At 39.9% G+C, this 251169-nt stretch overlaps 2 protein-coding genes and 2 long non-coding RNA genes across 6 annotated transcripts; 2 read left to right on the forward strand and 2 right to left on the reverse strand.

Annotated features, from left to right (window-relative positions):
* The first annotated feature begins 2759 nt into the window (after nt 1–2759).
* On the forward strand, nt 2760–24519 carry LOC103278161 (uncharacterized). Its single transcript, XR_505834.3, has 3 exons — nt 2760–3870; nt 17276–17352; nt 17510–24519. It is a non-coding gene; the product is annotated as an uncharacterized LOC103278161 (long non-coding RNA).
* Nucleotides 24520–24637: 118 nt separating this feature from the next.
* Nucleotides 24638–177132, reverse strand: pld1 (phospholipase D1). Of its 2 annotated transcripts, none has more exons than XM_008106028.3 (26): nt 177033–177132; nt 97680–97862; nt 94327–94454; nt 93222–93367; nt 91304–91412; nt 89843–89908; nt 83810–83868; nt 81809–81901; nt 74650–74802; nt 72908–73057; nt 71656–71739; nt 70601–70682; nt 64222–64332; nt 63373–63579; nt 62856–63072; nt 61521–61649; nt 61206–61324; nt 60181–60294; nt 52813–52923; nt 50546–50634; nt 40473–40586; nt 38336–38385; nt 37137–37271; nt 33666–33819; nt 30201–30315; nt 24638–29412 (listed from the first exon to the last, which is right to left on the reverse strand). In XM_008106028.3, exons 2-26 carry the CDS (start codon nt 97831–97833, stop codon nt 29188–29190), a joined length of 3114 nt encoding a protein of 1037 aa, XP_008104235.1. In that variant the 5' UTR covers nt 97834–97862; nt 177033–177132; the 3' UTR covers nt 24638–29187. The 2 variants fall into 2 exon arrangements, with proteins under 2 accessions (XP_008104235.1, XP_008104234.1); XM_008106027.3 differs by lacking the exon at nt 177033–177132 and adding an exon at nt 146596–146803.
* On the reverse strand, nt 47494–50539 carry LOC134297895 (uncharacterized). Its single transcript, XR_010004844.1, has 2 exons — nt 48290–50539; nt 47494–48185 (listed from the first exon to the last, which is right to left on the reverse strand). It is a non-coding gene; the product is annotated as an uncharacterized LOC134297895 (long non-coding RNA).
* A 12691-nt stretch (nt 177133–189823) lies between the features above and the next one.
* Nucleotides 189824–220666, forward strand: tmem212 (transmembrane protein 212). 2 transcript variants are annotated; one of them, XM_003218150.4, is made up of 4 exons: nt 189824–190398; nt 201015–201074; nt 203494–203817; nt 219772–220666. In XM_003218150.4, the coding sequence occupies exons 1-4, from the start codon at nt 190228–190230 to the stop codon at nt 219790–219792; spliced, it is 576 nt and encodes a 191-aa protein (XP_003218198.3). In that variant the 5' UTR covers nt 189824–190227; the 3' UTR covers nt 219793–220666. The 2 variants fall into 2 exon arrangements, with proteins under 2 accessions (XP_003218198.3, XP_016847493.2); XM_016992004.2 differs by lacking the exon at nt 219772–220666 and having other exon boundaries at nt 203494–204019.
* The last annotated feature ends 30503 nt before the right edge of the window (nt 220667–251169 follow it).

Below are 251169 nucleotides of genomic sequence, written 5' to 3' on the forward strand. Positions count from 1 at the left end.
ATCTCAAGAGATCTTCTTTGTGTGGCTATGGCAGGAATAGTCTGTGAGAATATTTTAAAATAAAGCTGGTATCACAATATTATCAGCCCTAGAAAAGGTGGTGGTGGGGAATTACCTATTCAGTGACTCATAATAGGAGAGTGAATCCAGTCTTCTGGGAAGAACATTAAAAGGCTGCATTCAAGAATGTTACATGATGCATTTCATCATACATAATGAATCTTCCCTGTACAGTATAAGGAAGTGTAACAAAAAAAATAGTATTGCAACAGCTTGTTCATTCCTTATGTTCCTGAACGACATCATTGCAACTATCTTCAGAAATAATAATGACTTCCCAGCAATATCCCCAGGTTAAATACAGATCTCTGTAGCATCTGTGTCTTCCGATAAAAGAAAATATCCAGCTCTAAATGTGTTTTATGTGGTTGTAAACTGATGTTTCCTCCTAAGTAGGAATGTATGTTCAAAATGCAAATATGCTGCCTTTTAATTCTGGATCCTGCTCAAAGGAATTAGAGAAGGAGTGAGCAGCATGGGAAAAAATGGAGTTGCTTCAATGGCTAAGATCCCATTCAATCATGGAAGCGTCTTGGGCTGTGTCCACACTGCAGAAATATAGCTCTTTGATACTGTCACGATTCAAAGCTATGGAATTCAGAGATTTGCAGTTCTGTAAGATATTTACACTTCTCCGTCAGACAGATTTGGTGTCACCACAAGCTTTAAATCCTCAAATTCCATAGGATGGAGCTACTGTAGTTAAAATAGCGTCAAACCACAATAATTCTGCAGTGTGGATGGGAAGCCAGACTCCATCGCCATACATAGGATGAAAGCCCAGAAAATAACATCTCTTCTTCCTTCCTCAATTGAGCAACAGCAGTCAGATGGCATGGGGAAACCCCGCATGAGTCTAGTCTGTGGCCTGAAGCAGAAGTATTTCATAATGTAATTTGGCTACTACTGTTACGCTGCTAAAAAATAAGGGTTAGCCTTCATCTTCCAGATCAAATGAGCAGGGTGGATATTGCTGGTGTGCAAGACTTAATTGTACAGCAGTTTAATATGAGGAGCATTCAAACGGTGTGCATCCTTCTGCCTGTATTATCTATGGATGAACATTTCCACATCTCTTTAGGATTGTATGCTCTTTTTCCGTGTGTGTGGACACAGCATGCATACAATAGATCCTTTAAAAGTATGTTCGGAACTTGAATGTAGTGAGAGTAGTTCACATAGTTCTGGATTGCAGGCATTTTTTGCATTTTCAGAAATTGGGATTGGCAATTTTGTGTCCCTCTATGCGCCCTAAAGGCATCAGCCTTGGTTACTACTTGGATGGGAGACTGTGGAGGAATAACAGGATCTGTAGGCTATATTTCATAGGAAAGAAATGGCAAAACCACTTCAACAAATTATTTGCCTAAGAAAACCCTTTGCAGGTAATGGGTTCTCCAGAAGTAAAGATCATTTTGGTTGCTGCCTCATAAGTTGTCATATTCTTTTTCCAACCATTTTTGGTGGCAACCATCTCCAAGAACTGAAAATGTGAGGCATTCTGAGAAAAAATAATAATTATCATCATCATCATCATCATCATCATCATCATCATCAGTAGTATTTTTCTTACCCACCTGCCCCTATGAATTGAGGAGTGGAAGAATAACATAATACAATACAGCATATATCATTCACAAATAACACATAAAAGGGGGTGTGGTGGCACAGCAGATTAAGCTGCAGAACTTGCTGGCCAGAAGGTTGGCAGTTTAAATCTACAGGACAAGGTGAGCTCCCGCTGTTAGCTCCAGCTTCTGCCAACCTAGCAGTTCGAAAACATGCGAACGTGATTAGATCAATAAGTACCACTTTGGCAGGAAGGGAATGGTGCTCCATGCAGTCATGCTTGCCACATGACCTACCCTGTTTCCCCGAAAATAAGACAGGGTCTTATATTAATTTTTGCTCCCAAAGATGCACTAGGTCTTATTTTCAGGGGATGTCTTATTTTTCCATGAAGAAGAGCTCACATTTATTGTTGAACAACAAAATGAACATTTATTATATACTGTAAAGTAGTTGTCATCACAAACCAGCATAACCAGACAAACTATGAATCCTATCAAGAATTTCTTGTTACTACCATTATTTACATGTACAACAATCTATGGTACCTCTTGCAATTTAGGTTTCACAAGGTTTCCACGCTGATTTCTCTCTATTCTAGTTTCAATGTAGTCATGAATGATGAATAATATAATATACTATAATAATAATATGATAATATAATAATAATAAAATGATATACAATATATTAATGAGATAATATAATATAGGATATAATAATAACAGAATATGATAATAATATGGTATTAATAGGATAATATAATAATGGGATATAATAACAGAATAGCATAATAATATAATAATAATAGGATAATATAATAGAATAATAGAATGGAATAGAATGATATAAAATATATTAATAGGATAATATAAAATGGAATATAATAATAATAACAGAATATGCTAATAATAATAAAATAATAATATGAAAATAGAATAGAATAATAGTATAGAATATAATGATATAAAATATATTAATAGGGTAATATAAAATGGAATTTAATAATAACAGAATAATAATATAATAATATGAAAATATAATAGAATAATAATAGAATAATAATATAATGATATAATAATAATAATAGAAAAATATAATATAATGATATAAAATATATTAATAAGATAATATAATAATGGGATATAATAATAGTAACAGAATATGATGATAATAATATGGCAATAGAATAATAGTATAAAATAATCAGTTTCATGGCATAGGATAGGAAGATGAGAGGAGAATCCCAATGCGTCCTGTACCTTTAAGGAGCGAAAGCAGCAGGACGAAAGCCCTCTTCCTTCCCTCCCTCCCACCCTCCCTTGCCCTGGCTCCAGGAGCCAATCAGAAGCCTCTGGGAAGCAAGGCAGCATGGCCAGGAGGGAGACGGAAGGAAGGAAGAAACGGCAGCAGCCACGGAAGGTTTTTCAAGCCTCGGCTGGGGGACAGGCAAGGCAAGGCAGGCAGGGAGGGAGGCACAGAAAGCAAGCACTTTCCCTCCCTCCCTCTGGTGTGTGTATGAGTGCTGCTTTAGCCCTGCAGCCATGCTTCCCAATGGAACTCTGCTGCAGCCTCAGTTGCTAGGTCTTACTTTCAGGGGAGGCCTTATATTTGGCAATCCCCCCAAACCCCTGCTAGGTCTTATTCTTTGGGGAGGTCTTATTTTCGGGGAAACACGGTAGGAGATGTCTACGGAGAATGCTGGCTCTTTGGCTTAGCAATGGAGATGAGCACCCACAGAGTCGGGCACGACTAGACTTAATGTCGAGAGGAAACCTTTACCTTTACCTTAATAACACACAAACCAGTTAAAGCATCAGTTTAAAGGAAAATACATGGTCAGTGCATATTAAAACAACCAGCACCTAATTTAAAATTCCTGTTTTAAGATTCATAATTTAATGAATGGCAGCCACTAGGATAAAACTGACTAAATGGATTGCCCTTGCCTCCAGGAAAGGTTACGTCTCCCACCTCTGAATGAAATGACAAAGTGGAACAGAGTAACAAATGTAATGCATTCATTCCTATTTGTTTAGCCAGGCTTTCATTTTATAATGAATCAAAAGTGAACTAAGTAAGTCCCATTTTAATCCATTTTTTTAAAAAAAAATCATTTCAAATTGTATAATTCTGTATGTTCCAAAGAACTTGCTGTTCCATTTCCCTCAGTGACTGAAAACTCTGGTCTGGTCCTTTTTTTGGAGGAAAATTAGGGTGAAGTGAAGAATCAAGGAAAGCAGGTGAGCTGTTGCTTAGCAACAATTCAATTCTCCCTTTTATTCCTGGGAGAAATGCGTTCCCAAGTCTCTCCATCTCTCTTTCTCTCTTCCTCTTTCTCTTTTCTACTCTCTCTCTCTCTCTCTCTCTCTCTCTCTCTCTCTCTCTCTCTCTCTCTCTCCTCTCTTTTTCTCTCACACAGAGTGACTGAGTCTAAGCATTCCCTCATTTGAAACACTGTTAATCCTGGTGCTTTGTGTGCATGTGATAAGTTTATTGAGCTATGGTTTCTATGAACAGGAGTAGCAACAATTTTTTGCAGTTTGGGATGTTCAATGCTTAGGCAGCCAGCAATGCCTTCTTTCAGGATGCTATGTGACAACATGATTCCAGGCTGCATCAGTAGGAGTCTAGTGTTGAGATCAAGGGACATCATAGTCCCACTCTATTCTGCTTTGGTCAGACCTCACCTGGAATAGAACTGTGTCCAGTTCTGGGCACCACAATTCAAGAACAATATCAACAAGCTGGAACGTGTCCAGAGAAGGGTGACTAAAATGATCAAACGTTTGGAACCAAAGTTCCATGAGGAGTGGCTTAGGGAGCTGTGTATGCTTAGCTTGGAGAAAAGAAGGATGAGAAGGGACATGATAGCCATATTTAAATATTTTGAAAGGATGTCACATTGAGGAGAGGGCAAGCTTGTTTTCTTCTGCTTTGGAGACTAGGGGCCTCATCATAAAGAAGTTTTCTTGTGTTCCTACCTGTTTCTATGCCCTTCAAAGACGAACTCCCATGGAGCCCTTCAAATGACGCAGACTGCTTCCAGTGGTTGCTTATGGGACTCCTCAGCAGGTAGAAATGAGAGGATTTCAAAGACATGCAGGAATTGGGGGCCGGGCTGTGGCGCAGTCTGGTAAACAGCTGCTGCAATAAATCACTCTGACCATGAGGTCATGAGTTTGAGGCCAGCCCGTGGTGGGGTGAGCACCCGTCAATTAAAAATAAAAAATAGGCCCTGCTCGTTGCTGACCTAGCAACCCGAAAAATAGTTGCATCTATCAAGTAGGAAATAAGGTACCACTTATTAAAAAGTGGGGAGGCAAGTTTAACTAATTTACAACATTGGAATGAGGAAGTGAGGAAGTGCCATCAGAGTGGATGATGAAGCAGCTGCTCCCCCCTGTGGCCAGAATTGAATATCCCCTCAGGAGAAGGTTAAATTGCCTCTACGTCTGTCTGTCTGTTGTCTCTGTTTCGATGTGTTTTTGGGCATTGAATGTTTGCCCTATATGTACATAATGTGATCCGCCCTGAGTCCCCTTCGGGGTGAGAAGGGCGGAATAGAAATACTGTAAATAAAATAAATAAAATAAATAAAATAAATAATTAGCTCCACTTAAACACTTAAAAACAAGTATTTTTCCTTGGGATGGGAAGTGGTGGATTTGTCTGATTGCTTTGTGATGTTTCAATGTATGAATTCATATGGACAGTCTGCTAATGCTCCTTCTGTTTCCACTAATGGTTTAAAGACAGTGTGGGTCCAATAAAATAAACATTTCCAAAAGGATGCCTGTCTCTTTTAGTGTAGAGTTTTAAGGGAACAATCCTATGAAAAGTTGTGTTTCCAAAAGGATGTTTATCTCCCTTATAGTAGGGGTATAGTAAGAACAATCCCATGGAAACAGTGTTTCCAAAAAGATGCCTGTTTTAAAAAGTGTGTTGGTATCCTTGAAATGATTGAGCTAGAAAAGGAAGGATCCTGTGTGACGTGGGTGAGTAAATTCTTTGTCTTTAAAGACGGAACGCCATGAAATGCCATGCCAAGAAGACAATTCCACCTGCTCCCCCCCCCCCCCCCCCAGCCTTGTGAGATGAAATCCTAGGACATGGAACAATTGATTCAAACTGCAGGAATAGAGACTTAACCTAAACATTAGGAAAAACTTCCTGATGTTTTGAACTGTTCAGCAGTGGAATATGCTACCTGGGAGTCTGGTGGAGTTTCCTTCTCAGGAGGCTTTTAAGCAGAGATTGTATGGCCATCTGCAGGAGTGTTTGGATTGTGTGTTCCTGCATGACAGGGGTTGGACTAGATGAACCTTAGAGTCTTTTTTGATTCTGTGATTCTAAGTTTCATCATGCCCACCAGTTTTCCATTGCCCACATCTAGCTCTGTCCTTGTTGTGCTATTTTGATAGTATTCAAGTTTTTCAGATGTGCAGTAGGCTCTTCATATCCACAGATTCAATCATCCAAGACTTGAAAATAAAGGTTTATGAAAACTTTTCTTTTGTCATTTTATACATAATTTGAGCATCAGTGAAGTTTTGGAATTCATGGTGGTCCAGGAACCAAACCCCAGCAGATAACAAGTGCTCACTTGATATGTTTTGTACTTTTGTGAACCTTGAAGTCACTCAAATCCTGACAATATCTCTCTGATATGACTAGATTTCACTGTTTTGGTTCTACACAGGGAGAATGAGTTGTGCATTAGAATAAGAAATACAACAACAGCAGTACTATTTTCCTATTCAGCATCTCAATCAACCCATTATGCCCTCCTCCTCCATTTTACTCCATCCCATTTAAAAATAACCCCCTTATTCAGTATTTCATTTTGTTTTGTTTCAGCGTACATTCAGCATCCTATGGCCACTGAGCCTGATCAGTCTTTATGGAGTTTTTTTGGGAGGGACAAGTAATTTTCCTAAAGATTTAACACCTCTGCAAACATCAGACTTCTCCACAGCATATTGAGACTTGGCCTCATAACGGTTAGCACTCAAAGTTTACTATCTGTCTGTCTATCCTTCTTGCATTGTAATGTGCCAGAAGATATTTCGACTTCTCAACCAAATAAAGTCCAGCTTCACCAAATTACAAGGTTCAGAATTGCATAGGATCCACCCAGAGCCGGTCCAACAATGAGGCGAATTAAGCGGTCGCTTGGGGCGCAAAACATATGGGGGCGCAGTCGAGACTGCTTTTTCTGTTGATTTGTTGTAAAACATGATGTTTTGGTGCTTAATTTGTAAAATCTTAATGTAATTTGATGTTTAATAGGCTTTTCCTTAATCCCTCATTATCCAACATTTTCACTTATCCAATGCTTTTATTTTTCAGTGATTGATTTGGGGGGGGGGCACCAAAATTCTATTCGCCTACACTTGAAAAATACCTAGGGCCGGCTCTGGTCCACCCACAAGAACTAATGAGAAATTATGTGCTATCACTGCAAAGGATGAAACGGCCCTAGTATAAAGCCACTGAAATCATTGTTGAATGGTGAGTCAACATATTGGCAAATCCCATGGATTAAATGGATCAACTCTAGGTGAGATTAGTAAAAGGTTCCGGCTGATATGTGCTTTAACAAGAAGCCTGGGCAAAATGAAATGATAATGGAGATGATATAAGGCAAAAGTTGCAGTGTTGCAAAGATGGATAACTGTTTTCATGTCGCATTTAGTTCTCTTACATTTTTTTTAGTAGAAGATAGATCATTCCCTGGCAATCTTTTGTTTCTTTACAGTAAATGAACTAGATGTGGACTCCATACAGACACAATGCACGTATTTGTACTTGGAGATTCTTTTTATTAAAAGGAACATATTTTTATACAATGAAGTGAAATATCTTTGCAGTAACTTCATCATGTTTTGTTTGTAGCTGCCATCTAGAGGCCACAGAGATGATCATGCCTGCTTACTGAGTTATTTATAATCCATTTCATAGCAGTTGGAAACATGATGCTCAAAATACTATGGTAATAGTACTGAAGAGGAGGAGGAAGTGGCAGACATGGCAACAGTGGAAGAGAACCTACAATTTTGCAAAGCATACATGCAAATCTAGGAAAAGAAATAAACTGTGCAATTCCCAGTGCAAAATTGAATATAAGTCACAATTATATATTGTGTAACTTAACATATACCTAGATAGCTATGTATCAGAGGTGCTATGGAATCTCCCACTAAATTGCAAAGAGATTGTCCAGGAAGAGCTTTGGCATTTTCTCGACAGTATTTCAATGTGTATGCCCCCTAGAGGTGTTTGAGAGATGATGATGATGATGATGATCATCATCATCATTTCCCAGATACCTCTGGAGGGCTACATGAGATAATGATGATGATCATCATCATTATCCCATGTGACCCTCCAAATTTTTCTAGGAGGCTAATATGGTTCCCCAGTTGCCCAGCCCTGCTGAATATGGGCATTGTAAAACTGCTCAATTTTCCTTGCTGTAGACACAAACCCACCTACGTAGACATAAGTTCCCACATTAAATTTTAGCCCCTGTTATTAAATGTATATGGGGAAAACACTGATGCAGTAGTCCTAGAATCCATTTTTGGATTACCAGATGAGAGGGATTCATGTAACAATTGATTCAAAAGATCTTGGATTGTTGCTGCCTGTAGAAGTAAACAATACAAGGCCACGTGAACAAATGACAAACTCAGATGGATGCTGGATGTGTCCACAAAATATTAAGTAGCAGGAAGTATGGTATAAAAAGTATATATTGGCTCGGGCTGTGGTGCAGGCTGGAGAGCAGCTGCAATGAATTACTGCAATGAATCACTCTGACCAGGAGGTCATGAGTTCGAGGCCCGCTCGGAGCCTATGTTTGTTTGTCTTTGTTCTATGTTAAAAAAGGCATTGAATGTTTGCCTATATGTGTAATGTGATCCGCCCTGAGTCCCCTTCGGGGTGAGAAGGGCGGAATATAAATGCTGTAAATAAATAAATAAATAAATAAATAAATAAATATTGTATTTTTTAAAAAGGATGTCACACATATACAAGCACAGGGCAGACAGTATTGTATGCTGTATAGTACAGTAGGAGAAATTTTAAACAATAAATGGCCAAAATATGTACTATGCATAATCAAAATACAATTAAAGCATTTTCTTTTGGCCCCAAAACTCCTAATCTCCAAAGATCTTCATATCCTTTTTTAAATAGAAAAAAGCATGAACATCAGCCAAAACAAAACTAGGAACACTATTGCTCATTTCCCATTTCCATTTCAGCAAAAATGGCTTAATTATTTGGTTTTTTCAAGGTATGGGAGTTCTTGAAAAATCGGTAGACAAATCCTCTGTGTTTTTGTAGTAGTTTTGTGCTATTTGGGAGGTGAAAGTTACCCCAAAAATGTTTTTGATCAATTATATGGAAAAACACACATTATCCTGAACGTTATGCTAATGTATAACCCCAATACAGTCCTGTGGCCATATGGAGGTTCCCAGCCCAAAGTTATAAACCCTGTTGAGGAGTTACAGATGTATATCTCGTTATGCATTTCTAACTCTCCAAAAGGATTCCTGTCATTGTTTATAGTTAGGCTGGCATTATGCCCAGAACTAATCAATGCCTATACTCTCAGTGACATACATATATATTCCACAATACACATAGATTTACGTTTTATAGATACATTGTTTGCATTTCTCATGTCTTAAATTTCAAAAACAATAACTCAAATCAGCACTTAGTCTGTATCACTGGAAGTGATATTTGTGTTTACTGCCCAAATTAACTAGTTCTGGAATAACACAAACAGAGGTATAGAACCCGAGGGAGGCATGTTTCACTCTGAAAAATGCTGGATTAATGCTGAGAAGTAGGAATGAAAAGTCCCTGGCAATATTACAATTTACCAAAAAATATTTCAGGAAAAAGATAACATAATTTAGAGCTTCAAAATAAAATCTGTTTCCCAGAAATAAAACCTAAGACTTTCAGAAGTTTTTTTCTGATCTGGAAGGCCTCATTACCAATGAGATAGCCAATTGTTTCTGTGTTTCTTTGAGTCATTTCCAATTTATGTTAACTTTATGATGAATCTTGTTTTAGTGCTTTTGGGAAAGTTTGTTCAACAGTGGGTTGGCATTGCCTATCTCTGAGGCTCACAGGGTATTGTTTGTGCATAGTCACCCAGTAGGCTTCCAGAACTGATTAAGGACTCAGACCTTGGTCTCCTAGGACGCTTCCAGTCTGCCCTCAAATCTGCAGCAAAGCAGGCTTTGGTAAAGTGAGTGAGCCTGGAGTAGTGGTTTGAGCATTGGATTATGACTCTTAAAGTCCAAGGTTCAAGCTCATTGGACAAGTCACGCTTTTTTCAAACTCAAAGGAAAACCCAAATTCCAAGAAAGCTTCGTGATAGGGTCATCATAGTGGTTGCCATAAGTCAGAAATGACTTGAAGTCAGAAATGACTTGAACACAACAAGTTATGATGGTAGTACAAAATTTGTCAAATGGTACTTCTTCATCATCTATATGCTTGAATGCAGGTTGAGGACAAGGAGCATGACACAATATGTATGTCAAGAGTGGAAGACAAAATAATGCCATATTTTTTTATTTGATGGAATAGTAATATATTCATATACAGTATTTTTTAAAATGTGTTAAAGAAAGCATGCCAAGGGAGGCAATACACAAGATTATTAAAAAGCAAACCACTCCATTGTGAAATTGTATACTCAGCCCATCTGGACAAATATGGCAAATAAATAGTCCCAATTCAGTCTCTTATTGTTTCTGTGATGTATCAAAGGTCATTTTTTGTCTAGAGAAGAAAGTAATTTCAGTGCGTGGGAAGAGGCAAAAATGCTTACTTGACACAATAGTCTGATTGATATACTGAAAATAAATAAGTAATTTACAGTGGATGAAGAAATAGAGGGAAAGGGATGTCCCTGTTTTTCTCCCTCATTTAGAAAGGAGGAATGAGATTTTAAAGGCACAAGGAGAACAAACATGATATAAACACAGCTTAGTTGCATAGTTGGTTTTTCATCATTTTCAATGCCCGCAAACATATTCTCATCAAAATATATGCATTATACTGGAGATAAATTGAACTGGGAAAAAGATTTTCAAATAAAAATACTTGAAAATCAATGTAAGATTGTGCTACAAGAACAAAAATATTCATAAGAACAAGAATAAGCAATAGTTTTCAAAGAAATAGCCATGTTATTATCTTGCCACATAAAAATAAGGCAGGAAGAGGGAGAAAATGTGGCAAGTTCTTTAAGACTAGCTGGGTTTTATTTTTACATACATTTCGTGCATATAAACCTACTTATTTGGATGTAATACCAATGACATTAGGCTTCAGGCATAAAGCATATTTTTGTGTACAGTATTTGGTTGTGGGAGTGTGATAGAGTGTAATAAGATTCAAAAAGACGTCAGTCATGACTCTTGCTCTAAATTATCTTGTTAACCTGGATCAGTCCCGTTTAGTTCAGTGCAGATGAGTCCTAAGTGTTGAGGAAGGAATAAGAGGAATTATATAAATTACTGTACCAATGGTAGCTGGATACCTCATTCATATGCTGATGTTGATTGAGTTCATAGTTGCTGTGACCAAATGCATTTACTAGTTAAGTCCAGTTCTTTTATGGCAGAACTAGCACCTAATCAGAAGCCACTTGGGAGAACTTTCCAGAGATTTTGCATTTTATGAAAGAGACACTGGATCTCAGGATGAATTTTTAAAGCCTTTTAATTTCACAAATTAATTCACCATGTTTCAACAAATGAACATTTTCATGGTCTTCTTCAAGTGCTGTTAAAGAGGGAAAGGGGGAACAATATATATGAATTAAATTCAAATATATATGAATTCATATACAGTAGAATCTCACTTATCCAACATAAACGGGCCAGCAGAATGTTGGATAAGCGAATATGTTGGATAATAAGGAGAGATTAAGAAAAAGCCTATTAAACATCAAAATAGGTTATGATTTTACAAATTAAGCACCAAAACATCATGTTACACAAGAAATTTGACATATAAAGTAGTTCATTACGCATTAATGCTATGTAGTAATTACTGTATTTACGAATTTAGCACCAAAATATCATGATATATTGAAAACATTGACTACAAAAATGCGTTGGATAATCCAGAACGTTGGATAAGTGAGTGTTGGATAAGTGAGACTCTACTGTATATATGAATTTATATCTATGTCCTGTATAATTCATAATATATATGAATTATACAAGACATAGACTGAAGTGGTACAAAATGTATACCTCCTATTAACATGCATATAAACTGCAATAATTAAGAAATTTTATAGTTTATTTAAAATTCCATATACCTACAAATATGAAACATATGTTCACATGTAAGCTGGAATTCTGTTGCTGTCATACACAAGTGCAAAGAAGTTTACAATGTACACATTCAGTTCAAGTTACATGAGTAGTGTTCTACAATTTGACCTTTTCACATGGACCTAAATAGTATTGCTACTATTGATTAGAACAGAGCCATCTAATCAGTTGGATTTACCTTGATGTTGACTCACCAGCCAACAAATGATTGAATGGTTCTATTTTAGTTTGGAGTAATTGACAGGATTTCAGCTACATATTTGCAGATTCTTGGATGGCGCACAACATTTTTTCAACGCTTTCAATGTACCACTTTATTCAATGGTACATTTATTCATTGGAATGATAGAAGTGGCCAATGCATTGTAGAATTGGGATTGAAGAAAGAGCAGATATACAGATAGTTGCACAATATCACTATTCAGCAGAACATTGGTGTAATACAAACACTGTAGGATGCTGGCCAATATATTTGTACACCTGTAGTAGTCTATGTTTTGCTTATAATTTTAATACATTTATATGGTTCTTTTTATCTTGATATCTCCTGTAGAACAGCACAAATGTTTCTTAGCTGGAACACATACTAATTTGAGAACTAAAAGCTGGCTGACATCCTACACCAGAGTCTGTAATGTGTAACTTTGTGATGGAGTGATGTCATTGACATTTTTGTACAAATATTTTAAGCCATATTTTTATATTTTATTTGCAAACTTACACGGGGCCAAGCCCAGGTAGTTACAGACAATGTAAAAGACACAACACAACAAGTAAAAACAAATCTATAAAGCATATTAAAATCACATTTACCATAAAACATAGTAAGATTAAAAACCTGAATAGGCCCATAAAAATGAATTGGGCCAAATAAAGAGCATGTGGTGATAAATGTAAACTGGAGAAGGTGTAAATAACCAGGAACTATTACCATGATAAGGGCTTGGGATGGGGTAAACATAAGAACTATTTCCAACAGAAGGAATGGAATAAGGTGCAGCAGAGATACTGTTAATCAAACAGGAGAAACCCTAAACATAAGAGCGAAGATCAGTCACCAAAGGCCTGTTGGAAGAGCCAGGTTTTCAGGCTCTTTTGAAAAGTTAGAAGGGTAGGGGCTTGCCTAATCTCCCTGCACAAAATGTATAATGTATAATTGTATAATGAAGTCACCCATTGCAGAGCAGAACGTATTGTGCATTTGGACACATTGCACATGAGGACAATTTCAAAATGGGACATTTTGTGCATCAGAATATGTACATCAAAAACACTGTGTGTCAGATTTGTCAATATATGTTGTGCGTTGGAGCACATTATGTATCAGGACACATTGTTCATTAGCATAATTCCCTTTCTTAGAATACAAGCATTATGTAATGGCACAGTTTGACTTAGACTTTACGTGGTCATAACTGGTTTACAACCATGCAACTTCCCAACAAGATACCAGCCCACTTTTTAAAAATACAATCTGAATTCATCTCTTTTGTACAAGGTTTATGGAATGTGTTCAGTTCCTTTTGCTGAAGCAGAATTTTTTTGAGACCAAGTGTAATCTCACCTTACAGTGAATGTTGCAGGGCTGGACTTGTTCCAGGGTGTGGAATATATGTAGTATTCTGTACTGAAACAAATTAGAGATATAAGGCAAAAGTGCAATTTATAAAGCCATAACATAGGGAAGAAGATATTGAAAATTACAAGCAATATAAGAACCAGGATGTTTGATTGCATCACAAACTGTTCTTTACAAACTACAGGAATAGAAGCTACTTGGAAATGTACTAACTGCTGCTAAATGATTATTGCAAGGAAGTTGAAAAGCTATAAAAAGCCAGGATATTAAGGAACAACTTTAACAAAGTTGGCTGTTGGACTGATTAAGAAAATAGCATCTTCTTTGTATATAAGAGAGAGATAAACAAAAGCCATAGACCCATTTAAAGAAATCTGGGGATCATTTACAGTTTTAATAGAAAAACAATAACTATGTAGCAGATGCTAAGTTAGATTTTCTTCCAAGTAATAGCTGGAAGTCATGATCAGTTATGGATTTTCAGCCTAAAGGTACTGATCCTTAACTGATCCATATTCTATGCATTCACAATCATGACAGTATTCCACCGACAATTATAAGGCTAGCATTTGATTTCTTAACAAAATACATAAGTGAAAAAGGTACAATCAAATTTATTGTGAAATAAATATATACTTTTTAGTAATTACAGTGAACATATAACTGGAAGTATACAGTTGATACTAAATGTTAATACAATAATGTTTACGGGGCCCAATTGCCATTGGGCAAGCCGCTACCTTGGCCAGTCTATCACTGATACCCCCCCCCCCCAAATCTTAATTTATGGGGCAGCAGCGGCAGTGGGTTCTCCTATTGACCAAGGCACATCAGACTGACATTTCTATCCTTCTCCAGCCAGGAATCCCTGGCATGAGGAAGAATTACAACAATGATCCTGCTTCTAATTGTTGCACCAGAGATTGCTGGAGGGAAAGGGTGGAAACATTAGTATGTTGCACCCTGATTGACAGGAAAACAGACTACTGTTACTCACATTGGCTGCTGCCTGGTAAAGCAAGATGGAATGACCAAGGCCCATGAGGGTCTTCCTCCAGGGGCAAACCAAAAATGGGCAACTTGGAAGTCCCTAAACAGACTGAGAAGCGGAGTGGGCAGATCAAAGACAACCTGGCAAGATGGCACTACCTGGAGGAATCCTCCACCTTGTGTGACTGTGGAGCAGAACAAACAACTCTGCATATGTATGCTTGCCCACAATGCCCTGCCTCATGTACGGAGGAGAAGTTGTTTAAAGCTACTGACAATGCGGTTGCTGTTGCCCGCTTTTGGTCCAAAACTATTTAGTTGCTTGTGTTTTCCTTCCCCCCCCCCCCCCAATCATTTTGAAATGTATTTGTCGTACAATGCTTTTGACACGAAATAAATAATTACTGAATCCCTTCGGGGAGATAGGGCAAAATATAAGTAAAGTCGCCACTACCTATATCTCAGGCCCGCCTTGTGGGAACAAGGGAGAGGGCCTTTTCTGCTGTGGCCCCCCGCTTGTGGAACTCACTGCCCATTGAAATCAGGCAAGCCCCCACCCTTTTAGCCTTCAGGAAAGATTTAAAAACATGGCTCTTCCGGTGTGCTTTCGGAGAGTAAATGTTCTTTGCTACTCCCCCCAACATTTATCCTCTAGACTGGTTCACTATCTGACATCCCTGTCCCTTGAGGTTTTTATTCTGATCCCTTTCTCACCCAGAATTTTTAATTTAGTTTTTTAATTTAGTGTTCATGCGGCCCACCCTTGTTATACTGCTGTTTTGATCTTATGTTGTACTGTTTATTTTTATGTATTGTATTATTTAATTGTATTATGATATGGTTATATTGTATTGTCCTGGGCATGGCCCCATGTAAGCTGCCCCGAGTCCCCGTTGGGGAGATGGTGGCGGGGTATAAATAAAGTTTTATTATTATTATTATTATTATTATTATTATTATTATTATTATTTTATTATTTTATTATTATTATTAATTAAGAATACTTAACTCAGGGTGAAACTACACTGTAAAATTAATGTAGTCCCCCCCTTTAACTGTCATGGTTTGATTCAACTCCCAGGATTATTCCATAGCATTGAATCATAGCAGTTGTTGTTATTGTTGTTGTTCTGTTTATTTATACACTACTTTTTCTCTCCACAAGGAGATTCAAAGCAACTCTATAATCTCAGCTGATCTATGATCTCAGCTATAATTTCCAAAAAGAAATAACTGAAAGCTGTACATTAATTTACATGGTTCAGTTTATGTCTGGAACCGTGCTTTGTTGTTGTTTGCCTTTAAGTAATTTCTAACTTATAATGACCCTAACATCTATCATGAGGTTTGCCTTTACTTTTCTCTAAAGCTGAAAAAACCAATTGAGTGGGTTTCCACATTTGATGGGGATGAGAACCCTGGTCTCCAGAGTTATAGTCCAATGCAAAGCATTATACCACTCGGGCTCTCCTAGAGTTATGTATATGTTCTCAATATTTGTTAACATTTCTCATTTGGTTTATTAGGTTCTATAACAAAGTGCAACAAAATATCAATAGTAAACAAGCAACAAGTATAAATTTGACTATACAATTTGGGGATTTGAGCCTGGGTTTCTTGGCAAAATGAAGGGTGATCAAAGAGCTGTAATCATCAGTGACTCTGTTTCAAATTGGAAGGAGGTCCCAGGTGGTATGTGGCAGGATTTTTTCTTGGGCTCAACACTCATCAATGTTTTAACAATGATTTAGATGATGGGGTCGAGGAAATCTTTATCAAATCTGCAGATTTTACACAGCTGTGAGGGAAAATAGAGACAGAATTCTAAACTCGATATTGGCCTGAAATTAAAATGAAATTCAATAAAGATGAATGAAAAATTCTACATTTATGTTAAAAAATGCAAGTATAGATTGGGTGACACTTGTTTCAGCAGCACTATTTATTATGAAAAGGATTATTGTTGGTCGTAACTTGAATGATCAAGTAGTGGGATGCTGCAGCAAAGAAGAAAAAGGGCAGCTTAGCCTGTAGTAGTAGAAGCATAGTTTCCAGGTCAGAGGAAGCCATAATCAGCATTCAGCATTGATCAGGCCTCATCTGGAATAATAATAATAATAATAATAATAATAATAATAATAATAATAATTATTATTATTATTTTATTTTTATACCCTGCCCCATCTCCCCGAAGGGACTCGGGGCGTCTTGCATGGGGCCAGGGCCAGGCGAAACAAACAATATAAAACTCAACAGTATAAAAACAAATCAATAAAACAAACAGGTCACATATAGAAAAAGCACACAGTGTTCCCTCACTGATTGCAGGGGTTAGGTTCCAGGACCATAAGTGAAAATCCGCGAAGTAGGGATGCTATATTTAGGGGTTGTTGTATGTCTTTCGGACTATGTGGCCATGTTCCAGAAGTATTTTCTCCTGACGTTTCGCCCACATCTATGGCAGGCATCCTCAGAGGTTGTGAGGTATGGATCCCGGCCATGAAAGCCTTCGACAACACATGCTATATTTATTTTAATATTTATACACTATTTTAAGTCTTTATCGTATGTTGATAAATTGCCTCCTTCTCCTCCCATTGCCGATTGGGCTCCTTTTCTCTCCCTTCAACTTCTCCTTCCTCCCTTCCTTAGGCTGTAAATTGTAATTTTTTATTATTTATAATATTCTTTTAGAGTTTATTGAAAAACCGCAAAACAGCGAATCCGCAAAAAGCAAACCGAGAAGTAGAACAAGAAGGATAAAGACAAGGGTGAGTTCTCCATATTGTTCTATATTTTGCAGAATACTATAGAAAATAAATAGAGCCTATGATCTTGCAAGGATAGCCAGTGTACAGTTCTGCCAGGTAGAATTGTACTATCTCCTCTCCTTGGAAACCCAACTTTGTCATGCTCTCTCTCCCCCAGGGCAAATTGTCTACGTAGTGGAGAATGGAGAGTGTGAAGCAGATGAAAAGTATCTGGCTATGTGATTATAGTCAGATGAACAATTACAATATCATCCGAGAAGACCTTCTGAGGACCATTGGAAGCTGCTGGGGGATTTCTTCTTCATTCTGCATCTGGCTGCAGTTACATAGACTTGACTTTACCCATTTCTGACTCTCCACTGACTGCTATATAGCCACATTGAGTGGGGGACACAGCACAAAAGGTGGTTTTTCAGGGTGGCAATGAACACTATGTATCTTGATTTAGATGGGTAGATGAAACAATTGCCTCTCTGTTTCAAAAGGTCTTGGGCTGGCCCTGCCGTTCTGGTTTAGGTCAGACCTGCTTAAGCTGGCAAAAGCAGGCCTTTTTTACTCATTAGATTTCCACCTGAGCACATCTGATTTCTGCACAAACTCTTCCTTCCTACTGGAAACCTCTCCAAGCAGCTAATCCTGTTGCTAAGCCTTTTTATATACACATCTGGATGAGAATTTCTTCTCCTAGTTTAGATATTTCCAGCCTTGGAAGGCAATTGCTATCCACCTATCACCAAGCATTTCCTAAGGTTGATTAAACGCACAAAGCTTCAACCAAAGCAAGATTTCCCAGCAGGGCCAGACAATATGAAAAGGCCATTAGCTCTGCCATTGAACAGCATGCTAACTACTCTTGCATTTCCTCTTGGGGCCGACTAGTCTCTAGATAACACAAATCTGCAGAAGTGTGATAACGGTATCGTTCTGCAATTTGAGTTTTCTTTTACTACAAATGGCATTTTCCCTTATTATTCAAACCAATTAATGAAAGAAGAAACTCCTCTTTGCATTTTGCTATAAGCCATCATCCACTGGAGAACATTGCTTGATCATATTGGTAGGTTTGTCTGTCTTCTATCTATCTATCTATCTATCTATCTATCTATCTATCTATCTATCTATCTATCTACCAATCTATATGTTACTATTGACCTATTATAAATGGATAGGTGCTTGCACAAATGTTTGTGTATGTATACATAAGACTATATACATATATACATGCTGAAATACACACAGACAGTTACACACACACTTCCCCCTTTCCTTTTTTCCCATTTGTTTTAAGGGATTTTATAAAATCCCTTGAATTAATTTTCATCACAGCAATGGCTTTAATGAGAACTCTTGACTGTAATCATTCCCAGCTAAATATTCCCCGTGATCAATCAAAACGGTAGAACCAATTTTCTCCCCGTCACTTTTGATTTTTCCAATAAAAATGAGTATTCTACTGCCTCTCCTTTGGGATTTGTCCTCACAGAAACTGTCACTTGGCTTGCGTTGGTGCCTTTTGAGGAATGGTACACAAACTGTGACAAGCTGACATACAAGCTGTGTGGAAATGAATACCAATTGATTGTGTAGATGGGTGTTTGTGTGAGTGAGCAAGACAGAGAGAAGCAAGGCCTAACAAAACCTGTTACCACTCCAAAAAACAATGAGGAAGACAGACTATGGCCAGGATCCCATTGTGTTCTTACAACTTTGTAAATGGATTTTGCAACTGCAGGAGTTAGAACTGGGCAGTTTGGTGACATACATATTCAGTAGAGGACTCACGTTACACTACTGTGTAGCAGAGCTGGCAAAATTACCAATGCAAAATGATGCAGAATGATAAGGCATTGCATCAGTCATGATGCACATTGCATCAATCTTGTGTATATCAGGCATTCTAGGCTGTGTCCTCTTATACGCAATTCAGTAAAGGGATTTTGTAAGTGCCTCTGCTAATAGTAGGTATATGTAAAGTTATGTAACATAACCGGTCATATAGGATTCTGGTGTTATGTCTGTCCATCATGAAGATATGCAAAGATAAATGGATAACAAGAGAAAATGACTTGAACTTTCCTGGTTGACCTTTCAAGACTTGACAGGAAATAGCTTTTTCCCTAGTGCTCACTGAGAGAAATATCAAAAGAGAATTCTTGATAATAGGCTGAAGTAACGGGGATTTTTGCCACTGAATATGGTGTTGGGTATCGGGTGAATAAGTAAGATGAGCTTCTCGCAAAACGCCGACTGTAGTTCTAGGAATCAGCACAGCTTTGCAAAGATGACTGATTCCTTCAAAATATGGTAGGATGCAAGACTCAGCATCCCAAATCTTTGTATGTATTGTTCAATCTGAATCAAACAATCCAAGTAAATAAAGCGGCCTGCCCAAACAATCTATTTTTCTGAATAGCAACTAGTAGACATATTGTGAGCTTTTGATATATTAAAAAAATTACTGGCAGTTCCCATAAAAACTGCACACGAGTCAACTGACATCTAAAGATTTACAAAATCTCCACCATCTCACCACACTTCCTCCCTCTGCCATTTGGTATTTGGTCTATCAAGTCTACAAATTTCATTATAGTTTGATTATTGGGGTGGGCAAGAGAATTATAACTATTTGTAGATTTCCAATGACAATCAAGGAGTGTCACAAAAATTTAGCGTTTACATTTTGTTGGCCATTGTGGAACTAGTGTGCTGGACCTTTTTGTCTATAGTGGCATCATACTTCTTATATTCTTACTGCCAAGTGTGAATGATCTGTTTCTATATCACATTTCTTCCTTGCTTGTATAAGAATATTATTTATGACAAAATGCATCATCTAGCTTGATTCCTTGAGGTTGGGATATGATGGATGTAGGGAAGATGATGCCTGAAAAAGTGATTGTGGTCTATAACACTGATGTATTCCCAAGTGTGCTTGGCAGAAACCTCTTGGCATCACAAAGAGACTGTGACATGTTAAGAATAATACAGTCCTAGAACAAGATATGAGTCTGCTGATCTTTGCATGATAGTTTACAACCAAATCATCATGTGGTTATAGGAGGAAACAGCTGTGGAAACAATGTGGTATTGACTGAGCAAATGTTGACTTCTTTATGGCATGCAAATTGTCGGCATACTAGCAGGAGGCCTGCTTCCAGCTTGGTATCTGTAATGGACCCTGACAGGAACCAACTGTGCTCTAGTTATCTTGGTGGCCATAATAAAGTAAATCTGCGCGAAGCAAGTCTACCGTTAATTGGGAGGCCAAAGTTACAGCAGTCAAAGATAAGGCATCAGAAAACACTTCCTCCCCTTTCTTGATCTGCTTCCCTTTCCTCTTCTTTAAGTTCAGTTGTGGAAAAACTAGTCATTAGTACAAATTGAGACTCATAAAGTATGGGTTGGGCAGGAGCTAGAGAAGGGGAATGAACCTTGTGATTTTGCACAGCAAGTTGGAAAATGTTATAACAGCTTTGAAGGTTAGTGATGAATTGTGTCTTTCTCAGATTTGCCTTCATTCTTTTATTAAAAAGGAAGAGCACAGAATCAATTCCAATCTCAGTTGAGCCCCCTTCTGGAGTTTTCTTCATAAACTGAACTGCAGCAATAATAAATTGTGTTGCTTTAACTCATTTGAAGGCACTGGGCACAATTTTCAGATGAGTTGTTTGCTGAGGCCTTCTCACATTCAGTTTTCTCATGCGTGGACAAATCAGGTGCTAGCTACACATCAAAACTATGAATGTGAGGTCTGTTGACTTATAACATTTTTAAAGCAAGGAATACTCAGAGTCAGTTTTGCCAACTCATTTCTTTTAAATATAGCATACATCACCAGGTATTTGTTGGCATTTCACTATCCAACTAGTAACCGGGGATAACCCTGCTTAGCTTCCAAAATCAAACAAGATCTGGTCCCTTTGGGGGTATTTAGGCAGACAAATATAAACTGCACATTAAAACTGAGCTCCTCATACCTTTTTATTGGATTCTACCTTAACTATTTGGAAGGTGAACTGGCTGCGCAGGGAACAGAATGGGGACTATATAGTTGAATCAAACAAAAATTATTTAACTGACAAGAATTTTAAACTTATCTCTTCCTGGGTCTCATTTCCAAGTCTTTGTGAGGAGAGGTAAAGTCTTTGAGAGATAGACACAATTCTGGCTGAACTGAGGCTCTTGAATCTGTTTCTTCTTATTGTCTCTTTCTTGTATAGTGTTCAGCTGTCTCTAAGATGGTCTCAATATTTAACTCTGACTGAACTTGAATAAAAACCACACGCCACCAAATGAATAGGTGACTATTGTTCTAATAATGTTTGATAAGGATTCCTGTTATTCTGTAATGGAGATGATTTGATGCATGTTATTTTGATACCAGTGTGGTATATTATATACCAGAATGGTGTGATTGTTTGAGCACTGAACTATGATTCTGGAGACCAGGGTTCAGCCATCTACCAGGACCTTGAGCAATTCACACACACACACACACACCAGCCTCAGCCCTGTGATAGGTTCACCTTAGGGTCACCACAAGTCGGAAAGAACTTGAAGGCACACCACAACAATGTTGTTTTGGAATTAAAAGCTTATGAGTTTTGGAGAAGCTGTAGCAGCAACAAGCTGTTTCTGAGATTGGAGAACTTGTCAGTTCCAACCTATGCTGAGAAAGAGTAAGAGTTTTAGTTGTCCCTCTCTTTTGATTTGCCAAACTTGTTATTGAGATACAGTAGAGCACTATTCAGCTCATGTTCTGCTGGCAGGCTTTCTCTGGGCAACTAATTGGCTGCTATGTGAACAGAATGTTAGCCCAGATGGGTCTTTGGTCTGAGCTCTTCTGACTGTTTTTTATTACCTTGTTGATTAAAGACCGTGTTCTTCTGTCCAGACCAATAATGGCAATCCAAACCCAGATGCAGGTTTCTGTTGATAGATCTTCTTGCTGACAAGCAGGCTCCTCATGAAGGACAGGCGTTCAGAGGCCAGTTTCAAGGTAGCCATCTCTGCAGTGTATGAATAACATCATGTATCCAACACCTGTCTTTCCATATTTGACTTGCACAGATATAACCATCTTGGGTTATACAGCAAAACAACTGTGCTCAGCTCCTTTTGGAGAGAGTAATGATGCAAATCCCCATCTATTCCCCATCTATTTTGTATTTATATACAAATTACTAGGACATGATATGCTAGGATGAGTTACCATCCAACTGTCCCGATTTGGCAAGAAAAGTCCCCATTATATAGTTATATGTTGAAATTTATGTTTCATAATAAAAAAAATTGTAATTGCCTTGGTATCCTTACAGAGCCTGTTCACTGAATGTTCACCAACCAAATTTAAATGCTTCCTTTCCTCACCTAGGATATTATCTCTTGCTGCCCCCACCACAATTTCTAGACACTTTGAAAACAGAGAGATAACAATGTATGACGGATCCCTTCCCACAACGCAGGAGACTTCCTGTCTGCATCATAAAGAAAATGTTAAGAAAATGTCTCAGGAAAGTGTCTGAGAACGGGGATGATAAAACACAATATTTGATTGTCTTCTCTCCTGCCCCCTGATCATCATCTCTCCTTGGGCCAGGAGAGAAAATGATCAGCTATTGTCTTCTGAATTCAGGAATCAGTATATAGCTGGAGAAATAGCAAAAAAAAATGTGGGATGAGAGCTGTCAAATTTGCCCGTGATTAACCGCTTCAACAACATGGAGTAATGGGCATTCCTGTGGGTGGTTCCTTACCATGCATTGACATTTCTTTCCCAAAGTTCTGCTTCAAGAACCTGGCATGGTAATTTTTAAATTAAATCATTCAAAATACTATAATTTCAAAATATCTTTGTTTTCCCTGTCTGTATTGCTAGCTTTTTAAGTTTTGGACTTCTTCAATGAAGAGTACTGAGATTGGGAGAGAAGCTCAGTATCCCCAGAGTGGTGTCTCCTTAAGATCAGAAACTCCAGGTGGTTCAAAATATGGCAGCCTAGTTAGTTACGGGAATATCCAAGAGTGACCATATCACACTTATCCTAAAGTCACTCTACTGACTGCCAATTATTTCTGGGCAAAGTACAAGGTGTTGGGTTTGACTTTTAAAGCCCTAGATGGTTTGGACCAGGTTACCTACATGATCGCTTTCTCCCATACAATCTGCCCTGAACACTTCAATCCTCTGGGGTACTCCAACCAGCTAGAACTTGAATGGCAACCACCACCCAGAAGACCTTGACATCAGCTGTCTCAAGGCTATGGAATAACCTTCTGGAAGAGCTCCAACAGCTAAACGAACTGTTAGAATTTAAAACCCATCTAAAGACCTATCTTTTCCAGTAGGCCTACCCAGCCAGTTTTAAGCATAAATTTTAAAATCTGTGTCATGTGTTTTAATCTCTGTACTGTGTATTTAACATGTATTTTATAGAAATACATTTTAATATGTATATTTTATAAAACATTTTAATATGTTTTATAACATTTATAGAATGTTTGCTATGTTTGTGTATTTTGACTGTGCTGTGATCAGCCTCGAGCCATGAGGAGATGTGGGAAAGAAATACAATTATTATTATTATTATTATTATTATTATTATTTGAAACACAACAAGATGAGTCCACAGCAGACACTCTGCTGGCTGTTGTATTGGATCACACGCCGGACTAGGACTGTGTGATGTATCGGCGAATAATGTGTGCAGATCCCAGTAAGGTGGCCTTCTGCAGCTGGCAGGTGGTAATTTTGTCAGCGTTGATTGTGTTTAGTGCAGGCCAAGGTCTTTAGGCACTGCACCCAGTGTGCCGAATAATTACCACTGGGACCACCTTGACTGGCTTGTGCCAGAGTCTTTGTAATTTGATCTTTAAATCCTCATATCGTGTCAGCTTTTCCAGTTCTTTCTCCTCAATCCTGCTGTCACCAGGGATTGCTACATCGACAATCCATACTTTGTTTTTTAACACAATCATGAGGTCCAGAATATTATGCTCCAAACCTGTCTGTCTGATTTCAGAAGTCCCAGAGTAGCTTGACATGTTCTTTCTTTGTAACTTTTTCCGGCTTGTGATCCCACCAGTCCTTTGTTATTATCCCAAGTCCAGTCTCTGCAGGCACTCGATTTACTGCTAAGCCTACACTGAAATAAAATGATTTTAACTCTGCCTTTTGCATGTGAGAAAGGTTCATATAGTGCTTGATCCAACATGAAAGGAGATTAAGATTTTTAGCTTTCTAAGACTCTCATAAACAAGACCCATTAATGCAAACTTTTCAGATATGTTACATTTTAGTTATATATTTCAGCTGATGAACATGTTAAATATTCCCAATTACAGAGGCAGGAAAAATCATGACAAAAGCAGTCATTAGCAAGATTGACAGTATAAAACAAAACAAATGGCATTGCTGCAGCCTTCACAGAAGGCATATTCACAGTGTTAATGTACTTTCACAGATACATAACATTGTTCCAATCTCTCTAAAGATTTTTTTTAAAAAGGCTTATCTTGCCACCTAGTTAATCCAGTGAGCACTCCATTAATGCAAAAAGAACTTCACCAGCCAATTACAAAGCTTACTTTGTTTTTCTTCCATTATCTCTGTGTCAAGGATGGAGACAAATAAATTATACTTATTCTCAGTGTCCACATCTATTTTAGGGGGGAAAGCAATGTGAGAAAACAAAGGAGCTTGTGATGACTGCAAGAAAACAAAAAGAACACTTCTTTCCTTCTTAAAAGGTCAGAAGGAAAGTGTCTCTGAATTCCATTAGTTGCTGCCTTTCATTTTGATTCTATAAGGGCTGCAGGATTTTTTCAATCAATACTGCCTTTTGTCCTTCAATCTCATGGATTCCTGATTCAGCAGGCTTTAAACTGTTATCAATTACAGCAGCAATGGGAGATCACGTTTTCATGAAGGTCCCCAAAAGTCGTGATTCGGAGAAGTGCATAGGGTGCCTTCCTGTCTGTATAAGCAGAGCCCTTTTTCTATTAATAAAGCTGTTTGTAATTTGCCTTTGCTTCTACACGTAGACCCCAATGGAATATACAGTCAGCAGTAAACAGAGCAATAATAAAATAACAATCACATTGATGTAAAACAACAGACACAACAGCATAACAATAGGAAACCTATTGCATTAAAAAAGGAAGGAAGCAAAACCTTCAAGTTGCTTTTTATGCTAAGCCACACTGAACAATCACAGCTGGTGTGCCATAACTTGAGAAGGCCCTAACATGCATATCAAACAGCTACATCTCAAATGACAATGAACATGTCAAGGACATCTCCACATGTCATTCAAAACACCCCAGCCTTGAGAATAGGTGGTCAGCAGAACATCTGAGATCTAATGGTAGATACCTGGGCAATTTGAAGTAGATTGGAAAATGTATGATCCAATTTGTTTAAACTCTGGAATCATTTTTATTAAAAAGTGGGTCCTTTAAGTATATCAATCCCTGATGAAAATAGTATGAACATATGAAGCTACCTTGTTTTATTGGTGTATCTAGTCCAGCCTTGTTGACTCTCTCACCATGACAATAGGCCCATTTTTTCCGTGTTCTTGGAGGTGCCAAGAGTTGAACTTAAGGCCCGCAGATAGCATGTATCCTACTACAGCTATGGCTTCTCCCCAAATTATATGATGTACACTTGCTGATTCTTCAGCAGCTGGCAAAATCCAGGAGTTTTCATGGGATAAATCTTGACCAATATCTCTACTTTCAGATTTTAATTCCTGACATGGTATGCAACTTGAAGGCTAGAAAAATAGGGAGGAGTCAAGGTCAGCAGAACACTTAAAATATTAACCCACATAGACCAATCAAGGTAATTGTGATTCACCAAGAGGCCAGACATATCACAGGGTCAGTGAAAAAGTATGATTGATATCCAGGTTATCTTCTCATTCTTGTCTGGCTTATTTCTTCTCTGGGTAACAAAACTGAACAGATCAATAGTCCAAAAGTGCTATGAGATGGCTTAATTTTTTTTCAGTTTAACTCAACAGAATGCGTCCCTATCCAAGAAATTGCAATTTTTTTTAAAGAAAACATGCACAACAATTCTGCCAGATAAACTTTTGCAGCTGTAAACAGGCAGCTGGGCTCTTGCCTAGTTTGCCATTTAACCATGCACTTTTCCTCTGGGGCAGCAGTTTGCTGTTCCTATAAAGACATCTAACACATAAACACATTCACCGTTGGTCTATCAATGTTGATGTCTCCAGTAGTTAAGCTCTCTGTGATAGTTATATGACAATGAGTATATTTCTTATTTATCTCTGCAAAACTGCACTACCTCTTTACTTCAGCACCAGTGGAGCATAAAATTCTAGTACTATATTTACATGGAAATCTCCAGCAGTGACAGCTACAGCCAGGTGACAATGTAATGGGCATTTTTTACTAATCAGTGGTCGTTTAGACTGGGAGCACAGCTACAATAGCAGTTGTGCAGCTGAGCCAAAATCGCTGTGTAAGGAAGAAATTGGATACCTCTTTATGCCATTTCTGAACAAGCATGGACCTCATTTATGCAAGAATAAGTCACCAAAAAGGTTCTTCCCTGAATTCATTCATTCTCCCATCCCTGCTCCTTCTGGGATTTCTGGCGTTAGTGAGTCAGGCTTATTCAAAATAATGCAATGTGAACCGAATGACAAAGTGGTCTATTCTTAATCCTACAGCCCTATGCATCAACCAGATTTGCCAAAAATTGGATTGTCCTCAAAGTTCATGACAAGCAACAGTAAAAGGTTTTTTTTTTAAAAAAAAAAACACACATCCTGAGAAAGCACAAAAGCAATCAACACAATAGTGGAAACACATATTAGATTCTTCCCTGTAAGGCTGCTGTGCATGAATTATTGAAAGATCAAAATGTGCCACCAAATCACTGACTTTGAAGAATGTGTATGGTTTCTGACTATGCCACTAATGAGCAGAATGGAAAATCTCTTTCTGTAGTCACTTGCAGTCAAGTTGGGCACTGGGTCTGCCCTTGAGGAAGGTCAGTGGTTCTTATCAGCTGAAATTACACAGTATTCTATATCTAATTAATGCAGGTGACATAGGTGCTTAAGATGGAAATGGAAATGCTAATTACATTTTATACTATAAAAAACACACTGCCATTTTTTAAAGTTAAACCTATGCTCAGTAAAACGTCATGTATTCTCTTGGTGGGGTAACTGCAAGTCTTGTATGAGTTTCTTGTGCTTCTTTGTAATAAACAGCGATAGTAATAAAGCAGCAATGTCACCATTTTTGGTGGATACCCATGAAGAGAGATCAGAATTTGATAGGCCTGAAAAAGCAAATTACTGACCAGGTAGCTCATTCACTCCTGGAAAACAAAAGTGGCTTTTATGGGTGCAAACACTGCTCCCTTTAAGTCTACTCTGTTATTGGCCTCTTGAGTAATCTCTGCATTCCACATTGGCTGCATCATAGACAAGTTTGCATGTAAATTACTGAACTATAGTCCTTTCCACTTTATTCTATTTTAGTACATTGTTCATGCTGCATGATATACTCCTTTGCTCAATGATAATGTACAGTTCAGTGGCAGCAGGGGATCAAAAGTGATTGTTTTATTGTTGTTACGAGTCTTCGGTTCAACTCTGACTTAACAACTCTGTCAGTTTTCTTGGCAGTTTTCAGAGGAGATTTGTCACTGTTTAGGCTTAGAGAGTATGACTTCCCCAATGGCAAGCAGTTGGGTTTTAGTGGCCAAGCAGGGAATCTTAATCCAGCACTTAGACACTTCACCATGTCAACACAAAATATTTTAAAACATCTTATATCCTGTTTGATCGCAGACATTACAGACTTGACCAAACAAATTTTTGTCACGTTTTGCAGTCAGCAGTAAAACGTTAATTGGTCCCTTTTGGGAAACTATGGACTTTGGCAATCCATTGTCCAAAAAGACTTTTATGCAAGCTTGTGCACAAAACAGGATGGACTAACTAGTATCAAGTTCTTCCAGCACTCTCTCAGAAAGTGTAAAGTACTTATTGTTCTAATGTGACACATGTGAGCATGCCAAGTATTTCTTGTTCTAAATACAGCACTGAAAAGCTGAGAAGCTTTGTGCAAAATTTTACGACCTACTTAATAAACAGTGATCACAGTCATGCCGAACACAGTATTGTGGCATCGCGCAGTGTTCTCAGCAGTTGTTACACAATTTAGAGAATACCATAACAAGGAGTTAAAAAAGAAACTCTAGTTAGACCATCTAGAATTCAAGATTTAAGCAACATAAATTGCTTACCTACCACAATGGTTGCATAATCACAATTACAGCACATGCATTTCCACAGCACACAGCTAAGTTTTCAGTGCATTGCTCTGAAATTGGACACATGAAATTCACATTTCCTGATACAAGAGATAATTCCATAAGCAGTGGCTTTATATTACAGTGTAAAAATTGATCCCTGGATATTGACCGGTTGAACCAATGAATATTATCAGTGGATGTCATATCCCAGTTGTTTAGATTCTGTTCCAAAGAACCAGACATGGAAACTAAGCATGCATGGAACAAATGTCTTGTAGTATGATTTATGGGCTCTTGGTTTGCATTCCCTTCATTCTCAGGTTGTTTATATGTAGCATAACTTATTAGTAGGTAGAACTTGTCAGTTATCCATTGTTCTTCCCTGATATATCAGATTTTTCCCCCATCAAAGGCACTTCTGGATCAGTGCAAACTTCTTTTCCAAGGGCAAAAAGGTCCCAGGCAACCATAATTCATCCAGGAGGTTTCCACAGGACCCTGCTTTAAAAAAATCCTATTTAGGCTAAATCTTCTTAAGTCCAAGTTTCCATGGGCACCATGGATTCTTTTGTTCCAACAGAAGGAAGTAAATTTTCTTCATCTAGAAAACGAAAAGGGAACTGGACTAGAAATCCTCGGATCTTCTTGAGTTCTTCTGCTGCTTTAGCAGGATTCTCACAAGCAAGTTTTGGTATGGTGATGAATTCCCGTAACTGGGCTAAGTTGGTTACCTGATCACTGGGAAGGCATCGGAAAACCTAATCCAAGAAATGATGGATGAGAAAAAGGATAGAAGTCATTAGAAGAGCATAACAATACTAAAGCTCTAGAATAGTACCATTTATATTCCTGTACAAGTCAACCTCATGTATAAGTTGAGGGCAGGTTACATATCTATGAATGTAAATATGACCTGTAGATAAGTAACAGGTCATTATATGGAGAGGGGAAAGTCCAGCATCAGCTTTCCTGCCCAGACAATTCAAATAGGCCAAAAAGTGGTGCCATGTGTGTGGGGAGTGGGTGGGAGTAGGAGTGGGGGAGGTTCAGGGCTTCTTTTAGGTTCTCCCAGGATGACCTAAACTCTACTTTTTAGTACACTGTTCAGAAAAGAGGACAAATCTTTTTTCATATAAAAATAACATTAACCCATGGATAAATCAATCCCAGTTTTTGACTATTTTTTAACTAAAATTTCTACACACACACACACACGCATCTACATACACATATACAGTAAATTAACCCCAATCTCAAAATTACCAGGATTATTTTAAGACAGTCATGCTACCTGCATTTAACTGACAATATCAGCTAAGTCTCTTTATCTCTCAGGCTTTCTATTTTGTGGAGGAAAAACTGAAATATGTTGTTGAATCTTTTCAGGTAAAACTAGCAAACAACTAAACTCTATAAAATCTAACCAACATTCTTTGACTCCCTATATGCCAAGATTTGCCATTTAACGTACAAAACCAGGCCATCTGTACTTCCCTTTACATCTTTCAACACCAAAAAGTACAACAGCGGCAAGTAAGTATTTTACCTTATCAAAAATGGTGGCATTGCGCGCAGCTGTCGCAACCCACACTTCCTTGAAGAATTTGTCACTAACAGGATCTTGGAGATCATTTGCATCAACTGAACTGCCAAAGACAACTCTGAAGATGGGAGAAAATAAAGAACACATGGAAATTTAACAGTATTGTAACTTTGGGATAATTGTTCTTGGAATCAAAAATACACAGTAAAAAAGTGTGTTAGGGAAACAATTGGAAGCTTCTTGAGCTGAAGACAACCAAAGTTTGAGAGTGATTATGAAGTTCCTGATTGCTCTGTCTCATATTGTTCAGGTGGATTGTTCAGGAGGTGTGGATTTCAGAGGCAGATATGTGTCAGAGAAAGCCCTGGTTAATTTACTCTGTGGCAGCTCCCCTGCCATTCATCTGGTCGGTTTGATAGCAGTTGCAATTCAAGAAACCCTGCTAATTGTATTTCACACTCTGGCAGTGGCAGCATTCATTTTGGAGAGGCCTTTCAAATAAAGATGCCTTTAGATGAGAAGACAGTACATTAAAGAACATGAAATTAAAAAAAAAAAAATGAGGGGGAAGGGTAATGTGTCCATGTGGCTTGACTTAGTGTAAATTGGATGCAAGCTTTCAAACTGAAAATGACAAGAGGTTAAATCATAAATCAAAATGATGGCATCATAGGAAACTTTGTCATGCTGAGAGAAGATGCACAGTGCAAAATTACAGCACCTTGATACCATTTAATTTGCCAAGGTTTTATCCCACAGAACCTGAAATTTGTAATTTGTTGAGATACTTCAAATCCTCTGCTAGAGACCTCTAATCCACCCACTGCCAAATACAGCACTAGAGGCCTTTAACAGAGAATCTAAAATACCAAATTACACCAAACTACAAATCCCGGAATTCCATAAATTGGAGTGAGGGAAGTTACGATGATATCAGAGTACTATGAGCATGTGTGGACACATGCCAGGCCAGCTATTTGCCCATCAAGCCCATATAGTTTACTTCGACAGGCATCAAGTCTCAGGCTAGGAACAGCCTTCCTGTAAGTGGTACTTTTAACTCCTGATGCTGGGACTTTCTGTATGTAGAAAATATATTCTACCATTTAGCAATGATGCATTCTCAGTCAACTGCAACTTCCCCAACCTGGCGTCCTCCAGAAGTATTGAGCCATAAACCCTACCTGTGATGGCACGCCGAGCCTCCGGGAGAACTATAGTGTCTGGCTTTACTAGGGGGGCTATCTGTATACCTTCTGACCCTTAACACACAGAGGCACTTCAGGCAAGGTGAAAAGATAACTAAGTAAGTTTACTGAAAACAGGAAGAACAAAGGGTTAACTCCACCTGGGACTATTGTAAGACGGCTTAAAACAATACATTACAAAAAGGATATTTTGCTGGTTGCAGTCATCTCTCTGGAATCCTTGCCTCTGATGTAAAGTGATGGATTATACTGGTGCTTGTAGACTGTCTTGATCTACTTTGTGAAACTTGGTCTGACACAAACTTCTGTTTTCATTGGTACCAATGGTATATGAATACTGCTAAATACAGAGTTTAGTGCTAAGGATGCCTGTTTCAGATTGCTAAGCCTAGGATTTCCAGACAATACCCAAGCCTCTAAACACTGTAGCTCTATTGCAGAAAGAAAAGAGTTTAGCAAGAGAACTCTGTGCAGGCAAATGGACTAAACCAACTAAGGCTGGCCTCTAGGGGTTTCTATAGCTATAGCTCCACCTAAAAACTAATACAAATGGAGGTATCTATTTGAAAGCTTGCGTCCAGATTTGTTTTGTCAATACTATTTGTTTATGTTTTAACTCTGTTCATATTTTGTTTTTTGGGCCTGGCCCCATGTTAGCCGCCCGAGTCCCTTCGGGAAGATGGAGGCAGGATAGAAAAATAAAGTTGTTATGTTGTTGTTGTTGTTGTTATTTACACTATTGGGAAAACCTAAACTGGGGGGAACTAAAGCAAAAGAGTGGAAAGGCAGAGCCAAGACTTCACACTACCACATCATTTTGACATGGTTGCTGGCTGGGAAGTTGAGGTTGAAGTCCAACACTGCAGGGTCCCAGGTTTGGGAAGGCTGGGACATTGGATTTTAGTCCAATATTGTAACTATGAGATTGTTCTGGAAACTAGTGGCATGTGTTCATGTCAAATACAGAAGGTCATAAGAAGAAACCACATTCCATCCCAAACACATCCTAAAATCTCACCTTACTTGAGAATAACAAGGCTACTGGTATTAGTACTTTGATGAATGACAACTAGGGATTTCAAAATTGGGCTAGAGAAGAATCCTGCTTATGGTAATCCTGGGTATGAGATCAATGACCAGACTTGGTATGAGATAGCTTGTTATGTTCCCCATTGCCTTTTCTATTAGCCTCAAAATTCCAGAAGGCCTCAATGGGAAACTGACAGGCTTGTGAATTTAAGATATCCTTACTTCACTTTTGACTCATAATTTGAGCACTAGTGCAAAGAACCACCACATTTAAAAACCAGACTATCAGTTGCGGTTGAACTGAAATGTTCCTTCCTCGGCATAGAAAAGGTCAAAACAGACACAAGAGCTACCTACTTCGATTTAGTTTGCAGCACATATATATATTGGGATGGAAGCTGCAAAACACCTCTATATTGCAGTAAAAGAGTCTCTATACTTCTTAGAATGAGCCAGCATGGTGTAGAAGTTGAAGTGCTGGACCAGGGTTTGAATGCCTGCTAGGCCATAGAAACCCACTGAGTGACCTCAGGCAAGTCACACTCCACAGTTTCATGGAAAGAAAATGGCAAATTCCCATCGAACAAATCTTGCTATGAATATCGTATCATAGGGTCACCTTAGAGTTGCCATGAGTCTGAAGTGACTTGAAGGCACACAGTAAACAACAACATATCTTCTTGGAAGTCAGGATCTAAGTACTGACTACAGATCCTCTTAAGGGTTTCTGACAAAAAATATTCTGCAAAGCTTGGAAAAATCTGCCTTTTGCAACTGTAATACTCTGAATCTTCCAGGCAGCATGATCATGGCAACTGTTCAGAGTTCTAATCTTTCCTACAGATCCCAGGGACTGAACGTGTGGCCTTCAATATGCTAGGCACAAAACTGCTACAGCTGCATCTCACTTGTCACCTGCAGTGAACACCCCACTATTCATAATAATAGGGATGCCCCTCCCCCCAAAAACAACAACGTGAGGGCAAATTCTGGGGTTGCAAAGAAAAGAGGAGTTGCTGTCTCCTGGTATTGCTGATTCAAAGCAGTTCCATCAGTGAAAAAAACATATTTGATTACATACATAATTGACAGAGTGGCAACATAACCTCAAGGCTGTAATCCTATACCTAGTCTCCTGGTAGTAAATTCATGCATAAATTTGCACTGCAGAACTTAGACGATCTATTGTTTATAAAGTATGTTTCATCATGGCATTTGACATGCGTGGTACCTAAAGCACTGAAGGCGGAGAGACTGAGCAAATCTTCCAGCTTTGTAGTCCTCTCCATCCATGACAGAAGGAATGGTGTCCGTGTCCTGCACAACAATGGCCATTTCGCTGTCTCGTTTCCCTAGCATGCTGCGGTCATTGATGTTAGCTGAGCCTATTAGAGTTAGGGTGGAAGGAGGAAAAGCCATACATAAAACACTTGATATGAACAAAGCAATTCACTTAAAATACTTGGAAGTACTACAGCAGTTTACAATTCTGATGTGACCTTAGTGCATATCAATACATGAAGCAGAGCTGTGTTATAATAAAATATTTCAAATTTGGTGATGCCAGCCAATTAATCTGCCAAAGGAGAAAATAAGATCACAATTTGTATGCTTCACCTCAATCTCATTGATAGGCTGTATCCAGGCTATTTATTTATTCATATTCCAGTGGCTGTGATCAGGCAGGTAGAGGATAAAACCCTAATCATGCATTTCCTTGAGCTCCAACTAAAAGAAAGCACAGGCATGTGTATATCATTAACAGTTTTCTGGTCAGTATTATTAGAGGAGGAAGAGAAGTTTTTCTTTAAAAAAGAATGCTAGTGTGGAATAATTGCAATAGTAAAAAGGTAGAGATGCAACTGGAAATTGGTCAATGAAAGGAGCCCTTGAGTAAGTGCAGCGTACCCAGCAATCCTTCTACAATAAAAATGTGAAAATCAGTTGCAATTTTATTGTGTTTCCCTAAATCTCATCCGCATTCCTGTCATGTTCTCATTTGAAATCAGATTACAAAATGTTGCTTATTTCTTCTTGCAAAATAACCAGTGTATTTTCTACATTAAAAACACACACATATTTGCACACATTTTAAAATGTATGCATTTATGTATGCAGCTTTTCAACTGATGAAATGAAGTTTCAAATATATGGCTTTTAGGGGCATGTATATCAAAAACATAGCTTTTTAGGAGGCTTACAATCAATTTTCACTAGAATAAATGGCACAACTTATATTTGAAATTTAAGCAACTGGGATATCTCTGTTAAGACTAAAACCTTTCACTCAATTATCTAGGAGTAAGCCCCAGTGAATGGAATGGGAATTAAATTCAGTAGATAGCTATAGGATTGTGTTGTCACTCTTCTAATGAACTCTGACAAAACAAGGTAGATAGATCAATTTGTCAGAGTCAATGGGATTTGGCTAGCTCCCCATTTGGGGGTATCATAACCAAAATCATGATTTATTTTCTTTGAAACAGAATTAATAGTGATAAGCAAGAGATGTATGCAAATCCAATCCATAATTTATCCATACAGATTCTTTTTAAAAAAACAAATTTTGATTGCACATCTTAACCTGGGGTATTTTTCGAGTACAATGAGAATTCAATATATTCCGATGCATCTCATTTCAAGAGTAAGCAATAACATTGCATATGAATTGTAAAATGTTCTTTGGTCACTGGAGTGTTTATGGATGCAGAATGAAAGGTATTTCACAATAAAGCACCCTCACCCCTTCAGTAGATAATACATATTCCCAATGGGTGGGGTGTTTGTTTAGAGTAGTTGTCATCTATCTTTGTGAACAAAAAATGTAGCTAAACCATCTGCATTTTTTAAAAAAAGATCACCTCTAAATGATTGGTGGGCGAAATTCATGGATGTTGCTTACAACATTTCAGCTGACAATGCCATGAAATGTCTACTATGTAGATCTAGTTCTGTGTGAATTCTACAGTAAAACTAAAATTTAAGAAACTAAGATACCAGTTCTGACCAGATGATAGATCAAGTTTGTTTTCCAGTGCTCCAGAGGGTATGACTCAAACCAATGGATTTATGTTATAGGGAACTGATCTAAGGAACGGCTTTCTGTTTGGCAGTGGAATACACTATCTTGGAAAGTAATGTACCCTCTTTGGGAACCAGAATGCACAACTGCCCAAGTATGCTTTATTTGCAATTCCTACATTGACCAAAACGTGGACAAGACGTTGGATTTGAAAGTTGGGTCTCTTTCAATTCTATAATTTCCCACCTATATCCCCTAAAATTCCTTGTCTCTGAATAGCTGTGTGACATAAAGTTTTTCCACAACACGAATACGTAGATATAGCACTACAATTCCACTTTAGTTATCATGGCTGAATCCTATGGAGTCCTGAGCCACTTGAATTTGAAATACCCATCCCTTTATAAAAAGAAGTCCCTTTGGAATGAATAGTTCCCAGGGTGGTTGTGATGGAAAATACATACTGATCTCCATTTGATTCCCCACCCCAACTTAATGTAAGGAGTAACTACGTGTTTAGTAGTACAAACAAACTTAGCACATGCATATTAGTCATGTGGGAAAAACATAAATATCTTATGGGCCCATCCTAACACATTCTCCAGGCTGTGGCACAGGCTGGAAAGCAAACCAGCTGCAACAAATCACTCTGACCAAGAGGTCATGAGTTCGAGGCCAGCCCGTGCCTGCGTCTTGTCTCTGTCTCTATGTTATGGTATTGAATGTTTGCCTTTATGTGTGATCCGCCCTGAGTCCCCTTCGGGGTGAGAAGGGCAGAATATAAATGCTGTAAATAAAATATAAATGCTGTAAATAAATATCCGAAAAAAACCAAGACATGGATCTTGTCTCACTTACATTGCCTCCAACAAGGTTAAGAAAGCTCTTATATCATTTTGTGACAATACCGTAAAACTGGACATCAAACTAACATTTTTCCAGCTTCCAGAAAAGTCTGCTTGCTTCATTATCTAATATTTGTTGATATTAATTATTTCTTTTCCCCCCACCGAAATTACCCACAGTAGGAAATAACATAAACACAAAGCATTAATAAAACAATAGAACAACACATCATGGCTGTCAGTTTAACAAGAAAATGGGTGTCATATTTTTGGCATATTGCCCTCCCAACAGAAGCTGATGAAGTACACATGTGGGCATAAAGAATCCACATTTCACAGCATGTTCCGTTCTCAAAGGAGCACATGACAAATTGCCCAAGTTGTGAGACAAATCACAACTTTTATATGAGCCAGATGGGCCTGGTTCTTTGGAGAAGATCTTCATGGCAAGAGACAAAATGGAAATGTCATTTACCAACCCGTTTTAAGTCTTCACAAAATTACATTGAGTCAAGTGCAGTAATCAAGCTAGGAGGCTCCATTTAACATAATGGTGCCCTTTATACTTGAGGTGTTTTCAGCAGCTTCCACCAGCCAGAGCAGAACTTGGAAAGTTATTTTTTAACTGCAAGTAGTTACATTTCCAAGGTCCAAATAAAGTTAGTTCCCACTACAGTTACAAGTTTCAGTTTCTTGCTTTTCAAAAGGCAGTTGTTTTTAGAAAATGAATTCACTTAGAAAACAATATCAGAGTACTGCAAACCTTTATGTGGTCTGTGGCACAATACTCACACAAGCAGCAATGGCACACATTGTCTGCTACTTTTTCACGTACCAATTATGACTGTGTTGTCATCGACAATCATCAGCTTGCTGTGAACATAGATCAACTCTGTGACAAGTTTCCCTTCCAGCTCAGCATGGTTTCGGAGCCCACAGAAGGAGATGTAGTTAATCCACTGGTCTCCCACTGAAGAACATCATGTGGAATGGGTAAAAAGAGAGTGGGAAGAAAAAGTTATGGAGAGTAGATTTTGGTGCAACATTAGGAGACATCTTACTGGTTCAACAATGAAGCTGATTAGTTAGTAAATTGGTCGACTCTTTTTGTCCTGAAGCAGGACAGCTTGTTCTTTCTCCTGTAATAATTATTATCTGTAAAGTAGAGCTGGACTGTGTAGAAGACACTTTCGAACAGAAGATTGTCCTCTGACATCTCTTAAAATAGGGCATGTTTTAAAATAAGAGATTGTCTTCTAGAAACCAGGACACAGTAGCTGAAATTCCATATCAGGGATGTGTAGCATTGATCTTTATAGCTTTCTTAATCTTCAATTGTTCTATGTAATTCTGGTATGGATAGGGTTGTACAATGGAATGCACAACGGAACATGCAACTGAATGCACAATGAAGGAATGCTACTGTCAATTTCAGGAGGGCAGAGAGATGTCTATAGGCAAAGAACGAACATCTCCATGTGCAATGGCACTGTACAAAGAACTCAATTTCATAGAATTGGAAGAGACCACAAGGACCTTCCAGTCCAACTCCCTGCCATGTAGGAACACACATTCAAATTTCTATGACACTGAACTCAATTGGATGTTGCATATAATACAAAAATGCCCAAGTGCTCCATAGGGGAAGTCACACATCCCTAAGGTGGTGTCTGGCCACAGATTCCCTATCTAGCATTCAGATTCTCCCCATCCTCCCAATTTTTATGACTAAATCACATTCACTAATCTAGAGGAAAGCAGGAAGAATAATTCACTTTAAGCTGCATCCAAAGGGATGCTGAAAACAGCAGCTATATTCTGTTTTCGTCTGACACCCAGATGTTGTTTTGCTAGTTTGTTTTCTTTACTCTGAAGATTGTCTTGACATAATTGAGGCCTCCCGTGCTCCTAGTTATACAATCCAGCAATTATGTGCCGGCTAACGTGTGCTTTATAGCGTATCAATCAAAGTTTAGTGTCCTCAAAGCCCAACAGTACGAAGAAGCACACAGTGAGGCGAGGCAAAGCACTTACTCTCGGCTTTGAGCTGTCCCAGGATCGAATTATCTCCTCTGCACATGGTCCTGTAAGAATTAGGGACGCAATTAAAGTCACAAAACAGCAGCATGTGAATGAGTTTACAAGGATGAAGCTAATTAAAATTGCCAGATACATTCATCTGCAAAATGGAGAGGAAAGAGAGCCGAGGGGAGACAACTGATTCAGAAGCAAAGGCAACACTGTGAAAGAAGGTGGTTGGATTTCGGAGAAAAGGGGCCAAGTGATCTTGATTTCTGGTGCAAAACAGTAAAGCCCTACCTATAGCGAAAGCATGTATTTCACTTTGGACAGGCAGGAATGCACCATCTGAAGTTTACAAATGGGCATATGGTTATTAACATTGACACAAACCAACAAAGAGCTAACTTTTGCCATATATCTGCTTCTAGGCAAAGTGATCTTAGGATAAAATTATGGTAGGTATGAAGATGGACAAGGAAGTGCCAAAAGGCACCTGCATTGAGCTTCCCTTAGTGTCCCCTGTAATATATAGTTATGGAAGTATGTGGTGTATTATCAGGTGGCGTGGACTAGTCCATGAAGTCACGAAGAGTCAAAAGCGACTGAACGAATAAACAACAAAATCAGGTGGGAAAATACATTATGTGACCTTGTGGAAAAGGATAAAATGAACCCCTCCCCTCACCACAAGCTAACTTTTTACATTCTGTTTTAAAACAACGTTTTAAAAGAATTGGCTAGAAGGTGTTGTCGCATTTTAACTGAACTGTTTTTAAAAGCCTTTATGTTTTAAATTTCATTTTATCTGTTTATACAGAAATGATTTTAAAATATATTCTAATTAGTTTAATACAAATTAATTCACTCTTCAAATTTGTGGGTTTGACTTTTGCAGATTTGAGTATTCATGGATTTGATCAAAATGTTCTCGAGGAATCTCTAGGTCCTCTCGTGTGATTCTATAGTTAACATCACCCTGAGTCCCCTCGGGTGAGAAGGGCGGGGTATAAATAATTGAAATAAATAAATAATTGAAATCTAGCCTATAGTTAGATTCTTAGAAAGGTGTAGTCACATAATTTTTTAATTTATGATTTTCTACTTTCTTAAGTGTGCTGTGGCCAAAAGCCTAGTGAACATGGAGGGCTGACTGTATTTACTTTTGTATAGTTTTAATTGTAGTGTTCTTTTAAATTGTGAGCTGCTTTGGAAATGTGGGATGATGATGATGATGATGATGATACAAGTCTGACCCATTCTGTTTTTAATTTATGGTGTCTGTATGCAACCCTAAGCAGTGTGAGTCATGTGAGACAATTTCCAGATATCAAATGTCTCACTGAGGGGATTCACATTGTTTGGGTTACTCTTGAGTCTCTAAAGAATGAATCACACTTACGACTCACTGTTATGACACATTTACACATTACAGCAGGCATTGCTCTAAGGAGTCACCCTACATCTGCAAAATCTTGGGTATGCAAATCAGACCAATGGAAGAATCGTAACTGCTCTTTTGAAAATCAGTATTAATGAGTGTGCTTTTAATTTATTACATCCATGCCTTTCCTTTCTTCTTTTTCTGTAGTGGGTGCAGGGAGTCCGCTATCTATAAATGAAAGAATGCTATTCAAGAGAAAGTGGAAAAAAAGGAGAAGGAAGCTTAATTAAAAGCCAAAGAGGAAATGTTTTGTATGAGGTTTTCTCAGCAAGGCAGAACACAATAGTCAGTACTCCCTCTGCTGGCTATTTGATAGAAATATGCATTGAAATGATTGTTATCATGATGAATTGGTAGTATGAAACACTAATGCTTGCACCAGATGGGAAGAAGAAATCTTCAATATTAGGCCAGGCCAAAATGTGTTGAAGGCTCTTCAAAAGCAACACAACGGTTCTCTTCAAAGGTTATTCCTGCCCATGGTCTTTGTCCCTCTCTCCATGAAACCTATACACGGAAATTCTTCCAGATTTAACTTTGCCAAGGGGCCCATCAAGTAGGGCGGCGACGGTTCCCCAAATCAAACTTTTGGATTCAGAGACAAGATCTGAATCAGAGATAATAGGACACTTGAATAAACCTCAGTCATGTACAACCCAGACCCTTATCCAATGGGTATGAAAAAAAATCCACCTTATCTAAACTAACCTGTAGTTAAAATGCATGATTGCTTGCAGCGCATTTCCTCCTCCTGTTGAAATATCACCTTCAAATCCAGGCAGCAGAGGGATGACTATGTAGACTCGGTACCGTTTGTTTTCCCTAATAGGAAAATACAAACAAATGAACCAACTTTTGCAAAATTATCTTTAGAAAAGGAAAGAGCAAATGGAAAGGAAATAAACTTTATAAATCCAGATTTTTTTTAGCTTTACCTGATTCTTGTCTTTTCTCTCTTTGCCCCTTCCCCACAAATTATCCTCAACACTGTTATTCAATTTACAGTTTCTTTTGGATTTGAGCTTCAGTGATGTTAGTCTAGTTTTCCCTAACTTAATGCTACTCAGGTCTGTTTGACTATAATTTTCTATCATCAATCAAATCTCTCTGTCCACAAGTCCTTCACACTACATAGTTAGCCAGTAGTCACAGACTGATCACATCAGGAGCATTGCTCAACCTTGGATACTATACATACCACACTGGTATAGTACTATGATTTTATTTTAACTGCTATGGCAACATCCTACAGAATCCTGGTTTTTTGTAGTTTGGCGAGACACTAGAGCTCCATTTTTGCTTTTAACACATATTGGTTTTTATTCTTGTCTCACAAATGATTATCATGCAGATGTAGAAATGCCATAATCTATACTGTTTTATCTCCAGAAATACCCTTTAAGTCCTATAAATCAACAAACAAACAAACAATCCCCTAGTAGATAATTACATCTTACCTAATGAGAATACATAGAGAGATTAGCTTTTCAGATATTTATAATACAACTCAAGGGTATTACAAAGAAGTGTTTCTTCCTTTATTGCAAGCGAAAGATGTAGAAACAACCACTAGGTGGCAAACACCATACGTTCTGGATAACATTACTGAAAAAAGTAGACAAATACTGATTCTTCCCAGGCAGAGACATCATTTCCTAGTAATTGTGTCTTTATATGACATCTCAGTTCAAAAATAATAGTGCATTTTTTCAACCACAAAGCTACTATTGAAATAATTCCAGATTACAGCATGTATACCCCAATATCCCGGCTCCACATTGCTATTAGATGGAACTTTCTGCCCCAGAGTGTGGTGGAGGCTCCTTCTTTGGAGGCTTTTAAACAGAGGATGAATGGCCATCTCTCGGGGGTGCTTTGAATGTGATTTTCCTGCTTCTTGTCAGGGGGTTGGATCGGATGACCCACGAGGTCTCTTCCAACTCTATGATTCTATTACAGGTGACAGTGAAGGTGAGATCCCTATGCATTAGACAGATGGTAGGTGGAACACCAATAAAGATAATGCTGTTTTTAACACATTATCTCTATTAATAGTGCCTGATAGTTGTATCACTAGAGAGAACATTGGATTGTTTATTGGAAAGTACATTTCATGCATCTGAAGTTACATTTAATATTGGGTCTTGTAAACTGCAGTCCTCAAACAATGTGATATTCACAACGGCTGGAAATGACTTCATCTTGTTTTTACCTACTAGAGCGAAGGTTCTACTGAATTCACTTCTGAGGCCCCTTCTACACTCACATATAAAATCCAGATTTATCTGCTTTGAACTGGACTAGCTGGCAGTGTAGACGCATATAATCCAGTTCAAAGTAGATAATGTGGATTATCTGCTTTGATAATCTGGATTATATAGTGTAGAAGGGGCCTGAGTAAACACATAGGACTGCACTATATAGATCAGGGAACCACAGTCAGTTATCTTGGACTTACATGTGTTTTTCAGCCCAATTTTATGGGACTCTTGGACTGATTCCAAAAGAGCCCAGCAAGCAATTCAGACTTCTGAAATGGGTTAACTACCCCTTTCCCAAGGAGCCCCGATGGCAAAGTGTGTTAAAGCGCTGAGCTGCTGAACTTGCAGAACGAAAGGTCGCAGGTTCAATTCCCGGGAGCAGAATGAGCGCCCGGTGTTAGCTCCAGCTTCTGCCAACCTAGCAGTTCGAAAACATGCCAATGTGAGTAGATCAATAGGTATCGCTCCGGTGGGAAGGTAACGGCGCTCCATGCAGTCATGCCAGCCACATGACCTTGGAGGTGTCTACGGACAACGCCCGCTCTTCAGCTTAGAAATGGAGATGAGCACCAACCCCCAGAGTCAGACATGACTGGACTTAATGTCAGGGGAAAACTTTACCTTTTTACCCCTTTCCTACAAACTCACTGAATAGAGAGGCATAGAGATGAAGAGGAGAGGTTGTCTACACAACCTTTAAAACCAGGAGTTGGCTCCTGGCTGTTTACATGTTTCTTGATTTCTGGTGAGCATTGTGAGTTAACCGGGTTAATTCAGTTTCGGCCGAGGGTTGCTTTGGAGTTATTTTGAAACTATGGGGAATCCAGCAACTCAAGGGCAGTTGGACAGATGGTTCAGATTCAATTCAGACAGGTCTTCAATCCAGACAGGTCCACATGGATTACTGCTGCCATCATCTTTCCCCTGTGACCACCAAAGCAGAGAAAAGGGAATGGATTCCACTTGTCGCACTGCCATGACTGATCACAACCAGGTGCAGAGCTCCCTCCTTTTCCCCAGTTGTGTAGACACCTCTGATGCCAGAATGAGGCACCTATAACAGCTAGGAGCTCACATGGATCTCTGTGGCCAGTTGGAAGGGACAATGGTGACATAGAAGGTGAGGTGACAGCTCAGCTGGACGATGTCAACTCCAGACCACTGCCGTCACAGGTTCGAAAGGGTACATTTGGCTGCATCCTGGGCCAGTCCGGAGCAGCCCCATCCTGAACAGTGCTGGTATTTGTTGCTTGGTGAGGATAAGCTCAGCCCTGCAGCTCCTCAAATTAGTTCTTCAAATTATACCATTAGCATTCTCTAGCAGAGAATTCTGAGCACCTCATCAAATGCTGCATGGCACCATGGCAGTTAAAAGCACTGTCAAAACTGATGTAAATCTTCGAGAGAGAACACTCTCAGAGACAGAAAGAAAAGCATGATGACATGGAAAGAGGGAATTAGGTGGCAGGAGAAGAGAAAGTGGGCAGGCAGGGATGAAGGGACTGTCAGAAAAAAGAAATCTGGAAGAGGAGGAGGAGGAAGAAGAGACTGATAGAAGACAGAGGGAAAGTGGGTAGTCTTGCCTACATCTGGTTTTGGCTCCATCCTCTACTTCAGTGGTTCTCAACCTGCGGGTCCCCAGATGTTTTTGTCCTTCAACTCCTAACAGCTGGTAAACTGGCTGGGATTTTTGGGAGTTGTAGGCCAAAACGCCTGAGGACCCACAGGTTGAGAACCACTCCTCTACTTAGACAGGCATCCTAGAATAATACCACTGACAGAATGTAACTATAGCTATGGAAAATGACATAGGTGTTTCCAGCAGTGGAAAAGGTATTTGAGATTAGCAAAGAAAAGAAGGTCCAGCATCTGCATGAAATGGAACATTTCCTAAAATCAAATTAAGGAATGATGGGATCCATCCTTTTTTCTAAAAAAATACAAGTTGCTTTTTCTGTGTATTGTAGTTGAAATGAACTTCCACTTACAGTAATCAGACAGATACACCTGCTTTACTTTAAATTAAATGGGCCAGTGGTGCGAAGCAGGGTGGATAGTGTAGATGTGAGAAATGCTAATTGCTGATAGCAAAATAATTAGAAAAATGTAATTTATGGTCAATCTATTTCCATTAAAACAACCAAGCTTATTCAGACACACACACAATCATAACATTTTTCCATGTAAATGGAAGATGTGACCTAATTAATTACATATGCTTTGTATTGTCTGAAGGACAAGGAGGTGAATATGATAGGGCAGAATTCACATTAAGTCCCTCCATTAAGGTTTAAGGATGCAAGAGTGAATTCTTCTACATGCCGCCCAGAAGATAAAATGAACGCATGCCTCATCTAGTTTGATTTTCTCCTTCTTTCTTTCTGTGCTTGAGTCATAAGGAAAACCTCTCCTGCATTTTGCGATGAAATCCTGCAATGGATATCTACACCTGCTGTGATTCTGATAAATATCGACTTTTCTCCTCCCTACAAGTTTAGGCTTTCCGCATAAAAAAGGAACCTCCATATTAAATGAAAAGATGTGTTTAAAGTCACTTCTAGTTCTATCCTCAGAAAGATTCCATGGGAAGCACACTTTTCCTAGTGCAAAGAAGGAACACACCAAGCACCCTTCTCTATCCATCATCATGTTGAGCATTTTGGCCCATCTACAAGAAAAGTGAGTTGTAAAAAATAGAAAAAATAGTCAGTCTGGCATGTTCTACTACTGGATTCAGGCCTGGGGCTTTGGCCTGGTTCTGGAGTGGCCCGGTTGAGGGTTCCAAGCGATGTAAAGTAGGATCAGAACCAGAAAGGAGTCTACCAGCCTCATTAGCAGCAGCAGAGCTTCAGGAAATCGCTCTGGAGGCTGCAAACTGACTACATTGCTTTGACAGGAATGTAATCTAGTACAATGATGCTGCCACCAGCTGAATCACAATTATATTAAGCAAAGTATATACTCTGTAGCATATAAAGAAGGGAGGAAAAAAAGAACTGAAAAGCACCATGGAAACCTAAGGCTGGCAATTAAAACTATGCAAATGTGTGTACATTTGCATAATTTCTTCTGCTAACAAGAGCTCCGATTTTTTCTCTCTCTAAAAGGCGAGAATGTCTTTCAGCCACCAGTGAGGAATAAAGGAATCATAGAAGCACAAGCGGGAGAACAGCAGATGTGTGAAGAAATTGAATCTACAATTCCTGAGCAGTCACAGCACTACAGAGCCGGGTTCTGTCCCATTGCCTCAACACTGGTTTCAAGTCCAAACAGCATGCCACATGTGGTGGGGTATTTGGTACTGGATTAATAAGTGATTTTTTTTTTTTAAAAAAACATAGATAGGGAGTTGCCTTGATCAGCTCAGTATTGTCAATAGTATCGATAGTAGCTTACTAGGACTTTTCAGAATGAAGCAGAGAGTGTTTGAGGATCAGGACATCCATAGAGACACCAAGGTGCTTGTTTATAAAGCCATTGTCCTCCCAACCCTGCTCTATGCCTGCGAAACATGGATGGTCTATAGACGTCACACTCAACTACTAGAGCGTTTCCATCAGTGTTGCCTCAGAAAAATCCTGCAAATCTCTTGGGAAGACAGGCAGACAAATGTCAGCGTGCTTGAGGAAGCAAAGACCACCAGCACTGAAGCGATGCTCCTACGCCATCAACTCCGCTGGACTGGCCACATTGTCCGAATGCCCGATCACCGTCTCCCAAAGCAGCTACTCTACTCCGAACTCAAGAACGGGAAACGTAATGTTGGTGGGCAGGAAAAGAGATTTAAAGATGGGCTTAAAGCCAACCTTAAAAAGTGTGGCATAGACACTGAGAATTGGGAAGCCCTGGCCCTTGAGCGCTCTAATTGGAGGTCAGCTGTGACCAGCAGTACTGTGGAGTTTGAAGAGGCATGAATGGAGGGCTTAAGGGAGAAACGTGCCAAGAGGAAGGCCTGTCAAGCCAACCCTGACCGAGACCGCCTTCCACCTGGAAACCGATGTCCTCACTGCGGGAGAACATGCAGATCAAGAATAGGTCTCTTCAGCCACCTAAGAATTCACCCTCAAGACCCCACAACTGGAAGACCATCATCCTCGAACTATGAGGGATCGCCTAAGTAAGTACTAGGACTTTCAGGCAAAGTTCCTTTTTTTTATTATCAGGGACTCAATTTGGGATCTTCGGTAGGCAAGTCACTGAGCAACTCTTGCCCTATCACTGAGCAACAGACCTTTAATCCCCTTGGGAAGACCCCCATATTAACAGGAGTAATGCTTTTGAGGGAAACTGGAATTCCAGAAAGCACTCGAGTCAATATTTATTGAGGTATGGACAGCTGTGTTTTGCCACATGTCAAACAGATCCATCACTGTTTGCTGGCCAGAAGTAGCTCCTCAACAGAGCCCTGCTGGTGTCATCCCTTATGGAAATGACATGTCCGGGCACCTATTGAAAACTCATCAGAAGTAACTTTGCCAGTCAGGCTCTGATGAAACAGCAACAGCAAAACCCAGGAGGACAGGGCACCATTCCTGATATGCTGTTGTCCCACTTCAACTATAGCAGTTCACCTGCTGAATAAATGAAGCTGTTTTGGGTCTCAGCACTCCTTGACTTGAGTGGATGGTATCATTTGGTGCTCTGCCTCAGACAGTACAATGTTTTCAATATCTGTTACATGAAACATCTAGGCGTCCCCTGGTCAATGTCCTTGCAGACGGCCAATTCTCTCACAACAGAAGTGACTTGCAGTTTCTCAAGTTGCTCCTGATATATAAAAAAAGTATCTGTCACATGGCTGAACAATATACCTAGGTAGGAAAGGCTAAGAAACTCAATGCCCATTCATGTGACAGATACTTTTTTATATATCAGGAGCAACTTGAGAAACTGCAAGTCACTTCTGTTGTGAGAGAATTGGCCATCTGCAAGGACGTTGACCAGGGGATGCCTAGATGTTTCATGTAACAGATATTGAAAGCATTGTACTGTAAAATAAATTCCAATAGTACAATCTTATACACATCTACTCACAACCAAGTCCCAGTCATGTGGGTGACAAACCTCTCTGAAATGACTGGGACTTGGTTGTGAGTAGATGTGTATAAGATTGTACTATTGGAATTTATTTACACTGTGCTGTTTTTCTATCCACGAGGTACTCTGAATGGTTTCACAACATAAAATACAAAAGAGTAAATAGATCAAAAAGCAAGCCTGCACCCTGTAAATATTGCCATAAATATGTGAGAAGCAGCCATCTAAAAATATGTTGCAAAACTCCAGCAGCAGTAGAATTATGTTCAATCGAAAGGAACAGTGTCAAGCTGGTTAGAAGCTGAAAGGGTCATGTGAGTAACTGCTTAAATCAACTAATATTTCCCCAACAATTTTGAGACTTCACAGAAAATACATAGGAGTATATTTGCCGGCCACTCCAGGTTTGAATGAATGCAGACAGCTGCTAATGGCTGTATATTTTTATTTATTTATTTATTACATCACTTCTACCCCGCCCTTCTCACCCATCAGGGGACTCAGGGCGGCTTACAGTATAACCATACACATTAAAAACAGTTTTCATCAAATTTAAAAATCCATCAAGATTAAAAATTACAATAAAATTAAGAATAGCCATTAAAATATACATAATTATACCTTTAAATATACATTTAAGGCGCTTTCCATGTTCATGTGGGGTCTGTCAGTAGGTCATATATTCTTATCTCATTTTTGCTGCTACTCATGCTCAAATGCCTGGTCCCATAACCACGTTTTTGTCCTCTTTCGGAAAGACAGGAGGGAGGGAGCCTGCCTGACTTCAATGGGGAGGGCGTTCCATAGGCGGGGAGCCACCACTGAAAAGGCCCTGTCTCTCGTCCCCGCCAGCCGCACCTGTGAGGCTGACGGGACCGCGAGCAGGGCCTCATCTGACGATCTTAAGCTTCGAGGTGGGTCATAGCGGGAGACACGTTCGGACAGATAAGCTGGGCCGGAACCGTTTAGAGCTTTATAGGCTAAAGCTTCACAGTGCATAATAGTTATTATAACAGCATTTAAAGATTGTTATAGCAGCAATATATAAATAATGAGTGGACCTCAGTAAGACAGACTCTTAGTTCAATAGCCAATGCTGGGGAAAGCGAGGAGGGCAGTAGGCCTGCAGCAAGAGACAGAATGATTTTAAAGTCAGTTCCTCTGCCTTCTTCCTCCGGATGGCTTTGGAGTTTTAAAAGTCTTCCCTCCCTTCTTATGTCCACTCACCAGCGCTGGGAAAAAGGGAGGGGGGCAGTAGGCAAGGAGTCCAGAGGCAGCAACAGGCAGACTGGCTGGAGATGTTTCTGGCCTCTTCTGCAGCACAACAGCAGGCCTCTCAGCCCTGCCAGGACCTTGTGGACTCAGGCTTTATAGATGGTCCTTCCTAGGAAGTGCTGAGTCACACCCAGATGGAAAGGGCCTGGGGCTGCAGTCTACTCACAAGGAGTCCCAGAGGCAGCAACAGGCAGACTGGCTGGAGATGTTTCTGGCCTCTTCTGCAGCACAACAGCAGGCCTCTCAGCCCTGCCAGGGCCTTGTGGACTCAGGCTTTATAGATGGTCCTTCCTAGGAAGTGCTGAGTCACACCCAGATGGAAAGGGCCTGGGGCTGCAGTCTACTCACAAGGAGTCCCAGAGGCAGCAACAGGCAGGCTGGCTGGAGATGTTTCTGGCCTCTTCTGCAGCACAACAGCAGGCCTCTCAGGCCTGCCAGGGCCTTGTGGACTCAGGCTTTATAGATGGTCCTTCTTAGGAAGTGCTGAGTCACACCCAGATGGAAAGGGCCTGGGGCTGCAGTCTACTCACAAGGAGTCCCAGAGGCAGCAACAGGCAGGCTGGCTGGAGATGTTTCTGGCCTCTTCTGCAGCACAACAGCAGGCCTCTCAGGCCTGCCAGGGCCTTGTGGACTCAGGCTTTATAGATGGTCCTTCTTAGGAAGTGCTGAGTCACACCCAGATGGAAAGGGCCTGGGGCTGCAGTCTACTCACAAGGAGTCCCAGAGGCAGCAACAGGCAGGCTGGCTGGAGATGTTTCTGGCCTCTTCTGCAGCACAACAGCAGGCCTCTCAGGCCTGCCAGGGCCTTGTGGACTCAGGCTTTATAGATGGTCCTTCTTAGGAAGTGCTGAGTCACACCCAGATGGAAAGGGCCTGGGGCTGCAGTCTACTCACAAGGAGTCCCAGAGGCAGCAACAGGCAGGCTGGCTGGAGATGTTTCTGGCCTCTTCTGCAGCACAACAGCAGGCCTCTCAGGCCTGCCAGGGCCTTGTGGACTCAGGCTTTATAGATGGTCCTTCCTAGGAAGTGCTGAGTCACACCCAGATGGAAAGGGCCTGGGGCTGCAGTCTACTCACAAGGAGTCCCAGAGGCAGCAACAGGCAGGCTGGCTGGAGATGTTTCTGGCCTCTTCTGCAGCACAACAGCAGGCCTCTCAGGCCTGCCAGGGCCTTGTGGACTCAGGCTTTATAGATGGTCCTTCTTAGGAAGTGCTGAGTCACACCCAGATGGAAAGGGCCTGGGGCTGCAGTCTACTCACAAGGAGTCCCAGAGGCAGCAACAGGCAGGCTGGCTGGAGATGTTTCTGGCCTCTTCTGCAGCACAACAGCAGGCCTCTCAGCCCTGCCAGGGCCTTGTGGACTCAGGCTTTATAGATGGTCCTTCCTAGGAAGTGCTGAGTCACACCCAGATGGAAAGGGCCTGGGGCTGCAGTCTACTCACAAGGAGTCCCAGAGGCAGCAACAGGCAGGCTGGCTGGAGATGTTTCTGGCCTCTTCTGCAGCACAACAGCAGGCCTCTCATGCTTAAATATAAGCATGTCTTTTTGAAAACTCCTTCAACGACCCACTAATTCTTTACAATTCCTGTGTATGCCAAGAGCTTTTATTTACACTACTGAAAACACAACCACTTTTAATCTTGAAATCACCAATATTTCACTCTCTCTTTCACTCTCATACACACACCAGAAATACACACATATACAAAATCAAAGATGTCCTCAGTTATTCTGAAGCATGACATGAACTGAAGCAATGGACTGACACCAACCTGGTTGCAGGCAGGCACAATGGACCATAGAGTGTTTCTCTTCTATCTACCATATTCTGCTTTTGATAAAAATCCAGATTTATGCTTGTTATCTCACTATAACACTACCGCTTTCCACTAGACAATGGGATAGGTCGCTACAATGCTTAAAGGCCCTTGAGATGAATATGAGTCCCCAGGGCCAAACACATACACAGAACACAATCTATAATCTACTTAGTTACACTGTGTGATTAAGGCAAAGAAAACTATGAGCAGATCATTGTTAATGACAAATCCATCCCATTTGCCAGATTAATCTAACATTCTAGGGCTGTTTTCATTTCATCCTCTTCCACTGAAACTGTTGAAAATGTCTGGGTTACAATAGTCAGCCTATCCCTAACTAGAAATAAAATATTTCTGTTAAGTTCTTCAACGATTTTTGAGCAAAATTACCTGTAGGCTTTGAGGATTCGTTGGGCAATGGCATCACCTATCCGATTAAATACAACTTTCTCATCGGCACAGCTGATAAAAAACTGGTTCTACAATGTGGAGAAAGACAAGAGGAATTATTTGAAAACATTCAATTTTAGTAACATTGATGTTACTGAAAGTTATAGAGGATGATGACATCTGTCAAGGAAATAGAATTTCAACTGGGAATTTTCAATCTCATTTCATTAGTAGTGAAATTGTTGGGATGAATACTTAAAATATTTGAAAAATAGTCACAATGCATCCATTTCCAATACAATAAATTATAGTGTATGCAATATTTTGTGTGAATTTTTCTGGGGAGGGGATTTATGGTTTTCAAGAGACTATTTAAAGGGATTGTGGCATCGTCCCCACTCGTTAAGATTAATTTATATAAACTTTATGGGGACCCCAGAATGAATCTGAGTTCAGATAGAATGATTTCAAAAATGTTATTTTTTAAAGGCTACAATTCCCAGAACTCCAGAACTACTATAGGCAGTGTTCATATTGACTAGGATATTCTGGAAGCAGCATCAAAATAAATAAATAAAAATAAATAGAGAGCATATTTTCCAATCTCTGGAATAAATACCATAATCCTTAGATTTGTCAACAGGAGACAACTGAATCAATTTCTCAGGGGAGGGACCTTTGAGAACCAATGTGCTGATGTATAATAACAAAAAGTATGATCCCATACCTGCAGGAACATATTCCTAATGTATTGTACTATACACAAGTCCCATTGAAATAACTGGTGTCTAAATATTTGCACTTTTCCCTCAATAGGCTTTCACTTTTTTAAAATTTCACTCAAGAGAACTGATTGACTTCCCAATGATATGTAAATTTAACAAACCACAAGCAATAGTGCCTTAGCAACAGTTGCTTCGAGTCCTAATGTTGAGAAAAAGGCAAGGTGTAAATAAAGATGTGGATGATGGCATTGATAATACATTATACTGATAAGTGAAGGGCCATATCTACAGGGGAAATAATTGCCTTGGGTGCCTCCTGTTCCTTTCAGGACTCCCAGGCATCGTATCAGCTTAAGATTCATAAGATAGGAACAAAATTGTTCCTTCTTTTGTAGCCAATGCTTGATCAAAACTATGACTCCTTTTAACAATAACAAAGCGCTGATGCTGAAATGCTGCCATTATCATTCATAAAGTAAAGGTAAAGGTTTCCCCTGACGTTAAGTCCAGTCATGTCTGACTCTGGGGGTTGGTGCTCATCTCCATTTCTAAGCCGAAGAGCCGGCGTTGTTCGTAGACACCTCCAAGGTCATGTGGCCATAGGCATGACTGCATGGAGCACCGTTACCTTCCCGCTGGAGCGGTACCTATTGATCTACTCACATTGGCATGTGTTCGAACTGCTAGGTTGGAGCTAACAGTGGGCGCTCACTCCGCTCCCGGGATTTGAACCTGGGACCTTTTAACACACTTTGCCACCGGGGCACCATTATCATTCATAGCAACCATTTAAAAATAAGACTGAGAAGTGTATATATATATATATGAATTCATTAAATATTTTGTTCATGGCACCGAACAGATAATGATAACATGCCATGAACAGATAATGATAACGTGCCATTTACCTACATGTGTACTTTTGGGGATGCAACACAAGGAGATAGTCAGTACCTCCTTGCACAGTAATTTTGTCCCATCTTTGCAGTTGATGCTGGACTGTTCAGGGGCACTGTTCCCCTAGATACTGACAGATTGTGTGGCTGTTGTAAGTAATATACAGCTGCTGCATTATAGTCAGGGGAAAGGAAGCATGGCAGGGAGTTGGACTGGATAGTCCTTATGGTCTCTTCCAACTCTGATTCTGACCTTCCCTCTCATCCAGATTACTGTTTCTTCCCCTCTTAAGGAGCAACAGTTACAAAGTGGCTGGGTGGAATGAATTTATTCATTATTACGGTGTCAGATTTGGACCATTAAAACAATAAACTTAAAGGTTTTTGAAACTTTAAAACTTAACTCCTAAATTTTATAACTGCAGGACAGTGCCTGGATGCAAGTGAACTGCCAATCAGTAAGAGATAAGAGCCAAACTGTAGCCAGGAGTGGTCCAGTTCCCAGTGTTCAGTTGAGGAAGAAGTCTTTGTGCCCTGGTTCATCAGTGAGTGCACTACGACTTTTCCTTTTACACTTTTCCAGTGATGCAACACTGGTCTCTTTCTTCATCCCGGCCATAAGCCTTAAAGGGCAAATATCACTTGCCTCTATATATATGTAGTGTTCACTGTTTTCTATCACATTGACATAAGCAGCATGGATGGATTCCTCATGATACTTGATCCCAGCAGACCAATCAGCAGCAGAGCGAAGCACCTGAAAAAAGAGAGGAAAATATGACTTATGAACGAACAAACACAACTTTTTAAACATTTAGAAGACGAGTTTCTAATTCCATGGCATTTGCCCACTCTTGTTGCATGAAGTGAAATATGTACTGATAACCCAGTCCAAAATTCTAAGGGAAAAAATCTATGTTGGATTCTTTTTTTATGTCATGACTATAGTTAGCATTGCTACAATACTAACTGATCCAGCCTTAAAGCAACCAACACTGAAAACCCAAATTGACAAGAGAAGCACACTGCCTTATAGTGAATCAAGAACTTCTTGAGGGTAAGAACTATTTGACAGTGGAATATGCTGCCTCGGAGAATGGTGGATTCTCCTTCTCTTGAGATTTTTAAAAGAGGATGGAGAGACATCTGCTGAGAATGCTTTGATTGTGTATTTCTGCTTAGCAGAATGGAGTTGACTTGATGGTCATTGGGAAAGCCTCCCTAATCTGGTGCCCAAAGGATGGCCATACTAGCTGGGGATGATCAGAGTTGTAATTCACTCCCATTGCTCAACTGGGGGATAAGCAACATATTTTGGAGGAAAAGGGTTGAGGAAAGCTGTATAAGAGCATTATTCTATCTCTTAACATGCACTGGTATCGAATGTAGCTACAACATTTAATGAGCCCATTGGAAGCTGCCATGAATCTTAATAGAAGAAATAAATAAATAAAATGAATTTGTGGGATATCATCAGAAACTAGCATAGGTTGATTTAAAAACATTAACATTCTTTGTAAATAAAAGCAGAAATTAAAAACTTTCAACCAATAGAAATGTAAACATTACACAAGTCTTGTTCAAATGCAGTTCAGTGTGATGCAAAAGGCTGGTACAGTACTCTTGGTCAACTAAAAATATGGATTTGAACCATTTGAGACTACAATGTGGGTTCAATATAAAAACTTCTCAAACTTCTACCAATACATTCTTTCTCGGGTATTAGTATCTGGGACCATCAACAACCTCTATATATCAAAAGAAAAAAAGTTATGTAATGCTAGTGAACATTCTATCGTTTTGATTTGATATGTGATGGCTGATAAACATCATTCAGTTTGAGGTGAAGTCTCTGTACTGAAAAATAAATTTTGTCTAGCTGGGTCTCTCATCTGATAAATGTACCAGCTGTCAGTTTACAAAGCTTGGGAAAGATGGAACATTTTCAATCTTGCAGCATCACAGGGAAATGCAATCAATCCGCATGCACTGTCTCCCCCTTGAAACATATTTGCAGTCTTTCCACTAAGCAGTTGCTACACATAGACATGGTGCACTGCCTTAGAGATTTATTTTCCACAGTAGAATCCAGTAGACCCTGGGACAGAAGGTACTAAGATCGTGGCTTCCAATCTTGAATCCCCATATGTTGCTGGACTTGAACATTCAGAAGTCTCAAAATGGAATGGCAATGTAGAATATCATCTAAAACATCTTAGAGGACAGATCACTTATAGAGTGGATAAGTTTTATGTGGCAGCTATATAAATAATGAATACGTTTGTGGGCGATTTTAGTGGATAAAGTTTTAACTTACTCATTTTATTATCCATACCTACAGATTTTATAAGTGTCATATATAAAGTTGTATAGATTGACTCCATATTATCGACTTTCTGATTTTAATGTTATGAATGTTTGGTCTTAATGTTAACACTTTTAAAAAAAACTCTGTTTGTTTTTTTAATGTTTTAAAGTTTTATAGTCTTGGTCAGTGACCATAACAATTAAATTCATTCAACATAGAATGACAATGATTGATTAGGAATTATGGAAGTTGTCATCTGTGACCCAAGTTTGGGAACCACTGTAGATGAAGAGGGTCTTCACACAACATTTTAAAAATGCATATACATAAATAGCAAGCATATTGTTATTGATCTCTAGCTTTATATATCCAGGGGATTATTTTTTATTTAAAGAATCACACACATTTGCATAAGCCAAATATTTCTGGTCTTAAATACAACTTGTTAGGCAGTCTAGTACGTGTAGTATTTCAAATGCAACTCTGTTGAGAAATGTGTATCTCTCCATCCCACATTACTTCTAATCAAAGAGGGTCCTGATGATCAACAAAATCTGAGGGAGCTCCTTGACCTGAGCTGTTAATGCATAAGCTGATGGTACTTTGAAATCAGGTCTATCAGGAGCCTACTTCCAGTGTATTATGTTCTATGCAAATAAAACTCTTGATTGCTTAGACCAGTGATTCTCACCCTGGGGTCTCCAGATGTTTTTGGCCTTCAACTCCCAGAAATCTTAACAGCTGGTAAACTGGCTGGGATTTCTGGGAGTTGTAGACCAAAAACATCTGGAGACCCCAGGTTGAGAACCAATGGCTTAGATAGACAAAGCAGACTCAGTGAAACTAGGATGCCCCATAATAATAATAATAATAATAATAATAATAATAATAATAATAATAATAATAAAACTTTATTTATACCCCACCACCATCTCCCCAATGGGGACTCGGGGCGGCTTACATGGGGCCACGCCCAAAACAATACAATATAAGCAGCATATAAAAGAACAGCACAACACAATACAATAAACAATACAGTAAATAATATCCATTACAAAATAAAACAAGGAGACAATAAAACAAGGGCAGACCACATGAACTTTAAGTTAAAACTTGGGGTGAGAAAGACATAAAAATAAAAACCACAGCGAACAGGGTCATAAGGGAGTGGGGTATTCTGGAGGATAGATATTAGGGGGAGCAACGGCAAAGAAATATAAAATGGTTACTCTCCAAAAGCGCAGCGAAAGAGCCATGTTTTCAAGTCTTTCTTGAAGGCTGCTAGTGTGGGGGCTTGCCTAATCTCCGCGGGCAGAGAATTCCACAATCGGGGGGCCACAGCAGAAAAGGCCCTCTCCCTTGTTCCCACAAGGCGGGTCTGGGATATCGGGAGTGGGGACAGGAGAGCTTCCCCTGATGAGCGAAGGGATCGTGTAGGCTTGTGGTAGGAGATATGGTCACGAAGGTAGGTGCTTTATATGTGATGGTATACACCTTGAATTGGGACCGGAAAATAAAAGGCAGCCAGTGGAGCTCTTTGAACAGAGGAGTAGATCTCTCCCTGTAACTCGCCCCCGTAATTAACCTGGCAGCCGAGCGCTGGACCAATTGTAGTTTCTGGGCCGTCTTCAAGGGAAGCCCCACGTAGAGCGCATTACAATAGTCCAGTCTAGAGGTAACTAAGGCATGCACCACCGTGGTCAAGTCAGACTTCACGAGGTATGGTCGCAGTTGGCGCACAAGTTTGAGTTGTGCGAAGGCCCTCCCGGCCACCGCTGACACCTGCGCCTCAAGCGTCAGCGCTGAGTCCAGGAGGACCCCCAAACTGCAGACCTGTGATTTCAGGGGGAGTGCGACCCCGTCCAGCACAGGTTGCCACCCAATACCCCGATCCGACGCGCGACTGACCAGGAGGGCCTCTGTCTTGTCAGGATTGATCCTCAGCTTGTTCCTCCTCATCCAGTCCGCCACAGCAGCCAGGTACTGGTTCATCATCCGAGGGGCTTCCTTGGAGTCAGATGGGAACGAGTAGTGGATTTGCGTGTCATCTGCGTAGAGATGGCAACACCCTCCAAAACTTCGGATGACCTCTCCCAGCGGTTTCATGTAGATGTTAAATAGCATGGGGGATAGAATAGACCCTTGCGGGACCCCACAGGTCAATGGCCAGGGGTCCGAGCAGGTGTCCCCCAGCTTCACCATCTGGGAATGACCCTCCAGGAAGGACTGGAGCCACAGCAGAACCGTGCCATCGAGCCCCATCCCAGAGAGCCTCCCCAGAAGGATACCATGGTCGATGGTATCGAAAGCCGCTGAGATGTCCAAGAGAACCAGCAGGGTCACACTCCCCCTGTCCAGTTCCCTGCGGAGGTCATCCACCAAGGCGACCAAAGCCGTCTCAGTACTGTGCCCAGGCCTGAAGCCAGACTGCGAGCGGTCCAGAAAATCAGTGTCATCGAGGAACTCCTGGAGCTGCGTGGCAACCACCCGCTCCAGAACCTTGCCCAAAAATGGGAGGTTGGAAATTGGTCTGTAGTTGTTACATACAGATGGGTCTAAAGATTAAGCTTGAGTACTGAGTACCCTGCGTATGTGTGTTTTCAAGTCGCCTACCAACTTAAGGCAACCCCAGGAATTTCATAGGATTTTCTAAGGAAATATTTAGATTTTCCAGTTCCTTCGTCTAAAGCAGTGGTTCTCAACCTTTGAGTCCCCAGGCATTTTGGCCAGCAGCTCCCAGAAACCCCAGCCAGTTTACCAGCTGTTAGGATTCTGGGAGTTGAAGGCCAAAACATCTGGGGACCCACAAATTGAGAACCACGGCTGTAAAGCAATGGTTCCCAACCTTGGTTCTCAAATTCCAGAAATCCCAGCCATCTTACCAGCTGTTAGTTGTTGTGGAAGCTGAAGTCCAAAACACCTGGAGGACCAAAAGTTGGGGACCACTGCTCTAAAGTATAATAGCAGGGCCCCTTCCAAGTACTAATTAGGACTGAATGTGAATAGCTTCCCAGATCAAACAGGATCTGGTGCCTTTAGAGCAGTGATCCTCAACCTGGGGTACCTAGATGTTTTTGGCCTTCAGCTCCCAGGAATCCTAACAACTGGTAAACTGGCTGGGATTTCTGGGAGTTGTAGGCCAAAAACATCTGGGGACCCCAGATTGAGAACCACTGTTTTAGGGGATTTAGGCCTATAATACTCCGCTGATTTCACAAGCCAACACATATGTACCAAGTTTTTAGGGCAGCAACTCAATTGAAATAACTCAATGTATTAAATACCAGCAAAGAATATCTTGCCTTATGATTGACAGTGGAAGAGCCCTTATTCAACTCTGGGAGGAGTCGCAGTAAAATCAAGGATGGATTTACTGCCCATGCAATTCAATGAATAAAAACATAGCTCACAGCCAGAAGGCAAGGTTATCAGTCATACTCTTTTTCACTTTGCTACTATAATATCCCAGAGCCAAAATAGCCCTGAAAAATTATATCCTTAACTGCCTGCCTGACCTATTTAAAATTACTAATGAGCTGAAGGCTTACAGACCTGTCAATTGCCTCTTTAATACAGCAGTTCTTCTACCATTCATATACTTACATATATCTGAATAGTACTCACTGCCTACTTCTGAATTTAAAAAGTTATTTTAATTTCATGGAAATGGATAAAAGAAACCTAGTATTCTGGATATAGCTTGGAAACACTGCTATTTGACGACTCTCTGATAGCTGCACTTCCCAGAGCAATTTAGAGATGGAACAAATGCAGGGAATAATTTCCTTAACAAATTGAACCTACAAAACATGCAGTCTGCGGTTTCTTCAAATGCATTTGGTTATTTGCATACTTTATCCTATTTAATGATGAGTTTAAATTTGCTATTAGAGAGAAGTAAAGTTTTCTGCAGGTTATTGTTCCCTGATATGATGCCACCCTAACCTAACACTCTGTATATCAAATGTATGGCCAAGTATTCTCCAAACTACATGAGTTGGCCATGATGCCAGCTTTTCAGGTTTGTTTATGTAACATGCTTTCAATACTGACTTTTTGTAACTCCATTATAGGGTTGTCTCAGCAAGGTTTATTGCTCTGAAGATTACATGGGAAGGAATCCCACTGGAGCATTTCAACACACCAAAATACTTGGGAGTTACCCTGGACTTACAAGAAGAACTGCTTGACCATCACACAAAAAGTAGGCACTAGAAATAATATCACACAAAAGCTGACTGGCACAACCTGGGATCACAACCAGACACGGTGAAGACATCTGCCCTTGTGTTTTGCTACTCTAATGCTGAATACGCATGCCCAGTGTGGAATGCATCTCACCACGTTAAAACAGTGGATGTAGTTCTTAATGAGACATGCTGCAGTATCACAAGATGTCTACGCTGCACACCACTGGAGAAATTATACTGTTTAGCTGGCATTGCACCACCTCACATCCGCTGGGAAGTAGCTGCCAGAAATGAAAGGACCAAGGCAGTGACATCTCTGGCCCATCCTGTTTGGATATCAGCCAGCACACCAATGCCTTAAATTAAGAAATAGTTTTCCAAGATCTACAGAGATACTTGAAGGAACACCTCAGCCAGCGATAGGAACCAAAAGTGGCAGGCTAAAACCTGGAACCTTAATTCATGGCTGATATCGAATATGAGACTCCCTCCTGGGCACACAGAAGACTGGGCGACTTGGAAGGCACGGAACATACTGTGCTCTGGCACCACGAGATACAAAGCCAACCTTAAGAAATGGGGTCACAAAGTGGAGTCCTCGACATGTGAGTGTGGAGAAGCACAAACCACAGACCACCTATTACAATGCAGTCTGAGCCCTGCCCACATGCACAATGGAGGATAATCTTATAACAACCCCAGAAGCACTCCAAGTGGCCAGCTAATGGTCAAAGGACATTTAGTATAATGCCAAGTTTTTAACTTTGTCTTTTCAAATACATTACAACTGTACCTTTGGTTCGCTTCTGACATGATAAATAAATAGCAAGATTTATTCAGAGTATGTTTGACAATGCCTTCTTCTGAGGCTAAGAGTGTTGTGACCTTCCCATAGTTACTTGGTAGGTTTCAATTACTGAACAGGGATTTCAACCCTAGTCTTCTACAGTACTAGTCTAACACACAAACCACAATGCCATGATGATAGATTGATATAATACCTCCATTTATATAGACAATCCTACAAATCCTGGTAGAGTTGTGGGTAACTACAAAGTTTGGAAGCTATCTATGAACTCCAATAGTGTCTATCTCGGAAATACTCAGAATTCTTCACAAAGTCCTACAAAGTACAATATTGGATAAAAAAAAACCAGCATGGTTATCAAAACACTGTGGTGTTTATTGGGAAATAAACCCCACTAAATTTAATAGGGTTTGCTTCTGAGAAAACAGGTTACTCTTTAAAACAGAGTCTGATGTTCTCTAGCTTTTGAATCAATTTTTTCAAGGGCCAAAGCAGTGGGATGAGAGAAAAGGGGCTATCGTTAACCGTGTCCTATAATATGTCAAGAATTTAGTGCTATCTATTAAAAGAAAGTGGCATTTGATGTACTGATTTATGGCAGTTTCCACTTAAAAGATGTTTTACGAGATTTCTCTTGAGAAAAGACTAAAAACCAACCTCACAGCAGTGGGTCAGTAATAAATTTTCTGTGTCAAATGCCAATCTTACCTGCACTTTGGCATTCATTGCCTCAGGGACTTGGTACTTCAGATCATCAGCTGTTAATTGGGATTTTGGCAACAGGAAAGGGTACGACAGGGATCTATATTTGGGTTTCATGATCTTGAAGATAAAACAAAACAAAACACCCAGTGAAATGGATAAAAATATATTCACAGACCTGTGTATATTCAATTTTATTATCACCCTGAGGCTGAAACACTGGATGTATTTTCCTGGGACTTAATTCTAAGTAAATATGGACGGAATTGTACTGCATATTTCTGGATTGTATTTTAGTTATGTTTCACTCTTTATTAAGAAAACGACATTACTCCCACATTCAGAACAGTGACTAACCTCACAGTGCTGGCGCTCCTTAACTGAGCTGGCACTGCAGAAATACATTTTCAGTTTGCAAGCTGTAGTTGGAACCATTTTATGTTAAAGTGATTTTCCTGATGAATTTGAACCTGAATTGTTTTCAGCTGTCATTTTTTTTAAAAAAAGCTCTAAATTTCTTTTCTTTTCTTGGAAAAGACATTCCTATATGTCTATATCCAGACATATATCTCTGCCTTTTCCACAGTTCTTTCTTTCTTTTTGACATTTCACTACAGGCTTAAAGCCATTCTTCCCATTTTTAAGCAAATATACCAACCATACTTTCTCATTCCCATTTTCAATGTGATGCATATATCTAAACGTTTTTGGAGTTCATCACCAAGATATAGTTATTTCTGCAATCTGTAGAAATTATGTCTATAGAATGAAAATGCAGTGTTACACTTTTTCTGCCCCAAACTGCTTATATCAGAGGCAGTAAGAATTTCTAATGTCAGATTTTCAGCTTTCACAAGTTTCACTAAAGTTGCTCGTACAGTTTTTAGACATGAGAACTAATACTTTAAAAAAAAAACGGAGAAATTTCTGATTCTGTATTTGTGAGGAATATTGCATCTGATCTGATCAGGCAACAGAAAAGATTGCATAAACACAATTTCTTACAAACACACACAAAACCTTACACCTACCTTTGTGAAATTCCAGCGCTGAATGAAGTGCCGAGCCACATCCCTTGCAGCTTTGCCATGCACCACAGAAGCAATGTCATGCCATGGCATCCTTGGCATAGTGTAGCGATCAATGAAATCTAGGTTAACAAAAAAGGGACTTGTGACCCCTTTCCACCCGAGAAAATTTTACATGACCCCAAATAAGTATATAAAATAGGTATAAAAAACAAACATTTACTGATAACAAATCAGCATTTGCAAAGCTTGAGAAACAGACTGCCTTTTTAATGAAATATAATGCAGGCTGTCTTAATCAGAGGAAGGAATACCTACCAGCAAAGGGTTTATCAAGCTGAACCCAGTCTTTGAAGACAAAGTTGCAATAATCCTTTCCATGCCAAAATCGGGTTTCACCAAGAAGCTCTCCAACACCTGTCTTCAAGCTGCGGATCGAACCTTTATCTGCCCCAAATAATTAAAAATATACAGACTTTGAAAACCTCTTGTTAACGAGTTCTCTCAACACAGATAACACAGATGAAGTTAGTGCTCAGCAAGAAACATTCTAGTATGTGGACTTAAAGTAGCTCTTGGATCAAATTAATATCCTTACTCCTTTTCTTGTATTATTTTTTCATTTCTTGCTATGACTCAGTAGCAGAGCATTTGCTTTACATGCAACAGGTCCCCAGTTCAATCCCTGGCTTCTCCATGTAGGATAGAGAAAGGCCCTGAACCCCAAGTAGTCAATGTAAATAAAGATGGGCATGGGCATCACTGTTGTATCTGGAGCTCACACCTACTCTCAGAGATAGATCCTTCTTTGATGAAATTTGAAGTGATTTAATGCCCACTTCTGGTTTTTAAGGGTTTTTAATTAGAAGAAGCTGTATGAAATGGCACAATTTGTGATGCCATTTGGATGTATGACTCTAAATTTTACTCCTTTGGCGGTGGCAAAAGTTCACCATAAGTCAGAAATGACTTGAAGGCACACATAATCAACAACAATAAATTGTATTTACCATTATGCAGTCTCTGCTGTTGACAAATAACAAAGACACAAAGTAGCAAGCAAATCATTTCAAAGTCTAAATCACTAAGGATAGCATTACTGAATCATGTTACAGTATTATTTTAAGAACTAGTGTGTAAAAATGATTACATAATGTATTTAAAGTGTTTATTGTATAATATAAAATGCAACATATATTAATAGGGTGTTCTTTTTACTATGGTTGCTTAAGTTTTTGAATCTTAATGTATTAATTTTATCCATATGCATATTGCCCACTTGTCTATGGTATTTCTAAGTCACACCAAAACTTTATTTCCATGTATTACATGTTTTAACTTTTTGTGTCGGCTGCTTCAGGATGCCTTTGAGCGTTAGCACAAAAATATTGATAGCCCTTTTGATATGGATATATAATTGATATATTGATGTATGTACTAATTAATACTGATAATATAGTAAGCAATTCTTGGTGTATATTCTCATTTTCCCCTGATCATGTCTCACTCTGAAACACTGCCAACAAGAGAAATGAATGCAGCAATCCTTCCTTCTGAAGTCTTCAGGCTGTGCCAATGTCTACGTCCAAGTCATGCTAATTGTTTCATGTTTTCTCTCATATCATTGCCATCAATATGACAACAGTAACTCACTCGAATCGCTGTCTACACTGCTCACACTGTCTGCATGATGTAGGCCATGTCTGTGGAGCTGCTTGTAGATGCTGAACCTGGCAAACTTCCTAGGTCTCCCTATCCCTTTCATTCTTGAAGGATCAGGTGGGTCATCAAAGTTTCCATACGATGAAAGTTTCACTGCAGACTCTGTTGGAAGCTCAGTAGTTGATGCGTCAGTTGTATCAGCTAAAGACTAAGGACAGAAAAGACACAGATTAAAGGCTAAAGGGGAGAGTACGCCATCTAGCAGTACTGGAATCCTCAGTAAAAGTTCTTGCCTTCCTATTAGTTATGACAGCTTTTTCCAAGTTGACACCCTCCAAAAATATTGGCCTGCAACTCTCAGCCAACACTGAGGAAAATCTCAAAACTCAGGCACGTTTTTGTGCATGCAATTGAGAACAAATGCTACATTCAGGTTACCTAGAATCAGCTTGAATCAGTGGATTCATTCCACATCTATCCACTTGAGTTAAAAAAAAATCATACTTACAGAGAGATTTGTTGAAGACTCAGACTTTGTGCTTGTCATCCGTTTTGCACTGCCAACATCAGTTAGCCGATGTTCAATGTCATCCCATCTGCCGTAAGCCAAGTCAATGCCTCCAACGAAAGCAATGGACTGATCAATAACCACTAGCTTCTCATGGTGAGCCCATAAATACACAGTAGAAGACACATGATCCGGGTGCCTCATTACCTTCATCAGAAGAAAAGCAGGTGCATAATCAGTAAAGGATTTGTCTGGCTTTCAATGATGACAAAATGAAGAGAGTATATCATCTGGTCATTTGTGATTATTTCAAAAGTTTAAAAGAAAATTTGCAAAGGTTTTCTCTTTTGGAGGGTAGGGAAAAAATTAAGAAATGCTTACACATTTTAAATTATTTCATTAGTTTATATCCTGTAAGATACAAGGCCAAACAAAGTGTGGTGTAGTGGTCTGGGTGACACATCTTCAGAGGCAGTTTTGGGGGATGTTGTGACAAAATATTTCACCTCCTGAGGACCCTTTGTACATCCTAATTTTTCCATTCTCAGTTAGCTGAGGCTGTACAACCGATGGGCCAGTACCTAGATGCTGTAATGGGCTGAACGAGAGCCAATATAAATACCTAGCATCTCCAACGGGGATTAGGCCTATTGGTAGTCATCTAGAGATGAAAACACTAACTACCCTATCCTAATGTCATATTGGCCTAATGTGTATATTGTGCAAATGTATTTATGGCGTTACTTCTGTGAACTATGTTCATGTGAACCGCCCCGAGTCCCCGCGGGGAGATGGTGGCGGGGTATAAATAAAGTATTATTATTATATTATTATTATTATTATTATTACCTTAATGTTGGGATGCAAACGCATTAAGGTACGCTTGGTGTACTCGCTGTTGATGCCAAGAGCAAGCTCAACCTCCTTGTAGAGCATGACAAAGATTTTCACTCCTTGTTGCTGCCAAGAAAAAGAAACATTTTTAGATAATAAATGTGAGTGTGTCAATATGTATGTGTGCATCTGTATGCATATACAGTAGAGTCTCACTTATCCAAGCTAAACGGCCCGGCAAAAGCTTGGATAAGCGAATATCTTTGATAATAAGGAGGGATTAAGGAAAAGCCTATTAAACATCAAATTAAGTTATGATTTTACAAATTAAGCACCAAAACATCACGTTACACAACCAATTTGACAGAAAAAGCAGTTCAATACGCTGTAATGTTATGTTGTAATTGCTGTATTTATGAATTTAGCACCAAAATATCACAATATATTGAAAACATTGACTACAAAAATGGCTTGGATAATCCAGAAGATTGGATAAGTGAGGCTTGGATAAGTGAGACTCTACTGTATAACTAACTAACTATTAGGGCACAACAAGAAGGTTTATGTACCTTTCAGAATACATTCTTCTTATTTGAAGAACAACATTGCTATAATCCAGGATAGAGCAGAACTTTCCAAACATTTCATGTTGGTGACACACCGTTTTAGACATGCATCATTTTGTAACATGGTAATTAGTTTTGCTAACAAACCAGAGGTTAAACCAACCCCTTATAAGAGATACAGGCACATACATGAACTGTAGTAAATAAATGTATGTGGACACAACATACCTTAGATTTTTAAGTACATGATTTATTTCTTATTTCACAAAGACACTGAATTTTATTGTTATGTTTACATGACACACCTACACACTGCAGCTCACACACTAATGTGTTTCGACACACAGTTTGAAAAGCTCTGGTGTAGAGGTTTAGGTGGTGAACTAGGATCCTGTAGAGCAAAGTTTGAACCCCTGCTAGGACATGAAAACCCACTGGATGATCGTGGGCAAGTCACAATCTCTCAATCTCAGAGAAAGGCATGAAAAAAAACTCGCTCAATAAATCTTCCCAAGAACACTCTGTAATAGTTTTGCCTTAGGGCATATTTAGAGGGAAAAACTTGAACGTATGCAAGAACACGTCATTGGCTACACATGGTATCTCTTAAAAGAGCTTTGCCTGTATGCTGGACTTCACCATATTCTGAAGCAAGGCAAATGACTCCTAGTAAGGTAAATTTGATAGTATCAGTATGCAGTGGAATACCTCCCACAAGGATGTGATTTCATCTTCCAATCTTTTTCTTCCAAAAGCAAATGTAAACACCGACAAATTAAAAAACTTCAATTTCTAAAAATGCCTTTGAAGGAAGTTAATACTTTTACATGCACTGCTTTCTAGATATTACTACCTTTCTGTTGCTTTCAGGTTTGTGAAATTTTAAAAAAATTAAAATATTTTAAACAGTGACATATTGATACGTGTTATCTTGGATAACTTGTTTTAAGATGAAATATAGCATCAACAGGCATTTGAATCTTTAGCACTGAAGTTTGGAGCTAAGCTTAATTCAACAGTTGCACAACTCCCTGTTGCATATGTTCATTTTCTGTGCTCATGGAAAGAAGCCAATGTGCAGCAGCTGGGCAATGCAACAGAACCTGTGGATGTGCTGACAGGCCCACATGAATCAACACTAGATGCCAGCACTGCCATTCAGCCAGGAAACATGGAACTATGCCAGTTGATTTTCACTTTGCTGAAACTGAACTGAACCTTGAACTGAAAATTCTACCTTGCCTTTATCTCTATTCCACAAATTTCAACAGATACGGTTGACAACATAAAAGCTTATTTTTCAACCTGCCTTTGCTTTAAAACCCATATTTGCATTTTAAAAAGCGAGTACTGAGATTTTAGAACAACGGCTTATAAACTCAATAGCAGCAACCTTCTCTGCCAGAGGCCTTCACTTTCACATTTCCAAAACATAACAGGGCATTTTAGAACAATTGCAATACCCTCTGCTGGATGTTTTATGTATTTAAATGTATCATGTTTTTGAATGAGTGGCATTTTATTTTCAGCGAACAGTACTTAGCATATTGCAGGAAATATCACAGTCAAAGGATACATTGCAGGAGTTACAGAGGAAGGGAATAGATACAGGGGAAGGAAATATATACTTGTTCCTCCAGTTTTGTGAGTTTCACATGAACAAAGATCAACTCCCTTCCTCCCTCCCTAGCAACGTGAGTGCCTTCCCCAAACAAATAGCACTTTGGTATCGTATTCCAAACTGCTAAACATTAGCAACTCTGATATGAATGGGGTTGTTTAAATGATATTCCAAACAGTATAGCACAAAATATTGTTTGGAAGCATAGGAAAAAATCCATGACAATAGCTCAGCTAGCCTCCATAAACCCCTTGACAACAGGTACCACTTCTACAAGGCTTTCCTGTTTTGCTCCTGGATTCCTTCCTGAAGGGTAATGATTGGAGTTTTTCTTGTCTTACCAACATGACCAAGAAAGAGAATATCAAACAGGAGTGGTCCCATTTTCTGGGGTGGAGGTACCACTGGTCCAAAAGAAACTTTGCATGAGGAAGAACGGATCTGATTTTATGTTTGAAATGTATATTTTTAATTCATAATGTATTTTAATAGCTTTAACTATTTTATGTGCTGTTTTATATTGGTTTGTATGGGCATCTAATTGTTGCCACTGTTGTGAGTCCCTTCGGGTAAGAAGGGCAGGATATAAATGTGATAGATAAATAAATAAATAAATAAACATTGGATAGCTGTTTTCTTTGCATAAGAAAACTGTACCCCAATGTACTCAAAACATTCAAGGGTGTGTTGGAGGACAATTTCAACACACTTCTTTTTGGACTACAGTATTAAGGCTCAGAACAGACCTTTTATGGAATATAAAATGACCTGGAAATTAACTTCTGTGTCACTTTCTGTTAGAAGAAAACATGTGTTTCCTGGAACTAAAGCATCCATGCCCCCCTCCTGTCCAAACCTTGACAAAATTTTCACTTTGTCCCTTACAGGGGGGTCATTGATATTCAATCCTATGAAACAAACCCAAATAGCAGACACGGGAAATTCACTAAGGAGATAAAGCTGTCTCCCTGCCACTGACAAGAGAAGAGAAAGGCACCTCACTAGAAATGGAAGGTATATATGTGTTTAGAGAGATACATTATGCTCTTACATTGTTTACTCCGCCAGTCTGATGCAATTTATAATGACAAACATTTTGATAGACTTTGTTAAGAGCCCAGATATAACTAGTTACTGCACTCAGTGTACCAAATCTCCTAGAAACTTCTTAAAAACAAGAAAAAAACCCATTGATCTGGGCTTAGATATCATGGGAAATCAAAGCAAGCTTTTATTACTTTTGGAGAAACTTTCCCTTTCATTTCATCTCTTCTCAGTTTCAGCAGTATTTCTTTTTTCATTCTTCATATAAATCTCTTTTCCTTCTCCTCCCTCCCTCTCTTGTGGAGTTATAGCAGCTTTCCTTTATTTCAGTAGTTCCCAACCTTTTTTGGACCAGGGACTACTTTGACCAGGAACCACTCTCCAACATTAGTACCAAAATGTTTACAAATTAGTATTTGGTCAACTTTAGATTTGGTTTGGTTATTTGAGGTGCCAATTCAGAAAATTGCATTAGATTGACCACATCAGCTCTAGTTTCTGATACAGAACATATGCCACCCAGTAGTTGCCATATGCTCGCCCGTAGAAAACAGTATTTAAGAATCTAGAGCTGATGTGGTCTATCCAATGCAATTTTCTGAATCAGTACACCCAAATAACCCCAGGAAAATGCCTAAAAACTAAGACACCAAGGCACCGCTTTCAGGTGCCACATAGAATGGCTTCATTTAGGGGGAGGGAGAAGGAGGAGAAGCAGCAGCCAGGAGGCTTGTTGTCACACCTTTCATGGGTAGTCAGGCTCTCCCCTCCCGACATCCCCACTATAAGAGGGTTTCACGAGACCAGTTGCTCTTGCGGCAACAGTGTAGTAACTGTGAGGACGCAGACCACAGGTTGGGAACCACTGCTTTATTTGGTGCTCTTGATATATTTGGAAATTCCTATCCAAACATCATAGCTTTTGTTCAGCAATGTGAGGAGTTGTGATCCAAAAGACTGCAGTGTTTCCAAGTTTCCAATCTTAGAGAATGTTTTCCTCTCCATACCAGTAGCTTATAAGCAGGAAGAAGACTTTGGTCTGATTCAGGATGACTTTTCTTATATCTATATGTGCCAGAAGCTTATTGTTAAATTTCCCATTCAGGGCTAAAGTACATCACAACACTGAAAGAAAGAACCAACTTTGTTTTGACCTGCAATAACTTGAGCAGGCAATTAAGCTGTACTGGTAAAGGTCTTTGAGGTGGTTGGTGATTGAAAGATCTCATTAAAATCAAGTTTCATCCAAAACTCAATAACATGGTCCAGCCAACATAACACTAAAGTATGGATGCAGCCAACTGATTTGCACTCATAATTAGATCTCTATCTTCTCGGAGTAGATCGATGCCTACCATTAACAATGTAATGAGTCCATTTTGAATGGAGACACATATAATAAATCATGTTATCAGGGGATGGTATCTTTCTGAAAGATCCATTTGCAGTACTGCCAAAACTGCCATTTGCATCATTCACAGTCAGTGCCTTAGAATACAGCTGCCACTAGATAAGAACACAGGTCATATAGTTCTTCACATTTGTTATGAAAAGGAGTTAGTCTTTTCAAGCAGTTAAGTCGATTATTGGACATGTTTCATGATCTGGATCCTTGCTGGGGTAATTTATAAGCAAGGAGAGTCTCCACAGATGTCCTGTTTTCTGACATTTTGTTATTTCCTCTTCTTTCTCAAAAGGGGAGAGGAAAGGAGGATTCACGCATAAAAGGGAGCAAGGGAACAACAGCAGTTGGGCAGAAAGTGTGACAAGCTGACTTCTAATGGGGTCAGCCAAGGTAATTTACAATTTGAACCACACACATTTTAAATACTCTTACTCCATAACTATTCTAATCACAGCATGGGCAAGAGTAATGTTACCCGTATTGTCTCCCCTAATATCTCCATATCTCCATTGTTTTCCTCTCTCCAGGTTGCACCTCCAGAAGTCTTTTTTTAAAACAATGCACACATATATATCATCACATACATCAAAAAACCCAGCATAAATGGCCTTCTGGGTATTCTTGAAAGAGATAATGTAACTTGCTGGAAGTCCAGAGGTGATGGGAAATCCCTCCTGGACCTTTCAAAGATGCCTACTTCTGCTATACAGGAAATGCTGCTACTCAACATAAGCTCTGGGGACTGAAGCTATAATTCCAGTTAAGACGAAAATTAAAAACAAGTTGTGTGAATGAGATATTACTGTGTTGTAGTTGAAAGCACCAGTCTGAGACTTGAGATATAATGTAGTGCAGATGTGAGCAACTATGCTTGAGCAGGGCCCACTATTTCCTCCCATGTCTCCATGATGGGCTCAAGCAATATATGATTTCTGGACCCTTTCACACTATACAACAATAACACCATGATCCCACTGTAACTGCCTATTTAATTCTGGAATTCGTAGTTTGGATTTGGGGAGGGACTACAGTTCTCTGGCAGACAATTCTGACAGAAGTCTTCCAAAAACAGAAAAATTCTAGGATTCCATAAGACAAAAACATGGAAGTCAAAGTGAAAGCATAGTGTTGTAATTGTGAAGTGCTATAATGGCACAGTGTGAGGGTGCTCTAGGGCTATAACTCTGAAGTGTGAGAGGACCCCATGTGCCAGTTTTGGATGATTTTTGTCCATTTGGAAGTATATGGGTGATTTTTAAGGTTCAGTGTGTTTTTCAGCTGTTCTGAGGTGAAAAACTATCCTTTTATTTTAAAAAGGTGCTCAGTGTTTCAGCAGTGTGATCTAAGAAACCTATCTCAGGCCCCTTCTACACAGCTATATAAAATCCAGATTATCTGCTTTGAACTGGATTATATGGCAGTGTAGACTCAGATAATCTAGTTCAAAACAGATAATATGGATTATCGGCCTTGACATTCTGGATTATATGGCAGTGTGGAAGGGCCTTCTGCCACCAATTCTCTAAGGCCCCTTCCACACTACCCCTATATCCCAGGATCTGATCCCAGATTATCTTCTTATCCCAGATTATCTGGCAGTGGAGACTCATATAATCCAGTTTAAATCAGATAACCTGGGATCAGATCCTGGGATATAGGGCAGTGTAGAAAGAGCTTAGGAAGTCATGCAGGTGAACCAATCCTCATTGCAGGGACGAACTCAGCCTACCCAATGCTTGGAGCTCAGGGCATACTTACAGCTTTCCTCCTCAAAATACAGTCTAATCTCCAACGATTTCCTTCCACCACTGGACGCTTCATGAATATTTCTGGGCTCAGCCTGAAAAAAGACACACAAACATGACCTCAAATACAGTTTTTAAAAATTGAACATATTTTCAAGGAGGTGGGAACTATTGCAAGGTGGAATCACAACAAAGTGAAAGCTCTGTCTCTGTCTCGGTTCTATGTGTATATGGGCACTGAATGTTTGCCCTATATGTATATAATGTGATCCGCCCTGAGTCCCCTTTGGGGTGAGAAGGGCGGAATATAAATACTGTAAATAAATAAATAAATAAAGCAGATCCCTTCAGAACATTGGCCTGTAGGCCACCCACATGAGCATATTCGCTGTAGGGAAGATGCTTTTGGCATCTCCAGGTAAAACTGAGAGCCTGTCTACATGGGCCACATAACCTGAACTGGGTATGAGGTTCCTCCTGGATGTCCATGTGACTTATGGACCCTAACATGGGGTAAAACCATTTAAGGTGATTTTATTCTGCATCAGCAGAAGTTGGGGGAATGCTCTGGAGCTTCTCAGAAATTTCAGAGTAGCCCAGACTTTGGGGTTGGTGTGAAGAGCTGGATCAGTTCTAGTTCAGATTCCAGGATTTATTTATTTTAAAAAAAACGTTTCAAATCCTTTCATTGGGCTGCTGAAGTAATGAGAAAAGTGAGTAAGGTGACATCAAGTTTTTTTCATGGGAAGCAGATGCCCAAGGTAAAAGCTAAGTACCAGTTTTATAGAAACTTCTGCCTTCAGTGTGTGTGTGTGGTTCTTTTTTAATGGCTGGTTCTTCTTTGTTTCCCAGCCAAGTGTCCTGAAAAGGCCTTTTTAGGGGGGGAAAATCCCACAACAACAAACCCTCTCTCTATGAGATGGTTGTTTCTGCTGCCAAACCATCTGGTCCCGCTGTGAAGTTTCCATGCTGAAAAGGGCCCTGAACAGTGCAGCCTTGTCACTGAAAATGTTCTGTGAGGTATCTGGCAAGGGAGGAGGAATATGATCATGCAAATTAAATACAAACCACCAATCTGTGATGAAAATCTCTTCTTTGGCAGCCTCCATGGCATTTGCAACATCTTCAAAATACCCCTTTGCATTCACATACCTAGGAACAAAATATTTCAAGTCAAAATCACTCCTTTTAGTAATTAGCACCTTGTTCTGGGGTGAAGAATTGCCCTTTTACAAAAAAAAAAGGAGCTCAGTTTTCACACACACACACACACACACACACACACATGAGACTCAAATGAACATGGTTATTTAGTAAAAATCTCTAGATTTGTGGATTATAAAATGTTTGTATTGAACGTATTCAAATATATAGTCCATTTTAGCATGAAAAAATATAAAGGAACCTAAATATTAAAACTATACAAAGGAATGAAATTTTGTGTCCACAAAAACTCAAGCTAGACATTTCATTTTCCCAGTTAGTCTCCAACCAACTATTGGATTCCTTTGGGTGAAATGGCAATGGAAACACAACCCAATGAACAACCTCACATGCATCTTCATAAGTAATGACACCAACTGTACAATATTTGCAGGGTTTCTTTTTTTAAAATGGCTATTTCTCCAGCCCACATTTCTTTTTCTACAGTCTTCAACTGAATGTGGTCATTCTTCATCAGACAAAAATGTCCAATTGCTTTTGTAATGGAACTTAAACATGCTTAAAACACCAGCAGAATTCCAGCCAGGGATTTGGTTCCTGTGATAGGAGTTCATATGAAAGAGTATAAGAACATATGAGAACCTTTGCTGGATCAAATGGATTTAGCTAGTCCACTAGTTTCTTTTCACGGTAACTGTCTATAGCTGCGGAGGCCCAGCAAAAAAACCTTAATACAATTATTCAAAAGATATATAGTGGCCTCCTGGTATCCACAAGAGTTTGGTTCCAGGACCTCACATGGATAGCCAAAAGCGTGGGTCCCTATAAATACATTCTTTAGGCTCCTCTGCTTCTAAAGAGCATGGCAAACATCCTCTTCTACCTTCTGGTGGTTGGGTGAATCCATGGATATTGAGTTTGCAGATATAGTAGACCCATTGTACATATGAGTCTGGGTCTGGTACTAGAAAAAAATCCCTTTGTTACTGGAATTACAGGGTTATAGTTAAGCCCGGAAACCAAGATTACCACTTCTTCTTTGATAAAGTTCCTGTGCCATTAACAGGTACACAATAAGCAGAAAATCAACAGGCTTTCTGTTACTGAATCTTAAGATTAGGAAGAGCTACCAGAGTAGTGTCCCACACACTCTTACCATTTTGCTAAGGTGTTCTCCTGGACAGCTGCATAAGAACCAAACCGATGATGCTGGAGAAAGTTCTTGCCATTTTTCTGTATGAATGCTTCTATTCCTTGACCCCACCAGAGAGCATGTCTATAACTATTGCATTTCAAAATTAGAGACCTGGGAGAGAGAAAAAACACAATGAGATGGGAAAGGAAGGAAGAAACATCACAACCCAATTTTGAATGGAGAGAAGCTTTTTTATATTATTATCAATGAGCATAGTTTTGTTTGAGAGATTTGTTTCAACACCTAGAATTACAGAGATGGGGGATGTACTTCATTTTAATCAAACTGATAGGCCACCTTACCCTTACATTGGGGAAAAATGGGATATTCATTAATTAAGTATGATATTAATTAATTAAACTCCAATCCTCTTCTACTGGGAAAAACTTCCTTTTGTATTCTTACAGAAGACTGGCAGAAGGAAGATTGATATCTTGCTCCATGCACAGGTATGACCTTTTGCCACTAAGCAGCATGCAGCATTTGTAACTGAGTGACCTGGGCTTAATGTCCTGCTGGTTGGGTTTGATGATTGATCATCTCTGAAATTCAGCTTCCTATTCACATAACAAGGAATGTGACTGAGCTCAGTTAGCAAGAATGAGATCCAAAAATTCAAAGTGATTCCCAAATGCAAAGTACTTTCAATATGGTTGATAGACAACATTTTAGGGCAATGTTCCATAAAGCGGTAGAAAATCCATTAGCCTGTACCACTCCATGAGCCTTCCATTGCTAGTTTGTAGTGGGGTTCAGTAAAGAAAGAAACTGCTGTAGCCAATGGCACAAATACAATACTTGTCTGTGGCACATGTGCTGAATCCCATATCAACTCCAAACAAAAAGGCTTTAAACTTTAGTATTCTCATGCAAGTCTAACTTGGGTTTCTTGAATAGCCACGAAAAGCCCTCTCAACTACAAATTCTAGGATGTTGAATTTGGTTACACAATATTAGCTCTTTTGAGCTACCAAAGAGGTTCAAATCTATTAACAATAAGCTTGGCAACTGGGGGATTATGGGAACAATAGTCCATAAAATTACATTTACCAGCTCTGCTTGTGATATCCACATGTTAGGGCTTGGAAACACATATAAAATACTTCGCAAACTACAAATGATAGGTAAACAATGAGTACAAACAAGTGTTTGTAGGCCTCTCTATGTTCTTCACTGAAATTCTGTGATATGTTTCTGGCCCAAATATCAGCGAAATATAAGGTTTACTTGCATCCATGGGGATCTTAGAATGGGAGGTATATGTAATAGTTTAACCCTTAAGCTCTTCCTCATTAAAAAAATTGCAGCAAAGTCTAGTTATTTTTCCCCCTCCACAAATGTCTTGCAGGCATTACATTTTTTGTTCTTTTTAAAATGTAATACAATGGTATAATTATCCCCCCCCCCCATCCCAAGCACATCTTCTCTGTTGGTTTCTTCTTTTCTGGGTAGGAGATATTACTTTTTGGAGCCAACCCGGGATTTTATCAGTATATTTATTGTATGTGACCTCATTTGTTTTATGATTTGTTTTATTGTTGATTGACTTGTTTTATTGATATGTTTTTATATTGTCTGATATCTGGGCTTGGCCCCATGTAAGCCGCCCCGAGTCCCTTCGGGGAGATGGGGCGGGGTATAAAACTAAAATTATTATTATTATTATTACTATCCATGCAAAATGAGGTCTATAAAATTCTCACCTGGAGAGATTGTCTATTCGAAGTCCATATTTTGTTTCTGTTTCCTTCTTGCCAATCTTTATGCTGAATTCTTTATCTACCAGTAGGACAAATGAAATGGCTCCACTGTCTGGCTTCATGTACAGTAGAAAAGAATCCTTTACTACTAACCACCTGGGAAAGTGATTCAACAACGCGTATTCAGTTGAGCTCTAATTAATCAGTATATTATTTATATATTTATTTACAATAGTTTCAAATGGTTCCTCTGTTCAAGATAACAAAAAAAAAGTTACAAAAATTAAGTCCCTAATTAAGCAGACATTACATTTTGTTTTGTATTTTTTATTTTTAATGCCCGCCTGCGATCTTTGCTATAATCACAAATACAGACTTCTAGCCAAAATGCAAATGGCTAATAGCAGATCCAATTAATGGTAAATAAATGTTATTCATTTTTGTGCAACGTGAACTTCCTGTGACATACTACCATGCCTTGACTTTGAATTGTTTCCACTAACATAGCAATTTTAGTAAGTCCAAGCCATTTTCCTCCAAAGCTGATGGATTCTCTTCATTGCCTATTCTACGCAATTTTTACATAAATCAGTAAACTACTAGAGGAACATTTCCCAGTATTCGGGGTGCCACCTTGAGTTACATTCAAGAATACCAGAAAAGAATCAACGTGATGATCCAGAACCCAAAATGATTTACTAGATTGTGAAGGCATGCATCATCATCATCATTACACTCTTCAGGGGACATACACACTGTCTTGCACAAAAGGGACCCTGTCAATCCTCAAAGGAAACAGGTCTTGGTAGTAGGTGACTCCCTCCTTAGAGGAACAGAAGCCATCATTTCCAGACCGGATGGGATGGCTCGAGAAGCATGCTGCCTCCCGGGGGCTAAAATACACCATATCACTCAGAGGCTCAGCAGGCTCCTAAAGCCCCATCACCCTCCCCACCTTATGTTGATTCATGTAGGTACCAATGACACCGCTAGGCATACTTTTCAAAAGATCACAAATGATTTTCGAGCCCTCGGAAGTAAGCTAAAACTGTGTAATGTACAGGTGATCTTTTCATCCCTCCTCCCCGTTGTAGGACACGGCTCTACAAGGGCCGGAAAAATAGTACAGGTCAATAACTGGCTCAGAAAATGGTGTCAAGAGGAGCATTTTGGCTTCCTTGACCATGGTCTACTCTTCCAAGAGGATGGACTACTGGCAAGCGATGGGGTGCATCTCACACAAGTAGGAAAACATCTTTTTGCACACAGACTCACAAACCTCATCAGGCGCACTTTAAACTAGATCCACTGGGGGAGGGGAACAACAGCCTGGCGAACACTATATTACCCACGACCACAGGGAACCGCCAAAAGGCTAAACGGAGGGCTGCACAAACACAGCAAGGACCAAGTACAGAGAGCACAATAATCCCAAATAAACAGTTCGAGGGGAGGTCACAGGGGCTTACATGTCTTTACACTAATGCTCAGAGCATGGGAAATAAGCAAGACAAACTCCAACTCCTAGCACAGCACCACACATACGATGTCATAGGCATCACTGAAACCTGGTGGGATGACTCCCATCACTGGAATTTAACCATTGAGGGCTATAACCTCTTTCACAGAAATAGAACAAAGGGGAGAGGAGGGGGAGTAGCTTTATATGTCAAAAACAGTTACGTTGCAGAAGAAATGCAAGACTGTAATCCGGGAAACCAGCTTGAAAGCATCTGGATAAGAATCAAGGGAACCGGGACTCAAAAAGATCTTGTCGTGGGTGTCTACTACAGACCTCCGAGTCAGGATGAAGGACTTGATGAAGCCTTCTGTCAACAGCTGACCAAACAGGCACAAAGAAGAGATATAGTAGTCATGGGCGATTTCAACTATCCCGATATCTGCTGGAAAACAAACTCAGCCAAGAGTACAAAGTCCAACAAATTCCTCACTTGCCTTGCAGATAATTTTATGGTCCAGAAGGTAGAAGAGGCAACAAGGGGATCCGCAACTCTTGATCTAATCTTAACAAATGTGGAAGACCTGATCAATACAGTTGAAGTGGTTGGATCCTTAGGGGCAAGTGACCATGTGCTCCTGCAGTTTGCAATACAAAGGAATGCTGAAACTAAGACAAGTCAAACACGCATTCTGGACTTTAAGAGAGCTGACTTCCAAAAAATGAAGGAATTACTGAGCGGCATTCCATGGACGCCGATATTAAAAAACAAGGGAGTTAAGGATGGATGGGAGTTTTTCAAAAGTGAAATACTCAAGGCGCAAATGCAAACAGTGCCAACAAAGAAGAAAAATAAGACAAGTGCAAAGAAGCCAGAATGGATGTCCAAAGAACTTCTAACTGAGCTAAAGCTCAAAAGTGACATGCACAAGAAGTGGAAAAGGGGAGAAATCACCAAAGAAGAATTCAAACGTATAAGCCAACACCTGTAGGGAAAAGGTTCGCAAGGCTAAAGCACAAAATGAGCTCAGGCTTGCCAGGGACATAAAAAACAACAAAAAAGGCTTTTTTGCTTACGTTGGTAGAAAAAGGAAGAAAAAGGAGGCGATAGGGCCATTGCAAGGAGAAGATGGGGTGATGGCGACAGGGGACAGGGAAAAGGCAGAACTACTTAATGCCTTCTTTGCCTCGGTCTTCTCACAAAAAGAAAGCCATCTTCAACCTCAGCAACATGGAATGGACGAAGGATTGGGGGAAATCCAACCCCAAATAGGGAAACAAGTTGTCCAGGAACACCTGGCCACTCTAAACGAATTCAAGTCCCTAGGGCCAGATCAGCTACATCCAAGAGTACTGAAGGAACTAGCGGAAGTTATTTCAGAACCACTGGCAATTATCTTCAAGAGTTCTTGGAGAACGGGAGAAGTCCCAGCAGATTGGAGGAGGGCGAATGTGGTCCCTATCTTCAAGAAGGGAAAAAAGAACGACCCAAACAATTACCGTCCGGTCAGCCTCACATCAATACCAGGCAAAATTCTGGAAAAGATCATCAAGGAAGTGGTCTGCGAACACTTAGAAACAAATGCGGTCATTGCTAATAGTCAACACGGATTTACCAAAAACAAGTCATGCCAGACTAATCTGATCTCTTTTTTCGATAGAGTTACGAGTTGGGTCGATACAGGGAATGCCGTGGATGTAGCGTACCTGGATTTCAGTAAGGCCTTCGACAAAGTCCCCCACGACCTTCTGGCAAACAAACTAGTAAAATGTGGGCTAGACAAAACTACGGTTACGTGGATCTGTAATTGGCTAAGCGAACGAACCCAAAGGGTGCTCACCAATGCGTCGTCTTCATCATGGAAAGAAGTGACAAGTGGAGTGCCGCAGGGCTCCGTCCTGGGCCCGGTTCTGTTCAACATCTTTATTAACGACTTAGACGAAGGGTTAGAAGGCACGATCATCAAGTTTGCAGACGACACAAAACTGGGAGGGATAGCTAACACTCCAGAAGACAGAAGCAGAATTCAAAACGATCTTGACAGACTAGAGAGATGGGCCAAAACTAACAAAATGAAGTTCAACAGGGACAAATGCAAGATACTTCACTTCGGCAGAAAAAATGGAAATCAAAGATACAGAATGGGGGACGCCTGGCTTGACAGCAGTGTGTGCAAAAAAGACCTTGGAGTCCTCGTGGACAACAAGTTAAACATGAGCCAACAATGTGATGCGGCTGCTAAAAAAGCCAATAGGATTCTGGCCTGCATCAATAGGGGAATAGCGTCTAGATCCAGGGAAGTTATGCTCCCCCTCTATTCTGCCTTGGTCAGACCACACCTGGAATACTGTGTCCAATTTTGGGCACCACAGTTGAAGGGAGATGTTGACAAGCTGGAAAGCGTCCAGAGGAGGGCGACTAAAATGATTAAGGGTCTGGAGAACAAGCCCTATGAGGAGCGGCTTAAAGAGCTGGGCATGTTTAGCCTGCAGAAGAGAAGGCTGAGAGGAGACATGATAGCCATGTACAAATACGTGAAGGGAAGTCATAGGGAGGAGGGAGCAAGCTTGTTTTCTGCTGCCCTGCAGACTAGGACACGGAACAATGGCTTCAAACTACAGGAAAGGAGATTCCACCTGAACATCAGGAAGAACTTCCTCACTGTGAGAGCTGTTCGACAGTGGAACTCTCTCCCCGGGGCCGTGGTGGAGGCTCCTTCTTTGGAGGCTTTTAAGCAGAGGCTGGATGGCCATCTGTCGGGGGTGCTTTGAATGTGATTTCCTGCTTCTTAGCAGGGGGTTGGACTGGATGGCCCATGTGGTCTCTTCCAACTCTACTATTCTATGATTCTATGATTCTATGATTCTATTATTTAAATATTAACATTGATCTTAGTCAGTTCCAGGTCAGCAGGGGTGGTAAAAATCTATTCTGAGGTTTAGTCTGAACATTGCTCTCCAAAGTGACAAAACCTTTGGGATGAGTGGTTAAGGTTCATCATTTGGATGACTCCTATAAATTTCAGACTAAACAGAAAGCACTTTTGTTTTACCATTGATATTTGAGCCATCGACTGCTACTGCAATTGTATTGGAAAACCACAAGTGGTAAGTGACATCTTTAAAGTGCTTTACCCCAGAAAGCATGCTTTCTTCCTTTCAAAACTGAAAGTTGACTTGAGTCCCAACAACCACAGTATGAAAGGACTCCAGACTGAATGATGCTCTTGGTGTGGACCAGCAGAGTGCCTTGTGCAAACCCTACCTGTTCATCTGAGTCCCCTAACATGGAAAAAGACAAGGGCTGCAAGGGGAAGCTGAGAAAGTAGCAATGTTCATTGCCTCTCTACCTCATGAAACCCAGTTTCCAGCAAATTACATTCCATGGTCCCAGCACAGTAAGGCCAATATGTTCAAGTGAGTTTTCCTAATGGTTTATTTATAAACGTACACTTATTTAATTCCTTCAAGCTTCAAGGAAAGAAGCTTTGGTTTTGACAATATTTAATTGCCTAGCAACAGCTCCATGGCATTAAAAAACACAAGATTGGAGTTCTGAGGGTTTTTTTACTATGCAGTTTTTTGTACGTTCAGCACAGACTTCCAAGCACCGTGGGAGAAAAAGGGAGGAGAATTCCTTTTCACTTTAAAGTTATTTATACTTTTTAGGTATGCGTGCATGTAATACACGTTTTGCAAAATCCTATTCTTGGAAAGGAAGCATTTGATTGAGGAGTAGGTACCACGCTAGTGTCTTAACCATCTACCTGGAGCCCCCAGTGGCACAAAGCAGATAATCTACATTATCATCTTTGAACTGGATTACATGAGTCTACACTGCCATATAACCCAGTTCAAAGCAGATAATCTGTATTTTATATGGCAGTGTAGGTGGGACCTAAGTTATTCTCCAGATCATGAAGACTAGTACCACCTTAACATCCTTTAGTCACTACCCTATGGTTACAACCAAGATCAGTTTAGACGTTACATATGTAAATGCAGATTTAGTGGCATCAGAGCCATTCTACATATTCTTCTCCATTTATGAGGCCAGACAAAAGCAATTTGCATGGCACTTCACACACAATGTTCCAGAACATGCAAAAACGCAACTGAGGTCATCAGGAATACTATCTGGATGTGACAAATCTGCTCAGTGGGAACAATGATTTTAGTGTAATGTGAACTTTCCTAATAAGTCAAAGGCAAAATTTCTGCATCATGTTTGTCTTGTAAAATGAATTAGGCTTTTGTGAAATTCTTCAGGACAAGTCTTATGTTTCTCAACAAGGACAATAACGCAGGGGACCACAATGCACATTTACTAAACTGCCGCAAAGGCTTTTTCACATTTGTTTCTAGCACACAAAGAGAGACATTTCCACAATTGGAGAAGGAAAAAAGTAGACACATGACAACTGTGTTGTTGAAATAGGAAAAGGTTGAAACAGAACCATAATCCTAAACATATCTAGTCAGAAGCCTACAATTTGAGTTAAATGGGATTTCCAGCCTAATAAATCTGTTTTGAGTTGAAACTGTGGCAGATTGTTAGAATGGCTTCCATTATTGGGATGGCGATAAATCCAGTTTGGATTTTGATCTGGTTTGGCTGAAAAATCTACCCAAGGTGCTAAACAATATCATCTAAATAGTTTAAGATCTTTGTTTTTTACAAGGTATTCACATGTGGTATCTGCTACTTCTGGGGCAAAGCGTACATCAGTGAAAAGCAGGTGGCAGGAAAGAGGTAATGAATATATTGTGCTAGAAAAACTGGGGAAAACCAGTCATAGCTCTAAAGTAGAAGTCAACTTTTTAAACTATAACACATAACTGAATGTGTCTTTTTAAATGTTTCTTTTAATATATATATATATATATATATATATATATATATATATATATATACACACACACACACACACACACACACACACACACACACACATACATACACACACACACACCAATAGCTTTGTATTGATTAATATAATGAATTATTCAGCTAAGCATTGCTGTTCTAACATTGACTCTTGTTTGTGAAGCTATAGCTGGACATATATATCAGTTAACTTTTTTATTCCTTTCTGGTTTATCACATTAATCTTGTTATAGAACAGGGATGAGGATGATGTGGATGCAGCTACCAGCATTACTAATCATAGTGATGCTGCAGGACTGCAATTTAACAGTATCTGGAAAGTTGGATAGATTTCCCCTCTATTTCACATCCTATCCATGCAACAGGATCATGTGTTTGCTTTACAATACACTTTCTGTACTTGGACCTCTGTCGGGAGTAAAAGTATCCCCAAAATAGAGATATTGGCCATTTAGCGAATTAGAAAGGAGCAGAGTATCAACATCTGGTCAATGAAGCAAACTAAAAATTGTTTCCAGAGAAAGAACTTATGGAACTAAATACACATGGGAATTTGCATTGAATGTAATATAGTTCTGTTTGTTTCCAGATTCAGACTCCTATTTCAAAAATTATATGGTAGTACTATTACCGGTCTTGCCCCTGCAAAGAGCTCCTCCTCAATACACATAGGGCAGCTGTTGCAGATCATGAATTATTTGTGGAACCTGCAGCTTATGAAAGCATCAGCAGGTCTTGCTGTCAATATGTTCAGCACAAAACTCAGAGAACAATTCTGAATTAAAAGCTGTAAAGGGGAATATCCATAAAGATACCTTTTGGACCATCGGTAGCAAAGTCTTCCTTGCCCACAGCAATTCAAGCCAGGGATTCTGTGACCCCCAGACCTTTTCATGATCATACCCTCTCTGAAAATAAAGGAAGGAGAAAGTAAATGTCACTTTAGCAAGCTCCTGGAAACAGGTAGGAAGATGCCATGGAGATATAGGAGCTCAAGACTTGCTCACTATTGAAGTTTCAAAAACAAATTTTGATCATGAACGAATTAACTTGAAGTTCATCCCCATTTCCCAAAGGTAACAGTAATGCAATCCTTTAAAATGAGTTGGAAACATGCTGCCCTTTGGATGTTGTTGGATTGGAACTCCCATCATCCCTTATCATTGGGGTTCTGCTACATAGGGTTAAGGGACAGCCAAAGTTCAACTTGAAGAAAGCTACAACAGGCCCACGGGTTGCCCACCTGGGAGTTTACTTGTTCAGGAAAACTTGCATAGGTTCACACTGTTAGGCTGAATAGCACAGACAACCTTGGAACAGAATATCGTAGGCAATTTCCCTTCAATTTTTGCATTTCAAAATAAAACCCTAATATGGAGATGCATTGCAAAGCAGGAAATTAACCAGGACTGATACATAACGTAGAAGAATATACAAATCAGAAAAAAAAACTGGAAAACAGTCATCTAAAGCACATTCAGCAGGCAGCAGGACTCCCTGAACTCTGCCAAGCTCATCTCAGAACAAACATGTTTAGATCTGAGAGATGTAGGGCATCAGATGCTGCCTGATTAAGACCTTTTGTGGGCTTGGCTGAATCCTCCTTTCTTTTGAGCATTTGAAGATCTTTTTAAAACCATGTATGTCTTATGGGATTTTTTTTCTTTGATCCTGTTTTTCCTTTCCCTTATATGACTTACACACAGGGTTGCTAACTTTCCACCTATCTCCTCCTGCTGTGTCTAGAATAATGAGAAGATCTGCAAGAATCAGCTGCTGCTGTTTTCACAGCATGGATATAAATGTGGTCATCTACCCACTGCTGTAAATCAAGATGCTGTTAAAGGCATGGCAGCAGAGCCTGGCTGAATAAAGCTAGTAACTTTCCTTTCTCTTCCAGCAATCAGACTTTGGACTATGCTACAAGACAGTAAATTTGTGTCCAACCTATGCCAGTTTCTTACCCTGAAGACCTTTCTGTGTTTACTTGCTCTGATGTTTTCACTATCTGCTCTGAAGAGAAGGCTGAGAGGAGACATGATAGCCATGTACAAATATGTGAGGGGAAGTCATAGGGAGGAGGGAGCAAGCTTATTTTCTGCTGCCCTGCAGACTAGGACACGGAACAATGGCTTCAAACTACAGGAAAGGAGATTCCACCTGAACATCAGGAAGAACTTCCTCACTGTGAGGGCTGTTCGGCAGTGGAACTCTCTCCCCCGGAATGTGGTGGAGGCTCCTTCTTTGGAAGCTTTTAAGCAGAGGCTGGATGGCCATCTGTCGGGGGTGCTTTGAATGCGATTTCCTGCTTCTTAGCGGGGGGTTGGACTAGATGGCCCTTGAGGTCTCTTCCAACTCTACTATTCTATGATTCTATGATTCTATGATTCTCTGCTGCACACCAGACTTATGAACCTGGATTGCCTTATAGGACAGCTCTCCATCCACTTCTCTTATCAAGGATTTACCATGACCTCCAGTTTGAAGCAGGAGTAGTTTTCTAAATATTGCTGCACTGCATCTCTCATCTGCTCTAGGTCCTGCAGCTAATGAAAAGGATAATGGGAGCACAGCTTGGAAAAGGTACCCTCTGGATGAGGGAATTCTGGTATTTGAAGTCCAAAATACAACTTTTCAGAGTTCTGCATGAGGGTTGCAGCCTGAAAACATCTGAAAGCTCACTAGTTGCTCGCCCAGGTGATTTTTGCTGTAGGAACACGATTCCCCTTTTAATGCAAGACATTAGGCTTATATCACAATTAGGAAGGACTTGAACTTTCCCCCAAGGATTCTTTGTTACAAAAATATTAACTTACATGCCCTTTGGTCCAAGATCAGGGATAAATGACAGTTGGCTTACACCGATGAATTCCATCTGAAAAGTAACAAAATACATCTTATATTGGGGTTGTTGTATGTTTTCCGGGCTGTATGGCCATGTTCCAGAAGTATTCTCTCCTGACGTTTTGCCCACATCTATGGCAGGCATCCTCAGACGTTGAGAGGTGAGAACATCAGGAGAGAATGCATCTTATATTATTTGAATGCTGATTACAGCCAAGTCTGGGCCATACTGGCAGTGCCATCCATACATTTCAAGCATTCAATAGGGACAAAGGGAAGCCTTTTTTGCCTGGTCCCATCTTGTTCAGTACTGTTTCCTATGACTGACAGAGTTTTCTGTTACGGATTACCTAATTATTTTATGTAGAGGAAGGGACTGAATCTGGGACCTTCTGCATAAGCATACCTCTGATTTATGTTCTCTTTTCACCAAAAATGGGCAGTGCTTTGCTATATACCAGGATCACCGGATTGTGTGTAGGTTCACAAATAGTTCTTTGAAAAAGAAGCCTTTTCAAAACAAAATGTAAATACATCAGCCTTAAAATTCAGCATGAGCCTTAGTCCATCAACTGGAATTAGTAGCTATCTCACTGGTGTGCCGCCATATACACAGAGCAGAAGCTTGAAAGAGTTTTAAAGCACAACTCCCAAGATCACTGTTGCTAGGTTTGAACTATCCTGGGCCTGATATTACAGCACCAAAACCTGAATTCCATAGACGAGTCTTTGGGTTACCACAGAGAACTGGCCCTAATTATGTCCCGAACCACAATACTTTCAGTATCTGCCATCAATGCAAAGAATATGTCATTAAAAGCAGAATTACCCAGTCTAGGAAAACATGATCAAACACTTTTCAAGACACTTCTCTCACCCTGAGAGTCCTCCCCTTGCCCTGAGCACTAAAGAGGAGAGGATATGCGCTGAGATTCTGGGTATCCAACTCAAGAATGGCCTAAAGCTATTTTCCCCAAACTCTGCATAAAATTCACTTTGTTGCCTTTCTGTTAGAAGAGTAGGCATTGCAGTTTGGGAGGTGAGAATACAATATTTTTTCAGAGGGGGTGATGCAGAAAAGTGTTGGCTGTTTCATAATCCTTGTTTACATGAATTGAGCTATTTGCATAATAACAGCTAGAGGCATGTACCTTTCATTGTGCTCTCAAACTCAAGATACCCATTTCACATCTCACTCCCCCCTCTGTCAGTCACTTTGTGTGTCTCTCTCTCAAACACACGCATACATACTTTCAATCAAAAGCACTGCACAAATAAAGAAGTCAAGGACAGATCCTGGGAAGTGTCTTGCAATTCGAGGAGGGGGGGAGTAATAGCAGATCACAAAGGGGACATGAACCAACAAGTAGAATATGTATGGTATGACCCCACTATCTGAAGGGAATACATTCCTGGACTTTATGTGGATATGTGAATCCTATTATTTTCAATGGGATTAATGATGGATGTATTGAGAAGCAATTATACCTTGTATAATTGTACCTTGTATAATTATACCTTGTCTTAAATGAATAGGCAAAACCACAGATAAGTGGAACTATATATACGGATTCTGTGGATACATGGCTTATACCATACTAACAAAATAGTATACTGTACTAACAAAATAGGCCCCTCTCCAAACCATATGAAACGTCTTCAGGTTGTCATGTCTTTTTCTCTCTGAAATTAAAGTCTTTTAGGAGCACTGGCTGAGAGCCAGCATATCCTGGAAGCACAGGCCAAAAGCCTGGATCTACAATTAGGGGTGCCCACATGGATCTCCACCAATGATGAGATACAAACAGAGCCAGCATCCCTAGGAATATCAAGGAGTCCACTGACTAAGGGTATGGATGCTTGTTCTCCCAGTGGGAAAAATTAATGGTTCCAGGGGAACCTCTGTGATCAGATGTAAGATAGGGTTTCTCTGCAAAGTGGAGAATGAACAAATAGTGAGGAGATTTCTGGAGTGGGCTTTAAGAGAAGGGAGGCATCTCCTTGAGATCTTCATCATGCTGGACCCCAGCCATCAACAGATAGGATGGGACTTGCAGGGCCACTAAAAAAAATAAGACCCTCCTGAATGATGTATATGTATGAGAGTATAGGTTTACACTAAAAATTAGTGCATCACTTACACACACTCCTAGAGATGTCTGATATGGCCACAATGATATGTACCTTGGTAACATCTCATTTGGGTGCTGTGACACATCTATCTGTTTTTAAAGACACTTTGGAGACTCCAATTAATAAAAAATGCTGAAGATGGTTGAGAACAGCTGATGTAGAAAGTCTGCAGCCTTGTTAGTCTGTTTCTGGGTAGAATCCAAAGCACTGGTTATGGCCTATAAACTCTATTTCAGGGGATACAGAATATCTGAAAACATTATTTCATATGTGTGCCCAACTTTTTCAAGTGTCTTGGGAGTGCCCTTCTCTTAATTCTGCCATCATTAAAGACAATGTTGTGGGTGCCACATGGAGAAGTGAGGTGGAATTCCTTTCTACTGACTCCCTGCTATCTTAAGGTATACCCAAGGTACAACTTTGGCAACTAAGAACATGATGTTTAATGAGTGAATACTACATTACTATATTTATATCTTCACCGTCATCATTATTAATTGTTATCAAGTCAACTCTGACACCATGAATTAGACACCACCAAGTCACCCTATTATCAACAGCACTACAACTTGCAAACTTGGGGTTATAGCTTCCTAGCATTGTTATCTTAATTTGTACTTAACTGCTTTTAAAATTGTGTTTAATCTCACTTTGTTTTAATATTATAACTTCCTAACTTTTGTGATATGATATTGAAAGTAGTATATAAATAAAATAAGCAAATAACAAACTTAAACGAAAGCCAGCAATAGTACATCAAGGAAACCAAACTAACAAGATAACAACAAGTTTCACATCTTCATTTGAAATTTCACACTCTCCCAGCTGTCCTCAAAGAAGCTCAATATCCCATTCAGTTCACTTAGTAACCTGGGTCAATAATAGCCTTGCTATGAAATAGTGGAATGTGAAAATTCCAATATCAAGGTCTATTCTTGTACCAAAAGGAAAGCACTGGCCAAAGTGGGGTGAACAGTGTGGGATGAAATGTGAACAGCCAAGTGACAGGTGTTAGCTTCAGATAAACCCCTAGGCCCTTTTGTGTCTGAAGACTATGCAATTCAGATTCCTTTAAGGCATAACCGAGGGAAGATTAGAAATGATCCAATATCATCAAGAAGCCTAATCTTGTGAGACTGTTCATCATATGATTCAATGAAGGAAGAAATAACAGCCAAAACAGCAGCACCAACCAATACAAGTTGAGTATCCGTTCTCTAAAATGCTTAGGACCAGATTGCATTTCTGTGCCAAGATAATGTGGAGGGCCCATTGCATATGTACTCTTGTCACCCTTTTTGTAAGCAAGTGCTGGCCTGTTTCAAGTTTACAGAGACATTTAAACATTGGCCCAGAAAATAATTATTCCGAGTGCTTTGATTTCTTTCTTCTAGCAAAAGCAGTTTGGAAACATTTCTGGAACACGACTCCCATAAGTCTTGAGCTATCAAAGACACTAAATATTCTGGCTAGCTGATTTTACAAGGTGTGGTCCAAAATGTTCAGCCACCGAACCCAAAGGGTGCTCACCAATGGTGCCTATTCATCCTGGAAATAAGTGACTAGTGAAGTGCCGCAGAGTTTGGTCTTGGCCCAGTACTGTTCACCATTGTTATTAATAACTTGAAGGTTTAGAGGGCATGTTTATCAAGTTTACAGATGATGCCAAATTCAGAGAGATAGCTAAAACTACAGGACCAGAATTCAAAATGACATTAACAGATTAGAGAGTTGAGCCAAAACTAACAAAATGAATTGGAGAAATGTAATATACTATGCTTAGGCAGAAAAAAAAAGAAAATACATAGATACAGGATGGGTGATGCCTGACTCAACAACAGGTATGTGAAAAAGATCCTAGAGATTTCATGGACAACAAATGAGCCATCAGTGTGATGCAGCAGGAAAAAAAGTGAATGGGATTTTGAGCTGCATCAAAAGGAGTATAGTGTCTAGATCAAGGGAATTCATAGTGCCTCTCTATTCTGCCTTGGTTAGACCTCACCTGCAATACTGTGTCCAATTCTGGGCACCACATTTTAAAAGGCATATTGACAAGCTGGAAGGTGTCCAGAGGAGGGCAAGTGAAATGATCAAAGGTCTAGAGACCTTGCCCTATGAGGAGCGTCTAAAAGAGCTGGGTCTGTTTAACTTGCAGAACAGAAGGCTGAGAGGACACATGATCACCATGTATAAATATCTGAAAGGATGTCAACAAATAGGGAGCAGGCTTGCTTTTTGCTGCCCTGGAAACTAGGACTCGGAGCAATGGGTTCAAAGTACATGAAAGGAGATTCCACTTGAACATTAGGAAGAACTTCCTGACTGTAAGAGCTGTTCAACGATGAAACTCTCTGCCTCGGAGTGTGGTGGAAGCTACTTCTTTGGTGGCTTTCATGCAGACTTTGGATGATCATCTGTCAGGTATTTTGATTGTATTTTCCTGCATAGCACAGGGTTGGACTGGATGTCCCATGTGGTTTCTTCCAACTTGATGACTTTATGACTCTATAAGTATTTTTTTCCAACCTTTGAAAGACACTAACCCTATTAAGTTATATGAAAGAAAAATTCCACTCTCTCTCTAAGGGCACTGCCAGATGGAGACAAGACCATGTGTGTGTGTGTGTGTGTGTGTGTGTGTGTGTGTGTGTGTGTGGCAGCATACTTAAAATACGTATTTTACACATGCCGGTTTGTGCATTAATACATTCCCCGATGACTCAACATTTATGACTGCCAAGTTGGCATAATACCACTTTCATGAACAGAAGGTAATTATATTATTATACATCTGTGCAGGGAGAGCCTGTAACCAATTAAAATGAGGTCTTTCACACTGCAGAATTATAGTGATATCATTCCATTTTAACTTCCACGGCAACATCCTATAGAATGTGGAGTTAAGTATAAGTTTAAGGAGGAGTATTTAGCATTCTCAGCCAGACAGCTTCCCAGAGTACTAGTGACTGGATTTCCACAGGATGGAACCATGATAGTTAATATGGAACCATAATGCTATAATTGTGTAGAATAAAAGGACCCATGATGAACTGAAACTCCTGGAAATTTCCAGGAGAGGCAATGCAGGCTGTCCTGTGAAAGACAGAAGAAATATGGTTATTGGTTCTCCAGAAAACAGAACCAACACACTGAAATTATACAAAAGGATTTTGGAATGAAATAATTAGGGAGAACGTCCTGAAAATAATAGCTGTTCAACAGTGGAATTAAGGAGTCCCCGATGGCAGGGTGCATTAAACCCTTGTGCTGGCAGGACTGATGACTTGAAGGTTGGGTTGCTGACCTGAAGGTTGCTGGTTTGAATCCAACCCGGGGAGAGCGCGGATAAGCTCCCTCCTATCAGCTCCATCTCCCCATGCGGGGACATGAGAGAAGCTTCCCACAAGGATGGTAAAACATCAAGACATCCATGTGTCCCCTGGGCAACGTCCTTGCAGACAGCCAATTCTCTCACACCAGAAGTGATTTGCAGTTTCTCAAGTCACTCCTGACACACACACACACACACACACACACACACACACACACACACACACAAAACAACAACAGTAGAACAGACTAGTTCAGAAGGTGATGGAATTTATTTCATTAAAGATTTTTAAACCAAGGTCGAATTGTTGCCAGTCATTTAGCTACTCATTTTCTGAACTGGCAAGGATGAACTAGATGGCCTTTGAATAACTTTTAATGTTACTGTTCTATAGTTCTGTGGGAATATAAGCATGTGGTAGTCCAAGTGATTCTGTAGTTGCTGTGATCTTGGGAGAAAATCACCCAATTAAGTGGACCAAAGTAATTCAGTTCAATTCAGTTCCATTTGGGACTAAGGGTGCAGTTTTTAAACTTACCGTTCCATGATAGTTCCTATATAGGGGCATTTTTAAGAGGTTTGTTAAGTAATCTTCCAGTTGTTTCTGCAAAGAAAATAAAGCCAAGAAGCTCAAATCTTGTGTGCATTATTTATGTGGGCTATTATTCAATCATTAAGAATCAGAAAAGAACAAACATTGCAGTCAATGATAGCAACACTAACATCTTTGTGTTTCAAGAATGGGAACTTATTTGATTTCCATTTCAGATATATTCTTGGAGGAGCAATTCAATGGTGGGGTAGGTCCAAAAGATGAATAAAAAATACCACCATATTTTAGCTGAAAGCTTTTAGTGCTAACTGCGCTAAGCCCTATTATGGGCATTTCAATTTTTCAGAATGCCCCCCTCCCAATAAATAAATAAAATAAGAATTGACCAATTAGGATGGAAACTCAAAAACATAGCCATAATTGTCTGGATCAGTATGCAAAAGGATTTTGTAGACTAATTGAGAGAAATAGGTTTTTTCTTCATCATCAGATGTATTTAATGAAATAGACTTAGGTGTATGAAGGCTTATGCCACCTTCTTCTTTCTCCCTGCTAGGCTCAAAGGTGCATAGGATGGGAAGTGCAAAAGAGGTTAAACTATTTACAGGATAGTGGATTAGGTCAGTATACATACTCATCTTTCCACATATGAAGTAGTTTCATAAGGATTCAGATAGCAATGCTTTGTAACTGAATAATAATAATAATAATAATAATAATAATAATAATAAATAATCACGATCTGCCAACTGCAAAAGGCCACCCTACTAGGATCTGCACGCATCATCCGAAAATACATCACACAGTCCTAGACACTTGGGAAATGTTCGACTTGTGATTTTGTGATATGAAATCCAGCATATCTATCTTGTTTGCTGTGTCATAATAAAATAATAATACTTTATTTTTCTGTCCTGCCACCATCTCCCCGAAAGGACTCGGGGTGGCTAACATGGGGCGATGCCCAAAACAAAACAGAATAAAGCAATTACAATGACTATCAAAATCAGTTCACACATTCAATTATAAATTGTCAAGTGGATGACAGACCGAGCAAGACATATGTATGTATAAAGAAGTGATGTGATCCTCATTGCAAGGGCAAAAATCTAACCTAAGAGACAATGGGACACTTCATCCAATGCAAATGAAGGGTTTGGAAGGACCTGCTCTGAACTGGGACCACAGCAGGATGCAAAAGGCTAAGAACCACTTATTCTGATTCACTCTTTTACCTCGTTCCTGAGTTAAATCAGTCTTCCTACCCCATGCCCTTGCCTTTCCAAAAGCTATTTGTGCAGCTGATTAATTGAAAGAATAGTAACTAATAACTGTCAATTTGGGTGCTGTATACCATATTGTAGTTTGCTAAACCAGGCTTCAAACACCCAAACAAGTCAGTAAAAATATGTTGTAGAGATGATCACTAAGAGGAAGGATGCTCACCCTTCTGCTGGAGAGGTGTTCTTCTCTAACCATGTTGTCAGAGGTGCGGGGTAAGCTTGGCATTTGCCTTGCTTCTCCCCTCTTGACAGTCTGCCTTCGGACTGTGTGCCTGAAAAAGGTAACATTCACATTGTGAGGTGAGAGGTTTCAAGCAGTGAAACATAGGAAAGGGAAGGCAGGGACCTCGTCCAAATCTCAATTTCTTATTGTTAGGAAGTTAGGAATTCTTCTGCTATGGCAGTGATCAACAGAAGCCATTTAAGCACATATGGAAGTAAATTGTGCGCACAACTCAAATGTTCCTTCTCCTACCTAACTGAAGGTTCCAGAGGCCAGTTACAATTCCTTCTTATCAGATGCCACTTTCACAACAATTCTTTACCTTTAATCTCAGTGATGGCTCTAAATTATACCTCTCATTCATCATCCTGGGTAGCCCTTTTCAAGTTCAAATTAAACACTGAACAGATTCAGCTGTCCACTGTCATGGAAGCCACCAGCCTCGACTGGATTTCCTTCAGGATACTAGTGATAATAATTTGGATTACAATAAAATTATACTATGCATAATTCCCATATACAGCCAGCATGATGTAGCAATTTGAATGTTGGACTATGATTCTGAGGACTAGGGTTTGAATCCGCCATAAAAATGCATTAAGTGATCTTGAGCAGGTGGTAGTCTCAGTCCCCTTCTACACTGCAATATAACCCAGATTATCAAAGCAGATGTTCCACATTATCTGCTTTGACCTGGATTATATGAGTCTACACTGCCATATAATCCTGTTCAAAGCAGATAATTTGGATTTTATATGGCAGTGTAGAAGAAGGCAAAGGAAAGAAATCCTTTGAACAAATCCCAAAAATATTCCATGATAGGTTCACCTTTGAATAAAAAATCACTTGGAGTCACACAACAATAACAACATCATCATCAACAACAACTCCCACCCTTTCTTCTTTGTTGCTTTCCTTCTCTTCTTGGAGCAATTGCTTTTAGGTCTTGGAAATAATATCTATCCTTCAAGAACCATAAAGATCGAACCGCACATAGCACTCTTGTGACTAAGCAACCACCATCATATTGACGTGGATCTTTTGGTAAAAAGGTTTATGACAGCTTATCAACCATCATACACTTTTAATTTCTACTCTGCCTCCATCTGTTTCCAAAGACCATTCAACCTGACTCCATATGTTTTCTAATTTAATTCAATCGAACCGCTTCTTGACCTTCTGAGATTTTAACAAGTATTCCCACACACTTTTCAAACACTATGTTCCCAGCTATAAAGGATAACTATACACTGGGCTTTCAAAAACCAGTGAATTGCAATGGCTTGTGTGCTGCAGAGATTCAGGTTTAAATCTAAGTTGATCCAAAAAGCTCATTAGGTGACCTTGGTCAAATCACATCTCTCTCAGCACCAACTTTCTCACAGGACTCTTGTGACAATAAAAAGAAGAAATATGAACATTCTCACAAAGCTACATTTGATGTCAATTATGACATTCTGTGTTCTCACACATCAATAATGTACTAGTACCTGAACTTACTTATGGATATGAGCAACTGAGAACCAAAGTATTAGGACTCTGGGAGACCATAATGTGGATCCCTGCTCAGCCATGGAAAGACAATGAGTGATCTTGGTGGACTCACATTCTCAACCTAAGAGAAAGGTAATGGCAAACACCTTTGCATAAAATCTTTGGCATGTCGGTGGATTGGATTAGATGGTCCTTATCGTTCCTTCCAACACTAAGATTCTATGATTGCCAAGATAACCCTAGGATTGGCTCACTGTCAGTCAGAATCAATTTCAAAGCAAACAACAACAAGAACAAGAAGAGGCACACTCTCCAAATTCATTTAAACCAGTAACACTAATGTTTGGAAATATCAGGCAACTACCTTCTTGTGGGGATGGGAATCCGTATAAAAGCTTTATATCTAAGCAGTTCCCTGTGGAATTCTTGAAAGTGCTTGAATTTCCTTTTCACTTGCCATGTAAACTCCCCATGGGTTAATTCAATAGTGTAAACATGTAGACTTGGTACCTTTCAAAAGGAAACAAGACATCAAGTATTCAAAGCAGGCATATAATCAAAGATATTGTTTTCAATAATATTCTGTCTTAGCTTAGTGATTGTAACAACTGCATTTCTAAACAAATTAATTAAGCGTCTTTCCAGCAGGGCAGTTCATTAATGAACCAAAATAAAGAGTAGAGATTCTTAATATAGCATTTTCAAGGAAGGCAGCAATTTAGTATGAGTAAACGGCATAGAAACAAGCATATTTAGTGGGAAATAAAATCAAATGGATTCTGCAAATTAAGAGAAGCACAAAGATAGATTTACTATCAGTACAAAATCATCTTGTTAACAGAAAAAAGATGCTCAGTAAAATGAAAAAATGGATAACCTTTGCTTTTTGGAAGCAAGGTTCCAAAAGGGCCAGCCTTAGAACTAAGGATAAATTTAACCGTGACTATTTTGGAGTAGCAGAGCCAGACTTGTGTAGTTGCTTGAATGAGCACTGGACTATGACTTGAAACCACATAACAACAACTTGGGATGAGCTCTAAGTTTAGGCTGGTGCATTAGAAAATCTGCTTGGCAGAATAATCTCTACCTGAGAATTTCAAGACACCAAATAACCATCAGTTGTATCACCATAACAGCTTTCTGTATGAGTTAAGATAACAGGCTGGCTCTTTTTAAACAGTGGGAATAAAAAATCCCAAAGAAATCCCAAACCCTAGCAAAGTTATGTGAGTAAATCATGAAATATGATTTTATTATTCTAAAATACCACTGGAGTTACAACATTTGAGCAGGTTTCATAGCGAAAGTGTGTTTAGTGGGGGAACAGACTTCCTCTGGATAGTGGTGCATTCTGGTTCTTTGGAGGTCTTTGATCAGAGCATGGATGGCCATCTTTCAGACATGTTTTAGTTGTCTATTCCTGCATGGCCCTTGAGATCCATTCCAACTCTATGAGTCTAATATCTGACCTTTGTTGTTGAGGTACAACGCTCCACTTCCAAAACCCGCACTCGAATCGGACATCCGGTTAGATAAGTTTGCATATGAGCCTCTTTAAAGCCTTTAGTGTTGTAAATGGCAGAGAATGGAATACCCACTGCAAAGGATAAGAAAGTGATTGTTATTTCATCTCTTTACATCAGCTTTTTAGATGCAACTCATAACACAGCAGGGAGAAGATTGATGTGAAAGTAATTTAAATGAAATATTAAAATGTAAAAACCCATTATGGGTTTCCTCAATCAGAGCTTCCGCATGTTTAGCACCTCCCTTAAAATTCATGAAAGATCCCAATCATTAATTTATCTAGGCTATGTATCCAAAATGCTTGGAACCAGAAGTGTTCTGAATTTTTTTTCAGATTTTGGAGTATTTTCATATACCGCATCATCACTGATGTCATCATCATCATCATCATCATCATCATCATCATCATCATCAGCAGCAGCAGCAGCAGCAGCATTTTGGAGATAGCACCCAGGTCTAAAATTCATTTATGTTTTATCTATACACAAAAGTGAAAGTTAATTTTGTGTGCAATATTTTTAATAATTTTGCGCAAGACCCAAAGTTTGTATAAACTGAGCCATCAGAAAGAAAAGATGTCACTATTTCAACAACCCATGTGGACAATTTCTGATTTTGGAATTCCAGATACAAGATGCTCACTTCCATATCATCTCTCTAGTTTTTGGTTTTTTTAAGATAGAAGTCCAATGACAAATTCTCTTTTTGAAAAAAGTGGCAAAAGTCATACGGCTTGCATGCTATATTACAATCACAGATGCTTAACCTAGAGTTGCAGATCTGTAATTTCTCCATATTCACTAATACTGTGCTGTCACGACTGTAGAACTTACTACTGCCACAATTATAAATGCCTCCCCCACACTTACTTTTCCAGGCAGCAGCCATATTGAAAAATGTCAATCAGTTCATCTGGTGATTGGGATGCCAATGGGCAAGACTATGACAATCGAAAGTATTTGTTTGTTTATTTGATTGATTGATATTTTTATCCTGCCTTTCTCCTGACATTGAGATTCAATATAAGTAAGAAGGGGAAGACCAATATATACTCTTAACCAGTTATCAAAACAGAAAGGGTTTACTCCTCCATATTATGCCCAGTATCAAATACATCCATCCTTTAATGGGATGTGCCAAGTACGCAATTTGGAACTGTATGGGTGAAAGTCATTTACACACTGAGTGTACATTTGGCTTCTTTCTGGTTTAACTCTCATGAATTGCAGTCCCCCAGGGTCACATTTGATTACCAAATCCATACACAACCTATAATGTAGACTTTTTATAACATTGTCACCTGAAGAATTTAAAACAAGTTGCTTTACAGGGGGAAATGGCCATTGAATTCTGCAATCATGCTTTAATTCACTTATCAAACTAGAACTTGAAAAATTACTTTTTTGGACTGTGGCTCCCACAATCCTCCAAACAGCCTGGTCAGTGGCAAAAAAGTCAGTTTCTCCAGTTCTACATTAATCCTTCTCCCACCAGCAAAGATAGAGTTATCTCTGTTAACTTTGCTAAAAATGAAGAAGATACACTCAGAAATATTTACTGCTGCACAAATATGCTAATAAATCCAAAGCTAAACTCTGTTTATCAAACAATTGGTGCCTAGGCTGCTAGCTTTGCTTTATTTATTTAGCCATTTTTGCTCAATTTCTCCCTCATAAATTTTTGGGAATTGTATGACAGATTCTTGGAAACCAGTGAAAATTAGGGAGCGTGGGAGGAAAGACAAAAACAAATAATATTTCATGTATGTTTAGCTATTCTGTGGTATAAATTCATAAAGTTCTAAGTTTGTGAACTGATGAAAAGGGGGGGTGAAAGAATATAACCAGTAGTATGGAGGAGAAGGACAGCTGGAACAGGAATACATTCTCAATTTGTATAAACTGTAGGATTTTTTTTTTTAAAAAACAAACTAACTAGAAATATTTTGATTGGGTGACAAGCACGTTCATGGGTTCTGCAGAATTTATATGCAGCCAGTTTAAGTCAATGTACATGACCAAAAGACTGTGAAACAACAGAGGCTGATAAGATAAAACAATGGCCATATGAATAGGTAGCAGCTGATGTATACACATTAGGGAAGTGAAGAATCTATTCCAGGTTTTGGCCTAATTTTAAGGAGCTATCCAAGGTGTGAGACCTACTAAAGAATGGGATCAGTACCATAAAGTGCTCCTTTACAGTCTGGATTAAAACCTGGAATGGGTTCTATGTCCACTGACAAGGGAATTGCTACTGATATGGAGTAAAGTGAAGCAGGATGTTTTTCAGAAAAACAACCCAGGAGGTTTGAATAACTATTTCCAGACAACCTGGTCCTGAATTAACACCATTGCTTATTGTGGTTCTATTGTGTGGGGAATCCTTAGGTAAAAATGTGCATTATATTATTTCATTTCATTGTAATAAGCCAGAGTTTGAACAAGTTACTTTTTTTAGACCACCATTCTCAGAATTCTTCAGGAGCTATAATCTAAGATGTAAGTATTTCAAGTTTTGCACTTACATGCATCTCTCGGGCATTGAAGTTCTGAGAATATAGACTGCCACTACTAGGCTTTCTAATAAGCAATTATCAGGCCCTAAAATCCATGTATGGTATACATAGAATGGACCAAAGCTTGATAAAACCATAGATGCAAAATGTAAAGCTGAACAATAGTCTTTAGCCTTTTTGCCAAAAAAAAAAAGTTGGTGCTTCACCAAACTACAAATCCCAGGATTCCACAGCATTGAGATTTTTTAAAATTGTATTACTTGTTATACCTAGTGCCTATTTTAATTTATGGTTTATGTTTTGAGTTATATTTAATATGTTTTGTGATCTATGTTTCTTATTATGTTCAGTTTCATTTATTATTTGTCTTAATTTTAATGTATTATGTGCTTATTATTATTTTGTATTGGCTTACCTTGTTGTAAGCCTCTCTAAGTCCCCTAGGGGAGAGGGGCAGAATATAAATAAAGATGTTGAAGATGATGATGATGATGATGATGATCCCCTGGCGGTTGGCTCAAGGCTATGTTCAACTGCATTAGTTCTAAGGTATAGATGAACCCTAAGATAACATGAATAAGAAGCTATACAGTGGGGTTGGAGATCCATCTTATGGCCACTGTAGATTCCATTTAGCATATTACTCTGTCTTTTGATATTCTTCCAGGCACAAACCACATTTTGACTTCCCTCTGCTTTTATAAGAACTGGTAACTTTTAAAATTAATCCTAAAATACAAAGAAGACTTATTTCATTTGCCTATGAGACCAACTCACCAGGTTCTTTTGGGTCATGGAGGGCATCTGTGTCCACCTCCTCCCCTTCAAAGTGGAGCTCCCTCGTGTCGAGGCTTTCGATTATGTTACTCATGTCATCAGCTATTTTCCTCAGTACCGAGGTGTTCACCTTCTTTTCATTGCTTAGAGACATCGTAAATGTTCACACTCACGAACAGGGGGCTGTTAAAAAGAAGAAATGTGAATAGAGCATTATTGGCAATTCACTTGCATTTTATTTAACATATTCTATACCAACTTTTCAGGCAAAGCTTTCCAAAAGTAGTTAATGACTGAAGAATTTTAAATAATAAAACAAAGTTACCTAAAATCACATAAAACATACATAACAGCGATAATGGTAAATTCACAGTATAAAAGATGTTCCAATAGTAAAAGACCCCCAGTATGATACCTTGACCAAGGAATCTGTCTGCACTGAGGAAGAAACAGTAACTGAATAATTTTGGATGGCTCCTCCTGGGTTGTTAATATATGAAACAATCTACTTTTCAGGATTGAAAACAGATGAGATTAAAAGAATTGTCTATGCTAGACTCTACAGAGAGAGAAAGATGGAGGGAAGAAAAGGAAAGCAGGAAGGAAGGGAGGAAGGGAGAATGGATAGATGCTTTGTTCAACTGTGGATTACCAGATATATTCCATTTAGCAAATTGGGGTTGCTGGAACAGGATATCAAAACTGAAACCAAAATCAGAACCCCGAAGTGTGACAAAAATAACCTATCATTCTGATGACAACCACTAGCAAGTGATATACAAATTGAGTGAGAAGCATTAGGTACAAAGCCAATAGGAAAGAACATGCCTATAGGTTTCTGCTATGCTCTCAAGCACCTTCCATGTCGCCAATGTTTACAACATAGGGATAGAAGTCATAACTATAATCCAGTTGATATATTGTCCCATGGGTGCTAATTTTTCAGGTTTGCTCAGGGGTAGAGCAAAGAGGAAGGATGTTTCCAAATAAGAATGCTGATCCCCAGTTACATTCCCTTCCAGTCTACAAAAGTGCAGAATTGCAGTAACTTAAAATCTGAGCAGAGTTGCTGGAAAATATAGCGTAGGTTTTAGAACAAAAAGGGGCAGGCACAGATACTGAGAGAATTTAAACAGCAAATATAATGAGCCCTTGGTATCCGCTGTGGTTTGGTTCCAGGACTCCTGATAAATACCCACATCTGTGGATGTTCAAGTCCCATTATACAATGATAAAGTAAAATGGTATCCTTTATATAAAATGGCAAAACCAAGGTTTATGTCTTATATTTTTTTGAAAAAAAATCTATGGATGTTTATATTTGTGAATATAAAGGGCTGACTGAACATGAGCTCTGAGTGAGAATATTTTCCGTGTCGGATTACTGAAATACTAAAATTTGGTCACTGCAGGAAATATCATCTGGGGGGAAAACTTAGTGGTAGCCAATACCTTTTCTTTACCCTTCCTTAGGGTTGAACTGATAAAATCTGACAACTAGAAGCAACTTGTTTCTCCAGTATCTTCCTTCTTCTTTCAACCTCTTCTGTCAGCACCATAACTTTAACAGGTCTCACTGTACTGGACTAATGCACCAGCACATTTCTGGCCAACTTGGGTATTTTCAGGTTCCATTCAAAATAAAGACTCTGGCCATCCAGAACAGGATAGGGATTACTGCAGAAATTGGAAGTAACTACTTCTAATTAGCTCCTGCCCTTATAATGGTATTATGGCTATAATATCTGTTGTTAAAGGTTGTCAGGTCAACTCTGGGTTACAGAAAATGGGAGTTCCCTCTAAGATATGATGCATGTTAAAACTTTTTTTTTAAAGGAATCACCTCATTATATTATTGTTCCCTTCTGCTCTTGCTGACAAACGGCTTTGTGCTATCTAAAATGCGAAAGCCTTGAATCTGTATAAATGTTTAATTAACAACAAAGTGCTTTGTCATTTTGGGAAGGAGCACCTCTATGTAATTGGAGAATTATTTCTCTCTAAAATACAGTAGAGTCTCACTTATCCAACATAAACGGGCCGGCAGAACGTTGGATAAGCGAATATGTTGGATAATAAGGAGGGATTAAGGAAAAGCCTATTAAACATCAAATTAGGTTATGATTTTACAAATTAAGCACCAAAACATCATGTTATACAACAAATTTGACAGAAAAAGCAGTTCAATATGCAGTAATGCTATGTAGTAATTACTGTATTTACGAATTTAACACCAAAATCTCATGATGTATTGAAAACATTGACTACAAAAATGCGTTGGATAATCCAGAACATTGGATAAGCGAGTGTTGGATAAGTGAGACTCTACTGTATTCAGAAGAGCCAGCCTGATTCTTTCTCTCCTTCACATGCTGAGTATTCAAAAAGGATGTGATCCTTAAAAAAGTACACAAAATGTACTCTTCAGTTCAGAGCTTATATATTTTATATTTATATACAAAATGTAAAGCATTCATTATACTAGGAAAGTCAAATTTTATGCCTTGGGAGGGGCCTGCTTTCTCAAGGTAATAGGTATAGGCAAACACCAGCTTATATTCAACACCATCTACTTAAAAGTAACTTTCCCTGGCCCAACAATAACCATCTACTTTACTATCATCATTCACAATAAGAGAAGAAGGTCTTCTTGTGCTACCAATTAGAATGTGGGAAAATGATGTTTCCATTTCTCTTCCACTCAGTAAGGCTTCAACAAGGAATAATGGGAGGGGTTCTGCTCCTGATGTAATGATGGACATGGAGACATCATCCTCTCGCACCCTGTTTGCCAAGCAGAACAGACCCCTTCTCTCAATAATAGCTGATGTCCACTAAAGTATGTTTACACTTGCAACAACAGTGCCACAATTATGTAGGAATAGTGAATACAGAGCAGCAAGAGATCCATAACTTATGAATCTGTGATTGAAAACATCATATAATTCTACAGTTCAAGTACATCTCCTGTGAAACATATGAAAAGCCATGTAATTATCTCTGGGTGTGCCCTTGGAATAATATCTGATTGCCAATTTGTGTGCATCATTTCTCCTAATCCGAGACTGACTTGTGACTTATTCCATTCTGCTTGCTTACGTCATCTGGGTGTTTTTTTTAGTTATATCCACACCTCATCTTAACCACAGATTTATTTGGCAAAGTCTGCTTTGATCCCTTCTCCTGTTTCTCAGGATATGAGCAAGCAGTGGACTCCAAAATCATCCCATCCAACTTTGAACCCTATCCAATCCACATAGCCATGGGAATGAAATGGCAGCAACAGACATAATTGTTTCTTATTACCTACAGCTTCATTAAGAGCAGGTAGCCTTGAAGTCTCTCTATGGAGCAATATTCCTACAGGCAAACAGAGCCATTATTTTATCCATCATAGGGGTTAGTTTCCTTTTCTGTTTGTACTTCAAGCTTCTGAGAATAAGGTGTTTTCACTACTGCACACATCCCAGATACCATGGAGGATCACTTCAATTTGTATAGTGCCAGAAGTCAGTGAAGGGAATATGATAAGAGCTTCTCCTGGATTGTATGTTAATTATGGCAATCTCTTCTACAGTACAGCCCCCATTTCCATGATAGATATGCTTCTGGATTTTGTATGGATGCACAAAAACTATGGATAATAGCAAACCCTTTTGAAATAAAGGACTTCTGGCTTAAGAATTGCAATGAAGGACCTAGAAAATGCCCAGAGAAGACATATTTTTGGACATGAATAACTGAAACTTTGGATACTAGTTCCAAAAATTATGGGGCTGTACTGCACACTTAAATGGCTTATTGCTAGCTATTGGTAATTCTATGTGTATTGCAAGAAAAGATACATGTGGAGCTAATGAATATGTAAAAAAAACCCCAACATGCTAGATCCAGAACGTCGGCTATTTTGGACACAAATAAAACATTTGTTTAACTCCATTTATTTATAGTGAATTTCAGAATGTCACATCCTTTGCATCTAAACCACCACCTTGGCAGCTAGACCAATATCATCTGCTGGTGAATATGAGAGGGACTGTGTAGATGGGCTTAGTACTACTCATGGGCTTCTCACTGACACATGGAATTTTGTACTAGAGAGATATTTGATGTGACCCAGAATGTTTTGCCTCCACTATGGGTCTCAGTTATTGTCTGAAAGTTTAAAACTAAGTGTAGGACCTAATGCAGGTGTTTAGACTTCTCTTGAAAACCCCACACAATAAGTATTCTAACTGGTTGCTAATGCTTGGTCCTTCAGTTATTTTAGATTGCAACTAACAGACATCGTAGTCTATACGGCACACTTTCAGGAAGTCTAAGAATTAATTGGAGATTAAAACATATGGAAACCCAAAGGTTGAGCCACATTGTTTTTTTAAAAATGGAGGCATCCTTTGAGAATAAAGCCAGGTTCCCAGCTTCAGTATCAGTATATGGATTGTGGGATGCTAACTAGTATGATTCCTTTCTAATCTTGTGGGGTGGAGGACTAAAGAAAGGAGCATTTCCATGTTAATTTCCCCCTCCCCCCATCCTTCACTAAAGGGTTGACTGATAAACAAGTATTCAAAAGAAGCAATTTCCCTGGTCGCAATCATCTCTATATCTGCAACAATCTACTTTTCATGCAGACAATAAAGCTGAAATAGTCTGCCAATCTTAAAATGGTACATCTACACCACAGCTGTAGCAGTTTGATACCAGTTTCACTTTTATGACTCTGGTTTACAGAAGCCTGGGATTTGTCATAGGGTCCATTCCCTGTGACTCTATGAAAGCGCTCCACCAGAGAAGCCCTAAGAACCTCATAGAATTACTGGTGTCGAGATTTCTCACGATGTAGTCATGACAAGTAAAGCAATACCAAACTGCCATAAGGCAGTTGGATATTGCTTTACTTGCCACAGCAACAATACTCACAGTCTCCAAAGACCTGTGCTCATAGTGTAGTTTATATTCATTGAACAGAAGGCTGAAATAGAGTCACTGCACAGTATGACTGTTATGTCATTACAAATGCACATTTCTGAGATCTGTGAAATGCAAATTCTGCTTCTGGCAAATAATGTCTCAGACAGGAGACCAAGACTTAGCATGAATTTACATAACCATCCAGATTTTTTTTCCCTCAAGGTGCAGCAAAGCTAGCTGGAACATGACTAACCGAAGCAACCTACATTTTAATGTCAGGATTATACCAACAAACTGACAGTCAACAGATCGTCTGTCTAAGTTCTTCTCATAACTGTCTTTAAAAACCATTTTCCTTCTGCTAAAGTAAAACAGGGAACTAGCTTTATGTTCCTTGAAGAAGACTTCACTCTCAATCCTTTTAGTTTCTGCTGATAAAACAGAGCAGGGGCAGGAGGAACTTGTTATTTCCTTCAGTCTGCAAAGTATCTTGGGCAGATCAAATCACATAGGTTGCTCCTCTGAATTTTTTTAGGGTGCTGTGTGAAAAGTAAATACAATTGCCCCTATCCATGCTCATGCAAATAGCATTGTTATGTGTAATAAAGCTGCAAGAATATGAAGCTCAAGCTTGGTTATATTTTATCACAAGGGTCCCCAAGCTAAGGTCCGCAGGCCAGACGCAATCCTCCAGGGTCAATTACCCGGCCTTTTTCCTAAACTTTAAACTTAGAGTTGCCCTAAGTCTGAAACGACTTGAAGGCACATAACAACTCCAATTAACTTGACTATCTCATCAGCCAAAAACAGTTCCACACTTCCCATTGAAATACTGGTAAGTTTATGTTGGTTAAAATTGTTCTTCATTTTAAATATTGTTCTTTCACATTTTCTTACATTACAAATAAGATACGTGCAGTGTGCATAGGAATTTGTCCATGTTTTATTTCCAGACTATAGTCTGCCCTCTGTTTAAAAAGTTTAAGTCCCCTGTTTCTTCATATATATTTTAAGTGCTTCCTCAAGGGGGGAAATGCTTCTGTTACATAATGCTTGATATTCCCTCACTTTCTTTATTCAGTTGAGTGTGTTTTGTCTTGTGACTGACATCTGGCATGCAAACATGGGATTCATTTGCAATAAATTTTGCTGAGGCATATACATTTCAGGAAATCCTGCTGGGGATGGAGAAACAAATATGCAGGGAATAAACATTTGATATGTGGTCTAGTTTGACCTTTCGTACTAAAACAAACAAACAACTTGAAAATCTGCCAAACAAATATCTGCAGGGGCTTCCTGTGGACCTCTAGTGATCAGTTGTGTCCTACCTAAGGAAAATAGCCACTTACCCCTTGTTCAACAACCTGGAAATGGCAGAGTTGGGTGAAGGACTATAGACTACTTTTCCTAGCCATCCTTTTAAGAACTTTGCTGATTCTTATTCCAAATTAATGGTTATAAGAACTGTTGGTAAACTGCCCATATTCATAGTTGGATGTAATTACTCTGAGTATTCCAAATGGATTTGAAACTGAGCACATTCAGCTATGGCTTTCATGCTTAATTAGCACCACGTATAAATAATTAAAATAAATTATATTTATACTCACTATTATAAACAGAAGACAAAAGGCAGTGATAGTTACTGCTTGATGTGAAATAATAGCTGCTGTTTTTGATGGCAAATATGACAAGCCCATAAAACAAGGCCTTATGTTTGGCTCACAGCGGAAGTAGGTGGAACATGATACGATGCAGTGAGGGGCAAATCCTACAGTATCTGCCTTACTAGGTAAAGGTAAAAGTTTCCCCTGATGTTAAGTTCAGTCATGTCTGACTCTGGGGGTTGGTGCTCATCTCCATTTCTAAGCAGAAGAGCTGGCGTTGTCCATAGACACCTCCAAGGTCATGTGGCCAGCATGACTGCATGGAGCGCCATTACTAGAACCTTGAAATCACCAATCAGGGCCTGGTGCACTTAAGAATATGTGTTCTGAATACAAATGAATTGTCTGAGTACACAAAAATTGCTTCAAGGTCACTTCAAGGTTTCTTACCTTTAGCTATATAATTTAAAATTGAAAGAAGGACCTACTATTATCCAGTTGGGTGCAAGAAACCCCTTGCTGCTCTACCAATAGATCCAGATCTACTTTCTGTCCAAAATAATCTAATGCATAATATAACTAGACATGGAAAGGAGTATCTGGGTTCAGATTTTCCTGGTACTTTGCCATAAAGTTTATAGAATGCCTCAGGGTTACAATTCTAGGAATCCTTATGTTGGATCGGGTCTAATTAAACACAATGTGACACACTTTTACTAGAATATCCATAAGGACACAGCAGAGCCGGCCCAAGATAATTTTCAAGTGTAAGCGAATAGAAATTTTGGTCCCCCCCCCCCCCCCCACACACACACACCAAACCACATGAATGGGCCAGCAGAGCACTGGATAAGCAAAAATGTTGGATAATATGAAGGCCAAGTGTGAATAACTGCAGTTGATCACCTTGATTAGCATAGAATAGCCTTGCTAGACATGGTTATGGTTATTGAGCATTATTCCTAGCAGTGCAATAATTGAGGACTTTTTAAGTATTGACCACTGGACTGATTCTGGACTATGATTTTGAACTTATGTGGTTGTAATTGTTGTTTTTAGTAGTTTTTGTTTTAATGTTTGAGTTTAATTGTCATTATATTATTGGAATTTGTATGTCGGCCATCGAATTGTTGCCAGTTGTGAGGCCACCCTGAGTCCTCTTCGGGTGAGAAGGGCGGGACAGAAGTATGGGAAATAAATAAATAAATAAATAGTAAAAAAGGACAGTAAAAAAAGGACAGCAAAAAAGAACACTCAAAAACAGGGGAATTCCAAACATGAAACAATCAGGGCCAGCTAACACCTCTCAACAAAGATATACAAACCCCACTTGCTTAGTTTCCAACAGACCTCACAACCTCTGAGGATGCCTGCCATAGATGTGGCCTTCCTCTGGACACTTTCCAGCATTATTTGGCAGAGAAGGAGAAAGAATTTGGGCCCTTCCACACAGCTCTATAACCCAGGATATCAAGGCAGGATAACCCACATTACCTGCTTTGAACTGGATTGTCTGAATCCTTACTGCCATATATCCCAGTTCAAAGCAGGTAATGTGGGTTATTTGTTTGAAGCCATTCTTCCATGTTCTAGTCTCCAAGGCAGAAGACAACAAGCTTGCTCCCTCCTCCCTATGACTGCCTCTCACATAATTATACATGATGAGGAAATTCCCAGCTTGATTTCGTCCCCGCAGGCTATATGATTATGTGGGATGAAGGACTTCTTTGGGGTCAGAAACACCATTTCCCGCCAAAGGGAAGGGGATGGGGTCTCAGAAACATAATGAGGCAACATAACACATGGGCAAGTAGGAACACATAGACAGAAACACTGAGCTTTTAGGGCAATTTTATATACATGAGAGATGTAGTTTCCCAAAGTACCCTAGCAAGCCAGACTCCTTGGCACATAAATCCTGGGGGACTCTAAAGAGAGGGATGAAGGAAGGAATGTCCCTAAGTTTGGGAAGGCACGGGGCCAGGATGGCCCCGATAGAGGGAAAAGATGAACTGATTGCAAGAGAGAGAATAAGAATAAGTTCCGAATTGCTATTGTTACGGGGCAGTCGGTGGCTCACCACACTCAGAACCAGGAGGCTGCGAGTTCGAATCCCGCTCAGGGACAAAAATGTCAAAATCAGTTGGAAATGTTTTGCCAGAGAAGGCAAGGCTTGACAGCTCGATTTATTTATTTACTACATTTATATGCTGCCATTCTCACCCCAAAGGGGACTCAGAGCAGCTTACAAATTACATTCACATACAATACATTATATTATTAGCATAGTAAAATAATAGTATTAAATTACTATATTGTACTAAATCATTACATTGTAATATTATTAGTAATATTACATTTAATATATAATATATAATTAAAATTATTAAATTGTATTATTATCAGTATTATATCATAATAAATAAATAAATAAAGTTTTATTATTATTATTCTTAGAAGATAAAGGGAAAAGATGAACTGATTGCAAGAGAGAGAATAAGTATAAGTTCCGAATTGCTATTGTTACAGGGCAGTCGGTGGCTCCCAGAGAGAGTACACCACACTCAGAACCAGGAGGCTGCGAGTTCGAATCCCACTCAGGGACAAAAATGTCAAAATCAGCTGGAAAAAGGCACGGAGGGTACGGGGCGCACGGAGAGCTGCCAAGGCACATGTTTTGCCCGAGAGCGCCCCCGTCGATGTGCGCCCAACTCTGAGGCATAATTGGCGTCCCATGTTGGACCGGCCCTGTGACACAGTGTCAGTAGAGCAGATCCTGGTTAGTTAAAGCTACTGTTCTCAAATTTTCACTTTAGCATTTTTAACTTTTCTCCCAAAACTGCTTCCCATTGATGCCCAGGGCTCCTGAAATCTGAATTCTACAACATCTGGAGACAAAACATTGAACATCACTGCTTTAAAGGACTTCCTGCATCCATATAAACCTTCAAGGCCATTAAAACCAATGTCAGAAGCCTTGTTTGTTGGTTTTATTGATCAGTTAAGAGGCTGAACACTGCAAAAACAAAGTTTAGATTCATTTGCAACAACTATATAGTAGGCGATATACCTAGGTACAGTTTCTATATATACCAAAAATGAATTCAGGTGTATCACCTGCTATATAGTTGTTGCAAATGAATCAAAACTTTATTTTTGAAGTGTTCAGCCTCTTAACTGAACAGTATTGTTATACATTAATCTGTCAGCCTTACTCATATTTATTCAAATACGTTTTTGCATAAAGTTCTTTGCATCCAAGAAAGATGTTTCTCTGTCCTATTTCTGTTTGCATAAGTAATACATTTGGGGCACGTATCATACAAAGGATCAACGCTCAGCTGTCACTGCTATGCCTAACTCTGCTTAGTTAATATTTTCAGCAAAGTTACTGCCTGCAGTCTTTCCAACTGCTTTTCTATCAAGAGCTAGCAGGGCCTTTCTGGTGCTAGCTTCTGGTAAATGCCTTTGGAACACCCTCTCAATACATGCCAAGTTCAGTTAGTAAGCTTCAAGTCTGATTAAAAAAAAGTCAGATACTTTTAAATGCCCCAGTTTCTCTTGTTTTGTCTTCCTTTTTTCATGCCAGATTGAATTCAAAGTGCAACATTACTTTACACTCAAGTTACTCAGCAGGAGGAAAGGAGAGAAAAGGTAATGGAAACCTCATTCTCAGTAGGCTCAGGCTAAAGCAAACTGCTACATGTGTCCCAGTCTTGTTCTGTGAAATGTTGTAATGATGTCATAAACATCTCAAAAGTGTTGCATTTTCAAGTTAGGGCCCTTCCAGACAGGCCCTATATCCCAGGATTGGATCCCAGGTTTTCTGCTTTAAACTGGATTATATGAGTCCGCACTACCAGATAATCTGGGATAAACAGAAAACTTGGAATCAGATCCTGGGATATAGGGCCTATCTGGAAGGACCCTCAGACAAATTAATGCAGAAAGATTAAGATTGAGAACCTTGCTTGGGCCTGCTATCATGGCCACAAGTTCTTCAGAGGCATGATAAAACTGCTTGGTAGGTTTATTATGGGAAATTTGTTTCAATGTAGTCCTGAATTAGTGCTGAGTCTTATCTTTCTAAACATGCACAATAAATGTGTGAATAATATGCCTGGTGCAGGTTTAGTGTTGGATAAGGATATTGGGAGATAAGGGTTAAAATTCATGCTCTGACATGGAAACCTACTGGGTGACCATGGGTAAGTCACACTCTCTCAGCCTAAGAGGATGTCAAGAACAAACCTTTTCTGTGCAAATTCTGTTAAGAATGCCCCGTGATATGTTTGCCTTATGGTCAGAAATAGCTTGAAGGTACACAGCAACAATAATTCCTATTGTTTTGCTGGTATGTAACCTTTCTAAGCACCTTTAGCAAAAGAAGGTTACATTTACAGTCAGTCCTAAACAGCCAGAAGTAAACTGGACAAAAAATTGTGGGATTTATTTCTGAAGAGGACTGTAACAATGTAATCCCATGTACATATACAGGTTGAATATCCCTTATTCGAAAGGAATCAGAAGTGTTTTGGATTGTTTGGATTTTGGAATACCTATATTTGTATATTCGTACATGATAAGGTGCCTTGAACTCAAGACCCATGTTTAAACACAAAATTCATTTGATTCATTTGCACCGTAAGCACATCATCTGAAAGTTATCTTATACAAAATTTTAAATAAATTTGTATACAGTATAGACCCTCAGAAAGCAAAGATGTCACTATGTTATCTATCCATATAGACAATTTGGGATTTTGGAGTATTCCATATTTTGGAATTCCAGATAAGAGACAATCAACTTGCAATTACCAACCAATCAGCTGTGTATTATATAAGCAGAAAAGAACAACTCCAGTGCAAGGTGTTTTATGTAGGAATAAAGTTGGGGACATTTCTTTATATACTGGCAGTCCCCAAGTTATGAGCAAGATAGGTTCTGGAGATATGTTTTTAAGTTGAATTTGTATTTAAGTCAGAACAGGTACATTTTTAGGTGTAACACCAGCCAAAGATGTATTGGTGAGAAAGCTCCAGTGGAGCCCCAAATGATACCCTGTGATAACACTTTCAGGGGTGAATTTCCTTTCCTAGGGGTAGATTTCTCTCACTTTCTGTAGTCTCACCCCTGTTCTTAAATATGCATCATTTGTAAGTTGGATGTTTCCAACTCAGGGACTGCCTTTAGTTGATTATTGCAAACTGAATATATACAACAAGCACAGTGGTGATATTTCTGCATTTTTCCCTAATGGGAAACTTATGATACATTAAATCATTCTCTTGTGCTTTTTATAATGAAATCTGGGAAACACACTGTCAGAAAAGAGTGTTGGGGAGGCATTGTATGTAACTGTGTGTTTGTGTGTGTGTCACCTTTCCCCCAAGGCTGGGATTCAGCTTTGTTGAGCAGTCTACCAGAAACAGGTATTCACAAGAATGAGTTAATAACTTACTAATTCAAGGGCAGTACAAGTTTTTCAGGCAGACAGGTCCTGACTGTGCCAGGCACAAGATGGAACAGTGGAAATATGAGGATGGTTCTCATTTCTTCTCACTCCTCCTACCAAAAACTCACCCTTGAACTTCAAGGTTATTTATTGAAGGATTATTCATATATCCTTGTCATGAAAGAGTAACTCTAATCTATGACAAAGAAGAAAATTCTAAAAGTGGTAAAGGTTGCATTAACTCCGAAGGTGCTATCTGTGTTGTCAGAGAAACTGCCCTGCATGTGGATTGACAGAACTAGATGATAAATTGCTCAAGTACATGCCAGATTGGCGATGGGGGGGGGGGGGGCTGCACGAAAATGCCGGGGCTTGGAATTTGCTTTTCCAAGTCCTAGCCGGCCAGACCTTTCAGGATACTAGTTGAATCCTTCCACTGCTTGTCTGTTTATAGGTAAGGTAAAGCTTTCCCCTTTACCAGTCATGATCGACTCTGGGGGTTGGTGCTCATCTCCAATTCTAAGCCAAAGATCCGGCGTTGTCCATAGACATCTCCAGGTCATGTGGCCAGCATGACTGCATGGAGCGCCGTTACCTGTAATAAATTAATAAACATTTAATTTATTGTTAGGGTATAAACAGACAACGCTGTTGTCTGTTTATACCCTAACAATAAATTAAATGTTCATCAGACATGCTCGTGTGTCATTGGGGTTTGATGTCCAGTCAGCATCCTCTCCATTTTTGTACTCCCTCAGGAGATGTGACACCCACCTTTATGTCATTTGAAGGGATCTTGTAAAACTCATTATGCCTTGCTTGCTGTTACCTTTAATGCCCAGAAAAATAAGATATGTCAGCACTTTTCTTGCATTTATTTATGTGACTATCCTGGTCCTGTTCTGAGTGATTTCAGGTGTCTGTTTTTTCAGGACATCCTAAATCTCATACGCGAGAGTTGGCATCAGCTAGCTCCTAACAGAAAGCAGCAATCAGGCATGGCATACCAATTGGCCATTGTCTACATGTTAAAACTGTGTCTGGCATGGTGCCCTTTTCTCTGTCCTCATAGATATCATCTCACAATAGCTAGCCTGCCATGGGGAGATCTGCCTGGGTTTGAGGTTTATCTATGTGATTTAGAATCTCACAGGTAACCCTGAGAGCTCACAAGAATCTCTCCTCTTGCAGAAGTTCTGTATTGCTTTCCAGAAAAGATGACAACCATAGCTACCTGGACTGAACAAATAAATATTTTCTTAAGAATGCTGCATAGAGGATCAAGAGAAAACAATAGGCAGAAAAGTAATAAAACAGAAACAATTGATAAAGGAATAAGCTTTATCAGAGAAGAAAGAGAAATGACAAAGTAAGAAGGGGGAAAGATCTGGGACAATCTGCATTTTGAACGAGCCTGTGATTTTAATAAAAAGTGTGTACTATGTTCATTATGTTTATTCCCACACCTGGTACATATTTATGATCTCAAATAAACATGTTTTGGGACCCTATAAACCTTGAGGGAAAATATAATTTACAGACTAAGGAACACATATTAATTATGCATCCATTTGCAAAACCACAACTTTAAAAAGTTTTCTAACGTCTTCATGTGACTGAAAAACAACCACTACCATCCACCAAAAAAAGTGGCTGACAACAAGACTGAAGAAAATATAATTAAAGGAGATACACATTTAAATGTTAAAACACAATTACCTTGAAAACATAATTTTAAAAGATAAAACAAAATTAAAACATATTAAGGATCTTGATCAGCAACTGGTCAGTTGCCAAAAGATATAAAACCAAGATGTCCCTCATACCATGAAAGACTACCGGTATCAAACTGGTAGCTGGGCATCGAAATTACCCATCCCTTTCTGTTCTATTTTAGTTTGCTTGCAAAAAGCGAGGTAGAAATTAACAAGTTGGAGTAAGAATGTTCAGGAATACAGATTTTATAAATTTGTACTGATATTTGTGAATTAATTAGCAGCATCACTCCAGATTTATATAAGTGAGTGTGTGCCATGTAGATAGGACTCACCACTATGTAATGAAGTTAGTGCAACATTGTTCTCTTTCTACATACCATGGTGCAGTTTGAGTACCTCTTCTCCAAAATGCTTGGGACCAGAGGTCTTTTCAATTTTGGAATACTTGTATTTGAATCTGCATGCATAATGAGATATCTTGGAGATAGGATCTAAATCTAAACTATTCATTTGTGTTTCATTGACACATTATACATATCACCTAAAGATAATTTTATACAATATGTTTAGTAACGGTGTGCATGAAATAAAGTTGATGTACACTGAACCATCAGAGAGCTAAGGTGTCAGTATCTTAACCAGCCATGTGGTCAACTTCAAATGTCAGAATTTCAGATAAAGGCTGCTCAACATTTACCACTAGCATATTTTGTTCAAACCATTGGTTTCAGTAATATGCTCAGCTTTTACCACTATCATATCTTGTCCAAACCACTGGCTTCCTCTCTGTACTGTTTGCATGGCCATGTCAATTAACGTTTACAACTGCATGCTGTCCATCTATTTAAAAAGAAATGTGGAGCCTATCTCACATAATGCTGGCCTGAGCTAGACAAGAAAACATCACTTCCATTTTGCTTTGTCACAATATGTTGAAGACCATCATGGGGCATTTCTGCTTCACTAGATTACACTGGCTGAGGTTACCCTGGGTTAGCTGATCTGCAGCAACTCAATATGTCTTTAGAGTGTTGATACGGTTATATTATGTAAATGATTTGAAACACCAAAGTTTGTAGCAATACTGCGAGCCTTCCCAATTCCAAATCTATGACTTTTAACTGAATTGTCAGTCTTCCCCTCCTCCAGCCTCACTACAGTTGCCATGATTTCCTTTTGCAGTGGCCTTTTGGCAAGGTTTCTTTGTAAGTGGCCCAACATTTCTGCGCTTCAGCAATTGCTGCTATGGGGACAGCACCGGACATGACCTGGCAGGACACAATGCAACTGGTTCTACATTTGTTTTGCCTCAAAGAGACTCGTGGCATTTCAAGACTTGGGAAAGCCAGCACATTCAGTAATAGATCTCTGCCCTTTTCTAATTCACACATAAGAAAGACCTGTAGCCTACTTCATCTTACGGTGGTAAATCTGTGCTTGATGGCTTTGTAAAGTGCAAGAGGAGGTTCATGTGATTCAAAAGCCTTTTCATACAAATTCCTTACATGTAGAAAGCTAGGATGACAGCTTCCCCCTCATCCCCACATGCTATTCTCTCTTGCTCTTGCTCACTTTCTCCACATTGTAAAGGGTTCAGATTTGACTAGTGGAGACAAGAGAATGTTCTCCAGATGAATGATATGAATCAGAATCATACAGCTGGAAGGCACATCACAGGACATTAAATCCAAACCCCTTAGCTAAAGTAACCCCAGAATATAGCTGTTCAGCATTCACACTGTAGAATATAATAATAATAATAATAATAATAATAATAATAATAATAATAATAATAATAATAATAGGAGGGACTCGGAGCGGCTTACATGGGACCATGCCCGACAAAAAATACAATAACAGCGATAAAACAGTAAAACAATTTTTCACATCAATAAGACATCAATATCAGTAAAACAGTCATAAAAATCAACATACTGCATAAAATATTAAAAACGGGAGGCTAAAAACAGATCTGGGCCAAAGTGCAGAAAAACTTCACATGGGAGAGATAGTTTCATAGCTAAAATAATCAATAAAGTGCAAGGTAATTATGACCAGGCATCCTATTGTTGAGTGGGCATCAATCAATGCAGTTTGACACTACATTAAATGCTATGGCTCAATAATATAGAATACTGGAAGTTGTAGTTTGACAAGGCAGCAGCACTCTTTGGCAGAAAAGGCTGTATAAACCTTGCAAAGCTACTATGATTCCATAGCTTTGAGCCATGGCAGTTTAAGTCGTGTCAAACAGCAGTTTAGATGCATCCTAAGAATATGTCCAGAGGAAAACCCAGCATCTCTCTAAGTAATTGGTTCAATTACTGAACTTTTTCTAATGTCAAGAAGTTCCCTCTAATATTCAATTATACTATATTTTCCCATAACTTCAGATCATTAGAGCTGGTCCTACCTGCTGGGGCAGCAAAGAACAGGTCTGACCCTTCCTTTCTGTGACAGCCCTTGAAAGGTGTTAATGGAGAAAAATAGCACCTTTCACACTCTTTCAAAGTTGGGTCTCTTGCCATAATTTGCACTAGCAGTCTTGGAACGAAACCAATTGAAAATTCATTCTGGGAGGAAACTGACTGACAATCTTTTGGAATAAGGAATAAGGTTGGTTGTGGTTAGAAAATGTGTGCAACCTTGGACATTTTCAGCTGACATCAGAAATATCAAGCAGTGTGCATATTATGTGCATGAATCAGACATTTATTGAGGAGCCTCCCTGCCATTAGGTAAATTTCACTTCCCTCAATGCACAATGGTTATAAATGCATTGGATATATTTTTTTTCAGATTTAACACCTACTGATAAAAGAATGCAGTTCAATGTTGAATCAAGGGAACTCACAAGGAAATGTAAAGTCCAACCCCATCAGACATAATGACTAATGGTGATTTCACAGGCTTGTTTTCTCACTATCTTGGGTCACTAGGTTTTTGTTTTCTGTGTAATTCTGACATGATACCTACTCCTGCATATCTGAGATAACAATTGTGCAAGTCTTCCTATGAATTATTATTCTGTACATCAGAAATCCCTCATTAATCAGAGGCTCTTCTGCCACATTGAGAGCTGAGATAGTAGACTTCTATAATTTCAGACAAGGATCCAGCATGTTTTATGGGAAGAAAATTGAAATGCTTTGATCACATACCCTGTTTCCCCTAAAATAAGACATCCCCAGAAAATAAGACCTAGTAGAGGTTTTGCTGAATTGCTAAATATAAGGCCTCCCCTGAAAGTAAGCCCTAGCAAAGTTTTTGTTTGGAAGCATGCCCGCCAAACAGAACACCAGAGCATCCAGGATCGGTAAATGTACGTACCATAGAGTGTTGTACATGGAAATATTGGTAGTAACAAGAAATTCTTGATAGGATTCAGAGTTTGTCAGGTTATGCTGGTTTGTGATGACAACTACTGTACAGTATATAATAAATGTTCATGTTTGTGTTCAACAATAAATGTGAATTCTTCTTCATGGAAAAATAAGACATCCCCTGAAAATAAGACCTAGCGCAACTTTGGGAGCAAAAATCAATATAAGACACTGTCTTATTTTCGGGGAAACACGGTAGCTATACAATGCTGCTGCTACTACTACTTTGACATTCCTTTTATTAAACCACAACCCTTTTATTAGTTGAAGATAAACGACAAAAAAATTGTTGTGTTCAGCCCATTTATAAAATGTGGAGTGCCCCAGGCTAAGCCAGAGCCAGTCCTCTCACTCTACCAATGGCCTTTGCAGAAATCCTCTTAAGAGGTTGTAGGACATGTAGTTATATATGCTAATGTATTTCTTTAAGGGAGATGAAAACCAGAATGGCTTCCTTCTTCATCTGAGATGAGCTGTGAAGAGGACTTCCTTTATTGCCACTGTGGCAAGCTGCCAGGATAGCAGGAAGACCTGAATATCTGTGCAACTATACAGAGGACGTGGATGTTATAGCACAGGGGAAGCAACTGCTCCCCTGTGGCTGGAATCCAGCATACTCTCAGGAAGCTGGAAGCTGGAGAAGGTTAAATTGCCTCTATCTCTATGTTCATATGGCATTGAATGTTTGCCCTGTATGAGTACATTGTGATCCGCCCTGAGTCCCCTTCGGGGTGAGAAGGGCGGAATATAAATACTGTAAATAAAAAAATGTAAAAAATTGTGACCAATATGATGAAAAAGGGGAGACATAAAATTTGAAAAATAAATGAATAAATGATTTGTAATTCATGGACAATGGAGCATTTCTTTCAAAAGTAAAAATGCAACAAGAGCTTTTCAGATAAACTTGCCAAAATCTGAAAGTAAGAGTAGTATTGGAAAAAAAAGATGCTGATATTTCATCCTTAAATAAAGTTGTTTTAAAAAACGACATCCCATTTCTAAAAGTTGGGCAACCCTGTACAATAGAGCTTGGTCACTCTCTTTTCAAAACACAAACTTTTCCTTTTCTAATTACTAGATATCACAGGCATGGGCAAACTTTGACCCAACAGGTGTTTTGGACTTCAACATCCACAATTCATGACACCAAAACACCTGGAGGACCAAAGTTAGACCATACCTGAGCTATCATTTCATGTAATTCTGCAACTCTTCTTGCTATCAGTTCCTGACCCATGTGTAAATAGCTCTTTATAACACAGTAGAGTCTCACTTATCCAAAGTTCTGGATTATCCAACGCATTTTTGTAGTCAATGTTTTCAAAGCATCGTGATATTTTGGTGCTAAATTCGTAAATACAGTAATTACTACATAGCACCACTGTGTATTAAACTACTTTTTCTGTCAAATTTGTTGTATAACATGATGTTTTGGTGCTTAATTTGTAAAATCATAACCTAATTTGATGTTTAATAGGCTTTTCCTTAATCCCTCCTTATTATCCAAGATATTCACTTATCCAACGTTCTGCCGGCCTGTTTATGTTGGATAAGTGAAACTCTACTGTAAATTTGTTTATGTTTAGGGAGCCTGTCAATTGTCTCCAGCAATCCTTCTAAAGTGTTTTGTCTTAATTTCTCTTGCCTTTAAAAGTAGGTACATAGTTGTATCACTGTCCCTGCTCTTTTCCTATATTTCTGAGCCAAGACCATAAAAGGTTAAATATAGATGGTAAAAGGGCGTAGTCTGTTTACTTTATATATGCAAAGGCAATGGCACATCCCTGGGTCACAAGAGAAATATTCAAAGTTTCCATTCACCTGGCTCTCTTTAAATATGCTGGACTAAAATTAGTATTATCATTATTATCATCCTAAAGGCCACTGGTGATGCTAAATGAGAATGATGACTTTGGTAGTCCAACACAACTGAAGAACACCAGGTTGGGTAAAACTGAGATATTTGCGCTTTCCACTTGACTTTTTAATTTTTTCGTTATGGACTACACATATAAACATTCATTCTTCAAAGGGATTGTTTGCCAAGCAAATAAAATGGGATTACGTCCTATAAATGTTTATAACATAGAAAGAGGAAGAGCCTGACATTCGTCAAACCATATCTTGGAAACAGGGTTCAACAACTCACTTTCCTTTTAAAAAACAAGAAACTAGAGTTTAGAAACATTTTAAGTCACTGTTGTATTATAGTACCTTGATTGCCTGTTAACAGTGGTCCAAACATATAGTGTGATAGAACTGCAAGATATAGGAGTTTGTAATCCAACATACTGTACAGTAGGAATGGGCAAGGTGCCATATTGGGGCGGCATGTGGCACTTAGGGCTTTTTTAAAGCCTCTAGACCAGTGGTTCTCAACCTGTGGGTCCCCAGATGTTTTGGCCTTAAACTCCCAGAAATTCTAACAGCTGGCAAATTTCTGGGAGTTGTAGGCCAAAACACCTGGGGACCGACAGGTTGAGAACCACTGCTCTAGATCCTTGGTTCCCAACATGGGGCACACGCCCCTCAGGGGAGCAATTTGATTTTTAAGAGGGGCAATTCAAGAATGTGTTATTAGCAGTGATTTCCTTGCAATTCTTATAGTTCTAGGGGGCTCATATATAGTATACAAATATATACTGTGATATAGGTAAAGGTAAAGGTTTTCCCTTGACATTAAGTCACAGAAGCGGCAGAAATACACAACGCCAGAAAACCGCACAATTATGAAATGCTACTACAAATCTGAACCTCAAAGGCGTGGCTACCAAAAAAGGATGCATCAACTGTGGAAACAAGAGTACCCTGACTCACAGATAACAGAACCCCGACTGGCTGACCAACGAAGATTCATAATCAGAAACAAAGTGTTCAGTGAAGTTGAACTCGAAGAAATCCAGAAAATTTGCAAAGTAAATTACCATCAGACCACAGCACAGACAGCAGCAGAGACTCCAGCAACACTTGGAATGGTAGAACAGATTGAACCAGAAGAAAGTGTGGAGCTTTTGCAAGAATTTGAAAAACCAGCACTTGAAACATCTGCTGAACCACCAGGAACCTTGACAGCAAGACAACATGAGCTCAAGGATAAGATCATGGCTCCTGCTGCAGCAAATGCCATAAGAAAACGGCTCCCAACTCTAAAAACAGTGCCCAAGAGACACCTGACGCCTCTCATGAAAGATGTGAATGCAGTACTCTCCACTGTCCAGATAACATCAATTGAACAAACAAACCAGTATTCCTACAGTGCAGCAGTGATAGTAACAGAAGAGCTTGGGCTCCTACAACCAAGGCAGCCCCAAAGAAAATCAACTGGAAAACCAAAGTGGAAGGTCAGGCTAGAGTTGAAAATCAAAAAGCTTAGATCAGATGCAAGTAACCTGAAAAATATGAAAGAGAAGAAACTGAAGAATGACAAAATCAAGCAATACCTGATCCGAAAGTACTGGCTGAACACCAGAAAAATTGAAGAAGCTTTGGAAATTGTGAAAGAACAAATTACAGCAACAGCCAGAAAAATTGAAAGGTATGAAGCCAGAATTGTCAGAAGTACAGACAAAATCAACTGTTTCAATCAGACCAAAGACGGTTCTACCAGAGCCTGAACCAAACAACAGACACTGTAACCATAAAGCCAGAAAAAACTGCAACAACGAAGTTCTGGAAAGAACTTTGGGAAAATAATAAAAACTACAACAAAAACGCTGGGTGGATAAAGGAGTTTGAAGGAAAATTCTCACAGAACGAAATGGAACAGATGGAAATAACAACTGAAATGATCAGCAAACGAGTGCAAAAAGTCAAGAACTGGACATCGCCTGGTAGTGATCAACTTCATGGATTTTGGCTCAAACATCTGGTTAGTTTACATGGAAAAATGGCCCAACAATTCAATGAGATGCTGCAGAAAGGAAGTATCAGTGAATGGCTAACAACTGGAAGAACATACCTGATACAAAAGGATTCAGCAAAAGGAGCAGCACCAGGAAACTACAGGCCAATAACGTGTCTGCCCACTATGTTTAAACTACTGACTGGCATCATAGCTGACAGAATTCAAGGCTATCTTGAAGAAAAAAACATCTTGCCAGATGAACAGAAAGGCAACAAACGGAAAAGCAGGGGCACAAAAGACCAGTTATTGATTGACAAAATGATTCTGGAGAACTGTAAGAGCCGAAAAGCTAATCTTCACATGACGTGGATTGACTACAAAAAGGCCTTTGACTCACTCCCACACAGCTGGATCATCAAGTGCCTGGACGCCATTGGGATTAGTAAAAACGTTGGCACCTTCATTGAAAACATGATGGAGCACTGGAAAACTGAACTGTTTGTTGGAAATGAAAGCTATGGACTTGTCAACATCAGAAGAGGAATTTTCCAGGGAGATTCATTGTCCCCTCTGCTTTTCATTATTGCCATGATCCCTCTGTCAACAATCTTACAAAAAACAAATCTCGGCTACCAAACATCTAAGAATTCTCACAAAATTTCACATTTGATGTACATGGATGACCTGAAGCTATATGGGAAAACGCAAACTGAAATCCAGTCTCTGACCAACACTGTCCGAATTTTTAGCACTGATATCAACATGGAGTTTGGTTTGGACAAATGTTCGACAGTGGCATTGAAGAAGGGAAAAATCATTGAAAGTGAGGGCATAAATATGCCCAATGGCCAAACAATAAAGTGTCACCAGCCAGAGGCCTATAAATATCTGGGCATACTACAGCTGGACAACACCAAGCATGAACACGTGAAAACTGTGGTCAGCAAAGAATACACACAAAGGGTCAGAAAAATTCTCAAAAGCAAGCTCAATGGAGGCAACACCATCAAGGCCATAAACACCTGGGCCATACCTGTCATAAGATATACTGCTGGCATCATAAACTGGACACAGATGGAACTGGACAATTTGGACAGAAAAACAAGAAAACTCATGACCATTCATCATTCACTGCACCCTCGCAGTGATGTTGACCGGCTCTATCTGCCTAGAAGATCAGGGGGCAGAGGACTCTTACAAGTAAAACAAGCAGTCAAAGAAAAAGAACATGTCCTGGCAAAATATGTAAAGCAAAGTGAAGAACCTGCTTTGATTGAAGTCAAAAATCAGAAACTCCTCAAAACACAACAGACAAAAAACCAGTACAAGAAAACTGCACTACAAACTAGAGCTGACAGCTGGCACAACAAAACACTGCATGGAAAGTTCCTTGACAAAATTGAAGGAAAAGCTGATAAGGAGAAGACCTGGCTCTGGCTCACGAATGGGACCCTGAAGAAGGAGACAGAAGGCCTGATCCTTGCAGCCCAGGAGCAAGCCATCAGAACAAATGCAATTAAGGCCAAGATCGAAAAATCAGCTGATGATCCAAAATGTAGACTGTGCAAGGAAGCTGACGAAACCATTCATCATATCCTCAGCTGCTGTAAGAAAATTGCACAGACAGACTACAAACAGAGGCACAACTGTGTGGCCCAAATGATCCATTGGAACTTATGCCTCAAGTACCACGTGCCAGCAGCAAAGAACTGGTGGGATCACAAACCAGCAAAGGTCGTGGAAAATGAACACGCAAAGATACTGTGGGACTTCCGAATCCAGACTGACAAAGTTCTGGAACACAACACACCAGACATCACAGTTGTGGAAAAGAACAAGGTTTGGATAATTGATGTTGCTAATCCCAGGTGACAGTCGCATTGACGAAAAACAACAGGAAAAACTCAGCCGCTATCAGGACCTCAAGATTGAACTTCAAAGACTCTGGCAGAAACCAGTGCAGGTGGTCCCGGTGGTGATGGGCACACTGGGTGTCGTGCCAAAAGATCTCAGCCGGCATTTGGAAACAATAGACATTGACAAAATTACAATCTGCCAACTGCAAAAGGCCACCCTACTGGGATCTGCACGCATCATCCGAAAATACATCACACAGTCCTAGACACTTGGGAAGTGTTCGACTTGTGGTTTTGTGAAACGAAATCCAGCATGTCTATCTTGTTTGCTGTGTCATACAACGTCGTTGTGTCAATAATAATAATAACAACAACAACAACAACAACACTTTATTTTTCTATCCTGCCTCCATCTCCCCGCAGGGACTCGGGGCAGCTAACATGGGACCAAGCCCAAGGAACAACAGTAAACAAAATAAAATGTATATATAAACAATATCATCAAACAGATAAAATAAACAAATTAAAACCACAATAATAAAGTACAATAAATACAGTACAATAATAAAGTAATAAAATGATAAGATAACGAAAAGCAGAGACCACCATTTAACAGTGGGAGCTCACCCCACTCTCCAGATTTGAACCTCCGACCTTTCGGTCAGCAAGTTCAGAAGCTCAGCGGTTTAACCAACTGCGCCACCAGGAGCTCCATTGTGACATACACAGTTCAAAAATTACAATCCAAATGTACATGGTGGTCAGTTGATGACAATGGAGAAGGGAAAAGCCGCTCATAGAGAGGAAGGAGTGGGGAGAGCATAGAGTTAACCAGAGAGCACATGAGCACAGAAAAGAGAAGCCACTTTCATGCCAAAAACTCCACTCCTTTCAGAGTTCTTTTAACTTTACAAGCTGTACAAAAGATATAAATCTGTCTCTTTGTTCTGCATATAATGTCACAAGAAATCTGTGGAAAAATCCAAAGCACAATTATTACTTTTATAGGTAAATCAATATTCTTGTATGAAAAAAACAAAACAAGAAGATTATCAGCTGCAAGAAAATTAACATCAGGTAACAGGATATCCTCGCATATTGTCGCCAAACACACTTTATGCTACCCTGAATTCGATACAGATTACTCAAATCAATTGTGCCTTGAACTGACCACGTGATAGTTGTTCCATTTCATTACTGAACTTCATTAAGCGCAAAGTGTAACAGAGTTCGTCAGATTTGAACGTAGACATCTTGCATTTTCTATTCCCGTGAACTTTTTCTGATATCTTGCTGGCTACTTAAAATGCTTGCCTTATTTTTTAGGGAAAATAACCTTTTAATAGATAATAAGCATAGAAAGAATGTGCAATGACAGATCATTAGCCATCAACAAATGTCATTGACCGTAATGTCAGAAAACTTACAAGCTAAGGTTTTGGACCTGCCTGTGTCTCTTTACGACAACAGAATACTAAAAGTTAGCCATCAAGTTGCTAACAAAAAAGATACAAAAGGTCCTGGGAACATAATATTTAGTGAAGTTGGGAAATGGTAGCACTGGGTTTCTGTGAGTTTTCCAGGCTGTAAGGCCATGTTCCACAAGCATTCTCTGGAACATGTCACAACCTCTGAGAATGCTTGTCATTGATGTGGGCAAAACGTCAGGAGAGAATGCTTCTGGAACATGGCCATACAACCTGGAAAACTCACAGCAACCCAGTGATTCTGGCCATGAAAGTCTTTGATAATAGTAGCATTAACTACCACAGAATAATAATAATATTAATAATAATCTTTATTCATACCCCACTTTATCTGGGCCCCAGCTGTGGTGCAGGCTGGAGAGCAAGCCAGCTGCAACCAGCTGCAATGAATCACTCTGACCAGGAGGTCATGAGTTCGAAGCCCGCTCGGAGCCTATGTTTGTCTTGTCTTTGTTCTATGTTAAAAGGCATTGAATGTTTGCCTATATGTGTAATGTGATCCGCCCTGAGTCCCCTTCGGGGTGAGAAGGGCGGAATATAAATGCTGTTAATAAATAAATAAATAAATAAATAAATAAATAATTCTCCCCCGAAGGGGACTCAAAGTTTATTTGATACTTTAAATACACTTACCATTTGTATTTAGAGTTCTATAACAATTATTATTATATTTGACTCGCTCCTATTCTTCTTTTAAAAATAATTTCTTAGTGATTTCTTCCTCAGTAATCCAACTATCCTTTCATTCACAGATTTTTCCTCTTTCTTGGATGTCATGTTCTTTGTTTAGACCAAGTTAATGGCTTATTAGGCTTCCTCTTTCACTTTTTGAATAATAAGAATTATATGTGACAGGATTTTAGATATGCTTAGATGGAGCATGGCCAAAAAAAAAAGGTTGGGAACCACTCTTTGAGACTCCCATATCCTCCAAATTTCGCACATGAATAGTGGGACACGTGTACCCAAGATGGCAAAAGATATGAATGAGGAAGAACAGATATGCTAGGAGAGGTTGCAGCAGTTTGCTCTTGCCTAAGCCTTGTGGGAAGAGCAAGATTGCACACTCTCCTCTTTGTGAATTGAACTCAGCCATTGAAGTAAGATGAGGACAGAGAAGGAAAATGGGAGCAGCAGCAGAAGGAAAGAGAAATCAGGACATTTTAAAAGTAGTGGGACGACAGACCAAGTTGAACAGTTGGGAGTTGTATTGTTTTTTTAAAAAAAATGTCTGTATATATTGTCGTAGTGTGCTCACCACTCTGGAATCGGTTCAGATTTTGAAATATACAATGAATAAGAACCAGTTGTTTTGTTTTTTTCAAGAGTTTCCAAGCCATGATTTTGTGACATATAAAAAAGCATAGAATCATAGAGTAGGACGAGACCTCATGGACCATCCAGTCCAACCCCCTGCCAAGAAGCAGGAAATTGCATTCAAAGCACCCCCAACAGATGGCCATCCAGCCTCTGCTTAAAAGCCTCCAAGGAAGGAGCCTCCACCACAGTCCGGGGGAGAGAGTTCTGCTGCCGAACAGTCCTCACTGTGAGGAAGTTCTTCCTGATGTTCAGGTGGAATCTCCTTTCCTGTAGTTTGAAGCCGATGTTCCATGTCCTAGTCTGCAGGGCAGCAGAAAACAAGCTTGCTCCTTCCTCCCTATGACTTCCCCTCACATATTTATACATGGCTATCATGTCTCTTCTTAGCCTTCTCTTCTGCAGGCTAAACATGCCCAGCTCTTTAAGTCACTCCTCACAGGGCTTGTTCTCTAGACCCTTGATCATTTTAGTCGCCCTCCTCTGGACATATTCCAGCTTGTCAACATCTCCCTTCAATTGCAGTACCCAGAATTGGACACAGTGTGATTCCAGGTGTGGTCTGACCAAGGTGAAATAGAAGGGTAGCAGGACTTCCCTGGATCTAGATGCTATATTCTTATTTATGCAGGCCAAAATCCCATTGGCTTTTTTAGCTACTGCATCACATTGTTGGCTCATGTTTAACTTGTCCACGAGGACTCCAAGGTATTTTTCACGCATAATGCTGTTGAACCAGGCATCCCCCAGGCATAGTTCTGATCATGCCCACCATATTCCTAGTTACTGGTTATTGAGGTTGAATTTGATACATTTTAATGATGTTTTATACCCTGTTTTTAATAGTTTTAATTAGATTGTTATATGTTATTATGCCCTGCTGAACTTGCTGGTTAGTGGTACAAATCCGGGAAACGGGATGAGGTCCCACTGTTATCCCGAGCTTCTGCCAGCCTAGCAGTTCGAACACATGCATATGTGAGTAGATCAATAGGCATCGCTCTGGCGGGAAGGTAATGGTTCTCCATGCAGTCATGCCGGCCACATGACCTTGGAGGTGTCTAGGGACAATGCCGGCTCTTTGGCTTAGAAATGGAGATGAGAACCAACCCCCAGAGTCGGACATGAGTAGACTTAATGTCAAGGGAAAACTTTTACCTTTACCTTAACTGTGTTTTAGTTGGTAAATCTTCTTATATGCTCTGGGCTTGGTCCCACCTGTAAGCTGCCCCAAGTCCCTTCAGGGAGATGGTGGTGGGGTATAAAAATAAAGCTATTATTATTATTATTATTATTATTATTATTATTATTATTATTATTATTATTATGATTTAGTCAATTAATATGAAATTCTATTAATAGGACTTTCTCTGCACTATTAATTTGTGCCCTCATAATGAAATCCTGCTGAATTTAATGAGGCTAAGTAAGTGTGCTTAAGACTTGAGCCTAAAAAAACAATATGTACTAGATTTGTTGAGAAGTAAATCTGAACAATTATGGGATGGTTAGCAGGCCTGATTAAATGTTCATGGCGTTGCAGTTTAACATAGATTGATTTAAATGAAAGGGGATCACACCCTGACAACTGTACAAGATAATATATTTCTGGTTACAGTTTAACCAGAGTCTAGGAACAAATAAATTGGAGTCTCTCTGCAGTGAAGATTAGAGCAGTAAATAGCATATAGGGAAGATGGAATAGACTATGCACATTTGTTTTGCTCATTAGCTTAATTAGAAACTCCCATGCCGCAATGTTTAGTTCAGTATGTTCAGTAATAATGAGTCTTCCTTGGCTATCATAACTATTTGACTTTTTAAAAACCATTGCATGTTTCTAATTATCTTAATGTACACAAAGCGGGATGCCAGGCCCTGCCAGAAAGGTTTTTTTAAAATGTCAGGCAGAATGCTATTCTGGGCTTTTTAACATGCAGGGAAGGCAGATGAAATAACCACCTGCCAAATCAGATTTCTGCATTATGTTTCAAGTACTCCAAGATGAATGACAGCACTGGAATTCTATCTGGCACTCTACTCCGATTGCATTAGCTTGGCTAAGGCAGAGCCAACTTCATGAGACGTAATAAGAATGCAAAAAGATTGGGGAGTCAGATTTTGTTTTTAGCAAACCTCTTCAAGTCAAAGCAGACAGAAAACAGCTCAGCCAACAAAGATCGACCGTAGGCTGGATCTACACTGCCAAACAATCCACTTTGAACTGCATTGAACTGCTTTATATGGGTTTACACGGACCATATAATGCAGTTCAAACTGTGTAATTTGGTAGTTTAAATCCAGCCACAGATACAAGCGGTTGTTTACCATGATCTGGGGCCTTCAATTTGTATTTAGTGGGTTACTTATGGCAGATGGAGCTGTAGCTATAAATGCTTATGTCAGAATTAGATGTTGTGTGTTTTTTAAAAAAATGCTAATTCTCAATGAGTAAAGGCCACGGTTGAAAAAATGGTTGATCATTCTGGATTCATCACACTGTGCAAGAAAGCAAAGACTAGAGCAAAAATAAAAATGTTTTTGCACAAAATGTAGCTTGCACAAAAATATGTATTTTGCACATAAAAAATACTTGTCCAGCTTTGATCCTTCCTCTCCCCCTCTTCAAAAAGGCTTGGCATGTGAAAAATCATTGAAAAATCTTCTTATGAACTCTCTTGTGAAGGAGAACTCTTGAAATTTCCCATCATCATATGCAAGAATGAAATAAGCAAAAATGCACAACCTTAGTGTGTCTACGCTGAAATACTTTATCTATGTAATTCAAATCCCTCTCAGAACAAAATCTGAACTACTTATAAGTTATGCAAATCAGCACACTTCCTCTATGGAGTATACTGGTTGTCTTCCATATAGAGCACTTTAAACCATTTATCCTGGTTTTGCAATGCAAATGGAATTAATACTAAAGCAAGCTATTGAAGCTGGGAATTCATGACACTCTGCCTCCTGAGATTTCAGCAGACATGACTCAAACTTTCAATCATAGTGTTTGCAACCATAAAGTTTACAAACTTACTCTCCCTTTTAAAATGAGATCTGAGATTTCCATGTAACAATGATGACATTGATGACAATAGGTTTGGGGAGTTATTACCATGCCTCAAAACTGGGGGAGCGAAACTGCACAGGTTGAATGTTGCAACGTGTTCATCTTTGCTTAGGTGATGTAGGACGCCAGTCTTAACTTTTACAACCAGGACAACAGTAATAAAATCACATTGTTCATGAGACTATCCTATGTCACATTGCTGCCTATGGTAGAACACCAAATTTTGCCCCAGTAAAGTCAAAATACTTCCCTAGTTTCTGCAATGGAGAACACAGGAAGAGTCCCATTTGGGTTGGATCACCTGGTCTACCATCGTACTTCCTACTAATTCCCATGCAAAGTCCACAAACACCATAGGAGGCCAGTTTGCCCTACCCACTTATTGCTTAGTAAAATCAATTTTTCCATCTCTTCCACAGATCTATTGTGTAGTACTGTCCCATCTCAATCCAAGCTCATGACAACACTCTTTTGTCTTTCTAATGGCTATAATAATTACTGAAGCTTCTGTCTTTTGTATATTCTGGGTCTGCAGCTGGTGAACCTCTATGTCTGGCAGTTTTTGGATTCCAAAGATGACATGAGTGGATCTGTTAGACAAATCAAATGTAAACAAAATCTATCAGTCGTGCCCGTCATTCAGGGGACCAGTTCCTTTCAAGAGGTCCCGTGACAGATGTGGGACAGTTGCATACATGGTTAAGTTTCATGTCGTAACTTTCCCTGGGAATCAAAGCGTGGTTTAGATTCTCATTTACAACATGCCCAAAGTATCACATAACATTGTGTAAAAAGAATAGTCTCCACTTACAGCTAAATAACTAGACAAGCACATCATTCTTCCCCTGTGATTACATGTTGCTGATGAATACTAACATAAATCATTGGAACTTATCTGACATATCCACAGTGGTGTATAATTCTACAAAAATGGATCTGACTTGTGAGAACATGCAAATTGCTTCAGTCATACCCATTGACATTGGTTTCACCTCAGATGTAACTCAGTATTATGGAGAAGGCATGTCAAACCTTAGAAATAAACAGCTAAACATTAAATCAATGCCCTCATTTTTAATAACAATAATTTCAAAATGTTATTTTAATTGTTAAATGCTGACACTATTTTTAAAGTAACGATTACTAGTTCCCATTATTTCAAATTATCACTGGTCATTTTTTAAACAAATATAAATGTTCAAATCATGTTTTTAATGTACATCAATTCTTAAGAATTCATTCATGGTGTCATTCACTGCCATCACATCCATGAAACCCAGTGGTTCTCAACCTGTGGGTCCCCAGGTGTTTTGGCCTACAACTCCCAGAAATTCCAGCCAGATTACCAGCTGTTAGGATTTCTGGGAGTTGAAGGCCAAGACATCTGGAGACCCACAGGTTGAGAACCACTGATGTAACCCTACTTCCAACAGGTCTTTTCTAGACTAAAAGTCATAGCTTAATTAAATTTACCAATCTGGAATTTGGTCTCTTTTTTGTTTTACAAGGCTTTGTTTACATGGCAGTGAAAGGGGTGTCAAATTCCATTAATTCTACACTACAAATGCACCCATATTTTCCTGTAACATCTGAAGAAGGAAACTTCATCTTATTCCTGACTGCAAAATATAATAAAAACAGACCCATTATGGGTTTTTTAAAAATCGAGTGTATGTCTTTTATGTGTCTGTGTACAAACAACCCAAAGTGAACTGCAAAATTTGATTTTATTCAGGGATCATTATATTTTCATCTTAGAAAATAAATATATTCTGCACGGTATTCTCTTATAAATAGGTATGATATATATGTTTCTTTAAAAAATTGTGGCAAGTTCTTGGTGGTATGGGGATACCAAGACACCTTATCTGTCTCCTGAGGAATATGTATAACGACCAAGTAGCAATAGTAAGAAAAGACCACGGAACAACAGACTGGTTCAAGATTGGGAAAGGAGTATGGCAGGGCTGCATACTTTCACCGTACCTATTCAACTTTTACGCAGAACACATCATGCGGCGTGTGGGGCTTGATGAATCCAAGGCTGGAGTTAAAATTGCTGGAAGAAACATTAACAACCTTAGATATGCAGATGATACCACTCTGATGGCCGAAAGTGATGAAGAGCTGAGGAGCCTTATCACCAAGGTGAAAGAAGAAAGTGCAAAAGCTGGGTTGCAGTTAAATGTCAAGAAAACCAAGATCATGGCAACTACACCTATTGATAACTGGCAAATAGAAGGAGAAAACGTGAAGGCAGTGACAGACTTTTTATTTGTAGATGTGAAGATCACTGCAGATGCAGACTGCAGCCAGGAAATCAGAAGATGTTTACTTCTTGAGAGGAGAGCAATGGCCAACCTTGACAAATAGTGAAGAGCAGATACATCACACTGGCAAAGAAGGTCCTCATAATTAAAGCAATGGTATTCCTCATAGTAACCTATGGTTGCGAGAGCTGGACCATAAGGAAGGCTGAGCGAAGGAAGATAGGTGCTTTTGAACTGTGGTGTTAGAGGAAAATTCCCTTGGACTGCAAGAAGATCCAACCAGTCCATACTCCAGGAAATATTGTCTGGCTGCTCACTGGAGGGAAGGATATTATTTATTTATTTACAGTATTTATATTCCGCCCTTCTCACCCCGAAGGGGACTCAGGGCGGATCACATTATAACACACATAGGGCAAACATTCAATGCCCATAAACACATCGAACAGAGACTGAGAGACACACACAGAGGCAAGTTAACGTTCTTCTGAGGGGATGTTTGATTCTGGCCACAGGGGGGAGCAGCTGCTTCATCATCCACACTGACGGCACTTCCTCATTCCAGGTCGTAAATTAGTTAATCTTGCCTCCCCACTTATAAGTGGTACCTTATCTCCTACTTGATAGATGCAACTATCTTTCGGGTTGCTAGGTCAGCAACGAGCAGGGGCTATTTTTTTTTTATTTTTAATTGACGGATGCTCACCCCGCCACGGGCTGGCCTTGAACTCATGACCTCATGGTCAGAGTGATTTAAGGCAGCTGCTCAACAGCTGCGCCACAGCCCGGCCCACATCTTAAAGGCAAAGATGAAGTATTTTGGCCACATCATGAGAAGACAGGAAAGCTTGGAAAAGATCATGATGCTGGGGAAAATGGAAGGAAAAAGGAAGAGAGGCCGACCAAGGGTGAGATGGATGGATGGTATCCTTGAAGTGACTGGCCTGACCTTGGAGGAACTGGGGACAGGGACGGCCGACAGGAAGCTCTGAGGTGGACTGCTCCATGAGGTCACAAAGAGTCGGAACCAACTGAACAAATAAACAACAACAACAGCATGTTTCTTGAATATTTTTCTTCTCTTGCACAACATTCCCGTATCATGCCAGTTTTTGCCCTTTTATTCTGCATCAGATTTATTGAAAATTGGAAAAATATAATTCAGAAGTATACAAGTTGGTCTTGGAACCAACTTAGGAAATCAGCATAGTATTTCTCAGGTATAGTATAGAATTTTGAGAAAATTCAACTTTTATGTATATGATAATATAACTGATGGCAACTAAAACATTCTAAATATTTTCTCTGTCTTTAATTCTAGTAAATTTTTAATGAATGCCACTTTGTTGACGGTAATACTGAACAACAATAAATATCTTTTGGGCTCAGCCACTGCTTTTAATTTCCCTACACCTAATAAGATAAGTTGACATCAATGTGTGTTGCCATGGGAATCATTAGACTAACAAATGTTAACTTATATAATTCCAAAAGCATTCAATAACATTTGTCCAAAGCTATTTAAAGCGTCTACAAGGACAAAGTGATAAACATAAAAGAGGCCACACAGAAAAACCAGACTAGAACCCTTACTCATGTGTTTCGTTTTCTTACAAAAGTTGCTGGAGAGTTTTGTCTGATAGGAAATATCCCCATTCTGTTCAAGATTACAGAAGTGGAGTTGAGCATGAAATGCCACTGCACATACAAGCACATATTGTGAACATGCCTGCTACGCATTGAGGTTTGTTGCATATTGAGCAAGGATGTGCATGCACATCTGGTGGGACATTTGGCGTCATGGTTCAGTTGCACAATATGTCAATTCAGCAAAAGGCTATGTAGCACAATGAATGTATATCTCCACATGTGGAAATTTATGTTCGTTTTATGGACTCTGGTGAGCAGGGTTCAAATTCCCACGCAGCCATGGAAACCCTCTGAGTGATCTTGGGCAAAAACACACACACACCCCAATGAACACATCTTGCCAAGAAAACCTTATGGTAAGGTCACCTTAGAGTCAACACAAAAACCTGACAGCCCGGAAACTCACAGCAATCCAAATCATTGACTGTTTATGACTATCCTGATACTTTTATATATGCCACTTTGCTTGGGTATACAGAATGGTCTATAATAAAACATATACAACATATAACTTTCAAAAAGAACTAAACAAAAACCACATACTGTACTGGTGTTTCATGACCACTCGCCTTAAATGAAGAAGTAAGAGTTTTTCCATAACCAGGCATGGAAACGAGTACTAGCAATAAGACTACTGAATCCTGAACATTGCCTTTTATTATATTTTGCCATGTCTTCAGGCTACCTATAAACAGCATCAGACCAGGATTTACTCCAAGGACACCTGATTGCTGTGACCTTTGAACTGGAAGAGAAGACAAGTAGTGAAAGGGTGTGCTCTTCTACATGTAATGCATGGACTTTGATGCATGAATCTGATAATTTATTATTTTTCATTTTATTGTACCTTTAAACCACCCCCTAACCAAAGTTCTATGTACAGTGTACCATCTGCTGCAATAAAATAAAACAATAACTACAGAATTAGAATTTCAAACAAGGTGTTTGTGGATATTTGATAACCTACAATATCAGATAATAACCAAGATGTTAAGTGATTGCGACTTCTCTGGATTACAAGGTTTTATATCATAGAACACCAAAGTCAAAGATCACCCATAACATATTTCTGATTTCTATCTATAGCTGTGAAAACTAGATAGTGAAAAAAGCAGATAGGAAGAAAATAATCTCCTGTTGTGCTGACTATGGTAGTGCTGGACCATGGACTGCCACAAAGACAAATAAAGGGGTGCAAAAGCAAATCAAACCTGAACTCTCCCAAGGAGTCATGATGATTAAGCTGAGATTGTCACACTTTGGACATATCGTAAGAAGATCTGGTTCACTGGAAAAGGCAATAATGTTTGATAAAGTGGGAGACAGTACAAACACAATCTGGTTGGGAAGATATCCCCCGCAGATCTAGGGATCTTAGTCTATGCTTCATATATTATGTTCAAAACAAACATAATCTTGTGTTCTGTTTGCTTTCCTATTACAGAAACAGTCAGCAGCCCAAATGGAATATTATTTTAGAATTGATATAATATAATTTTAAAGCTTCTAGAATTGTTAATTTGGAAGGAATCCTGGAGGTCATTTAGTTCATGCCTCGCTCAGTATCATGTACATCTGCTTGTCCGTCCTACAATTCCTCCTGAAAGAACCGTGACAAGAACCACTGGTTTCCTTTATAGGTTAATGTATCTTTTAAGGAAAAAACATTCAGGAAAGTAGAAAGTACAGTCACTTCTTACTGTCAGTATTCTAAGCACGAAAATGATGGCATCAAGCATCAGTCAGAAAGAGCACTGCAATAACAAAGTGACTCATTCAGCTTTGCAGGTGCAACTTCAGAGCACTGGAAAAAGGAAGGTTAAGGTGTGACACTTTCCTGGTAGTATTTCATTCATCTTTTATATTCAAACAAAAATGATGATTGCAAAAATATCAAATGACAGATTTCCTCTTCTTCTTCTTTTTGAAAAGCCATCTTATAAAATACAATGGGCCCTTAGTATTGAGTGGCATTTATATTCACGAAGGTTTACTTCTCATTGATATCAAAATCCATCGATGCTAAAAATCGATTATATACAATGGCATATTAAAATTGAGTCCTTTATATAAGGTGGCAAAATCAAAGTTTTGTTTTTGGATTTAAAAAAAAATAAGCTGTGGTAGTTGAATCCATGGATACAGAATCTATGGATGAAAAGGGCCGACCATTCAGCAGAACTGCTCAAATTGTAGTTTATACTTCAAAAGGTGCTGGATTATTGGCTTTTTTTTAAAGGTGAGGAATGTTTAAGAGAAGTGGCTCTAAAACACTGGCCAGCGTCCATATTGCAATGATTTCTTTGGTTGACTTTTATCAGGTCAACCAAAAGTGACAAACTACATCATACTAAAATGTGAAGTATGATGTGACAATGATGAAAATGGCATGCAAAGAAAGGAAGGCAATAGTGCTCAAAGTCATAGCATTTCCATTTTGCTTTGAAGTGGAATAAATGCAAACAAGAAGGTCTGACCACATGCGCACACTCCATGGCTATGGTAAATAAGACAGTAAAAGCAAATGCAATAAAATGTTACTTCTTCATGGGAAATGAGAACCCGTCTGTTTCCGTTCTGCTTTATTTATTTATTTTGTATCAAAAGCATTGCATAAATTCGTAGAAAACGGATAAAAATAGTTCTGCTAGTTAGACCAGATAAAAGTCCTTGGAAAAGCTAGCAGGGATTTGTGGGAACATAATCTCTGTGAAGCTATAACTTCCATATAATTCTGTTTAATCTAGGAGTCACAGTTTCCTGGAGTAACATTTCTACATGTGATTGGCAGATACATTATGGGCAATAAATAAACGCTTATTTTTAACTGACATCCAGTCAAACTCAACCTACAGCAATGCTATGAATGAGAGATCCTCCAAGTCACCCTGTCATCAATAGTCCTGCTCAGGTCTTGCACACTCCGTGTGGTTTCCTAGATTGAATTGGAGCTCTGTGAAAACCATATCCAGTTTGTGTCCAACTAGGATACTATCAGTGTGGCATGTAGACATGAGTCTTGCCCAAGCTCTAGGACCGAAAACTTCTTAGTTACTAGCAGAACCTGAGGCGAATGTACAAGAATTATATTGAAGATTTAATATTAAAGATTTCACACAAGTACAGCAACTGAACCTTTCTTTATTAGCTGAGCTTTCCTTTGGCAATAGAAGTGATCATAGAATATACTGCCACAACTGGGAAACAACAGCTGAATGAAGCCAATGTGCAATAGACAGCAGCAGACACATGTTACTCTTCAACATTCAAAGAGATAGGTGAACTATCCTCAGAACTAGCACATAATACAAGGCTAGTAAAGGTAAAGGTTTCCCCTGACGTTAAGTCCAGTCATGTCTGACTCTGGGGGTTGGTGCTCATCTCCATTTCTAAGCCGAAGAGCTGGCGTTGTCCGTAGACACCTCCAAGGTCATGTGGCCAGCATGACTGCATGGAGCGCTGTTACCTTCCCGCTGGGGCGGTACCTATTGATCTATTCACATTGGCATGTTTTCGAACTGCTAGGTTGGCAGAAGTTGGAGCTAACAGCGGGCGCTCACTCCGCTCCTGGGATTTGAACCTGCGACCTTTGGGTCTGCAAGTTCAGCAGTTCAGTGCTTTAACACATTTTGCCACCGGGGCTCCATAATACAAGGCTAGGGAAGATCTATTCCACAAACTGGCTGTACCCCACTAGGGATTTCTCATTCGCAATCTGAAATTATGCAAAGCCTGGGAAACTAACTTTCAGCTGAGCTGTGTAATGCAGCCAGGAAGCTGTTTCACAGAACTAAATGCTGATGTTCAGTCTAGACAGCTATCCCATGTATATTAACTGTGTTTAATAGCTCAAAATGTTCTTCCATGAAACTAACATTTGGTTCATAACCTGGGAAGCTGTTGCATGAAACTGGGCTGTGGTTTGCTGACTAGGAAGCCATTATGATGAGGTTCCCTGCTCTACAGACAAATGTGGAATTGAGAAATGCTTTGCAAGTCTAGAATGTGTTGCACCAAACCTTACTCCTGAGTACATACCATGGAACTCAGCTGTGCATTTGCATGTTTATTATAAAAATGTTAAATTGAAAAGGTTGAAAAAGCTGAAACTGATCTGCAAATACGTGGAATTCTGGAAGTTGCTAACCTAAAGCATAACTTTCCCAAGCTCTTCTGCTAATTCTTGGTACACGAGTAAAGCTCTCAAAAAAGCTCAAGAGTTACTTACTCAAGCTATCAATGGATGCTCAGGCTCTCATGGACAGGTAGTCCCCATGTTACAAACATCCAACTTTTATGTTATTTATTTAGTGTCAAAATCATTGCATAATAAATAAGTTTAAAACTGATAAAATAAAGGGATCACAAGCAGCTAAACAGTTTTAGACCAAAAGCAGGCAACAGCGACCGCATTGTCTGTAGCTTTAAACAATTCTTCCTCTGTACATGAGGCAGGACATTGTGGGCAAACATACATTTGTGGAGTTATTTGTTCTGCTCTGCAGTCACGCAAGGTGGAGGATTCCTTCGGATGGTGCCATCTTCCAAGGTTGTCTTTTGATCTGCCAAGTCCACTTCTGAGTCTGTTCAGGGACTTCCAGGTTGCCTATTCTTGGTTTATCCCTGGAGACAGACCCCCAGATGCTCATGGGGGGGCAGCCAATTGGGATTTCCTGGTTTAGCTGCCCAGAGGGATACTCTTGCTGTTTCTGGAGGAACATTAAGAGGAGTGGCGGTTCTCATGAAGCTTTTCCTTGATTTGAGTCTACTGGGAGGAGGATGATAGCCATGCACTGAATGGCTTTCACAGTATTCATCCAACTTACAAACCACTCATAGTTAAGAACGGGAGTGAGACAACATGGAATGAGCGAAATCTACCCCTAGGAAGGGAAATTCCCTCCTGAAAGAGTTATCATGGGGGAAAATGTTTGCGCTGAAGCTTTATCATCAATCCTTTTTTCTACAACAACACACATTTTTCAAAATCCAATTATCACAGGGACAGAAAGCCAGGTGGAATCTTCTGAACAGAGGCAAATAAACACCACAAGGGTGCTAATCCTTCCCTATGCTATCAAAGCTTTTATATACATATACATACATACATACATACATACATACATACATGGCTGCAGTTGAACTTAAAAATGGATCTGCTCTGACTTATGTAAAAATTCAACTTAAGAACAAACCTACAGAATCTATCATGCTTTGACAACAAGCCTTAAGAAAAGAAATACAGTACTGCTGTTGCTTGACTATTAATGGTATGTGGGCAAGTAAATTTCAGACTGGAGAAGTGGCTTATCTTATCTGTCTGCAGTTTCTTTGGGAGGCAAAGAAAAATGTCAGGGTGCTCTTCACTGTTTAGAAACGGGCTCCTGTCCAATAATCTGTTTCTGTTCCTTCTTATTATAGTGTGTTAGCTTTCACAGGAGCCTCTTCTGAGTTTCACTTCAAAGCTCAGTGGCCAAGCTCTTTTCTTTACCCGCGGAATCTTTTCACCAACCCTACATAGGCCTTCCAGATTTGAAGCATTGGATATTTTGCAGTAAAGCCCCCCAACTAAAGAAAACCCCCCACTAATTTTCAAGCAAACATGGAACAATTGTGTGTGTGTGTGTGGGGGGGGGATCATGCAAAGGGAAAACTGTGAATTATATGAATGGGCTGGATTTTACAAAACATATGTGAAAGTACAGAATGGACATTCCTAGAGTTACAAGATTCTTCATGATACGTCAAATAACTCATCGGAGGCACAAATATTCATAGCATATTATCTCAGTCATCTGATGTAACACGGAAAATCTACAGTGTTGTAAGGGTGTCCATTCTTTGCATCCATTTACATGTGGTTTGCCCACTTGTAAACTAAGCAGAAATAAGTCATCAATGTTCTCTTTGGACAAAATAAACTAGATACAACTAGTGCCAGCTGGAGTACTCCTCGAGGAAACAAGGAATGGGTAAAAACATTATTAGACTAGAATACACAGATTGTTTGGAAATTTTCTGTTCTCACATGTACACCCAACACAAATATACTTGCATGCCCAGGGGTCCGAAGAACATCCCCTCCCCATGCCGTCTGTTTAGACAGATGGTTTCTTGTGCTTAGAGTACCTATGAAATACACGCAGAGTGGGTGAGTTGTCTGAGAAATGAAGAGCAGTGCCTGGGATCGGATTATATAATTTTTCACTTATGTTGTTTCATCTGTTTTAATTGAAAGATAACACCCACAACATTCTGGGGTGACTGAAAGAGCAATCGTGAGATTGGGAGGCATCTGATCACCAAACTATTTAATAATATACTTACATAATTTGAATTCGATGGGCAAAGAGTACTGGCAACCAGTAGGCTTGAGCGATCCATGAAAAAATTGATTCTAAACTTGCTTCAAAAGTAGGGGGTGCTAGCGTTTCGTTTCTGATGTCATTTCCGAATTTTGCCCCTCAAAAATTTCGAAATTTAATGAAAATTCGTTAATTTCAAAAGTAATTCGTTAATGGTGGACGCGCATGCGCAGTGGCAAAAAAAAGCACGGGGGGGAGACTTTGCAGGTCTCTCCCGCCCTCATTTTTTGAGCTATCTTCTTCAAACTTGGTACAGTGGTAGAACACATTTAACACTGATGGCTCACCAAAATTTAAAACATTTCCCTTATCCTCTGATTTTTGGTGAATTTTTATAGCTTTTATAATAAACCATTTCATAATAATTGCAGAAATCTGTTCCTGGTTTGGAAGTCTTATTTCCTGTTTCATTGGGTTGTCTTTACTTTGAAAGTCATTGTTCTACTTCAGAAACTTTGTTTTTGTGGCTGAAACTTTGTTAAATTGGTGGACTCAGGAAACCATAATGCACTACACCAGGAGTCCCCAAACTAAGGGCCGTTGGCCAGATGCGGCCCTCCAATGCCATTGACCTGGCCCCTGTCCTAAACTTTACACTTAGGGTTGACTTAAGTCTGAAATGACTTGAAGGCACACAACAACAACAATCCTAATTTTGGACTATTTCACCACAGTCTGGCCCCTCAACAGTCTGAGGGACTATGAACCCTGCACTACATTACACCATGGTGTCTCTCTCTCTCTCTTTTTTAATGAATGCTCCCATGAGAAAATGTATGGATGAACTACAATTCCTAAAAGTCTTGGGTCAACCATCCAAAAAAACCCCTAGGATTCACAGCTGGTGTGTGCCAAGCTTGGTCCAGATCCATCACTTTTCTTCTTATCCCAGATTATCTGCAGAGAGAACTCATATAATCCAGTTTAAATCAGATAATCTGAAACTAGATCCTGGGATATAGGTTTAAAGCGCCCCAATAGCAAGCAGCCAAGCACTCAAGGACGCCCAGACCTCTCTCCGCTCGTTCTGCAAAGCGGATTAACGCGCCCCATTGCAAAAAGCCAAGCACTCGAGGACGCCCAGACCTCTCTCCGCTCGTTCTCCAAAGCGGATTAAAGCACCCCATTGCAAACAGCCAAGCACTCGAGGACACCCAGACTTCTCTCCGCTCGTTCTGCAAAGCGGATTAACGCGCCCCATTGCAAACAGCCAAGCACTCGAGGACGCCCAGACCTCTCTCTGCTCATTCTGCAAAGCGGATTAAAGCGCCCCATTACAAACAGCCAAGCACTCGAGGACGCCCAGACGTCTCTCCGCTCGTTCTGCAAAGCGGATTAACGCGCCCCATTGCAAACAGCCAAGCACTCCAGGATGCCCAGACCTCTCTCCGCTCGTTCTGCAAAGCGGATTAAAGTGCCCCATAAGCAGTCAAGTAGTCCAGGAGCCCTTTGCAAATGCTTGCCCCCTCCGAAACATTCGACACCATTTGAAAAATTGGCAATCAAGGGTTCGATATCATGGGATACATACGACAGGATAACCTTTTTCTAAACACAGTTCAAAAGTGACAAAACATACGAATTGGATACGACATCAGAAGGATTCGATTTTTTTGCCCAACCCTAGCAACCAGGTCTCTGAGAAATTGCTTTTTGAACTATTGTTGGCCAGCATGTTCACTGGTAGAGTCTGGGAACTGTATTCGGAAAAGCAACTTTACCAAGTCACAGTGGAGACATGCTCTCTACTGAATTCCTTGGCCTTCAACCACTAATGGGATCAATGTCCCTGAATTATGGTGATTGTCACGCCTATGTACAAGGACTTATATGACTGGAAATACTTGAGATAAAATGTTACACAGGAAAGCGGAAAGTGTCTTAGGGTGTATCCACTCTGTAGAATTATAGCAGCTCCACCGCACTATAGCTGTACTTGGAAAATGAGGAAATAGTAGAATATAAATAATATCATTACAGTCAGCTTTCCACATGTGTAAGTATAACTGTTGCAGATTTGATTACTATGTTTTCCCTAGAAATCTCTAGGTCTTCTACAGAATATCTATGGTCAGCTTCTTCCAGAAGTTGAATGCTGAAGGACCTAGAGATCACCTCTCCAGAAAACTCTAGATCCTTCGGAGCAAACCTATGGTCAATTTCTGGCAGATTTCCAGTGAAGCATATTTCAGAAAGAAGGCATAAAATACAATTTGTTGTCAAATAACCCCACAATTTTGGGGAGGAAAACAATCAAGGGTAGGCAATCAGGAAATAGCTATTGAGTGTGTAATATACCTAAAAGCCAAACAAAAGTACTGGTTTCAGTTAACTTAACCATATAGTTCATTGTAAAATTAACATGTTATATACACTCATAATTGCATGATGCACATATTTTAGCTTTTATCAATGACCTACATATGAAAACTTATTGCATTTTTGACATCTTGTTCAGTCTTTACAGCCCTCAAATAGGGGACGTTCCTTATAAAAGGGGACACCTGTTTCCATCTCTCCAATAAAGGTTATCTGGTCTCAACCAAGATTTTATTTACTACTCCATGAAAGATTTCTCAGGAACTTAAGTCCTAGCTGACTTCCTAGCAAACTTTTCAACTGCCACAAAAAATTACAAATGGCTAAGGCAGGAGTATATAACAAATTATTCTAAGGTCTTTGGGGAAAAGTTTGACAATTAAGAGTGGTAAGGGAACATACCACATAAAGTAGGAAATATTATAGATGATATTAATAGCAAGAACAAAGCATACAGCCATAGTGCTATCTACATTTCAAGCTTGCTTTTTGACCAATTCAGAAAGTCTGAGACCTTAGGATCAAATACATGTAGCAGCCAGAGCATTCTAGCAGAAGCTTTCAATTATAACATTAATGGAGGTGATGATAATGTATTTATACAACACATCGAGTACAGCTGGTACTCGTGGGAAGTACATGCAGCTCCTAAATGCCTTCACAGCTTCACACACAAAGTGTGTGTGCGTGGGGAGGGGGTGTATTGATTTCAAAAGGCGAAATGAAGTGAAATAGAGTTAGGAAGAAATGTAAAACTCTTGGAAACTAAGAAAATAACTTCAAGAAAAATGATCAGAGGCACAACATTTAAGAAGAATTCAAATGTGAGGTATAATAATAGGGATGATCAATGGGATGAAACTCCAAACAGCAGGTGATGTCCAAATACCATTTTGCATTTTAATAAAATACTCAACCATATCATTGTTTTTTTTAAAAAAATGCAAATACAGCCCGACACTTAAGTACCCAAGCAATGAATTGGTCTAAATCCAACTCCTAGGCTCAATGCAGACCCAGTGAATGAATGGAATTTACGTAAGTGCTGATTTACCAGTTAGAAATTAATGTAATTGGCCTAATCTTGTTGGAACCAGTAACTGAATTTAGGACAAGGTGTTTTAAGTGCAAATGTGCAATGTATGAATGCAACACATACTTTGCAGGTACATGTAATCTACTATTGAACTGTTCAGGGCACTGGGATTGGCTAGAGTTCCCTGTGAAGCACACACTCAATGATCACATTCATATTTGACAGCAAGCCATGAATTCTGTGCGGATAGTCATAAACTATCACACCTGCCCCTAAGCAGGCAGGCTGCAATTCAACATATGGTAGTTTTCTAATATTTCCAAATCCATTCATTCCTTGTTCCCAAACAATTGAGTGATTTTGCTATGTTGGAAACCACTGAGTCCTCTTGAGGAGATAGGGTGGTATATAAATAAAGTATTATTATTATCATTATTATTATTATTATTATTATTATTATTATTATTATTATTAACAAAGCCAGGATAGAAAGCCAACTTTGAAGTTGGTTTATGCATCCTGATTCTTGGGGAATCTTAGTACAAGATTTAGAGGGGATAGAAAGCTTCTTGGTTTGTTTATCCACTTGTGCAAAGGAGGACGTAAGTGGGCTCCCACCTTCCAGAAACATGCCAACAGTGCATTAAAAGCAACAGGAAGATGTTTGTGTTGTGCAGACAATATTTCATAAGTCAGGCTACATAGCCTTGCTATGATCAAGAAGCACAGCCATTGGAAAATCCAGGTGTAGCTGTTGTGTAACTGGTAAAATGGCCTTGAGTCAAGACACGCACACTGCAAACGAAAGAGGAGAAAAACACCATTAAGAGTGACCCACAAGATATTTCAGGAACTTCTGTATTCTTGGAGGAAGTGCTTTCTTGATCCCACAGAACCTGTAGAAAATACATTCACCGAAGCTCCCTATCAAGCCAGTTTGCTGTAGCGATTTTGAAAAGGCAAGCTTCTGTATATCATTAACTGTACCTACTCTGGGGATTTATATGTTAAGGCTTGTTAACTTTATGCTAAGGCTGCTTGTCGTGTTCTAAGCTGCCTGCCGTTTGGGATAAGTGAGCCAAAAAAGATCAGCATCCTTCAGACCCAATTCAAAACATATATCCTAGCAGCAAGGACAGGGAAGACAGCGTATGAACCACTGTTCTATTTTGTTTTAAAAACCCATCAGATAGAAATTCATCTCCCACCCTATGTAAACATCCCACCAATGCATTAAATATTAACCACAAATCTTATAAATTACTAGACAATATTTTGCTGTTCTTAAAGCCAGTTCATTCCATGGCTTCACATGAACCATTGCAACTGTTTTAGTAGGCTTGTACTATAATTTTGTTCTTTATTTTTGCATAGTGCCCTATGCAAAAATAAAATATGAATCTTATATAGACCAACAAACCAACAAATAATAATAATAATAATAATAATAATAATAATAATAATAACAACAACTTTATTCTTATACCCCGCCCCATCTCCCCGAAGGGACTCGGGGCGGCTTACATGGCGCCAAGCTTGGACACAACAATATAAAAGCAAAACAATAAAACAGATCAATCAGCAATAAAACATCAGAAACGATAAAAACAGTCATAAAAAGTCACGTACAAAAATAAAATGATAAAATCAAGAGTTAAATTCAAGGATCTGGGCCAAGGTGCAAAATATGTCAAAGTCATCAGAGAGGGGTGATTAACAAATAAACAAATCACTATATTCTCAGATGACAGAATTCAATGTGCATGTATTTATGCAGCCTATAAGTGGCCCTTCCATTTCCACAGAATCTGCACTCACAGATTCAACCATCTTCAATTTGAAAATATTTTTTTAAAAATTAAAATTTTATTTTGCCACCAAGAGCCCACTACATTTTCTTCATGCAGTGGTTAACTAAAGGAACATAAGGTTGGTGTCCCGACTACCTGAAATATAATGGTTGGAATCCTGTTGTTGACTTATAAAGCAGGCATTGACCTTGTATGTGTCTTTTTATGGTTGCTTTGGAAGGAATCATCCAATATTGTCTTCTTGCAATGACTCTGCAAGTATACAATCTCCCTCCCTATCATCAGTGCTCTCTTCACAGGGAAACCAGAATGCAGACACACAAGCATTGGACAAATGTGTTTCTGTAGCCAAGGGCATGATAAAAACAGCAGTCTCCTGGATTTCTCTGAGATCTTTTCTTAAAATGATCCAGCTCTAGAAATATAGCCAGGCACTATGTGGCCATCTCTCTGTTCTACCTGCCCTTGAAATGGTCATGAGAGGGAAACACCAGAAACAGAAAAGTACATCACACATATCAGGAATGGAGAAAAAAGGGATCTATGCCTGGTGGACCTTTATGCTTCAGAGGTATGATGCACAATCTCTGCCTGTATTCTGCTTGTCCCATAAGAGATTTTATAGCAAGGCTTTCTGCTTTCTCATAAAGATGCATTGAGTGAGGTCATGGAAGCCAGTCTCCTCACTGACTGTTCACAGGCTATACAATTCTCTTTTGCAAGAGGCTGGTTTTCCCTCTGCTTTCTTTCACCCAATAGGCAAATACCTTTTTGTTCATAAAGTCTTTTGTAAACTAACTGTAAAAAAGGGTTGTTATATGCTTGAGGGAACTCTTGAGGATTGTTGTACTTTCCCCGTTTTCTTGTTATGTTTTAAATGTACTGATTGGTTTTTACCACCATTCTGTTTTTGTAAGCTGCCTTAGGACTTGTCTATACTGGTGAGATGAAAAACCATCTACACAATGGCCCTAGATTTGTCATGAACATGCTGAATCCAGGACTGTTCTGGGGCAGATTTACACTGAACTACACTGCTTTGTGAAGGGTAACAGTTCCTGAATTGGGAACTAAGCAGGATATTACATATAGATACACACATACTGTCCGGCGTGGAAGAAAAGATATACTAGTTAACAGGTACTTTAGCACCAGCAAAGTAACCGTTAACATTTTACATAATATTTAGAGATGGCATAATCCATTTGCATAAAAAAGATAATTTCCTTCTCCAAACAGATCAGTGTTACATGCAAGACATCATGGTTGGTCTAGTCCAAATACTTTTGCACAGCATCTATAGCTTGCTGTGCAACATACCACACAGACATAGCTGAACAGAGAAAAGGTATTCTGTGCAGAAACACCTCTCTCAAGCACCAGACCGTCATCTGCTATTTATCATTAATGAGTAACTGGTGCTACGGTACACGCAAGTATTTTGTAATAGGCTGATGAAGATTTTCACTTGGCAAAATGTCATGACAACATTAATTAAACTTCATTCACCTCACCACAGGACCATTGTCCCCGTGATCTTTATCTCCTTTAGAAAAGCAGAAAGAGCTCATCACCATTGCCTAAGACCATTCATTCCATTATCAAATTGTGCAACAAAGAAGTTAGGATAAGAACTGCATATAAAAGATAGAGAATCCATGTTGGACTATGCTGTCTTGGGGGATGGCAAATGAAACCAGAGTCAAATGAAACCAGAGTGAGAAACATGTTTTGACCTGGAACTCCTCCAAGACTCCTTGGCATACCTGGAATTTCTCTTCTGTCAAGATAAATTCTAGGTTCACTTAATTTAGTAAGAAACAATAGATAAAATATAAACAAACTCTGCTCATTTTATCCCCTCCCCCAAAAGAGAACTATAGGCAGTTCCCAAGTTACAAACATTTGATTTACAAATGATTCATAGATAAGAACAGGAGTGAGACAACAAGAAGTGAGAGAACTCTACTACTAGTAAAGGAAATTTACTCCTGAAAGAGTTATCATGGGGAAAAGGTGTCTCCACTGAAGCTTTCTCACCAATGCTTGTTTTCACAACAAGCCAAAATTTTCAAAATCCAGTTATCACAGGAATAGAAAGCGAGGTGAAAGGGATGCAAGTACGGCAATTTAGTACATGTACTTTGTGTGGAACTTCAAGAATGAAAGCCAAGAAATAATGTCTCAATGATTATGGATTCTGAGCAATCTGAACATGCAGCACTTTCTTTTTTTTTCTTTTAAAAAAGTATAAATCAACCCCCAGCAAAGTCAATTAACTTTGCTACAAATTCTACAAGTTTGTTGCCCATAGGGTGGCATTCCTGAAAGGATTCCACAACTATTATTTTTAATCTAGTTTTTCCTTAATGAAGAACGAATGAAATGTAAACCAAATATGCTTGTTTATCATTATTACATTTTTATTGACACAGCTGTCTATCTGCAGTCTTACAGATGAATCTGAACACAGAATCTTGGTCAAAGATTTGCTCTCCATATCTTCATAAAACCTAGTTCATCATCATTTTTGCATGTGCACAGACACACACAGAGCAAGTTCACATAGCAACTGGTTCTGGATCATATCTTCAAAAATTAAGCTAATGCTCCAGGTATGCTGATATGTCAAGCACATAAACATGATGATTTGTTTTAAAGAGTTGTTAGCATATCCATGTTAAACTTCCATATTGGCCTAAGGAAGCATACGCCTTCATGTCCGGCAATGTTATCTAGCTGCAAAAAAAAAGATGGCCTTCTTTATAAATATTACTTAGTCTTTTATGCCCCCTCGGCCTCTGCAGAGTCTTTGGCATATGAACAAATTGCTGAATTCCACCTCTCTCTATATAGGGACAAATTGCAACCATGTCAAGGTTGTTTTTGAAGTCCTTGAGCTCTCCAAATCTTCTGGACTGCCTTTTGGGGCAATTTTTTTAATGAAGTGCTTCTCTTACAAGTCTCATCATTAAATGTATTGCCAGGGGGTGCACTTTTAACATTTTAAAATGTCTAATTTCTTAAAAGCAGAATTGGACTTCCAGATATTTTTTGGTTTTCTTCTTACTTACTTACTGCATTTATATACTGCTTTTCTCACCCCTGGGGGGACTCAAAGCAGTTTACAACATAATAATGCCTTTTGCCATCCCATTTGGCAAAGAATTGTCTCCCTAATCCGATATAGTTTCCACAGCCTGATATGTATTCAGATTAGAATCCCCCCATTGGGACTCTATATCGGATTAGGGAGACAATTACTTCAGACACTGACTTGTTGAAAGAACCTGAAGTCCAATTAACAAAGCTCGCTAACACCACAGACCTGACATACTTAGTTAAGGGTAAAGGTTTTCCCCTGATATTAAGTCTAGTCGTGTCTGACTCTGGGGTTTGGTGCTCATCTCCATTTCTAAGCCAAAGAGCCAGCGTTGTCTGTAGACACCTCCAAGATCATGTGGTCAGCATGACTGCATGGAGCACTGTTACCTTCCTGCCGCAGCGGTACCTTTTGATCTACTCACATTTGCATGTTTTCAAACTGCTAGGTTGGCAGCAGCTGGGGCTAACAGCGGGAGCTCACTCCACTCCCCGGATTCGAACTGCCGACCTTTTGGTCAGCAAGTTCAGCAGCTCAGCAGTTTAACCCGCTGTGCCACCAGGGGCTCCAACATACTTAGTGAAAACAGTAGTTGCCAATCCCTGATTGCTATATAGTTCCAATGTCTAGTGTGCTGCCTCAATCTTACTGATTTTATTTGCACCCACATTTGGCCTTTCCCCCATCCAAACATGTGCATTGGGTGGGCTACGGTTCTTCTGTCTTGCACCCAATTTTGACTTTATAATGCACCTAGTGAAGAAGGCCAACTTGAGATCATAACAAAACAAAAGTTCATCCCGTGAAATTCATGACTTAAGGTGTTTCACAATCCGAGATTCATATATAAGTCAGCATTATAACCAATAAAGGAAGACACTTCTGTCTCTCAGTAGCCAATCTGGCTAGTTATTACTCATTTTTTTCCTGATAATTGTGATTTCTTCAGACACTGAAAGAACTTACTGGCACTTAGGATCCTCCAGTGGACAACTAAATACTAAATACAACTAAATACATTTGCATCAAATCAAACTTGTTGATGCGTGCAAGTGACTGCTAACAATGACTAAAGAACTGCACACTATCAAACTGTACACTGTTCCTGAATATTATTAATTCCACTATTATTACCAATATTAACTACTGTTCACTGACAAAGATCTTTGTGAGACTCAATCACATCTGAACTTTAAGCCACTCAGATTAAGAGCTATTCATCTTGACCCGATCATTGTCTCTGAAAAATACAAATGCACTGAGCTGAATTTCCAAGTTTACACCACCTAATATGTAATTTTTAACAGCAAATAATTTGCAAAAAAAGATTAAAAGCTCTGTTTCTCTGTCGGTGTTTAAACTACTGAGTGCTCAGCCCATATGAGTTAAACCAAATCAGAGGTAAAGTGTAAAATCATGAAAAGTATCACTGTATTGAGAATTAGAGACGGATCTCAAAAAAATGAAAGAGCACTTTTGACAGGAAACTTCTAATGCCTATACAATGAGATCACAGTATCATTTATTATTAAAAGTGATCCTTGCTTTCCTTACATATTTAAATGCAATGGCATTTCACAGCGTTTAGCACACCAAAAGCTTGTTAGAGTTCTGTCATTGGCTATGTGTGAGCTTGTCAACAAATACAAACAAATAACCTGATGTTTGACACCTACAAGTAGAAGTTTGAAGTTTACTAACCTTGTGCCCCCTGGGAGGAAGGTGCCCCATGGTCCTGTCATTTTGCTCCCTTTGCAAAACTCAACTCTTCTTCTGTGTTGTTAAAAGTCCTTGCCAGTGCCCAGGGTTACAAAATTATGCACAGACTCTTCATATGCCGGAAAAGCAGCGTCTTTCCAAGTGTCTCTGATCAAATATCTCTGAGCTGATCCCAGGGAGGCAGTTTAAGGGAAAATCCAGCCCACGAGAGCATTCAGCCTATGAAGTAGCTAATGAAGGGGAAGCCACTCCCTCTGTGACTCGGAGCATGAAAGAATGAAAGGGAGGAAGGAAGACAGAAAGACACAGACTAAACAGGAGCTAATTCAGCTTTCCATGTCTTGATACTCTGTACCTTCTCAGAACACCATGGGGGAAAAGTGAAATGGCATACATAAAGCCTCCTGGTTATTCTCCTTGTCATTTGTCATTTCTATTTGCTGCCTTAACCAAAAAAAACAAAACAAACTAGGTTAAGACCCTAATTCATATATGGGCCTTGGATTATTAATAAAGATTATTTCTTTCTTTCTTTTTCTTGCATTTTGCTCAAGAATGAGATTCAAGGCAACTTGCAATTAAAGAAAAAAGAAACAAGTAAAACACGAAAAAGCATATACAATGAAAAACACAACAGTAATAAAAAAAATAACAGAGTCAGTGTTGTGTAGTGGTTTTAGTATTGGACTCCTGTTCAGACATGGAAACATACTAGGTGACCTTGGACAAATCATACTTTCAGCTTGCAAAAGAGACATTGGCAACCATTTCTAAACAAATCTTGCCAAAAAAAACCCCCCATAATAGGTCCACCTTAGTGTCACCATAAGTTGAAAATGGCTAGAAGGCACAACTAGAAGGCCGGGCTATGGCGCAGGCTGGTGAGCTGCAACAAATCACTCTGACCAAGAAGTCATGAATTCGAGGCCAGCTCGGAACCTGCGTTTGTCTCTGTCTCTGTTCTATGTTAAGGCATTGAATGTTTGCCTTATATGTGTGCAATGTGATCTGCCCTGAGTCCCCTTTGGGGTGAGAAGGGCAGAATATAAATACTGTAAATAAATAAATACAACAACAATAAAGAATACAGCACCTAGCCAGCCATAAAGCCCCAACTACAGTGATGCACTTATCTATTTATATGTACATAAACATCCCATGCTATGAAAAGAATGCTACCTGTGACTCACTTTTCCAATAAACGGTGGCAGGGGACAAATTTCACCATTGTGTCCCCCCATCTGTTTGTAGTACCTCAAAAATCATATTGGAAAGTGACCAGAAATCACCTGCCCTTTCCATTTCGGTGAGGAGGTGGGCTGGTTAAGTAAGATACATTCTTGGAGAACTCAGGACAGCTTAAACATTTGAGACTATTTTTCATACTGGGAAAGTTTCAGAGAGATTTTGAAGGTGTGACAATCTTTGTAGAAGCCAACAAGGTCTTGGGCCACAAAAGTTGAGGACTGCATATGATCTGCAGGTTTCCCATATCCCTGCCTTACAGCAAAACAACCTGAACAGAATTTTTAGGAAGCATCCAAATATAGGTGGGACTGAGTTTCATTTACTGTGTGGACTAGGACTACAAGAAATCCAGAAATATGACTGGAATTCAGTTAGGGCTTTTACACTTGTGAAACTAGATAGTTGTGCAAAGGATTGGGCTTTTTTAAACCAGTCTCTGAGATCTCCTAAATTTAGTAAATCCCTGGTTTGTTGTAATAGTCTATTACAGTGATCCTGGAACGATACATCACATTCCCCCCAGCAATCTGATCACCTCAGTTTCCTTCACAACACATCTGAGTTATTCAAACAATATTTTATGCCAGGGGTCCTCAAACTTTTTAAGCCAAGGGCCGGTCCACAATCCTTCTGACTGTTGAGGGGCCGGATTATCATTTGAAAAAAAATACAATCAAATTCCGATGCACACTGGATATGTCTTATTTGTAGTGCAAAAACAACAACAACAACAACAACAACAATGAAAGAACAATACAATATTTAAAAATAAAAACAATTTTACCAACATACATTTATCAGGATTTCAATGGGAAGTGTGGTTCTGCTTCTGGCCAATGAGATAGTCAAGTTAATTAGGGTTGTTGTTGTTGTTGTTGTTGTGTGCCTTCAAGTCATTTCAGACTTTGGGCGAGCCTAAGTCTAAAATTTATTTATTTTTTTGTTTATTATTTACTGCATTTATTTACTACATTTGTATCACACCCTTCTCACCCCAAAGGGGACTCAGAGTGGCTTACAAATTACATGTACATACAATATATTATATTATTAGCATAGCACAATATTACCATTATATATTACTATATTGAACTATACCACTATACTGTAATATTATTAGTAATATTATATGTAATATAGAATATATAATTAATAGTATTATATGGTATTATTATTAGTGTTATATTGCATTACATTATAATATTATTATCAATATTATATGTATATACAATATATTATATTATAAAACTGAGGGCGGGGGCCAGGTAAATGACCTCGGAGGGCCGCATCCGGCCCCCGGGCCTTAGTTTGGGGACCCCTGTTTTATGCTATCCCAGCCAAGGATGGCTAAGTGGTTACTTTGCACAGAGAGCAGAATTTTCTGAACGGGAAATTTTATCTTTGGAGAAAATTCTATACTTTGGTGATTTCATGAAAAACTGTCCCATACTGTGTTTCCCCGAAAATAAGACAGTGTCTTATATTAATTTTTGCTCCCAAAGATGTGCTACGTCTTATTTTCAGGGGATGTCTTGTTTTTTCATGAAGAAGAATTCACATTTATTGTTGAACAAAAAAAAATGAACATTTATTATATACTGTACAATAGTTGTCATCACAAACCAGCATAACCAGACAAACTGTGAATCAAGAATTTCTTGTTACTACCATTATTTCCATGTACAACAATTTATGGTACATACATTTACCAATTCTGTATGCTCTGGTGTTCTGTTTGGTGGGCATGCTTCCAAACAAAAACTTTGCTAGGTCTTACTTTTGGGGGAGGTCTTATATTTAGCAATTCAGCAAAACCTCTACTAAATCTTATTTTCAGGGGATGTCCTATTTTCGGGAAAATAGGGTGGCTGATATGCACAGAAAAAAATTTGTTTTCTGGACAGAAACATCTATTTTATTTATGAGAGATGAGTGATGTTTTCTGATCAAAACAACCACATGTGAATTTTGTGGGACGTGGGAAGGCCCAAAATTGCAAACAGCTTTTCAAAACTGCATCGTTTTTGAAGACTTTTTTGCAGCACGAAGACATTGATGATTTTACTCATTATTTCCTTCAAGGTGACAAAATCTTAATTTGTGTTTTGGTTGAATTATAAAGGATGATCATAATTCAGATGGCACTGCAGCTTATAAATAACAAAAAAGAATAAAGCCAACAATTTTCATGTACACCAAATTCCACTTACTCCAAAGTAAGGTTAAAAATAATACTAAAGAGAATGCATATGCCTTATGATTAATCTTTTTTGTCTCCCATAATGGGATTTCCTCAGAGATATATGTGACAGCAGTATGAATTGCAAATTAGGACTGATATTGACATACCACTTTCCTCCAAAAGACTGGACTCAAGACAGCTCACAAGATTCTTAATGACCGTAAACAGTGTTAAATAAATGATAATAATATACTATCATTTCAGAAAATATTTTTGAAACATATGCATCTTAAAAATGTATTATTAATAGCACTCACTTGCTAAAGAGCCTTGCAACAGGCTGTGGATAACCCCACTGAATAAAACCCACTGAATAAAAAAAGCCTTTGTTTGCTGGCACAAGGTCAGTAATATTCATTCTTCTTTAAAGTCATTTTTTAAGCTTCATTGTAGATCAGAGGCGGAGGTGTAGAGTTCAAACACAACACAAGAAAAGTGGAATAGCTTATAATAGTTAAGATTATTACACTTACTAAATAAAAGCTTCTGGCCCATTAAATTTCCTGATGTGACAGGATAAAAGGAGCTCTGATCAGTTACAGTGAGACAAGCAGGGGGCAGAAAGAGAAATAATGGCTGCCTCATGTCTTGCTGCGGTACAACATTTAAAGGTGTAAGAATATTCTCCTGCTTTTGGTCTGGCTATTGTAAATTATATTACAGTACGACTCTAGTACCTGCAGGACCTATACCTATTTGCCTATCTGCTTCCAAAAAAGTACTTTCTAAGAATGTTCAAGGTCCTTCAGCATGGATCAATGACAAAAATCTTTCTTTTCAATAGGGATCACTATCCATGGTTTCCTATTTTCTTGGTAAATTCAAGAATGTATCCCCTACAGATATGGGTGTTTTTCTTTATTTTCTTTTTAAAATAGTTGCCATTATTACGATCATGAGTCATTTTTGGGTTTGGGGGTTGTTTGACAGGGAGTACTTTCCTTCAAATGTAACAAATTTGGTTGAATTCCTGTAATGCAGTACATAATGTATATGTTCTTTAGCCAGAACTACAGTAGAGTCCCGCTTATCTGAGTTTTGTTTATCTGACACTCCATATTATCTGAGGCAAATGTCCTCCCCTGCTCACTCACTCTCTCACTCACGCACCCTGCTGGGTCCCGGTGCTGCCGGAACCCAGCCGGGTGAGTGAGTGAGGGACGGCAGACAGGCAAGTGAAGGAGGGCGGCAAAGGCCCTCACTCGCTTACTCACGCCTTCGCCAGGCCAGGCCCTGGTGCCGCCGGGACCCAGCGTAGCGAAGGAACTGAGGGATGGCAGGCGGACAAGTGAAGGAGTAGCAAAGGCCCTCGCTCGCTCACTCCTTCACCAGTCCAGGCCCTAGTGCTGCTGGGACCCAGCGTGGCAAAAGAGCTGAGGGACAGCGGGCAGGCGAGTGAAGGAGGGTGGCAAAGGCACTCCTTTGCTCACTCGCTCGCTCCTTCGCCAGGCCAGGCCCTGGTGCCACCAGGCCCCGGTGTGGTGAAGGAGCTGAGGGATGGTGGGCAGGCAAGTGAAGGAGGGTGGCAAAGGCCCTCCGCTTGCTCACTCACTCGCTCCTTCACCAGGCCGGGCCCTGGTGCCGCTGGGGCCCAGTGTGATGAAGGAGCTGAGGGACGGCGGGCAGGAGAGTGAAGGAGGGCGGCAAAGGCCCTCCTTTGCTCATTTGCTCGCTTGCTCCTTCACCAGGCTGGGCCCCAGTGCCGCCAGGACCCGGCGTGGTGAAGGAGCTGAGGGACGGCGGGCAGGCAAGTGAAGGAGGGCAGCAAAGGCCCTCCACTTGCTCACTCGCTCCTTCGTCAGGCCGGGCCTTGGTGCCGCTGGGGCTGCTGCTGGGACCCGACCTGGTAAGTGAGGGAGGGAGGGTGAGCAAGCACCCACCCTGTTATCCATCAGTTTTGCTTATCTGTCATTCTGCCCGCCAGTTTATGACGGATAAGCGAGACTCTACTGTACATCATTTCTCAACTCTCAACCCACCCTGATCTAACTGTTTACCTACTAGAGCGCTCATTCTGCCCCATGGCCATTTAGCAACTAGTGGAGAGTGGAAAAGATTAGAGAAGGATCAGGCCATGTTCCCATGGCCAAAAATAAACTGATGAAATCTGACAGGAATTATGTAAACAATCTGCTTATTTTTCATTCACCACTCAATAGTCATGTTTTTTCCCCATGTCAAGAGCAACTTGAGAAACTGCAAGTTGCTTCTGGTGTGAGAGAATTGGCCATCTGCAAGGATCTTGCCCATGGGATGCCAAGATGTTTGATGTTTTATCATCCTTGTGGGAGGCTTCTCTCATGTCCCCTCATGGGGAGCCAGGGCTGACAGAGGGAGCTCACCCGCCACTGGGGGTTCCAATGGTCATGGTAGTTTGCGGGGAGAAGATTGGCTGTTACAGGATTATGAAGAAAATACAGAGGGCCCTTGCTATCTGCAGAGATTTGATTCCAGGATTCCCCATCAATACCAAGATCCACAGATGATCAAGTTCCATTCTATACAATGGTTTAGCAAAATGGTGTCCCATATATAACATTGCAAACAACTCAAATGAGTGACAGAATGAGCCTGAAACAACAACAGGGAATGCTTACACATCATAGTGTTCAGTGCAAGGCAAAAAAAAAAAAGGTTTCTTTTTTGGAGCTTAGAATGACTTTCTTCCTTGTCATTTCACTCTCACAACAACTATGCAAGGTGGGTCAGGCTAAAAAGAGAATGAGCCAGTAAGTTTTGTGGCTCAACAGTGACTAGCATAATGTTTACTATACTCTACTGCTCTAATCTGAGTCCAGAAAAACAGGATCTCTCCTCTTGAGTTTTCTACTGTGCATAAAAGTATATGTAGATATAGATAAACTAGGCTGCTAGAGGGGAAAAAAAGAACAGAGCTCTTGTGTCTCTAATAATTCAGAAGACAAGGGAATTTCAGCAGGGGTTGCAAGTCATATAAGCATTATGGCTGAAAACCTCCAGCCACCACAGCTTTATCCAACTAAATCTTTGTCTACCAATTTCGTTCTCTCAGTAAGTCTCTAAGGTGCTACAAGATTTGTTTGCATATTAACACAGCTATGTTGGATGGTCATGTGTGAGACTATCAAAACATAGTTGAACAGTCCTTGATTGGCAACTGAACAGAGCTCAGAAGTCTCCTTATCAAGATTTACCTATATTCAACAAGCCCCTGATAACTCCACTTGAGTTTTCAAATATGTTTTTGCATCCTTATTACAACCGGAGTTGGCACAATTTGGATCAGGATCTAACTTGCCTACTTTATAGCCACATTGAGCAGGGAGGGCAGTCAAGTTTCATCCTGCTATCTTGTTAAAAACAGGAAACTCAACAATGCAAGCATCCTCTGGGAACTCCAGCAGGTCTTCTGGAAAATGCTTGCATTGTGGTGTGTCTTGCCACTGGACAACCATCAATGGCTCTCAGTTGTCTCCTGGCCAATATATGGCCTCAAGAAAATGGCCAGTCTCTGAAAAGACTTAAATAATTTGCAAACCAACTTTCATTTTGCTTATAAGAATATCTTTGAGGAGTGTAGTTTCCGAATACTTCTTGCACTGGAGCAAATGGAATAAATTGGTGTGTTTAAAAAATGACATCCTATCTCTTAAAGCACTGATGTCACTGAAAAGAATGGATGAAAATGTGCCATTCAAAGCCTTTATTTGTTCAGAAGTCATTTTGAGGCTTAAGGGACTTTCTTCCAAATAGTTATGTTGAGAATCACAGATTCAGTCTAAACAAAGTTACAGCAAGACATCTATCTCACATTCTGTTGAATATAGCAGAGGAAAAGTGAAAATCCTGCTGGGAGATTAATTAATGTTCCAATGCTTATTTTGTTTCTTGACCCAAGAACTATTCCTAATAACAGGGATATTTTACTGTTCCTTTTTGACAATCTTTCTTTTTAAGATTTAGTGTCATTGACATGGGGCCTAAATAGCCTCACGGCATCAGATGCCATTTGATCTTGGAAGTTAAGAAGGGTCAGCCTGCTTAACTGGATAGCATAGGAGACCATCAACAAATACCAAGTGCTGAATGAATCTTTGAGTCTTCATTGCCTAAGAAGATTCTTAGAAGATCTGAAGGCATATGCAAACACACACACACACATACATCACTAATTTAATGATAATTTTAGAAATATCAAAGCTAGGAACATAACGAAAATATACATATTGAAGTCAATGCTTGCGAACAAATCCAGTAGTTAAAGGTGCAGATTTATAGTATAAATTGACCCTTCTATCCATCCATAGTTAGTACCTGAACAGTAGACTAAGCAGGCATACCAGTTAACTTGCCATAGTCTTTCTCACTATAGTTAGATTTATGGTATTTATTAGGATTGTCCAAATATTAGTTATGTTTCTCGTTTCGTAATTATTTCGGATTGTTCTTGTTTTTTGAAACGAGTATTGAAACGTTTTCCCTGGGCGCAACTGGCAATGTAATTCGAACCATCATTGGCCCATTCTCTAATTGTTTCTTAAAATTTTCGTTAATTTTTTTCCTTCCAAATTTTTTTTTAATATTTTTTAAAAATTATTATTTATTTATTTTTTTGTTTCTGCAACCTAACATGAATGGGAGCCTAGGACAGCCTAACATGGCCGCTCCCTGGCCAATCAGAGTCTTCCACGATGGCTGCCAAAGGTGGGGGCTAGCGTCCTCCGTGTCCACGTGGAGGATCTCTATGAAAATCCCCAACCGCAGCCGACCCAAGCCATTCTGGGTTGGGATACCGAGGAGAGAGGGTGTTTGGCGCACGCTGGGAAGCTGCTGCTTGCTTGTTTGGGGGAGAGAGGGCTAACTGGGGGTAGAGTGTTTCTGTTGTTGTTCGATATTGTGTTTTTTGGGGGGGAAATTGCCTGGGGGCTTGGGGCAGAGTCCTTGCTGTGGCTGGCTTTAGGGAACTTTTTTTTCCCCAAAGGACGTCTGCGTTCCTGCAAGTGCATTGCTTCCCTCCTGCTCCGTTTGTAATCCCAAGCCCCCGGGCTGAGTGTTATTGCAGCAATCACAAAGACACACATTGTTTTCAAACCTAAAGGGTACATTGGAAGAAATAGTTTCCAAAGGACGTGGGGCACCCGCCAAGGCATTGCTTCCCTCACGCTCCATTTCTATTCCCATGCCTTGGGCTGAGTTTTATTTCTGCAATCACAAAGTCAGACATTGATTTGATTCAATAGAGGGTCCACAGCAATTTATAGTTTCCAAAGGACGTTGCCAATCCTGTCAAGGCATTGCTTGGCGTGTGCTGCATTTCTAATCCAAAGTCTACACAAGTAGAAGAGGGACTTTTACAGTGATAAGAACCCAATTGAACAGGAAATAAGACTTTCAAACCAGGAACAGGTTTCTTCAAATATTGAAAAATAGTGTATTATAAAAGGTTATAAAAATTCGCCAAAAATCATAGGAGACAGGAAACATTCTGCAATTTGTTGAGCAAAGAGTGTGGAATGTGTTCTCCCACTGTACCAAATTTGATGCAAATAGCTCAAGAAATGAGGGCGGGAGACCCCCAGAAAAGTCCCCCCCAGTTTCCTGTTTTTTGGCGATTGCGCATGCGCGTCCACCATTTTAGAAACATTTTAGAAACATTACAAATTTTCGGAAATATCCGAAAATTTTGGGTGAAACATTTAGAAATAATTTCTACATCGAAGAGCCAGCACCCCCTACTTTAGAAACGAGAATTGAAACATTTTTTCCATCGATCGGACAAGCCTAGTATTTCTATTTCACCAGTGAGAATCTTACAGACCTCTATATGTTGTTGGGACTGCAAGTCCCATCACCCCTAGTCAGGATACCTGGTAAAGAAGTAATTATTTTTGCATCTATACATGTAAATCTTCTGCATGTACACTCTATTAAATGGCCACCCTGTTTGATTCTAGGGCTGTTGGATGAAAAAAAATGGCTTAAAAGTGAAACTACATTTGAAACCAGCTGATGTCTCACTATTTCTTCCCTGACACAAGATCTCTGGATGCCATCTAGTGGCTTCATTCTTGCTTTTATTCCACAGCAACATACTGGAGCAACGGGCATGGATGTTTCAATTTTCTGCTAAATTATGAAACTCAGGAAGTAGCTGTGGGAAAACGATCACCCACTCACATGGTTGTTATGAGCCAGGTTCACACAAAGGAAATGTCTTTGCAGCTCTCCTGAGAAATAATGTAGTATGCAGTGAACTAAATAGATGTTTAATAAGTGTCACATCTTATTAACAAAGAAAGTGTATTGGTACATTGATTTAATGAAGGCAAGACCAAAAAGACTGTGGAGTTTCTGAAATCACTACCACAACATTTAACCCATATCCTTATAGCTGAAGTGTATATATAAACAGTGTGGTCCATTAATACTGTAGGCTGCTAAAAAGGCAAACAAATGGTTCCTACAAAAAAATCTGAGGTCTTCCTAGAAGCCAAATACATTGAAGTTGTTGTATTTCAGCCATATCGTGAGAAGACCAAACTCACTAGAAAAGAAAATAGTGCTTGGTAAGGTAGAAAGTACAGTAGAGTCTCACTTATCCAACATAAACGGGCTGGCAGAACGTTGGATAAGCAAAAATGTTGGATAATAAGGAGGGATTAAGGAAAAGCCTATTAATAATAATAATAATAATAATAATAATAATAATAATAATAATAATAATAAGTTTATTTATATCCCGCCTCCATCTCCCCCGAAGGGGACTCGGGGCGGCTCACAGCAAAATCAGATACAAAACAATGATAAAATAAAATATGAAACATGAAAGAACAATAATAAAAACCAATAATAATATATACACAGCAGCCGAAAAAAACACAACACGGTATTAAAACATCAAATTAAAAACAATGAGGATAAGCAATAGCCTTGCGGATAAGCAAGGTGCACATTATGAGTTACAAATTTTAAATAGATAAAGTGCAATAGATGCATTTAAGATCACATCGGGTCAATGTCAAATTGTGTCATGATTTTACAAATTAAGTACCAAAACATCATGTTTTACAACAAATTGAAAGAAAAAGCAGTTCAATACACAGTAACGTTATGTAGTAATTACTGTATTTACGAATTTAGCACCAAAATATTGCAAAGTATTGAAAACACTGACTAAAAAAACCCCTGACTACTAAAAGACAAACTTCGTGGGATAATCCAGAATGTTGGATAAGCAAAGGTTGGATAAGCGAGACTCTACTGTAGTAAGAAAAGTCATCATATTACTATAGACTCATTTAAGGAAGCCATATTTTATTTATTTACTTGTTTACTACATTTATATCCCGCTCTTCTCACCCTGGTGGGGACTCAGAGCGGCTTACCAATCAAATGTACATACAATATATTATTAGCATAGCACAATATAAGCATTAAATTACTATATTGTACTATATCATTATATGGTAATATTATAACCCATATTCCTGGGTCCTCAAAACCTGACCTGGGCTCTTGGTGAGAAGGTGACTTGGGGTTTCATTCATGGGGTCACCATAAGTCAACTTGACTGAAGTAATAACACCCAAATAAAGACAAGTTTTATACCCTAACAAACCCGTCACACCGTTGAAATTGAGGACACTCAAGAGGGAGCCAAAACTAATCTTGGCCTCTCAGCTAATTGCACCTGGATGTGACAAATAAAATACAACTTTTATGATGGTTAAGGGTTTAGGAAGATGTAGTCTTCTTAAACATGGCCTTTCAAAACCTTTTATCAGGTTGGGCAATATATCCGTTTAGGTCAATACTGCTTTCTAAAATCTAGTCTCTAAGGGCCAACAATCCCAGTCTTCTGGATGCTGTGCGGGTGGAAGATATAGCCTTGAGGCTTGACTGTAAAGGCTGAGTCAAAGGAGTCAAGGGTGGAGAGAATTAATAAGATTTCAATAGGTTTTGGGAGTTGGGAATGTGAAGAAGTTCATGGAGTTCATGCTTTACTGAATTGTGATGTAATACACCTCTACTGGTTTTATTTTCAACAACTGTGTCTGACAGTTTGTATTTAAGCACTGGAAGAAAAAAACTGTTCATTTCTTATTACCTGCTGATGAACATTTCCATTAAGTTGTGTGTTTTCAAGTCATTTTTTGACATATAGTGATCCTAATGAGAACTTATCACAGGGTTTTCCTGGCAAGATTTGTTCAGAAGGGGTTTGCCTTTGCCCTTGACAGACTAAGAGATTGTGACTAGCTTCCATGGCAAAGTGGGGACTTGAACCCTGGTCTCCAAAATCATAGGCCATTGCTCAAACTATTGCACAATGCTGGCATAAGATGGAACAGACAAGGTGAGTGATAGGATCCCAATGGGTGGAACAGCAGGCCAACTTGGATAAGGAATCCACCACACCATGGTTCTCCCCCTTCCCCAATAAGTTATGGCACTAAGTTTGATTGAGTGGGTTGTAAATCATGCTGCTCAAAGTAGATAGGGCAAATTAGCAGCTCCACCCAGGCTGTCATACTACATAATCGTGTCACTTAGTGCAGGTGTGCTGCGGTAGGTGGAGGTGAACCATCATGAAATCAAAGAATGATAAACAGAGTAGGAGAGGTACACACAGAAAAGGAGATACTTAATACAGAAAACAAACCTTTCTATAAGTGCCTTTTATTCACAATCCAAGAAACTTACAACACACTGTAAAGCTCTCACTGGCCATACAGTGACTACTAAACATGGAGGATATGCACTACCCACAGCAGGGTGGGCAACACAAGTCCTACTAGCTTTCCCGTGGATCGTAATCAACTGCTGGGAGTAATCCATGGTGTTCTGTCCTTGAAATGGTCTTAAAGTGTATTGAAAGGGGATAATTTGTCTTCTGAGTCCCCAATGTGCTCAAAAACAGGAGAAACTGCTCCAAAACTTATGGGATGGGATCTGTCAGACTCACCAGTTGTGCTGCGGTTTCAGTGATGTGGAGTGGTGAACACTCCCATGGGCAGTATTTTTGGGAGCAACTTATTCTTTTTTTTATGTCACAGACATAAATTATGCAATAGAAAAATGTCAGTACTCTGATGTAGCTGTGCATTATGTTCTCCCTCGGTAATTCTTGGATTTTGAAGTTTTCCCATTTTGTTAAAAAAAGAAGACAGAGAGGGTGGGGAAACAGGTTGCCCCTGTGATGGTTCCAAACATGGAGAAGTATGGGGAAAAGGTGGGTAACATATGCATGTGATGGGAGCTGTTAACCTGAAATCATCCACTTTGGGATGGAGTGCTATGGTCTGCTGTATTGGTGTCCTAAGTCCCCAATAAAGAAACATTGCTTAAGTTGGGGATGTTGAGCTTGGGGTGGGAAGAAGAGAAGAAACAAAACAGTATATGAAATTGCAACTGTTGTAAAAATAGGAAGTTCTTTTTCGCATAACACAAGACCTCGGGATCATCTACTGAAGCTGAATGGCAGAAGATTTAAGACTGATAATAGGAAGTGCTTTTTACATAGTCACAGTTAAACTGCAGAATTGTTTTGATGGCCAATGACTTGGATAGTTTCAAAGGGAGATTACTATATATACTCATCTATCTACCTATATATAAGTTAAGGACAGGTTTTGGAGCTAAAATTATGGACTTTGACCCATGACTAAGTTAAGGGTGAAAGAGCAGAGAGAGAAAGGCTCCAATTCTGCTTCAGGAAACTAGACGTCTTGGCCACAAACATATAGGTTGGTTCTATTTAGGGTCATCAGAGTCAGTGTGATATAGTGGTTTGGGCACTGGACTAACTCTGGAGACCAGGGCCTGAATTCCCACCTTGGCATGAAAACCCACTGGGTAAGCTTGAGGAAATTACACTTTCTCAGAGAAAGGGCATGGCAAATCTCTTCTGAATATATCTTGCCCGTAAAATCCTGTGATGCATTCACCTTAGGTTCATTATAAGTTATAATTGACTTGAAGGCACACAATAGCAACAAAGGGCCAAAAGTCTGGATGGCTATACATCTCCTCCAGAATCAGTGGTGGTGTGTCTTTCTATATCAGTTGATAGAGAATTATGTGGACGGGAAATGTTTTTCGCCTGATCTAGCAGGACTCTCCTTATGTTCTCCTTAGACTACAATTGTGGCCATCCTTGCTCAGCATCTCCAGCTGGTTAGACCTTTGATGTAGTCCAATATATTATAGGTTAATAATAATAATAATAATAATAATAATAATAATAATAATAATAAACTTTGTTTCTACTCCACCCTATCTCCCGAAAGGAACTCAGGGAGGATTCCAACATACAACAGAAAATATTCAATGCCTTCATAAAAACAGACAAATACCGACATAAAATCCCAGAAAAACCCCATATATGAAAAGAGCAATTAAAACCTAATTAAACGGCAATAAATTAAACCAACATAGTCAGACAAAAATTCTATAATGAACAAATATCCATATTAATTTACAGAAGCCAACTGTAGTCAACCAAGTTGTGTGGGTTGGTTGTGTGGTCTATGGTGGTAAATTGGGCTGACATAGACTCACAGTGCTAGATACAAAATAGTTCTCAACCAGGGCCTGGTAGTGGTCACTCATTGTCTAATCCTCCTCCTCTCCGTATGCTAGTGAGCAGAAGTAGGTCTTCAGTTGCTTTTTGAAGAAGCCAAGGGAGGGGGCCAGCTTTATTTTTTTAGGAAGGGAGTTCCAGAGGTGGGGGTGACCACGAAGAAGGCCCTGTCTTTCGTTCCCACCAGTCGTACTTGAGATGGGGTGGGACCAAGAGCAGGGCCTCCTCTGCTGATAGCAATGCCTGGGCTGGTTTGTAGGAGGACATGCGATCAGTCAAGTAGCCTGGACCCGAACCGTTTAGGATTTTAAAGGTAATAACCAGCACTTTGTATTTAGCCTGGAAGCAGACCAGCAGCCAGTGGAGCTGCTACAACATGGGAGTGGATCTCTCCCTGCACAGAGCTCCTGTTAGTAATCTGACAGCCAATCTCTGAACCAGTTGAAGCTTCTGAACTATCTTCAAAGGAAGCCCCACATACAGCGTGTTGCAGTAGTCCAAGTGGGATGTGACTAAGGCATAGACTACCATGGCCAGATCTGGCGTCGCAATGAACACCTTCCTCTGGGAACACAGATTAATTTTGGTGTCTTTTTCCATTTCTGTCTCTCTTTTTCAAACAAATATATGTGTAAATGTTTGTACGAGGTACTATCACCAGCCCTGAGATGAAGGAGTATGGAAACCTAAGTAAACAACTTAAGTAGCACCTGTGTGAATAACCTTCAATCATAGGTTATGGTATATTTACATCTCCATCTTTCTCCTGTGTCTTGCTTATCCCTTGACCTGGGAGTGGCATGCTAAACATCAAATTACTAACAAAGTACTTATTACTGAGAAAGTAGAGGATAGCAAGTAAAGCAGCCAAATAGAAGCTGTCTGGATTCTGGTTTCCAGCTGAAGTATATACTTTCACATTGTTTCACTTTGGACTACGGAGCAAAACGTGGAAAACTTACTTATATGGACTACAGCTCCCAGACAGCATGGCCAATACAATAACTTAACATTGTTAACAATAACTATTAACTCCCCTGAAAAGACTCAGCAGAACAAATTTCACTAGGTGGTTTGGATGAAGAACACACAATATGAGTGCATATAAAATTCAACATGAAATGGCCAAAATTATGTCTTTGATTTCCTTGCAGAAAGTGTAATCAATTATATATTTGGGGTTTAACTGAGTAGGTTAATTGTGGACATTCTTCCTGGATGTGGAAAATTGGGAGATCTAACATTGCAGAAGGATCTTCATACACTGTTATCTCTCCATGTCAGGGAACTGATTATTCAGTTTTCAAACAACACTAAGCACTTCTTTTGTTCAGGAATATAACACACACCTGATAGATAAATACATGATGTAAAACCACCTTTCCATGCAACACCCGTCTAGATCAATACACTGAAGCCGTTTAGGTGGAAAGTGAAATATGGGTTGTTTGATTTATATTACAAAAGAAATACTTATTTTACAACAGCAAAATAAAACTGTTTTCACACTATATTATATAGAATCATAGAATAGTAGAGTTGGAAAAGACCTCATGGGCCATCCAGTCCAACCCCCTGCCAAGAAGCAGGAAATCGCATTCAAAGCACCCCCGACAGATGGCCATCCAGCCTCTGCTTAAAAGCCTCCAAGGAAGGAGCCTCCACCACAGTCCGGGGGGGAGAGTTCCACTGTCGAACAGCCCTCACAGTGAGGAAGTTCTTCCTGATGTTCAGGTGGAATCTCCTTTCCTGTAGTTTGAAGCCATTGTTCCGTGTCCTAGTCTGCAGGACAGCAGAAAACAAGCTTGCTCCCTCCTCCCTATGACTTCCCTTCACGTATTTGTACATGGCTATCATGTCTCCTCTCAGCCTTCTCTTCTGCAGGCTAAACATGCCCAGCTCTTTAAGCCGCTCCTCATAGGGCTTGTTCTCCAGACCCTTAATCATTTTAGTCGCCCTCCTCTGGACGCTTTCCAGCTTGTCAACATCTCCCTTCAACTGTGGTGCCCAAAATTGGACACAGTATTCCAGGTGTGGTAATATAGAATGTTAATACAGTAGATCTCCCATATCCTCAGGAGATAACCAAAAATAATAGTAAACCCTGTTATTTTCAATGATATGAACAACAGAGAAGAGGGTGCAATTTGTACTGAAAGCCCTAAGTGAGTAATAATTTGTGATACCATAGATAAGTGAAACTACATATATATTTCGCCACAGTTAGGTGGTTCATACTATATTGTATTCTGGAGGGCATCTAGTTTTGCTGTCTGAGACTCATCCCATTCCTAGACGGCAACACCATACAAAATCTGAGCTATAACTTTACTCTGGAATATTTTAAGGGCTCGGACAACTAGATGACCCCCTGCAGTGTTGTAAAATCTGAGGATTGCTCCAACAGTTTTCAAATCCACTGCTTTAGTGTGTCCTATATGGGTTTCCAGGATTATTAACACGCAGCACAATAGGACGTGACTTAGTGGGCTTCGTTATTTTTGTTTTTCTTACTCCCTTTCCTTGAAATGGGGAACAGAAAATACAATAGGACTAGTCCTAAGTCAACAACATACTATAAGGCTTCTAAACAACTATTATATTGTACTGAAAGGCCCAAGTGAGTACCATGGATAAGTGAAACGGTTTACCGCATATATTTTGCTGCAGTTAGGAGGTTCATACAGTATTTAAATATAGCAGAGTTAGACCTACCATTAGGCAAAATGAAGGTGTCACTTAAGGAAAAAATTCTTCCAGCAAAATGTAACAGGAGAGAGCCTTGTGCCCCCAGCTTTCCCTGCATTATTAACTAGCTAGTTGCCTCCCAATTTGATAAAGGAAGTTTTCTCATCACCAGTTAGTTTTTTGTACAGGGAATGCAGGGAAAAAGAAGACATCCCACTCTCTAACCCAGCCAGCAAAATTATTGCAGGACTGGAACTGAAATATATAGTGCATGCTTCACTTTTCATGGAGGTTCATAACTAGTTCCTGATGAAAAGGGTAATTAAAGTCAATGAGACTTCCAGGGCTCTTGAGACTGTTATATTCCTACCTGCCAATGGAATTGTGAGGCATCTATCAAGCAATTTCTTTCTAACCGTTTACCTCTACAAGTTCATGCATTGCAAAAGTCAGTGGTTTATCTCTGCTAAATGGCTATAATGATGAACAGTGTTTGGCCTACAAGCTAGAGCACATGTTATGCAATGGTGAAACCACTACTGAGGAACTATGAAGGAAGTTCTGTTTTTACAATCAGAATTCCTTAAATGAACCACTGTGCTTGTGCCGTCCGCCGGACAATAAAAAACTATAAAACTGAAACGTGCTGTCCTTTATCCAGGCGAACTGCAAATCCCTATAAGCTGTCCTATACATATTGAACGACTGAGTCTGGATAACTTCAAAAAGGATGTTTATTCATACAAGGTTGTAAACCTGGCACAGATCTTAAAGTTGCAGAAAATGAAACAAATTTCTATAGGTTTTAGGTACAGAATTATCCCTGGTTCCAGAAAGCAAAGGTGATTATAAAACCACTATACCCTAATCACGCTGCCTATATTAGAAGGAGAAACTCTTTCCTTCCCTATCTTTACAGCAAAGATTAGTTCTAGAAGCGACAGAATAACCCTGCTCCTCTAACTAGAATTCCTATTCCAGATCAGTATAATTCAATACTTATCTAATTTGGATAGGCTTAGATTGGCCTGGTTTTGAGGATGATTTGTCCCAGTTAGCCTTGCACAGCTCCAGCACGTTGGAAGACTATAGCCAGAATGAAGCTCCAAAATGGAGACTAGACCCTGGTAAAAAGGGCGGTCCTAAGATGTTGCATTCTTTGACCAATCACTGCAAAGAAAACTGCAGCCAGCTCTTGCAGATTCCAAGCCATTCTTCCTAGGCCCTTGCAGCCAGAGGCTCAAACAAAATGCAAAGGAGGGAAAACAAACAAACGACCAATAGGTAAGGCAAACCATCGTCCTGGGGGACGGAACACTCCCCGCTAAATTCCCAGGATATGGGAATTTACCAATCAAAAACATACAAACACCTTTGTATACACAACAATACAAACACTAGAACTTTAAACATCTCCAATAAGCAACACGAGGTCACTAATTGGTCTGTCCAAAATGGACACTTTGCCTCTGTTGCAAGTCTTTAATTGAACTTTCCTGACCTTACCGTCCGGGCAAGGAAAGGTCTTTAATACAATGCCCATGGGCCACGCATGGCGGGGCAAGTCTTTGTCCTTTAACAACACAACGTTGTTAACCTCAATGTTGTCCTGTGGGCTTTGCCAGATTCTTCTAGCTTGAAGCTGGCTTAAGTACTCAGCTTTCCACCTTTTCCAAAAGTGGTTGGCCAAGGACTGCACCTGTTTCCACAGGGCACGGTGAGTTCCGTCCGGAACTGGCAACATGACGTCCTTCCATCCTGGCACCTTTTGTGTCAAAATAAGTGCAGGAGTCAGTGGTTGTAAGTTCTCAGGGTCACTGGTAAGGGGAACCAGCGGCCGGTTGTTGATAATTGCGGTAACTTCCGCCATAAGTGTCACCAAAACATCATGCGTCAATGACCTATGACTCAAAAACATGGCATTAAGGATTTTGCGACTAATACCAATCATCCTCTCCCAAACACCACCCATATGGGAGGCGTGAGGAACATTGAAAGTCCACATAATTTGTTCAGTATTCGTAAAGTTCTGAACCTTTGGGTCTCTCCCAAACCTAGACACACAATTGAGTTCTTTGGTCGCACCTACAAAATTGGTGCCACAGTCCGACCGAATTGACTTAATTGGCCCTCTGAGGGCTATGAACCTTTTCAATGCGTTTAAAAATGATGAAGTGTCCATCCCTTCTATGACTTCTATATGGACAGCTCGTATTACTAAACAAGTAAACAAAACTGCCCACCTCTTGTTATTTACAACACCACCCCTGGTTTTCCTAGTGACAACCTCCCAAGGACCAAACACATCGATTCCCACATGGGAAAAGGGTGGGTCTGTCAAAGTCCTATCCTGAGGTAGTTCTGCCATCAACTGACTTTGACAGTTTCGCCTAAGGCGCCTGCATTTAACACATTTGAAAATACAACTGTTGACCAACCTTTTGGCATTAACTACCCACAGACCTTCATTTCTAAGGGCTGCCTCAGTTAGAGTTCTACCCTGATGATGGATCCTTTCATGGTGATGCCGAACGAGCAGCAATGCAGTGTGACTATTAGGGGGTATGACGATGGGGTTTTTTATGCACGCCTTGAGTTTAGCTTTGGCTAACCTTCCTCCAACTCTCAAAATACCCTCCTTGTCTAGAAATGGGTTTAACTCATTTAGAAGACTTTGATTAGGGATGTTGAGCCCTTGCTCTAGCCTAGCTATTTCCTGCTTGAAAGCAGATCTCTGTACTGACTTGAATATGACGCTCTTAGCCTTTATCATATCCTGGACCTGTAAAGGCTCACTATCTTTGCAAGCTAAACGATGTATAAGCCTAGCAACTGCTCTAAGAAGACTGTGCCACTCCGAAAAACATTCAAAACGGTGTGGTTCCAGGCAAGATCTTTGGCCCATCTTGATTTCTGTGGTTGATTTGCAGGTTTTCACCTCTGCACTTCGTGAGACTTGAGCATTCATAATGTCCGAAAACCTTTGCTCATCTTTCGAGAGCGCTGTGGCTTCGTCTCTCTCAGAGACTTTGAAGATGGAGGAATACTCTGGAGTTATTGCTTGGCAGTAGACTGAGATGTGACTTAGGCAACTGCGCACAAGTGTAGGACGTCCACCTTTAAGCACCTGTGCTTGATTGGAGTCCAACGACGATGGTGGGTGCATCTTGTTTATGCACACTGGGCCTGTAACTGTCCAGCCTAGTGGTAGCAGCTGAGCAATGGGCGCCCCTGGAGGTCCCTTAACTTGGTCGTTCACATAGAACAAGTTCGGACAGTCCGCACCAAGCAGAAGGGCAATGTCCACATCTGGACGGAAAGCAGGTATGGCATTCTTTAATCGTCGCAAATGTGGATGAGCCTCCACAACTTCTCTAGTTACAATTTGTTTTTTGTTCCGAGGGATGGAGGAACACTCAATCAGGTCTGGCAACTTGAACTGCCTCTTCTGGTCGCAAGAGGAGACAACAAAGCCAGATGCTATGCGACCCTGCAACTTCTTTTTTCCTGCACACGTAGTCATAGTGTAGTCAACCATCTTGGTTTTAAGGTCAAACATGCGGAAGAACTCTGGAGTAGCCAGGGAGGCGTCGCTCTGTGAATCCAGGGCCACATAGAGTCTCTTTCTAAGCCAAGGGCTCTTGGCTGGATATACATCCGCTAGGCAGATAGGATGACAAACTCTGTACTGGTGCGAGTCAGAACACAGCTCTGTACAGGCGACTGCTGAAACCTCCACCTGCATCTCTGGTACGACTGGCTTGTCGGTGTCTTCGACTGCTGACTTTTCTTTTGGTGAAACGTTCCCTTTGGGGTGGGAGATGACACTGGAGTTGTGCATTGCGGTGCAATGCTTGAGGCTGTTGCATTTCTCACACTTGACGTTTTCTTTGCAGTTGGACGCAAAGTGTGGAGTTGCTCCACAGCATCTAAAGCAGATTCCCTGCTTTTGAACTAGCTGTTGCCTTTCTTTGTATGACTTTCTACTAAACTCCCTGCAGTTGGCCAAGCTGTGAGGCTTTTGGTGGATAGGGCAAAGCAACTCTTTTACCTCCGACCTGGGTTCATCAGTCTTGTGTTGAGTTTCGACTGCCTTTACGCTGACAGGTCTATTGGCCTCTCTAGGTGGTTTCTTGTCCACTTCAGATGCCTTCCCTGGATGGGTCCCTTGGTATAAGGTGGGGAGGCCCGTCTGCGGATCATTCCTTTCTCTGGCCGCCCTGGTGATGAACTGGACCAAATGAGAAAATGGAGGGTATGCCTGGGAGTGGGCCTCCTTGTAGTTGAAGACCTCCTGTCCCCAGCGTTCTTGCAAAGTGAAGGGCAGCTTGGTCAAGATCTGCCTCTGGGACAGGTGCTGATCGAGGCACTTCAAACCGGGCAGTTCTGGATTCTCCTTGGCCGACTCTAATTCCGTAAGGAGATCGCTGAGGTCCCACAAGAGTTTGAAGTCTTTGAGTTTCAAAGCTGGGAACCTTTGGAGCTTGTCCATAAGAGATGCTTCAATCTCTGTGCTGGCCCCATACCTCTGCTGCAACCTGGCCCAGGCCTTTTCCAGGGCTTTGTCGGGATCGGCTACGTGGGCTGCGTAGATCTTCTTAACTTGTGAGGATGAGGCTGGGCCCAACCATGCAGCCAGAAGAGTCAGTTCTTCCTCAGGCAATAACTTTAAGTCTCTGATTGCTCTCTGGAAGGTGGCCTTCCAGAGAAGAAATTCCTCAGGCTTGTCCGAAAACTTTTCGACACCCTTGTCCTTAAGATCTCTTCTGGGGCTTCTGATGATGGAGACAAGCTGGGACTCTGGCGTCGAAGGGAACAATTGAGGAGTTTGCTGTTGTGGAGTGGACTCCCACCGTGCACCTTGCGTCAACCTTTGGCCTCTTGGAGGGATGACATCGACCACTGACGAATCGGTGGCTCCCTGTGCAGCTGTCTGTAAGGGCCAACTAGCACTTGGCCTTGAGGCCCTGATTGACTGACCTAGGGATTTAGCAGGAGGCACAGGTAGCTCGGGCAAGGGTGAGCTCCCCGCTATGACGCTCTGCTCTGCAGGAAACTCAAAAGTGACTTTGGGGCCCTGCTCTGGGTAAGGAGAGAAGTCTTCCTGTTCCTCATCCGAAAACTGGCTGTTCATGCTGCCAAGGTGCGCAAACACTTTGGCAGAAGGATCCTGTATTGGTAACTGGCTTACATTTTCTTCTGTGAGTGGCTCAATTAGGGCTTTGGCCAAAGTCTCAGCCCTTACCCTTTTGGCTGCGGCATCCATCTTTATTCTAAGCATTTCTATTTCACATTGCCTTTGGGCCTGTTCTATTTGCATTTTGCTTTGCAGTCGTTGCTCTTCTTCTTTAAAGGGAAGGGTGAGATCAGCTGCCTTAGCATCAGCCTCCGCCCCCGCTACCTTGCTCTTTAGCTCCAGACGTGCAGCCTCCTTAATGTGCAAGGCAGCTAGGGAAGAGATGGCACTCCCAGCAGCAGAAGACTTGCTAGAGTGGCTATGTTTAGATGATGCACACTCCCTTAGTTTAGATACCTGGCTAGAGCGGTTGGACTTAAGACTAAGTGCCACAGCAGGTGATTTTAAAAGATTGGTCTCATGGCTGCATAAGGAAGACTGATTTCCTTTTGGCTCAGACCTTAGATTAACAGGTGGAGAACTAAATTCCAAGGCATCTAGAATTGCCCTCACCTTATTTTCTTTCTCATTAGTGTCAGCTAAGACACTCACTATTTCTAACTCTGAATCCTTGGCGTTAATGCGCTCGAGGACCTGGACTATCTTAGACACCAAACCCCTCCAGAGACCGAAGGTCTCTTCAAGGTCGGTCTGTAATATGGATGGCACCCTTGTAATACCCAAGCTCTCAATTCTGTCCATCAATGTTACAATTCGCTCCCATGCCGAACCTAACCTCACATGGAGGAGCTCCTTTTCATCTATTAGATGGGCTAGCATCTTGGCTGAAGGGTGCTTTATCCTTTGGGGCCTTTCATTCCTACTTTCAGCCTCAGAAGGAGGTATACCATCTGTATCATCTTGAAATTGCATAGACATTATGTATTCTTAATAGCAAGTAAATTTACAACAAAAGCAAATACAACATACCAGCAAGTAAATTTACAATAAAAGCAAATGCAATATATAATACAATGCACAACACTTAACCATAGCAATATATATCACTAAGTAACTATACTTTACAAAGATTGTGACCTTTGGCGCCAGATTTTAGTGGGCAAGCTGCAAAATGCCAACTGACAGCAACTTGCCACTTGATACCTCCCTTGCCCGAGTGACGTAAACTGCCAAAACGGCGACTTCGCCAAATTTTCAAGCACCTCGTGCTCTGCGGCTCGAGGCCTGCCGCCGAAGGAGCACCGAGGCTGGCTTTGGAAAGGAGGAGAGAAAAGACGCCTCCTCCCCGCTGTGAAGGGAGGTCACCACCGCAGGACGATGAAGCAGGTCACCACCGCCAGGCGATGAGGCAGGTCACCACCGCAGGACGATGAGGCAGGTCACCACCGCAGGACGATGAGGCAGGTCGAAGCCGGCCGAGTGCTCCGGCCGAACTCGCAGCAGCGTTGCCAGGCCTGTCCAGGTTCTAGCCTGGTTCTGGTGGGCTTCACGCCTCAGAGCCAGCCAAAGAACTGTCGCTGGTGCTCCGCGGCTCGAGGTCTACCGCCGAGGGAGCCCTGGACGTTGCTGGGAACTGCACAGCCTGTGCAAACCCAGAAAGCCACTGGGCCACGTGCGCACACGCGAGCCAAATAGCAAGGAAATAGAGCCCCACTATTTGACTCCTTCAGGTCTGAGAGCGGGCTCCACTGCCTCAGACGCTGGTAGAGTCTTTAGGTATGCAGACTGAGCTCAGGCGGAAAAGCCGCGGCCTAAACTAAACTTCCTAAACTATAAAAAACTATAAGCCGTGCAAGCTAGCTCAAGCGGAAAAACCGCTGATCTACCTCAAAACTGTGCCGTCCGCCGGACAATAAAAAACTATAAAACTGAAACGTGCTGTCCTTTATCCAGGCGAACTGCAAATCCCTATAAGCTGTCCTATAGATATTGAACGACTGAGTCTGGATAACTTCAAAAAGGATGTTTATTCATACAAGGTTGTAAACCTGGCACAGATCTTAAAGTTGCAGAAAATGAAACAAATTTCTATAGGTTTTAGGTACAGAATTATCCCTGGTTCCAGAAAGCAAAGGTGATTATAAAACCACTATACCCTAATCACGCTGCCTATATTAGAAGGAGAAACTCTTTCCTTCCCTATCTTTACAGCAAAGATTAGTTCTAGAAGCGACAGAATAACCCTGCTCCTCTAACTAGAATTCCTATTCCAGATCAGTATAATTCAATACTTATCTAATTTGGATAGGCTTAGATTGGCCTGGTTTTGAGGATGATTTGTCCCAGTTAGCCTTGCACAGCTCCAGCACGTTGGAAGACTATAGCCAGAATGAAGCTCCAAAATGGAGACTAGACCCTGGTAAAAAGGGCGGTCCTAAGATGTTGCATTCTTTGACCAATCACTGCAAAGAAAACTGCAGCCAGCTCTTGCAGATTCCAAGCCATTCTTCCTAGGCCCTTGCAGCCAGAGGCTCAAACAAAATGCAAAGGAGGGAAAACAAACAAACGACCAATAGGTAAGGCAAACCATCGTCCTGGGGGACGGAACAGTGCTCTACACTACGCAGACAATTTTACAGGTGAAGGATGAACATACCGTGTTTCCCCGAATATAAGACAGTGTCTTATATTATTTTTTGCTCCCAAAGATGTTCTAGGTCTTATTTTCAGGGGATGTCTTATTTTTCCATGAAGAAGAATTCACATTTATTGCTGAACAAAAAAATGAACATTTATTATATACTGTACAGTAGTTGTCATCACAAACCAACATAACCAAACCAGACAAACTATGACTTCTGTCAAGAATGTCTTGTTACTACTGTCTAAATATAAATAATGTAACATTTTAATATATTATTACCATTATTTCCATGTACAACTGGTGTGTACATTTACCAATCCTGCAAGTTCTGGTGTTTTGTTTGGCGGGCGCCGGGCATGCTTCCAAACAAAAACTTTGCTAGGTCTTACTTTCGGGGGAGGCCTTATATTTAGCAATTCAGCAAAACCTCTACTAGGTCTTATTTTCTGGGGATGTCTTATTTTCGGGGAAACAGGGTAGAAAAACAGCAACACCACTTCAGAGAATCTGCTGAGAAATGGCTCATCTGTGACTTTTTATGGCCAGTTTTCATCCCTTCAGCTTTTTGTGGGAGTCTGTATACCTTAACGACACCAGATCCCACTTGATCTTGGAAACTAAACAGAATTCAGGCTGATTAAAACCAGGTGCTCTAAGCTATATTTCAGAAGGAGAAACTGGTAAAACCACCTCAGAGTATTCCTTCCCTAAGCAAACGTTTAGAAAATTAATAGGGTCGCTTGCAACAGGAAACTTGAAGGCACAAACACACAGAGATGAAATTTTAAGGAAGTTTAGGACTGAATCACTCTAACAAGCCAATATTTCTGCCTTCATCACTCTTTCATCACTCAAAAGACAACTGCACCTGAACACACATACATGTGTGCACATATGCATAAATGTGCACAAATATTTACAAACTCCAATAATTCACAGGAAAATTTTGGCAGCCTGAAATTGGGGCCCTGCAGATATTGTTAGATTTCATCTCCATAATGGTATTTGCAGCCCAATCATATCTGGAAAGTACACATTGTTCACCCTACTGGACAACAACAACACCAACAACAATAACATGCTTGAGTCTGTTTCCATTGCATCATTTGAAGTGAAGAGAGGACACAGTATGTCCCAATTCATGAAGCTAGAATCCACAGACAGCTTCTGCATAACTTTTTCTGTAGTTTTCTCTCTTTGTCAAATACATTCCCCAGGGAAATAAGCATGGCTTCATCTGTGCTGGCTTCCAGAAGAGCCATTATAGTTCTTTTATTCCTGTAAAACATTTTGCCCTATGTTACATAGATACAACCATGAAATAGCAGATCTTGGGAAATTACTTTTCCATTACTTTTTCACTATAATACACACACACACACACACACACACACCACTCCCTCTAGCCATGTTGACTGGGGGGGAGGTATTCGGGCACATGTCATCCAAAAAGTACATTTTTCAAACTCTGGAAAGTATGTATGTCAGCTATCCATTTTTCAGAATGGCAGTTCAGTTTTCACCTGGCCATCTTTTGTACTGCATTAATAAATGAATGATAATGACCTAAATAAATGACATATCTCCAATGTAATTCAACAATAAGAATTGTTTTCTAAAGGAAGTAAAGTGCCTCTAGCCCAGGTGTTTATTCAAATGGATTAAATTGGTATGACACTCTTTGCTTAAACATGGGAACACCTATTGACTAATCCACCCAGTGCCCTTTGATAGTGAGAAACTGAAGGCAAAATGATATGAATTATGCTGCTTTAATTCTCTCCTCTAGTAGAAACTACTATTGTCACATAACTAAGTTTAAAATATAATGTGTATTAAGTAAAGTAGACCAGAGCACTAGTTTGATGTTTGTGTGCTTGTATTTTTATTTATAACATCTATAAATTGCTTAATAAAACACAAGCTTTGAAGCTGCAAAGCCTGTTTTGAGTCACAGCCTTAAATGAAGAGTAAGAAGAGATTGCAAAATTCAATTGGATTAGTTATTTTAGGTGTGTACAGATGTTGGACTGCACCAAAAGATTCTGGGTTCAAATTTACAGTCTTGCCATTATTTACATTCCTCGGCAACCTTAAGTAAAGTCTGAAGTCCATATAGTCCATATAATCCAATTAAATGTGAATTCCCTTCATATATTTCATCTTTAGGGTGAAATTGGAAATTTTTGGCTGTATTTGTTTTAAAATAACAACAACGAACAGCAAATAGAAAGTGGCAATGTGGATTAAGGCAGCATGTTAGCTCAGGGATCATTTTTGTGCAGCATGTGGCTGCCACTGAGCTGATACGATTCTACACCAACTTGTGTGGTCAGTGCAGATGTGGCCACGGGCAGCTGTGGAAACAAACCAAGGAAAAGCCATGGCTGCAATTTTGCACATGGCAGAACAACAAGCCAGACTAGACCATAGCTACCAAATATGGTTTGCAGAGATAGATTCAGACACAACAAGCCATAATTCAACAATCCTCAATCTGGTTTACTGTTTTGTGAGAGCCTGGCCATTAAATCATACCATCTCAAGCACTACACTCCATCTAGCCCCTTATTGGCTTTTCCCTCTTGCAAAATCTTAAGCTGATATCTTTCCTAGGCTCCATTCCCTTAGTGCATTTTGATGAGAGATTACATGGCCTGAACTTTGGGCCTGAGTTACACCCCTTTCACAATGGATATTGAAGCAGATCAGGTGTGAGTCAAGAAAAAACCAAAGCAAAGGCACAAAGGCTTGATGAGGTTTTAGGAGTTCAGTGCTGTTTGCACAACATCTCAGAATGTATTTCTTTGTTCAGCGATCAATCTTTGAAGCCCACTGGGTTATCTGTAAAGTCTTTCCTGCAACACTGCAGGTGAAGCTAAAATATATTCAATACCATGATTCACACCGTTTCTGATTTTTAGGAATGAATACTGATGGTTTTTTTGCAGGCAAGATAGTATTTCCCACAGGCAAGATGGAATCAACACTAAGCTTGGTGATGTCCTGAAATTTGCAGACATATACTAAAATCTTAAAGGGAAAAAAGACACCCAGTAGTCACAGAATGCTGAGAGGAAGCAGAATAGTAAAGAGTATCTTGAAGGTAAGCCTAACTGCTGGGACACTGAAGACAAGAATTTCAAACTGCAATGTTTGTTGCAATACCAGCTTGGTTATTTAAAAACCTCACAATCTGTGGTACTTATTGTTAGCTTTCTTTGCTTTCCTCTTTTCTTTTGGGACAAAGCAAACTGTTTCCAACAACTTGGGATTTTGTGTGTTTATTCAGAAAAAAGATACAATAACTTCAGTGGACATCAAGTTAAGCATTACTCCCTTTTGGTAAACAGTGTGGTATAGTGCTTTGATTAAAGTCCCATCTACACAGGCCCAAACACCTGGAAGAAAGTGGGATAAAGGTTGGTGATTTGAAGCATATTTTTTAAAAACTTTTACCCCGCTTTCTCCCCATGGGTGGGACTCATTTTTCCATTAAGAGAACAAAATTAAAAGAAAACTTCTGATGGAAGTCTTAATACCTTTTGCTGTTCCCTTCGAACCACATTAACCAAACCTTTTGGGATGCTGTGAGACCATTTCCCAGCACTCATGGCTCAGTGTGAGAACTTTCCTTAAATTACAGGGATTTTTAATCCCACTCCCATGCTCCAGATTAAGCAGCTGTTGGAAGGGCCCTAGGACTCTGGGAGACCATGGGTTCAAATCTCCACTCAGACAAAGAATTTTTGAGTGATCTTGGACAAGTCATATTCTCTTAATCTCAGAGGAAAGCAGTGGCAAAGCTATTGAAAAAGGCTTGCCAGAAAACCCCCCGATAGTTGAAGCACACAACAACAACTAGGTAGTGGCTCAGACTAGTCCAGTTATTTTTCTTTCAGAAAGATGTAAACACATGCTCCAGTCTTCAGTAGAACTCAATTAACATTAAAGGCCATGTATTTATGTGAAAAAGGAGCTCTTGGTGGTGCAGCTGATTAAACTTGCTGATCGAAAGGTTCAAATCGGTGGTTCAAATCCGGGAAGCAGGGTGAGCTCCCACTGTCAGCCCCAACTTCTGCCAATCTAGCAGTTTGAAAACATGCAAATGTGAGTAGACCAATAGATACCACTCTGGCGAGAAGGTAACTGTGCTCCATGCATTCATGCTGGCCACATGACCTTGGAAGTGTCTACGGACAACGCTGGCTCTTCGGCTTAGAAATGGAGATTAACACCAACTCCCAGAATCAGACACTACTAGACTTAATGTCAGGGGAAAACCTTTACCTTACTATGTATGTGAAAGAGTCTTCAAGTTACCTGTTGACCCCATAAATTCTTTAAAGGGTTTTCCTAGCCAAGGAACATTCAGAGCTGGTTTTGCCAGTTCTTTCCTCTGAAATTTAGCCTAGAGCACTTGCTATTTTTTAAGCGTTCTCTCATCTAAGTACTAACCATGCCTGACCCTGCTTAGCTCCCAAGATCAGATGCCTTTAGGGCATTTAGCCAGGCATCCTAGCTTAACAGTACTTCCTCTTAAGAATGCCACTGAAGTCCAAATTCAATAGAAAGTTAATTGTGTGAATCCATGAGCTCTGGGGCATGAATCTCTTGGTGTGGAAGTGGAAGGGATGGAATCATTCAGGCCATAGAATGCCATAGAATGGGGAAGTTAGTCAGTCAGTTAGTTCCCACTGTTCTCACACCACAAACACCACAAAACAAACATGCTGCTGCTACATGTCGTGCATCCTTTATCCTGAATGTGAATCTGTTGTCAAAGGCTTCCATGACTGGGTTGTTGTATGTTTTCCATGCTGTATGGCCATGTTCCAGAAGTATTCTTTCCTGATATTTCACCCACATCTATGGAGCCCCCGATGGTGTAGTGGGTTAAAGCCTTGCAACTTTGGGTTGCTGACCCGAAGGCTGCCAGGTTCAAATCCAGCCCGGGAAGAGCACAGATGAGCTCCCTCTATCCGCTCCAGCTCCATGCGGGGACATGAGAGAAGCCTCCCATAAGGATGGTAAAAACATCAAAAACATCCAGGCATCCCCTGGGCAACGTCCTTGCAGACGGCCAATTCTCTCACACCAGAAGCGACTTGCAGTTTCTCAAGTCGCTCCTAACATAAAAAAAAACAATGCACATCTATGGCAGGCATCCTCAGAGGATGCCTGCTATAGATGTGGGCAAAACATCAGGAGAGAATGCTTCTGGAACATGGCCATACAGCCTAGGAAACATACATTTCTTGCTGTGAATCTTTCGGGCTGTATGGCCATGTTCCAGAAGCTTTCTCTTCTGACCATACAGCCCTAAAGACTCACAGCAACCCAGTGCTTCCAGCCATGAAAGCCTTTGACAATGTCATAGGTCTTCTCTTGTCTCTGGAGAAGATCATGGATCAACTTCAGTTACCAGAATCCACAAAGCAGAGAGAGAGGGGGGATGAGGGATGACTGAGTCTCAGGCACTCTGCTCACCCACATAGTTGCAAAATATTAATAATACTTCCTGGTCATTTCTTTTCCCAAAATAAAGATTCTGTTTCTAGACAAGCACACAATAATGCAGGAAGGAGCACTGTTATTTATAAAGCCTGGGAAATGTATTAGGTCTCCTCCTGGAATAGTGGCCACTTCCTCTTCAGTCTGGAAAACTTACTTTTCAGACTGTTCTGAGTTGGCTCCTGGCTGCCCTGAAAGTAACTTTTCCAGGCTTCTCTCCCTGTCCCTGGAATCAGATGGGAGGAAGAAGGAAAAGAAGGCAAGGAGAGGCGTCTGCCATAGGAGCCAATGGGGAAAATGAGAGAAGGAAGCAGAGCGCAGGTTGAAAGAGTTTCTTGCAGAAAGTTGCCAAACTTCCCCCAAAAAACCCTCCGGATGGCATCATGACCATCTCGTCTACAGCCGACCCAACCGACCCATTCATTGAGGCATCTCCTCGACTCACCTGGATCCCACGCGTGTTTAGTCCGCGGAAAGTGACAGCTGCGGAACAGCCGGGAAAGGAGCTCAGCAGCCAAAAAAAGCCTTGGAGCTGCAAGTGAAGGGAGGAGCCAGGCTGGGCTGGGGGCGGGGCCACAGCTGGACACGCTGGGAAGGAAGGCCATGCTCCAATGTCACGTGTGGACGCGCAGGCACTCCCGCGTTGGGTTTGGAAAGTTTGGAAAGACCAACAAAACAGCTAAAGACATAGCCCTGCTAGTCTGGAATATGGCATCAAAGGGATCTTGAAGCACCTTTGAGAAAGTTTAGTCTGAAAGGTTCAGGCATGGGCAAACTTGGGTCCTCCAGGTGTTTTGGACTTCAACTCCCACAATTCCTAACAGCCTATCGGCTGTTAGGAATTGTGGGAGTTAAAGTCAAAAACACCTGGAGGGCCCAAGTTTGCCCATGCCTGTACTACATGATCCCTTTGCAAACTATATTCAATTCAGTGATGCACAAAACTCTGGTTTTCCAGGCTTATTGGACTTCAACTCCCAGAATCTCTGACCATTTGCCAAAGTGGCTGAGTCTGCTCCAAAGTGAAGTCCAATACACCTGGAGCACCACAGTTTGGGAACCGCTGTCCAGACTAATATGGCAATGGATGCACCTGTTCTGCAGAATTAATGCAGTGCTATGCCTCCGGTGACGCAGTGTGTTAAAGCACTAAGCTGCTGAACTTGCAGACCGAAAGGTCCCAGGTTCAAATCCGGGGAGCAGAGTGAGCGCCCACCGTAAGCTCTAGCTTCTGCCAACCTAGCAGTTCGAAAACATGCAAATGTGAGTAGATTAATAGGTACCGCTCTGGCAGGAAGGTAACGGCGCTCCATGCAGTCATGCTGGCCACATGACCTTGGAGGTGTCTACGGACAACGCCGGCTCTTCGGCTTAGAAATGGAGATGAGCACCAACCCACAGAGTCGGACACGACTGGACTTAATGTCAGGGGAAACCTTTACCTTTTTTATGCCACTTTAACCACTATAGTTCAATGCTGTGGAATCATGGGAGTTGTAGTCTTATGAGGCACCAGTGGCGAAAGACCTTGTCAAACTGGAACTCTCATGGTCCTCATTGCACCATAGCAATTAAAATGGTGTCAAACTGCATTAATTTTACATTATAGATGAATTGGTCTCAAAAGTGCTGCAAGATCACCATATCCACAAATTATCTGCAAGCACACCTGGCTCCCTGTGCCTTCTCATATCTTGACATGTTGTGTCGCTTTTCTGCCAAAACAATCAGCCACACAGCCAATTAGCATTTTCCCCAGCCGCCCTAGAAGGGATAATAGGCCATTGTCTATTTTCTTGGTGCAGGATGTTGTTGTTTCTAAGTCCAAACAACAAGCTGCCTTCTGGGACGGAAGAGCAAACAGTACACAATGCACAGTTATCTCTGGCTCTGTATGAGATGGAGTCACAGCCACGAACTGAACAGCAGCTGGCCCTCTGTACGTGTTTTGTTGGAGGTGTGCTCCACTTTACTTGCCATCCCCCACCCCTAACATGTTTCCAAGAAGAAGTCCCAATCTTCTGAAGGAAATGTCCATCTTTTTCTGATCTTAGCTCTACACCAGGCATAGGCAAACTTCAGCTCTCCAGATGTTTTGAATGTCAACTCCTTCCATTCCTAACAGCAGATGCACTGTCAGAAATTGTAGGAGTTGAAGTCCAAAACACCCGGAGAGCTGAAGTTTGCCTATGCATATTTTGCACCATTCTGGTGCTCTTTTTCCTTCCAATGCATCCAGTAGGTAAAGGTAAAGGTTTTCCCCTGACGTTAAGTCCAGTCGTGACCGACTCTAGGGATTGGTGCTCAAGTCTCTCCGGGGAGATGGTGGCAGGATACAAAAATAAAGTTGTTGTTGTTGTTGTTATTGTTATTATTATTATTAATATTATTATTAAAGGAATGGTTGAAGAGAGTTCTAATTGCATTCCAATTGTGCTTCCCTTTAGCCACCTGTGTGTTCATGGCTCAATTTTTTGACAGTTGATCAGATGTTTGAGGCTTTTAAAACACGCACGTGCGCAGGAGCAGTCCATACAGGGGGCTCGGAAGGAAGTCACATGGTTTCATTGACTGCAGGATATACAGTCATGTGAAGGTGCACATTTTGGGAGCAGAATCGGGTTTTAAGTTCACCTTTTAAACACGTGCTTTTTAGCTGTTAACCCAATTTTGCCCACATTTTCCCCAAACACCATTTCTGGGTTTTACTGCATGGGTAGACGGGACCTTAGTGATATTTCTCTTTCCCCTGCTCTTTCAGTTCAACTTCACCATACCTTTTCTCTCTCAGTCTTCTCCCAAACACTAGCTTTGCATTCTGCTCACTCTTCTTCCTGGTGCTTACCAGGTAGCAGGGCTGGTGTCGTTTGGCAAACTACCCCACCCAGGTCTAAATTGTCATTTCTGCCTTGTTAAGATTCACCTTAGGATGGAGGACATTTACTGTTTCCCCCATGGGCAAAATATCCTTCCTGCCCACCACTGTCTAGGGGGCTTGAAGGATGGATCCAGTTTCAAAGCAGCATAATTTATGATGTCAAAATGCTACAATTATACAAACAGTTACAAACGGTTTAATGAGTTATGACATTATCAAGTTTTACTAACCATTTTGAGCCAGAATTAAATCTAAAAAGTAACTCTACAGATAGAGAATTTCTCATTAGGACTTGTATTGCAGGATCGCCATCTTCAAATTACTTTTTTTTCCCCGTGTCAGGAGCGACTTGAGAAACTGCAGGTTGCTTCTGGAGTGAGAGAATTGGCTGTCTGCAAGGAAGTTGGCCAGGGGACACCCAGATGTTTTGATGTTTTACCATCCTTGTGGGAGGCTTCTCTCATGTCCCCGCAAGGAGCTGGAGCTGATAGAGGGAGCTCATCCGCACTCTCCCCGGGTGGGATTCGAACCTGGCAGCTTTCAGATCAGCAGCCCAACCTTCAAGTCACAAGGCTTTAACCCATTACGCCACCGGGGGCTCCTTCGAATGACTGAGGCTAAGGGTTGTTTGTGCACTGGGAGAGGTATCTAGTTGTAAGAGTTTTATTTATGGACAGTTTGTGGTTACAAAGATATAGCGATTTCACCCAATATTTTGATAGCATCCATGCAAAGGAGAATGCCTAGAGTTGATCTGAAAACTCAGAAATGATCCTAAACCTGCAACACATCTGCTGTCCCCTGAGGCAGAGCTGCTCACTACCCTGCATACTTCACAGCATTTTGGAAAATATGCTTTGCAGGTCACAGCAGCCTATTTGGGAAGGGATGGCAAGTCAGCTCTGACAGTATGACAATAAGCAGCTGATGTTGTCCATTTTCTTAATCATAGTCCACAGGAAGAAGCGCGAGATGCTACAGGTGTGCCTGTCAAGATTACAACTCTTGTTAGAAATGCTAGACTGGGGGGCCAGGGAAAAGGCCACCTTAAACAGACGCGGCTCAACTGGTTTTGTGCCAAACCAAGCCGAGAGTGTCACTGCTAGAAGCAATTAGCAGGATGCAGCTCGACTTGTCCCCTGAGGCAGGTTTGCCTGTGCCTTAGTGAGAGACAAGGGGAGTCATCCATTTAAGTATGCCTGGTGTTTTCATTGCGTTCCTTCTGACAGCTATACTAATCATTCCCTGCCCTTCAAACCACCCTCCATATTTAAAAAAATACAATGTTATCGATATAGAGTGAGAAATCCCATTGGAATCACAGCATTTTCAGTTGAGGGGAAAGGGCTGCTTAGAATTCTCAGCCAGAGAGCTTCACGAGAACACAAACCCCAGGATATCATTGGATGCAGCCACGTCAGTCAAAATCAAATCATAGTACTAGAATTGTATAGTATGAAAGAGCCCACAAAGGGTGCATCTACACTACAGAATGAACGCAGTTTGATACCACGTTTTAATGTTAAGGGATCTTGGGACTGGTAGTTCAGTGATTCTCCAGCACTATTTGGCAGAGAAGGCTAAAGGCCTTGCAAAACTGTAACTCCCATGACTCCATAGCATCGAGCTGTGGCTATTAAAGTGGTGTCAAACTTAATTAATTCTACAATGTAGATGCACCCAGAGCTGGCTTGACACTTCTTAGAAGAGTGGGGTTATAGAGTTTTATTTGGATCACCTTCTAGTGGGCTTTGCAGATGTCTTTTTTGTAACATACCCGTTAAGAAAAAGAAAAAAAAGTGTAGGTGGTTATCAAATATCTGGGAGGCTGCAATCTATTGTACTTAGCAGGGCTATATCTGGCTTGCTGCAGAGGACTCAGCTACAAAGAAAGCAGCTGACAGGCTCGTGATTTTGAAAGATTTCTTGCTCAGACAAAGGGTTCTGCTGACTCTTCAATCTGTAGTTAAGGGAAGCAACAGTTTGTTGCAGGAAAGTTATTTTGGCATTATAGATGTCCATCTCTGTGGGAAGGAAGTCAACAGAGTGTGCACCAATCTCCATTTAGATGCTGATAAGGACAGGTTAGTCGTTAGAGCAATGCAAGGTGCATCTACATGGTACAATGAATTCAGTTTGGCTCCAATTGAACTGCCATGTCTCCATGTTATGGAATTTTGGAAGCTGTTGTTTCACAAGGTTTTGAGCCTCATCTGCCCAGAAGTACAGGTGCCTCATCAAACTACAATTCCCAAGATTCTATAGCATTGAGCCATGGCAATTAAAGTGGTGTCAAACTGAATTAATTCTGCAGTGTAGATGCACCTTCAGTTAACTCAGGCAGGAGGTTCTAGTGGAACTGTAGTTGCAGTTCCTCAATCATTTTCTTCTCTTAAGAGGACTGGGAAGTGTGAACCCATTGCCTTGATGAAGGAATAAAATGAAGATGAGGCCATAAAAATTATTTTAGAAAAAGTTTTGAAAAATTTTCTAGAACATTGTTAAATTAGAATGTGTCCATAGAAGAATGACCAAAATGGTGGAAGGTTCAGTTATTGAAGCATATGTGTTTATGTGTGTGGACAAAGTACCATGAGAGAGAGATTTTGATTTTTCTGACTCGGGCATGAACGTGTCTTGGATCATTACTGCTATAGAGACTGCTATTCTCTTCTCTCCCTCTCTTGAAAAATAACACAGTTACACTATTGTATTTCAAATATGAACAAAAATGACTCATCCATTGTTACATGTGGTAAAAGTCATTTCCGGTTTTTTTTTCTTGCCATGAGAAATGCAATGTCCTAGAAATGTGTCCTTTCTCCTTCTCAAAATCAGAAAAATCTTTAACAAGTCCTTAGCATCACCACAATTATTGCTTCTTAGTACACTTTTAAAGCAATGAACATTATAAGTGTAATTTTCCCCATTTATTGGGATTTTTTTTAAAAAAAATCTAGAGGCACAGTTTAAATAAATATTTCAGTGAAAGCTAAATCATGTTGCTCAAAATTGTATACAATTGGGTAGGGAATTTAAATTAGCCTTGTCAATTTTACGGGCACACATTCATGGCAAAAAATGCATCCTAAGCATCAGAAAAATGCAAAAATCAATGATCAACTTAAATGTGTTAAATAAGCAGAAAAGAAATCAATAACATTATAGTTACAATGGAAGAATGAGACACTCAGATGTGTTGCTGTACAGCGACACCTAGTGTCGTAGCTGAATATAGCAACTATTGCAAATTACGAAAAGAATGCTTTTGAATAGGAATTTTTGCAAAGTGGAACAGGGGACCAAGGAGAAATGCCTGGAAGAGTTTCTGCTGCCATTTTTTCTGCCATTTGAAATTCACAGGCCCCTCCTTGGCTCTCTGGACCCTGGGCCCGTGTACTGACAGCCCTTCTCTTCATAGGCCCTGTGTGTATGTATGTGTGTGCATGTGTGTGCATGCATGCATCCAGACACCTCCAAGTCACTTGCCCATTACTTCCAATCTCAGTTTAGGGTAAAACTATAAGGCTGAAATTTTTGTCTTTGGTCCTGGGTGGATGTTTCATTCCAGGAGTGTAGCTATACTATGCAGGTACAGCACTTTGATACCACCGTAACTGCCATGGCTCAGCCCTACAGGATTTTGTGAGCTCCCTGCTAGAGAGCTTCAGGGCTGTAGCTGAGGATTACTGTATTTGGAAAAAATAAAAAGAGGACACATTTACCTGTTGACTACTTCAACCCACTGATCACAATGAAGATTCTCACTTGAAATAACCCCACTATATGCCTTAAGCTATGATAAATGTTACTAGAAATATCCCTATTCTTAGTTGTATTTATGCTGCCTCTTCCAACAACCACCTTGCCTACTCTACCAGACTATCCTGGTCTGTCAGCTGCCTTGCTTGGCTAGTTTGCCTTTTCTCATCTCTTTCCTTTCCCCTCCTCCTCTCCCCAGTAACTTGATCTCTTCTCGTAAGGTAAAGGTAAAGGTTTCCCCTTGACATTTAGTCGTGTCTGATTCTGGGGGTTGGTGCTCATCTCCATTTCTAAGCTAAAGAGCCAGCGTTGTCTGTAGACGCCTCCAAGGTTATGTGGCCAGCATGACTACACGGAGCACTGTTACCTTCCCGCCAGAGCGGTACCTATTGATCTACTCACATTTACATGATTTCGAACTGCTAGGTTGACAGAAGCTGGGGCTAACAGTGGAAGCTCACCCCGCTCCCCGGATTTGGACTGCCAACCTTTCTGTCAGCAAGTTCAGCAGCTCAGCGCTTTAACCCGCTGTGCCTCCGGGGTCTCCCCTCTCCTCTTACTCTATGGAAAGAGGCTGTGCTGACTTTAGGAATGCTGTTAGTAGGTTCTCCCACATCAGACAGAGATATTCTTGCAGGTTTAAAAGATTTTTTAAAAAGCATTTTTGTGTTTTTTCTCTTTCATGGGGTTCCTGCACCCTATCCCCTGAAAAAAATTGAGGGTATATTTAATTTAAATAGAAATGAAATCCATCTTCTGACAGTGTTGGAGATTACAACCAGGTGACCTGCATGTGCCTGCTCTGTTTGCTGTCTGGGGCCGAGTTCAGATGAGCACGTTCGAGGTCCTGCACTCCCATTTTTTTACTCTTTGAATTGGAATCAACAGTTTTGCAAGCAGAGGATACTTTCAGAAAAAAAGTCTGTACTTTGTAAACTGAACACAGAACCAGCTGGTACAATTAGGCAAATAAAGAAAGTTGCATTATTATTAGTATTTATTCCAGACTGGGCTACAGCTAGCAATCTTGATTTGACAGAGCTCTTAGCAGAGAGTGCCCTCTATAATAATAATGCCATGTTGTAATTTCCCACAATACATGACAATTAGGTTAGGTACTACGGTTCTCTCCATATACTTTAAACTACTTTTTTATCAGCTATGTTGACTGTGGTTGGAATGGAAGTCATAGTTCAAAACACCTGTCACCAAAGCAATACTGCCACGGAGTATTGCATTCAATGCATTTATCATGTGCTGAGATGGGGTCTGTTGGCTAAACTATTGTCTGCATGGTGCCAGCCAATGTCAGGAGGAACCACCTGTTTGCCTTCCTTTCTCCTCAATAAATATACAAAGTACTGTATATCCTAGCAGTGTCAGCCATAAGATTTCCCATACAGATTCCAGCATCCCAGACAAGATACGACTCACACACACATAATTTGGAATATTACTCTGTTTGAAATATCGCAGAGCCCCCCAATTTCTTGGGTTTCTGGGAGCTATAGTTGAAAAAAAAAGCATTTAGAATCAAGGAATCATTGAATTGGATAAGACCCCAAGGGCCACCCAGTCCAACTCTTTGCCATGAAGGGAAATACAATCAAAGCATCCCTGACAGATGGCTATCCACCCTATGCTTAAAAACCTATAGAGGAAGACACTCTTCCATACTTTTGTGAGCTTGCACATTTAAAACCCCGCACGCTTCAGGGTGCTATCCTTTTATCAATGGATGTGCCAAGTTGCTTTGACATCCACAAATTAAAAGTGCAGTAGAAGTCAAAGCATGGTTCAGAGCGTTATATCCTTCCTGGCTCCCTTTGCGGAGGTCTTCTTCAGTTGGGGCCCAGTCCTTTCTGTTTGCGGAAACTTAGAAAGGAAATATCAAAGGTTAACCAGCCTAGTCACAAGGAAAGCATTAAAGTGGCGACTGAATCCGCACAGCCAAAGCAGAGATTAGAGCTCTTGGGTCCCATGATGCAAATGTACACATTGAATTAGTTGGGAAGTGCTAAGTCATATTAAGCTAATAGCTCTTCCCTTTCCCCTTTGCCCTTCCCACAACCACCACAACTGTAGAGGCATGAAATTACATTTCCAATCTGTACATGATCTTTCTGCCTTTTTAAAGGGGTCATGCACTCTGAGCATCTGGCATGCTTACTTGAGCATGTGTTGTCTTTTGCATCCGAAGGGCTCCTCGTGGAGCCACCCAGTTATTGTTTTTGCATGGGTCGCTTTTAATTGACTCGCTAATTAAAGAGAGAGAAAATTAAAATTAATTTTGAAAAGGAGGCAGATTGCACATCAGTGCATGTTGTAGATAGTTGCAAGAGCCCACTAAATGCCATTTAATAAAGCCCAGGAAGCCTGTATCATCTGTTTCACTGAAGTGGATGAAACAATCCATGTTTTGATATCCTGTGGTGAGAAGAACCCACTAGTAATGCAGCAGAAAAACAAACTATTATGCAATACTTTCACTGAGATATTAATGTTGCAGAAAACATCAGCTGTACAGGTTAAGAGTTAAGATACCACTGTAATAATGGACCTGCCAACAAAACCTTTGTCTTCTCTGTCTTGCAGATACAAATTAACTTCATTGTGCCATCAGTGTACATGGCACAAGTAAAACAACCAAAAGCAGTAGGTTCTGCCAAAAGCATGACATTGAAAAATTGTGTGTATATGTATATGTGGATGTATGTGTGTGTGTATACACATATATACATGTGGAAAAAAAAGTAAAAGTATAAAACTTAGGCAATACAATTGCAAAATGAATTATCCAGCTAAAATACAAAAAATACAATAAAATATAAAGGAAACTTGACGTGTGTGTGTGTAGTATATATGATTATACTTTAATATATTAAAGTATAAACATATACAGTGTTCCCTCACTTATCGCGGGGGTTATGTTCCAGGACCACCTGCAATAAGTGAAAATCCGCAAAGTAGGAACACAATACAGTATTTCCTCACTACTTTGCGGTTCACTTTTGGCGGATTCGCTATTTCGCGGTTTTTCAATAAACTCTAAAAGACTATTATAAATCATAAAAATTGCAATTTACAGCCTAAGGAAAGGAGGAAGGAGAAGCCAAAGGGAGAGAAAAGGAGCCCAAGTGGCAACGGGAGGAGAAGGAGGCGATTTATCAACATACGATTGGTTGATAAAGACCTAAAATAGTGTATAACTACTAAAATAATGTTTAAATATTAAAATAAATATAGTATCCCTGCTTCACGGATTTTCGCTTATTGCTCGTGGTCCTGGAATCTAACCCCAGCAATAAGTGAGGGAACACTGTATTTATTTTAATATTTATACTTTATTTTAGCAGTTACAATATACGGTGCACTGGCAGGGAAGAATGGAAGCTAAATAACCCTTTTCTATTTCCAGCCCTCCCCTCCCCCTCCCCTCCCTTTATTTCTCCCTTTCCCCCCTTCCAAAACCCTTTCTTATAAGCCCATCACCTCCCTTCTTCCCCCAAAGCCCGCAAAACAGCAAAAATACTGCGATAAATTGTGTACATTAATATTTATTGAAAACCCACAAAACAGCGAGGCCGCGAAAAGCAAACCGCGAAGTAGCGAGGGAACAGTGTATATGATATAATCAATATATATGCACAATTGTAAAACAATATTAAATTAAAAGGCAAAAGCTTTGGGAGACAATAAAGTTTTGAATAGAGATGTAAAAATTACAAGAGAAGGGGCAGGGATGCGATTGCAAGAGTATGGAGTGAGAAAGGATTAATCCAGGCCAAAAAAAAGAGGAAACCCTGTATTTAATGACAAGAGTAGAGTCATTGGTCTGTAGATTTTGAAGAGGCTGGTAAAAGGAAAAAAGGGCTGAAAAACTGGGGGAGCTAGATTGGGATAGACTTTGAACATTAAAACTTGCACTGAATCCTAGAACAAATGGGTCACTAATAAAAAGATAAAGTGGGATACCATGATGAAAAGAACGGGCCAAAATGCTCAATTTAGCAGCAGAATGTTGAATGGAAACCAGAGGACTAAGTTGGGATAATAAAAGATCAGTCAAAAGAAGACTACAAGAGTCAAGATGGGAAATGACCAAGCCATGAACTAAGGTATTAGCAGATGAAGCAGAGAGAAAAAGTCTGATTATGGCCTTCTTGGAAAATAAAACTCAGCATGACTTTACTACAGCATCAGTGTGAGGAATAAAATACAAAGAATTAAAAATTAAAGCCAAGACTACGTGTTTCCAACACAGGATAAATGAGAACATTAACAACAGTGATGGAAAATGTATGCTGTAAAAAGGAGTTAGATGTTATGTTTTGGACTATGATGAAGCATCTCTTCTGAAAAACGCTGAAATGTCATGTTCAATATTAGAAAAGAGTGTACAAAGATAAAACAGTAAAGAACCAAAAACAGAACCCTGTTGAACACCAACAAAAGTGGAAAAGAAGGTACATGACTTGCCCCAAGCTTATTAAAAGGTGAACTTGAAAGATAAGATATGAATTAGCTGAGGACTGAATCAGTAAATGTCCAGCTCAATAAGTGAATCCAATGAAAGAGCATCTGTCAAAATAAACTGAGAATGAAGGAGGGATGGCAGTGAGAGAGAGAAACTGGGACATTTAAAAACATCTGGAAAAGTGGGATGACAGAGGATTAAATGGGACTGGCCTTACCAGACTGGAATAGTTGGAAGATATGTTATGATCATTGATAGTTAATGGGAATCTCCACAAAAACAGCTTATATGCCCCCTCCCTTCCCTTTGTCAATGTGGAAGTGGACCTGCTTTTCCAGTTTTGTGTTTCTTCTCATCATCTCAGCTGAATTTTTTTGATGATTAAAGTGTAATGCTGAGCAAGACAGCTGACAGTAAACCTAAACTTCCAACCAGGAAAATTTCTTCTGGGACCTCATTGACCAAACCTTTGGGTCTAATAATGGCAGGTGAGTGTGATTGCACACAGAGCCCATACTTTTATTTTCTTTCTTTTCTGTTAGTACAATTGGATTATTTAGACAAAAAGGATGTTAGTTTTCATCTTAGCTCTACTGAACATAATTGGAAACAATGGCTGTGACTCACTCACCCCGAGAGTCAATAACTCTGTGTACACCAGGAAGTGGTCTCTCCTCTTGGGAAAAGGGGCAAGAGAGTTATTTAGGCAATAAATCACTGGAGCGAAGGAGGATTCTGTCTTAAGTTCAGTGCTTTCCACTCATAATCTTCATTATTTGAAACTGCGAACTGAACTTATGTCAAAACATCCCAATCTCTTTTTGCATTTATATTTTGTTTCCCGTTTCATTTGGAATTTATTTTAACCCTATGCAAGACTAGAATTCAGACTTAAACAATTGTACTCTTTCTACTGGACTGCTGTCCAAGAAATGGCTCATCTCCACATCCCAATGATTTTGGGCAAATAAGGAAAATTTTCAACATGCTCTATTCCCACCACGAGTTGCATATGCGGGAAGAGAAGGAGAGCTTAGGTATATGGCAGTCCCCAAGCTATGAACAAGATAGGTTCTGTAGGTTTGTTCTTAAGTTGAATGTGTATGTAAGTCAAAACAGGTACATTATTTCAAGTGTAATTTCAGTCATATATATATAGTGTTTGTTTTGCTGTCTGTGCTCGTGTTCAGAGGATTTCGCCTCACTTTCTGTCGCTGTGATAATTGGATTTTGAAAAAATGTGGCTTGTTGTGGAAACAAGGAATGATGAGAAAAATTCACTTTTTTCCCAATATAACTCCTACAGAAGTGACTTTCCCTTCTGAGGGGCACATTTCTCTCACTTCCTGTTGTCTCACTTCCGTTCTTAACTATTTTTTTTGTTTCAGGAGTGACTTGAGAAACTGCAAGTCGCTTCTGGTGTGAGAGAATTGGCTGTCTACAAGGATATTGCCCAGGGGATGCCTGGATGTTTTGATGTTTTTATCATCCTTGTGGGAGGCTTCTCTCATGTCCCACATGGAGCTGGAGCTGATAGAGGAAGCTCATCCATGCTCTCCCTGGGTTGGATTCGAATCGGAAACCTTCAGGTCAGCAACCCAACCTTCAAGTCATTAGTCCTGCCGGCACAAGGGTTTTACCCATTGCGCCACCGGGGGCTCCGTTCTTAACTATGAGTCACTTGTATGTCAGATGTTTGTGACTCGGAGACCGCCTATTTTTTTCAACAGGAGGATTCTGAGGGTTATTGTTCAAAAAGTAACTCCTATGAGCTCTGATTCTTCTCTGGCAATGTTCAGATGGGAACGTAATTTATGCTAGCATTGTCATAAATATTATGCTCTTGCCCACTTTGCATCCTATTGTTTATCACATTCTTGTCACAGTGCACCCACACTGCACAGTTATAGCAATGCCTTTCTGCTTTATCTCCATTCCTAGAATCCTGAGATTTGTAGTCTGATGAAGGACGTAGAATTCTCTAGTGTACTCCTTTGATCTACAATATGATAACCCTCTATACATCTCTTAAAACTACAAATCCCATGATTCCATAAGATGGAACCAGAACTTTTGCCTGCATGAGTCTATTGCAGAGGGCAATATTCCACCCCTTTACTCCCCATTTTTGTACTGTGAACTCACTTTGCAGCAATTGAAATAAGTTGTGTCCAAAGGGGGGAAATCAGGAAGGGGAGAGATGAGCTGAAGGCCAATGGAGGAACAAAGGGGAACAACAGACTCCCAGTAAGATTTCCCTCCCTTAGCACAGAGATTTTATGCAAGTTTTTGGTCATTAATTGTGGTTGTTCTTCAGCATACTAGCAGGTCTTGCTGGTTCCTTTTCACTGCTTTGAATTCCAGTGGGAATTCACTAAGCTAAACCAAAACATGCCTCATCTGAGTAGGCAAACAAGAAAAACTTCATGACTACAGTCTCCAAGACGCTTCAGTGTGTAATGGTATGTGTCAACTCAGGCTCTTATTGCAAACATTAGTGCAACAAGTCGAGCACAAAAGGACATGGAGAAACTCAGAATGAACCTATTTCTAGTAACTGGGAGACTACTTCTTTCCTTTGGGATTCTAAGCTTCATTTCTGGAACAATTGCCTTCTTCCCTGTTTTTTCCTATAAACCATGGTTTGTTGGATGGAGTGCACGCATTGCTTCTCCCATCTGGAATGGAGCTTTGGTAGGCAAAAAATAATATATGACTAGGATAAGATGTTGAAATAAATTGTTGTTGCTTTATATATTGGCCTAGTTGCTAACACATTTTATGGAATCTTTACGTTTTTGTAATGTCTAAAATTTATGACGGAAAAACTTGGAAGTAATAGTTTACACGCTGTTAAGTTTCATATGACATTTCTGTCATGCCAGATTGTTCTATTATACTGAGTTGAAGGGAAAGGGGCTGGAAAAAGAACTCCCTAAGGCTTGTGTCTGCCTAGGAATAATGAGGGTTTTGCATGATTTGCTCAACTGATGTAGTAGTCAAACTTGAACTGTGTACTTGCTTGTCATGATCATCCCATAGCCACAAAGAGCCCTAAAATGCAGCCATATTTATTTATTTGTATCAATTTCTGGTTCTAATCATTTTAAATCTCTACCATGATCAGATGTTCTATAAAACTGTCAGGTCTAAGGAGACCTCTACACTGTAGAGTTAATGCAGTTTGACACCGCTTTATCTGCCATAGCTCAGTGCTATGGAATCATGAGAGCTGTAGTTTTAGGTGGTTTTTAGTCTTTTCTCTCAGGATTCCATAGCATTGTGTGATGGCAATTAAAATTATGTCAAACTACTTACATTTTATAGTGTATGGACACTTGGAGCCCCCGGTGGCACAGCGGGTTAAACTGCTGAGCTGCTGAACTTGCTGACTGAAAGGTTGGCGGTTTGAATCCAGAGTGTGGGATGAGCTCCCATTGTTAGCCCCAGCTTCTGCCAACCTAGCAGTTCGAAAACATGCAAAAGTTAGATGAATAGGTACCACCCCGGCGGGAAAGTAACAGCGCTCCATGCAGTCATGCCGGCCACATGACCTTAGAGGCATCTACGGACAATGCCAGCTCTTTGGCTTAGAAATTGAGATGAGCACTAACCCCCAGAGTCTGGCACAATTAGACGTAATGTCAGTGGAAACCTTTACCTTTACTTTACTATGTGCACTCTCAATTACATATTTACTCATTCCAAAATGCTTTACATTGCAAGTGGAATAGTTCACAACCAATTGTCAAGTGGATCCATTCTGGGGTTTAATCTACACTGGAATGGCATTGTCCCAGGTGCTGAAGCTCTTGGGTGCAAAGAAGTGGGAATCACACAGGCGTCACCAGCAGTAATTGCTAACATTAATATAGGTAAAGGTAAAGGTTTTCCCCTGACATTAGGTCTAGTCGTGTCCGACTCTGGGGGTTGGTGCTCATCTCCATTTCTAAGCCGAAGAGCCGGCATTGTCCGTAGACACCTCCAAGGTCATGTGGTCGGCATGACTGCATGGAGTGCTGTTACCTTCCCGCCGGAGCGGTACCTATTAATCTACTCACATTTGCATGTTTTCGAACTGCTAGGTTGGCAGAAGCTGGGGCTAACAGCGGGTGCTCACTCCGGTCTCTGGATTAGAACCCGTGACCTTTTGGTCCGCATGTTCAGCAGCTCAGCGCTTTAACACGCTGTGCCACTGGGGGCTCCAACATCAATATATTGTTGCTGAAATCTATTCCCTACTCCTGCTGTGAACACTGTACTGAATGCTGTAGCAAACAAGGAAGTGTGTTGATGTCGCTGGCCTTCCAGTCATTTCTGACTTATGGGGATCCCACGGTTACCTTATCATGGTGGTATCTGGGGCTTAGAATATGTGACTCCCCTAAGGTCACTCAGGGTCCATCTAAATTGTAGAATTAATGCAGTTTGCCAGCACTTTAACTGCCATGGCTCAATGCTATGGAATCCCAGGAGCTGTAGTTTCAAAAAGTCTTTAACTTTCTCTGCCAAATAGTGTTGATGCATCACCAAAATACAACTCCCATGATTTCATAGCATTCTACAGAGTAGATGCAATGCCCCCTCTCCCATGAGTTTTCATGGCTGTGTAGAACTGAACTCTAATCGGCAGGGTCATAGCCCACTGCTCAAATCACTACACAAAGAAGTGTGAGGGGAGACAAATAATATCTGTCATTATCCCCGCTGTTAAAAAAAAACCCCAGTGCTTTAACTCTTTGAACCCCAATTGCAACACAACAGTATTTTACTTTTCAAGCCTAAAAATTGACACTGAAAATCACAATATATTACTTAATTAACAGTAGGCCCTGAGGAAAGCATTTACAGCCCTGCGCTTCCAAACAATGCCATCAAACTGGCTAGAGGGAAGATACAGAGGGATCCCCTATGTCCAACGACTTTGCATTTGTAGCACGGGAGAAAAAGAAGATCTAACACACTATCTGCTACATTGCCCCTTGTATAATCCTAGGAAAAATCTCCTGGGAACACTCTTGGAAGCAAGGGCAGCATGGAGCAATCTGCTGTGATCTGTGACTTGCTAGCATATTATTCAAGAAATATAACACTTAAAGTTGCTACATTTGCAATCACAGCCCAAAAGATCAGAGGTAAAGTACCAAAATCCATACTTGAGGTCAGAAATGGAAATGGAAATGGTTTGGGATGATACAAATCAGACACTGTCATTGTTATGTTTCTGCCATCATAATTTTAAAGAGCTAGTTTTAATTTTTGAATAAGTTTTAATGTTTATATTGGAAAGTCTATGGCTAGTACATTAAACAATTCATTCAACTCAGTAGGGAGAAGAACAGCCCTTTTTAATGTGTATTTGTATGTGCCCTTGAGTCTCCTGTCAAGTTATGGTGACCCCTTAAATTTCGTAGGGTTTTATTTCTGATTCTTGTGTACCTTCAAGTCATTTCCGACTTATGAGACCCTAAGGTGAAACCTATCATGGGGACTTATTGCCAAGATTTATTTCAGAGGGGGTTTGACTTCCTCGGGCAAGGAATATTCAAGGATGGCTTTGACAGTTCCTTCCTCACAGGAAAAGGCAAATTGTGCATCCCCTTCTAGTTGATCTGTTCATCCGCATTAGTACCTTGACCACACTCCGATCTTGCTTGGCAACACATGCCCTGATTTTAATCTATGCAATGTTCAATTGTCTGTGGGTGCTGCTTAGAGTGCCAAATCATTGGCAAGGGAGGAATAAACATTAAGAGAGGGGACCAATGTAGGCATAAACACAGTATGTCAGTGTATGTGTGGCCCTGGTAGCTACTCAGGGATGCCAAGTGGCTATGCCAACCCCATGACATACCCATTCTTCAACATCAACATCACCTCCTCTGGGCTACTTGAGGTTTTAATTCTTTTAAAGTCACACAGGAAAATATTGTGTAATGCATAGTTTGGGTCTCTGGCTAATGGCTTGGGAAAACAGAAGTAGAAGGGGGGAATCTTCAATGGAGGAGGAGGGGAAGAAGAAGTGTGTGTGTGGAGATATCAATCAGCCTAATCACATTTAGACATTTTGCTCCATCACTCCTGGAACCAAAATTCTGAGGTTAATGGTTAATTTTTCTGACAGTTTAGCTCTCATTCTGTTGAAGTTATAATGTTCCAAGGCTTCACCACAGAACCCAATAGGGGTTAGCTTCTCAAATGCACAGAACAATGTACAATTTGTGAAGCTAGCAATGTACTTCTTCTTAATGCAGCGGTTACATGGATCACCAAACTGTTTCCTTATTGGCCTATGATTTTTCCAGATATTGTGGTAAGAGGAAGCACAGTAAGGAATTCTCATGGGCCCATGACAGCTGACTTAGTGAAATGTTGTTTAGAAAAATGGAAGACATGCAAACAGCTGATATGTTAAGAGGGGAATTCCGGTGGGAATGAATGCTATTGACAGACACTGAGAGTGTACATTTATAACAACCCAACACTTTAGATCATTTACCAGCTATGTTGCAGCTTGTTTTGGGTACTGACTTCTGTGGCCTTGGTGTGTGTGGCTTTAAGTATCCTGTCAATTTATGCTGACCCAATAGGGTTTTCTTAGGAAAAGAATCCTCACAGGTAGTTTTGCCAGTTCCTCCTTCTGAACATATGGTATTTGTTGGCCATCTATAGCACATAATGGGCAATTGATGCAGAGCTGGGGGACATTTTTGTGCTCCTAAGACCATTTTGGGACTACCTTGATTCAGACAGAGAGGAGGAGGCAGATTGCCAGAAATCTGCATCTCTTGATGATGGTGGTCTCTTAGAATTTGAGAAAATTACCCCATAGAAGAAAGTTGCAAATTGTTAAGATCCATTATCATCATTCACAGAGTGAGAAAGAAACAAGGCGGGATTATGCTGATTCTAGTGATGATTAAGTAGGAGACACTGAACTAATTAAGTACCTAATATCTTCAGATGGCTGTCTATAAATCTCCCAGCCAGATTTGTTGCCTTCAGCCCTTCTTTTCTGGTAACTGATAGTTATTATTCTATCTTCGGTGTCTTACTGATCTTATGATGCTGTTAGAAGCCCTGTTAGGAAACCGTGGAGATGTGTAACACCAGCAAGAGTGGTAAATGTGAATCGGTACCCATTGTGCATCGTCTCCTTACTTGTTCTGCTATGTACAGTAGAGTCTCACTTATCCAACATTTTCTTATCCAGCTTTCTGGATTATCCAATGCAGTCTGTCTTTTAGTAGTCAATTTTTTTGTAGTCAATGTTTTCAATACATTGTGATGTTTTGGTACTAAATTCCTAAATACAGTAATTACTACGTAGCATTACTGCATAATGATTTACTTTTTCTGTCAAATTTGTTGTTAAAAATGATGTTTTGGTGCTTAATTTGTAAAATCATAACCTAATTTGATGTTTAATAGGCTTTTCCTTAATCCCTCCTTATTATCCAACATATTCGCTTATCCAACATTCTGCTGGCCCGTTTATGTTGGATAAGTGAGACTCTACTGTAGTTACATAACAGCAGTCTATCACTCCATATGGATGCATTCTCACAATTCCAATTCCCATACAAATAAGTCAACTTACAAAGACATAAGTCCAATACAGGATTCTGGCTCATCATATTCATAATTAGTATTACCATCTGTTCTTAACAGAGCTATAAAATTAGAACATTCTTCAGTTGGAATCCCCTCTAGAGCTATAATTTCATGTAAATTTTCAGTTACAGTTCCCTTTCTGGAAGAAATAACTTGAAATTAACCAAAGCAAATGTGAGAGCAACGAAACTTTAATCCATAATTCCTTACTGTCTTAACTTTGAATCATTGTGAATTCAAGTGTGCTAGTGCTGAATTATGGTTGCCAGCTCTTTCTTCTGTGAGACTTTTCATCTTTAATACCACTTTAGCAGACAAATACAGTCAGTCCTCCACATTTGCGGGTTTTACTTCTACAGATTTGATTAATTAGTTCTCTCTAGGAATCTATAAGTCCTCCAGCACGACTCTGACTGGAAGTCAACCGTAGTGATTCTAAGAGAGAAGACTTCCCTCTTTTGTGGGGGTCCTGCACTCTTAGCCCTTGTAAATGTGCAGAGCTGGCTGTACACAATATTGACTTCTGCATGCTAAGCATAGCTGTAGTTTTTTAATTTGGACAGTGAAGATTGGGAAGAAATTAATTTTGGTTCTTCTTTGAAGGGCTGATAAAAATTGCAAATTGCTTCTTTAATTGTTTTATGAGGTTGTATAAGTGGATTACATTGTTTCACAATTGCATTACAAAAATAATGAGGAAAAGAGACAATAAGAATCTTTCCCATAGATACTACTCATACCGTTCTGGTATATCCTTTCCAATTCTGTACTTCTCCCCAACTTATATCTGTCCCTTTTCTCTCCCCTCCCCCTGTGAATAGTTATACTGCTATTTTAACTTTTATTTTATTTGTTTGATCATGAAAATGGTCTGATTCAGTTCCTTGTATTTTCCTTTTCCTTTTCCTCTGGTGATCAGATCTTTCCATTTCAAACCCCAGTTCCACATTAGATATCTGTTTGTATATTTATTTTTCCTTTCAATAATATCATCTTGAAGCATATAATCTGCTATATAATAATACCATTTTTATTTCCCATTTTTGTTTCTCTTTCCATCCCAGGGCAACTGTTTTTGTCTCTACACATTGTCTCTACACTGCTCCAATCATATATTTTACAATATCTGCCCGTTCTTTATTTCCACCTTTACTTAAAATTTGCTGAGTAAAAAACTGTTTTTTATTCAACTCTATTTTATCCAGATATTTCCTCTATCTCACACTTTATTTTTCTATTAAAATGTTGTACCTTGTCATAGTCCTACCACATATGTAAAAAGGTTTCTTTTTTACCAGATTTATGCCAACATAGCTTTGATGTGCTTTTTGTAAGATGAGCTAATTGATGTGGGGTTTTATACCATTTTGTCAATATTTTCCGTTGTGTTTCCTTAATCTTTAGGTGTCTAATTTTTAATTGACTTTATCCAGTGTTCAATGTCCTTCTTATTACTGATTAATTCCTCTTTCCATACCTCAGTCAGTATCCATTTCAAACTGTATTGTTTTTCCACTATTTTCCTAGATATAAATCCCCCTATTCTTTTCTCATATAGACGACAGAAAGAATCTGATGCTTGAAAAATTGAATGTGAGAATGATAAAAACTGAGAGGCTTCTCATTCCTTGGCAGCAGTGAAGGGGAAGGAAAGCTTAGGAAAGGGACGATAAATGATCCAGATGTATGAGAGGAGGAGGAGGAGAACAAAAAGTATAAAAATGAGGTAAAAAGGCTGGTATGTTTATGACAGAGATTAGAATTAGCCTGAATATTACATGCTGTTTTGAGCTATGTGCCCAAAGCCTTGCCTGCTGGGCTGTAGCTCATAATATTTCAAAAGTATAATGTGTAGAGACAAAAAGAAAATGGCAGAACTGGGAGAAAACAGCAAGAGTGACAATCAAACTTCTGCAGAACTGCAGTTTTGCAAAGTTTTGGGATAGAAACAAAGATTCCTTGCCAGATTCTTTAAAGTGAAGTGGAAAGTGATCATCCAATAGTTTAAATTATCTGGCTGGAGCAGGCCCAGGAGGAATGAAATAATCCCTCCCTGCTCTGTTTCTCTTTGTTCCCTCCACCACATGTGTAAATTGAGGGAGTCTTGGTTTGGAAAAGTAGACAGCAAAAGGGGTTTGGCTCTCTTTGCATGCTACAAAAGCTCATCACAATGTTCTTTATTTTTTGTATTATTTGTTCTGGCTAGAGACTCTCCCGGATCCTTTGCAACCCCCCCCCCCTTGATAAATTTTGCCAACAGACACTCGTGACTCCAGATGTTTCTGCTTTTATTCATGGGAACTTTTTTTAATGGTACTGTGGTGCCAAGACTATAATTTCAGGCTTAGTCTCCTAAGAAATCTGTTCAGACCTCTATTTTGTTCTAGCTGCAAATGAATGTGAAAATATAAGTCTTAGAACATGCAGGAGGGAACCCAGGCAAAGACTCAAAAAGAAAAAAGCTTATCAAAGTTCAGAGGATTTGTGTGTCAAACAATTATCCTGAAGTCATAAAAAGTTAAAATTCCAAACTTTAGTGATTTCTATGCTGGGAGTATGGAGGCTTGGAAGTCCATTTTGACTCCAGAGTATTCAGTTTTATTTCAGATTTGCTGTAATTCCAAAGATAGGTATAGAGGATTGGCTTTTAAAAATATAAAATTTAGAGGATTTTTTTAGAATTTCCAAAAATTGCAGAGGCTTTGATTTTAGCTGCCACCAAAATATGAAGGATTCGAACTTGCTACCTCTACTAATGCTGCCACCAATGCTTTATCCTGGAGCCTCTTCTATGTTAGGATATTGAGGGAGTCACACGAGACACTTTATGTGAGGAAAACAAGAAGTTGTTGTTTATTTGTATTTTGAACGGTAAAGAATGTGTAGCGGTTTCAGTAACAAGTTAGGCTCTCCTCTTAAAGAGGATGGTTTTATAACTTGAATTCTGTGTAAATATGCTCCTTCACCAAGGAAGCACAAACAGGAAAATTTAAACATTTAAATCCACTTCTCCTGGGATTTTACAGCAACACTCTAGACTATAGAGTCACAATACAGCTCTCAGCCCTTCCTTTCCTGAGGGCCTTTAACTATATTCCTCAAAGAGACTTTCTTTTCAAAACACAATTCCCAAAACTTTATCTTTACATTTCAAACTCCAACCCTCAACTGAAATAGAATTCTTTGGCTGCCTAGCTTTAACTGTCACTTTCGCTCCACCCATCTCCAGTTGCTAAGTAACTTCTCATTTACATCAACCAATCAGACTGCACCCACTGCAGTGGCTGCCTGAGTGTTCCTCCCCTTGCTTTGCTGAGCTTTTGCAAGCAAGGCCTGCAAAATGGCCGCACACCAGCCCTGCAAGGTAGAACACTCACCAATCCTGCAAGGTAGGCAAGATCAGTTACAAAAGGCAGAAATGCTTCCCAAACATTCTGAAGAAATACAACATTATGTTTCAGATTTCAGTTTTGACATACTGTAATAGAAAATGTTATCAGTAACAATGGATTCTTAAAAGAAGTGGACCAGAAGTCCCTGGTGCCATTCAATGAACATCCACAACTACTTTCTTTTATATAAAAGCAATAATACAAAACCACAACAAATCAAGTAATTGCTCAGATAGATTGCATCATATGTTCTTATGATGAATTTCAGCACATGTCATTAGTTCTTCTGGTACTATTCCATTATCCAGGCAGAGGCTACAAGGGGGCACTTGAGAGAGAAGGATAGTCCATTTTACGGGGGTGGAGGGTGGGTTGAAGTAGTTATACCATTTCCCCCTGTTTTCCTGTTATTCCCCCCACCCATATTGCATTGGACTTTTTAAATGAACAAACAGTTGACTATCAATTAGCACACAGAACTTGTCTCCTTTTTGTTTCTTGCTTCTGTATGGTCTTTTTTGTACTTTATCTCCTTTTAAATTAAAAAGGGGCACACATAAGCTCTATTTCCCCATTCTTCTGAATGGATGAAGTTCAGGATCTACTCTTACCTTCTTTCACTGAAAAGATGCTTAGGGCTTTCTCTTTGCTTATCTCAACAGCCGATTTTGTTCCTGGATGAAAAGACCAGGATTGAATGTGCTGATTTGGACCAGAAAGGTCTTTGGTCCTATCCAACATGGGACTTCTACTGTTCTTAGTAAATGCAGCATTGTAGCAAGATTTCAACTGGTGGTGACAGCTCTGTCCCAGGTCTCAGCAGCTTAGTTATAACAGTAATATAATACACTGTTCAGCATTCTGTATTTAATCCCTCTCCTTCTCTCTCACCTACATCCTGCCTTTGTGGTGCACATACATCTCTCAGAGTGACTTACAGTAACCAATCATACAACACAATAAAATATCAAAAAGTAAATAGTGATACAATAAAAACAGACAGGTGCAAGTGGTAAAACAAATACATTTGATAAAATTTACCTAACATGAGCATTTCAAATTATGCCTAAAAACAAACTGGTAACCGCTACAGGGGATAGTGCATCCTATGAGGAATAGGGGAAATGTGACCACCCAGACCAACTGCATTTCCTCAAGATTCTTCAAAAGTAGCCCTTAACTAGGAGCCAGCATTGTGTAGTTGTTTTGAGTGTTGGATTGGGAGCACAGGGGACAGGATTCAAATCCCCGTTCAGTCAAGAAACCTCACTGGTTGATTTGGTCAAGTCACATTCTCTCAACCTCCACCTATATTTACTGACCATTTAATGTAGTTTGAAGCTAGCTAGCTTCAAATGGGTGGCTAGACAACAATCTCCCACAAATCACACAAAAGGAAGCCCTTCCCTTAATGTCCATCAGTGTTCTGTAGTTTGAGTAATTACCATGCGGGCCTCAGACTGACTACAGGATTTCATATGTAATCATTTGCAAGCAAAACTACTTTCTTCAATACTGGTTTGAAACTGACTTAAGTGGATATGTTGATGTGCTCTCAGAGGAAGGCAATGGCAAACCTCTTCTGAAGAAATCTGTCCAAGGAAACTGCATGAAAGGTTTGTCTGAGGACCTCACTTCATTACCTTCTTGCTCCGTCCTAAGATGCTTCCAGGACGGAGCCAGGTTGCAGACCACAGGAGCCCATCACATGTCGGGCTCCATCATGGCTCTGTCCTGGAAGCATCCTAGAACGGAGCTCAGAGAACAAGGGAGGCTTCCTGTGTTCTCATTGCTTAGAACGAGACTTGACGGTGGTGCTTTCCTGCGTGTGATGGGGAAAGCAGTGATGTGGGTGATGAGGAATCTCCCCACCATCGTCCACATTTTGGACCTCTATATGATATGGTCCTTTGGGTTGTCATAAGTCAGAAACTACTTGAAGACACACAACACACACCTTTACTATGAACAATGAAATTCATAGGTATAAAATTACTTCTAATGCATTATTATTATTATTATTATTATTATTATTATTATTATTATTATTATAAAACTGACCAGAACCTGTGTGACCTCACCGTCAGATGAATAAATGATAAGTTTTATTAAAGTTCTTATAGAATTTTTCACTGGAATCTGTATTTGCATTATATACAGAGTTCTGTTGCTAGTGGATTTGTTTCCTTGTGTTGCATTTTTTTTAAAGTATTGCTTGCAAAAAAAAAATCTTTAGTAAGAACAAAGGACTATTAACATTGTTTGTTTTATGATGTGTAACCATATGCTTTACCCTGTTTCCAGGCTGTTATTGCAGGTGTACTTGTTATTCTGGCTGAAAAACAGTGGACTCAGAGATACCTGGTAAATTTATTTGGTTATTCTATATTGTGTCAGATTCTAGGCAGTAGACAGGCAGACTTAATCCAGGCATAGAGTCAAGAAGAAGAAGAAGTATTTCCCTCCGTCCAAAGCTGGGGATCAGATAAAGAATACAGGACTCATAGCAGGCACAATTTAAAACATTCTACCAGATTTACAAGACCAAGCAATATCCAGAGATATTTCCTGACTTGAAAGAAGGGAATGCTATAAGAACCAATAAAAGCCATCAAAACCAGTGGAATTTTAAGAAGTCATTATTTCTGTTTCTTTTATATATGGAAAAATGCAAAAATAAGAATGCCATCCTCACAAAATGTGCCTTGCGAAATTTTTGCACATTTAGATTGGGTGTATCATCTTTTCTGACAATCAAACTCTTGAAAGAACTTCGAATACTTGAAAAAAAATGTTTCCTCCCACAACACAGTTATTTATATCAGTCTGTTATTCTGTTCATGCAACTGGCAAATTCACACTCACAAATACATAGAAAAGTGCTCTCTATAGGAATCTTTAAATCCTCCTTTTGGTCAATTTCTGGTGAAACTCTACGTTTAGGTTCCACAAGATATCGACCATACAGTCACAATGAAGGACCTAGATATTCCTATAGAGGACATATTAAATCAATCTTTGGAGTACTGGTTGTAGTCCAAAAAGTGGTTCTGTATCCTATGTATACCACACGAGATAGAACCACTTCATGACTGTGGGTGTATGTTCATGTTGAGGAGATTGACTGATAATGAGGAGGAAAATAAAATGTGCAGTTTTTTTTTCAATATTTTGCATTTGCCAGGGCTGGAATTATGTACTTAAACTAAATTATCTGGGCTTCATATTTGTAGTGCAATTGTAGTTCACCGGGAACTATTCCCTATAACTAAGGATGTTTCTGATTAACAGATTTGGGGGGGAGGTTTCTAAAGACCAACAGCAGTTATGCTTCCTCTTAAAAAGAGAGCTGGGGATTATAATATTTGTAGAGCAATATAGCAGAACAGAGCTGGGTTAGTTTTATCTATTCGGCAACTTTTAAAAACTAGGATAACTAGGCTGAGGAAACAATTATACCGATAAAAGCAGCACTATAGTTATTGTCAATCTCTGGATGACCTGCCCAGTTTATTGTTACAGACACTGGTGCTGGGTGAAATAACGGAGCCCTGGGGCACATTTAAGTATAGCATGCAAAGAATGCAATATGAGAAAATCCACTCAAACAATCATCACTCTTAAAGGTGACAGAACAGGACCCTTAGCCCAAAAAGATAAGATGACTGATAACTGAGTCAGCAGCAGCATCTTCATTTTCATCCAACCTTCCCCACAAAATTTCAATTCAAGTGAATTTTTAAGAGCTAGGCGTTGCCAAAATTTGCAGATTTCTTCATATTCAGGATGGGAAGGCTTTTAATTGGTATTTTTTCTAAATGAATTTGTGAAAAATATAAACAAATAATTATTCCATTCAGGCCTCGGGCTGTGAGAGCTTAACTCTTTGGTCTTGTTTTAAATTCTGTGTACAGTAGGCCCATTTCCCTTTGTGTAATATGGTGTTCATGTAATGTGGAACCTTATTTTTCTTACCTGAAATGAAAGATGTCTTTGACTTCTGGCTGAAGCATACTATAGAATCACTGTGGAGGACTTAGGAAATCTCTATGCCTCAAGTGTGGTTCGATGGCCAACTTGCAGTGAAATTTCTCTTGGATGTTGACCACAGAATCACGTGATAGGCTCAGTGAGAACACTTCTCTAGGCATTGCTAGGTTCTTCAGAGTGATTCTATAATATTCAAATTTCCACATATAAATGAAACTGTTCAACAAGCTCATGTAATAAGAGGTCCTATTTTGCTTAACCTTCGCTGTTTTTGCTTTGGGTGCCTTCAAGTCGACTCCAATATATAGGATCCTATCCTGTAATTTTCTTGACAAGATGTATTCAAATGGCATTGTCATTTCCTTTCCCCTAAGGCTGAAAGATCATGAGTTGCCAAAGGTCACCTGGTGGGTTTCCATGGCTGAGTGGAGATTGGTCTCCAAGGCACCAAGTCCATTACTCAAACCTCTTTCCCTCTCTCAGTAATATTAGTGCAGAATAAATAATACCATGTTTTCTTTTTTCCTGCAAAACTTCTGGTCTTTAACCAGATGATAGGCAAGCTGAACCTATCATGTGATTAATATCTCCTCCATTTAGTCAGTGCACATGTGGGAGAATTACCTTTCCATCATTTATGAAAAATTTACCAACATATGGAAATTTCCTCATTTTCACAATTTGCAGACTTGAATTCTAAGAAAAATCTGAAGGTGGAAATAAGTGAAAAGTAAGTGCCTGCTGTTTTTGTACAGCTGCCAAAAGTGATAATATATTTCTGCTTCAATTCCAGTGGGAAGCCAGCTTCACCTTTTGCCTCTTAAATATCATCACTTCTCCAGTCCAAGGTAGCATTGCTCTTGCCGCTCTTCTCCTTGGCCCTTATTGCTATTACTCTTTTGCTGGGATTTCAGGTACAAATTACATGGGCTACGTCGTCCTTTTCCCTTTTCCTTATGGCAAATTTGCTGCTATGTGCAAAGACCCACTGCACTATGAATGGTACCATCTGGCACTGCAAATCATAGACCTTTGTTCAAGCTTCACCATGCTCTGTGGATCTTTGGCAACTGTGCTCAAACTCACAACAAGACTATTCCAGTTTGGACACTTAAATGTGAGTATTAATCAATGCCAATGATTACTAAATGCAGTGCATTATTATTCCTCTACACTTTTGAAACAGAAGGGAGGCAACTGTCAAGACTCTCTGGGGGCATTAGGTGCTGGGTGCGGATGGTGGGAGAACTCTGAAATGTGGTCCTGGAGGAGAATTTAATGGATAACATGAACTGCTAAAGCAACTGCTTAGAGCAAACCGAACCTGAACTCTCTCTAGAAGCAAAGATGTCTAAACTGAGTTTGTCATATTTTGGACATATAATAATGTGACTTTTTGGAAAAGATGTGAGTGCTTGATAAAGTGGGAGGAAAAAGGAATACTATATTAAAGGTGGATACACTTCAAAGTAGCCAGAACCCCAAGTCTGCAAGACCTGAGCAGGGCAGTTGATGATGCGGGATTTTGAAAGTCTCCCATTCATACAGTCACTATGACTCGAAGTCATCTTGATGGCAAACTATAACAAAACAAAGATACTAGAGCTCTATGACTGAGAATTCTAATTTTTTTCTCCCTAAAATGCAAATTTCTTATTGTCATAGGATGAAAACATGGTCATTAAAGTAAAATCATAGTGCTGTAACAGTATATTGTAAAAGGACCCTGATAATAACTGCACATGAGGAAGCTAAAGGTCTCTTCTCTTCTTTTGGTTCTCTAACTACCCTGGAAAATCCTTCAAACAGAAGCTTTCCCTCTGTTACATAGGATTGTGGCCAGCTCTGACATTTCTTATATTGAACACAAGTGTGGGAGCCTTAGCAACACTAGTACTTCCCCAACATTTTTTCTAAAATAATTAAAATTAGATCACATAGCTTTAGGGTGATTCTGTGATCAACTATTGCAGAGAATGGTGAATCTTCTCAAGTTTTATGGCTGAACCTTCTGTGGTTGGGTTTTATGGGAGTTCTCATGCTGAACCCTTTTTGGGAGAGAGTCCAGTGCCTGGATACCTCCTTTATAATCCAGAGCAGCATAAATCCACAGTGCATCTACACTGTAGAATTAATGCATTTTGACATCATACCATGATTCAATGTTATCAAATCCTGAAATTTGTAGTTTGGTGAGGCACCAGCATTGGCAGAAAAAGTTAAAGGTTTGTAAAACTACAGCTCCCATGATGGCATTGCATAAAAAATTTACAATGTAGATGCACCCGGAGAATTTATTAGCCTGCATATTATTTTTCATACTGGTATCAAGTGTCTGGTAGGGGTGATAGCCACATAAGAGGAAACTGTACTGTAACCCTTTCCCATGTGTCTTCCCTTTTCTGGACCACTGAAGGAGATGAACATGCTACTGGGATGGGAAAATATATGGCCCTCCAGGTATTGTTGAGCTGTAAATTCTATCAGCTGCAGTCAAATTCAAACAAATAAATAATAAATAATAAAGATTAAAAAAACATGTGTAGGTCAACAATGTTGAGGGATGATATGTAGTCTGTAGGGTCACACATTTTCAATATATGCTGGGTTGATATGGTCTGCACTTGCTTAGCTTCCACTGGACTTCAGTTCAAGTGTTCCCAAGCTACTCACTAATATTAGTCAATTAGCTGAATGAAAGACCAGTCTACAGGACTTCCGGATTTCAAGCATGCTGAATTTCTGCAAGATACAACTGACACTTAGTGTGCTAGAAGAATTTTAAATGAGCCTGGGAACAAGTAGTAAAATGCTAAATCTGGCTTCTAAACAAGATAAGATTTCATTTACTTTATTTGTTACAAGATCCTTGTTTTCAAATACGAAAACAACACTGTTTACATTTTTCCAGGGCGTGTGGAGGAGGAAAATTCAACAAGTTAAGGAGATGGGGTTTTAAAATGAGGATGAGAAATCTGCAATCCACCAAACCAGACAGCTGTTTATATCACCCAAGAGGCTTATTTACATTGTTTCTAAATTTTCTGTACTCCCTGGTCTCATTAAATGAGACCTGAATTGATCCTTCACTATTATCAGAGTCCTTGATTCTTCTCTGTCTCCATTTTCCTGGCTACTCCTTGGTCCAGCTGTAAGATTAAGGGTCTTCTTAATCTTTTCACTGGTCAGTTAATACAAATGTTAGTCAAACTGCTCAGTTGCTTAAAACTAAGCAGGCAGCTTAAGTATTTTGAAAAGCAGCAGATTCAGTATATTGCATGAAAGAATTTGTAATACCAGGAAACTTATAATCAGACACTTGGCATCTTAACTCAATACTGGAGGGTTCAGGGTTGCTCCATTAGTGAAACACAAAGCCTCTTAAGGCCAATTAGCTACAATAGCAGTACAGATCCAGTGAAGGTTGAGCCTAGAGATGTGACATTTCTGGAAATTTGTAACCATGGGGAGAAATAAATTCACAAGAAAATTGTAATTTTGAAGTTTGGGGGAACATTGAAAAATACACAGTGCTCATTTTCCAATCAAATTTACCTCAATGTTTAAAAACATGTTTCATTCATAGCTATGTGGTAGTCCATAGTGTATGGTTATTGCATCCACCTAACATGCAAAAGGTTCCCAGTTCAAAACTTAGTAGAAACAGAAGACTTGGATGGCCCTTTTGGTCTCTTCCAACTCAATGGCTGAACCCACACTGCCCTATAATCCGGTTTCAGAATTTAGATTAATTTATTTATTTACATGAACTGCATTGAACTGGATTATATCATTCTACATTGTCCTATAATCCAGATCAATGCAGTTAATTCATATTCTGAAACTGGATTATAGGGCAGTGTGGGTTCAGTGAAGATTCAGCCTATGATTCAATGATTCCAAGGCTGGCATCCTGTTAGTGACATACCTAAGGGTAGCACCACTTTACAATAGGTAATACAGTAGAGTCTCACTTATCCAACACTCACTTATCCAACATTGTGGATTATCCAACGCATTTTTGTAGTCAATATTATCAATACATCGTAATATTTTGGTGCTAAATTTGTAAATACAGTAATTACTACGTAGCATTACTACGTATTGAACTACTTTTTTCTGTCAAACTTGTTGTATAACATGATGTTTGGGTACTTAATTTGTAAAATCATAACCTAATTAGATGTTTAATAGGCTTCTCCTTAATCTCTCCTTATTATCCAACATATTCGCTTATCCAACGTTCTGCCGGCCCATTTATGTTGGATAAGTGAGACTCTACTGTATATCTTTTTTTTTTGTCTGGACATTTCCAAGGCTGGTATGTCAGTTCACACCAATGCTTTTCACTCATACAGTCTTTCCATAGCTGATAGAACTTGTGGGAGATCAGAAGAGTGGCTATGTCCCATGCGAGGGTCTTTATGGATGATGCCATTTGTTTGCATCTGGCTAAGTCCTTTAGTGAGATGCAAAACAATAAAAAACATCAACCAAAATCTCTGTGGAAGGTATCATTGATCAATCTCTAGCTGTGGAGCATAGTCATGTGCTTCTCCAGCTCCATCCTGCTCTCCGCCAGACACTGAATGGATATGAAAAGAGCTGTCATCTCACAACTCAAATCCTATGCTGGTGAGTAAAGTAGAGTTCCACCTGTGCAACTCTTATGCTACACTGGCCACTATAGTAACTTGGCCTTAGGTTGAATTTCAGTAGCCCACTCAATCTTTGTCATCAGTTAAGTTCAGCATGTATTTCTCCATGTCTGTTTCTGTACCAGGATCAAAATTCCTTTTGCATCTTCCCATTGTCAGGTGCAACAAGGGTTAAAGCAGTAGCGCTTCATTGTGAAGCATAACAAATGCCTTTGAATTGAGTTAGCTCACATCATGACCTGACACCAAAATGCTTGGGGCATAGGTTAACATAGGGCTCCTTGGAGCATGTTACTGATCCTGTGCTGTCTCAGCTTGCAGAACAAAATCAACACAGTAATGAGGGGTCTGCACTTCACTTGACCTCTCTTGAAGCCCTCGCTTGAGCTATCCAGAATGATTGATTCAAAGAGGTGGCATCTGAGAACATCTGCTCTGGCTATTTTTGTTCAGTCTGCAAAACATGTAGCTTCAACAAATGTTGCAGTTCAGAATGTCAGCAAAGTGTCTTCAACTTTCTTGTGGCAATGCAAATGAGGAGCAATGTAAATACTTAGGAAGATTAAGCTGAAAGAACACTGATATATATTAACCAACTAGGTAACCAAACAAACTACAGTAGAGTCTCACTTATCCAACATAAACGGGCTGGCAGAATGTTGGATAAGCGAATATGTTGGATAATAAGGAGACATTAAGGAAAAGCCTATTAAACATCAAATTAGGTTATGATTTTACAAATGAAGCACCAAAACATCATGTTAGACAACAAATTTGGCATATAAGGTAGTTCAATACGCAGTAATGCTATGTAGTAATTACTGTATTTATGAATTTAGCACCAAAATATCACGATATATTGAAAACATTGACTACAAAAATGCGTTGGATAATCCAGAACATTGGATAAGCGAGTGTTGGATAAGTGAGACTCTACTGTATTTGTCAAGAGTCAGACGCCAGTTAACATACAAAACAGAGTTTATTCCGAAGATAAGCCAAAAAATAACATAAACACAGGAAATATCCTTGAAACACTTCACTTTTCAGTGTTTCGAGAGTAGATTGGACAATAATAACTCAAAAACGAGCCACGCTAATTTCCCATGCTGGCATTCAATAAAAAACTAAATAACGCTTCAATTCAGCTTTGGAAAACAAATAGAGTTAATTGCTGGAAAATAAACAAACTAGACAAGCAGTAAAGCTGCTTCCACGGTGCAGATAAGCCGAGAGCCTCAAAGGGATGATGAATAGCTGTCGTCAGAAGAATCCAAGGTCAGGTCAGGAGGCAGCAGAAATTCCGAAAGACAAACCAATAGTCAGAAGCCGGGAGTAGCTGTCAGTCAGAGGGCGTAGACAGAAGCCAGGTCAAATTCAATCCAAAGTCCGAAGAGGGTGCAGTCATCCAAAACAGGTCCACAATAAGACACAGCGAGAGCCAAGCTAGATGATATCAGCAGATTCAAATCATAGTCCAAGTCCAGTCTTCATGGAAACACAGAGATCCCAATGGTGCCTCAGCAACACCTTGCCACACGCAAAGTGCAGTGGCCAAACATTCCCATTTTATTCCCCTTTCTCCTGGGTGACCAAACACTCACACCCAAACACCAGGTGTCCCAAATCTACTCAGAGTCTGAACTCCACACAGCTAGAGCTCGTGGATCTGGAGTACCTAGCAATTTGTCGGAGTCCCAATCATCCTGCCCACACTTAGCCCCATGAACACTTAAAGAACCATCCTCCCTTCTCCAAGCATCCCAATTGGGATCAGCTCCTGCAGAAACCCCAGGTTCAGAAGTATCCATAAGCCCCAAATCCCCAGACATCTCCGGTGGCTGTGCCCATTCAGTGCCCGCTTCCCCAGCCACCACCTGTTCCTCAGCATCCATCTCCCTATCTGAATCTTCCTCAGAAGATCCCCCATATAGCTCTCTAAGTCGCTTCCTGCGCAACTCCTCCAGTGAACCCTCATCACGAGGGTTTTTTCTTCCTCTTCGAATTCCATCACCATCAACCATAATCCCCGAAGGCGCAGTCACAACAGTATTCATATGAAAAATGTTTGAGGGATTGGTTCTAGAATATACATTTGCCTGCAACTCGTCATGTGTTTGTTTTTATATTGAGATGCACCAATGGGAAACTTCCATATTAGGGAACGAAGAGATCTAGACCAAGAAAAAAGAAGGATCTTCTACCTTCTACTTCCTCCTTTCCCTTGCCTCATGGAAACATGTGCAAGACCTAGAGATTACCAATTTCCTAGGCACCAACGCTTTTCTTCCTTCTCAATCAAGTGAAATTAAGTTTTGTAAACTAGCCTGTGATTATCGCCCAAGGCTGGTGTCCTTTAAGAAGGTAGTTATCTCATGGATCTAGGGTGTGAGCTTGAGGGAGAAGGTTAGTTTAGGTCACAGTTACTCAACAAGTTGTTTAGACCAGTGGAAATTTAGTTTTTCCACTGATTTGCATGTAGACTTTTGGATAGACTGTTGGCTAAGATAGGTGGGACTTCTAGAAGCTCATTTCCAAGCGTTCTGGTGGATGAAAGGTTGAGAACCCACTCCTTCTTCCTTCTGTTCCTCACCTTTATCCACCTTGACCAATCACACTTTTGGTCGAGATCAAATCATAGTATAGTGATGAATGGTAATTTTATTGATAGGTAATTAACTCCATCATAATTTACTAAATAAATATAAGGCAGATAATATTGCAACCCCGAAAGTACAATAATCAGAAAATAAAACCTCAGTAAATACAAATTTCTGTTCTATAAGCTACACAGGCAATTGGTGAGAAAGGGAAAGAGGTGAGGAAGGACAACACCCAGTAGCTACAATATTTTTTTTAAAAAAAAACGGTACTATTTAAGACTTGACTGCCCTTTCTCTTCTCTTTTTTAACCACTGTGTTATGTGGATTTGTCAGGTAGATTGGATATATTAGGAAGTGGGGGCAAGATTAACTTGACAAGCCCATCTGGGTTGCTCTTCCCACAAACATGTGTTTTGTCCTTAAAAATCTTGAGATGATGTCCAATTAGGGCCGAAGTGGTCACTGGTCAGGATACAGAAGTACTAGGATTTACTTCTATCCTTCTATGGAAAGCTTTCCTAGTATTTGAGCATTGACCCCTTTTTTACCTGTTCACTCTTTTTCTACCTTGTATTTTGTAATTATTGCACCTGTGAACTGAAGTGATGCAGCATGGGGCAAGTTAAAATTCTGTCGGAAGACAGAGCCCAAAATTTCTGCATTAGCCACTGAGGGTCCCTTTCTTGGGCTACAGGCAACCAGCTCAAGTGTGCTGAAGGACCTACCTCATCTACAGTGGTAATGCACCAAGACATAGCAGAGAGACTGGTGGCTAGGATCTATCAGATGACAGATAGGTTTTCTGACTCCTGGATCTGTGTTTCATGCCAACTCAGACATTTTCTAGTTGCTAGGAAACGGGTTAGTGAGCCATGACATGCCCATCACTCCTTCCTGTAGCTGGCTGTGGGTCCCCAGATGTTTTGGCCTTCAATTCACAGGAATCCTAACAGCTGGTAAACTGGCTGGGATTTTCCTGACTCCTGAGAAAGGAGTCTTCTTTCCCTTGTAGCACTCTGACAAGATGGAGTCCCACGGGCAACCAGCCATCATGGAATGGCTACTGTGGGACTCCATTTCACCAGCGTGTGAAAATTATAAGATGATCCAAAGAAAGTGAGGAAAGTAAGTGCTTTCATTAACTTAAAATTATTTGGCAGATAATTTCACACTAACTATTTTATTTTTATGTATGTTGTCATCCCTTTTATCTTCTCAAGTGTTTCATGCTGATCATAGAATTTATTTTTTTCTAGATCGAGCCCTTTTTAGCTCAAGTGTGCTTGCTTCGGCATTTGGCAGTGGCTTGTCCCATTCCAGTCCCTTCTTGCTGTGCCTCTGCAGCTGCCTGTCACAATAAGCCATGTAGAGAAGGAGGAGGTGTTGGTGGTGCAGGTGGGGTGGAATTGGTAATTTGGAGGCAAGGAGGAAAAGAGGGGTGATGGCACAAATGCCCACAGAGAGGTTGGATGGCCATCTGTCGGGGGTGCTTTGAATGCGATTTCCTGCTTCTTGGCAGGGGGTTGGACTGGATGGCCCATGAGGTCTCTTCCAACTCTACTATTCTATGATTCTATGATTCACCACCACTGACCTATGACATCTGGTATTCCTTGGCACTTCACCATCCAACAATTAACCAGGCTAATTTTACTTACTGTATATACTTGAAGATAAGCTGAGTTTTTCAGCCCTTTTTATGAGCTGGAAAAGCCTCCCCCGGCTTATAATCGGGTCAAGGTCATGCCAGCACCAGAGCCTGGAGGCCGTTGCTTGCAATAGATGATAATATATATATATATATATATATATATATATATATATATATATATACACCCATTAATCTTATAAAAGCATTTCCCCCTGAAATATTTGTTAATCTCTGCTACAGATATATAGGCATTTCTCCCTGCAAGCCTTTGCAATCCCTATGTTCCTTTATATTTGTATCTATCTATCTATACACATTAATTTGATATATGAATTTCTCCCTCATATGTTTGCAAGTCTTTGCAAATCCTATATACATATAGATATCTAGAGATTTCCATGTACAGTAGAGTGTCACTTATCCAACACTCGCTTATCCAACATTCTGGATTATCCAACACATTTTTGTAGTCAATGTTTTCAATACATTGTGATATTTTGGTGCTAAATTTGTAAATACAGTAATTGCTACATAGCATTACTACGTATTGAACTACTTTTTTCTGTCAAACTTGTTGTATAACATGATGTTTGGGTACTTAATTTGTAAAATCATAACCTAATTTGATGTTTAATAAGCTTTTCCTTAATCCCTCCTTATTATCCAACATATTCGCTTATCCAACGTTCTGTCAGCCTGTTTATGTTGGATAAGTGAGACTCTACTGTACCTGTATATCTGTATCTATGTGTATACATTATTTTATATATGAATTTTCACCTCACATGTTTGCAAGTCTTTGCAAATCCTATACAGATATAATTATCTATATATTATTTATTATTTATTTATTACAATATTTATATCCCACCCTTCTCACCCAATAGGGGACTCAGGGCAGCTTACAATAAAACACATATATAAAATTGTACAATACATTGTTAATCAATTAAAAAATTATTAAATTACATCAGACATTCGTAAAAACACTTATAAAATACAGATGGGCATGTTCGAGTCTAAAATACTGGGTCTGTCAATTGAGTTCCAGCGTACATAATAATAATTAGTGCTGCTAATATATAGAGAGATGTCTAGATAGGTATATATGAATATACATATATAGAGCTTGCAAATATTGCAGGGGAGATGCACAACACACACACACACATATCTAGATAGATATAAACATAGACATATACGGCTTGCAAATATTGCAAGAGGGAAATGCACATATATAGAGAGAGGATTTACAAACGTTTCAGGGAGAAATGCATATGTGAAATTAGTATATAAAATTATAGATCTATATCTAGCTCTGCATTGTTTATGTAGGCATTGAATGTTTGCCTGTTACTATGTTGGAAGCTGGCCTGAGTCCCCATGGGGAGATAGGGCAAAGTACAAATGAAGTAGTAGTAGTAATAGTAGTAGTAGTTGTTATTTTTTATTATTATTATTATTATTATTATTATTATTATTATTATTATTATTATTATATTGTTAATACCATATTGTTTTTTACCCTACCTTTTCACTTACAGAGCTAGTTTACTGTTTTTCTTTGAAATATGGTAAATATTCAAAAACTTTTAAACTCAATATAATTTCATTAGGATCTATTTTCATTTTGAAATTTACCAGTAGCTGCTGCATTTTCCACCCTCAGCTTATACTCGAAGTTTCCCCAGTTTTTTGTGGTAAAATTAGGTGCCTCGGCTTATATTAGGGTCAGCTTATGCTCGAGTATATACGGTACCTTTCAAGATAAGATATATGGGCTTTTGCTAAGACCATACCTGTGCAAAACAAGACATGAATAGTTTTATCTGGAGGGTAGGCTACTTGTGGAACAATGTATTCTACACCTGGGTACATGACTATCTTAAATTTTAAAGATAAATGTGGAGACCATAGAGCGATAAATATTTTTGACATTATTTTTGCTGTGTCTCTTATCAATTATCAGGAGTAACAGAGTTTAAGGCTGTTACATAATTTCTTCCTCTAGATGGGTGCCCTTTTCTAAAGCTATTTGTCCATATCTTTTGTCATGGACATTTCCCTCCCGCTTGTGAATGAGCTATTCATTTTTGTCCTCACCTGTATCTCTGTGCTGAAAAATGTTACCAAAATAGCTAAGTGGCTGGAGCAAGTTTCCCTGAAAAAAGGGCATAGTATTTTAAACTGTTAAATTTAGAAACAAGATGCAGAGGAGGAGACATGACATAGGTCTGCAAAATTATGGATAATTTGGAAGAAGTGGATAAATAGGAGTTCTTTCCACTCTTGCAAAATACAAGAACTTGGGGTCATCCAGTACAGTTCTTGCACAAATTACCAAATTACTACAAGAAATCAGTGGGCAAAAGATAATTTACAGCTTGAATTTTGTAGTGGCACTTTACTCTAAGGTCCCTTTTGTACAAAATGCAACACAGAAAGAAATTATAACTTCCCAGGTTCTGTCACACATAGAATTACTCAGGTTGATTTAGCTAGCAAGAATGTGCATGACTAACTCTGTCTGATGGGCCCTACCAGATAACTATGTTTAGCGGTGATCAATTGAATTGAGATTCCCTTTCAATTTCCACTTAAAGAGAACTTGATGTAATCAGTCCCAATGGCTGTAGGTAAATGCAGGAGTTTAATCTTCGGGATCTTTGATTAAAGGCATTAAAATACTTCCATGCGCTCCCTGCCTGTGTGCAGTCACAGTAAATCAATCACAATGACCATAATGCTCAGGGTCTTATGAGAGCAGTTCCAAAATAAGAATCTAATGAAGCTGCACGGATATGTGCCAATCCACTGATGAGGATTCATTTAATGAGCCTATATATTTAAGTACAGAACTCAAACGCAAAGCAGCCACTGCCAACATTGTCTGCATTCTTGGAGAAGTTTGAGCAGGAAGAAAGGTCTAGAGGCAATGACCCAGACATGGTCCAGCTGCCTTTGTCCACCTTTGCTCTCTTCTTCCAACCTCCCCTTCCTCTCTGAAATGTAGCCATCCAGCTTGTTTTCATTTAATTATTGGAAGTGGGCCATGGGGAAACATTGCATAGTATGTGTGTACACACACATATACATACAGTACATCAAGAGTTTTAAAAACTTTATCATGATATGCTGCTCTAAAATATGACCACATTCATCGTGGTTGCGATCAACATTGCAGTTATGGATCCATATTCAATAAGACAACAGTCTTGTTGTAAATCTTATGTAAATGTCAATTCCAGCCTTTCTAAAGAGCCAGCAGCAGTCTGTACAGATTGGGACGCAAGGAGAAGGAGGATGTTTCCACTATCTTCCCACCACTGAACAAAGCTGCAACAATCAGAATCAGGATCCTCAAGTGTCCATGTCACAGCCTTGCCTCCTAGTGGCAGAATCTGAACAGATCTCCTTTACCCAATCCAGCTGCTGGCTCTAAAGCTGGGTAAGGAGGACGGAAGGTGGGAGATGTACTTTAGGCAACCATAACTAAGTAACTGGTGTATGTTACCAGTTCTTCTTCTTTTTCTTCATCATCCCCTAATCATCCTTATAGTGCAGTGGTTTCTAAGAGGGTCTCTTAGAAAACCGCAGCTTCTATGTGGAGTTTCAGGGCCAGAAAAGCAGATGGAGGAGGCAAAAGAATGGTTTACCCCAAGGCAGCGTTCTTGCACCAACCTTATTTAATATCTTCACGAACGATCAGCCACAACCACCACTCACAAAGAGCTTTATATATGCTGATGACCTTGGCCTTACAACACAAGCAAAAGATTTTGAAACAGTTGAAAAGCAACTCACCAATGCCTTGAAAGATCTCTCCAGCTACTACAAAGAGAACCACCTGAAGCCTAACCCTGCCAAGACACAAGTGTGTGCTTTCCACCTATGTAACCGCGAAGCCAACAGGAAACTGAAAGTTACTTGGGAAGGCCAAGAGCTCGAACACTGTTTCCATCCTAAATACGCAACAACATCCTGCGGAAACTGACTGGCAGCGCATGGGGAGCAGACCCACAAGTAATAAGAACATCAGCCCTGGCCTTGTCTTTCTCAACTGCAGAGTATGCCTGTCCTGTTTGGCACAAGTCTGCCCATGCAAAGCAGGTGGACATAGCACTGAATGAAACATGCAGAATCATCACGGGATGCCTTAAACCTACACCTGTTGATAAACTCTACAAGTTAGCTGGCATTGCCCCTCCTGACGTGCGACGGGAAGTTGCTGCTAACGGTGAGAGAAAAAAGGTCGAACATTGTGAAAGCCTCCCACTGCATGGCTATCAGCCTCCTCCCACCAGACTCAAATCAAGGAAGGGCTATATGAGAACCACCACTCCTCTTGATGTTACTCCAGTAGCAGCAAGGGTGTCCCTCTGGGCAGCTAAACCTGGCAATTCTAACTGGATGGCCCCCCATGAGGGTCTTCCTCCAGGGGCAAACCAAGAATTGGCAACTTGGAAATCCCTGAACAGACTCAGAAGTGGAGTGGGCAGATCAAAAGACAACTTGGCAAGGTGGCACTACCTGGAGGGATCCTCCACCTTGTGTGACTGTGGAGCTGAACAAACAACTCAGCATATGTATGCTTGCCCACAATGCCCTGCCTCATGTACGGAGGAGGAGTTGTTTAAAGCTACAGACAATGCGGTTGCTGTTGCCCGCTTTTGGTCCAAAACTATTTAGTTGCTTGTGATTTCTTTTTTTTATTTCCATTATTTGAAATGTATTTGTTGTACAATGCTTTTGACACAAAATAAATAAGTGCAGTGGTTCTCAACCTGTGAGCCGCAGCCCAGCTGTGGGCCGTGAGAACGAAAATCTGGTCCGTGAACGTCCTTTCTCTTGATTTATTTTATTTTATTAATTTTTTCTGCTCCTATTCCATTGCATTGGATAGACCACATCAACTCTAGATTTTTTTTTTTAATATGGTTTTCTATGGGCGAGCAGATGGCATATGTTCTGTTGCAGAAACTAGAGCTGATGTGGTCTATTCAATGCAATTTTCTGAGTCAGCACCCCAAATAACCAAACCGAATCTAAAGTTGACTAAAAACTGATTTGTAACCCTTTTGGTACTAATGTTGGAGAGTGGTCCCTGGTCAAAGTGGTCCCTGTTCAAGTAGGCCCTGGTCAAAAAACAGCTGGGAACCACTGTTATGGTGATTAACCTTATTCCCAGGGGTAAGGAGACTCACAAGGAGAGAGAAAGAGTTTTATTGTGAATGTATAACTCCAGGGGCCCCTGGTGGCACAGTGTGTTGAAGGGCTGAGCTGCTGAACTTGCGGACCGAAAGGTGCCAGGTTCAAATACCGGGAGCAGAATGAGCGCCCGCTGTTAGCCCCAGCTCCTGCCAACCTAGAAGTTCGAAAACATGCAATTGTGAGTAAATCAATAGGTACGGCTCCGGTGGGAAGGTAACGGCGCTCCATGCAGTCATGCCAGCCACATGACCTTGGAGGTGTCTATGGACAACGCCAGCTCTTCGGCTTAAAATGGAGATGAGCACCAACCCCCAGAGTCGGTCACGACTGGACTTAACATCAGGGGAAAACCTTTACCTTTACCTATAACTCCGTGGCACTATCTCCACCAGGAAATTATGTAATTATATGAGAAGGACATAGCGTAAGAACTAATAAACAGTCAATTTGGTCAGACCAGTGTTCAGTAAAGCAGGGGTAGGCAAAGTGTAAGTCAAGGCTTTTTTGCCCATCCTTTTATCCTTTTGGTCTTTTCATATCACCCTCCACTCCATATGATTTGCCTCCAGGGACAGGAATTCACCTTTTACATAGCTTACAGGGAAGCCCTATGCTGTTTGTTTAACATGAATGTGTATCAGCTTTACAAAATCAAGAATGGCCTTCCAGCCCATTCTGGCTTTGTTCTCTTGACATTTTGATAGCCTTATCTTCCATGAAGTTGTCCAATCCGCTTTAACGCCCACACACCACAATCTTGGTGTCTATCACTATATCTTGGGACAATAAAATATTCCACAGTCTATGAAAAGATGCGTCATTTTAGCAGTTCTTGCTCTCTATATAGAATTTCAGCTTTATTGGATGAGCTCAAGTTCTTCTGTTTTGCAAGAGAGGGAGAAACACATCTCTGTCTACTTTTTCCAGATCATCTATTTTTTCCAAATCTTGCACAGAGTTACAGAACTTTATTATGCCTCATACCTTCCAACTCTTCCCAGTTTGGCAACAGTTAGTCCCAATTAATCCTCTGTCAAGATAGTTCACAGAATATTAAAACCAGAACAGCTTAACCCCCCCCCCCCCCCCCCAAAAAGGAGAGAGTAGTATTGAGACTATGTCAATGTCCTATAGTATGCTATCATACAAGGTGCTTTGTTCTGTAATTCTACTCTGTTCTAGACCAATAATTTTATAGCAAGAGTATTCAAAGTGCATCCTTCAAGCCAGAAGCATCCCCTCCATTTCTTCAGAGCATATATTTGAAATGGAAATGTCCATGGGAAAAGTTACAAACCAATTGTCTCAGAAAAGGAGTGACCATAGGAAAGAGCATGTGGAGGAGAAGAACAGAAAGAAACCCATTCTAGGATTTAGTTGGAACATTTTAACACGATGTAATGATTTGGATGGGGGTATTGCATTCAGCCCCTTGAAGACTTCTTCAAAACAGTGGCAAAGTAATAGATTCCATGTAACCATGGAATGTGTCAAATTCCTGTTTAAATAAGAACCTATTGCCTGAAGTAGAGAAGAGTTCAGCTGCAAAGAAGGCCTTCTCTTGCATTCTCATCCATTAGACTTGGGACCAAAAGAAAGCCTTCCCCTGTGGATCTCAACTAAGACTTTGGCAGACTTACATAAGGAAAGAGTTTGGCAGATGCCTTGGACCTAACCATATAGAGTTTTATCAGTCTTAACCAGCACTTTGAATTATGTCCAGAAGTCAGCTAGTAGATGGTGAAAATATTTTAACAAGGGTATCTATCATATGTTCTATATAAGAAGTTAACTTTCTAACTGTGCATTTCAGATCTGCTGAAATCTCCAAAAGATTTATTAGGACAGCCTCACACAGAGTAAACCAACAGGGATGTAATTAAACCCTATGTCACTGTAGTCAGATCTACCAACAGGCGCAAAATGCATATTAACTTTAACTATGAAAGCACACTCCTTTCCATATTCAATCAGACCTGCTCCACTTTTTCTGTCATTGTTTATCTAGTCTAGTCACTGTCTTGTTTATTTCATCCTGTTGTTGTTGCATGCCTTCAAGTCATTTCTGACTTACAGTGACTCTAAGGTGAATGTATCCCTTGGTTTTCTGGAGCTGACTGTGTGCAACTTGCCCAAGGTCTCCGAGTGGGTTTTCATGGCTAAGCAGGAAATCAAACTCTGGTCTGATGCTCAACCCAATATACCACAGCTAGTAAATCAGTACACTTATTTGGCTCCACTCCATGGGAGGAGATGTTCAGAGAAGCAATCATGGCCATTTATTCATTCCAGAAATCAACTACCACTTCATCAAAATTTGCCTGCTAAGGCAACAGGAAGCTCCCTAAGGGAGCTCCATTATTAGCTCCATTATTAATTCCATTATTAACTTCTTTGATCAGACCATCTTATTTGGTTCTCCAACCCTGCAGAGGTTCTCAGACCCAGTGATTTTCAAAGTCCACCTGGCTGTTGTTGATAGGAATAAATTCTGATAAGGAAGAGTCATGTGTTTGCATTTTATACCTTTGGTTTTTTTTTAAAGGCAAATAGCAACCATTTAGGGTCAATACACTGATAATCATGAGTTGTCCCAGGTGTTCAGAAGAAATTTATTCCTTCCTTCCCTTGTTGAAGTCTTGACAAAAATAATTTCTCTCAAACTATTCTCTGAAGAAGGGAAACCCTCTCATTGTATTTAATTGTATAAGTGGGTTTATAAAGACTTCATATAAACATAATTAATTCATTTTTGTTTTACCATTATATTTTTATGTGTACTACTTTTTATTATAATCATTTTTAAACTTCTGTATTTTGTCAATTTTAACTGTTTTTAATCTGTTGTAAACTACCCCGAGTCACCAATTGGAAAAAGATGGTATATAAATAAATACATTAAATAAATAAACAAACCAACAACATCTTTCATTCTTTTTTTTCCCAGGGAAAAAGGAACTCTTTCTGATATGGAACCTCCATTCATCAGGGAATATTTTCATAGGTCCTTGAACATCCCAATATGTCCAGTTGTCCACACATTTAGTTCATATTCTTCTGATGAAATAGACGTCAGTCTGTGAAAGCTTATGCTATTAACCAAAGATACAAGATCATTTTGAACACATTCTTGAAATTAAATGGCTTTTAGAATCCTACAATGTCTACTCACCTGTAGATCCCATTGAATTCAGTATAGTTTACTCCTCTGTAAAGAGAACTGCAGTATAAATGTTAATTGTAAGGATATAATTGTAGAAAACTATCTGGGTCCAAGATGGAAAGCTGATTCATTTGTCTATATATCACAGGAGTTGTTAGCTGGTATGGGCTTAGGATCGGTTTTTCTGAACTAGTACTAGCTGCCAAGATTATTCAGGTCACTATGAGAGAGTCTTCTGCAGATGCCATGTACGCCAATGATGCAAATTGAAGCTATCAGAGAAAAGTCTTCTCAGAAGTGGTCCCCATCAGTGGAAGACCTTCTCAAGAATGATCTACCTGATATCCCCATTACAAGCATTTAGACACCAGGATAAGATCATCATTTTTTTGACAGGCATAGTTTTTGATATTTGTTATGATCTTTTTATTGTTTTTGGCTACCACTAATTTTAAACATATTGTTGACATCATTTGCATTGATATAGATTTTTGTTAAAATTGTGATTTAGTTGATTGTGTGTTTATTTTGTAAACTATTTCATGGTGCCACTGGTTGAGTTGTATATTTTAAATAAATGTATTTGCATCACCAGTTGAAAAGTTGTCTTCTTAGAACCCACAGCAGTGGCCAATAGCAGTAATTACATACTATGTAGAGACAAAGTGAACTATATTGTGTTTGATTCAGACTCAAAATGCATACCACATTAGGAAGAGACAGAAGTTCAGCTAAGCGGTCAGTACTGTATGAACCCTTTAAAAGAGGAGTATTCTCACATCTTCTTTTTCACCTGTCAACCACATGTTGCAAGTATAGTCAAATTTAAATATATGGGCCTGATCTTTTCAAGATTACAAGCTGCTGTGCAAAGTCAAAGATCAAAGCTCCCAATATTTTGAAATGACAGAGCATCTTTTTATTATTTGGTCCAACCAATTTCACTTGTCTTCTATGCTTTTAGTCAGTTCACACCACTGTTTCACACTCATACAGGGGAATGCATGGGGCTATGTGTACATGGTTATATCTGACCAGCTTTTACATGGAGGTGCAATAGCTATAAACCAGTGGTTCTCAACCTGGGGTCCCCAGATCTTTTTGGCCTTCAACTCCCAGAAATGCTAACAGCTGGTAAATTGGCTGGGGTTTCTGGGAGTTGTAGGCCAAAAATATCTGGGGACCCCAGGTTGAGAACCACTGAAAAGCCACATGAGAGCTGCTTGTGTGATCTCCAAGGATTTGCAGTCATTGCATCAATATGTTTATCAGCTACCCAAACTTCGTATGTTGCAACACAGTAAGTATATTATATCATTATCATTTACATAATCAATTCAAGAGAAAAGAACAGAGTGTTACCATTTGAACATTTATATTTCTCTGGGTCCTATTTTATTAATTAAATACAATTTGATAATTCCTTATCTGGCATTGCAAAATCTGAAATACTTCAAAACCCAAAATTGTCCACATGGGAAGGTTGAGACAGTGATGTCTATATTTTCTGATAGGTCAGTGTATACAAATTTTATTTCAGGAACAAAATTACCTATTAAAAATTAGGTTGCTGTATGTTTTCTGGGCTGTATGGCCATGTTCCAGAAGCATTCTCTCCTGATATTTCTCCCATATCAATGGCAGGCATCCATCAGGACAGTAAATAAAGAACAACACTCAGAAAACAATAGAATTCCTTGAAACAATCAAGGCCAGCTGACTTTATTTATTTATTTCGTGTCAAAAGCATTTCACGACAAATACATTTCACAATGATGGGGGAAAAAAAGAAAATCACAAGCAACTAAATAGTTTTGGACCAAAAGCGGGCGACAGCAACCGCATTGTCCGTAGCTTTAAACAACTCCTCCTCTGTACATGAGGCAGGGCATTGTGGGCAAGCATACATATGGGGAGTTGTTTGTTCTGCTCCACAGTCACACAAGGTGGAGGATTCCTCCAGGTAGTGCCACCTTGCCAAGTTGTCTTTAGATCTGCCCACTCCGCTTCTCAGTCTGTTTAGGGACTTCCAAGTTGCCCATTCTTGGTTTGCCCCTGGAGGAAGACCCTCATGGGGGGCCATCCAGTTAGAATTGCCAGGTTTAGCTGCCCAGAGGGACACCCTTGCTGCTGCTGGAGGAACATCAAGGGGAGTGGTGGTTCTCAGAAGCCCTTCCTTGATTTGAGTCTGGTGGGAGGAGGGTGATAGTCATGCAGTGGATGGCTTTCACAATGTTGGACTTTTTCTTTCTCGCAGTTAGCAGCAACTTCCCGTCGCACGTCAGGAGGGGCAATGCCAGCTAACTTGTAGAGTTTATCAACAGGTGTAGGTTTAAGGCATTCTGTGATGATTCTGCATGTTTCATTCAGTGCTATGTCCACCTGCTTTGCATGGGCAGACTTTTGCCAGACAGGACAGGCGTACTCTGCAGTTGAGAAAGACAAGGCCAGGGCTGATGTTCTTATTACTTGTGGGTCTGCACCCCATGCGCTGCCAGTCAGTTTCCGCAGGATGTTGTTGCGTGCAGCTACTTTGTGCTTGGTGCTTGGTGTTCATGCAGTGAAGGCCAGCTGACACCTCCCAACAAAGGATTCCCCCAGGGAGAAAACAGCTAAGCTTTGAAGGTGAAAGGTCATTCAATACTAATCAAGGTGGCTAATTGCAACTTTCACACCTTTCCAACAGACAAGAGTTATTTCTGCCACACTGGACCTTCCACAGATATATAAACCTCACTTGCCTAGTTTCCAACAGACCTCACAACCTCTGAGGATGCCTGCCATCAGGAGAGAATGCTTCTGGAAGATAGCCATACAATCTGGAAAACTCACAGCAACCCAGTGATTCTTGCCATGAAAGCCTGTGACAACATTTATTTATTACTAGCTGTGCCCGGCCACGCGTTGCTGTGGCTTAGTCTGGTGTTGTTGGTCAGTCTACATTAGGTTGTATTTATGCTGTGACCTCCACCTTCTTTATACTCACATTAGTAGTAGTATTTGAAGTCTGTTATCTTCTTCAATTTTTGTGTTGATTGATAATTGCTTGAGATCCCTGTTGTCTTTGGTTTGTTGTTAGTTGTAATGTCTGATTCTGCTGAGTGCGGTTTATATTTTTATTGTGGTACAATAGACTTTTTTTTGTTTTGCCTGTGTAGGTGTTTATTATTATTGTTGTTGTTGTGGTCATGAAGGTTGGATAAGTTAGATGCTACTGTATTGTTTTTTGGAGGCCCAGTGTAGCACTGACTGGCCTCTCAGCCTCAGTGCCTGGCTGTTTCTTGCCTGTGATGGTGTTGATTTTTATTGTTGTTGTTGTCATTGTTATTATTGTAATTGTTTTTTTGGAGGCCAAGTGTGAATGTAGGGATTGGGGAGGTGGATGAGTTGTGTTGTCAAATTTTGTATTTGTTATAGTCACAATGCGTTGTTGTGAGTTTTGTGGGTCCGGATTGTAGTTTTGTGGTGTGGTTGTGTTGTTACAACTGAGAGGCAAGGCTTTTGCATTGTTTTGCCAAGTTTTGTATTTCTGGGGCGTTTAGTTGTGTTGTTATAGTCACGATGCACTGTTGTGAGTTTTGTGGGTCCGGATTGTGGTTTTGTGGTGTGGTTGTGTTCTTACAATCGGGAGGGAATGCTTTTGTGTTGTGTTGCCAAGTTTCGTATTTCTGGGGCATTTAGTTGTGTTGTTATAGTCACGATGCGTTGTTGTGAGTTTTGTGGGTCCGGACTGTGGTTTTGTGGTGTGGTTGTGTTGTTACAACCGGGAGGCAAGGCTTTTGCGTTGTGTTGTCAAGTTTTATATTTCTGGGGCATTTAGTTGTGTGCCAAGTTTTGTATTTCTGGGGCGTTTAGTTGTGTTGTTATAGTCACGATGCGTTGTTGTGAGTTTTGTGGGTCAGGATTGTGGTTTTGTGGTGTGGTTGTGTTGTTACAACCGGGAGGCAAGGCTTTTGCATTGTGTTGCCAAGTTTTGTATTTCTGGGGCGTTTAGTTGTGTTGTTATCGCATGATGCGTTGTTGTGAGTTTTGTGGGTCTGGATTGTGGTTTTGTGGTGTGGTTGTGTTGTTGTAACCTGGAGCCAAGCCTTTTGCATTGTGTTGCCAAATTTCGTATTTCTGGGATGTTTAGTTTTGTTGTTATAGTCACTGCGCAAACAACTTTATCATTTTATATATATAGATTTATTTCTCACATTAATATCCTGCCCTTCTCACCCGAAGGGACTCAGGGCAGCTTACAACAGTGGCAACAATTAGATGCCCATACAAACCAATATAAAACAGCACATAAAACAGTTAAAACTATTAAAATACATTATGAATTAAAAATATACATTTCAAAGATAAAATCAGATCCGTTCTTCCTCATATTAAAATATTTTTTGATACTGGTAGAAGCAAAAGCAGTGACACTATAGCAAACTCTAAAAGAGCAAGTACTGCATAAAAGAAGGGAAAGATAAACCACTCTTGAATGCATTTTGTCTTCCAACTCTGTAATGAGAGAGCATGAGATAATGCTTTTAAACCATATTTGAATACATCTTGCTAAGAAAAGCTTATGATAGGGTTGCCATATATCAGAACTGACTTGAAGACACATAATAGTAATAGATTCCTACTTTCCTTTCTTGCAGATTAGAATGAAACAGCCCTTTAAATATACAGCACCTTGAAATAAAAGCCTGTGCTGGATACATGGCCACTTCAAGGCAGAAACATGCTTGGTCCAGGGTCTCTAATGATGTTGAGATTACACAGACAAATAGGCACATGGTCATCTACAGTTATAATCTCAAATCATGCACAACTTCATGGGAAAGCATCCACACTATCTCTTCATCCTTTCTAATGAATGTTTTCTGCTTAAGAAAGCCATTTGATTCATCTATAAATGTTTGGGCCTGTTCCATTTAAGTTCAGTTTTTTTTTCCTCTTGAACTCTTGGAACCACAAATGGTTTTTTAAATTATTATTTTAGTTCCTAAAATATTTCCAAGGAAGAAATGATGTGGGAAGTTTTCTGCAGGAAGCAGAAAATATATATTTAAGCTACTTTTCCCTTGCATTATTTAGCAGGAGTTCTGACTTAAGCCAAGGGAGGTGACAGCCCTTGATAGCTGGATTATTCTGTTGGCTATGTAGATTTCTTATGCTGTCATCATAGAGAGAGAAAATATTTCTATTAGTGAAATAAATATGAGTGTAATGTTCTTCCAATGAGCATCTTGCTGTTTTGACATACAATTGCTCATGCTGGATATATCTAATATTACTATTGATCATTAGGAACACAGATTTGTCAAGAAGAAATACTGCCAAACTAATCTTATATCTTTTTAAAATAAGAGCATTTGTTTATTACAGTGGTTCTCAACCTGCAGGTCCCCAGTTGTTTTGACCTACAACTCCCAGAAATCCCAGCTAGCTTACCAGCTGTTAGCATTTCTAGGAGTTGAAGGCCAAAACATCTGGGGACCCACAGGTTGAGAACCACTGGTTTATTAGTGAGAATGCTATGAATGCTACTTATCTGGATTTCAGCAAAGCATTTGATAAGGTCCTCCATAATGTTTTGATTAACAAACCAATGAAATGTGAAAAACATGGGAACACTATCAGAGGGATCCACAACTAGTTAGAAAATCATGCTAAAATGTTGCTACCAGTGGCCACACTTTGAACTGGAAGGAGGTCTTGAGTGGACAGAGGCAGGCTTCATTTCTGATGCATCACATTGTTACTTTATCCTCCTTTCTGCTTCAAAACATTTGAGACAGCCACCTTAATTTATATAAATAGTGGAGTTGGTGTACGACATGATGACCCAATGGGACTGATGACCCAATAAGTATCCTGGTTTGACTTAGAGCAGTGGCCTTTGGAAGGTGAGAAAGCTGACATTTTAGACCTTCACTAAAGACATCTGTATTCTTGCTCAAGGAGTGAGACCTTCTGGAGGGGGTCTTCTTTTGTGTCCCAATACTGAGAAGGATGCATTATGAAAGGATGTGAGGAAGAGCTTCTCTGTTCTGGTACTCTACTTATGAAATGCCCTTTTCTTGGAGGCCCAACTGATACCAGCAATGATATCTTTCTGGCACCAAGTCAAACTGCAGCTATTTATTAAATCCTCTGATGCCTAAGCTACTTTTCAAGTGTACGTAGATATGGTTTTAAGACTTCTAGCCTTTTAAATTGCTTTACCTTGCTTATTTGTTTAATATGTTTTTATCTTGTTTAAATTTGTTTTGCTGTTTTGAATCTGGAATTGATTTGCTTTGTTCATATTTGTTTTATTTCTATGTCCCTCTGAGATCTCACGATACAAGGATAGGATATAAATATCCGAATAAAATAAATTAATTCTGCAAGAGCAACTGGCTTCAACAAAAACAGTGCATGACTGAAGCATCGGTCCACAAAAACAGAGAAATCGTATGAGTCTTCAGATGTTGGGTCTGCAGGTCCTAGCATTCTTTACCAATCACTATGTTGGCTAGGGCTTCTAAAATCTAACAAACTATATGATTTCCCATGCCAATTAAAGTGCTGGACTTTAAGTTTGAAGATCCAAGTTCAAGTTTCCATTGACCCATGGAACTCATCATGTGACCTTCGGCCAGTCACTCTCTCTTTTAGTCTGATCCACCTCACAGGATTATTGGGGGAAGGAGCAAGGTCATGAATAATATTTTGACCTCACTGGAAGAAAAGTGAGATACAGTATACATGTGTTAAATAAATAAATAAGACAGAATAGAACCATGAATTCTCATGACCAAGACAACAAACTTTGATTGCCCTTTCTTCAGTACAGGATATGAAAAACAACAGATAATAGTGAGCCATATTAAAATGAAGACCTGGGCCAAGAATACCATAGACACACACTGGAGGACCTAGAAAATGCCTAGAGATGTCATATTTTGTCAGAAATGGCTAAATGGAACCACAGGTACAGGTTCCATGGATTGCAGATGGTGGCACAGTGTGTTAAAGCACTGAGCTGCTGAACTTGCGGACCAAAAAGTTCCAGGTTCAAATCCCGGGAGCGGAATGAGTGCCCGTTATTAGCCCCAGCTCCTGCCAACCTAGCAGTTCGAAAACATGCAAATGTGAGTAGATAAATAGGTACTGCTCTGGTGGGAAGGTAACAGTGCTCCATGCAGTCATGCCGGCCACATGACCTTGGAAGTGTCTATGGACAACGCTGGCTCTTCGGCTTAGAAATGGAGATGAGCACCAACCCCCAGTCGGTCACGACTGGACTTAACGTCAGGGGAAAATCTTTACCTTTACCTTTTTTTTTTTACTGTATTGTGAATTCCAACATGATGGGATCACCACCTCCCAAGATATCCACTGGGTTCACATCAAGCAGTTCTTCTCTGTAAGTAAGGATCAGTTCCTCTTTCTAAGCCTATTTATCAGAGTCAAGGAAACAGAACTTAAAGGAACTGAAATGTCATTATTCCTTTAACTCATTCACTAATCTTTTAATCAAGCTCTCTTCTTTTTCCAACCCTTTCCTCCATACATAAGCATTCCTCTTTTTTGTCTTGCATCAGCAAATCCTGAACATTAATTCTAGAGGTTAGAGATAGTAATAACTCAAAAGAAAACAATTTTATTAAAGACCCTTATTCAACCTTTTCCTCCATGGAACACCTGCTAATGATTTATTATTGACAAACTAGTTCCTGCCTTGAATCAACATTAAACTTTCTTCCAACTGCCTGTCAGTTGCAAAAGTTTGTTCATCTCCTCTCCTCTTTTGCCTGCAGGGCAGTTCAGTTCAGTTTAAAGTTGAACCACATGAAAGCAAGTGGCATTTATCTGCATTTTTGGTTATACACGCACATGTATATATGTTTGATATGACAAGGAGAGCTTTATCTGATTGTTAACTCGGAACTACAATCAGGTAGGTAGGCAACCCACACTGGATGGGAGGGGTAAAAAGACAGAAAAAGTCAGATGAAGTCATCAAGGCTATGGGAAGAAAATCCTTCACTGTGATCAAAGGTTTTTAAGGCTGTCTGTTAATGGCAACACTTTCCTAAAACAAAACTGAAAAATCCCTTTGAAGAAGACAACAGCTGAGTGAAGAAGCCGGGTCCCGTGAATGTGGTTCTCATAACATACAGCTGCAACAGAGAGAAGGTGGGGGGAGCAGGCTCTGTGCACTTTTGAACATATCAAAGCCTTGCCAGGCATGCTGGGTAAGCCAGTTCCAATTCAATGGAAAGGTGCTTGCAATTAAGGTGACTTCACTCTACCAAAAATAACCCCCAGCCATAGACTTCATATGCCAGCTGTTTCAGAGATCAAAGGAAACAGCAATTGAATTGCATCTTAGCCTCTCAAGGTATTAGAAACTGGGATTGAACTGGGGACACTGGGGTTTCAGTGGAGTTCATATTCAGCCACGTTCCCAATTTCATGGGGAAGGAAGAGACTTAGAAGAAAGCTTTGATATAAAAACAAAAAATACTGGTCAGGTCTTAAAGGGATTTTAGGAACCGGGTCCAGGAGTCTAATGTTTATGCTGGCACTGTGCAGTGGAGTTTAATTAGTAAGGACTTTGAGTTGAAAGGACTTGATAACCCCAGGGAAAAAATTGGGGCACCATGCCACGTGGCAACAGTGGGGGTGGTTGTGGGATACTTCCCCACTGCATTCGTTCACCATAATGTTTGAGTGTCACTAAATTTGAAAGAGCTTGGTTCATTTTCAGTGGATGGATGGGAATCTTTTGTTTATATATGTGGGAGGAGTTGTGGGATAATTTAGTGGCACTCACACTTTATGGCCAGAAAATGTGGGTGCTCACATTTTCTGGCCATAAAGTATGAGTGCCACTAAATTTGTAAGAGTGTGACTTATTTTCCGTGGATGGATGGGAGTCTTTAGTTTATATACCTTTAGCTCTTCAGACAATGATAGGATTCACTCCTCATTCCCTTTATTTTCTATTGCAAGTTTCCTCTAAAATATATTCACAGGTGTCTCTTTCGGTATCAACTCTACCGCTTACAAGGTGACTGACTTAGGCAGTAAATGCTGCAGGGCAGAGAAGGTAACAAAATGATGCATGAGTAATATGTCCTATGCAAAAAGTTCAGAAAATAAAGGTGCATGGGGAATAATAAAGGCATTAAGTTTCTAAAGTGGAGGCGATTCCTTGATAAGCAATCGGTTGGGCTGCAGTGGGGAGAGGCATATTTGTTTTCTCAAGTTCTTGATCATGAGATATCAGATTTCAAATATAAACATGCAGAAATACCTTCAGGTGTTGAAAGTCCTTCACAGAGCAGTAGTTAAATGTTTTGTTGTTGTTGTTTTTATTTTATTTTATTTTTAAAAAAACCCTTGCCAACTCTGAAAATAAAACAGCCCAGGGGTGGTAGGCACTGGGCAAGCCTTTCCAAAATCATTCCCATAGGAAACTTGCCCTGATGGTGCTTCAAATAAATAAGCAGCATCACTTGAATCCAAATGGGACAAGGTCTTCCCCATTTTAATTAGCCTGCAGAGAAATCACATAATTACAATTCATCAAGAACCTGTCAGTGTTATTTCTGCTTTAATTGGCATATTATGAGCAAACGGAACACACTGTTACTGACAAGGATTTTTCCAGAAATAGCCCCTGGGTTTGATATAAAGAGCAAAAATAGCCCAAATTGAAGTGTACATATTACAGTAAGCCCTCTACACTTATGGGGGTTAGTGGTGCAGGAACCCCACACAACTAGAAAATCATGAATAAAAGACTTTTTTTATACCTAGGTGAACACCTCTTTGGGAATCTTTAGGTCATCCATCACAATTCTATGTGGATGTTGACCATAGAGATGCAATGGAAGACCCAGACATTCATAGAGAGGCCATATCAATCATATCTGCAAATAATCCAATTTGCAAAAGTTCCACAAATGCTTACTGTAATTCCATTATGTTTTGGTCTCTCTTCTTCAATTATGATCCAGCCATTAATACCTGGTACAGAGATGAGAAATCACATTTAGAATTTACCTTTTCTATTAAGAAAAAGAAAGCCCCAGGATCAATATTTTGTGAAGTCTGCACTGTTATAATTTAGGCTGTAGTAGTAATGTATTTTCTAAATTGAACAGAATTGTACCTTAATTTTATTGTTGTTGAGGTTTTTACTGGGTTCATTCTCAGCACTAAGTGGATGACTCCATCTTAACACTAACAAAGTGTGTGTGTCCCTGCTGGTGTTTCTGAATTTTCAGCAGACTTTCGATATCATCAACCATGGTATTCTTCTGGGACACCTGGAAGGGCTGGGAATCGGAGGCACTGTGTTGCAGTGGTTCTGGTCGTATCTCTCAGGCAGATTCCAGATGGTGGCACTTGGGGATAGCTTCTCATTTTTAAAAAAGGAGCTATTATTTGGCATCACACAAAGGGCCATTCTATCCCCAATGCTTTTAACATTCACATGAAACCTCTGGGAGAGATCATCCAAAGGCATGAGACAGGGTGTTATCAGTATGCTGATGACACCCAAATATATTTCTCAATGCCTTCAAAAACAGCTTCAACTAAGGATAGCATGTCTTCTCTGAATGAATGCCTGGATGAGGTAATAGGCTGGATGAGGAAAATAAATTGAGACAAAATAGAGGTGCTTGCCATCAAGGATCCTAATATGGGGGTGGAAGTGTGTCAACCAGTCCTAGATGGAGCTACACTCCCCCTGAAAGTCTTTGTTTGCAGTTTGGGAGTACTCCTGGATCCACCTCTCCAAATGTCAGCCCAGGTAAATGCAACGGTCAGCAGTGTTTACAACCAGCTTTGGCTGATATGCCAGCTGCGCCCCTTCCTAAAGTTGGAGGACCTAAAGTACTATCTGTGCTGGTATCTTCAAGGTTAGACATCTGCAATGTGCTGTACATTGGGTTATCTCAGTACCAAGTTCAGAAACTTCAATTAGTTCAAAACATGGCAACCACACTAGTTATAGGAACATCTAGGAGTTAACATGTTACACCATACTGTAGTCACTCCACTTGCTGTCAAGTATTTTCCGGGCTAAGTACGAAGTGTTGTTTTTTACCTTTAAAGCCCTACATGGTTTGGATCCAGGTTGCTACAGGATCGCCTTCTCCCATATAATCTGCTCCTTTGGACGTGGAGGTTCTCTGGGGGGCAATGACTCCATCCAGCCAGAACCTGATTGGCAATCATCTCCCAGAGGACCTTTTCATCAGCTGCCCCAAGGCTGTCAAATGACCTGCAGGAAGAGCTCTGACAGCTAAATTAGCTGTCAAAATTTAAAACACAACTGAAGACCTATCTCTTCCAGCAGGCCTACCCAGTCAATTTTTAAGTATGAATTTTGAACTCATGTCCTGTGTCTACTGTATTTTACTTTGTTGTATACATTTTCATATATGTAATTCATAAAAATACATTTAATATATGTATTTTATATAACATTTTATGAAGTGTTTTAACAAGGTAGTGCCCTGCCTTGAGCATTTGAAAAACAATCACCATCACATTTTCACCCACAGAAGTAACATGACAGCAACATGATGGAAGGGCCAAAGTCCTACTAAATTTAGTAGGTGGCAATATATGATTACAAGCATATAGTATAGTAAGAGTATAAATTTCAATATAATTACTTTAGATTCACATTTGTATCACAAACCTTTATTATAACTGAACCCCTTACGCCAAAACAATATGGACTCAGGCCAATTAACATATTGAACTTACCATATGGGAGGTGCTGAAAACAGCCTCCAAAATTGCTCTCAACTGGCTATCTTCCTGTACAAATTTGTTTGGGAGGGGTCCTTCCTCCACTTTTACCACCTTCACTTTCACAGGTGCAGTTGTCATGTACACGAGATAGGGACTTCACAGTGGTTACCCCCATATCCTCCTTCCTGCACTTGTTCTTGCTGCTCTCTTGTCTAAGAGTGATAAAATGACTCAGACAGAGGGATTATGATCTCTTTCTTTCTTTCCTCATTGGTTTTGCTTCCTCCATCACCTACCAATCTAATTTATTGTCCTCTGTTGTAAAAAAAAATAAATAAATAAAAGGAACCGACTCAGACTGAACACTTCTCCATGTATTTCTCTTTCTTCTCATCTGCTCTTTGATATGGGAAAGCAGACTGGGACATGTCATTCTCCCATCCTTTTCTCTTTTAGATTAATTTTAGGAAGGATCAGGCTGTTTCTATTAAATAATGTATTTCTTTTATCAATGTTTTCCTGGTTGAATCTAAATTTATTTTTCTGCATTTTTAGTTCTTTAAACCCATCATCCTAACACAGGCACTTCCACTGTTTTCAGAGTAAAGGCTCTAGCAGGACTTTGACTCCAACAATAATCTTTCAACATATATCCCCTCCAGTTTGGTTTTAGTTTACTTCTGTTTCTGAAAATTGAGATCAAAGTGCAAAAGATGTTTGGATTCAATTAAGAGAAGGTCATATCTTGTCCATTCCAGTATGCTCACTGTAGCTTCTTCTAGCTTGTCTGTTCCTCCTAATTAAACGTTGAACTCAGTTTACAGGAAGCTAAGGAGGAAGGGGAAAGTGAAACAAGGAGATAGGAAATGGGACATTTTTAAAGCAATTTTGAGCTTTGCCTATTGAGCCAACCAGAACAAAAGAAAGCCATGACATGTCTTTCAGTCAAGCTGAGCCTCTATTTTTCTGTTGTGAGCATGCTTATGAGAGAGACAGATCATGCTCCAGTCCGCTGGTGATCTAAATGCCACTCACAGCTCTGCATTGCTTGCTTTGCTTTTTGACTCAAATAGCAATAAATAAGTATTTACTTTCTACAAACTGCCATGTCATGAGAAACTGTCACCGATAGTGTCCTTCACATGACACAAGCTTCAAATGTGGGGTAGAGGTAGCTTCTTGCCATTCTAAAGCCACTAAAGCATTTCTAAAGGAGATAATTAATATCTTTGCTCCTTTAGGTGAAATAAGTGTTTAAAAAGGGTGCCTTAACTCAGCTTCACTGAAAGGGTATTGAGGAGAAACAATGCCAGAAAGGGTGGTTTCTTAAGTCTGATGCTTTAAACCCATGTGTTATTGAAGGATACGAGGAGAAAGGATGCCAGAAAGGGTGGTTTCTTAAGTCCGATGTCTTAAACAATGGTGTTATTGAAGGATATGAGGAGAAAGGATCCCAAAAAGGGTGTGTTTTTTTGGTTTTAAACCCAGGTCTAGTTGAAGGATATCAGTAGAAAGAATGATTAAAAGGGGAGCGTAAGATGTTCTCCCATTGCCGCTAATTTGCCAGATCTTCCCGGATTTTTCAGCTTCCGAATTGAAAAAAAAAATTTACTCACCAAAATTTGGAAGGCTCCCAAAAAATGGATTAGGGGGGCCACCAAAATCCACTGAAAATGGCACAGGATTTAGCCGAATTGTACACTCCTAAGTTTTATCTATGCATTTTAACTGTGTTGAGCCATGAGGAAAGGCAGGTAACAAATTATTATTATTATTATTATTATTATTATTATTATTATTATTATTATAACATTAAAATTATTTTCTTCATTTACAGGGATGGAAAATTAGAAAAGAATAAACATATCATAATAATAATTGTTACTACTATTATTCATATGCAAGGCAGGTTACAGACAAGCCCGTAGCCAGGATTTTGATTCGGGGGTGCTGGGATTTTGCTTCGGGGGGGGGAGGGCAGGGGGGCTGAGTCTGAGCAGGAGAGGGTCGACCTTAGCAAACCTTTTGCATTGTTATCCCAATACCCCCATGCATATGGGATATATTGAGCATGGTGATCAGAACATGATATGAATATACATAACAGTTTAAATAATAAAGATAAGGCCTTCTCACAGACCACTCTGAGAATTTTGGGGTGAGGGGCTGAAGCCCCTCAAGCCTCCCCCCCCCCCCCGGCTACATGCCTGGTTACAGAATATTAAAATCAAAGAAAATGAATAGCATACAAAAGCACCATTAAAATGCACACACAGAGAGAAACATATATGCACACAAGTTATTTTTAAAAGCCATTAAACAATCTATAAAATTAAAATTATTGAAAACTCCATTAACAGGCAGGATATAAAAACTAAGAAGAATATTGTTTAACAAGCCACTAACTGTGAATCCTGTTTTAGTAATTTTCCCATCTTTATTCATTTGTATTTTTTATACCCGAGAGAGTGCCTCTCTAGAAATCTCTAAGTCTTCCAAATATTGACCATATAGTTGTGCCAAAAGATTCCTTGTTAGGTGTTCGCTCTAGGAATCTCTAGGGACCTCTTTACACGGGACATTTTTGTCCTATTTTTCCACTTTGTTTTGCGGCTTGGACAGAGTGTGCTGTGTGCCATCACATGAAAAATGGCAGGCCCCATCCACATAACTCCCAAACTAGAGGAGAAGTGCCAAAAGGCACTTGCTCCACCACTATGGGAAGGAAAGTATATTTTAGGTAGTTCCGATGGAGCTATTCACCCTTTTCTCCCCTTTTGCCTGTATGATGGGGAAAAGGTCAGCAGGGCAATGTGCATTGCTGCACGTTGCCACCCTTTCTCTCATCTGATGTGACAGTGACAGGGTGCCATTGCACCCTGTCCCATCCCCACCGTATAATGGGGGAAGGAGGGAGGGTGTGCAGGGTGCCACAAACTGCGACACATGCCTTCCCTTTCACCGGCAACTGCCAGGGAAACGGCACTGCCCAAAAGGGCTGTGTGAAGAGGTCATTAGTCTTCTAGCACAACTTCTAATAGAAGCTGACCATCAAATTGCAACGAAAGACTTAGAGAATTTGAGAGATATCATATTAATTAAATCTGTGTATAATCAAAAGTTAAATCCACAAATGTAGTGAACTGACAATAATAATAATATTATAATAATAAAACTTTATTTATACCCCGCCACCATCTCCCCAATGGGGACTCGGGGCGGCTTACATGGGGCCACGCCCATGACCTTTTTTGCAATGCCTTTCAAAGTAGTTGTGCTGGCTTGACATAAAAATCATGTCCTATTTATCCATCAAACTCCGTAATACCTGACTGGGATCAACTCTTCACAGAATTCAGGAAAAATTCCTTCCCACCTGCTGCTACCTGATCTTTGTTACCAGATGTGAGATATTAAACTTGGTGCTGTCCATCTCTGAAGCCTATTCCATACTATAACATTGTAGCATAGAGCAATGTTGGCTTTATTGTCAGTATGTCTTATTATGGTCATACATGGAAAAGATGCCACATGTACATGGAAAAGATGCCAGCTGTTTCTCTTGCCAAAAGGATGTTGTCTTTATCATCAGTAAAGCTCTCTTTTATGCATGTTCATATTAGAATCATACATGGAAAAGATGCCATTTGTTTCTCTTGCCAAAGCAAGCAGAGCAGAAAAAAACCTGTGTGTATCTTTCAAAATTTTGCCCTCTCCATCACCTTTCGCAGAGCATTCTTGTTTTTGAAGTGGCAAATTAATTGAAATCCGGTGAGGATTATTCACCCACCCTTCCGCCCCAGTGCACGCTGGCTGTGAGTTAGATAAACAGACGTGGCATCAAAAAGCTTTAAAATGTTTTAATTATGGAAAATTAATTAAGGTACCTTACCCTGTGGGCTATTTGTTCAGAGTCAGGCCTGGCTATGTGGCCGACCAGGAGATATTGCCAACTGATGTCTGTTTAGCATCCTGTGAAATGCTTCCTGTGACTCACTGTGTGCGGCACTCGGGTGGGTATAAAAGCTGGCACAATTCCTTTCAACTTCAATAATCCTTTGTGAGGAAAGGAAAGCTATGTCAGGCCTGCTAATTTGCAGCACTGAATTAGAGAAACAGTTTCACACACATAAACACACCAGTAAACAAATGCAACATTACAGATTTTGTGTGGCTAATAGCAGAAACAATATTACTTCCTATGTTTTGAATGCTTCCCCCAAAAAACAACAACACAGCAACCAACATAATGTAGTTTGTTTATCAAGCAAGCTTTAATTAGAATTAGATTTGAAAGTTGTGGTGCTGCTTTTGATTTCTGATGAGTAGAAACTGACAACTGTATCTCACAGCAAGGAAAGGATAAATATTTTGGATTGTTGTTAGAGGGTTCACCCAATCCCCAGGCCCATGCTCCATATAAGTAATTAGAAAGAGCATGGGAGGGCATTTCCTCTGTCTTCAGAAGAATGGCTTCCTAGTAATTATGGAAAGAGATTCAGTTTGGCAATATTTACCTCCTTATTACACATACCATACTTTTCCTTAGTCAATTTTTGGCTCTGAAAATCTACTGTGGGTGACACCATCTTACAAAACAGAAGGCACAGGGGGCCAAATGAGATGGAAGGGGCCTTGCATTTGGTTTGAGGACAATCACCAGCTCCAAAAGCTTCCGGAAGCAAAGACAGCCATTTTGTCAGGGGCTTCATGGGTCTAAGGACTTTATCACACCAGCTTGTTGTCTTCCAATAATGACATATTCCATTAGCTTAAAAAATACCATTGTGATTATATTTTTTAAACAAATAGAAATGTAGAATAATAGAATTGTAGATTTGGAAGAGACCACATGGACCATCCAGTCCAACCCTCTACCATGCAGGAACAATCAAAGCACCCCCAACAGATGGCCATTTAAAAGTCTCCAAAGAAGGAGCCTCCACCACACTCTGAGGCAGTGAGTTCCACTGTTGAACAGCTCTTAGGGTGAGGGGTTCTTCCTGATGTTCAGGTGGAATCTCCTTTCCTGTAATTTGAATTAATTGCTCCATGTCCTAGTCTCCAGGGCAGCAGAAAACAAGCCTGCGAACTCTTCGTTATGACATCCTTTCAAATATGGCTATCATGTCTCCTCTCAACCTTCTCTTCTGCAGGCTAACAACAACAACAACAATAACAACAACAACAACAATAAATTTTATATCCCGCCCCCTCTCATAAAGAGACTCTGGGCAGCTCACAACATAAAAACTATATACACAGTAAGAGTCACAATAAATCAAAAAGGCAAATCACAATAATTAAAATAAATGGCTAAACATCCCCAGCTCTTTAAGCTGTTCCTCACAGGGCATGGTCTCCAGACCTTTGATCATTTTAGTTGTTCTCCTCTGGACACGTTCCATCTTATCAATATCTTTCTTGAATTGTGGTGCCCAGAATTGGACACATGCAATTATTGGAATAATCACTTTCAAAACTCTCAGAAATTGTGCAATGCAGCCATTTAGTTCATGCAATTCTTGGGACGAGTCTTCTTGTCATGGCCCTGTTCTCAGGACTCAGACAAGAAAAGGGAAGAGCAGTTGGAAGTGCCAGCTGCTGAGTATGAGAGGTGCAGTTCCCAGCAGCCACCCAACCTGGAGCTGTAAGTACCAGTAACTGATAACAGCTCCCAGCAGCCTTGAGAGGAAATCACAGAAGTACCGACCTAGCTGGAACGCATGCAAGAAGTTAAGGATCTCCATTGGTCCCAATGCCTTTATTAAAAATGGCAATTGAGAGACAATTGCAGGATGAGACTGTTACTCCAACCTTTATTGCTGACAACTCACTTGCGTGAAGACAACAACTCCACTTTCATCTCTGGCTCATGTTCTCCATTTGATGTGACCTTGATTTTGTTAATAGTTTATTCCCTTGGATTGCCCAAAATGGATGTCTTGCTTATCATATTCATTTTATTCCCTCTTGCTTATCATCTTCAGTTTATTCCCTCAGATACTTTGTTAAAGCTCTCTCTCTGTTTGCTTTTGGGTTGGACTTTTAGGAAAAGGAAAAGCAGATTACTGTTTCTCTTTGCTGGATAGTTTTAGGGAAAGTCTTGATCTGCCTTTCAGAGGAGGACATTTCTGCACAGCTTGGCTTCATAACTATTTGCCCGACTCAGGGCATGCACATTGTGTTTCTTTCTAGTTCTTTCTATTTTGCAGCAATTGTGCAGTTCCACAGTTTTGCAGTTCTTGCAACACCTTCATCCACTTCACATTATTGGGACTGCAGTGGAAGGAAATTAATGCACAAGGAAGAATGACAGAAGAACGGCGATATTGGATTTGTTCATGGATCTTCCCTATCAGTGAAAAGAGATGGTCTAATCACAATTCAAACACAATACAGAGGTGACACAACATTGTGCAATAAGCTCCAGTCAAATGCACTTTTATCCTGCCATAACTGCACTTCATCAGCTTTGTGTGATAAAGTCCTGTGAAAGGTATGTCTATTCTGAAAAATGCAAGCCAAGAAGATGCAAAGAGTAGAACATTAGCTCAAAATAGTTTAAAGTTTGTGCAGAAGCCCATTTTCTGGTAAAAAGGAACTTGTTCAGAAACCCACCCACACATTGCAAGAGAGAGAAATTCACCCTGCCATCCAGATATTAATAAATTCTTATGGGATCATTACCCATTTGGATCAGACTTCAAATGTTACACTAGCTGTGGTTCATGAGATGCCAGGAAGTTATGTAGCCAGCTCATGGCACCTTTTCCTGCCACCTTGAAACTGTAATTATTCTCTTCCTTACTGGTAGTAAAATAAATCTCTGCTGTCGGCAAATAGAAATGCTGCACTGCTGTGTTAAATCTTTCCTTTTAAAATCTTCCAAAGATTCAAGGCATATTAGCAATACTTACCTCCCTCATTTTCACAAAACTCCTATAAGGAGAAGATGGGTGGCATTCCCTTCACTTTCAGTGTGAAGATTGCTGTTCTTTACTACAGCATTCTAGCCAGCATTCTTTGAGTAGTGGTCGTGGTGGTTGGGGTTCCTGGAAGTTGTAATCCAAAAACAACTTCCCCAGCCTTTGCCCAGAACAGTCCAGTGTAAACTGGATGTTCTCAGTGGCCATGAAATAGTAGCTATTGGGGAAAACAACAGAAAACCAGTGCGAAGCTTTGTATATATGATGCATGCATACATGCTTGCATATGTTTGTGTGCATGAGAAAGATAAATGTTGAATATTTAACAGTACTCAGCATTTTATAGATTTCATGTTTCTTGGAGTAGCAGTATAGGGAAAGTTTTTTTCAGTGACCCAAATGTCTTATCTATCTTAACCTTTCAGAGATGCAAGCAGATATTCTTGGGTATCCTTCCATCTCTCATCTTCCTGCACCTTTATTATTTCGGTTCTACTAAAAGTAAACCAGTTTAGTTCTTAGCACCTTCAGAGAGCTTTCCTATCTCTGACAAAGTTTTTATAATAGTTTAGCTTGTTTATTTACTCATTGGTGCTTTTACATGTAAGTCAGAGTTGCTAGCTGCTACACACACACACACTTTCCATCAAGATGTCTAGTCCTCATCCGGTCACAATACAGAAACAGCCTTGGTGGATGACTCATATGAGGGAATAGACAGTGGGAATCCTCTACACTTATCAGTGAGTTTCAATACTATGCTATCTGTTGAACTGTATGGCCAAAGTTGGTCTGGATAGCTCAGTGTAATACTGACTGCAGACTTTCATTATCAGGTGCATTCAACTGGCATTGCCAGAGCCTCTTCTAGCCTGTGATGCTTTCAGCCTATGGTAGTGATGGGGAATATATGACCCTCCATATGTCTCTATAAACTTAACCGTCCAGATAGTACATTTTTGTTACAGGTCCCACTTGATCACAACCTGTTACTGTACCAAAGTGAATGTGTGTGCATGACTTCAAGTTGCCTGTCAACCTAGCTATCTCTCAGTCAATGTGGCCATGACATAAGAGTGAGAAATGAACACTTGCTTCAGACCTGCTAGCTATTCTAAGGAATGCTGGACCAGGGATTCAAAGACAGGCTCAAGCTCCTAGCAGATGCTCAGTCCTTTGCCTTCTGCAGCCTTTTGACCAGCTGCGCTTTCTGTTTCAGCTTCGTTGTTGCACTAATAACCTTTGTCAGTTGATTAGAATTGGTTCCCACATATCTCTTAATGGGTTTTGTGCCTGCTATTATTCTGCCGGTCTCCGGAAAGGGAGTTTCAGAAAACAACTCTTTCTTTGCCTTGAGGCTATGGCAAAAGTTAACTGCTTCTAGTAAGTGAGGAAACAGTTGGCTGAGTCCACATGCTGACAGATTTATCACCCCTGTCAATGATGATAATGGGGTGATTACTACCTGAAAAAAAGCCTACGTAGATTCTGAAGGATTCTGAAGGGCAGCATCCGTGTCAGTTTGATGAACTACTAATCTCGGAGCAGGAAACAGGCAGTCTGTACATCATAACTGGATAAGTGCTCCAAAGACCTACCCTTGTGTATCTTCGATCTTCCAATATAGGCAGGATACAAGAGGATAAGAAAGAGCTTAACTCTTCACCTTCCTGCCACAATTTCTTTACAAACCACTCCATACATCTGTTTTGCTCCTTACTGCACTTGGGGGCCAAAACATGACAAGCGAGACTAGTGATCAGATTTCACAATGTGCCTCCCTGCATCCTTTAAAGATTTTGCACAAAGGGATGGAGACTAATAATATTTATTTAATTAATTTATTTATATTCTGCCCTTCTCACCTCAAAGGAAACTTGGGGCGGCTTATAACAAAGACACAATTCAATACCTTCAACCAACATATCCATATAAACCAACATATACATTAAAATCACATCATTAAAACATATCAATTAAAACAATTGCTTAAAATCACACAATCCGAAAACATATGTCAGGAGCAATTTCAATTTTCATCTATAATTATTCATTATTGAACTGAGATATCAATGGTTGCATTAGGAATCACTGTGCAAATGCTTGGTCCCACATCCAGGATTTAACTTTCTTCCTGAAGGTCTAAAGGGTGGGGGCTGATCTAATTTCCCTGAGGAGGGAGTTCCATAGTCGTGGGGCCAACACCGAGAAGGCCCTGTCTCTCGTTCCCACCAGTCGCAACTGAGAAGGAGGTGGGGTCAAGACCAGTGCCTCCCCGGACTATCTTAATCTCCAAGATGGTTCATAGAAGGAGATACATTTGGACAGGTAAGCTGGGCCGGAATTGTTTAGGGCTTTATAGGCTAAAGCCCGTTCTTTGAATTGTGCTCGGTAGCAGACTGCAGCCCATGGAGTTGGTGCAACAGGCGAGTTGTGTCCTCCATGTACCCCGCTCCAGTTAGAAACCTGGCTGCTACCAGTTGGACTACTTGAAGCTTCCAAACAGTCTTCAAAGGCAACCCCATGTAGAGTACGTTGCAGTAGTCTAATAATAACTGGAACAGAGGCTAATTCACCTATTCTTCAATACTGTATTCTCCAATCTGAACTCCTTACTGGAACTACTAGAACAGTCATTCATAGAGCAGGATTATTCTTACTGCACATTATTATTCCCACTTCATTCAACAGCTAAATGAGCTGTTAAAATTTAGAACACAATTAAAGACTTATCTCTTTGGGCAGGCCTACCTAGTCAATTTTAAACTATGAATTTTAACTTAGCATTTTATTAGTATTGGTGTTTTAATCTTTGTTCTATGTATTTTAATGGTATTGTGTTTTATCTGTGTGTTTTACCTATGTTGCAATCAGTGCCGGATTTACCATTGTGCTTAAGCACATGGCCCCATCATCTTCCTGCCAAAAAGAAAAAAAGGTTGATTTTGCTTATGTGGTGCAATTCTAAATTTGAAGGCATTCTGTTTTGGACCAATTCCAGACATGATAGAGTTGATAGTTTATGGGAGTGTGCCACAAAGCAGGCAGTGCAGGCCTACCAGGCCTACCTCCTTCAGGGCCCAAGTAAGAGGTCTCATAACATAACTAGCACAGGGCTTCATTTGTCCTAAATCCAGCACTGGTTGCAACCTGCCTAAATTACCTTCCAAATAGACTACTGTACAGGGGGGTTGCCCCCAAGACTATTCAGCAAGTGCAATATATGGCAGTCAGACTGTAGACAGGTGTGCAATTTATTCACCGCCTTTGGTCTTGTGCCAACAGCACTGGTTTCAAATCTATTTCTTCATGATAGAGGATAGGTCCGTGATTTTATAATATCAATGAATTCTACAATTCTAGGATTTTTATTGCAGAGGCATAGGTGACGCAGTGGGCTAAACCGCTGAGCTGCTGAACTTGCTGGCGAAAAAGTCAGTGGTTCGAATCCAGGGTTCAGGGTGAGCTCCCACTGTTAGCCCCAGCTTTTGTCAATCTAGCAGTTCGAAAACATGCAAACGTGAGTAGATCAATAGGTACCACTCTGGAGGGAAGGTAATGGTGCTCCATGCAGTCATGCCGGCCACATTACCTTGGAAGTGTCTATGGAAAATGCTGGCTCTTTGGCTTAGAAATGGAAATGAGCACGAATGCCCAGAGTCAAACATGACTAGACTTAATGTCAGGGGAAAACCTTTACCTTTATCTTTTCCAGGTGATGGCTTTGATTTACAAAGCCCTAAATTGTTTGAATCAAGATTCAGTATATTTGAAGGAATGCTTTCTTTCATATGAAGGTGCCCAGAATCTGAGATTGTTTACTGGAGGTATTGTTGGATGTTCCACAACATTATATGGCTAAGTTGGTAAGTACCACTAGCTTGTGAACTCAGTCCTGAGAGAAGTCAGACTAACTCCTTCCCTCTTGAGCATCTAAGCATGCATGTAAAACTATATTCTTTGCCCTTAAATTATACCCAGATAGCCTTCCTATTACACCCAGCCTTCCTTTGGCTGGTCCTTGAGGTCACAAAGAGTTAGAAGCAACTGAACAAATAAAAAACAACAACAACAAACAACAAACAACAGTCTTCCTATTTGGTTGTCATTCTTCAAATTCTTCTTCTGACAAGCTCACCTTGCTTCACAAAAGTAAACATAAGACTAAGAGCTGCATGTCTGCTATTAAATATTTTACCCTCAAGGTGTATGTAGTCATGGCCAGCTTTTCTCAAAGTACCTTCAATATCAAAATCTCTGTACTAGCAATAGTGTCAGCTTAGAAGAAATCTAGGCCAGAAGATCACCAGGAGACGCCCAGGCCTGGACTGAGTCAGAAAGTTTAGATAGGGATCCCGGTCAGCTGAGAACCAGGCCAGCAGCCAAGGCGAGCCTGAGAAATCCACGCAGGAACTGTGAAAGGCAGGGAGTTTCCATCATTTCTCAGGTTTCCTTGAATGATAGCCAAGGAGCAGAGGCTGATGAGTGCCAAAACCTGATAACTAAATAGACGTTAGCTTTGGCAAACAAACAAACACACAATGGAGATTGATTCAAGCTTACTTTAGAATTCAGCAGCCATACTTAACACTCCAAAGTCTACGTGGCTTAGTTAACAAGTGGATGTGGGCTAAATGAACAGACCCTATTAATCCTCTCTTGTCCCACCTTTTCAGCTGCTTTAAAAATGTTCTACTTTCTCTCTCCCTCCCATGTTCTCATTTTGACCGAATCTGATTTCCATTGGTGAAAACTGAATTCAGAGAGCAAAAGTAGTTTGCTGAGTCAATTAGCTCAGAAGATGAAAACGGAGAGGAGGGAGTGGAATTTTGCTTCTCCCAGTAGGGTCAATCCAAAGCAAACTGCCACAGCCTCTCCTAAATTCTGTTTTATTTATTTATTTACAGCATTTTTACCCCGCCTTTCTCGCCCGAGGGGACTCAAGGCGGCTTACAAAGGTCGGCAAAAATTTAATGACCAACACACAATCATTAAGATCAAAACAATACATACAGATCAGTTAATACTGATTAAAACACATTATAAAAATTAAAAACATCTATGTAATTGAATCCATTCATCCGGAACCTCGTGCGTAAACCTTGATTCAAACTGTAAGACAATTATCTTCAAAGGGTCCTGGCTCAGGAGGGAAATCAGGCAGAAAACTCAGTCTCATGAGAGATGCAAAAAGCAAAGTTTATTTTCACCACAGTTGTGAGAAGGCAGAAGAGCTGTACACCTCAAAAGGTTTGTACTTGCAAATGGCTGCCACCACATGTGCGTAGCAAACAAAGAATATATACCTTTGGCTTATCTAAAATTGACCAATGGCTGAGGGTCTTCTCCACCTTCCACACCTACTTGGCAATGATCTAACTTGTTTACTCTGAGCTTTGTTCTCTCTTTAGAACTTCCTGGAGAAAGGCACCAGCTCACAGGAAGGGAGAGGCATATGCAGAGACAAAGCTACATAGGCAAAAGTTTACTATTTTCTGGCTTATGGTCCCTTCAAGACCAAGTTGACTCTAATGTTTATTCATTAAATGCTTGGGCACACAGCCATGTCTTTAAAGCTTTTCTAAAGCCCAGAAGAGTCGGGGCTTGTTGGATGTTGCTAGGGAGGGTGTTCCACTGCCGGGGAGACACCACCGAGAAGGCCCTGTCCCTCGTTCCCACCAGCCGCGCCTGTTATTCCCTATTAATAACCTTTACCAACTTTATCATACTCTGATATATATTTGGCCACAAGTGTCCAGGTTTTCATATGTGAAATGTTCGAGAGTATAGTGTTCTTGGAGCCTACTGACATGTTTACAGAATAAGTAATCTTGTGGCTCCTTTAGTTATTTGGTTCAGTATCGGGCTTTGTGATCTGCTGTCTGTTTCTGCAAATGCAACTTGAAGCTGAAGAAACAGATTGCAGAAAAGCTTAATCTGGAACATATAACTTAGTTTTGAATGTATCACTGGGTGTCTTTTTTCTTTACATGGTGAAACAGAAAAAAATGAATTATTTCTGAATATTAGAGTGAGCAAAATCTGCACACTGCCCCTCAGATTAGAATTCTGTCCCCAGTGAAAACCTTTTCCAAGGCATTTTTTCTAAAATTGCAGTAATTTAAAACTCAAGATGAGCATTTATAAATACAGCTTAGAGATCAAAGAAAAGGGAGAGGCAAAATTACCAAGGAAATGCAAACAGGCAATATAAGAGTTCTAGGTGTGAATGATTTTGACTGTCTCACTCTTTGCAATGTTAGAAATTTAGGAACTGCATATTTTTGGGGAGGAGATACACACACACACACATACCAACACACACTGAGCAGACTTGCTTTCTGGTACCATTTCTTTCTTAAGAGTTGTTTGAAATTCTTATCTTTCACGGAGCCAGCATGACATATTCCAGGTACAGGAATGAGAGATTACGTGAGTGTCCATTGCAAAATATACAAGTTATTTTCCAAGAGTAGAGCTTGAGAGGATGGTATGGGAATTTTTAAATTGAAACAAACAGCTTTATCTCTCTGGGATTTGCATAGACATAATACAAATGTTTGCCTTCTGTTGTCTCACTCCTTAACAAGGCCTTCCTGGTTGGAAAGGAACAGATAACATTAATAGTGCTAAAAGTGGCAGAAAGACAGAGTAAGGTCAAAGAAACCACACAGATATCCCAGGACCTCCTTTTTTAAAACAAAGCTTTATGAAGGGAAACAGAAAAAAATCTGGAAAAAACATTGAAAGAAAAATCAAGAAATGGGGGGGGGGGGGCTTCAATGGTAAACACGATGAGTCCTTCATTCATTAGGGTTTAGTTCCAGGCCCCCTTGGATACCAAATCTCATGGATGCTGTAGACTATTATATGCAGTGACATAGTAAAATGATGTCCCTCATATAAAATGGCAAAATCAAGGTTTGCTCTTTGGAACGTAATAATTGGTGGCAGAATTATTATGGAGGGTCCTGAGCTGTCTTTAGCAATGAACCTGCATATGGCCTGGTATCTTAGCCTATTATTAATATTAATATTATTAAATATCCCTGGAACTCTAGACAACAAGCAAAAATTGGAATGGACGTAACTAAAACAGACATCAATAAACCAAGTACAATGTAATTAAACTATCAATAGTTTAAATGATCAGCAGATAGTTTAATGGAATTAAAAATAAAGCCATTAAGAAAATTAAGTGAAGTCTAGTGCGATAATAAAAAGCCCTGCTTTTTAATGTCTCTATTTGAATAGCTCAGCAGGCTGCAGCTGGAACCATCTTTCCCCACATAACATTTTTAGAAGTATTGGAAAAGTTACATTTTAGATTGTAACTCTTAGAATGCAAAGGTAAGGTAAGGTAAAGGTTTCCCCTGACATTAAGTCCAGTCATGTCTGACTCTGGGGGTTGGTATTCATCTCCATTTCTAAGCTGAAGATCCAGCATTGTCTGTAGACACCTCCAAGGTCATGTGGCCGGCATGACTGCATGGAGCGCCGTTACCTTCCCGCCAGTGCGGTACCTATTGATCTACTCACATTGGCATGTTTTTGAACTGCTAGGTTGGCAGAAGCTGGAGCTAACAGCGGGCACTCCCGGCGCTCCCGGGGTTTGAACCTGGGATCTTTCAAATGCAAACCTGCCAGTAATTGCCAGTAACCTTGTTAGCTGGGTGTTATATGATTTCAGCTCAGCTAACTCACGGGTTCGGGGGCCCAGAGTGTTTAACTTCCCAGAAGGCCGAATGAGACACAGACGGGTTGAAGCAAAATCAGAGGTTTTATTCTCAATGGCCACGGAGGATATCAGTAGAGATAGCCCTCCAAAGAACTGACATACCACAAATGAAAATACAGAGCATTTTTATTTCCTTTGATAGCTGTTCAATAAACCTGCACCAACTCCTGATTGGCTCAGAAACTGCCCAGCTAGAATCCTGAGTGGCTTCAGACTCCATTGGACGTCATCGCTGGTTGCCTCTTTGTGGTGGCGGGAAACTCAATAAACTGTCATTGGAGCATATGAAGTGTCAGTCTGTTTTATGGTCCACCTATGAGAAGGGTGCAATCACAAAGGAATGTGGTGTGGCAATTTCCAAGGGACCCATGATGGGCTTAATGGTCTCGCTCCAGTGGACACAATGGGGCTGAATCTTAACACACAATAAAGTGCTCTCAGGTGTTGGTTAGTCAACAGAACCCTCCCCCTGGGAGCCAATACAAAGGTCTGGAAAAAAAGGAACATTCCCAGACTAGCCCCGAACATATCATGCCAGATAGATAAAAGAAATCCAAAGAACTCTTACTCAGATTCATTGTATATCCCTCCCCCGTTTTTCCTAATTTGTTGTATGGTGATTATGATTATTTTCTCTGGAAGAGGGTGAGGCAAAGGGCAAGGTGAGTTCACATTCTGGGGAGTTTCCAAGGAATTTCATAGAAAGATGATTAGAAATGACCATATGGCTGGCTATAGTTTCCATTGCAGCCACAGATAATAATTCATAATTTGGGAGTGATTTCTTGATGTCATGGGGACATGTAAAAAGTAACTTTCCCAAATTTTGAAATTAATCAGTCTCCAGAGTTAGCGTATTTAGATCTTATGGCCTATGAGCTGCTCTTTGGAAAGAGTACAATTAGTGAAAGAAATAAAAGAACCCCAGTGTCTTCTTCAAAGCCACTTCGGCTAGTAACATCTATATATATATAAATGAGTGATGGCATCACGGCGACCCACAAAACAACAAAACTACAGGCCCCCCAACCTCGAAATTTGACAATACAACCCATCATCCATGCCTCTAGGTTGATACAACAAAAAGAAAAGAAAAATAAAGTCCTAATTAGAGGGAGAGCAATAATTGTTTTTATCCAATTGCTGCCAGTTAGAGCAGGGGTCCTCAAACTTTTTATGAAGAGGGCCGTTCCACAATCCTTCAGACTGTTGAGGGGCCGAATTATCATTTGAAAAAAAAAATACAAATTCCTATGCATAATGCACATGTCTTATTTGTAATGTAACAACAACAACAACAACAACAAAAGAACAATACAATATTTAAAAATGAAAACAATTTTAACCAACATAAACCTATAAGGATTTCAATGGAAAGTGTGGGCCTGCTCCTGACCAATGAGATAGTCAAATTAATTAGGATTGTTGTTGTTGTTGTTGTGTGCCTTCAAGTCATTTTAGACTTTGGGCGAGCCTAAGTATAAAATTATTTATTTACTGCATTTATTTACTACATTTATATCCCACCCTTCTCACCCTGAAGGGGACTCAGAGCAGCTGTATGTACATACAATATATTATATTAGCATAGCACAATATTAGCACTATATATTACTATATTGAACTATACCACTATAGTATTATATAATATTAATTAAATAATTTTATTATATGGTATTATTATTAGTATTATATTGTATAACATAATATTATTATCAATAGTGTATGTATATACAATATATTATTAAAAGTGATATAAAAATATATTATAAAACTGAGGGCGAGGACCAGGTAAATGACCTTGAAGGGCCGCATCTGGCCCCCGGGCCTTAGTTTGGGGACCCCTGAGTTAGAGGGTTAAGCTCCGCACATAGACCCCCTCTATCCTCACCACTTTCACATTACACAAACAACCAAATGCATACTAAACATAAAAACAACCATACAACACACATTCAATACCACCACTACCTCAACAATTTCTCACCAACACCACCAGACAACGCCACAGCAACGCGTGGCCGGGCACAGCTAGTTACTTATAAATGTGTGAAAATGTTTATAATTTTCTCTATTACATTACAAATAATTTCTAAACACTGCCTCAGTTTGGAGACCTGCAAGGAGAAATTCAAAAATAAGATGGAGAGAGAGCATTTTTGCCTCAGTCCGAATGGTTTTCTTAACTATCAGGGTGTACTACATACAGTTCATGAGGGATTGATGTGATACAATTTGTTTTCCACTGCTGCAATTGAAAAGCCCTTTTTTCTTCTTATATAACAGATGGATGCCTTTATGTGTGGCTAACAATCAGCACAGAAGGTGCCAATTACTTAATTTTGGTGCTTTCTAGTTTCTCATGCAGCTGCTGCAATAATTTAATGTCTCTTCTGAAACCTGGATGCATCCTCAGCCTGCCGAACTGTAGACTGGGATTCAAGTTAACAAACGACACATTTGGGAAAGCAAACAGGCAGGGTCTATAATGTAACAGGTGTTTTTTTATTCTATAGTATGGAAAGATTTTCTATTAGATGGAAATTGCTGTGGAGCATAATATTAGTGAGCATAATTCGTATCAATCAATAGTAGCTTATTGGATCATTTAGTAGTTAACAGTGGTATGCCTAGTACATTTGACATCTGGTACAGATCATTTTTAAACACCCCCTCCTTTTTACATTTTTTTCCAGTAGTAATCATGAAATTAATATTATTATTATATTAATAGCCAGAGAAATATGTAGACAGTGAAAATTCTCCCTTACTTGAGCTTTGTACATGCAATCATCCAGTAAAAACAAACAGCAGACTGTAAGCATGCCTTTCAGTTTCTTCCTTACCTTTCTTCAACAATCATTCAAGTGCTTCACTATTTTTGCCAGTAGCATTATGTAATATGCCTATTTTGATGTTTCTTCTTCAATTTTTACATCTCCTTCTTCGAAAGCTATTTTGACTTAACATCAGATAACAAGCATACATAAATACTAAATTCATAATTTAAAATCTCACAATTTAAAAACCATCTAAATAGGAGTGCTGAGATTTGTCTTTAATGCTGTTTTAAAAGCAGACAAGCATTATATTCAGCTGTCGGATATTTCATCATCACCATTATATTTGGACCATGGCATTTTTATAGTGTCCTTCAGGTCCCTTTGAGTTCTTTATTCAGCTATAATCATAGGGAAAAATCTAACATTACACCTTTTAAAACTAGTTGGAAATGTGGGATGAGAAAGGGTTAAATGGGACTGTCAAATTGAGACAACTGGAGGGCATGGATTTAATTACCCTTTCCACTTCCTACCTGATTCACTTACTTAGCAGTCCAGCTTTAGCCTGACCAAACATTGCTACAGGAGGAGCAATTACAAAACTCTAAAGCAAGAAACTGTAGCCTTGCACTGTTGAAAATGTGCATTGTCGATTCACGAGATCAAGAGATAAGAGTTTTCAATCTGGTGCAGTTTTAAAGTTTACAGTACATACATAGCCTCATGGGAGCAAAAGGAAAAATAATTTCCTCATGTCTTATTAAATTTTTGGTTCATAACAGTAAAGAGGGGGCGGTATATATGTTACAAATCTTTTGTGGTGAGGTTTTAATAGATTCAATGGAAAATGTCAGAAAATTCTGACATTTCCTGATAGATGTCAGAGTACAAAAAATGCCCTGCATAAATGTCAAAATCACTCCTGGATAAATGGAATTTGCCATGCTATGGGTGAATGTGTCCACAGAAAAAAAGAGAGAAGGGAATCACAACACATAGATGACTAATTATTTTTACTAGGTTTCTTAACAGTGGTAAATGTCAACTTTGACTCAATTTCTAGCATTTATCGTAAAAGATGGAATTGTTTTGGTAACACAGCATTGTCTTTTTATTCATAACTGTTTTGAAACATTACCATTATCGTGTGCCTTCACATAATTTCTGACATATGGTGATCCTAAGGTGAACCTATCATTGGGTTATCTTAGGAAATTTTGTATAGAGAAGCATTGGTGTTCCTCTGAGACTAAGAGAGAATGATTTGAGTAATATGAGTTTCTATGGCTGAATGTGGAGTTGAACCTTGGTCTCCAGAATCTTCATCCAGTGCTCTACACCATACTGGGTGTCTCTACAGCCCATTATAATATATATTTATATAAAACCTTTTGAACACCAAAAGAATGCAAGCAGAAATATATACCATCACATATCCATTTCCACAGATTCTGTATACACAGATTCTCCCATCCATGTTTTGAAAATATTCTCCTCCAATTCCAAAATTCAAGTCTTGATTTTGCCAAATATAATGGGACTTCAGGATCTATACATTTTGGTATCTCTATGTGTGTCTATGTCCTGGAACCAATCTCCATAGACACCAAGGGCCCGTTATAGCGCAAGTGCTTTTAGAAACAATACAAAATGTACATTCTTCTGCCAGTACTAAGTAGGGTTGTTCAGGAATCCATTTTTCAAAATGGGCTTTGGCCATTTTGGTTAGCCGTATTGGCACAGGCTCCGCCGCCATTTCCCCCCGGCTGTAACAGACTATGTGGCTGCCAAAAACTACTGCTTTTTGTTTCTTTTAGCTACACGTGGGACGCAGAGAGGCAGTCGCGTGCCTGCACGGGGTTCCCCTATGAGCCCTGCCTATTGAGCCAATTAGAACAGAAGAAAGTCATGATGTGTCTTTTAGTCAAGCTGGGCTTCTATTTTTCTGTTGTGAGTAGGCTTCTGAGAAAAACAGATCGGT

The sequence above is a fragment of the Anolis carolinensis genome, chromosome 3, assembly GCF_035594765.1.
Source record: "Anolis carolinensis isolate JA03-04 chromosome 3, rAnoCar3.1.pri, whole genome shotgun sequence".
NCBI classification, from domain to species: Eukaryota; Metazoa; Chordata; class Lepidosauria; order Squamata; family Dactyloidae; genus Anolis; species Anolis carolinensis.

Bases quoted from the DNA above. Each gene is read 5' to 3' on its own strand.
- pld1 (XM_008106028.3), bottom strand. From the start codon at position 97,833: ATGTCTCTAAGCAATGAAAAGAAGGTGAACACCTCGGTACTGAGGAAA. The intron at 71,740-72,907 runs GTAAGAGTGTGT...TTTTGTTCCTAG, and splicing joins GAGAACACCTTAGCAAAATG to GTATGTGAATGCAAAGGGGT. The intron at 70,683-71,655 runs GTTTGTATTTAA...GTCTTTTTTCAG, and splicing joins ATTTTCATCACAGATTGGTG to GCTGAGCCCAGAAATATTCA.
- tmem212 (XM_016992004.2), top strand. From the start codon at position 190,228: ATGGAGAAACTCAGAATGAACCTATTTCTAGTAACTGGGAGACTACTT. The intron at 190,399-201,014 runs GTAGGCAAAAAA...CCCTGTTTCCAG, and splicing joins CCATCTGGAATGGAGCTTTG to GCTGTTATTGCAGGTGTACT. The intron at 201,075-203,493 runs GTAAATTTATTT...CTTCAATTCCAG, and splicing joins AGTGGACTCAGAGATACCTG to TGGGAAGCCAGCTTCACCTT.